At 42.1% G+C, this 256,758-nt stretch overlaps 16 protein-coding genes across 24 annotated transcripts; 8 read left to right on the top strand and 8 right to left on the bottom strand.

The window, feature by feature from the left end:
- Positions 1–8,605: 8,605 nt before the first annotated feature.
- jakmip2 (janus kinase and microtubule interacting protein 2) lies at positions 8,606–18,857 on the bottom strand (the record flags this gene model as incomplete). 2 transcript variants are annotated; one of them, XM_079283499.1, is made up of 22 exons in its annotated part: positions 8,606–8,656; positions 9,017–9,082; positions 9,218–9,370; positions 9,977–10,027; positions 10,350–10,427; positions 10,819–10,887; positions 10,985–11,050; positions 11,139–11,192; positions 11,415–11,516; positions 12,127–12,225; positions 12,655–12,717; positions 13,058–13,141; positions 13,762–13,890; positions 14,040–14,162; positions 14,427–14,483; positions 15,293–15,433; positions 15,572–15,718; positions 15,871–15,969; positions 16,573–16,782; positions 17,592–17,834; positions 18,146–18,400; positions 18,729–18,857. In XM_079283499.1, the coding sequence occupies 22 exons, from the start codon at positions 18,855–18,857 to the stop codon at positions 8,606–8,608; spliced, it is 2,469 nt and encodes an 822-aa protein (XP_079139625.1). The 2 variants fall into 2 exon arrangements, with proteins under 2 accessions (XP_079139625.1, XP_079139626.1); XM_079283500.1 differs by lacking the exon at positions 12,655–12,717.
- Positions 18,858–32,653: 13,796 nt separating this feature from the next.
- On the bottom strand, positions 32,654–43,614 carry slc37a2 (solute carrier family 37 member 2). Its single transcript, XM_079283936.1, has 18 exons — positions 43,126–43,614; positions 42,579–42,660; positions 42,122–42,212; positions 41,858–41,936; positions 41,633–41,768; positions 39,213–39,289; positions 38,041–38,207; positions 37,709–37,746; positions 37,207–37,356; positions 36,422–36,512; positions 36,247–36,309; positions 35,560–35,645; positions 35,074–35,122; positions 34,572–34,645; positions 34,015–34,093; positions 33,440–33,537; positions 33,220–33,284; positions 32,654–32,922 (listed from the first exon to the last, which is right to left on the bottom strand). Exons 1-18 carry the CDS (start codon positions 43,182–43,184, stop codon positions 32,907–32,909), a joined length of 1,500 nt encoding a protein of 499 aa, XP_079140062.1. The 5' UTR covers positions 43,185–43,614; the 3' UTR covers positions 32,654–32,906.
- A 1,425-nt stretch (positions 43,615–45,039) lies between these two features.
- On the bottom strand, positions 45,040–50,619 carry ccdc15 (coiled-coil domain containing 15). Its single transcript, XM_079283235.1, has 10 exons — positions 50,225–50,619; positions 49,294–49,443; positions 49,048–49,176; positions 48,320–48,436; positions 48,064–48,186; positions 46,890–47,009; positions 46,677–46,780; positions 46,205–46,399; positions 45,806–45,957; positions 45,040–45,717 (listed from the first exon to the last, which is right to left on the bottom strand). The coding sequence occupies exons 1-10, from the start codon at positions 50,399–50,401 to the stop codon at positions 45,668–45,670; spliced, it is 1,317 nt and encodes a 438-aa protein (XP_079139361.1). The 5' UTR covers positions 50,402–50,619; the 3' UTR covers positions 45,040–45,667.
- A 632-nt stretch (positions 50,620–51,251) lies between these two features.
- On the bottom strand, positions 51,252–56,449 carry psmg1 (proteasome (prosome, macropain) assembly chaperone 1). The gene is made up of 7 exons (XM_079284086.1): positions 56,250–56,449; positions 55,394–55,497; positions 54,555–54,700; positions 53,090–53,152; positions 52,674–52,872; positions 51,548–51,678; positions 51,252–51,408 (listed from the first exon to the last, which is right to left on the bottom strand). Exons 1-7 carry the CDS (start codon positions 56,366–56,368, stop codon positions 51,331–51,333), a joined length of 840 nt encoding a protein of 279 aa, XP_079140212.1. The 5' UTR covers positions 56,369–56,449; the 3' UTR covers positions 51,252–51,330.
- Positions 56,450–64,122: 7,673 nt separating this feature from the next.
- On the top strand, positions 64,123–65,783 carry LOC306788396 (uncharacterized protein C11orf87-like). Its single transcript, XM_079283922.1, has 2 exons — positions 64,123–64,421; positions 64,839–65,783. Exon 2 carries the CDS (start codon positions 64,938–64,940, stop codon positions 65,367–65,369), a length of 432 nt encoding a protein of 143 aa, XP_079140048.1. The 5' UTR covers positions 64,123–64,421; positions 64,839–64,937; the 3' UTR covers positions 65,370–65,783.
- A 4,834-nt stretch (positions 65,784–70,617) lies between these two features.
- On the bottom strand, positions 70,618–91,478 carry mybbp1a (MYB binding protein (P160) 1a). The gene is made up of 27 exons (XM_079283914.1): positions 91,274–91,478; positions 90,611–90,706; positions 90,379–90,462; positions 90,227–90,301; positions 89,978–90,085; positions 89,677–89,867; positions 89,425–89,592; positions 89,120–89,237; positions 88,522–88,811; positions 88,321–88,431; positions 88,110–88,235; positions 87,755–87,961; positions 87,434–87,542; positions 87,221–87,308; positions 86,549–86,703; positions 86,123–86,233; positions 85,759–85,923; positions 85,326–85,499; positions 77,042–77,199; positions 76,667–76,801; positions 75,206–75,296; positions 74,436–74,567; positions 74,287–74,355; positions 74,061–74,174; positions 72,319–72,420; positions 72,088–72,212; positions 70,618–71,238 (listed from the first exon to the last, which is right to left on the bottom strand). Exons 1-27 carry the CDS (start codon positions 91,448–91,450, stop codon positions 70,869–70,871), a joined length of 3,849 nt encoding a protein of 1,282 aa, XP_079140040.1. The 5' UTR covers positions 91,451–91,478; the 3' UTR covers positions 70,618–70,868.
- LOC306788392 (uncharacterized protein) lies at positions 77,348–85,204 on the top strand. Of its 3 annotated transcripts, XM_079283917.1 has the most exons (3): positions 77,348–78,539; positions 80,059–80,149; positions 80,451–85,204. In XM_079283917.1, exon 3 carries the CDS (start codon positions 80,496–80,498, stop codon positions 81,948–81,950), a length of 1,455 nt encoding a protein of 484 aa, XP_079140043.1. In that variant the 5' UTR covers positions 77,348–78,539; positions 80,059–80,149; positions 80,451–80,495; the 3' UTR covers positions 81,951–85,204. The 3 variants fall into 3 exon arrangements, with proteins under 3 accessions (XP_079140043.1, XP_079140041.1, XP_079140042.1); XM_079283915.1 differs by having other exon boundaries at positions 80,059–85,204; XM_079283916.1 differs by having other exon boundaries at positions 80,042–85,204.
- A 616-nt stretch (positions 91,479–92,094) lies between the features above and the next one.
- tbl2 (transducin beta like 2) lies at positions 92,095–95,683 on the bottom strand. The gene is made up of 7 exons (XM_079283549.1): positions 95,503–95,683; positions 94,732–94,853; positions 94,089–94,273; positions 93,652–93,803; positions 93,316–93,442; positions 92,850–93,002; positions 92,095–92,712 (listed from the first exon to the last, which is right to left on the bottom strand). Exons 1-7 carry the CDS (start codon positions 95,627–95,629, stop codon positions 92,253–92,255), a joined length of 1,326 nt encoding a protein of 441 aa, XP_079139675.1. The 5' UTR covers positions 95,630–95,683; the 3' UTR covers positions 92,095–92,252.
- Positions 95,684–96,915: 1,232 nt separating this feature from the next.
- On the bottom strand, positions 96,916–105,561 carry pom121 (POM121 transmembrane nucleoporin; the record flags this gene model as incomplete). The annotated part of the gene is made up of 12 exons (XM_079283515.1): positions 96,916–97,897; positions 98,473–98,571; positions 98,932–101,100; positions 101,309–101,408; positions 101,510–101,631; positions 102,120–102,199; positions 102,281–102,369; positions 102,460–102,631; positions 102,725–102,805; positions 103,024–103,173; positions 103,291–103,509; positions 104,990–105,561. The coding sequence occupies 12 exons, from the start codon at positions 105,559–105,561 to the stop codon at positions 97,797–97,799; spliced, it is 3,954 nt and encodes a 1,317-aa protein (XP_079139641.1). The 3' UTR covers positions 96,916–97,796.
- A 3,052-nt stretch (positions 105,562–108,613) lies between these two features.
- zw10 (zw10 kinetochore protein) lies at positions 108,614–114,436 on the bottom strand. Of its 2 annotated transcripts, none has more exons than XM_079283093.1 (16): positions 114,274–114,436; positions 113,548–113,682; positions 113,368–113,469; positions 112,985–113,062; positions 112,576–112,735; positions 112,129–112,266; positions 111,637–111,834; positions 111,424–111,560; positions 111,161–111,343; positions 110,782–111,005; positions 110,551–110,622; positions 110,280–110,449; positions 109,955–110,085; positions 109,651–109,782; positions 109,261–109,463; positions 108,614–109,106 (listed from the first exon to the last, which is right to left on the bottom strand). In XM_079283093.1, the coding sequence occupies exons 1-16, from the start codon at positions 114,376–114,378 to the stop codon at positions 108,986–108,988; spliced, it is 2,289 nt and encodes a 762-aa protein (XP_079139219.1). In that variant the 5' UTR covers positions 114,379–114,436; the 3' UTR covers positions 108,614–108,985. The 2 variants fall into 2 exon arrangements, with proteins under 2 accessions (XP_079139219.1, XP_079139220.1); XM_079283094.1 differs by lacking the exon at positions 114,274–114,436 and adding an exon at positions 113,894–113,960.
- A 297-nt stretch (positions 114,437–114,733) lies between these two features.
- mks1 (MKS transition zone complex subunit 1) lies at positions 114,734–120,678 on the top strand. Of its 2 annotated transcripts, none has more exons than XM_079282825.1 (18): positions 114,734–115,014; positions 115,611–115,732; positions 116,034–116,086; positions 116,221–116,388; positions 116,802–116,899; positions 117,182–117,310; positions 117,563–117,661; positions 117,874–117,982; positions 118,105–118,161; positions 118,552–118,594; positions 118,695–118,757; positions 118,867–118,937; positions 119,027–119,096; positions 119,197–119,304; positions 119,403–119,536; positions 119,714–119,796; positions 119,928–120,025; positions 120,304–120,678. In XM_079282825.1, exons 1-18 carry the CDS (start codon positions 114,938–114,940, stop codon positions 120,405–120,407), a joined length of 1,686 nt encoding a protein of 561 aa, XP_079138951.1. In that variant the 5' UTR covers positions 114,734–114,937; the 3' UTR covers positions 120,408–120,678. The 2 variants fall into 2 exon arrangements, with proteins under 2 accessions (XP_079138951.1, XP_079138950.1); XM_079282824.1 differs by having other exon boundaries at positions 116,799–116,899.
- A 1,386-nt stretch (positions 120,679–122,064) lies between these two features.
- ap2b1 (adaptor related protein complex 2 subunit beta 1) lies at positions 122,065–137,172 on the top strand. 3 transcript variants are annotated; one of them, XM_079283730.1, is made up of 22 exons: positions 122,065–122,154; positions 124,480–124,534; positions 124,656–124,761; positions 125,133–125,268; positions 126,223–126,468; positions 126,569–126,759; positions 126,963–127,184; positions 127,303–127,423; positions 127,600–127,695; positions 128,407–128,522; positions 128,650–128,815; positions 129,012–129,110; positions 129,239–129,498; positions 129,670–129,862; positions 130,673–130,714; positions 131,479–131,631; positions 132,358–132,503; positions 132,709–132,838; positions 132,958–133,042; positions 133,284–133,370; positions 133,927–134,081; positions 134,862–137,172. In XM_079283730.1, the coding sequence occupies exons 2-22, from the start codon at positions 124,498–124,500 to the stop codon at positions 134,934–134,936; spliced, it is 2,862 nt and encodes a 953-aa protein (XP_079139856.1). In that variant the 5' UTR covers positions 122,065–122,154; positions 124,480–124,497; the 3' UTR covers positions 134,937–137,172. The 3 variants fall into 3 exon arrangements, with proteins under 3 accessions (XP_079139856.1, XP_079139858.1, XP_079139857.1); XM_079283731.1 differs by having other exon boundaries at positions 122,075–122,135; XM_079283732.1 differs by lacking the exon at positions 130,673–130,714.
- Positions 137,173–139,821: 2,649 nt separating this feature from the next.
- Positions 139,822–147,373, top strand: hepacamb (hepatic and glial cell adhesion molecule b). The gene is made up of 7 exons (XM_079284136.1): positions 139,822–139,936; positions 141,636–141,977; positions 144,209–144,490; positions 145,797–145,890; positions 146,027–146,100; positions 146,252–146,325; positions 146,629–147,373. The coding sequence occupies exons 1-7, from the start codon at positions 139,852–139,854 to the stop codon at positions 146,773–146,775; spliced, it is 1,098 nt and encodes a 365-aa protein (XP_079140262.1). The 5' UTR covers positions 139,822–139,851; the 3' UTR covers positions 146,776–147,373.
- A 34,801-nt stretch (positions 147,374–182,174) lies between these two features.
- On the top strand, positions 182,175–185,418 carry styxl1 (serine/threonine/tyrosine interacting-like 1; the record flags this gene model as incomplete). Its single annotated transcript, XM_079282798.1, has 8 exons — positions 182,175–182,302; positions 182,453–182,514; positions 182,955–183,054; positions 183,226–183,359; positions 183,816–183,958; positions 184,049–184,146; positions 184,740–184,852; positions 185,287–185,418. The coding sequence occupies exons 1-8, from the start codon at positions 182,200–182,202 to the stop codon at positions 185,416–185,418; spliced, it is 885 nt and encodes a 294-aa protein (XP_079138924.1). The 5' UTR covers positions 182,175–182,199.
- Positions 185,419–187,498: 2,080 nt separating this feature from the next.
- On the top strand, positions 187,499–194,255 carry LOC306787703 (transmembrane protein 120A-A-like). 2 transcript variants are annotated; one of them, XM_079282939.1, is made up of 12 exons: positions 187,499–187,651; positions 188,746–188,864; positions 189,120–189,251; positions 189,502–189,561; positions 189,648–189,743; positions 190,665–190,754; positions 191,049–191,114; positions 191,264–191,325; positions 191,676–191,768; positions 192,189–192,253; positions 192,481–192,549; positions 193,275–194,255. In XM_079282939.1, exons 1-12 carry the CDS (start codon positions 187,574–187,576, stop codon positions 193,386–193,388), a joined length of 1,044 nt encoding a protein of 347 aa, XP_079139065.1. In that variant the 5' UTR covers positions 187,499–187,573; the 3' UTR covers positions 193,389–194,255. The 2 variants fall into 2 exon arrangements, with proteins under 2 accessions (XP_079139065.1, XP_079139066.1); XM_079282940.1 differs by lacking the exons at positions 189,502–189,561; positions 189,648–189,743.
- Positions 194,256–215,220: 20,965 nt separating this feature from the next.
- Positions 215,221–255,213, top strand: mcama (melanoma cell adhesion molecule a). The gene is made up of 16 exons (XM_079284144.1): positions 215,221–215,303; positions 242,282–242,415; positions 243,913–244,141; positions 244,263–244,333; positions 244,456–244,543; positions 245,044–245,223; positions 245,973–246,100; positions 247,406–247,553; positions 247,841–247,956; positions 248,300–248,441; positions 249,073–249,203; positions 249,616–249,757; positions 251,161–251,196; positions 253,363–253,492; positions 253,818–253,938; positions 255,084–255,213. The coding sequence occupies exons 1-16, from the start codon at positions 215,240–215,242 to the stop codon at positions 255,084–255,086; spliced, it is 1,863 nt and encodes a 620-aa protein (XP_079140270.1). The 5' UTR covers positions 215,221–215,239; the 3' UTR covers positions 255,087–255,213.
- Positions 255,214–256,758: the final 1,545 nt, after the last annotated feature.

Raw genomic sequence — 256,758 nt, 5'->3', positions numbered from 1 at the left:
TTTTGCTCAGCATTAAAGCATTAAACACCACACTTTAAAAAAAACAACGGTTGGTACCAGAAGAGAAAAAGTACAACAGTCACAATAGTGACGGTAGGAACCACTCCTGTAATTTACACAAGCTGCCAAGTAACAGTCTTCTTACCTTTTCATCTCCCAGGTTCTGCAGCACTTCTTTGCCGCCGCTGGTCTTGATCTCAACCCGAGGAGAGACGTTGCCTCCTCGCCTGTCCACACCAGGGAAGATCGTGTTGTCACTCGCCGGGCTCTGCGCCTCCGGACCGGTCTCTCGTCTGGCGGTCCTCGGGGTGCGGGAGCCCCTCTGGCCAACGCTCAGGGAATCAAAGTCTATGGTTTTACTCTCAAATGCGCCCTCGACGCTGCAAAACAAGCCGCCGTGTTTCTGCCGAGGCACCTGGTCGGCCGTGCCGGGTCGGGCGAGATAAACCGGCAGGTCGTCCTCTGCCCTGTCCCGGTTTCCCCTGCGCTCTGCCATGGTGGAGCGCTGCACAAGTGACCGAGAAAGACGGTTAAACTAGTGCTGAAGTGGTAGCGGTGTGTGTGTGTGTGTGTGTGTGTTGCGGAGAAGCCTGAGCTGACAGGGACCAAGGGACCAAGGGACCCTTTCAAATGGAAATGGCCTGAGATCAGTCTGGAAACATGTCGGCTTACTTATTTTTGAAAAACGTATACTTTACTGCGAACACCGAAACTTCTCCTTTTTGTTGTAGTTTATTTGCTACAAGCTAAACTGTTGTATTCGCCCTTAAAGTAGCCCAATGTCCAGAAGTTCCAATAATTTGCGAGCTGATATCGAAGTCAACTGATTGGCTTCAGGTGCGCACTCAGCAGGTAGCGCAGGTTTCCAAGGTGGGGCCGGAGCTGTCCACTTCGTCGCTGTCCTTTCAGCACCACTAAAGACGCCTGACGTTTAACCATAGCTCCACCTGCTCTCTCCGCTCAAACCTCTTGGCTATAGGCGGAAGCACTCACTCACTCACTCACGCGCCAGCACAAATGAGGCAGGGTCTTGTCAGCAGCGTGGGGAGACGAGCAGCTTTCAGCTGGTCTCAAACTGAGAGACTGCAGTCAGCAGGAGTCAACACCGTCACTGAGTTAACAGGAATGCAATTATGTAAGGGCTATATATCAGCACGTTTCACAAGTTTGGGGTCAAAGTATACTCACTGGGTCTTTTTGTTTGTGTTATTATCCCTCCAGAATATTCCCTACCTCTTTCCACTGATAAAGGTTAAAAACAAAAGGAGAAACACGGTATTTCTCTGGATTTTGCTCCTGTACAAACCAGCTAGAAAATACTTAAATTAAAATTACTTCAACCATATACTCGGTTACCACTGATTAGCCTTCATAAGTAGAATCACATCACAATTCTATGTACTGTTTAAATCCCATTTCAAATTGCTGATATGGATTAAAAGGTGAAAGAATAATGGTAGTTTAGTTTAATCTACAGTAAGAGGATGCATTTGTTTCACTGTGAGGTTGAGGCTTGGTGAGAATTTTCATCAGCTTGATTAGAAATAACAAGCAAACTTCAGATCAAGTGTGTGCATGCCAAGGTCAGTCCCACCATATAGGCAACAGAGAAATCACACAGGCCACAGCCTCAGGTCTCACCTAACAGGTTGTCAGCAACTGATATGAAGCCTTGGTTGTTTTCAGACAGAGGTCCACTTCATGGGGAACGTCAGTCTGAGCCGGCATCCAGTACTTTCCTATCGTGCTTCTGCAGGCCCATGCATGGCAACCAAACTTCAACTTTCAAAAATGTATTTTATAAGACAAAGGGGAACATCCAACTGGCAAAAATTCTAATTTGCAGGAAAGGAATTAAAGCTATAAATGAATACAGTATCGCACATTTCCCCTTTAGTTCAAATGTCAGTTGCTTTGAAATGTCATTATTTTTCTGATCTTTTGTGCATTACGTGTTATTGCCTGACTTTACAGATTATTTGGCGTGCAGAGAAAGTACACGAGTTAAAATGCAGATGGGAAAGGGGGATGGGGGGGAGGATGATCAAGCACTATGTTCTGAAAGGATGGCTTCGTGGGGATTTTTTTCCAGGGGACTGAAGCTGAGTAAAATATGATAAGTAGCTCTATTTCCACACATTCCTTGCTGAATACACTGTCGCAGTTCCTGCGGCTCTGTTGGCATCCAGCGCAGCAACTTGACGGGCCAGCAGAAATTTCCCCTAACATGAATGTGATCAAAGCACCAAGGTTTGCGGAGATGTCAAGAGCCCGCTAAAATTCCCTGCCTCTTTACTTCTATGTTGACTTACAGAGTTTCTGTGTTGTAGGGCTGTCTGTCCTGTGCTTCTTTCCTCCAGTGTGCTGTGTTTAGACAGTAAATCATGCTGAGAGAAGGGGGTCAAAACATCAGAGAACTGCATGACATTACACATGTCAACACTTTGTGCTTTGGCTGGCTACGCAGTCATACACTGACACCAATCAGTTCGGATGACTTGAAAAAGGGTTAAATATTACGTGAGAGGACAAGGTCAGTGCTCGGAGGCCAGTGCAGATGTTTGTTTTACTGTGGTCTGGACAGAGCAGACCGACTGGAGGCAGTGGAGCCATCAGCTCACACTGTCTGGTTCTCAGTGTCAGCGGTGTCATGATAGCTGCAAACCAGACAAACAAAACATCCAGTCAAGAAAATGTATTCAGGGTAAGTCGTCTCGTATTTTTTCAGCCAATAATGACCAAAGATTTGGCATTGCATCTGCTGAGTGAATGAATGGTCAAGATGCTCACTAACAGGAAATTGCTCCGACTTAATGAAGCTTTTAAAGCAATTACAGCAGCGATGCTGGATGAAAGCAGGAGACAACCCCCCCCCCCCCCCCCCCCATCTTCATAAAAAATGGATGTAAGGTAGGCCGGCTGTATGAATGTCCCCTGTAAGACTATACAGCTCTAACGAGTCCACTGGCTTTCAGTGCATGTGCATCCAGGCGTGATGGAATGAGGGCAGATAGCACAGAGTTTTGCAGAATCCAGTCGTCATAGATTTGGCAGCAAGAGCGAGCGAGACCTTTGAAGAAGTCGGTAAGTGGGCCACTGTTCCACAGGCAAGTCGATTGGAGTTAATTCAAACAGGAAATGCATAAGATCTGACAAGTTCCACGTGAGCTCTGCATCGGCGCACCCAATTGCAGAAATGAGATGAAAGTACTGTTAATAACTGTTAAAAACAAAAAGATTACTGTCCACAGATGGTCCCATTGCTTCCTGTGTTATTTATATGTATCTGTTATGTGTTGAGGACTGTATGTCGATCTAAATAATTCTTTCTTCACCTGGTACACAGAAAGATTTATCTTATAGTGAAACAACCATAAATATGTTTGGTCTCACAACAGACCTGTTCTTGAGTCTAACATCTCAGCCAGTCTGCCAGTTGAATTATAGGATACAACTACATGCCCTCACATTTTATACATTTTTGTCTGGCCTCTGTATGACACTAATTTATTATTGTATGTTCTTAGAAACTGGTAAACCTTTCTCGTTGTTATTCACAGCAGTGGGGAGTATGAGTAGGGCAGTAGCACACAGTCACCAGCAGGAGTGAACCTTTGGCAACATGCACAGGGTGACCAGGAGAGAGCGAAGACAAAGGCCTACATTCAAGACTTGCCTGATGTCGCCAAATAATAAAGGAATTGAAAACAAGAGGCCAACGCTGCAGCAGAAAACACACTTCAGCTGCTTTGCGCTATTACTCTCGATGGAAATGCATCATCATTCTCACTTTTGCTCAAAAAGATGAGAAGAAACCAAGTGAGCCACCAGTCTAACATGAGCCACGAAGTCCATGTTGCTAAGCAGCTGAACAGAGCAGATTGGGCAGCTGCATCCGCCTGGGATGGTTTGGCTGCCGACCAGCTGCTGCTGAAATAAGGTTAAAGAGCCTCCAAGGATGTACTGTCAGACATGTGTATCCCTTACAGCGAGGCATGGCTTTCCAACAAACTATAACACGAGGGTTTTCATGTCATCTAATATGACTCGTAATCATCTCCGCCAGGAGGATCGTGCTAACGGATGCGTGTGCTAATCTTGCATTCTCTTGCAGCAAAAATGTTTTGTTTGGCTAACCTCTAACAGCCAAGTGAAGTGTCTGTTACATTAGTTTATAGACGAGGGGTTGGCCATTTGTGGGATGTATTCAGTAAATCACACAATACAGCAGTGGTCGTTGCATTCCTCTGAGTGCACCTTTATAGTTAAAACATGAGTTTTAAACTGCCCAGCCTTTTCTGAGTTGTGTCAAAAGGGTTTTAGCTGAGGTTCCGTGCTGAAAAAAGCATCTACAGTAGATGTTCTGCAGAGGAAGCTATTTCTACACACATCAATGTCTTTTGGTATTATGCGTTTAGAAACTGAGAAACATGCTGAATAAAAATGTCACACAAACTCTTTTCACAGGATGTGTTTTAAAATGAAAAGGCAGATATTCAGAGCACACTTTAACCTCAGAGTGACCCGTGTGGGTGCTGAGGACAGATAGAAGTGCTTTCAGAACAGACATGCTTTGGCTTGTCTCAAACTCAAAACCTGGCTGGACCCCTGTTCTCTTCTGGCTTGGCAAGGAGAGTCACCACTAAAGTGAAAAGGCCGACTGTTATCCTGGACTGACCCAGGTCTGTGTCCTGCATTACAGAAAAGAACTACTGAAGCCTTCACTGCTTCGCTGCAGGTTTTATGATTCTCGTAATATATCACAAGTCTTAAAATGTTTAACGCTGAGCCCTAGTATGATTGAGCTGTTTTTATGAATGAATTTATGAGAAACTTTTGAAATATCACAGAAAATAATGACATTTGCGTTGAAGAATACTATTGACCCGTGTCAGTAAACACTAGCTATTGCTATTTCTATGCATTGAGTGAAACGTTACCGAGCTAATAGCCTGTTTCCTCTTCCTGACCTGAAGAAAGCAGAGCACCATTAGGGACAACTGATGACAACCACGAATAGACAATGACAGGAGTCAGCAAAGAGATGCAACACAAACAATAACACGGTGCAACTTCATCTGCTGAAGATCATGTCATACGATTGACACCTCCAGAAAAGCTACTAAGTGGATCATGAATAATCCACTTGCTAAAAAAGTTTAAAATATATTTCTCTAAAGAATAAATTGTAGATATGACAAATTACTAAATGAGAAAAATGTCTCAAATCGTCACTATTATTCTTTAACTTCAACTAAATATAGTTAGAAATGCTCACCTTCAACACAAAACCCCTATCAAGCATACCTGTAATGAAGATGCAAAAAGAAGACAATTTATTCTTTACGGTCAAAGGCCATGTTTTGTTTTATTTTTTACAGCATTGCTCCTTTTTTCTGTTTCTGTAATAATCTCGACGAAAGTAGGAGGAAGGGTTGAAGTCTCGCTGGAAGACAGACGGGGTAAAGATAAAAAGAACTCCTCTGTGAAATAAAGAAAAATATATATATATACACATTACATTATATGATATCAACCGCCTGAAAAAGTAATCACTAAAAAGGAACATACAAGCGGATAAAGGGGGGGGGAATGCATTTAAGGCAACTGCTAGTTAGCTGAGTCTGCACAAAAATTGTCTCAGTCATTCCCCTTGGTAAAGTGAATGGAGTGGGTCATAGTTACTGTCCGCTATGTAATGAGATGCCTATGGAACAAGGACGGCCTATACTAGTAAATATTGCAGTGCCTGGGCAGTTGGCTTGACAGGAGAGCAGGTGTGGTGTTGCATTCACTTTCTCCCGTTTCATTTTGGGGAAGTGGCAAGTCGTGTTTTGTGAAAGAGGCTTGTTAGTATCAAAGACATTTTTGTTAGTAAAAAAACAGGGGAACCTGCAGTGGTCTTGGGACAGAAAAATGTGTGGCGTTATGATTGTTTCCGTCTTTTCCGTCATATGAAATTCAACTGTTGAATTTAAATTGTGTCCATTTTTTTTGTGCATCAAGGAAGTACTGATGACGCAACTGCTAGATTTGAATTCGTCAATCATCCGACCAGAGTTGATAAAGATATTTTGCAAGCTAGTTTGAAAATATTTACAAGTTTGTTAAAAGATTGTGTAACTTTAAAGGGTGAATGGAAAGTCGCTCAGGTGAAACCAGCACCCCCTGCTGGTCAAACAGAGCAGAACATTTATTAGACAGAAGATTCATAAATACAGTATTATGTGCATGATGGAGGGGGAAAAAAGTAAAAGGGAGGCAAAAATCACATTATTCCACATTCATATTCCAACGATTTTTCATTTCTAATTTTCAAGGAAATAAAGTTCATCTTTGCAGCCGTCACCACAATATAACAGAGCAATGCATACCCTTTTTAGTCATTTATAAACTACATCAACTGTTCAAGCTGCTTCAGAGAGTAAAATAAAATTGCAACTATTCACAGAAATGAAAAGGAGAGACTAAATAAAATACTTCAGCGACATGTACATATCAACAAATGTATATATTACAGTACAGAATAAGCATGTAGTTCAGTGGACATCTTGGGACACAGTATCTTGGTGGTAGGAGCTGTCAAAAAAATTTAAAAAGAAAGATAACCAGAGAGTAAAGCACTTACAGTCTGCTGGTTTTTGAGATAAATGAAGAAGTGGCTTGACAATCGGTGGACATCCACGTTGTCGTTTCCCACCGTGATCTCTTTTGTTCTCTTTTTACCTCTCCATGCAAGTCTGTCATGTTTGTCCGGTGAAGACGCGTCAACCTGAGTGTCCTGTATCCCCCTTTTAGTGTCTCTATACACCAGCCTCTGCAGCGCAGCTCTGCCCTTTCCCCAGGTTTAACCTCTGGAGAGTCCAAGCAGCGTGTGTGTGAGCACCATTCTGAAAACAGCAAGGGCAGGCCAGCCCGGTGACTCGCCATGTCCCACAGTGTTCCTCATAATAATCTGACCTGAGACCAGTACTGGCCTCTGCACTCGTGGCCCCTGAGTTGGCTCGCCTCTATTCACCAAGAGGTCGCATTCATGAAGAACGTCCTTCCGGGTTTTGGAAAGGAAAGAAGAGAGAAGTTGTGGTCCGGTGGCTTGTTTGTCTCGTTGTCTATCAGTAGCTCTCTCCGTTTGTATTCCCGCAGTGGTTAAATGTTGGTGAATGACATATTATTACCCTGCATGGCAGAGAGAACATTTCCCAGGCTTTGGTTTTGGATTTGTCAAAGCATGTGTGTGTGAGTGTGTTTGCATCTGCATGCGTCTGTATATGCATGCGTGTCTGTAAACTGTGTCTACGTTGGTATATGTGTGTCTGTGTCTCTGCATCTCCTGGAAGTGTCTCACTAATTATGTGTCATTCTTGCAGCCTGGTGCAGTATACTCCCAGCTGTTTGGAGAGACATTTAATGTCAAACACCGCTCTTAAAAAAACAAAACGTCATCCTGTGCAGTATCCTGAGAACCCCAGCCCCATTTAAAAACAAACAAAAGAATAAAATCTGAAGTGGAACGTCCGCAGCCAACACACGACACATCCACCTATACTGACGGCAGTCACTGATGTGAGGACACTAGCAGCCACTGCTGCGCACTTTGTTCCACACTTGTCCAGAAAATAAATAACACTGCAGTCACAAACAAGATCTCCAAGCTGACACACCACCTGAGAGACAGAGAGAGAGAGACAGAGAGAGAGACAGAGAGAGAGACAGAGAGAGAGAGAGAGAGAGAGAGAGAGAGAGAGAGAGAGAGAGAGAGAGAGAGAACAACTGAATTTTCCACCACCAAAGACTGTATGCATCATTTTAAAATCACATGTAGAAACATGGGTTAAAAGCCAAGAGGTGACAACAAACAAATGCAATCGAGAGAGGGAGAGATGATGGCGTTGATGGCACTGCTTGCTTTCTGAGCTGCCTGGAAACCTTTCAATAAGTAACAAATGATGTGCTGATGAAATACGGAAAAAGAAAACATGAAGGTTTACAGAAATGCCACAGTGGAAATATGTTGAGAGTGCAAAGATAAAGAAGGAATGAGAGTTGAGTCTTTCAAAGTGAATGCAAGGTGAAGCTACTAAACGTGTAGGAGGGAGAGTGAGCAGACCAGGGTCAAATAAATTGTGCTTCTGGAGAGCACGGATCCTCCCAGTGGTCACATTGTGAGAACAACAAAAGAGCAGCCTGTCTCAAAATGTCGCCATTGCACAGTTTTTAGTTGGTTTGTCGTTCCTTTTCAAAACAACTACATAGTCACTGTTATTCTGAGGATTAAGTACGGGCCAAGATCAGTATTTTCACACGTGGTTTGTGTCGACTTTATTGTACAATCTATACATCTCTCACTTCATGATTTGTAGTATTTTTTTAAATAACAATACATGACCTGCTTATATTCTGTAGGTCATAAGCACATATCAGGAAGTCTTACTAATGCTAAGGAAATGCATTTGTGAGTCAGGCTCTGCAGCCAGAGTATTCCCAGTGCAGCTTCTGCTTTAATGGAAAAGTATTTGATCGAGGTCCAGAAGAGAGACGGACGTGGACTGAACTTTCTACTCAAAGCCCTCAGGACTCACCTCTGCTACAGGACACGCCAAAGACTTCAAGGCCAAAGGATAAAGGCGAGAGAAAAGAACAAGAACAGAAACAAAAACTGGAGAGAGACAGAAAGAGATGAAGAAGGGAGAAAGAAAGTGAGAGGATTAGAGGCACACTCAAGATATGTTAGTAACAGCAGAGACAGAGGCAGAAGTTCACTGTACAGAGACTGTAAGAATAGAATTTCACATTTCATTTTGAGAGTACTTTCAAGAACATAATGTGAAAAGAAATAGAACAGAAATACACTCAAAATTCAATTTGAGATTGATTTCACAATTCCATTATCTTGGCTGCTTATCAGCAAAGACATTTAAACGTATGAACTTGGTAGCATTTCAGTTTGTGTTCCAGCTTAATTGGTGAATGTATTTATTTATTTATTTTTTACAGAAAGACATGAAACATGGTCTACCTTCTCCTCCAGGTCTTTAATCTGCCTCCTCTGGATTTCCGTCTTGTCTTCAAGATCACGAATCCTCTGCAAATATTCACAGAGAAAACTGTCAGAGAGATTTCAAATGAAACACACAAAACACACAGAGCTGTATCATCACACACACACACACACACACACACACACACACACAAATCACCGGTACAGACATCGACTGACCTGGTGCGCCTGGTGCAGCAGCTCCATCCTCTCCTGGAGGATCTGGCAGTCGTACTCCCGGCTCTTCCTCAGCATCTGCCTCCTCAGCTTCTCCACCGACGACCGCAGCTCGTCCTTCTGAAGTTCATCCAGAGGCTCGCCGTACTTTATCACCTGCGGGAAGAAGACAGGCATCAGACACAGGGGACACCAAGATAAACCTCACCACTTTATCCTATTAGACATTTATAGGACATTGTCAGAAATAGCATGTAAATTCTTGAATTATGGTAAAAAAAAATAAAAAATCCAAATTTGAATCAGTTCAGTCTCGTGTCCTGGTGGACGTTTGAGCCGAACTTGAAGAAGGCGTTCCTGAGATATAGTGTTCACGAGAACGGATGACCCGCTGCTGTCTGCGGCATAAAAGCACTTCTCAACACACTTATGTCTCTTGTTATGTTTCCTGGAAGCCTGTTTTCCTGTGTTTATGATTGTAAAGTTTCTATCATCATTCGAGAATTCATCTGCAATAAACCTCGTAAATTGGTCCTGTGGACTCAATATACCAGATGCGCATAATCACAAGGATGTACGTCAAAAGCACATTGATAAAAACATTGTATGACGCATTTCTTGATATTTAAATTGATGTCTTGATTTCATTAACTTCCCCCCTCCAGTACTTAAGACACTCGCACTGGTGTTTTACAGTTTGTGTTTGAAATTGACCGTAGCTTTCGTAACAATAAGTCGGTAATATGTGGTGACAGGAAGCACCTTGTCCTGCTGCAGGGCGTTGTATAACGTTGCTTCCAACTCCTGGATTTGCTGTAGAGAGGAGAAGACAGGATTACTCGTTAGGTCAGACACGCAAAAATATGTACAACTTTGTATTAACTTAACTACATTCCCTGCAGGCTCAACCCTAACTAACCATAACCACTGCATGCATAGCCCCAAACCTTCACCTAAACTTGTCACGATTCCAACCACAACCCTAAAACCAAGTCTTAACTCGGAAAATAAATTTGAAATCTTGTGAGGACCTGAATAGGAGTCTCCATATGGGAATTGAGCTCCAATAATCTGACCGTGAATAGATTTTGGCCCCATAAAGTGATGCATACAGGATACACAAACACACACGTACCAAGTAGGCCTGGTCCATGGCCTGTTTCCTGTAGTCCAGCTCCTCTTCTAGATACCCTTTCTGTTTACAGAACATCTCCTGTACAGAACAAGCAGGTCAGAGACAGTGGTTACGTTTTATTCCTTTATTTAAACTGGCCTTTGCGTCACCTTGTGCTACACAGTGTGTGTAAATGTGTTTTTAACTTCTGTTTGACTGATATTTTTTGTTGTTTTATTTTCTTTTTATTGTTTTTTTCTTTTCATAATATCACATTTTTGTAAAACACTTTTTAAATCGTGTACTTCTTATAATTATATTATACTAAACCAATATTTTATAACTGAGGTCTAAGTGCTTCAATCATATCACACTGGACGAAAGCTGCTGTGAGCCAGTGAAAGTAATATTATGTTGAAGCAGAGGATACTGATGACATCAGAGGGGTAAAATCCTGTAAAAACAACAACACAGGATTGTTTTGACTCACCATCTCTATCTCCAGGTCCATCATCTTCTGGTGCAGCGCTGCCTCCGTCCCCTCAATCTCTTGAATCCACTAAAGGGCAACAAACAGCAAAACCTGAGTCAGCACCGACTATTCTGTGTGTGTTCTCATGGTGTATGAAGAGCCATGATGTGGTTTCCAAACGTACCTTTTCTGCTAGCGACAACACAGTGCTGGCCTGAATAATGGCCACTTGCTCTTCATTTCTTAAATTCTATACAAAAATGGAAAAAAAATGTTTTTTATTAATAACGGGTCTGTTTTGGCATCATATGTTGATTTGTTAATTCCAAATGAATTACCCCGTTGTCTCCCAGGATATCGAGAAGTTTGATGAGATCGGGTATGCACACGTCCTGTAAAGAAAACAGAATACAAAAAAGGCCTTTACCGTTCATTTTTATTTCTTTACACTATAAATGTTCAGAGTCCATTGATATTAAACCTGAATAAATAACAAATAAAACAGCCTCTAGTTTGCTGTGGCCATAAGAATTGTGGGATCTGTCACAGCGGTATCTCTTGCTTTCATGATTAATTGCTGTAATTAAAGCAGACGAGTCCCTCTCACTGCGTACCTTGACCCCCTCCTTCATACAGTAGATCTGCAGAGCACTGACTCCCTCAGAGAAAGGATGCATCCTCAGGTGATTGAATGGAGGGGACCTCCTCTCGCGCTCCTGCGACAACAAAAGTAGACATTAGATGGTACAAAGGATGAACCATAACTGAAACGTTCATCACGAGTCTCTCTCGACTCCCTTTTAAACCCGGATGAAACTGTATTTTCACTTTCAATGGCTTGTTTTGGACTGTCCCCTTCAGACAGCATTCTTTTTAAACAGCTTAAAATCAATGTCGAGCCAAACACAGTTCCCTGAACAATCCTTGTGCACTTTTTATGTCTTAATGATGATGTTTAAGTTTAAGTATGGTGCTGCTTTTTGCTTTGTTCGACCTTGAAAATGCGGACTACCCATATTTCAGACAAATTGCTGCTCTGAAGAAGCAGCGATGACAGCCTTTAATATCATTTCGGGATAAATCACAGTGTGCCAGTGTACTGAGCACATCTGAGCGAACTGTTCTCCTCTCTGATCACTAGGTGGCAGCTTAGGCCCTCCCAAGCTGCCATCAGTATCTGCACTGCAGCACAGATGAACCGCAAACACCACCGTCAGCTAATAATCGGCCTGACTGACAGACTCGCGGGCATTTTGTCCACATGGCTGAATGGCTAACTCGATATGATTTCCACTTAGCTTCTGTAACAAAGGAAAGGTCACTCACCTCCAGCTCCAGTATCCTGAACTCCAACAGTTCATTCTGATCTTTGGAGTCTTGCAGTTCCTGCTGCAGTCGACTGCAGTCTGACTCCATCTTTTCCATCTGGACACCAAAGAGAGACAGAATGAATTAGACAGGATGAGGCAGCTGTCCGGACCTTTAGACTGTAGCTGCAGTCAGTATGTTATGTAATATGATGTTGATACAGTGGCAATTAGGCAAGTCATAACTGCAGGAAAGCACCTCAAAGCTGTGAGGCTTTAAACAATGCTAAATACCAAACGTACCACCTGTAGCAGGTGTAATCAAACTGATAACAAACCATAGTTTTTCAGGGAATTATGATGCTACTTTAAAATAATACCAGCGCTGTGCACAGAAGAAAGTAACTAATCACGAGAAAAAACTGACAAATATATCTTTTTGACAAATCAAAATTCTTTGAATGATACTTTTTGAACCATCACAAACATCGTAAGGAAGACCGACGCTGTTTGCTTATTGGAAATAAAACTCCGGTGAAAGTCCAACCTTGTCCAATAGCTCCTGGTTCCTTCGTAAGAAGAGCTGCTTCTCCTCCACCCATTTGGAGTCCTGACAGAGGACAGAGACACTTAATGCAGACACAGATATCCCCCGTGAAGCAAATCAATAAACTCAACATTTTCAGTGACGGCGTGGCAGTGAAACAACGTGTTACTTTCATTAGAGGACAGGAGGAACCCCAAGACATTGAATTATTAGATCACAAATAAACATTTTGTGTCTCTCCATCAATCTTTTTCTTGTTGCCTTTCTTGTTGCCCTCTTATACATCATTTTTTCAGTGTGTGCTGCTCATAATTACACTGTGTATTGTGTGGTATTTCTGTTGTTTTGTCCACCACCCTACATGTAATTTGCCTTCATGCACGCGTGTGCTTGTGTGTCCTACCTGTCCCTTCAGGTTCAGCTCCTTCTCCAAGTCCTCTATTTTGGCTTTATACCTGAGAACTTCTGCTTGGAGCTGCTCCTGAGCCTGAAACATGAGTAACAAGGACTTTCATTAGCCACTCGGGTACTGTTTCTCAAGTGGGGGTCCATGAATGACAAAATGATAACCACTTCCAATCGCCAAATCGAAAATATGAAGCAAATCGAGCGATTTCACAATAGTTGTACACATGTGGTTCACTGTTGTCAGATGATATATCCGAACCTAACTGTTTCTGATTTACTGTCCCTAATCCTCGATCTGAATGAAACTTGTGTGGACATATCCTGCAAGTTTTGTGATGATTGGCCGAATGGTGGTTGACTTTGGTCTAGTTATGTGCTGATGAACCACAGACATTTTGGTTTAGGCGTAAAATCTAGTCAGGAGAACTGATATGATCCCAGCGGCTTTTTTGGGGGCGTTTTTTTTATTTATTGGAGTCATATTTCTTGTGAAGCACTTGCACATAATTTCCAGTTCTTGGGCAACGTTTCATGTCTCTAACTTGCTCCAGCGCACAGAAATTTGAGCCGCAGTAGAAGACAACAAATAAAAACAATAACAAGCTGACACAAACTCAATAGGCGTTAATAAGGGTATACATACAGATTGGACAGGAATACAACATTTTAAAAACAGTGATTTTCTCACTGTGTATGTACCCTAGCCTCCATCTCAGCATCCAGAATGCCTCCTTTCTGTTCCTGCAGCAGGGCATAGGCTCGCTGTAACGCCTGATACTCCCTGGTCAGCTGACGGAAACGCAGCTCCGACTCCTCGTTGGCTAGACCCTTGTTTGACACACACAGGTTAGAGGTCAGAGTCTATGGCTGAACTGTTTGACAGATGTAGCTGAACGGATATTGAATCGAAACAGAACAGTGTGAAACATGTCGACACGATTGCAAATGTAGTCGCTGTGACGAATATGAGGCCTCACCTCCTCCAGGTCTTCATCTGGAGTAGCAGGAGTTCTGTCCATCCGGAACGAAGCCACCGAAGACGTCTCAGAGTCCATAGACTCTTCATCATACCCAAAGAAGGTGTCTACTACGATGTGCCTCTGCAGAAGAAGAAGTTGAAAGATGTACAGGTCTGGAAATGTCTGATGGTAAAGGTCCAACAATCAATATGCCTTGTCATCAGATCAAAGTTTCTTCCTTTTCCTTTCACGTCATTGTTTTCAGCTAAATACACCTCTGTGGCACAATCAGAGCCTAGACAAATGATATCAACATTGAATATGTGTTTACTGGTATTATATCATATTAACCAAAAGGAGTACACTCAAAGATAAATAGATTGAACCACGTATAATTATTTCTACCTTTATTGGCCTCGAACTTCTTTTATGCCTTTTCTTTCTCAGTAGTTTTTCTCGGTCCTGGGAAAACAAACAAATGGAAAGAAGACAACCCACCACTGTAAGATGATCCTTGTTTTCCTTCTTTTTCTAAAGATTTTTCGAACTCCAATTTCATACGTCAATAGCTTAGAGGTTATCATGTGGTTCTCCAACATGAGCTCTGTGTTTACGGTCTGATCATTAAGGATATTACGATATCATATTTGGAAAATAAGCTACACAGGGTACCTGGTTACAAGTGCATTGTACATTTAGTTGGTACAGCAAAAGTGGTGGTAATTTATAGTCCAGGTTGTCTTCGGCTGCAGAATGTCACTGGTATGCAAATAACATCCAAAAATGTAATTTTACAAATTTTAAGACGGTTAATAATTACATTACCGGTACAGTCATTTAGCAGCTTTTATCCAAAGCGACTTGCAATTCAGATTCTATCCATACACCGTAGGCACAGCTACGGGAGCAACTTTGGGGTTAAGTGTCTTGCTCAAGGACACATCGACATGGACTAGCGGAGGCGGAGCCGGGGATCGAACCACCGACCTCTGATTGAAGGACGGCGCTGCTCTCCGCTTAGCCACAGTCGCCCAGCATCACAGTCGCCCATCATCTGAAAAACTTCATTTCTTACACTTTTTTATATATTAATCAAACAAACAAATACATGCAAATAAGATGTCTCATACGATACTGTGTATGTTTTACTAGTGTTTTATGAAGAGTACAAAAGCATCCAATGTCCACATGAGCTCAGGATCAAACAGCATGACCAACTGCCTGATCAAAAACCGGATAATTTGCACGTCATATGAAAAACAACAACATACTCTCGTCAGCTCATCAATCATGCTTTGTTGCTCCAGGACTTGAAGCTTGAGAAAGGCAATTTCCTGGTCATCGTGTGCTTGGTCCAGGTCATTCAAAGACTTCAGCTTCTTCAGCGGAGGATGGGAGCTGATCTTCTCCTTCTGCAGACAAACAGCACAAAGAGAGGAAAGTCCTCTAAAGTCACAATATCCACCTATAAATCAGTCTGTCCCTCTTGCCCCCCCCCCCCCCAAAGAAAACGACACTTATTTATGATGACAATGTGACTTTGTGCTGACCATCTCATGGTTCTCCTTGGCCAGGTTCTTGAGTTTATCCTCCAGCTTCTGGATCGTCTGAGTCAAATCATCATTCCTCTTACACAGCAGCTTGTTCTTGTCCAGCATTGGCTTACACTGCTTCTCTGTCTCCCGAACTCGCTTCAGCTGGTGGGGAGAAACGGACACAGGGCTGTATCGTTACTGACATGAGGATGGTGGACAGGGGGACACTGAGTCTGGGAGATTTGAGGAAAAGGCAAGTGACAGAAGGAAGACAGAGCAGGAGATCCATCTTTAACGAAATCATTTGGTCGTACCAGTTCATTCCTCTCATCGACCAGCAGTGAGTTGCGGTCCTCTAATTTGCGTATGGTCGAGTTGAGATCAGCGAGGCGCCTCTGGTTTCTCCTCAAGTCCTGAAACAAACAAATAAACAAAAAAACTATCAATCATTTCACTAATTCAATCAAAAATGACCATATCTGTAAACTTCAATTGTAATGCGCTCACATCTCATGGACTTTATAACTTAATCCCATGAGTGGTCACATGAACAGTGGGACAGCTCATGAATTGACACGCTTTAACCAACCTTTGATCATGCAATCCAGACCATGCATGCACTGGTTTCAGAGTCTGCTCTCTCAATTCTCTCCAGCTGTCCACACAAGGACAAAGCTCAGCGTTTGTACATATCGCTCCTCTGTAAGGCGACAATACGACGATTGAGATGACGCTGTGCTTTCACTTTTCGTTTAGGATTCCGACTGCCACAAGTCAGCATGAGCTGCTTTGATAAATATGAGTGATGGCTAAAATGTGGTTACACAAGTCTCCTTTGCTCAAATCATGCGTTAGGAAACTAGTCACGGCACACTGGCGCTTTAGCTTCAAGGGCTAAAGCAAAGGAAAAAAATGGGGCTTAAGATGTATGAAGGCTCTCTCTTCTCTCAAGTAAATAATTTGATATTAACGTTTGATATGAGTGGATCTTCTCCTTGATAAGCATCTCTACTTACTGGGCTACTACAGTGCTCAGCTCCATCTCCAGCTCTGCCTGGAATCTCTCTCTTCGGGCTCCCCAGGCCACACTCCATCTCCTTGACGAGGAACAGTTGGTCGTCCAGCGCGTCCTTCTGAAGCTGCAGCTTCTGTAGGAAACCCGTTGCTGACTCCAGCTCCTTCTCCAGACCAAAGATGGTGCGTTCTTTAGATTTGATTTCATCCACCTACAGTGAAGGAGAAGGAAGTGATGGTGTGTTTCAGCTGAAAGGACATTACTCGCTTCTTTTGAAGAGTTTTTTTTCTATGAATGCACAGTGTACAATGTAGTACACAAGTAGTATACCATCAAAGTCCCAGTGAAGCGGGAGTTAGAGTGTCTTTAACTTCTGTACTGTGACGTATTTCACAGTCAAACCGAATATTTGAACGGTGTACAGTTACAAGAGGGATTTAAATATAATCCTTTGCATTTGATTGGGCCGCAAAAAAGTGAGTGGCCTTAGAATGTAGCAGGATTTAAAGGTACAGAGGACTGGGAAAAAAAAAAGTGATTGGATTTTGATATAAAAATATGAAGACATTCATTTTTTGGGAAAAAGTTCCATAGTTTTGGGGACCTTAATTGTATGCAGGTTGTGTAAAGTAAAAAAAAAATAGAGACTAAAAGATTGGTTGATTATCTGGATTTGCTAAAATAATTCATGACTGAAATAATACTGGCTGAATAAAAACAACCATTGGTCCTAAATTCCACACATGGAGCTGCACAGACCTGGTTAGGATTTCTACATGAACATGAACATGAACATGAACATGAACATATGTTACACTTGTAAAGGTGTCCCTGTAGCTCTACAACAAATATCAACAGATCACAAGAAACAGAAATGTATTCGGAGAAAAAATCTACAGTTCCAGCCCAGTTCCCCTGCTGTGTAGATATCCAACATCAGCAGGGGGCCTGGCTAATATTTAGAGCAATGGTCACAATCGTGTCAGTTGTAAAGAATGTAGTCGCAGTGACTGTGCCTACCAGTCTGCGGATGTCTTTCTCACTGTCCCACTTGATCTTGGAGATCTGCTCCTGGTGATGCTGGTGCTCCACCCGCAGGTCGCCAGCCTTCATCTTGTCGGACTGGATCATGTTGCTGAGAGCCTCGTCGGTCTGCTTCTTCGTGCTCTTCAGCTCCACTATCTCCTGCAGGAGCTTCACTCGCTCCTGGTCAAAGAAGCGGCGTGCGTCCTCCTTGGCTTCCAGGGTCAATGCTGTGCGCACCTGAAGACGCAGGACGGAGAGAGAGGTGAAGGGTTTTGATGGAGCTTGTCAGGATTTCCACAACCCTTTCGGGGTTGTTGTTTTTTAGATTATTTGGGGAGACGAAAAGGTGAGTAATGAGTATTTATTTCTAGTGCTTCCCCCCCATCTGGAGCTTTTTCCCAGCAGTGAAGGTGACTGTCTTGTCCGCTCTGTCCTGGTTTACATCCACAGCTGCTGTTTCGACATTTCATTTGGGTGAAAAGTATCTGTTTATTACCGTACTGTTTATTATTACATACTCGAGCTTCGCTGCCCTCGGCTAACCTCACCTTCTCTCCGCTGCCATCGCGCATGGCGCTCAGCGCGGCTTTGAGCCTCTGGTTCTCCTGGTCCTTGATTTTGGCGTGGCGGGCCAGTTCCTGCTCATGCTGCCGTGTTAGGTTTTCCCTCAGAGCCTGGAGCTCCTTCTGCTTTTCCTCGTGCCACTTGGCCCGCTGCTCTGTCAACATGGCAGTGTGACGGTGCTGCTCCTGCTCTCGCACCCGCTTCACCTCCTGAAGCTTGTCGCGTTCCAGTTTGCTCACCTTTAATGGCAGTGGCAGAGGAGAGAGGAATTAGGTTATTTTTACATTACCAGGATACCTACTATTGTACTCCTGGACAAAGCAATAACATGCATTTAAATGAATCTGGGAAATGTCTAATGACCGCTATAATAATATTTCATTCCATAATAATATTTCATTCCATAATAATGGTAAAATAATAAACAAGCTTTCTAAAAAAAGATTATAAGCCAGTATGATTTAAACTTTGGAGCAGCATCAAGGTTTAAATCTACTGAGCTTAAATTGTAATTACAATATTTGAAATATTCTGGACAAGTGTATGTATTTTGATGTTGTACAGTACCTTGCATTTTTCTTGGTGTAGCTCTATTTGAATGTCAGTCAACTTGGACCTGAGATCTTCATTGGCTGCCTGCAGGGCAGAGATGAGCGCTTCGGGCTTCTCGCTCTTCGTACGCCCTTTCTTGGCCATTGAGTCGAATACTAGAGAGGCTCTTCTCGTGCTTTCATTGAGACTTCACAGAAACTTCCCAAGGCGCTCCCAGTGGTTTCCAGTTCCTCCTCTTCCTCATTCTCCTATCAGAAAAAAAGGGCTTGGGTGTGGAGGAGAGACAAAGAAAGACAGAATGAGACATAGTGCAGGCTGCAGAGGTGACACAATTTGAGACTTTTGGTATGTGCGGACTAGCTTCCACACGCATGGGTGTGTTTGTACCCCCGTACTCCGATCTCTCCACTGGCTTCCTGTAGCATCTAGGATACACTTTAAAATTCTCACCATCACTTACAGAGCACTTCACGGTCAGGCTCCGGCTTATGTAGCTGATCTACTTCGCCCCTATTCACCCGCCCGCACTCTCAGGTCAAACGCTCTAGGTCTTCTGTCAGTCCAAAGCACACGATTTAAGACCCGTGGTGACCGAGCCTTTGAGGCAGTGGCCCCGAGGCTCTGGAATGCTCTGCCTGCAACTCTGCGCCTCGCAGATACTGTGGATACTTTTAAAAGACAGCTCAAAACCCACCTGTTTAGGCTGGCGTTTGTGTAAAAGTAAACCCATGTCCTAGACCTGCTCTTAAAATATGTTTTACATTTTTATTTTATTTTTTAATTTTCTCTGTGTCGATAATTTATTGACCCTTGGGTCACATTGTGTTTTTTATGCTTTTAAATGTCTGCTCTGTTAAGCACTTTGTGATACTACTGTCTGTGAAAAGCGCTGTATAAATAAAATTCATTCATTCATTCATTCATTCATTCATTCATTCATTCATTCATTCATTCATTTGTCAGGGTGAGTTGAGAAGGGGTGATGGTGAAAGATTACCGATGCGACGACTGACAAGCAGATTGGCGGTTATAATTACAAATTAAATGTGAACAAAACAAAGCGCCTGCAGCCAGCATGGCCCTGGAAGGCTGTTCTTTGGCACATCGGTGCTTTGAGCTATATGCTAATGTCAGCATGCTAATAGGCTCAAATTGTTTTCTGATGTTTAACAGGTATAATGTTCACCAAGCTCACCGTCTGAGTTCAGCATGTTCTACTCATTTCTGCTTGAGGCTAGAAGCTCAAGGCTACATTAGCCACTGATAGCATAATACACCTGAATCTCTGACTGACCTGTCAGCATTCCAGTTGCATTCTGGGGAATGTGGGCACAAGGAAGAAGAATGCGTGGAACGTAAAATACATTGTAAAAATGTTTAAATGGTTGTAGTGAAATCTCACTCAAAACCACAAATGTCAACCTCATGGTGTTGCCAGAGGACAAGTCAGGGGATCGCCGCAGTGGCCCTCAGCAACAGTTGCTGATATATTCCAGCCTGGAACAAAGTGCTGGACCAACCGACCGACAAACATTGTCAAACCTAAAACCATTCCACTAGCTTGACCAATAAAACTGGGGGTGAAGTAAATAAGTGAAGCTCTTCAATGCAAAACGAAATAACAACACATATATTCAGAAAGGCATTTAGGCTCAAGCTGGTCATCGGAACAGTGTAAGAGGAAGAAGATTAAATGTGGACAAGATCGTGGCGCATGGCCTGCAGAAGGAGGTTGATTTACTTCATTAATAACAGAATTAATGTGATTGCAAGTCAATGAATGGATGGAGTCAAAAGTAATCAAAAAGACTATGTCAGCACAAATAGCACAACCTAATGTTCTAGCTTAAATGTCTGTGTATCTAATTGGCATATAATTCTGTTTTTGGAAATGTGTTATCACATGGTGTCTTTAATCTCAGGAATAGACATAACATGCACATCGTACAGTAAACTTACTTTTTGAGTCAACGTAATAACGCTAGATGATTGAAAAAATGGAGGATGTTATTATGTTCGTTCGTGTTGCACCATTCAATTTAGATTGTCTTGTGCTGGCAATGTATTTTTGAGGCGTGGCTGCTCAAGGGTTCCTGGAAAGGACTGTGTACATTGATAGTAACTAGAGGAGAAATTAAATTAAGTAGTAATTCAAAGGAATTCTTCTATAAATCAACAACTGCATATGAACCCAGCTAAGGAACAAATATATTAAGAAAACTCAAACTCATAAGACTCTGTATTAAGGCTCTTGCAGATACACATTTGTGCACATTATGACATGCATTACATTGCGATTAGAGTCATGCAATTGATTAAATTCACATCAATGCTGAGAGTGCTGCTGGTAGACTGACTGAATGTCAAATCGAAATGGCTTTGCTTCTAGTAACTGTCTACTTCCGAACCACTTGAATGTCTAACGCCGTAAAAAAGCTCATTGTTTTATCCCATTTGTTTGAGGAATCTGCAGACATGACAAATACAGTGTTTGTGCTGTAATATTTAAAATCAGAAATGACTTTGCATGCTAATCTCCCAATTTTCCCAAAGTGTGGCTCTGTTTTCAGTGTCTGAAGTATGATGGGTTATATTACTGTATACTTTTGATTTACGAGCAACAAAACTGCACGTGCACATGAACGTGCACACAGTCATGCACAGTCATGACGACTCCGAAGGAGTTGGATGGTGTCCGTCATAATCTGAGGGATGACATAACATAGCTTAGAAGATTTTAAGGTTCTGATTAGAAATAAACATCACATACAGTACACACAGGCTCATCACGCTGCAGCGTCATGAGGGACTTTTTAAAGCACCACTAATGGAGGTTGTTCAAGGAAGTATTGATGAATATCACTGGACCAGTGACTGTAAACAGGCTGCTGTATATGTCAGCACATTATGCAGAATAAAAAGAGCAAAGTAACAATGTTGAACATTATTTACGATGTTAATGACAGACATTACTACAATATGTCTTCTTTACGTTACGAATAGTTGTTTGATGCTTTATTAATGCTACGAATCTGCTATTTTGCATCGTTATTCTTCTCCTAATGCTGTCGTAGATTTGCATGGCATGAAAAATAAGAAAGACTGATGCATTCTCTGTGGAACAAATGTGTTTTTCATACTTACTCAAATGGTTGAACACAATATTATAGCTCATCATTTACCAGGACGCAAAACACGTCAGCCACACAAGGGCCTATGTAGTGTAGAGGAATAAAGGACATAGAGGAAATCATATATAAATAGATACATGGAAGAAAGGGGGGGGGGGATTTATCTAGTCAGGAAACTCAAAAGTATCTGGAAAGGGATAGCCAGGCCGTTCTAAATAATGAATGGTGACAGCATTAGCATGAGTCCAGAGAGAAGTGCTTTAACCATGCGTTTCACTCAGCACTCCCACCTCCACCTGACTGCCTGTAAATATACATTTGGTTTCATATTTTAACACGCAAAGCAAACCTTCCACGAAGGGGAGGTTTAGCAAATAGCTAAAGCTGTCATACAGGAGAGTTACTTTAGTTACTCAATACTGGTGCTGATGTCGTACCATAATTCAGGTTCTTTTTAAATTGTAGGTATCCCAATTACATTTTTTATACATAAAATATACAACTATTTAATTCTAAAAATACATGATCAGTTTTTACAAATTATTATTTGGTACCATTATTATTTATTATTATAATATGAATTAATTATTATTTGTTCGTCACAGTCACATTATATTTTCTTATTATTATTGTATTTTCATTTCCATTGTGGCTGGTCAAGCTACGCAACAATATGTACAAAAATTTGCATAAAAAAAGTGATGATTCACTGATACACAACCATCTCAATACACCACCTTCATGCGACGCCAACCCCAACACAGATGACTACTAATACTATATTAACCTACAAACCATCCGCAGAAGCCTGGTACTGCTCTGGAGGGAGAGACTAGAAATGAATTTGCTGTGAGCCCGAGTCAATCCTATTACCGTCATATTCCATTTTCAGCCTGCACCGTGAAATAATCCGCTGGCTAGTCAAATGAACGTAACACAGCCACAGACAGGCATCGTGGGCAATACTGGACCACGCACCGGATGTTGCCTCAATTGTCTATCTAACCTATTTTTAATTCCATTTCTATTTTAAATGTATCACCGTTTATCACTCCCCTCTCTTCACTCATCAGACTGTGCATGTGAACATGAGTCAACATCAGTGCAGGAAAAAAGAAGGAACACGTTATCTTACGCAACACTCCCGGTAGCGGTCAAAATAGATGAGGACACGCAACAGTTACAGTTCTCCAGCAAGAAATGGCACCATCTGACAGAACTCAATTGATATGGACTCTGAAGACATCTCAAAGACTGAGACAAGTTCATGAAAGTGCTCCTGTCGTGCCAGAAAAGGTTTGAAGAACTGGATCTTGCAAAAGCTGGTTACGTTGTTCCTCTAAGAACTAGCGAGCCGGTCAAGCCGATAATGCACAACACTGTCGTCACTTGTAATAATTGAAATTGCCCTAAAATGGGAACTTTTGCAAAACAATGCATTCATTATACCTGCATGGTTTTCAGAATCATAAAGGAGCTTGAACTATTATGATTTTCACACTTTGACTTGACTGTTGTATACGCAACCGTGTCTTTATTTCTTGGTATGACTAAGTTAGCTGCATGTCTGCAGTAGAGATGCCTGTTTCCCTGTGGTCACTGGGAGCAAGCTCTTAAAAAGTTACTATCTGAAAAGATTGTTGGCAAACAGTTGCCTACACGTCCATCAGACACGGAGCAACATTAGCATTCATTTGGAGTCATTGTACTACTGTAGAACTGGCACCATGACCCACTTTTGACTCCTTAGTCATTGATTTTGGGTGTTGGCGCTGGATTTTCCAGACAGAGTGAAGCAGGGTACTCTGAGAACAGCAAGCCGTGCTGCTGCCTGTCGGCTTTAGTCTGATGGACCTCTAGGATCTTATGGCAGAAGCCATGGAGGCTTTTTTGTTGGGTTTTAATGACAAACGTCAGCTCTTTTTGAAATCATTTTTATGATAATTTGGACTTTATGCCAATGCTACATTTAGCAATATCATATCAGTTTTGCCAAATCGAGCTCATTCACTACCATTCAATTTATTTTGTCATAAAAAAAGGAAAGAGGCAGCTACCATGTTCTGCCATGAAATGGTCACTTTCAGCAGATAGTTTAGATTTGACAAAAGTGCACATCTTTATTTCTGCCCATAAACAAGAGGCTATTTGTTTCTGTAGTTTTTCATTCCCAAAATAATCCTTTCAACCAAGACCCAACATTTTTGTATATCAGGACCAGCCATCTGTCTTCCACTATCCACTCAAACTATTGTACAAGCCATACTTTGCCTTGGGTTAGGGTAAGTACCAAAGGTTTAGGATAAGCTTTGGCTGCGTTAGGGGATCATATTTGGAGCTTAAGCCTTCTAGAACTGTGTTGAGGATACATGCCGTCAGGCAGGGGCGGACTGGCCATCGGGGATACCGGGGGAATCCCCGGTAGGCCGACGGGGTTTGGGCCGGTCTCTGACATCGCCGGCCCCGACTATATTATATGCTTCACAGAACACGTTCAATTGACTCTAATACCGAAAGTCAATAATCAGTGAAAACTGTATCAACAGTATAGACTGACATTATACTACTCCTCGCGATCTGAGACGCCATAGCACGGCTGGACACTACGGTGCTTTTAAAAACTTTTCTCCATAACCGCGGTCTGCGCCGTGCGCTCGTGCCGGGCGACGGTCGGGGCGGGGCCGCGGAGGTGCGAATGGCCGCTGTAGACCGGCGAAATACAGGGGCGGCTCGACTGTCACGGCGTCCATGAATCGAGAAGGACTTCTTACTGGAACTGAAACGATGTACTGGGATTAAATTCTTTGTCAACAAAGAATTTGGTAAGTGACAAACTGCGTTTGTTTTTTTACATCTGCAGTAACGTTTTTATGAATAATATTTGATGGCTCGTGCTCTTGTGTGTGGTGGAATGCGTGGATCCGCTGCAGGTCTGCTGGATTGATGTGCTTTGTTGTCATATGAATATATGTGACTGGTTCTTATGACTTTGTGGCTGTCATTGTGTTAATTACGTTGATTTGACCATGCGTTGTCAGTTATTGACGTAGCGTCCCGTCACGGATTCATGTATCTGCAGCTTGTGTCACTCGCTCAGAGACAAGCCGTTTTGAGTGCGAGCTAGCAGCATGGCACCGGTACCAAAACGTAAATCCTTTAAAGGTGGAGCTGAAAAGCTCAGGGAGAAAAAGAAGAGATATCTGGAGGAAGGTGCATCAAAATATTTAAAAATCTCTGACTTATTTGGGAAACCACCGACTGGTGGCAGTGTTATGATGGTAAGTTGTGGCATTGACTTGGCCAATGTTAGCTTGCTTTTCACAGATGAGGTGTTCGGCTACAAGCTAGCCTAGCTAACGTTAGCTAGATAAATGATAAATGTCCAAAATTGAGACCGTTATGATCTGGTCAAATAAGCAAGCTGGCGCTGTTCGCATCATCGAGATTATTTAATTTAACATGTTAGCCGTAGTTACTTGCTTACAATCGATGAGCAAGCTATCCATGGTGGTAGTTGTAAAGAGGGCAATCTTATCATTTCTAATAATTTATGTCAAATAATGTTTAAGTTAACCAGCTCTCAACAGCACCTGGAGGCTTTTATGTTGATGGCTACTCAGACAGATGTTTTGCAGATGCTGGACAGTGAGAAAATCATAGACGGTGTTGCAGAAAAGAGTGAGCTGCTACTCGTGTAGTGAGGTAATAATAACACATGAGTATACTGATATTGTTTTTTATTACTATGTGACTATAATGCACCTGGGCTGGCAGAGTTAGTTTAGGTTCTGTTACTTAACTTATTGTTTTGTTATGCACCTTCAACACCCCTACACACACACACACACACACAATCACACACCCAGCATGCAACACTACTGATACCACTGATGTTCACACCCCATCGTATGTTCTGTTCATTTCAATATAGTTCAAACTAATTCTACCCTCTGATTCCAGTTTCTTTATTGTGTGGTCTTTCTCTGCTGACATTCATTCCTTAAGGCTCTGTAGTTATACGTATAACCATCTGATACTAGCCCAAAGTTCAGCATATTCATCGAGCAAACTACTACCTTGGAGTATTATTATAAAAAAAACATATATGATGTAATTTCTTTGTAATCATCGAAAATAATGTTAAGTGTATGGGTATTTTTCCAAGTAGGCCACTGACATCGATACGTGCGATGCATTGAGTGGGCCGGTCTGACAGTAAACTCCCGGGCCACTTTTTTCCCCCAGTCCGCCCCTGCCGTCAGGCAAGACATAAGTAGCTCTTTAGTGAAGCAGTTGACAAAATGTTGGTCAGAATTGATCAGCAGGATAAAGAAAGAGAAACGATGCATCTTGCATACAGTATTTTTGATTGTTTACAAGATTAACGTCAATAACTCACTCGACAAACCCTCAATAATGAGAAAATCATTCATTTAAACTCATTTTTAATTATTTTTTTAGAAGAGTGAGGGTTGGGAAGATTTTGAGGAAAAACAGTCCAAAGGCAAAGTATCTCTTAATATGTAATCTGGTTATTATTTGATGTATTACATAAAACCTGGAAACTCAGACAGTCTAATAAATTCTACAGTAAATGACTCTGTATGATGCAAACCTTTGACTCTATCAAAACCGTTGTCAAAAAATATATGATATGATCATATTAATGCTGAATAATTAACATGAAGTGACATCCAAACTTTCCCTTATATACCAGAAAGATCTGTCCATACCTGCTCAACCTGCAGGGACTTCATCTATTTTACTGTTTGTTTTTTCCAGCAATCAAAATCTTACATTTCTAGGAAACTTTTTATTTTTATTTTTTACTAATCCAGGTTACGCAAGACGAGTGTGCAAAAGTAAGTCAGGCTGGCCCCGACACAGCCCCAATGTCAATGAGCAACTTAAGTTGAGTCAGTCTGGGGTCTGGTTGTGACATAAGTTGGTTCAAAGTGTCATCAAACAGAACTCTCCTGCTTGTTTTTAAGGTCACGTTCACTGCTTTTTGGTTGAGGCAACAAAACGACTTCTAATCCATCCGTCTCAGGTCAAAATATCAACACAGCGTACCAACAAGGCTCTACTAATTAAGGAAGGAGTGCAGTAAAGTGCAAATGTAAATCATGCAACAACCGATGACATGAGGGAGATTGTCCACTGATGGTAGATAAGCAGTAACAGATGAAGTGGCGTATATGGAATTGTATGGCAATATATAGCAATGCAAAAACACTTGATAGCCGGTAGATACAGAATAAACACAACACTGACACACGTGCTCATCTGGCCATCACAGAGGACCACTAAAAGATGAATGCCATAGTTCAAGATCTAATCGAACTGTGACAAATTTGTGGAGCAACATTAACACGACATCTCCAATGAAAGGGAAGAGAAACATCATTGCCATATGGGAATTATACTGCCCGACTGAATCAGGGTCACTATTGTGACAATTGAGCTCACGTTCCCATTCAAAATGATCCATCTAACTTTATCCCGGTCATTTTTTTAAAATTGTATCCTCTTGTTTCACATTGGTCCATCGATGTGTGCTATTGAACTCTTATGTAAGTCAATCTATAAACTATTAACTTGAGGGCAGTCCCTTTAGCCTGCATCTGTGCTGGACAAATGCCTTCCCAGCAGGGGTGATGTGTGATAAATCAGGTTAGTGTGACACCCTCAGACAGTTGCAGGCTGCAGACCCTTGTGCCTCAGTCTGGAGGCCCCGGCCAGCTCACCACTGTGGACTAGCATGCATCACTGCAGCATCCTTTAAAAAAAATAATAACAATAACATGGCCAGTAATGTGTGATGACCTGTCAAGCAGAAACAAAATGCACCTCCTGCAAACCATACCCGCGCGCAGGCCTGATGTGGAGAAGCACAATGCGCACCAGGCTTTACCTGGAGCGCAATCAACCAACAGCTGAGAGCTTCACCGCACAACAAGTAGCCAGGCCCACGGCTACCATAAGCCCCACCAGCCGCAGAAAATACAGACACGGAGGTGATGCTCGATGCAGCGTGAGCATCCGTCGTGTGCACGATGGCGCCTCCACGGCGATAAAAAAACAATTATAAAAAAAAAAAGCCTACACAAGCTCTATCCTCGTCATCCTCGGAGGGCTTGCTCGTGCAGGCCAAGCTCTGCCACTTCCGACATGCAGGCTGAGTCGATGCTACACGCTCAAAAAAAGGGGGGGGGGGGCTCGTTTTTCTTGTTTGTGCTATTTTACACGATGATGGCATGTGTTGCTGCAGTGTTACATTTTTGGGTTCCAGCGGAATAAAAAAACCCGAGCCCAATATGCATCTCAGCTGCTGAGATGAACCAACCACCAGGCCTGCTAGTCCCAGTAACTCCCAGTGCAGACAATGTTAAACCTACCGACGGACGTATCATCTCTCCTTACCGTACCTCGAAATCGATTCTGGTCGCGCGTGGAGTCCTAATCGCCGTGAAACCGTGTCCATGACATGCTTTTTTCTTCTTCTTTTTAAAGGGAGAAAAAAAACCCGTCCTTTTTCCCCCGCTACGGTCGCAGCATCAGCAGCAGCCCCCGTACAATGAAGCAGCGATGGCCGGTGGTGATGATGCTGGGAGCCCCGCCCTCTTCCATCAGCAGCCCGAATGAGCTCACTGGTTTCCAGCTCAGCCGGCTCCTGTGCAGCCGCAGTCCGTCAGCACACAGCGCACAGACCCACCTATCTTGACGGGGAAAAGCGTAATTAGTCTCCAGAACCTTTCTTCTGCGGTTCCGCGTATGTTAAAGGGAAACATTGCAACCTGTCCATTACTTCATTGAAATGTTCCTGAAACGGAATATGTTGTGTTGTCGGTTCTTTTTTTTTCATATTTTTCTTTTGGAGAACGTCTCTGCAACGTTTGTAATGTTTTATTTGCAACACTTTCTTTAATTTTCATTTCATTATAAAGGTATAGTTGTCCGATGTAGTTTTAGTGAAATAATTCACAAAAGTTTGGAATCACCTTATATATTTTTCCTCTTTCCTTCAAAAATGACTACTTTAACTTAGTTGTTTTTAGTTTTTTTTTAAATGACACATTCAAAACTAAATGTAATTTTTACAGCACCAAAAGAAGAATGAAACGATTGAGACTTCCCTTTAATCGATGACCCCGCAGTGTTGTGTGACAGGGCAGAATACTGTTGGAACATTTTTGAATTGGTTTTCCAGTCCACAAAAGTGTAAGTGACTCTCGATCTTTACTGAACCACAAAAGTGCAGCTGAGCTCGAAATATGTTTTTGAATCCATTTCTCTTTGGGCCCTCTCTCGTCTAAGATTGAAGTTTGCATTGTGCTAACCCTAGACTATACGCTTCTCTATTGTGAAGTTTGAAGAATAGCTTTGGTAAAGCAACACGCCTGTTAATATCAGCTTTTATAGGCATTGTGTGCACATGATACTGAAACTATTTATATAAAATAATACAATAACTGGTGATGTTTTCTGTTGTTATTGAACTTTTGCTCAGAGGGATCTTTGTGTCTTACTGCCCTTTCAGTTGTCAGGTTGAACTTTTTTTGCAAACCGTTCATTGGAAATAACATCTATGTTCAAAGACGGCTTTCTACAGGCTAATAGCATGAACGAAAACTCAAACATATATAAAGTAGTACTCTCAGACATCTGCCGGTCTAGATCATTTAAATGTTTATGACTTTGCCAACCAATTTGTTCCCAATGACTTTATATCATTGTTTTTTGTTTCTGTTTTAATGAGTGCTTTTAAAAATACCAATATATTGGGATCCTGGGGGACCCCAGTCCAAAGCACCCAATTCCACTATGCAGTTTAAAAAGACGGAACTATTTATTGAGTACATGTTTGCCATGGGTCCTAATTTAAAGTATCAATTGAATATTACTATCAGGGGGTACAGGTTCACTTTCGCAGTCATTTTGAAGGAAACAGACAAACATTCATGTGCTGTCCATCCACATTTGGCACAATATCCAAATTATCTGTAACTTTCCTCAATTAATAATAATATGTTGATGTTTTTTTCAGATGGCATTGATTACATATTGTTTGGAAAATAAATCAGTTAATATATTTGCTATGATGGTTGTTTAGGTACAGTAGTTCACTGTTGTGGACGTTTTTGTATGTAATGTTGGAAAGATATAGTTTAACGAATAACTTTCAGAATTAACCTCCAAATATACCATTTCATATATTTCTTTGGAGTTGCAATATATTCTCATTACTACTTGTTTTGCGTTCCAAAAAAAGGTTTAATTGAATTGAAATGACTATGTGTCATTTGTAAAAATAAAAAAAGTGAATCTGAAAAAGACGAACAACTGTTTGTTTGTATCCTTTTCATTATCATGAGTGTGAATACTATTATCTTATGTACATATAAAATAATGGATATCAGATTTCTGTATAATATTGGACATGATGTAATGATTCATGTAATTGTGTAGCATGTAATACAATACCTGTAGTCAGTCGTGTCTAATGCGAGGCCTGTGCTGTCATCTGTTCTCTGGTTGACCCTGGCAGTGACAGGGTCAACCACTTCTTCCCACCATGCACTGAAAAAACAAAAACGTCCACGTGTGTAAGCACACAATATAGTGCATACGGGACACAAAAAGTACATGGAGTTGTTTTTGCACACATTTTGCACACATGTTCTGCTCCAAGAATACAATTTTCACAGCAATCTACTGTGAACAGGTGAAAGAGTCACGAGTAATTAAGTTAAAAGGCAAATGCTGAATCCCTCAAAAGGAGTCCAAAAAAATACAGTAATAATAATAATACAGTTTATTTGTATCGTGCTTTGAGGTACTCAAAGACACTTTACATGCTAAAAAACAGAAACAATAGAAGCAATTACAATATAAACAAAATAGATGACATAACAATAAGGAACAGCACAAAAAACATACATAACTAACTAATGATTGGCGTACTTTCGTTTAAACTGAAAATGGTATCAACAATAAATAATAAAGAGCTCTAATAAGGACAATAAGTATTATTGTGTGTACTCTGTAGTAATTGTTATTGTTTAATGTGTTACTTCTCGTGTCACCCTGGGTTAGCCAGCTCCTTAATCTTTTAATCTCCTTGTTTGACAGGATGTCAAGGGAGCGTCTGATGTCACTCCTTCATGGTTTTTCAGCAGGAGACAAGGGTTCCCTCCTCCCATCAGGACAAACAGCTGCGCCTTGCGTCGTTCTGGTTGAACGTACATGATAAACAGAAAATAATATCATATTAAAAGAGGCTTGATTTAAGGGGACTCCCCTCCGCTGCTGAAATCTCATTTCACAAGATGACGGATTGCCATAGAAGGTATTGACGTCATTTTGCATGTAGAGACGGCAACAATTCTCCTCGACTCTTTATTGCACTTGTTAAAGGTGAATCAGTTCATACCAATAACATTCACACTGAATGGAGCTCTAATCAGATAGAATCAGATAGAATGCAAGAGAGCAGTAAATATGTGTCATGATTGTTTGACTAAATCAGTTCCAGCTTTGTGAAGGTGTCTTTTGTGTGTGTGCATTTATTGCACACGTCATTGTTGAAGCTCCAATCGAATGTAAAAATGATCTGTCATTTGTAAATGAATTAAGAACAAGAGAGTTTCTGTCATAAAAATAAACCATCCTACTTTGGATACTTTAAGTACATTTTGTTGCTTCTACTTCAGTTATTTGAGTCACATTTTTAATTCAGACCTTGGCTTGCTTGTTCTGGAGTACATAATGTTGTGGTATTTCTATTTTGTACTTACATAAATAATCTGAATAAAGCACCGTTCATCTTTAGTGTCTCTCTCATGTCATTTGGTTCGTGTTTGAGTTACTGAAGGAATTACACAGCGGATAGTAGAAAGAGCACACCCCCTTGTGGAGGATGAGGGAATACAATGAAACATCCTGGTCGTTTCCATGTAGGAGCAAAGCTGCATCGTGGACCACAATAACATCAACAGAAAACAAAGTGTGTCCTTAGTATTGACTTGATTAAGATTCTTCTTGCAGGAAGAAAGCGTGCAATTGAGTGCATCATTGCTGGAGGCAATTTAAACTCCTTAATAGGGAGTCAGACTGCTGAGACGGGGACTCATGTCTGCTCATTACTAACAGTGCTACACTGATGTAGTGACACAAACAGTTCCATACTCATGGAGACCAGCTGGAGAAAACCATCAAGAACTTTGAATGATATATTTAACTGGCACTTGATTTAACAATATTCACGTGGGTGATGAGAAAGTGACACAAATCTATTTACTTCCTTTCGTTATTTTCTCTTGCATTTCATACATGATCTGCCTTGAAGTATCGAGCCGAGCTGTTCGCCATGTACTGCGCTGTGGAGGTTTTGTTTGTTTTTATATGATTTGGTTTGTTTGTCCTCAGAATTTAAAAAAAAAAGAAAAAAAGGGAGTAGCATGGGACACAAAGAAACCGAATCACATCAGCGCAGATCCAAATCACAGGGCGGATAAACATATTATTTCACTTTCAATGGCATTGTGAGTTGAGGTGTGCATTCTCACTGTCCTACTAGCTGCAACAGTGTTTTACTATGTTCTTATTATTGTCATTCACCACCTTTATAGTTGTTGACAATGAGGAATCTCCTCAACAAAATTGGATCTTGTTTCCCAGAATGTTGAACTGAACTATTTCAAAGATGGATCACAATCCAACACTCGTTAATTGTTAAACACCATACAAAACGTAAAATCTGGCAGCAGCAGGTACTACCAAACTGTATTGTAAGTAACTAAGGAGACGTAAATTAAGAAAATGCACACAGTATGTACACGTTTAATGATAAAAGAATATTAAAACAAGTTGGAATGAGTAGATCAATCATAAAAAAAGTGATGTCTCCATAAAAACATATTTCTCTCTGTTTTACAATAAGCAGAAGGCTTCCATCATCAGTTGTATTGCCTTGAATCCTCCACTGGTTTCCATTCAGGTCAGTTTCAGCATCGTCTCCCTCTTTTCTCTGTTTGGTTCCCAGTTTGATTGTGTGAGTATTTCAGATCTCTTTGTACCTGGAATAAAAAGATTGGAAAATTACTATTCGACATTTATAATGCAATCAAATACAATAACCCTATGAATGTAACTTTGTAAAACAAAATGCTACAAATAAATACATACATACAAATGTACTGAATTGTTATTTAAAGAAACAATGGTATCCTGTACCAAATCGACCAGTTCGCATCGATTCCCAAATCCAGCTCATTGAGTTCGTGTCGGACTAATATCCAACATCAGTATCGGTGTCGGTGCATCGCTGTCTAATATACGATTAATTGTGCCGCCCTACTGGTGGTTAAACTCACCCTCTGGCTCGGGGGATACGTCGACACCAACCACGAGCTTCTTTGTAAACGAGCCTGGACAAAAACTGAAGACAGACAAACAAACAGTGGGTCAGTCAGGGTGCCTGCTACTGGACTGGGATAAGCAGTAATGAGAAAAAGATCTCAGATCATTTTAAGCCGAATATTGTAGTGTAAGAGATTAAAGAAGTCAGTCAAGAGATAGAAAGGTGTTTCTGACCAGACAGGCTAAGAGGTCGGCAGTGATGAGCATGTAGAAGACGTTGTTCCAGCCGGTGGGAGAGATCACACCGGCTAACAGAGGACCCACCGCAGCTCCTATAGAGAACACACCGATATCACTGACAGTTTCTTTTAACATGTCACATCAAAAAGCTTTTTATCAGAAAACATTACAAAGTGCTGAAATGTGCTGAAATGTTAAATGCAAAAAGAAGGGAGCAAGGTGGAAAAACAAAGATGATTGAATAATCTTTATATTTTATTCCTGTTAAAATGATCTTATGTACTTTATGTTCAGTTTCCTTTTCAATTGGACATTTCAATCTAAAGCTACTACAAGGAATTTTCATGTTGATTTTGTTGATCCTTGTGGACAAAAGTGGTAGATTTTCCGAACACTAAATTCCCTCTCGAGAACATTTCATTTTACTGGAGCAGAGGTCTGACTGTGTACCCCGCTCAGTCCTGGTTCTCCCGTGCCTCCCTTCCCTCCAGCGGGCCCAGCAGTCCTGCCCGGGTCACCAGCAGCTTTAAAAGAGTTCTCCATACATACATACATACATACATACATACCTATTGAACCAGTCCCGTCAATAATTGCCGTCACTGTTGACAACGCCCTGGAGTTTCCTCTCAGACTCTCATGTGTTCCCTGTTGCAACAAAGACACAGTGGTGAGAGATGTACTCAGATCTTTCACTTGAGTATAAGTCGCCATACCACAATGTAGAAATACTCTGTTACAAGTAAAACTCCTGGATTATTATTGATGCAATATTGTGCTCACCACTTTAATGTTGCAGCTGTAATAGGTGGAGCTCATGTTAATTACGCAAAGTCATTAAAGCTGCCAAATAAATGTAGCGGAGGAGTACAATAGTGAAGTAGAAGTATATGGTAGCATAAAATAGACATACAAGTACCTAGTAGTTCGGTACTTGAGTAACTGTACTTAGTTACATTCCAACAGTGAAAAGAGATCATGTAAGTAGAGAAAACATGGTTTAAATGTTTAATCTATGTCCACTACATGTCATCAGGATCCTCAAACTGTGTTTATTTCACAACAGACGTGCTTTAGCCGGATGATTTGTTGACAGGCGGGTTTCCCATGATGCTTCAGGTCTTACCAGGTCAGCAGATACAGCAGTAGTGATGAGGGCGTATGGTCCGTTCACCAGGCCTCCACATAATAGCAGCATACCTACGGTACATATGGTAAAATGCAAAACAAACAGTTATGAAAGAGTAACTGCACTGTATATAAACAGAAAGACTTTCGTAGTCATTTCTGATGACTGACGACTTTAGTATGTTTAAGCAGGACTACTCTGCACTCAGTTCAGATTCACATCAGGTGTGGTGAAGGTGAATGAATGAAATGAAATGACTGTCAAGTTAATGTAAAGGAGAGGATGATCCAACTTCGACTGCTCCGAACATCACAAGCACAGCAACCAAGGACTCTGAGGCGAATTCACATAAGGATTTTGCACCTGTAACGGGTGAAATGCACCCTTAACTGTACTGCCAACGCACATTTGCATGATACATTTTTTCCGAAAAATCCAGTAAGGTTTTGTTTTTTTAACTTTGGCTCATTCTAGCGAGAAAAAAACAAATGTGTCTTACCGACTGTAGTACCGATGCTCCTTTGTCCAATATAATTATAGAGGTAAAGCTGGAATATGAACAAAACAAAACAACGTTCATATATCAGTCTACTGCTTGTATGTCCTTTTTTTCTTCCTTTATCAGCTATATCCACACACACACACACACACACACTAGCATTACATTAGACTACCATTGAAGAGTCTGGAATCAGCTGTTATACTGGTGTTTTTCTTCTTTCCTTCAATAATAACTATTTTAACAGAAATGAAAATAGTATCATTCAGACACCAAATGTAATATTTACACTTGAAATAGTTTTAGAATTCAATGATTGAAACTTCCATTTAGTCCATGGCCTCTCAGTGTTGCATTCAAACATATAGAGTAGCCCGCTCAGATATCTGACTGGACACAATCAAGCTTTTGTGGCCGGAGAACACAAACTTTTTAACTGCGAACGTGCCGTCATCAAAATAATTTGATTAATTAGAGGACACTCACCATTGGGGCAGCAGTGAGCAACATGACGCAGCAAGTTGTCGCTCTCCCACCTGTGTAGTCAGACACGAGGCCCGCCATGATGCCTCCTGTTGACACACAGCGCATTCAAGTAAGTGAAATAAAGTGATAATAAATGGTGAAGCCAAAATACAGACACTCAGACCCTGAAGGACAAAAATGACCTCACTGAAACCCAATTTAAAATGTTGATCCCGCAGCCAAAACAGTGTTAAATAATGCATTCTATTATATCAGGCTTTTAATCTAGAGAGCACTGTCTTCAAAATTGTAGTATTTACTATTTTCCACCAGATGAAGCCATTTTCTCACGTTTGCCCGATGGTGCAAATCCATGTTATCTTCTTGGTGTCCACTAGGGGCATTGCTGCTGTATTATGGATTATATGATGGCATTGTAAACTATTTCAATGATTTAATTTCACAATGATACATATTTCAATTTTAACATCAGTTGTGATTAAAGTTATTAAGTTTATTTTAAAATTCAAATTATTAAGGCCTTTATTTGCTTCCCGAGAAGACCAAAAGTACAGTGCCAAGATGTATTTCCATCATATATTTTATATTTAATGTATTTCTTTCTATGTCTTTTGTCGTAAACATGTTGGAAAATGAGATCCTGTCAGATCAAATCATACGACCGATCAGTCGAGGCTCAAAGCTTACCCACGATTCCTCCTACATCAAACAATGTCGACATGTCTCCTGCCTCTTTCGCGTCAAAGTGTGCTGAAAATAAACAAAAATGTATCAACTTTAATTGATACGGATAAAACAACAAAGTATGAAGTCTGATGCTCTCCTCATTGGAAAAGAATAAAGTATGTGTGTAAGTACTGACCAACGTTGGAGATGTACAGAGGAAGCCAGTACAGGAAAGTGTAGCTGACCAGCTTGGCGAACAGCAGGCAGAGAGAGAACTCCACCACTCCCTGAGAGAGACATTAAAACATCATCATCTTAAAATGCCTGAAATATCACAGTGCTATAATTCACAATCAACTGCCTCCCCTCCTACTCTGTCTCCAGTCTCTTTCACTAGGGGTGTATCCTAGGGGTGTCGTTATATCCATTCAATGATTAACGAGCCATTATCATCGATGCAAACTGAAAACATCAAATGCACATCATCTTTAAGATACGCCTTTATTTTGAAAGTTCCAATTGCACGTCTGTGGCACCAACTTTCTTCTTTTTTTTAGTCGCTTTATGTGAGTTGACACAAATGTAACTGATTGGGTTAAATTGGCATAAGATATTGTTTCGAATCAAAATTGTACCACGGCAGACTGCGAGCAGATATTGTATCGTTGTACAAAGACTCAATATAATATCGTATCGGGATGAAACTTGTGATTTACACCTCCACCTTTTACACAGAGTCCGCAATACTGCCGCAAAGAAGACCTGCCGTTGCTTTTTTTCACTGGACGAAAACAACGGCTGCATAACTGTTTGACACTGTAAGAATCCAAGTGAGCAAACGTCCTTTCTATCAGTTTGGGACTCATTGACGCTTCCAGCGCCTGAGCAAATAGTAAGCCAATTGGAGCGGTGGTCATCCTGCGATACAAATAAAGTCATGAAAAGACATTTGGATGGTTAGAAAGAGTTGTCTCCGCTCACAGGTATACGGAGGGCGCCACTGAAGCTGATGGCCTCTGTGTGCTCCACGACAACCTCCGCAGGATCAGCGGTGATGGAACCGTAGGCGGTTCCGTCAACATGGGACGAGTTATTCGTGACAGACTCCGTCTCGTCGCCCTCCTTTTCACTCTGAAAGCACAAAGAATAAACATGAGTTCAAGCAGTCTTGTTACAGGATTGGGAGAGAGAGCACTCGACGCAAAATACTTTTGAGTTTTGGTCTTAACAATTCAAATCTCCGCCGCTAATATAGAAAAGTAAAAAAACGAGTATGGAGACCTTTTGATGTACAGTATATTTTCATCAGTAATTTTCCATCTTGTTATGCATTCTATGTATTATTTTCCATTTTTACATGTTAATTCTGTGCTCACCTTTCCTTATTGTAAAGCACAATGTGTTGCATTTCTGATGTTATGCAACTAAGTTTATGTTTTTTATCTGGATGAATTATAGATGGAAGTTTGTTGCTTTTACTCACATAGTGCTGAGGAGAAGTGCAGTTGACATGTTCAGGTTCTGAATAAGAGAGGGAAAAAGATGCAAATGGGTCATAAAGGCAACGTTTAGGTTTGACAAGAGATGTAATCTTAAGACAACAAGATACAACATGCAAAGATGACAAATTCTCACACCGTACAGTGGGATGGAATTAATAACCAATCTTTTAAATCTCTGTTGTGAATATTTTGCCACACAGAGCTAGAGTTTACTCAGCTTTGAACAAGGTAATTGTACTGTAGCTCGGTTAAACACCCCACCTTTAAAGTTACAGCAGTTTAGTGAGGCTTTCACTGTTGAACAGAAACTTACTCTCAACCAGGAAGAAGAAGCACAGGATCCCAGTGCAGGTGATAATGAGTCCGGGGACGATAAAGGACATTCCCCACTCCGAGGACACGAAGACTCCCGCGATGAGGGAGCCCAAGATGTTTCCCACTGAGGTGTGGGAGTTCCACACACCCATGATGAACCCACGCCTGATGATCAAAACACAAGAGCAATTCCTCAATTCGTCGTATGTCCTGTTAAAGTAGTCGTTTGACATTCTAGGAAAGACCCTAATCCACTCTCTTTCTGATAGTGTGATTAAGATCATTATCATGTTTGTGTGTTGAGTCCTGGAGTCGGGACATCGTTAGCTGAGCTAAGCGTGAACACTAGAAGCAGGGGGCAACAGCTGGCTTCTCCTAAAACCACACATTTTACATTTCTGTTTGTGTGCGGATGAAACAAACAAAGACACGATGTGTGAACTACAAAGCTTTAGAGGTGCTGGAAGACGTATTTGTGAACTTCGGACAGAATCCGGCAAGCTGTTTCCCCACACTGTCAGTCTTCATGCTAAGCTAAACTAAGCTAACCACGCCCAGACTAACCATATTGTCATCACCCTCTAGAGAGGCGGATTTCAGAAAAAAAGTTGAACAATTCCTTCAATGGTCAATAATTGATTAACTATCTGGCTCCCCCCCCCCCCCCCCCCCCCCACTGTGAACCCAAATCTTGCACTATAATTTAAATGATTCATATTACACTGACGTTGCACATACTTTACAAGCAATAAGCCTGTTAATTCCAGTTCATCATCGGCATTGCTGTGCACTTGACAATTGTCAGTCTGGATGAATCATTAAACAGTGTTTTTTACTCCATATAAACTAACATGTATTTGAACTTTCTACGACCTAAAAGCATGAAAGAACATTTCAACAGATTGACTCGTCCACTCAGACATCTGACTGGACCCAATCAAGCTTTTGCAGCAGGAGATTACAAACCTTTGAACAGTGGTGTTTATTTGAGGGGCAGTTTAGATTTATGATGTGGGTTTGATGGTCTGCGATAAATCAAACCCAGGTCTCACTGTGCTGTCAAAACATGACAAATGTGCACGTGTGAGTCAGCCAGCAACAAAAGAATAAGCATCTAACGCCGCATAGTCAGCAGGACTGCACGCCCGGTGCTCATCGCGCAGTACTCACTTCCCCTTTCCAAACCAGTTGCCGACACAAGCCACCACTGCAGGCCAACCGGTGGTCTGCATGAGCCCGTTCATGACCTGCAGAATGAAGCAGAGGGAGAAACCAGCCCCTTATTAGCTTACTGCATCAAAGCCTCTTCAAGCTTGTGTAACCCTACAAACTTTATTCAAAGGAGGGGAATAAGAGAAGAGAAGAAGTGAGCCTTGAGGCTTAACATTCCCACACCAAACCGACAAAAGCCCCAGCCACAGTAATATAATGAGTCATGTGATAGATGTGAGGAAAGCCTGACTAAGCCACGTGAGATCTCTACATGTCTTTAAAGGGAGGAGATGATAAATAAAGTCTGTGCTGGCCCACAGAGCTCACAGTTATCACACCTGATGGGGTAAAAGGGTTGTTAACCAACACAACAAAACAGTGATTTCTTGACTGCTTCATGAAGGTGTTGCATTCTTTTCAAACTCAGACTCAGATATTGCATTTTGATTTCTCTTAAGTCAAATAGAACCTTTTTTTTACTTACAAACTCATGAATCAAATGAGTTTAAGTTTGATGTGTTATTATTTATAGAATGAGCAAAATTTCTCATTTTAGTTTAGGAACCGCTGTTGAAATCACTTGTGGAATTTGACTCCAGGGAATGGTCATGTGAATGTCTGAGGCTCATCTGACACTTCAGAGCTACAAAACAGTATTTGCATTCACGCGCCAACTAGAAACTTCATCATGATATGGCACATGCAGAGATCAGTGCGGTTTTAACAGCATTTCCAAAGAAAAGACAATTACAGGTGGATGAGCCGCCGTCTGAAAAGTTATATTTTTGGGAAACACACTTACACTTGCAATTACACTTATGTTGAAATTCAATGAAAACACTGTAGGGGCGAAACCATTGGTTGGTTAATTGATAAGATCGAACAACAGAAAATGAATCTTCTAAAACAAATAAATGAAATGCGTAATTTATCAAGAATAAACATCAAACCTTCTCTGGCTTCAGCTTCTCAAATATGAGGATTTGCTGCTTTTCATCTTTGCAAATGGAATATCTTTGGGTTTCTGAATGTTGATAAGACAAAAGCTATTTGCAGACAGCAACCTGAGCTCTGGAGAGTTATGGCAGCCATTATTTTTACTCTTTTTTGACATTTTAGAGACTAAACGAAGAGAAACAGGAAAATATTAACTTCTGCAATCGCAGCATTATTACTGTACACAGGAAGGGAAAGTAGCTTGTGTCCTAAAACTGGTTTCTTCACTTGTTCCTGAGGTAAACCAACTCTCACATGACTAAAACCTGCACGGTGATGTGGGTGGTTATTACTGGACGAAGGGTCTTCTAAAAAAGACTGAAGTGAAACAAAACTCTTGTGACTGTGCCTTAACTTGTACTGAGTGTGCATCCACGCTGAGACCAATATTCATTTCCTATAGAGTCGAGGGAGATCAATGAAGCCTGCCGTGTGTGTGTTGGTATGGGTGTCCGTTTGTTGGTGAGTCAGCGATAAACAGCTCATCTGATCTCTGTGCTTCCCTCTTTTTCCAGAGGTCAGCTGGTTTTATGCGGTAGTTCTGCCTCCCAAAATGGATGAGAGGTTGTTTAGCTGTTCAAATATTCCTAATTCTGTACATGTACCACAACGGAAGTCAGAAACAAATGCAAATAACAGGCAGATCTTTTGGTACACAAACTAACATTGTTAAGGGAATAGTTTAAAACATTTCAGAACGAGAAATAAGATCTGGACACAAACAGAGACGTAAAAATATCCATTTTGAAATGGTTTTAAGGTTGAGTTGTGGTCTGTAACTATTTTGTGGCGAACAACAGCTCATATCCAGCTGTAGCGTGAGTGAGCACAGCTCTTGGTCTCTGCAAAGGCATGATAGTACAACAACTGGCAACCTGACTGTGATGACAACACTCCATCAAGTCACTGGGCCCAGATGTTGTTCACCAAGAAATTGTTCGACACAACTTCACCCTAAAACCACAAAGTGTCATCGTTACATCCGTTTGTGTACGGCTTAAACAAACAGGATGCACTGCTTGCTTGTAGTCTTTATGCTAAGCTGAGCTAACTGTGTCCTGACTTCAGTTATATACTTTGAGTTATAGTTTCTTTACTCCAACAACTGCTAAACAATAAACTCAACAATTGTTTTATTTGTTAATTAAGTGGTCATTTTGCTGTTTATAGGTCCGTACAGGTAGTAGAAAGTGGAATTGTCATTCAGTCACCAAAATGAAAAGGGGAATTCAGCCAATTTCAAGGAAATTTGGAAGTTAGATTTCGCGATCTGTTGTGTGCAAATTCTGTCCTGATGGTGGCATTAGAGGAAAGGTCAGGGGGTTATCTGGGTTTAAAACTGCTCAGGGAACAAAAGAAAGTGTACCACTGTGTGTCTTTACCTGGATGGCGGCGTAGTACCCCAATGAGTGGATTTTCAGGTAGAAGCCGAGGCCAAACAGACATGTGAACAATCCGCTCATCACCATCCCAAAACTCAGGTAGTACCGCAGAGGCAGGCGCTCTCCAAATATCCCACTGTTAACACAAGAAATAATTATGACGCAACAAAGCACAAAAAACACACACAAATATAATAATGTCGACATGCAACAGCACATACCAACCTGAAAAACATGCCGACGGCATAGGCAACCAGGAAGGAGTTATCCAAGACCCCAAACAGTGTCTGATAGTTGTCCTGGTCTAGAGGGACGGACACAAATGAAGCTATTCGCTTTCTCCATGTAATCATTTAGAATTATGGATGTTTCAGTTGGAGTTAGTACACATCGTACACACTCAAAGGAGTTTCTACAATTTCCCATTGCCAGTCTGCATTATCTACTCATAAGTGGAGTGTCAAAGTTGATAACAAATAAAGGACTTACCAAAGGGCGCCCAGTCACACCAAGTAGCATTGTTGGTTATGTTGAGGTCTGCAGGCCGATTGACCGAGGAACAGTTTCTGTGCAGCTCACTCTGAATTGAGACAGAAACACATAATAGGAAGCAGGTGATGCAACCCACATACAACTCTCATATAAAGCGATAGATATGTAGAGATATTGGTATTATCATACAGGGGCTGCAGGAACTTGTAAATGCAGACATTACAGTGAAACATGTTTCAATATTTAATCTTTAAATTGTATTTCATGACTGTGAAAGACAATGATTTCATCTGTATCATTAAAGGGCCATAGTGATGCTGCATGTTCTTAGACGATTTACTAAAAAGCATAAAAAAAGAGCGTCTCACAGGCAGCTTTTGACCCATGACCCAGACTTTGTCATGTTCCTGCAAAAACCCCTGCAGATAAGAAGGAAACGAATTGTTCCAGCTACCTTAACAATGCTGATAGGTTTCCGAGAGAGATGGTAGGCCGTGTAGAAGAGGAAGGTGAGGAAGAGAGTATAACCACGATACCTGCAAAAAAGCAAGATGACATAATAAAACAAAGTCATGTCCCATGTCGTTTTCTAAATTCCTGAAATATAAGGATTCGTCGACGACCGCATCGATTTGTTAAAAGGTCAAATATGTGTCAATAAGAGAGGAAGCTCAGAAATGCCTGCATGTTTGAATGGAGTTTGGAGGTACTTGACTCCCAAACGTGTCTGGTGGACGTATGAACGAAACCGAGCAGTAATAACGCGTTTGTAACCTGTAGTAGGAGATATAACTGTAAGCATTTCTATAGTAAACACTTGGTTTACATGAACCCATTACAAATTCATAGAATGTGTGTTTATCTACGCGGATACGCCAATCATTTACAGCAAAGGGGAGATAACAAACACAACATAAAGAGCAACAGTAGTAACGAAGATGCCATTAACCGGCTGTGCGTGGGGTGCGGAGAACAAAAGGAATGAAATGATGGACACTTACCAACTATCTCGAGAAAAGGACGTGACAAATCGTATTCCGGGAGCCAGGGGCGACTTCATTGTTCGTTGAAAACTTGTGTCACACTTTGAACACCCAAAACACACTCAGATTCGGGGCATGTCCTCGGGAGTAAGTTACTGGTATCAAGACAATTAAAAAAGGCACTGCTGGCACTGCTGTTTGGAGCCAACTCACCGGGTGTTTATTACCGGGTTAGAGACTCACTTGTTCAGTACTGCCTAACGTTATCCACAGATTTATAAATTAGACGCCAGGTGCTAACTACAACAACAAAGCAGCAATAGTGCAGCTTCTTGGTGGGATAACGAGTGCGTAAACATCCCGCACTTCTCCATACTGTGCCGGCTGAGAGGTTTATATTACGCACCGGGGTCCGGAGAGCCAGCCTACCGCCACGTTTGAGTTCAGGGAAAAAAAAGGCGTCCGTTGTGATAAATATAATATTATTATCAGCCTATAAATGTGTTATTCCATAAGACTTTCCAGACGGAGACTCCCGGTGGCCACGTGATCCCTCCCCCTTCCACTGACGTCACAGGAAACAGCTGAGTGTGAGGAGGGAGCCCCTAGTGGTGCACAATGTGAGGGTCGGGACCCCTTTAATAAAGGTCATAATAATAATTGTAACAATAATTTAAAACAATAATAACAACAACAACAAAAACAAGGGTTACAATGTGCTTTATCGGGTAAGAAAACAACAAACATGCATAATCGTGCATGCACGTGTTAATCATAAAACAACTGATGCTAGTTAGTTGGTAGGGAATATGGAAAACAACAGTGGTGGAATGTGACGAAGTATATTTACTTGTACTTGAGTGTTTTCTTTATGCTACTTTCTTCTCTACCATAGTTCAGAATCAAATATTGTGCTTTTTACATTTATCTGAAAGCTTTAGTTAGTTTGCAGATCTAGATTAATACAAAATATAAATCATGCATCATATAAATCCAAAAATTAACAAATACATTATGATGTATTATTGTGGATTAATCTACCCAGCAGTATATAAATGAATTAAAATGATCTCCACCTTTACCAGCTGCAACATTAAAGTAATGAGCACATTAATGCATCAATAACTTTAATCCAATAATATAATACATATCATTCAGAAATGGCCCATTCTGCATCATGAGTACTTTTACTTTTAGCATATTTTGATGCCAACCGTTTGTTCTTTTACTATAACAAACATTTTGAATGAAGGATTGTCACTATGGTGGTGTTATATTCTGACTAAAGTAAAGGATTTGAGTACTTCTTCCACCGTTGGAAAAACACGTCTTCTGCTGCAGAAGTGTTCCCTGTCAGTATTTTACTATTATATATGACGTTTCTGGATTAATATTACTGCTGCAGAAATATGTATGTTGCATTTTACAGCTGTAAGGTTGTGCTTATTTTAACTCCTTTATAGACCGCTGGGTAGTTCAATCTACAGCAATGCTTCATATTCGATAAAACCCTCGTATTACACACTGGTTCTTATTAAGAATAAATACGAAGTGACATTCAATTTAAAAAGATTGAAAAATTACATTTTCTAGGCACAGCTCTGAAGAACGTTGACATGGCCCTTTATGTCATCTTGTTTTTTGCAGGCATCGTGGTTATATTCTCTTCCTCACCTTCCTCTTCTACACTGCCTACCATCTTTCATGGAAACCTATCGGCATCGCTAAGGTAGCTGGGACAATTCAATTCCTTCTTATCTACAGGGGTTTTCCAGGAATGTGACAAGTCTGGGTCATGGGTCAAAAGCATTCCGTCTGAGGCTCCTTCAAATAAGTTTGGAAATCGTGAAATCAAGTTGGCTTCAACTGAATTCCTTCCTCTTTAAAGAACAAAAAAGGATGAGAAAGGAGATCAGTGAATAGTTGAAAACATCAGAATTTTTTATTCACAAAGTTAGACAAAAATCTTTATCTTCACAATTAAAGATTTTCTGTCTGTCATCTTTTAAGAGAGGATTGTTTTCACCTCATTCACTTGATGCATTCAGTTCTTTATTGTTACAAATGTGTACGTGTGTGAATGCTCTACACACATAAACGGTGAATGTTCCGGACACACACGTCTCTTTTTTTTATTTTCTACAAAAACAGACGTGTTACAGATAATACCAGACAATTCTTGTACATTATTCATGCTTTTGATCTCATATGCACCTCATCCACAGCCACAATTTCTTTAGATGCTGAAAAAGCATTTGATTGTTTAGATTTTTTATGTTTACATGCAGCAGCACTATGGCCCTTTAATGATACAGATTAAATCATTGTCTTTCATCGTCATGAAATTATCACCATCAGTTGCATTTATCTTGTGGAAAACATGAATGCCTGGACGAAATGTCATTGCAATCCATCTCACATTTACACATCCTGGACGGAGATAAAACAGACATCAGTCTTCTCATCTGACTCTGGGTTTGACAACTTACGCTGGTTTTCCCAAAACGTTGGACTGTTCCTTTAAAAACACACAGGAGGGAGTTCAGTTCGTCGGCTTCCTTTACTGTAACTCCAGACTCCGCATTGTTGAATGTAACGCCTTGACATACGCTGTGGAGGAGACAAATGCCACCGTCAGTGTTTTTATTGTTTTCACGATCAGTCCCACTGAAGCTGGGCGGTGGTGTGCGGCGCGTACCTTTGGGGTTGTCGTGGAAGACACAGTTGTTGGCGCAGGTGTCGGGGTGGGAGTCCCAGAAAGACGACGCGCAGCAGCAGAGAGGAGGAGGCGGCTCCAGCTTCTCCTGAGACAGCCGCTCCTTCATCTGAGCTTTAAGGGCCTCAATGAACCTGACGCGAGTTACAATCAAGTCCGTTCATCAGTTTCATGAAGACACCATGCTCTTTGTGAGTGTGTACATGAAGTTCAGCTCATTTGGGCAAAGGTGATCCACAGTTCACCGTACTGAACTATACGTGTTCATCTTCTCTGGTGTCACAAGAAGCTCACCATAAAATAACTGATTATGAGCACTTTCATGTGTAAAATGAGTAGAGTTTGTCTTTCGGCTTTGGCAAATTGGTCTTCATTAATTACCTTCCAGCTGATTTGGGTTTCTCCTCTCGTTTCCTTCTCTGCAGCTGCACATCTCTCTCCTCCTCCTCAAGCTTCAGACGCTCCACAATCAGCAGCTCTCTCTCCTCCAGCTTCTGTCTGACCTCCGCGAGCTGCCGGACTCTCTCCAACTTCCTCTCTTCCTCCAGACGAATCTGTTCTTTCTCGGCTTTGATCCTTCAGCGGAGACGGGGCCATTTTAGAGACTAAGGCTGAAGAATCACTTGTAATTTACATTCATATGACACTATTTTTGTTTAGTCTGTGAGTTATACAGAGAAAGAGAGTATTGAGCCAGACTTGTCACCACTTTTGTGCATTACAAATGACTTAAATCTGATTAAAAAAACAACCTAACGGCTATCAAAGGTACAGGTTGTTGGTACTTCTTGATTAATTCTAATCACACCAATAGGAGGAAGTGATTTAGGACAAAACCCTGCGGCCTCGTCACCTTGCCGTCTTCTTCAGGTGTTTCCTGTTCCGTTTGTTCTCCTTTACTTGCTCTCTCTCGTTGTTCATGTACAGACGGCGGTGCATCAGGAACTGAGACTGGCGCTGCAGAGAGAGAGCGAGAGAGATGTGCTATTTGTAACATTTGGTCCGACGGGACAGGGCTTCCGACACGTAAAGTCAAAGCTTCATGCACATGTCTGCTGATGTCTACCTGTCGTTTCAGTTCTTCTTGGTCAGTCAGAGGCCACAGGGCCTCCTGTGGGACTCTGACGTTGGACTGGAAAGCAGGAGGCTGCGATTTATCACAATCCCACAACATAGGTCCAGTCACCTGAAACAAACAGTCAAAAAAGAGTCAGATGAAAAAACATTTATGGAAATCTTCAAGCTCGCCAAAAGTCTGGTGATGCGCTATATTTTTCTCATTGTCGACAAATCATATTGTTCCGTCTCTTTCTATCTTTTTTAGAGTGATTGCCTCGTAAACCTAAATAGAAGCTTTGAATGTCAGAAGCATTCTGTACAGCCCTTGTAAAAACTACAGTGTCCAGCTGTTTTATTGAACACTTCATTGCACATCGTGTTGTTGTTCCTTGTTAGTATCCTGGACATGTCGTGAACTACAAGGCCTCAGAGGGAAATAGAAGTTATAGGAATATATAACCGTCAACCTGGTTCACTGCCATCATGTCATGTGGTGAAGTGAAACATCACAACCTAAACTCCGGTATAATGGAACATGTCCCAGTGATGCACTCTGTGACATTCTGTCAGCTGTTTAAAGGCAATATCAAGGTCATAAAGTCGGAGCTGTTCTGGTTTATGAGTCGATTAGAGACACCTGAAAACAGTTTTTATTAAGCGTTAGGTGCTGTGCTGCTGGACTGTCTCATTTGGAGAGGAAGAACTGGGACACAGCTAGTCCTAATAACTCACGTGACATCTGGTCCATCGGGGCTTTTACTATCTGATGACAAAGAGAGTTATTTGGTCGTAGTAAATGCTGTGTTTGGCATAAACAGAGTTTCAGCTTTTGAGATGTTCACTAACTCCAAGCAGTCACCAAGTGTTGAGACAATTCAAAGATTATTCTCTTCTGTCCAAATATCAAACAGAAAATATTTGTTTGTTTTTTTGCCTGTATTTGTTTACAATTTGACAATTTTAGCTGTATGTATATTTCTGTCGAAGTACTTTGAGAGCAATGAAAATCAAATTCCATGCATGTGTACACATACTTGACCAATAAAGCTGATTCTGATAAGCTCCCAGAAGTACTATGGATGTACAGACTGATACCACTAAAGAGAACAAAGAGGGAACTTTGCTGATCCCAACAGTGCACATACAGCATGAAGTCTGCTGCACTGTGGGTAATCATTAACCTTCTGCTGAACGAGGGGACATTCATGTTGACAAGTGAAGAGATGATCTTCTTCCTGAACATCCTCCTCCTCCTCCTGCTCTTCCACTTCCTGTTCTGCTCTCAGCAAGTGAGTTCCAGTTTTCTGTTGGGTGCAGATGAAAATGTGTTTTATTACACACTGGCTGTGCAAGAACACACACACACACACAGACAGACACAAGTATAGGAACATATTGTTTTAAACAGAGGAACAAGTGTGTGACACAGACGCTCACATGTCTGGTTGGAGAGACGTTCCATTCGCCTCCGGGAAGGTCTGACGTCATTTCCCCACGCGGGATCATCCGACAGGCGGCCAGTCTGAGTCTGACCTGCCTCATGCCTCCTCTAGACTGGAAAAGCATGGGAATAAATAATCCTGCAGATTAATCAGTCACATGATTCTATCAGTCACACAAGGAAACAATGCAAATTATTATGACTGCCAAAGACAACACACTGCAAAATGTACTGAAGAAAATAGGACCACATGACTGACTGACTGACTGACTGACTGACTGACTATTACATACATACATACATACATACATACATACATACATACATACATACATACATACATACATATAACAAAGGGATGAAAGAAGATACAAGATCCTCCCCAGTAAACATAACAGTCTGACAAATACAGGATGTTTTTAGGGACCAACGCCAATATTGTTATTAAAAGTTCAAAAGACCTGACAGCAATAAATCAGCCAATAATAACTTCAACACAAAACAATCAAAAGTTTAAATGAGGATATCTAAAATTTGGTCGTTGAAGAACTGTGGCTAACATTTGTGCTGAGTGGGACATTTCACAGTGCAAGTATTCCCCGGTGCTCTCTGGTGGACAAACTATGAACTGGAGACACTGTTCCTGACCGGCCACTTCTCGCTGATCATCATTGGCCAAATATCCCGCCGTGTGTGTGATGGTTAAACAACAAAACCGTCTCACCTGGTGAGAGCTCCTCTCCGTCACCCGCCGCTGTGCAGCACCTCCCACAGACACCAGCCTCTCACCAGCAGACACGTGCTGGGTCCAGACCTGATGCTGCTGTTGTAGGATTCTGCTGTCAGGTTTCACCTGGACACAAACACACAATGAGGTAAATCAAGCTGGAACAAGAGCAGTACGGGCAAACAGGGGGCTCAGCCGTGCTTCATCGTCACCACGGAGTGCCAAAAGAAACGTTATCTTTACCTTTGAGTCCGTCTGAGGCTGCCGTCTCTTCTTGCCGACTTGAGCTTGCTGTGCCACACGATGGCGTACTTGAACTTGAAATCGTTGAAGACTCTCTTCAGTCTCCCTCCTCTTTTTTGCCTGGATCTCATCTGTTAGCAAAGCCAGAGCCTGAACCAACCAAGAAATGGGAAGACTTCAGGAAAAATTCTGACTCTAAATGCATGTGACTTCGCCGTATCAGCCCATCACATTACAGCTGCAACATCAGTCGATTATCATCAATTAGACGACTGACTAAATTAATCAGCAACAACTTTGATGATTGATGAATTGTTTCACGAATAATTTTGAAAACAAAAGTGCCTGGTTTCAGCTTCTCAAGTAATAATATCAAACATATTGGGGTGTGGAATATTAGTCAGACAAAGTAAGCAAGATGTGAAATCAGGCTTTTGGAGATTGTGATGGACATTTATGAATGTTTTGGGACCGAATAAAATGATCTGTTAATATTTGTTTTTCGATTATCGTCAGTTTGGCCGATAATAAGAAATTGCAGCACAGAAATACCAAACTGGCTTCATGTTTGCACTGTCAAATGCATCACTTAGTGTGTATCATGGTCACAATCATCAAAAATGAATAAATACACAATAAGGAATCCGTATCAAGATAATATATAAGCACATTTACTCAAGTATTTAAATATGAGGTTTGATTTGAAGGCAAATATTGTTATTTGTACTGCACTAGACTAATTAGCTAAATAGCTATGGTTACTTTGTAATTTGAATATTTTGATTCCGATACTTTAGCACTTTTACTAAAGTACGACAGTGATTGCAGAACTTTTACGTGTAACCAAGTGTTTTTTATACTGTAGTATTGCTATTTTACTACAATATAGCATTTGAATATATCAAAATACGATGTTAACTGCCATGCTCACCGACGGGTGCTCCACCAAGTCGTGTCCGCCCTCCACCCAGGCTCCCACCGCCACCACCGCCGGGTTCCTCCCGGCCAGCACCCTGCTGGTCCCTGTGGGAGCTGGGTGCTCCTTACTCCGGCTCGCTGAGGCTTTGCACCTGCAGCTTGTAGCGGTTATAAACCGGCTGGCACTCATCGGTAATGCTAGCCTCGTTAGCTTGATGCTAACTCACCACTCTGGATGTCTTCTTGGTTTCCAGTTGGAGTAACTGTTAGTTATACGTTGACGTGATGAGACAGCACGTTTGTCGACAGTACAACACACATACCGACAAGATAAATACACATAAAGTTCGTTTGTTGACAGTAACTAAGTGCCAAATGATTTGTTTGAGTTTCGCTCACTTCATCTTCTTTGAATTTCCGGTGTTTGAAAAAGAGCTCACTGGCTCATTACTGCCCCCATCCGGAGAAAAAGACAACTACATATATATACTTATACATATATACATAATGTATGCATGTAAAGAATAAGTTCCACCCTAACTAACCTTAAAGTGATTAATGTGACATTAATGCAGACATAATAACAATTGAATATAATACACATTTAAAAACAGGATATTCTGCTTATGGAGCACTTAACAATTAAAGGCTGTGGAAACATTTAAATGATCCATCTTTTACTTTTGGTGGGATATAAACATGACACAATGTGGATTTAAAGTCATTACTAATTAATTTAATTTCCGATGCCGTGCTTAACTGACCTTGTTCATCACCTTGATAACCTGTTATTCTGGAGAGTAAACATCTGCGTAGTGAAAAGAGGGGAGAGGTAACCTGTAGCTCCCTTTCAGAATGCATTTGCAGATTTGTCATAAATTATGTTATTATAAACCAGAACACAAAAGTGACCAAATCAAGATTATAATTCTCCTTTTTTGGAAATTAATGAGACTCATTATTGATGGCAGGATGACAAAATCAATTAGGTAAATCATTAAACGACTGACATTTAAACAGAGGCTTTCTTCACTTTATTTCTTTATTGAAAAAATGACAGTATTTTACCACAGGAAAATAGAATTGAACTGCACTGCACAGAGTGCCACATGGCTATTTTCAGATATAAATATTGCTCGGGATGTTGGTGGTTCTGACAAACTTGCGGAGGACGTCTGTGCTCGGAGACGGGTTCAACTGAGGAGAGACAGAGAAAGAGAAGCGGGAGATCAAAATGTTAAAAATGAGGACAGGGAAACACTGCAGAGGCGGTTTAGTCATACTCAAACCTTTTAAACGCCCCTCCCCCTCAGATGTAAACAGAAAAGCAGCTCACCTGAACAGACTTGCCAAGTTTGGTTAGTGTGGGCTTGAAGGTCTCCATCGTGACGGAGTCAGGGCCGGTGACGTCACTGTAACACTGGTAAACAACGGTGGTGACGCGGTGGACCTCGCAGTGGTTCAGCACTGAAGAAACACCACAGAAGAAGAAGAATTAAATCATCAGAATAGCTCAACACTTGAATATTTGTGTTCCAGGCTCAAGTTCTTTATCCTGACAATGTGTCTCTTTGTTTGGACTTTCAGGTTGTGCACTAGCACCAAAATGACCAAATGAGCATTAGAGACGATGAGAGCCGCACTAATGGCGCTACATTTCATTCAGTTGGCAGATGCTCGGTCCAAAGCAACGTACTGGTTTTGCTCCACATACACACATTCAGGAGAAATTTGTGATTCAGTTTCTCGCTGAAGGACATTTGAGAAAAGTAAAGAATCAAACTCGGCTGAAGCTGGATTTATAGTTCACACAAGGGATTAATGGGAGCCAATTTATCAACATGAACCCATTTTCAGTCTAGTAAAGTAAGATTAAGTCCACATCTTTGTCTACAATAAAGACAAAATGGCCACAAAAACTGGTCTTAAAGAAAGGTCGACCTGAAGCACAGAGAGTGAGAGCCAAAAAATGCACGACAGACAGTAATCTTCATTTTAGATTTTTATTATTTAAGTCGTTTTAAATATTTTTTTCAGAGGAGCAATTTTCCAAATGTTAAAAGCATTATTCTGGCGATGCGGTTAGAAAATGTCGGCTAAAACTTGCCGGTCCCGGGAACAGCTGATATTACAGCAAGCTGACAAGTCATATCTCACCTGTTTTCAGTTTATTTCTCCCCACAACAGTTCTCTCTCGAAAACGCAATGCAGCACTTGATAGATATTAACCAATTACTTGGCTATCGGCTTTTTCCCGCTCCAAAATATCGTTGTTATATATTACCGGTGGACTTCTACTCAAGAGGCTGAAGAAGGCGAGCAAAGTTGTGCAGATCAGAAGTGTATGTGTGTTTGTAAATGTAAGCGAGGACAAGAGGAAAAACCTGGCCTGTAGACCCAAAGTAATGCATGTTTGAAACACAACAGTTAGAGAAATTCTAAGTGTAAAATAATAGCAGTACCTGCAGCTGGAAGTCCAGTGATTATGTTGGGTTGCTCCAGTGACTGGCAGACAGGCTGACCACTGAAAGCAGCGGTGTGGAGAGAGCGCAGGAAGGGAGCGGAGCTACCGCACAGATAGTCCGATGTCTTGTACTCAGCCACAGAGCTGTCTGACAGCACAGTCACATTCAGCTGTCTGTGCTGCAGGACGTCAAAAACCTACGAGAGAGAGCGAGAGAGCGAGAGAGAGAGAGAGAGCTATTTAAGGGCCCTTGGCACGAAAAAGGTTGAGAACCACTGGTGTGGATCTTGAAAAATACCTGCATGTTTGACTTTGTTTGTCGGGCTGAAGAGGGACAGCTGGCCAAAACTTTCTCTGCATAACAACCTCATTTAATCACAGTGCCATCCGGCTGATTCAGCTGCATTAACTTACCTTTTCCGTCCACTGGAACAGCTGGTCTTCTGCAATGTAGCAAGTCGTCTGGCAAATCAAAACCTTCAGGGAAAGGAATGCAAGAGGCATGTGATGCAACATTGAAACAAACAAGTGTAACTCAAAACCAGAAAGGGCCGATTGTACTGATGGATGACAAAGTAAATGAACAAAACAACAGAGATCTTTTTCTGTAACGGAACTAAAACTAACAGCTCAACTGGAAACAGGAAGAATGCGGATCATCTTATCCTAGAGCACGAGGTGACGTCTAAAATCCCAAAATATTAAATTAACTATGATGCAAGACAAAGAAAAGCAGCAAATCTTTACATTTGAGATCATGGAATAATCAGGTTTTGCTCGACTTAAAACGATTTTCAAAATAATTGCTGATTAACTTCCTATAATTTCTATCTATTAATCAACTTGTCTCATCACTGCAGCTCTACACCAAACGTTCTCTTCGCCAACATTCTCCCTTCGTTTCCAGCCAAGTATCCTCTCTGCTGTCTATTCTCAATACAAGCAAAATACCAGAAAGATACTTACAAAAACACCCATTCCAACCTAAAGCACTTAAATCATCATTAAATATTAAGGTTGTAATAACCGGAGCTTTACAACTCAGCGATCTATAAATTGATGGGTGGTTGTTGCCATGCACAGCTGCTTTATGCTGTATGAAAGTCTTCTCCTTCGGCTCATTAAATTCCTGCAGCCGGTGAGCGATAAATCTGATGCGGCCGTTTATCTCGATTAAAATCACGTGCAAACACCACCAGGCTGAGAGAGAATGGAGGTCGACCAATAGTGGATTTTTAAAGGTCGATATATAATCACGATAGTTTGGAGCAGGACAAAGCAGATCGCTGATTAATCGGCTGATATTTATCAACCTGCCGCAAAGGTTCAGCCCACATTTTCTAACCTTATTATTGCAGTTATACAAACAGCTTCAACAGACTGTCATTGATCTTTTCCTCGTTTTTATTTTTGTTGGATGCATCTGCATTTCCAAAGCCAAACACTAACTTTTAAAATCAGCTTTTGGTTGCCTAAATTAAATATATATTTGCCCATTTTAGTTACCTCATATTTTGAGTAAGCTTAGTCGGCTTAATAAAAAAAAACGATACATAAGGAAATAAAAAGCTCTATTACAGTAATCAAACAAAATAGTTGGTAGTTTGGGTTTTATGTGATAGTTTACAGAATTTGAATCTCAGTGCTATTGGTTAGCATGTCCGCCCTCAGGTCCTGGTAAACTAAATACCAGAAGTGATGCTGTTTTTGGGAACAGCCATCATAATGTGCTCTTGATAGGCAAGAACTTAAACAAATATTGAATAGAAGTTCAGCAGCAAACTCATTAAATTGAACGATTATCATTGAGTTACAACGCTCAGGTGCTTTCTGTGCGATGAATCAAATGGCAAACTGCTTTGCTCAGTGTGTCACTCACAGACGGGTTGTTCTTGTGTCTGTAGAAAACACACGCCGACTCCTCACTTGTTGTCCCGGCTCTGGCCCGACTCCTCTCGTTCCACACTGATGCGTGACCCACGGCGTCCCAGCTTTCAGAGGTGAGAACGTACACCGACAGAAAACCTGTGAAGACAGATGCTCTCACTATTCAACCACAGCTCACATGTGACGGGAGTTATTTTATTTTATTTATTTATATATATATATATATATTAGTGCTGGGCAATGATTAAAATATTTAAATCGCATGGATTTTTTGCGATTAATCTGGATTAATCGCATTGTTATGGCAGTGCTTTTAAAATAAAAGTGCGCAATACACTACTTTTGAAATCATTATTGAACTTTGCCATAACAATGCGATTAATCGCAAAAAATCGATGCGATTAATCGCAATTAAATATTTTAATCGTTGCCCAGCACTAGTTAAAACAGATCGTACTAGTTTTTAACAGGTTGTATGAAGTATTCATACGTAGAGAGAAAAAAACAATCACTGGATTGAGAAAATGAATCAGCGGATTAATCGATAGTTAATATAATCGGTGTTGTTAGCCCTTCTGTCAAACAATTTGTAGAGATTATAATGTTTAACAAATTGTGTTTATTACCAATCAAAGTATTTGCTCGTTACTGAGCTTATTGTCTTTAGAGAAGAAGATGTGAAAACATTCCTTGAAACCCGTGTCACTGGACTACTGTACGTTTCAATTTCCTGTCGGGGAACATTAAAGTTTATTTGATGGGTAATAATATCTGGTGTTCTGTTAGACTCATAATAGGTAATGTAGCATACAGCTGCTGGCAGCCACTCACCGGCAGCGTTGTGTCCTACAGCGAGGAGGAAGTCGGAGCACGGCAACTTGTTTCCGGACTTCAGCGACTCAGAGACCTCAGGGCTCCAGTGCAGATGAACCTCCCTGGTGAATAAGGGACGTGGGTTAGAGAGGGAGGAACAGTTGTGGGAAAATACTTTACAACTAAATACTTTGAAGATTTTTTTTCTTCATCTAGGATGCAGGTACCTGCAGATAACCAATGTACCTTCCTTGAATCAAGTATTTTGTCTGTCAGAGAGTTGTTGTTTCAACTGTGTGATAATTTAGGAGGTGGTCCTTTGTGGTGCCGTTGAACAGAGAGATGATATAAGTTGTGATATAATTAGTTCTATCTTACTGTTTATAATCTAATATAACTCAAGTATTTTTGTATATCTGTTTATACATTTTCTGTATGTGTACATATTGTTGTGCAATCCTGATTTGGATAAAGACATCATTTAGTCCTTGAATCATAATAAATAGTTTTAAAAGATATTCTACTTGCTCTGTTTGGTTCAGAAGATGTCCCCAGCCTATGTATTCATAAACACTTCATCCCTACATTAGCTAGTGTAATTACATGTTTAGTAACGTTTATATTAAAAATATGGAGGAGTGGGTGTTACTGAAATGTCATGTGTCATGTTAGCTGGCTTGAGCTTCTGTATGATGCTAACTTAGTTAGTTACTTTGCAATTGCGTGTATGAGAGCCACATGTAATTTTACGTCCAAACAGAAGTTTCCGTAATTCACTTCACATGATAAAAGCTGTTAACCGTTATTTAGCTAATCTAATATTTCCATGCTTTCCTGACTGCATGCTAGCAGGTTAATGCTATCTAACTGTTACCTCTTTTCCTCCAGTTCTCTGCGGATTTCTTCATCTTCTTCGTTTTCGTCGAGCTCCTCCTCGTCTTCCTCCACGGCCCGAGAATACACTGACAGAACTTCACCGAAAAACGTCGCCATGTTCACTTCGTTTAGCAGAGGGAAAGCGAAAGTTTAGCTAGCTAGTGGTTCGGGACCTGCAGCCATGACGTACATCCGCTACTCCCCCCGGCAGCAACACTCCTTCAAAATAGAGGCTTCCCACACTATGTCCTTCAGAATAAAAACAGCATTGAGACAAACTAAAATTAAAATATAAGATAAGACTATATTTAGCGTGGGCATCACATGTAACAAAATCAAAGACAGACAAAAGGAACTACCTAATTATATAAATAAGTAGAAAATGAAATAGCACACAATAAAGAAATTACATAAAAATCAACGAGATCAATAAATTGTGGAAATATTAAATATTTGTGCAATATATGTGCAAAATAAGTCCAATAATGCAACTGGAAATCTTAATAATCGAAATAAAATATACTTGCATGTGAGATGCACCTATAAGTATCCTCCAGTAATTACAATAAATAACCAAAAATGGAATTTGTAAACAGTAAGACATTAATGCAATGGTACAGACTGCAAAGGGTAATGATTAATGTAAAAGGTTGTTTTATACATGAGGTTGGTGGATATGATTCTATATATAGTGCATACATCGTGCTTAGATTCATATTTGATAGATATCTACATGTTAAAAATGTAAACTATAAAATATATAATTTACTGGTACAGTGGCTGTTTATTGAATATTGTTCCTGACACTTTTAATGTAGTCTACATATGGATTTGTAAGTATTAATTAAAGATAGACATAGCATTTTACTTTGTTACAAATTCCAACAACTACGATTTGACCAAAGATTTAAAATGCACAGAAATACCTTCAGTTGAGCAGCTTAAACAAACACACTCTCCGTGCACACAAAGACATTCAACCCCAGTCACTCTCCACAGTCCCTCAAAGAAGCTCAAAGCCCCGGGCTGCATGCATGAGTACATGCCTGTCAAACGTATTTCAGCCTGAGCTGCTCACTTAAATCGATTTATCATTTAAGGCATGTGTCTCTCTGGTGGAATCACATGGTGTGTGGTTATAAAATGCACAGGGGCTTGAATATGACACACTATTAGCATAGGAATGCCTGATGTGCTATTTTTGACCTTTGTGTCAATTAGGGGTACTTGGCATACCACATGACTCCACCATGCAGCTTCTTGATGGTAATACATAATTAACATGAGTGGAAGAAAGCTGGAAAACATACTTCTTAAAGGATGCTGGCAGATCATTCATTTGTAGATCTATTCGATAGAAACAAAAGCCAACTCATGTTAGGGAAAATTGGCCTCAAGTTGACTGCAGAACATCCATCCTTTCCATTGTGTTGTATAATTTATTTCACTATGCCCTGGGAGATGAGGGACAAACTGAAATGTGATGACATCAGCACGACCATGAAAATACTTCATTGTCAACAGAAAAAAAAATGGCCGATGTTGGAAAGACAAATTGGATCGCAGGGCAAAGCATGGAGTGAAATAGAGAGTCAGCTATGTTACCAGTGCAATGCAATGGTGTAAGAGGCCATAACGTATCCTGTCACGACATGAGCAACATGCTAGGAGGAAGCTTCAGGCTGCTGTTAATATAATTGATAGTGGAGGGTGAGATAGAGCAAGAGTGGGAGATATGTGCTGCAGCTTAACAAACACTAAAGCCGCAGGCTCAAGACAACAAGAGAGGAACGTCAACAGCAGAACAAACAGGAAATGTCACACAACATCATTGACTATTAAAACAGGGAAGAGGACAGTCAGAGGACAAAACCTTCCAGAATGAGTGTGTCTTTAACGTGCCACAGTAACAGCAGCAGATCCTGAGGATGGTGATAGTTGCTGGCTCCATCTCAGTCTGTCCTACACTTGGGTCAAGAGCACCAGATCCCTCCTACTGGCCAGACTGCCCCCCCCCCCCCCCCTGCACAAATGAAGTAATTCAAGGGCACATATCCAGAATCCGAATAAGGTTAATTTCCAAGTAAGATTTCAGATACAGGGCAATTGCCTTGGTGTTTTGCTTCATAATAGTCAACATGTAAAATAACGTTGTATTTATATATCAAAATATCTCCCTTTTCTACAGATAATGGCAGATTTCATGGAGAGAAAAAGTTCACACAAATTAATAATTCATGACTTTACATTTGAATGCAGAAATTACTGAGTGTTGTCTGGGTGATTGTCTGCAATACCGTCCCTCCAGGTCCTTGAGGTAGGCAGGAAAGTTTGTGTATATCCCTCCCCCTCAGACACATCAGACTATTGAGTCACTCACCACGCACGACCAAAACCTCTCACCACAAACACAGCACTTGAGTGCACATATTCTCCATACAATATTCTGTGATTTTTTTTGCAGATTCCTGCACAAACCTGTACAGCTTTCATTTTAAAAACAGAGATATTTTTCCTTTTATATGTATGTTCTTGACTATTTGCATTACTTGTATCTTTAACTGTCTCTTAATATGCCAACAGATAGCAGAAAATGCAAGGATACACAGTACATAGAAAATTTAAATAAACGCAGGAGCCCGCAATAGAAATATCAGACCAGACGAAGCAGTCGAGCGATAACACCAGCAATATAAGGAAGAGGGCAAAGATGCATGTCCCTGACATGGTCCCGAGAGGAGGATTCCTAAATATACTGTTGACCACCTTGTTGCCACCATGTCCTCAAAACAATAAATATCTAAATGGCAGATTACCATGAGATTTACTGAGCAAAGCCTGCTCCCTCATTGATGACCTTTTGGGTTTTAGACCGGCTCTGTTGTGCCATACAGAGGGGCAACGTTTATACATTTTCTTTTGGGGATATAACGTTTCTTATCCCCGGTACACATGCAAGAAAAATGGAGGGGTCATGAAGAGAAATGCTGCATGAGACATTTGAGCGTTCGTCATTCCACCATTTATTTCCATGTTCGTAGTTGTCACAAAGGGATGGAGTCTTTCACCCACACTCATATACCCATGCATCCACCTACTCGCCCTCACACTCACTCGGAGGGGTAAATTAAAGTGTTCTCTCCAGCTGAGCTGCGTGTCTGTGGATTGTGGGAGGAAAATGAAAGCGCCGGGAGGATTTCCCACGCAGACACAGAGAGAGAACATGCAAACCACACACACGGAGAGGATCAGTTGCTTAGGAACAGAATTGTTCATCAACTGAGGGTGTGATCACTTCTGAGCAAAGTGTGGGTTTAATCATGTGAACTTGTGTGTAAATGCGAGCAGGGCTCTGATGATGCTCATAGTGCCTGGAGGTGGGTGGAAAAGGTGAGCTGCTGCTGATGTACCATCCACAGGAGGAAGAAAAGATCGATATAACAATGGCAGTGAACAAACTGTGAAGAACAGGATGTTTATAGAAGTTATATATTTATATGTATATGAAATCTAATGTTTTTCAGTGTGAAACTATGGAAATGAACCCTTTAATGGTGCAAAGTCTTCTGATTATAAATATAATATTCAATTGTTTGAGATGTTGTCAATGAAAATGCGGTTGCTAATCAGATCAATCCAGGGTACTTTGAGGTACTTGTAGGCTACTTTACTTTTCCATTTATTCCATAGTATTTCCATTTTCTGATACTCTATATTTATAGAGAATATAGGAAAGTGTTGTGCTTTCATACTCCACTAAATTCATATTCAAAATGTTCGTTGCTTTGCAAATGTAAAAAAATGAACGAATAAATGATTGTATTATTACCAGTTAAACTACCCGGTAGTGCGTTGTGGAGCTGCACGAGAACTGTGTGAAGAGTGTTGTGGTAAAGGTGTCGAGAAATGTGTGTGACCAATTAGATGTAGAGACCTCCGGCATAGAGAAGAGTTCAATCATCACCTCACAGAGACAGTGACAACAAGAATTCATGTTGAAGAGTTATTCGTGGCTGTTTCATTTCTCCTGTCCATACTGTGACAAGACTCCTTGTTAGAATGACTCCAATGTTTTCCAGCTAGACATGTTTCAAATGGAGTTAAAATATCTGTGTATTCAACAGGCAGGTGTCCTGGTCACGTTGTGGCTAAAGCAACGACCACGGTTCAATTCATGTCATTTCCCTTCCTCTCCTTTTCTCTACCCCTGCTGTCACCATCGAACAGAGCCATTTACAAGAGGAACAAAGCAGGGGGGATGTCTGTCTTCATTTAGAAGGCAGAAATGTGAAATCCTCAAATTATAAATCCACACACTTTGTCACACGCTAGCGCTCGGTGACAGGGTCATCATTAAGAAAACAAAGAAAAACCAGTTTCTGGAGAGACATTTCCTCTCGCCGTGCCTCATTCAGTCTTTCCTGAAGTCATTTCTGTTGGGCACAAAATGAAAGTTGGCCTGTGTGTGTGTGTGTGTGTGTGTGTATGAGTGCATACATGATAAAACTGGATTTTGTGCAGTTCATTAGAAATTCTGCTGACAAGAGACTAGGGAAAGCAATGGTGTGTACGTGGAGGAAATATCAAGAGGATTGCTGCTGCACTGGAGATGGCCTGCAGCTTTAAAGATATCAGTTCCCTCATATGAAGATGCACAACGTCACACACACACACACACACACTGAACGGACAGCAGCGTGTACATCAATATATGCTTAGCATTCAGACCCACAAAGCTTTCTCATTACAGTTAATAATCCTGATTAACACAAGCTGCAGTCAGAGTGGCCTGGCACTGGAAGAGAATAGAGTGGCTCAATAATAGGCAGATACATAATGCGTCATTAGGAAAGAGAGGACTGTGGTAACAGTTGTAGTTTATAGCGAAACTGACAGCGGTGGAAAGTAACTCAGGACATTTACTCGAGGACTTTATACTTCTAATCAACAATGCAGAGGGAAATTGTGTACTTTTTACTCCACTATAACTTTAGTTACTAGCGCAGTGAGATTCATAATACAGAATATATTCAACAAATGATGATGTATTATTATAGATTAAAGATAAAATAAGACTTACCTGGGGAAAATTAACAAGATACCAGCAGTATATAAAGTACCGGTCGTCCACCTTTATCAGCTGCAATATTAAAAAGATGAACACATTAATCAATTAGTTATTCAGTTATTCAGTCAGTTATTATAATTCAATAATATCATATTATTCTGAAATTGGGCCATTCTGCATAATGAGTACTTTTCCTTTTGGCACGTTACGTATATTTTAATGTTAGTAATACTTTTGCATTTCTCATTAAGTACATTTTTGAATGCGAGACTTTTACTTGTAACTACTTGTACATCATGGTATTGCTACTTTTACTGAAGTAAAAGATCTTCACTGCTGGATAATTAAAATCTTTATAGAGATCCAGAAATCATTTACAGCTGCTATAATAAAAACATTTCTAAGTGGAACAAACCCACAGAGAAGTATTCCTGCAGCTCTACAGTGTTTCAACATCTTTCAGCTCAACTTCACCGTTGTGGGTCACTTTCTCATCGACCTTGTTTCCAGCCTCAGCAGGCAGCGAAAAGAGCACAGAAAAAAACCAACTACTGTTCTGTGTGCAGAGGTGTGAAATTGGACAGCAGGGTTTAAACTTCTCTCTCAAGCCCTTTTTTTTCATTCCTCACACAACTACTTTGTCACGTTTTGTGTGCACAACTAGCGGGCAACACCACAAGGGCCTTCAAGGACAGTCTGTCTGAATGTGTACACCATTATCTCCATTTGTACGATTAATCATGGACTACAAAGATACTGTTAAACACTTTGTGCGACCTAATCTGTTTGAAGAGGCCTTGGCTCTTTCTACACTGCTACTCCAGGGTTTCCTGCCACAGCCGCAAAGACGGTCAGGTGGTCTAATGTGGGTCAGTTTGACCTGGAAAACTGCAGCGGACCTGTATGAATGTTAAAATAAGTGAAATAATCACTCTCCATTTAACAGCCCTAAAACATATGCCAGGTTTTGAATAGCTGTATAAATCTTTCAGTATGCACTCATCTTCAGTGAGTTCATCATCCAGGGACCCTCTCTTCCTCCGAGGCCATTCATTTTTCATGGAGCCCCGCTGCTGATGGAGCATGCCCACAAGTAGGACAGGGAAATTACTGTGAGAATCCTAAACGCTTCGTGGTTCCAATATATTTTTAAAAACACAGACTTTTAGCTGATTGAATGTTCCTCTTTGCTTGTATCTGTTATTAATACACAGTGTTTGCATTATGCATGATGCAGCCCTCCACTAGACATCATTTAAACAACAGATGAGCCACTGCAGTATAATATAAATATATAAATATAAATTCAAGACTTAAAGCAAACTCATCATAACTAATGAATAATAACATCTGGACTAGAAAAAGCAACAATTGCATGACACATAAATCAACAACAATTTTCATATTTATCAAACACAATCATGTCATGCAGTATCTTGTATGTGTCGAGGTGGAAAGTGAGGCGGTGGATGAGCGTGTGGTGGTGTCTGAGTTCTCACTATTGGTTTTGTTAAAGGGCCAGTGTGTAGCATTTCAGGGGATCTATAAACAGAAATTGAATATAACATTCATAACTATGTTTTCATTTGTGTATAAGCACCTACAGTTAAGAATTAAGAAATTGAAAAAGCTTAGAACGGGTATCTAGAGCGGGTTCTCTTCACAGAATCCGTCGTGTTGCACCGGCATGTTTCTACGGTAGCCCAGAATGGACAAACCAAACACTGGCTTCCACAGTCTTTCCCGCACTTTAACCATGCTGTCGTTGCCATGCACAGGTATTACAGGGTTTTGCAGAATTGTTCGATATCGACGTTCGTGTCTGGCGATAGAGTTGATGATTTGGTGGTGGTCAGTGTCTTCTTCTGTGTGCTGTGGCAGCAGCTGACACCAACAGAATCGACAAACATCAACATCAGGAAGGCTGGCTCTGATCTGCGGGTGGGAGATGCAGCTTGCAGAGCATCACTGACAATACCTCGCACTTCCGCATGCCTTTGTGGATGACTGACATCCTCACAGTGGCCCCAAGACTGAAATATCTCATACATTGTTTGATTGATTGAAATTTGCTCCAGGCCTGTTCCCATAGGATGAATGCCAATGAGTTTGGCGAAACCTTATTGGATGTTCTATGCAAGGGGCTACGTTTTTGGGATTGTGTTGTTTCAGGTACAATAAGTTAGTTAATTTGTAGGCGATTGATTCGTACCTGATTTATCCGCAAGCTATATAGTTGAGAGAATATTGAAGATCCAAGACAAAAGTGACGCAATGGCAGGAGAACAAAAATTGCAATTACAAATCTGTCTGCGAAATTGGGACTGGTTGCTCTAGGCTGAAATTAACAGCATATCAAACTGGTGTTAAAGCAATTTTCAGATCTAAAGTTGTGAAACGTATCAACTTTACCTGATTCTGTGAAAACCTAATAACTGGCACAATCCTATACATAGTTTGGTACAATTGAATGCATGACCACTGGACATTATTCAAACCCCCCTCATAATAAGGCTTAAACGCTTCCATGCATGCAGCATTTGACTGGCCACACCCTTAGGAATGCCGGTGGTTACCGATCAGGGTCCAATATTAAAACGAATTTACATTATTCATTGTTTGATGAAAGTATGAAGTGAAAACGCATTTATCAATATCGTGATTGGAGGGGAACAAAATCACTCAGGTGTTGGCACTACATGGACTACATTTGAATAGAAAAAAACAAAGCCCCGCCAGCTGACTATACGGGACCTTTAATGCAGCTGCAGCTTTTCATTCAGATGCTGAGTGGAGCAGCGGATGGTCGGAGGAGGGGACGTTTTTCTGGGTAAAAACCAGACCACAGGTCTTTTCGCGTTTTAAAAAAAAACGCACTTTGATGCATACTGAGGGATTTTCCCCGATACTCACACTATTTAGCAGGAGCAGTGCTTTCCCGGTTGCACACTGAGCGGATTGCGGAAATCAAAGCGTCCTGAGTGATCGGAGCTCAGCAGCAGCATCTCATTGCATGAAATGCGTCACCGTGATCCTGTTCTCCCATTTACACACATCGGCTCTCCACTCACGGACTGTGCCTCGTACTGACAATTTTATCAGGTAAGATTTCCCGTCCTTTACATGTATAGATGCAACATTATCCTCTGACATTGGTGTCCTAAAAAGGCAGCTTGGTGGAGTGCATGAAATAATGGCTTCTGTTTGGCTACATCTTGTAGGCCTACACATTACAATAGATGATGTATTGTCTCAACTTCCACCCCGTGTTATATTCATTGCAACGTCTTTTTCTCCCGCAATGATCATGAGCATGAGCTCTAAAAGCTGGCAGGTTTTATCTAACATTGTGATTTAGTGTCAAATGATGCGCACCGACCATGTCAATTGTTTGAGATTGGTTTTACTGATCCAGCTGGACTAGTTAATGAGTAGCATATGTGGGCGGGTTTCTGATTGATAGGGTAGTCTCCTCTGGTGCTGGATGAGCGCATCTCATGTGTCTTCTTTTCGGTGCAGGTAACCACATGCGCGGGCCGGTGTCACCGCGCTGAGCCCGGAGAGCAAGAAGGGTAGTGGGGTCAGAGAGACAAGAGTGACCGGGAAAAGGTGGACCGGATGACAGCCAGAACCACTGAAGCCTCCGGACTGTCGGTGCCGTTGCACCGCTGTCACGGGGTTGTCCAGGCCCACAACGCCACCTGTGCGGAGCAGCTCAGCTTTTTTCCGCCGTTCTCCTCCACCCTCGCGCTCCTTGTGCTGGTGGCCGTGCTCGTGGGGATCGTCCTCATTTCCCTGGCAACGTCCCATTTCCACAAGAGGAAGCTTCGGAAGAGGAAGATCCTGCGCGCTCAGGAGGAATACGAGCGCGACAGTCGCAGCCCCGCGCGCGGCGCCGGAGCGAGTGGGGAGCCCGCCAGGTCGTGCGTCATCGTCCGACCGGTGAGATGCGAGGCGCCCCTCTCGTGCCAGGACGCAGAGCTTGGGGACGCCGCCGAAGCGGTGGAGGGCGAACGTGCGCTGCACGAGGCGGTTCCTCTTGACTGTTAACTTAGTGCAACTTCAGGGAATGAGACTGTGGAATGAACAGGAATAGCAATAAGGCACAAAGAACTCCCACACCCATCTCTGTTGATTAGATTACTTAGAAACAGTAATGCAGAAGCAGAATAGTCGGCCTAGAGGTAATACAGTGGCACGTAGGATAGCTATGTGGCCACACATCTTCCTAGTTCACTATTTAGCCAACCGGTAATTCCTAATGGGACTGTATAAAGTATTTGCCTGCTTTGACTTTTGGACCTCTTCCTCTTTCCCAGCCTAAAACGTTGTTTAAACCTCAGAGATGTTTGAACTTTAAATCCTCCCTGAGATGTGACACACGGTTAAATTATTTAGAGTTTGGTGACACAACACAGACCACATTGGCTCGCTGATCTTCCCTGGCATGTCTCTCTGACACACTACCAGTATGTAGTGCGACTATAATGGATGTTGTGGTGCTGTTAGGCAGTGCAAATCTGCATATAGGCTGTAGACTATGGCTTATTTGTTTGGTCGTATTTCCTTCAATTAAGTGACTTAGCATATTTGCCGAAAGTACTGTCCTCCAATGTCTGTTAGACATCTGTAGGTATAGCTCTAGTTAGCCTCACAGGCTGCAAGATTCTTTGCTGTAGTAATGTTTTAGCGCTAATACAGTATTTTCATTTTTTGAGTATTTAGGCTACAATGTATTCTCTGACATGTAATAAATTGAGAATCCTTCCAACAGAGGGTTTCGGTTTAAGCCCGTCTATTTATTTTTTATGCTTCATGTTGTATGGTGGGTCTAAGAGAAATTCGGTGTCATTTATTATATGAATTCACTGTAAATGTATGTCATTATGAGAGCTGGAATGTTTTACAGTGTCATCATCTTTCTGGAGTTCATATAATCTGCCTTATCAAAAGGAAATATGTATTCTAAGTTTATAAATAAATACTTACGTTATGTTAAGCCTTCGAATGTGTCAGTAACCCGAAACACTTACACCATTATCTAAGAAACGTGAATGCTTCTACGCAGCTGGCTATATCAAATTGAGTGGTAAAAATGTACCCAATATAATACTCCATTAGATATATGGAAATGTTTCCATTGATTTTCCTTACATAACCTAATTTACTAGACAAATGACCTTCCTAAGGGACATCCATATAATTTGCATAGTGTCTCCTGCATGAGGACCACTTTACCAAAGAATCACTGCTTACCCAATTTATACGCCAAATAGGACCGTTTAAACTACATACAGGCCGACTGTAGAACCACGTCTATCGAATACAGATTCAGATCCACTGCATATAGAACATGCACCCTTAATCTTAACATCTCCCACGTGATGGCACCACAGCCTGTCTTGTTGGAGGTCAGTAAGTGAATCAGCATCAGTCAGTGTGTTGGCCAGGTACCAGGACACCATGTTCCTAATTTTCCCCAACAAGTGAAAAGGCCTGGGGATATGAAGCAGTCTTTGGAAAGGCTCCAGCCCTGAAAGATGCAATGACAGACTGCCCGTTTATCTTTACTCTTGGCGTAAGTGCAACAAAATGAAACCATTTATCTTCGCAGGGAAATTGGAAGTAAGTCAACGAAGGATGACCAATGCATTCTACATTCAAACGTATGTTTTATTCGGAACAATTATAGGTTAGGATCCGTAACATCTTAAGTGTTTTCACTGAATAAATAAATGAATTAAGAGATTTGAGTGGTACAGCACTCTGTGATAATGAGACATGGACTCCTTGTAAATTATGTAATTCAAAGCAAGTGAGACCAGGTACAGTATGCAGTCATCACCAGATATAATTATTATTATATTTTGGTATTCCAACCATCCGGAAATACGCATCTCATCATATGAGCTGGCTGTGAGACACTTTTCCATCTGCTAAAGGTGGAGTTTGATGATGTGGTCAGGGAGCTCAGTAGCTATGGATGGAAGGAAGCCAGTGGTCAGGAATGTATAAGATTCGAGGGGTAGGGATGGATTGAGGTCATAGGCTAGGAATGGATGAAGGAATGGAAAGAGGTTAGTGGTGGAGGGTCACTAGGAAATGATGAAGGTTAGTGGCTAGGAATCAATGGTCCATGACTGTGAATGGATGGGAGGTCAGCAGCTGGGAATGAATGGGGGTCAGTGGTGATCAGTTGCTGGGATGGATTGAGGTGAGTGCTTAGGAATCACTGAAGGTTGGTGGCTAGAGTCAGTAAAGGTCCGTAAAGGCTAGGAATGATGAAGATCAGAGGTAAGTGGTTGTGAATGGACAAGATGACAGAGGTCATTAGTGGAGGAAAGATGAACTAGGACAGCAGTTATTTATTGTCACACATAAATCTGCATTAGAAAAAAGAGAAACAAAGGTGCAGCGACTTTTGTGTGACTTAAGCTTGCTTTGGGAATAGCCTAGTTATTGTGTGTAGCCTCATTTAGAATTAATGAGGCCAGTTCAGGGTTTTGTTGTCCCACGGGGTTCTGCAAGGGACGTTGGTTGGCCAGTGAGTGGATTAGGTCCCCTGAGGCCGTTTATGACAGTATTGTTATGGCTGTGTGTAATGTGGTTGTCGCCTCAGGCCACTGGTATTCAGTTAGTACAATTTATAAGCAGTGTGAGTATTTGTGATCCCAAGTGAATAAAGGCCTGGTTTTAAAAAGTGCGATATAAAGAATGCATTACTTACTTATCTTAACTTGTATTTATTGGCCCACCAGGTCTTTCCCTTAGACTAAGGCTTAGAGCCATTATTGGTGAGGGTTGGTGTTGAATTTATTGGCTATAACTTGGTTTTTGAGACATGGTTCGGACTCTCTCAATTCTAAAATCATTTTTGAATGACATCGGTTGAACACGCACTGTATTCACTTTGTATCTGCTTTCCTTTGAATGTGTTTTTTCAGTCCTCCAGACAACTATTGATTTCCTTTCGTTTATGGGAAGTATGAAGATCAACTTGCAGACACTTTATTTGTGTCGGCAATCCTTGTTACACTCAAACGTGTTCTTCTTGCTGGCTTTGGTCAATGCTAAAAAATATCCAGTATGAGTTTTGTAGACAGTGAAACTCTAAATTATTACTGCAGGAACAGGCAGATTTCTGCACAGCAGGCGTTGAACAAGAGGCTGTGTGAGGCTTGCAGATTTGGGCAACGGTACAACTCAACTCAGGTTCTTCCTACAAGGTCTGGCAAGAAAAGTATACTGGGTGCACTAATTAATGAGTTTCCGGTTGCACTCAATATAGAACTAACGCCCTGCCAGCAGCCTGCCAACCTGCATACTGTGGCTCATCAGACTCCAAAGGCCCACACTAACAAAAACAACACGGTTGAATACAAAATATTTCAGAAGGCAGGGGGGGGTGAGTCAGGCTTGCATTCAGTTACAGCTCACTCATACTGATGAGACTTTGTCCTCGACTTTACAGCCCACTCCGATGATTCCTCTGAGCTGCATTAGCAGATTGGTTCTGCGCTCTAAATCTCAACTCACAGCGATGATAAATGACAATTCACTGTCAGGAAGAGAGGACACCGCTGCTCCTATTGTCACCCATGCTGTCAGGGCTCGAGGTGGATGATTTGTCACCGCCAGTGTCTGTTTAAATGTGCCTTCACTGCAGGTTCAAGCTGTGGCTGCGAAAGTACAGTGCCAGGAACTTAGAAGAGTACATCCACTACTGCTCTGTAGTCCAGAGACGGAATGTAGCTTCTTGTTGGAGCTTTTCAACATGATCCTGAGTTTGTCTATCCCATACATACACAGCTTTTCTGCCTTCATACTGTCATGCATATAGACCTAGTTTAGACTTGAATCATTACTGAAACAGCTAATTAAAAAGATGCAGCAGTTTTTAGGGAACATGCAGGCTTGTTGTTTTCCGAAAGATTCAAACTCACTACTGTGAGTACAGCACCAAACAACATGTTGGATATGAAAAGGCTCCCGCAGATACCCACCACTGAAGGTTCCTGAAGTGGCGAGGGGCTCTAAGATGAGATAAACTGATGGATGGGGCTGCCACCTACCTGGCACTCCTTTAGATTTATGGCAGCATGGCTTAATATCCTATATAGTAATCCATTTGTGGTACACTGCATCATTTTTCTGACAGCTGAATTAGGGTTATGTGCTCACCTTAGTTGATAGCACAAAGGCTTGCAACATCAAATCCTGTGCAGAGGCCTGTGATGTTCTTTCTCATAAGAATGGAACGTAATGGGGTTACATTTCTGTCATTGCACACGTGAGGTGAATTCTGACATCAACCTCCCATATCATTCAGTAAAGGCGTTTAGGTTTAGTCATGACAACGAATAGACTTGGCTTAGAAAACCTGTTTTTTTTGTCAAATTACAATTTCTGGTTCACACCAATTAAAAAAACTAGACAAAATAAATCCTCACTTAAAGGAAAGGTTTGACTTTATTCTGAGTGACAGACAGAGTTTGGAAATCAGACACATTGTAGGTTTTGATCTATTTATAGGACTTGCTGGTAATAACTAACAAAAAATATATGTTTACAATAGAGTGAATCCTTTTTAATCGAGTGGTATCATACTAAAGACTGAGCTACGGAGAACGATCAGCTGAATCTGCAGTTCCCCTCTGCTTCACAGAGCTTAATGGAGTTTCAGCTCATTGTTTATCTGTGCAGCAAACAACGTCACCGTTCTGGTACTGTGTATAATATACTGCCTGGTCAGCAGCCAACGGCAGAGAGACACAATTAGGGACGATAGCTGGAGAACAAACATTTAGCAGATAAAGAGACAGATATGTCCCTCAGGAGTTTTTTGGTGGAGACCAAAGCGGAGCTAAAAGAGAGATAGTATTGGACTTACCGGTACATTCTTCAGGTGGACACAAAGACAACTCCTAATGAATCATCATGTTGCTCTGGAACTGGATGTGGAATTAAGCATCCGTTTAAGAAGTGGTCTGTAAAAAGTATAGCAAGTTTGTAGATTTTATGGTCAACAAAAAAGAGGTTCTCTTTACCCTGAAGTAGGTGGAACGTTTTATAACATACTTAGATTATGTTTAAAGTGAATCCAAGGACACTCTTTCACCACAAAAAGTTTTCATGGGAATTTGGAGACTGATTCTGGAATTTTTAGAGACCATAAAAATAATATTTCACTTTTTTTTAATATTCTGCCATCAACCTGAAACATTATAAGAGAACCATATTATTCCCTTCAAACATATTACATGGTATGAAGAAGTGATGGGAAGAAAGTTGTGATAAATTCCATGAAGAGAAATGAATTTATTGTGAGACATTTTTTTCCTAATCAATAGCAGTCACTCATCAGAAAAATAATCCATCTAAATTCATGTCCCACGCATCTTCAGTATTCAATATGTGTAACAATATCTCATATTGAAACATACCAACATATTGTCCACACTGAACTGACAGCCGAGCAAATAGAAAAATTAATGGACGAAAACACACGCCCTTTAAAAAGAAATCAACATTTAAATAGCAGTGTCCACTTTACATTTGCCCTCCTCCCTCTTTCTTCTGTTTGGGTTTCTTCTTCGTCTTCTTGGCCGTCTTGCTCTCAGACGGCGTCGTCTTGCTCTTCTTGGCCGGGTTGGGCTGAGACGCCGCCGCGCCGTCGGCCGGTCGCTTCTGTTTTGTTTTCTTGTCATGTTTCTTTTTGGCTTGTCCTTTGTCTGCTCCCACTCTGTATCTTGAGGTCGAGTTGTCCGCCTCTGCTGCTGCCGCCGCGGCCGCCGCCGGCTCTAGAATCGGAATGTCGCGCTTTTTACGCTTCTTTGTTTCTGGCAGAAAACCTTTCTTCTTCTTGGGAAGTTGCGGTTGGTTGGCCTCCTTCCCAGGCTTCTTTTCAACCTTTGGTTTTCTGTGAACGTGGACACATGCGAGGTCAACATGATGGCTTCAACACACAGATCACCTGCTGAAGCCACCCACTTTAACATTTTGTGTGTATTGTAATATAAGTTAGGACAACCCGACAAGCCTGCACACCGTGACTTGTGAGAGAAATGGGATTTAATGCACGGACTCAGGCGGAGCCAGCGTGCTAACTGTTTCTGCATAAGTCACAGCGTGCAGACTTTTCAAATTGTCTCGTGCATTTTTTTATTTTAAGTTCAAGCACGTATCTTTAAAGTCCTGTTCAGTAAAGCATGTTAAATTAAATTAGATTGAGCTATGGTCCCAAAATTGTGTGACTGGGTAGGGAGGAAATCGGATTCCTGCTCTGCTGCATGTATCTGAATATCTTGTCTGGCTTTCACTCATGCGTTTGTGTCTGGTCAGCCAGCGCATGGACCTATCAGCATCCTGTGAGGAGCTACTGCCAGCTATGGGCGTGGCTTAGGTGTGTGACGCGACACAACTGTTTGTTCAAAACAACAATGGCGGCTCCTGATGAGGTTAGGGTAGACGCTGTAAAAGAGATTGTATTTCTATAACGGCGTATGGAGGCTTTTCTTGATGGAAACTGGCTTCTGTTGCTTGATTGACAGATGGTTCATCCAATCAGCTGACAGGTATTTTTTTTGAAAGTGCCTGCTTTGTAACAAACTGTCTGGCAGGTCAGGTCATGTATCTGAGGCTCGTACAGAAACCTGACTATTACCTGCTTAACCTCATTCCTCCCACTGACCTGGTTTCCTATGTGCACATACACACACACACACACCACACGAGAGTCCCCTCTCAAGCGCCCACCACAATAACTCACATGACTCCAAAGTGTTTCACCACGGCCCAGTAGTTGTCCTCCAGCTTGCCGGTATTCTTGAAAGCGATGGTGCTGGTCAGGGACTGCAGGACCTTCTGAAGGGGCTCCAGGTCAACAGACAGCTTCTACAAAGAGCAGGCAGCAGAAGCAGAGACTCGATTCTGGAGCGAAAACACATCAACGCTTCCCTCTCTCAGGAGTTGACCGTCACACTCGCGGACCCACACCTACCTGCTGGTGAACGTGCTTGACCAGGAACTGACAGAGCTCCAGGGTTTTCACCACCTTCTCCTTCACCATCTTGCTCTCAGTTGGACCGACCTGCTGAAGACTCTGAGAGGAAAAGAGACACTGGGGTCAGACTGGCCTCCTCATCAGCTGATCCGAGTAATTGCCATCCAGCTCTTATTTGACAGCTATGATGCAGTTTGACACATGGGTATTGGTTACAGTCATGGTTGTGAGTGTTTTAGACCCCTAGGCCACCACAAGAAAAAGCGTTTTAACGCGAAGGCAGTGGTTGGTCTTCACTGATGAAATGGAAGTGTTGATCGGGATTTTTTCTGGTAAGCAAATGTTACCAAAATCTTTTGTGCAGCTTACACTTCATGTTTAAGACCTTCTATTTAACAAACATTTAATAAATATTTCATTAACACGAATGTAGTTGTTAAAGTTATGATCACATCCCTTTTTTTGCAGACCTATTCATTCAGTTTAAACACGGCATTTCTGCACATTAAGATCAGGCTACATTAATATTTTGAATATTATACAATTTGTAGAATTAAGACTCCAGCGGGAGCTGCATAGAATTTTACTATATTCATTGTGAATGTTAGACAGGGACACTTAAAGTAAAGTTGTTACCCTGCAGTCATTTTGAAACATTACAGTTTATATTACACGTTAATCAAAGCGCAGTAAAGTAGAGAAGCTCAGGAAACGAGGGCTGACGTTACATCTTGGAGTTAAAAACAGAAACTTATGGATCAGTTATGTTGTTTGGTGGATCTGTTTTTGTCTCAGAGGAAAAGGACAGAGACACAGACACAGAGGTGGTTTGGTGAAGAAGTGCAGAAGCATGAAATGATGCACTTGTTTACATCTCAGCTGTCCGGTGGACACCAGAGGTCAGCGAGTGCAGCTCTTCATCATAATTCATCACATTTCATAAACCTAGAACAATATAATAAACCCGAACCCTCGAGACCAAAGGATGTTGTTCTGTAAACGTCTCCACTTACAGTGAAGAGTATATGGTGGTAGTTACAGCCTCCATGTTATATTAGGCATAGAAAAACGACTTTTAATCAGTTCAGAGGTTTACAGAATTTAAATTGGGGAAAAGAGAGCGCTGGTATCTAATGAGTACTTGGTTATCAGCAGATACGCTGAGTTTGGGGATTGGAAATGATAATGGCGGAGGAACATTGTGTTTCTGAGAAGATGAAAAGTTAACTTTATAGAGATACATGGTTCTCACAGGACAGCGATGCTACAAACACAATGATTTTATTGAGGATTAAACTACCAAACAGTATAAACAAGAGTTCAAATTAGCAGTTGGTTTATTAATTATGAATGTTTTCTATTTCTAAATAATTTACATAACCTTTAAGCCTTTTGTTCATGAAGAGTCATGCAGTGTTTCCACTGCAGCTGGACTAAAAAAAACACTTTGTTCACGCTGTTGTAAGGTTGCTGTAATTCAGACATTAACAGAACAACGAATGACATTTGCTCACTGTAGCGGCCACTACAAGGCCCGACATGGGAGAAGGACTGGAAATTAGCTCCGGCTAGAAGTCCCGTACACACTGCATCAATGCTAATGTTGCTCCTTGTCTGGATGTGTAAATAGGCAACTGTTTAACAAGTTTAATATAATTGTCAATTATACATACCGATGCGTCTCAGTGGTCACAGATGCAAAGTGTTAACCCCTGTGATGTAAAGCTGTGTTGACCTACCGCCGTCAGCTGACCTGCGACCCTCACACAGAGCTCCGTCCACGGAGCGCCGCTCAGCAGCTGCTGAACCTCCCTGCTCTGCATCGCCCGCAACACAAACACACATGCTTGGCCCTAAACACACACACACACACACACACACACACACACACACACACCATCAACAGGAATGTACACATGAACTAAACAGCTGGAACTAAATGGAGGGAGGGGGGGTCTCCTGTACCTTTTGGTGAACTCGGCATCCAGATGTGATGTGCTGCACAATCGTATCCAACAGCTTCACACAAAAAACCTGTCAATATAACACAGCAGCTGCATTAGTTACAGCTTGTTCCACATGAACTAACTTCTGAGACGTTTCGCTGTACTCACGGGGAATCTGTTGAACAAGTCTGTGAACATCTGAGCGGTCAGAGGGCTCTTCCTCCGGCCCATGAAGGAGCTCAGGGCGTCTCTGAAGATGGCGGAGACCCGGTCCACATCCACGTTGCCCATGAAGCTGAACTGCACAAAACATCAGGAGTCAGATTGTCTTTGCGACAGGTCAATGTAAGTACGTTGTTTTCCTAAAAGGAAACGTGCAGTAATAGTCAACTCTGGAAATATGTGTGAGATAACTGAACAGAAGGGACTTTTGGGAACTCTTTTTGACAGATTTAATCTGCAAGTAATAATTATTTGCATTCATTTGGTCCATAAAATGTTCATCATGATTTCCTGGAGCCCAAGGTGACGTCTTCAAATGTCTAATTTTGTCCAATCAACAGTGCTAAATCCAAAGATGTTCAGTTTACCATCACTTAGACGACTTAGAAAATCAGCAAATGCTCACATTTAAGAAGCTGTAACTTAAAAAAGACTTCATACGAACTGCTGCTAAACAAAGCAAACAGGGAATCTTTGAGGGAGAAACTCTGGGTAAAAGGGGGACAAGTTATCCAGGACTGACCCAGTATATGCCCCAAAGAGACTTTTTCTGGTGCAAAGCTGGACATAATACGAGATGTTAATGCAACGGTAACAATTAAAACGACTATCCAGTGACCTAAACACAGCAGCACGCCGCTGCAAGGTGGTTTAGACGAGTGAAATCAAGCAGCGAACGAATGAGGTAACAAATGAATGCGTGTGCGTGAACATACATCATTTGCCGCAGCCCCGTCGGCGGTCTGCTCCTCTTTGGCTTCAGTGGGCGGAGGTCCTCGCAGCACTTTCACCACGTACAGAGATGCACTGAGAGGACAGTTCAACATCAGTGGAATGCAAACGATGAGTGCAGCCTGGAGGGTCTTGAATCAATGTACACCATCCTACTCTATATTTCTGAATGGTCTTTTATGCTTATGTTGAGAGTCCTCTTAATTAATAAACAGATGGGAATTTTTGGGGTTTTGCACATGCAGAACAAAACACTAAGATGGTTCAATCAGAGTGACAAATGAAAGGGCAGAAAGAGACAAACATTGGGTAACGTTGTACATTTTGAGAGAGGTAGAGTGCCGTGGGGGGTACTTGAGAGAGAATGTAATAGAGGTCGATGAGGCTTTGCTTTTTTTTTATTTACAAGCGGGTATTAAAATGTCAAGCATGTATTCATCTGGACGCCTTGCTTGGAAATCAATTTTTCCTAAGAAATAATGTGGAGAATTGCAGGCAGGGGCAGGTCAGTGTTAAGTATGCTTTTTAATGCGTTGTGAAACTCTGCCCAGAAAGGTTTAACAACTGGACAGCAAAATATATTCCAGTAAATTGCTTTCTGAATCACACACCGTCCCACATGTGGCCTCCCCCTCCAGCAAAATGTGCTTTCTGCGTCGGTGTAATAAATAAAAATCATACTCAAAGCCCCGTCACACTTGAGCGCTGGTGCATTTCCACTGAAATACACACATGTCACCAGTCCTCATTTGATAGAGAGGTTACCTTCTCTTTCCCATTGTTCTTCAACGTGTTCTGCAGGTTTTATCATGAGGCCTTTGTAGACTCTACAGCAGGGCTCTCAAACTCATTTTCACTCCGGGCCACATCAGCATCATGGTCGCCCACAAAGGGCCGGTTGGAAATGTAACTACCGATACTCGTAACATGTTGTTAAATAACTCTCTGCATTCACCGTTTAAAGTGGTCTTCAATGTACTCACAATACATTTCCATGTTAAATGTACAGTCACCAGCCAAAGAGCTGCTTCTAACTGTTTAAGTATCTCATCATTTTGACTTTCTATTTCATAATTTTGACTGTCAATCTAATTTTTTTGACTTTCAATCTCATTTTTTTGACTTTCTATCTAATAACTTCGACTTTCTATTTCATAATTTCGACTATGGGGAAATGTTTTATTATTATTAGTCTAACGTAAAAAAAAAAAAAAGAAAAATATTTTTTTTTGTTTTTGCTGGCGGATTCGCCACATAAAATGACGTGCCGGGAGTTTGATTGCGTATCTGGAGGCATCTATAAAATTCGGATTTTTCAAGACGATAAGTCCTTTAATTGTCCCTTTTCTGGAAGAGAATAGAAAGTTATAACTTTTGGGATCCTGGATTTAAATCTCTGATCTATTGCATTTGGCTGGAGCGGTCATTAAAACAGTAAGTTGTACCTGAAGTAGTAGAGGCAGACTGAGGAGTCAGACAGTATCTGGGTTTTAGTCATCAGTTTTTCCAGCAGGTCGTGGAGCTCCCCCTGTCTGTCACTGGCGGTCCTGCAGTAAACCTTGGACCTACACAGCTGGTTCCTGAAAAAAATAAAATAAAAAACATCAAATTAATTTTGATTATATTTAGAAGTAACTGCCAGCGAAGGAGGCTTTGAAGCCATGTTGCCAGTGGGAGATATCGTCACCTCCTCAAATTCCCAAAATCTCAGAATCAAAACTCAGAGGCTGAAGTGCAGATTTTGCAGAGAATAGACAAAAAGAAACAAAGAATGGGGGGGGGGGATTAAATGAGTGATAGACACAGCTGACGTGCGTTACCTGAAGATATCTGCAGCTCGGCGGAGGAAGTCCTGCTCCTGCTGGTTGCTGTCGGAGCTCATTCCTCTGTCGATGATGTTGAGCAGAGGCTCCACCAAACCCAGGACGAGCGGACTGCCAGCCCGCCGGGCCACGAGCACTTCAACCAGGTCCAAAACCTACAACAAGCCAAACAGGTGAGGGAGGTACAGCTTTGGGGCTGGTGGAACATGAAGTCTTCTTATCGGAGTATATTTTCCAAAGTGTTTACAAGTCCTGGACGCGTTACTGTAAGAAATTTGAGTAAAAAACTGTAGTTAGTAGATATAATAAAAGTGTTTAATAATTCATAATTAATAATTCATAGTTAGTCATAATCATAAGGGTTTTGAGAATGCATAATTAAGATAAACATAAGCATGAAACTCCTGCCAAGTGCAGAAGTATAACTTTTATTTTGAAGGATTATTATAGAAGGGTTTAAAACGTAACTGACAGTCATTGAATGTGATGATGAACTCAGAGCCAGACAGTAGAATACACTCCTGGAGGATAGCCAATAGGAATCGGGATAAACGGAGGAGGAGGTGTTTCGAACAGATGTGGGAGGTTTAATTTAAGACTTTTTTCCTCGCCCTTGTTCTGTGATGGCTGCCGGACGACAGACGTGTTACACCGGAGGAGCCGGGTGAGGTTTTTGCAAATGGGGTTTTATTGTTTTAATATGTCATAGGAGTGTACACTCCAATGTATAACTGTAAATGTACTTACATCAGTGGAATTAAATTCCTTATAATTGTAAACCAGTTTGGGTAGCGTTATTATCGCAACGTGTGAGTCGACGGCACAAAGCCGGCCACATGGCAGTCACATGTGCTCTGGCCTTCTCTCTTGTTGTGAGGTAAAATTCTTCCATAACAAATTTGGCACCGCAGATGGGACTTCCTTACCGGCCTCGCTGCTTGAGCTGAAGGCTGCACTGGTCAAACACACTTCCTGGGCCCATCATATCGGTAGGCAGAGCCGTTTCATGAAATCTGTGAGTTAGTTTTGTAGGAAATTTAGAGGAAGTGTCTTTGGCTAGCGTTGCTAACAGCTAGCTCTGAGGTGCGGTGAGGACGTTCCCCGGAGGAGGAGGCTATGATTTGCGGAGGCTATGATTTGCAGTCTGAAGTATACTAGCATGGTGAGCAGAGGGGACTAGTTCAGTGAATACTGAGATTCAGAGCGTTTGGTAAGCTGCGAGGACTGGGAGCGCTGAATCGATAAGCGTTGATGGGCGGCAGCCCTGATAGGCCGAACTGCGTGTTCTTTGGGAGTGGCGGACCAACACTGCTCGGTATAGGTAAGGGCCCGATGTCCGCGGATTACCTCGCCGGCCTTACCTAGAGTTTGAGTTTTGGATGGTGTGGTTCAAAATGGAATAAATACACTGACAAGAAGGAGCTGGTGAGCCAGGACAGCTTCGGTAGCTTTGGAAGCAACCAGGCACTGCTGCCGGGAATCGAGTCTGCAAAAGGTAAGATTGCCGCGGGGTGCTGGGAGGCTTTTGAATGCAAGATATTAAAGGACGTTCGGGTGGGTAAAAGATAAATAAGTCCGGTAACAATTGTGTCTTGTCATGTGCGTGGTTGCCGTGTGGCGATACGATTGTGAGAACACACTGGGTGAAGGGTTATATACGACGATCGTAGGGTCTGGTTAAACCAGAGGGTTTAAGGAAAAAACCGGACGATAAGTCCGATAATACGTGTGACTAGTCTGTGTTTTAGCAGCGTGGAAATACGTTTAAAATGATGACTAAATAAGTCCAATAATACGTGTGACTAGTCTGTGTTTTAGCAGCGTGGAAATACGTTTAAAATGATTGATATTGCATGACCGCGCTGTGAGGAGCTAACGCTAGCTACGTGTAGCTCCGGCGTTGCGGGACCCTGTATGTAAAATAAGTGCTTATAAAATAAAATAACGGCTGGATTGAGAGAGGAGACAGAAGGCGTATGAGTGGAATTAAAGTGTGGGATTTTGGTGATACTTGTGTGTGCGTACGCTTTATCAGAAGCTCCGTTTTTTCGTTAGCATTGCGGATAGCATATCTGTAAAAAAGCCGGTTTCATGACAACTTCCGGTTTGGCGCAGAACAACTTCCGGTCCGGCGCAGACGGCAAGGCAAGTTTATTTGTATAGCACAGCTCAAAGTGCTTCACATAAAACCATTAAAAGCATCAAAACATAAGGCAAAAGAAAAGGAGATTTAAAAACAATTAAACAGAAGAAGGAGTAACTGCTAGTTAATGATAATAATAATATTAAACCTAGTGTTTTGAATCTGTCATTACATTAGTACTAAAAGAGACTGACCTCTGGTGACTTAGAGAGACAATCACAGCATAGTTTTATGCCACCCAGTGGCTTCCTAGATAAATTACACAAAACAGTCTTAGAAATTCATTGTCTATGACCTTTGTGCTTACATCCTGACTTTAGTTTTAATTAAGCATTATAACTTTAGTTGTTGACTTTGGTTTTAATTCAGCATTTTAACAAAGATCAATGGTTTCAGTTGTGTTTCTTCAATTCTTGAACTTAATTGTGACTCAGTATTGTGCAGACCAGAGTGTAAGTGCAGTTCAACAGTTTGACTTACATTGGTATTTCTGATTGAATATCTTTGAACACAGTTATTGACTTTTAAAGTTGAATTTAATATTTAATTGATTAATTATTCATTGTTTTTTAATTTCATTTTACTTCCAATTTTAAACCTTTCAAATTCTGATTTGGAACTGGATTGTGATTGTGATTCTGATTTAGATGTTGAGTTTGATTTCGGAATTCTAGCTTCAATTTTGGATTTGAGATTCCTTCACATATCCAGTATTGACTAATTTTGGTACATTTACTAATTTACACAGTTCCTAAGAATCAATTTTGACACAGACGGCGCAACATATTTGAGAGATCGTTGACCTCTCTTACACTACAGACGTATGCTAACATTTACTGCTGAACATTTGGCAGTTCTGTGTTTGTATTAGTCAAGGTGAGTGGCTGAGGGTCCAGATCTGGGAAGTGGAGCAGCGGATCCCAGTTTTGGAGTCAGCGGCCACACGCCATACAGCACAGAGGGTGAGTTGACTTTGACTTCAATGACAAGTGTGTACATTTAACACACACATTAGAAACTAGACAAACACCACGCACACCCACATAACACATGCGATTGAAGGATTTAGAAAGTTACAGCAAGTTACGTTAACTATTATGCTAAAGTGTTTAGAATGTCACATGCAGGCTGATTCACTGCACAGCACATTTAGAGCATTTATTGGACAAAATATACTGCTGCTGTCTCTGTTTCTCTGTTCCCCCACAATCTGAGTTGTCAAGGGGGGAGATTCCACACTCGGACTCACTTTACTGACTACAGGAACAACGCAGTTCCGGGCACCTGTGTACAGAATAAAGGGGGGACATGGACGTGGAGACTCCAGGGGGCTGCCAGGACGAAGCAGGTCAAATGGGGTGCAGAGGAAAAAAGATAAAACGGGAGTGGAAGATGGGGAGTGGTGAGTATAAGACAGACGGTTATGTGTTCCCAAAACCCAGAAACAGACAGAGAGCAGCCACAAGTGATGATGACACCCTTGACGACACTGATGAGGACAGAAGAGAAGAGGTAAGTGGAGCAGCCGGAGGTTGTCCACTTCCCAGACGGTTCAACAGGAAAAGGAAGGCACCAGAACGCTGTCGAGAACGTCTTTATCCTGTAAAAGGTGAGATGCCACCATTAGCCCAGACCCAACAGTACCCCTTGCTGGTGAAATACAATGGACAAGCGGAGTATGTGCCATGGGGACATCGAGACATGGACACACTGGAGAAGGCACTGCCACCGCTGGGAGGAGGAGCCAGCCCTTGGATCCGTCTCTTTGAAAAACTCACGGCAGCGGATAAATTGGCACTGGGAGACATACGGGCCATGATTATCCGCACAGAGGGGACAATTAAGTTAAATGCCCTAGAAGCAGGAACGGGAACGGCCCGCAGAGTGGACCAGACCCCATTCGACAACTTCCGAGGAATCTACTGGGAAACTATGAGAAGCATCTGGCCCACGAAGCCAAACATGACTTCCCTCAGTGGATTGAAGCTAAAACCAGAAGAAGAGCTGCATCGGTATCTAAAAAGAGCTGAAGAAGAGTGGCATGAGGCCACAGGGGGGAGACATGACGGCAATGAAGCCACCACTGTAGTATGGCGACACACTGTGCAGAAGGGCCTGCCCCTACCAGTACAGACAGCGCTGGGAGGAGTGGTAGGCTTGAGCAACATGGAAGATGCCATGTGGAGGGAACACCTAACTCACTACAACCAGAGACATCTAACTGAGGAGACAAGAGGACAGGAAGATCTGGAGAGAATGACGCGGCGGCTGCTGAAACTTCAAATAGCGGCGGCCGACAGAGAAATAACTAGAAAACATCTGGCCAAGAAACAGATGGCCGTAGCCAAGGCTCAGGCCCCACAACAGCCCCAATATCCAGCTGCACCCCCGACCTCATACCAACCAAATCCAGCAGTACCAGCCCACACAGTGGTGTACTACCAACCTCCACCACATTACAGAGGCAGAGGACGTGCACGCGCATCTAACAGAGGGAGAGGTAACTACAGAGGAGGTTATGAAAGACCTGTAGGTAGAGGGAAGTGCTACGTATGTGGTAGAGAGGGTCATTGGGTAAGAGATTGCCCACATAAAAGGAGAGGAAGACAGATCAGTGCAGCACCACAACATGCTCCGTTCCCACCACAACATCAGCAGCACCTACGACCAGGTCCAGCTGGACCTCCTCCCATGAGACATCAACAGATGCCCATGCTGTCACCAGGACCATGGGGAGGTTCAGGGTATAGCCAAGATACATAGATGGTTGCCATGTGATCCCTTACAGCAGAGATATCGAGGTGAAGGGGGAATATGGTAAGGTGTCAAACAGATATGGTAAGGTGTCAAACATTTTTTTTGTAGATCCACATTTAGAATCGTTTTCAGTAAAGGTGCTACTCACAAATTTTGAGATTTAATAACGTCATGATAAACCACAACTAGACTTGCTAACTCTAGAAATTGAGAAATATACGGGAGCTCTAACTAACATGAGCCGAGTGTTGTTTTCTCAGGTGACAAACGCAGAAGCAGCAGCTGACGAAAGGAAGCAGGCTGATGTGTCACCAGGCAGTCTGGTGTGGATAAAAGTCCACAAACGCAAGTGGAGTGAACCAAGGTGGACCGGTCCATGGGAGGTAGTATTGGCAACTTGACACCACCTCACTCACTGTGCAGCAGCGAAGGTAACAAGTGTGACACTCGCAGAGACAGGAGTGAACATCAGACAGGAAAATTTGAAGTTAAAGACACCTCAAAAGAGGGTTTAGACAGTACTGACAATGACGTTTCCCCCACAGGTTAAGCGAGGCCTTCCATTGGGAGACTCTAGCTTCAGTAGGTTATGGAAGTCTGTAATTACTTTCTTCCTGATTTCAGTAGCTTCCCTCTTAGTATGTGGAATTAACCACAGACAGGAACCAGATCACATGCATGACTACATCAGGATTCGACATTTAGCCTCAGTAGCTAATCAAACCGATCTTAGACCACGTAGAGAGGCTTCTCTGACGACACTCACCTATGAAAATGTAACTCTCACTCTTATGTTCAAAGAAGGTACAACATCACCGGTCCAGTTCGACTTCTGTGAAGTAATTTCCAGTCCCAAGTATGAACACGCCTGCGGGTGGATGACCAAAACCGTGTGCATCATAACTGACGAGTGTGGGCCTGCCACACATAAGTATGGGAAGCTGTTATCATATTATGCCTGTGATGTGTACAAAGGGGGTGGGTAGATGTAATCCTTTAAGACTTACCTAAATTGACTGACTGAGGACTTTACGTAATACAGGGAAAGGCTACTGATAGTCCTGCCCCACAAGGGCTCATTAGGATTATTGTTAAGCCTGTAAAAAGACCAGGTTCGACATACGACTGACGCAGAGAATGAGGTAAGGGGTGGAAACTGAAATGGCAGATGGGAATTTATGGTGGGTACAATATACGGCTTCAAGTCAGTAGTACAGATTGTATTGTGTGTTCAGGACCGAGCAACCCCTAGCAACACCAGTTCCTTCAAGATTCAGACTCCTAAGTCCTGAATTAGTTGTATTTTAACTCTGTTTACTGATGACACTTTGCCCCTCCAACACACTTGTCAGAGGCTGCACTGGCATTACCCACCTGTAGAATATAATACCCCACCTCTGTTCAAGGTTTCAGAGGGTCCATTTGATTGTATAGCCTCAGATACAGCTATGGGGCCCAATGTAGGCAGTATTATTGAAGCAAATTGTAGCAACAGTCACCTATATCTTGCCTGTCACTGATGCAACTTATGGAGAACTCATCTCTCCACGCCCACATGCTAACAGAAGATCCAAAAGAGATGCCGGCGGCCCGAAGGGGGCCTTTGATGACCAAGTGTACATAAGATGTCATAAGACTGCCAAGGGGGGTGTCTAATGACTTTCAAGCCAGAAATCAAATAGCAGCAGATTTAGAATCTGTTTTCTCTCAGAGGGTGATGATTAATAAAAATGTCGATTGGATCAACTACATTTACTATAACCAACAGCGTTTAGTAAACTTCACCAGTGACGCCATATCAGGACTGCATGCACAGCTGGCGAAGACTAGTTTAATGACCTTGCAGAACAGAATGGCATTAGATATGATTTAGCAGAGAAAAGTGGCGTGTGCCAGATGTTTGGGTCTGCGTGCTGCACTTTCATTCCAAATAACACAGCTCCTGATGGATCGGTGACCAGGGCTCTGGAGGGACTGACAGCACTCAGCCAAGAGCTAGCAGACAACTCTGGTGTCACGAATCCATTCACCGACTGGTTGGGAAGTATGCTTAGCCAGTGAAAACATACATTTTTGGCAATCGTAATTATTCTGTGTGCTGTCATCATAGACCGCCTAGTTGTCTGTGGATGGGGGTTCCCGTGCATCCGTGGACCTCTACAGGGGTTTATTGTTTCACCGATGAGCCAGACACCAGTCCAGGGCAACCAATTATGTGTCGGGGATGAGGGAGAATTGGAGCTTCTGATGGCCACAGTCTAGATGAGGCCACCAGAGGGACTTCACGAGCGGTTCCTGACCATCCAGATGGACTTCTAAAACATCCAGTGAGATGTTGGAAGTTTGGAAAATAGACGGATTGTTTTGGATGAGTATTTGGAGATTAAATTTTTTGTTTAATTGGGTTATAAAGGGATTTTAGGGTGGAAAAGATTAAGAAATGTAATTTTGTCACGTGTAAAAGAACAGTCAAGGCTTCTCAGTATGTGTTCTCTAGCCTACAGACTGTATCCTGATCCTGCCAGCCCCAAGACGTGGAAGGCAGTGACTCTCAACGCACTCTATCTTGAAACGAACTGAACAGAAATACTTGAAATGATATCTGTGTGCATGAATTCTTTGCCTCGGTTTAGATAGATAGGGAGCCTTTCCCTGGATTGAGTAGGGGGAAGGTCTCCAGGGACATTTGAAAAACTAACTACATTCGAGTAGCTAACTCACAGTGAACTGTGAGTTAGGGGGGAATTGTAAGAAATTTGAGTAAAAAACTGTAGTTAGTAGATATAATAAAAGTGTTTAATAATTCATAATTAATAATTCATAGTTAGTCATAATCATAAGGGTTTTGAGAATGCATAATTAAGATAAACATAAGCATGAAACTCCTGCCAAGTGCAGAAGTATAACTTTTATTTTGAAGGATTATTATAGAAGGGTTTAAAACGTAACTGACAGTCATTGAATGTGATGATGAACTCAGAGCCAGACAGTAGAATACACTCCTGGAGGATAGCCAATAGGAATCGGGATAAACGGAGGAGGAGGTGTTTCGAACAGATGTGGGAGGTTTAATTTAAGACTTTTTTCCTCGCCCTTGTTCTGTGATGGCTGCCGGACGACAGACGTGTTACACCGGAGGAGCCGGGTGAGGTTTTTGCAAATGGGGTTTTATTGTTTTAATATGTCATAGGAGTGTACACTCCAATGTATAACTGTAAATGTACTTACATCAGTGGAATTAAATTCCTTATAATTGTAAACCAGTTTGGGTAGCGTTATTATCGCAACGTGTGAGTCGACGGCACAAAGCCGGCCACATGGCAGTCACATGTGCTCTGGCCTTCTCTCTTGTTGTGAGGTAAAATTCTTCCATAACATTACCTTGATCTTAAAGTCTCGGACCAGCGTCTTCTCTTTCTGTATTTTTGTCTTTTCATCCTTCTTGGCCTGGGTCTTTTTCTTCTGCTCCGAGAACAGCGCCGACAGGCCCTTATCCAGCTCAATCATGGCGTCATCGTCCAGATCTTCGTCACTGCTGCCGTCGTCCTCTGTGGCCTAAATGTGCGGCACGACAGAGGACTTTAACGCAACGCGAACCGGGATCTGACACACGCGGTTCCGTTTACCTCATTTAAAATAGTCTCTACATAAGAGACAAGGACAAGATTTATTTAATCGAGCAGTGTTACAATATCAAACAACATATAACAAGCAGCTGCAGTAAATGGTGCTCAGTTCAATTGATGACATGCTGCCCTGAAACATGTGTGGCATATCACAGAATCCACATGGGGACCACGCCTTAAAAACCCACCAGAGCATTCTGCTGCTGCAAGACCTTCATCAGCTCCAGACGGAAATTTTGGTCCACCACTCCCTCTTCCAGCTCCCCCTCTTCCTCCTCATCTTCCTCCTCCTCCTCTTCCATTGCTTCACCATCTTCATCAGAGTCATCATCTGATCCGTCAGACTTGTCGTCCTATCAGAGCCATAACCGCACATTTTAGGATAACGTGTTTTCTAAATTAGTACAAAAATCTAAGTGTACGTAAGAGTAGAGACGCATTCATTAAGTGGATTGAGTTAATAAAAAAATGATGTTATTGACAAGATGACAAAAGAAAACTTGAAGTAATCTTTGGTTTAACAGGTTGTGAAGAAGCAAGAGAGGAACTGACCATCTCCTCATCATCATCATCTTCTTCATTTGCGTTCTTCTTCTGGGCTTTGTTGTCGTCAGTGACGAATAGAGCACCGTCCTCCTCGTCATCCTTCTCTGGGTCCAGGACCTAAACAGAGCCCAGACACACATCATTACAATCAACAAGCTGCAAGTGTCTGCAAACAAGAGATTTGCCCATCTGTCCGTCTAATGACGCTGATCTGGTCCACTTCGTAGTGGCAACACGACGACAGCCTGTTTGTACAAGAGACCTGCCGCCAGTGATGAAGGCCAGAAGACGTGGCTGAAAGCCCCAGAGAAATACAGTAATGTCACCTTGTGATCGGGTCGTTTTCTTAATGACCCAACATTATGTTTGTACAAAACAATCTTCCAAAAAACACTTTTACAAACAGGTGTTGCGCTCGTATACGTTACTTGCCTCTAAGATGCTGGTGAGGGCCGCTGCAGTGACATGGGGGCAGATGGAGGCGAAGACCGCTTTGCAGACCTGTCTGATATGTCGGCTCGCCTGGCTCAGCAGGGACAACAGGATCTCCACCATCACCTCCACCCACGCAGGCCCCTCCTCCTGCCCTGTGGCAGCACCAAAAGAAAAAGCAAACCCACATTCATACACCACAAAGCAGTATTCAGGATTTTACTCTGGCCACTTTGGGGCAGAGGAACGAGCTATAAACCAGTGGTGGAATGTAACAACGTACACAGGAAGTCATTAAGACATATGTGAGAGTGGACCACAACAGTGAGCTGAAAGATGCTGAAACGCTCTGTAGGTAGAGCTGAGGAGAAACTGCAGTCGGGTGGGTTTTGTCAATGGATGGGAGTTTCTTCCACACTTGGGTCATATTTTAACACCCGAGGCAGCTTTTACCGAATGAAGATTTCTTTCAAACATAACAAGGAAATTGTACCACGCAATCTAAAGCTGCTTTAAATCCAAACGGAAGCAAAGACTTGCATCTCAGTTCGTGGAGATGGCCTGCTCGTCTCTTCGGCAAACTCGTTTTGTGACTTAGGTCGTTAATAAGAAATCCTGCCCATTCAAATGTGAAAGGCAGCTGCTGCATCTTCGTCGTGCACGAGGCCTCACCTTCTTCCTTCTTCTTGGCCTTCTTCTCCTGAGCCATGTCCACGCAGCGCTGCAGGTCACTCATGATGTCCAGCAGCTCTTCTGGGGCCTTCCAGGAGAAAGTTTTTGTGTGAGCGGACGGTGTTTTGTTGCTCGGAAATTACCACCAGTACATCATCAAGGCTGCAATAACAACAGTACTACTATAGCCACGGCTCTGGTGGTATGCCGTACCTTGAAGAGGTGCATGCCGACCAACAGGAAGACCTGCTGGAACGCGCCGCTCTCAGCAGTCGGGCCTTTCTTTGCCTTTTTCTTCAGGTTTTCCACCGACTCCAGCATGCTGCAAGAACACACATCAAACACGTTGCTCTCTTAAGTAGCACTGAACAGACATTACCTTAATGTTATATAGAAATGACGCCCCAAAGTACGAAAACAAAAAGTTATAATAAACTCAATTACCCTTTAATCCCATGTGACTACATTCACGTGATTGACTACATTGCGGAACAACCGAGCTGTATCCTGTTGTCTTGTATATTGTTGTCCTACCTGTCCCAGGCCTGTCTCTGCTCAGGGCTGAAGGGCTGGCTGCCCTGGGCGAGTTTCGGCTGGCTAAGCAGCAGTTGAGCGTACTGGACCAGGTGGTAGATCCACATGGTGCCGTCGGCTGTGACGCCCAGCGTGCGCTTTTGGTTGACTGCCGCGCCGTCGGCCGGGTCCTCGCACGGAGGCAGGTGGTGCATGGACAGGAGGAGTCTGGAGGATGCAGCAGTGACACCGCAATTCACATGGACAGCCTTTTTTGCACAAAACAGGGTTCCAAGGGAACTCTTGACGTGACTGTTGTCATTATTCATAAGATGTGGTCGATTTGCAGTCTAATGCATATGATTTAATCTCTCACCCAAAGAAAGAATTGACGAGCACTCCTCTGATTTTCTCATCCAGTGGGACAGACGGCGTCCCCATCGTCTCTCCGATTTTGGGCGAGGCCTTCTTGGTGCTGAAGAACGCGTGGAAAAAGACAAATCTGGAAAAGAAACAACACCAGCTGATGGCCTTCCCTTCATCCAACCTTGAGACCGTGGCTTTGCTCAAATAGTGGCAGGTCTCACCTGGCCACACCCATGATGAGATCCTCCTGCTTCTTCAGTCGGTGGTTGTCAATGATCGAGCAGAGCCGAGAAACGATCCACCTCCTCAGGCGGAATACGGAGTCCTCCTTCCTGAAGGAAGGAAAATCAGCAGTTACGTCCAGTTCCCATCCGGACGGACGAACACGCCGCTAAACATCACAACAAGCCGTGTACACTTACTGTTCCTTTGCTTCCTTATTGTCCTTCTGCTTGCGAGTGCTGAAGTCCAGCAGCTTGTCCAGCTGAGGCTGCAGGAACATGTTCTTCAGCCACTCCACGTACGACTGCACAGCCTCGGGCTGAAGGTGCTGCACCACCCTCCACACCGACGGCACCACTGGGCAGCCCTTGTGGGACAGCGAGGAGAAGCCCACCATCACTGCCAGCTGTTTGTCGGCATCCTGACAGCCCTCCAAGAAGTCCGACACGTAGGTCTCCATCTCTGAGGCCAGCTTGAAGCGGCCCGGTTTCTGGGAGGGAAAAATGATAGGACGAGATTCATATTAGTCATCAGTTCACACTTTATGGTGGACTTTGTGTCATATTTACCACCTGCTGCGGTTTCTCCTTTCAACAAAAACAATGGGTTCATACTCTAATTATACTCTTAATTAGTATAATAATAAAGTACACCTGATCAACATGAGGCTACCATCGACAAAACTTATTTTTACATTAAAAGACATCCTGTGAAGGGATGGTTGCAAGACGTTTAATTGGGTTGTCGCGGTGAAGGAATTCCCCACACAGTGAAAATTTACAAGTGAAATTGATTTACCTGAGAAGACATCACATGCTCCCCGTAGTGTATCATCACCTCTCCAGACATCACCTCCTTCAGCTGGTCTGCCGACAGAAGAGGCAGGGCGCTGCCCAGCAGACGGAAGCTCAGATAGCTGGACAACAACAAGGTACATGTTAGAAGAATGTAGTTCCGAAGTGGGCCTAGGACCGGACAATAAGACATAGAACGTGCAGACATGTTAAGGGAAACACAGGCAGCAGGTTCTCTCTGTAGTAGAGAAATGCCCACAGTTCTGGATGTCAGGATCAATGTTTTTTTTAGTGCGTTGCTGCACTCACTGAGTGGGCCCCGGATGCTCCTTTAGCATGCCGTTGACGATGGCGTTATTCCAGAAGAGCTGGAAGCTGTCTTCCTTCAGAGAGAGCTTCAGGAGGTCCAGGACCACCGGCGAGAGGACGCACTCTTTCTTCACCGAGCGGGCCGCCATCTTCAACACTTCTGTCAACCTGCCAGACAACATCACACGTTTTAAGTTTTACATAAAACACGGCATTGACGGGGGGGGAAAAAAACAATCACAGTGTTCTTACTTGGGGATGTTGTCGGCGTTGATGATGGTCGAGGAGCCCAGCAGCTTCTTGAGTTTCTTGGGTTTGAGTGTTTGCGGAAAGCGCCGCAGCGCTACCAGCAGCAGCTGCAGCTGCTCCGGAGTACTGAAGGCGGATGCCAGGTCAGTTTGCAGGGCGCTCAGCAGGACCTCCTCAAACACCTCCTCTGGGATCTGACGGGCCGGACATACATATTAGTTTGCAGAAAGTTCCTGGTAGTGACAGTAAAAGATCAAATCTAAACCCTGTATCAATAAAGGTGCGACTGAGCAGCAGTGGTCACCTCATTGAGGATGTCCGTCATGGTCTTGGTGGGCAGGTCCTTCAGGTGTTGTCTGTGTTGGCTGAGGCTCTGCAGGAGCTGCACACATCCCAACACCACCTGTGGCTCCTGCAGGAACACAAAGACAAGAGGTCAGAGGCCACAGCAACCGTCACACGCAGCAGAGTCTGCAGCGGTAGATGAACTGCTCCACAAAACATGTAGGTTCAGGCATGATCTCTCGCTTTCCATCCCGGCGAGACTACTTACTTTAGAGATGCGGCCGGTCTGATGAAGGGCGAGGACGCCGAACAAGTTTCCAAACATTGCATTTCTCATAGATTTCTGAAAAAACAAAGAAGACGTAAAGAGCCCGTTCATGAAGCTTTTGGAGCCCACGGAGTAAACATTAAAACACTCACCTTTGTCACCGTCTGCAAATTGTGCTTTACTTTGATTTTGTCGAGTACACTCTGCAAAGAGACGTCTTCAAATGCACACAAGACCTGAAAAACAAACACTCATGTCATGCTCGGCCAATAAATGTCCATTACTTCCTGCTTTAAGGATCACTTGTGGTTTGCAGCTCGGTATCCACTGCAAAGCCTTTTGGGTAGATCACTTAAACTGGTTTCGGTAGTCGTCTCCACTCACCTGTCCCAGAGCCAGGCTGAATCCAGGTCTCGCAGCCTCTCGTGTGTGAGCCAGTCCATCCAACAGCCTTTTAAAGGTGTATTCCAACTCATCCGCCTGCAGCGCACACATAACACGCCAGGATTTTTATTTTGGGCACACTTATTATAACTCTGCATGTATTTTATAACAGAGTTTCAGAAAAGCGTTCAGATAGTTTATAGAATAACTTACTTGTATATTTCTATTTGTTGCTACTTTAACATTTAAACTACATTACATTGCAGAGGGAAATGTCGTACTTGTTGCTCCAATAGTTATATTTTACTCTTACATAAAATATGATATGAAGTAGTACTGTACTACTAATTAACCCAGTACAATAATCTAAAATTGGATCGACAATGACAAACTACAACATTAAAATACTCTCGTGTATTTGTGAGGGATAAAATGGGATAATATAATCAATATAACAATAATATACCAGTCATAGTATTGTGGTGGAATGTGACCTAATACATTTACTCAAGTACAATTATGAAGTACTTGTACATTTTCTACTCCGCCACATCTCAGAGACAAATATAACTATAAGTACCACTAACTACTACTGTTACTATCCTAACTTCAGAGGATGGCCACGCTGGGTTCACGCTCCTCAGTGGCAGTGATCTGCCTCACCTTGTTGTTGGTTTTCAGGTACTGAACGAGGTTTTCCACCGCCTTGAGTCGGACCTCCTGATCCGGCTTGGCCAAGTCCCAGAAGAAGTCGAGGAAGACGCGGTTCTGTTGCAGGATTCCGGTCAGTTTGACCGGCTCCGGTACTTTCACGGAGAGCACCGCCATCTCTACAGACATATCCTCACAGCACCACAACGTCTATGCATGCTGCTGTAGCAGGAAAACACGTGTGTCTCACCTCGAGGCTACCACTTCCGGGTCAACCCATTTTCCACACAAAACTTTATTGAACAGTGCAAAACAGTTACAAAAAATTCCAACATAATAAAAGTAATGATGAAACAACACTACTACTACTAATAATAAAGTAAAAGTAGAAATACCAGTTGAATGGACTCTGATTTGTAGTGCTGTAATGCTGATGCAAGTTGCGGTGTCTTTGAAGTCTGTTTCTTACGTCTGTTTTGCTTTATGTTGCCATCTTGGCCAAGACTCCGTCGTTAAATAGATATTAATTCTCAAAAGGGAATATTTTGGAAAAATAAAGGTTAAAAATAAAAAAGTTTCCACATCATACGTAAGTTGTGGTGATGTAATGATTGAGGTGAGCACGGAGAAACTTTCAGCAGATTAAAGTGAAAACAGCGTTCTTGTGCCAAATATCCCTCTGCACAGTGAAGCTCAGACATCAAAGTAAATGAACAATAGGCCAAACACATTTGAGTGGAGTCAGACTTTAAAGTTGCAGAAGGCAAATACAAAAAACAGACAAAGCAAAGAACACACTTATTGGAACTGAAACAGGACAAAAAGCCTGAACAACAATTTTATTTTTCCATAAAAAGATCTTTATTAAAACAGCATGCAAATTCCATTATTCCTGAACCAGATCATTGAGTGGCAGAGGGTGAGTTGAGATTGCAAAAAAGAAGAGCAGTCAGACAGGATCACGATCAGAGAGCAGTTTCTTGGGTCTCTTCTAGTCGAGCGGAGCAGCCAGCACAGTGTCCAGGGATCTCTGAGCCTCGCTGATCTGCTGCTGCAGTCTCTGCTTCATGGCCTCATTCTGGGCCTTCTTCAGCATGTCCTGCATGTCTCTGATGGCCGCCCGGTAGCCGGGGGCGTTGTGAAACACTCGGATGGCCTTGTCGCCGCTGCACGCCAAGAAGCGGCCGTTAATGTCAAATCTCAGGTCGTTGATCTCCTCGCTGTGGACGCCGTGCAGCTCCTCCTCCAGCTGGCCGGTGGCGGCGCTGTACATGGCCACGTTGCAGCCGTCGCTGACGGCCACCACCCGTCCGTCCGGAGACAAGGCCACCCGGCTGCCTTCGGAGGACACACAGGGGACCGTCCTCAGGAGGTAAGGGTCCTGCTGCTTTTTGTACTCCACGTCCGTGTCCCACAACTTCCACGTACCGTCTTTGGAGACGGTCACCATTCTGATTAATAAAAAGGAAGGAATACACGTTGCATATTAAAAACCAGAGATGCTGAGGATAGAGATTCTTTGATTTAGAGATGGCTTCTGTGAACCATCTCTACGGCTTTGTATTGTCATCAGAAACGCCTTCGTTACCTGCTAGAGTCGTTGGAGAAGGCGAATGCGTGAACTCCTGCAGAGTGGCCCTTCAGGTCAAACGCTCGCGCCACCTCTTTGAACTCTCCGCCCTTCCCGAAGCAAACCTCCCACACCTTCACGTCAGGAGTGAAGCCACACGACGCTACGAACCTGAGAGCACAGAGACGCACACACATTACATCTCCACACATGTCACATATGTAACCACACCCAGCAGTGATGTCACAGGGTCCTGGAGTACACCTGTGCATCACTGCAGCAAGGTGAGACGTTAAAGGACAGAAACAACCAAAAAGGTGTTTAGTCGAGCTTTAAAATACATTTGAACGCATGCCAAGGCCGAGCTCGAGCCGACATTAGGTCAGACTATTGTGTTGGCAACAATAACAGATTCAGAGAGTTGTACAATCTTCCCTTAAAGTATCATTTTGTAGAGATCTGTTTTGAGCGGGGAGGGACTGACCTGCCACACGGGGAGACGGCAGCATAAGAGTTGGTTATCTGGTTGGTGTTGATGGAGGCCAGTACGTCTCCTTTCAGGTCCCAGATGTGGATGCTGGTGTCGATGGAGGCACTCATTATGAACTTGCCTGCAGAGAGGAAGCACAGAATCAGGTCATCTCGGCACCACACGTGTTTCAGACTGGTGACAAACTACCTATGAAACTCTAAGGACAGCAAGGTAAAGCGGTGGAAATATGTTAAGTACAGCATACACGTTAACAGATATTGATGTTTTTAGGTGAACCTTCTGTTGTCCCAAAATCCGATCTATCCCTTTTAGACAGTTTGTGTGTACCTGTCTCTGCAATGCCGATGTTGAGGATGGGGGCCCTGTGCTTCTGTGGGAAGTCCTCAGAAGCAGCTTTGAAGGACAAAGTGCCGTCCTCCTTTTTGACCATTTTGAAGATTCGGATGGTGTCTCCATTGGCCAACCAGGTGATAAACGCCCTGCAGTGAAGGAGGTGGTGGGATTAACATGAGTCTGTATCCAAAAATGACTTCAAGTTGAACCAACGTAGAATTCTGATCTGATGTTATATACTTTATTGGTGTCTATTAAAACACAGTCTGCATTTGAATATTGCAGGCCGACACACAAAATCCTGATTTAGAGAGTACTTGTCAAGAGTTTGTAAGAAATAATCCCTTTTTAAAAAGTTTAAAGGTAGATCGGGAACGCTTTAAGTCAAGGAGGGTTTGCACAAGTACAGTAAGAGAGAGGGGGGGGGAGACCTGGAGTCTGGGCTGAAGCGGACTAGTGTTGCGTAATCCAGATCCACATTGGCCCTCAGGCACTTGTGTTCCCGATCCAGGAAGTCTTTGGTGCTCCAGATGCGGACGGTGCGGTCATCTGCGCACGACGCCAGGTACTTCCCGTTACTGCTGAAATCCAGGCACGTCACGTTCGCACTGTGGCTCTGAAGAGTACACGAACACAAACACACACACGATTTAAATGCATCACAAATATAGTTGCCAGTTTATTCGGCCCATCTAAATAAAATGAATGCATTCGATTACAACATTACAATTTTATTTTCATTATAAATGCACAGATCGATCGTCCCCCTGTTTAACATATACGATTTTTTGACAGTCAAATTTACACAGTCGGGGTGGACTGTGGAAGTTCTTCAGCGTGAGCTAACACAGAAAGCTCACATTCTTTTAATAAAAGCATGTTAGATAGAGGGGGATATACTACAATTCATTTTCAGTTAGATTATATTTTTCCAGTAACATGGTAGATTTGTTTGAGTGAGAGAAGGTCCTGTAACTTGGTGCAGTTTTGGAGACACACAGCGTTTGTGTGTGTCTGTGTCTTACAGCGTGTGTGTATGTGTGTCTTACAGCGTCATCGTGTGCTTCAGTTTACCTTCAGTGAGGCTGCCAACAGCTGATGACTAAAAGTGTGCTGTGAAGCTTTATCCTTGCGGCTGCGCTGCTTCTCCTGCTTTGGTTTCTTGGATGCAGGAACCTTCCCTACGCTGCCTACAGCTGAAAGACAAAATAAACAGGGTGAGGTGACATAGCGATGACATGGGTTTTGTAGCATCTGGTAACAGACAACAAACCTCTGAAGTAGTAATAATGACATCAGACACTAAAATGTTTAATTATTTTGCTGCACACGTTATATCCCGATTCCAATAATTTCAACGCTAGACTATCCGTCTGTTTCTATAGTCTGAAAATATTTGATATTTGTGTCTTTCTGCCCTTTCAATAGTCATTCAGGTTGAACCATTGTACATGCAGTTTGTTCTGCATGTACAAAACAAACCCTTCATAGAAAACAACATCCATTTGTAAAGGGTACTTTCTCCAACCTCGAAGACAATCCTAATTAAATTCCCATTTATGTTAACATAATTAACAGTCAATGACCAGACTAAAGAGCGGACATCCCATTGGTCCGTCAGTGAAACCTTCGCCGATTGGTCCATCACTTAAAGTTGCGTTAGTTTCTCGCTTCGTGAGTCCGCGTGAACGAGCAGGTGACGTTACGCCACCTGGTGTTCACGCTCGTTATGAATGAATGAATGCACGTGCGTGGGTCAAAGACCACAGGAACAGTGAGATTCGGAGTTGGTGACTCACCACTCCGGCTAGAGTTACATTAGCTAACGTTCAGAATGTCTCTTACCGGCAAATTCCGCCGCCTGCTCTATTTCCTCTCTTATTTCTTCTTTCCGTCTGCCCACCGCTAATGCCACCAGAATAATCAGTGCACCCAGTAACAGAGTCACGGCGAACAGTGCGGCTACTTCCATGTCTAAAGTTTTATGCCACGTACTTTAAAACTGCTAACGTCTTACTTGGCTACTATTCGCAACCGAGGGTACTGCGCCTGCGTCGAAAGCTGCTTGTTTTCTTCTTCGTCGGTTTAAATGTTTAACGGCAAAAAAAACGAGATAGCCGCCTTTAGCGCCACTTAACGGACGGGAGGCTTGGAGCTCTGCACTAGCAGAAAACAAAACTATCTGTGCTAAACCAGTTTCTATATATCGACCAGGATATAGCAGCAGATGTAGCAGTACCTGATAGATTGAACGCCAACCTATATTCTGTAATTAGACTGCTGTCAGTCAGCTACTTGCAATGTTAGCCTTAGTTATCTTCAAATTATATTTAATATTATCCAGTCACCATTATTTTTTCAGTTTTTACTTGATTACCTTACATTTGCAATAACTGCACTGTTAATCACTTCACATTTTCATTACCTCAAACTATTAGTCTATCAGAAAACAAAACATAATTGTTCTTTAAGTTTATTAATGGCATTTTAAAGTCTGTTTGACTTTATTGCACTTTATTGCACTTCTACTGGTTTGTATTGAACAGTAATAAAACTATGAAGATCTCTTGTATACAAACTATAAAAAAAACTGTATACTGCTAATATTAGTATGTAGTATGGTTGGTAAGTATACAAGTCACATGAAGTCATCATGGGAGAACAGTAGAATAATGGAACCTTGAGGATGTAATTTGTGCTCTTGTTGGAACACCTACGTCCAAAATTCATTTATTAATTCAAAATTCACCATCAAAAAACTGCATCAGATACTGCTCACGTTTCACAAGAGGTGATTTTTTAAAGAACTGAAATCATTTTAATAAAATAACTTTGACGGCCGACATTAATGGTTTTACTGACATGTTTGTTTGACAATATTCTTCAACTCGTGGTGGAAGTGAGACACAGTAGAGACTACAAAAATCGCTGTATCATAGTGAGAATTTCCGTGATGAACTGACTATTATTAGTAAATTATGTTTATGTGGTGTAACCTAATATAATAGCGATATTCCAGAAGTGGGGATAATATGTTGCTTTGCAGATGTTTGAAAACCTCACTGTATTCATTAAAGGTACATCTGTATTAACAGTAGTTAAAGGTAAAATCTTATTCGATCTAGTCGATCCCGTCAGATTTCTTTCTCAGTGAAGTAACACAGATTCAGTGCCTGGAGGAAAGAGAGGTAGTCTGGCACAAACACACATCTCAGGATGTAAAGATGAGATCACAGATTCTTTTCACAGGCATGAAGTTGAAGAGTTGGCAGTGGTTTAGTCAGCACAAGTTAAGAGAAGTCATCCTAATCACATACTGACCTGCTCATTACATCAGTGTTGGCAGTCACTATCAAAAAAAAAACAAGGCCGTCCATGAGCGGACTCTGGGAATGCTTGCAATGACAAGAGTATGAAAAAAAAAAAAAAAGGAACACAAGGGTCTGCGCTAGCTACATTAAGACATTTACTAAGTCGCCCTTCAAGTGCAGAAAACATTCATTTACAGGGTCAGAGAGCCAATTAAAAAAATAATTTAAAATGCAAACGTCTCATAACTTTACAGTTACACTGCAGTGTTGTGTACCTTATCTGAATCGAGAGCATTCCGCCCTATTCAGACTCATTCAGATAATGCACTCAAATACTCTGTAATATACAAACCAGTGAGCGCTTCACGTAAAAAAATAAACGTTTGAGCCGTGAGCTCCGTGTCTTTGCCTGACTGAACTTCCTCCTTAAGACGAACCAATGAGTGTCCACATACTATAAAGGGAAAAAAAAGAAGAACTTTGGATATGCTTTTGTTCAAAATCAAAACTACTGAATTGTCTTTTCTCTCTTCAAGTAAAGTACATTGTTATGGATTCTGTCTCCTCACTGCTACATTTCCTCTCTGGGTCATGTCGTCATCCAGGCAGCATTAACTCAACCAGCCGGTGTGCTCTTTCTAACTCCTCTGCAAACGCAATGTTTTTCGGGGCCAGCACACCCCACCGGAGGGGAAGGGAGCAGAGGGCATGGTTTCGGCCCGGTTGTTTGGGGGGTGTTGGGTTTAGAAACAGAGCAATGTTAGCCAGATTAACCGGAGCAGCGGCAGCAGGAGTCCTGTGAAAGCGGTGCCGGACACATGTTGCCGGTTACTTCTTCCTGTTGTGTTGCCTCCGCGCCTGCAGCCTCTGGCGAGCTCCAGATGGCTTTGATCCAGCTCCGATAGAGAAGGAGGGAGTCGCTGGAGTCCCTGTGGATGAGGACATGTAATTTCTAACTATCCAAATTAACATTTCTTTCTACTTCTAACAATTTCACATAGATTTCAGTTCGGGTTGCACCTGAGTTTTCCAAGGGTTTCACCCAAAACAGGCTCTGAATTTTATTTTGTTAGGGTCAGATATAACCTAAAAGCAGACCACACCGTCGTAAACTTTGAGCTGCATGGCTCCTGACAGCACACTGGTGATTACACTGAATGACATAACAGTAAGCTCTGCCAGTCTTGTCTATGTTGGGAGCAGATAACTTCTCTAGTGTATGAGTATACAAACACATGGGGTAAGAAACAGGGCAAGCATCTTGCTACTAGGGCTTGGTGTACAGACGAATATATCAGCGATTGGCCGAGTACATCGCCGCTTGTTTATTATTTCATTTAGCCAATTTAATGGTCGTCTATGACGAACGAGAGTCGCTCAGCCGCTGCTCAACAGCTTCTACTAATCATCAACACCGTTTACCTGCTGTGAAAAGCCTGCTCAGCTGGGCTTAACAATTGCCACCCCAATCAAAAAAAAAAAAAAAAAAGCATTCAAGACTTACCAAAAGGAACAGCGTTGAAGTTCTGAACTGGAGTCCCAGGGCTTCCAAAGGGAATTGGACCTGCAGCAGCAGCGGCACCAAATGATGGGGCAGACGTCCCTGCACAGAGAGCAGTACACAACGTGAATAAATCAAAAATAACCGTGGATACACCATTCAATTCTACTGGGACAGAAACAAATGTAGACCAGTCCTTGAAGAGGTATCAGAATATCGTTTTTGACCAAGAGGCCACAGACACTGAAACATGAGGCAGTGAACCTGTGCCTGTATAGCATTGATGTCCAATTTTAAATAGTGAACTTTGATGGCCCGGAGTGTTTGACAGATGACATACTCTCTCAATTTGACCAATTGTGAAAGCCAAACCCGTCTTTCTGACTCTGAATGTCCTTCTTTCAGAAATCTCACTGTAGCTGGGTTAAAAATATAAACATATAAAAAAAAATAAAAACGTACCAAATGCGGATTTGTCAGTAGCAGCAGCCCCAAAGTTGAAGCTTCCCATCTGTGGTGCAGGATTATTGGGGACCGGGGTTCCAAACTGGGGGCATGGCATCCCAGCACCGAAGTTAAATCCACCGGGTGCTGGCTGAGCGGGGCCGGGGGGAGCCTGCTGAGGAGCAGCGCTGCCGAATGTGAAGCCTGCTGAGGAGGAGCTCTGAGTCTGGGTCGCTGCACCGAAGCCCGAGGGTGCAGCTGAGGGAGCAGTGGTGCTACCGAAAGCAAAACCAGTGGCGCTGGCTCCAAATGCTGGTTTAGCTGGGGTCCCAAAGCTGGTTGCTGAGGTGACAGCAGCTGACCCGAAAGGGAAAGGAGGAGGGGCGGTGTTAGAAGGTGTGGATGAGGCCGCCCCGCTGCCCCCAAAGCTGAACTGTTTCGGGGCTGCCGCTGAGGAGCCGAAAGTTGACTGCGCTGCCGCTGAGGAGCCGAAGGTTGACTGCGCTGCCGCTGAGGAGCCGAAGGTTGACTGCGCTGCCGCTGAGGAGCCGAAGGTTGACTGCGCTGCCGCTGAGGAGCCGAAGGTTGACTGCGCTGCCGCTGAGGAGCCGAAAGTTGACTGCGCTGCCGCTGAGGAGCCGAAAGTTGACTGCGCTGCCGCTGAGGAGCCGAAAGTTGACTGCGCTGCCGTTGCCGTTGAGGAGCCGAAAGTCGACTGCGCTGCCGTTGCCGCTGAGGTGCCGAAAGTTGACTGTGCTGCTGTTGCGGTGCCGAAGGTTGACTGCGCTGCCGGTGCGGTGCCGAAGGTCGACTGCGCTGCCGTTGAGGAGCCGAAAGTCGACTGCGCTGCCGTTGAGGAGCCGAAAGTAGACTGCGCTGCCGTTGAGGCGCCGAAGGTTGACTGCGCCGCCGGTGCTGCTGAGGAGCCGAAGGTCGCCTGCGCTGCCGTTGCTTGAAACGACGGCTTTCCAAAGGCGAAGTTGGACTGGGTGGTGGTGGCGGCAGCAGTGGTGGCGGCCGTGTTGGTCATGGCAAAACCTGCAAATGAAGCAGTGGTTGTGTTCTGGCTGGGTGCTGCCTGGCCAAAGGAAAACACCTTCTGGTTTGCTGCTTGAGGGTCCGGCTGTGTGGCACCAAAAGCGAAGGCCCCGTTGCTGGAGGTTATGGTGTTGGCAGCAGTGGGGGCGGCTGCAGTAGTGGTGGTAGCAGTTCCAAACTGAAATGTGCTCCCTGTATTAGGGGCCTGCACTGACGCTGAGCTGGTACTTGTTGTGGATGGTGCGGACCAGTTTCCAAAGAGGGATTTCACAGCTGGCTGGCCTGCAGGCTGTGTGGTGGGGATGGAGCCGGTGGAGGCTGTGCAGGTGGGGACATTGGTCATGCCGGGGAAACCGGATGGGGTAACTATGGTGCTGCTTGTAGATCCAAACATTGAGGATCCGCCACTTAAAGAAACTGTAGAAGCTGGGTTTGTGGTTGTGTAGGGTGGAGGCGGTCCAAAGCCGGAGCCTGCAGTGGCAGCTCCAAAGATGGGCTTGAAATTTTGGGCAGGAGGTTTGCTCTCAGTGGCTGAAGTAGCTGCGGGGGTGGAGGTGGTGGTGACTGAAAAAATTGGCTTGAACCCTGAAGCCAGCAGAGGGTTGGTATTACCGACTGACGCTGAGCTGCTGGCTGGAGCAGTCGCAGTGGCCGTGTAAGAAGCAGCGGGGGAACTGATCTGACTTGCCAATCCAAACAAGCCTGTTCCTGTGACAGGTGTAGTGCCGCTGGAAGCCTTAGAGACCTGACCCAGTACATGAGTAAAGGCAGAGGGCTGCGCCACACCTGCAGAGGAGGAATGAGACTGGGAGGCGGGAGGGAGCTGTGGGGTCACCACTGGAGTCGAAACCTTCAGGGTTAAGCCACTGGATTGTACCGGTGTGGTAGATGCAGCACATGTGGCGCTAGAAGGAATACTGATCTTCATCTTCAGAGCCTCCAGCAGTGGGTTCGGGGCCGCGGGGGTCGTGCTGACGCTGCTGTCTGGGCTGGGGTCCAGATTGATGACCGGGATGGCAGAGCTGGAGGCCGTGGGCAGAGGAGCTGCTAGAAGGCTGCTCAGGGTGGTGGTGCTGGTGGAGCTGTAAGAGGTGCCAAGCTGGGTGGTCATGGCGGCCGGGGGGGAGGCAGACTTCTCCGGCTCCGGAGCTGAACAAGGACAAATCAACAGGGAGGTCAGGCTGGTGACTTGCAGAGGCAATAAGTGAAAAGCTGCTTTGCTATAGGAAGATCAACTCTATTACACAGTGACTTTTCCAGTGTGTGAATAGAGGGTAACCATGCAGCGTGACTCAACGAGTGCAGAAGTTAAAGAAGAAGAGTTAAATGGTTTATTCCTGTGGCTGCTTCCACTCACCGGGCGTCTCCAGGACCTTCTGGATCTTGCTGAGGGCAGCTCTTTTCTCTTCATCGAGGTCTTTCACAGTAATGGTGTAGCCCAGCTCCGGAGGCGGGGGCTGCAAAATCAACAAACACAGGGAGTTAAGAAGAGAAATCCAGGTCGCCGTAACGCAGGACTATATAAACAAGGGAAGTCTGACAGTGTACCACTCCTCACCAGAGAGATGTGATCGTCCCGGTGGCTGGACACCAGCTGGATCTTGCGTTTTCTCTTTCCACCACTACCAGCAGAGTCTGTTGAGGTAATTACTGGGACCATGGGGACTGGAGTCAGTTTGGCTGAAACATTGTGATAAAAAAAAAAAAAAAGGACAATGAAACTAAATCCAACTGAAAGACATAACATAGTGTCTACTTCCATACAACCAACTCTCAGTTTTGGATAGGGACGCACTGATCCGATATGGTGGATCAGTATCTGCACCAATACTGACCCCGTTAAGCAGATCAAGTATCGCCCAGACATGACGTAAACTCTAGTGTCTAACCCGAGTTGGGGCATCTGAATTATTATTTCGTCAGATCAGTACATCTCTAGCTGTTGGTACCATGTCGAACTTGCAGGATTGCTGACGTGCATCTTATGTCAACAGCGTAACACGGGGACACTGCTGTTAATCAGGTCAAGAGTTTCTCACACTGGGCAAAGTAAGTTCTGTCAATAATGTTAACAGTCCTGCATAATCTGCTGCAGAGCTGCATGTCTGAGCCTGGGGAAGTCATTTGTTTACAACACAAGACAGCCATTGGAGATAAATGGGACTTACAAGTAACTGGTGGCTTGTCTGAGGCCACCTGGTCTGACCTCACAGAGGATGCTGAGCTCGGAGACAGCCCTTCGTCCTCTCTGGTAATGAAACCACATGTTACAAACTCTAATTTTTGATTGAATGTGGATGACTAGCAGGAAAGCGGCAGAGAGACATACCTGGGTCTTTTGGAGACTCCCTCTGGAGTCTCCGAGCGAGATGATCCGGGACTGGACAGAGGGGAGCTGGGTGCTGACCGCTTCTTCCACTGCGATTGTAAAACATGGAGATAAAGCTTAATAACTCCCCTCTATCTGTGCAGGGCCATGTGCACTGTAATGCAGCGTATAGTCGTTACCTGGCTGAGGCCTAGTGAAGAACTGTAGGAGCTCTGGATGGGGTTTCTCCTTGTGCCCGGGGTTCCTCTTGGGGCATGGGCCCCACTGCCAGAGCTGATGGAGGACGTGCGAGACCTCTTCATGATTGAGTCTTCCGCCAGAGAGGCTATCCCTCTTTTCAGGTTTCCTGGCCTGGAGGAAGGAAAGCACCTACATTTAGATGGCCCCACTATACTTCTTACAGTATTTTCACAGCTTTAAATACTTCAGGAAAGTTAAACTTACTTAGGGACCAGCTGTGATGGTGTCCCGTTGGGCAGAAGAGGCTCAAAAGCAGAGTGTGCACTTCCATCGCTGTCATTACGCCTATAGGGGAATGGGGACGGATTACAAACACACATAACACTTCAACTGACTGATTGTATGAACACGGTCCTACAGAGCACTTAGTTGGAATATATTGATGTATGTTATAACGGGAAAGCTGACTAGTTTCCTGTAGCCTCGCTAACCAGACTGATGTCACTTATACCGCAAGAAGGTATTCAGTTTGATAAAACCAGCGTCTCCTTTCAGCTTCGTACCGTCTTTTGCTTTTCTGCTCAGTTGTGGCGCTTTTGTCCTCGTCCTCCACTTCTCTCTTGCGGCTTTCCTTCAGCACCTTGAGGACACTTTCTCTGGAGCAGGGGTCCACGGGGGCCCTGGGAAGCCCTGCACAACTCAGATGGTCCAAACTAAAAAAAAATAAATAAAAAATGCTCCGGTCAGAGTTACCGTTCTAACAGCAAAGCCACAGCAACACAACCAACAAAATCAGGCTGCAGATTAAGTGTTGACACGAATGTAGAGACCTGGGGGAGCTGTGGTGGTGGTGGTCCGGCCGGGCGATCTTCACAGTGACGGGGCTGAGGACAGCCAGAGAGTTTCGGGGGCTGAGGATGTTCCTCTTCCTGAAGCCTAAATCCCACTGGACAGGAGGCAGGACTCCCACCGAGGAGGCTCCTTGCTGCTGCAAGGGATAGTGGCGCTGGGGGGTGATGGTGAATCTGCCCGCTGTGCCCAGAGGCTCCCTGAAAAACAAACAATATAAAGTAAGAGTAGATGCATGCTACCTGAATACAATAGCACACATCTTCAATTAAAGATATTGTTGTGATCCCACAGATCACAACATTGAGAATGAGAAGTAGAAGCCATTATTATGGTTCACAGATTGACAATGGAGTGGTCTCACTGACGTCACGATCTCCTTAGTTACCAGGTCGGTCGGCCATGTTGGAGTACATACAGATCCTCCATGGCGGCGAGTAAACAAGGAAGTGCGGCGAAAATACCATACTTTGAATCACTGGATAGTGCATCAAAGGTTCGCTACCTTGCCAAATTGAAGGTTATTGGTAACTTGGATCCTTATACGATGAGTGCAGATCGTTTCAGTGCCGATCCTACTTACCTTCCATCGGTAAACTACGCCAACATCTACACGTATCTCGTGAACACCCCGAGTCCTTACACGAAAGACGAGTTGGAGTGCTACAAAGGGCTCGACGCTTATAATCAGTTTGTCAGTGGATGGGTCCGAGACGTCAAAGCAACGGTCGTCGAGAATTCTCATCTCGTCATTGGAAGGGTAAATATATACAGATCTGGTCCGATATTTAGCAATATTCAATGTTTACTCAGCGCAAACAGACACGTGTGTTTGTTTACATTGTACGTGCATGTCATTGTGTGCGTGTGTGTAGGAATTCACTTTCAACTAACTCCTAACTTCATCCCCCCCCCCCACACATATATATATATATATATATATATACACATATATATATATATACATGATACGACGTTAAACTCATATCAAGTAATGCTGAGGCTGCATCGCTGTGTTTCGCCTGTTGTACACGCTCGACACGTCTCTGGCACCGACTGCTGTCACGGGCCGATGAAGCTTCGGTAACCTTCTCATGTCCATGTTTAATTTATATTTCCTTTATTAAATACTGTTCACAAACGAATTTGTAAATAAAATCACTGACCACTTATAAAGTGATCCGCACATACTCGAGTGTACGCCAAATTCGATTCCTTTATATCCCGAGAGATGCGCGACAGCCATTTCTGGCGACGTCGCTTGGATAGCTCCTTCGTGTCATTTCCTTGATGTGTAATGACCGCTGGCAAACCAAAGAATGATTTCTTGTCTCTATCAGCTCTGCTGCCACAACCAAAGACAGCACAAAAGTTCACCATGATCGATAGGTTCTGCGACTCAGCCGTGCATGCCAGTGGCTGTGTGTACTCCAACATGTACTCCAACATGGCCGACAGCTAAACTGTGACGTCACACGAGACCACTCCATATTGCTATTTTCTATAATTGTCTCCGTCTCTATCCAGTATCCCTTTTAGAGGCAGCTACTATAACGTTATACATTTTAAGTATCCTTAACGTTAATAATTAACGTTTTTTAAAAACCGCCAAGAAATGTAACCGTTATCTTCTGGACGCCACCGCCTCCTGGCGGGAACGTGGTTTGGTTATGAACTCACCCAGCAAAAGACAGCCTCCTGTTGGGGCTGTAGACAGCACGGTTGGGTCGGGACAGTTTCTCCCGCAGCTGCTCTCGGGGGTTTCTCCCCGCTCTCGGCCTCACTGAGCCGGCGATTGGACTTTCGGGTTTCTCGATGTAACTCCCCATGAGGAAATCCCGAGGGCTGAAAAGAAAAGAGTCACTTGCCAAGGTTTCCCTCCGATAAATCCCAGTTTGAACTATCCTTTCTCTGAAGTCTCCCTCTACGTCACGGAGCTCGGTTTTGTTTCTGCCGCTCTTGGTTCTCCCCCGCGCGGCCACCGACACGCCGGTTACCCCCCAACCCCACAACCAGCGCCGGAGGACGGACGGGAGGTTCACTCCAGGTCGCGGATTGAGGCCTAACCTGGCGGGAAGCGGTTCTCCGCTGAGATAGTAAAACAAAATACAACACACAGCGATAATTAAAGTCAGGAAAATAAATGTAGGAATAAAATAAAAAGCGAGAGTAACTATGCCTAGAGCTAGAAGAATCACTAAATGTTTCTCTCTAGGTGACATGGCGGCAGCGCGCCGCCGGAGGACTCTCATATCCCATCATGCTGCTCTTCTGACGCTACTTCTTCTTCTTTGGTTTTAAGGGGTGATGGACGGTTTGGTGCTGCAGTGCCACATAGCGAGCTGGAGTTGAATCATACTAGAATGGATTACAAAAAACACAAATTTCTTGATATTGAACAGTGAGACAGAATGGAATGATCTGCCATTGTGCATGCACATAGAAAATCACTGCTTACAATGTAATAGAGCGCTTATGCAATTGACTGAACAAACATATCAAGTCCATTAAAGTAGAACTGTATTTGTTCTCAGACACAAGATTTTTTTTAAAAACAGACAAGGCAGTGACATATATATATATGATATATGATATATAACAAAAAGTGAAAACATAGAGTATATAAGTAAGTAAAAAGAATTATAAGTTGATTATAAGGTTATAAGTTGAAAGCAATATGGTCAAGCTGATATTTGGATTTCAGAAGAGAAATAACTGAGGGTTTGAAAGACTGTTTGCATCTGTGCAGCTTTATAAAACAAAGTCAACATCTAACTTAGCTAGCTTCTTCAGTCATAGACGGCACTGCTGTTGTTTTCTCTGAACATATTCAGCTTTTTCTCAAGATTTCAACCAATCTCACAATCTTTATCACCATATGAAGTTTGCTCAGTTCTCACGGTGAGAGCTCATTTGGTATCAACAAATGTTATTATTATGGGGGGGGGGGGGGGGGGGAGTCTTAAAATATTTGTATTTTACTTGAGAATTTTCATTTTATTCTACTTTATACTTCTACTCCTCTACATTCATCTAACAGCTTTAGTTCTTTGCAAAAATAATAATAATGTGATCAATAATTAAATGAGCTCTACCTGCAGCTACAACAATGCCATTCTGCATTTCAGTAACAATCATTCAATAATGAAACATGAATTAACAAAGCAGTGACAGGTCATTGCTGATGGTACTACGATGACAACCGCAGTTCCATTCGCTGAATGAAGACCACAGAGTTGAACAAACTGGTGTTGAAAGGTCCAGAAAAAGCCAGGATGTAAGTGGACCTTTCAGTTAAGATTATTTTGTTCCACACTACTTTTTAATTTGCCCAGAAATGATCACGGACAATTGGGTTCAACAGGAGGTTTATTTTTAATTAAACACAACATAACAATTTTCATAATGTGACAATAAAAACAAACCTCTCACCGCTCCAATTTATTACACACGTGGGGGATTATCTCTAATCCTCAAAATGAATCGGAGAAACACCAAGGAACACGATGGATTTGAAAAGATTACAAGAATTTGCCAGAAGGCTTAGAGAAAGCATTATCCAGATGTGTCCCTTTGAAGTGTTGTAAATCCACGTGTCTCTGTTTGAACAGTGCTGTGATTATTGTATCACAACAGTAACAAACAATGTAAAGTTTCTGAATCTAAACCACACATGCGATCCAGTTATGTGGTGCAGCTGTCCAGAGCATCCAATCAGATAGACAGGATTTTATCCTCTCAAACAGGCAGAAATAGACAAAGTATTTTCTGAATCTCAGTGTTGCTGGACTACTTTTAACTACAAGTTCCTGGATGATGTACAGGTGCTGTGATTTGTTTTGATTTTGTATCTCCTGACGTATGGAGGATGGAATATGTTTTATCCATACACAAACACAAGTGGCAAGAAAGAAAAACGTGTTTACAGAAACATCATCGTAATTCTCAAAAAACTAGTAAAATGCTATACTTGTTCCGTAAATTATGATGTACAAATATTCTTAATATGACCTATAATTTACATGTATTGGAATTAGATATTTTTCTCTATTTTCAGATGTTATATAAACTAAACAATCAATTAGTTAATGGAGAAATTAATCAACAAAAGATTCAATTATGAAGACAAAATGTGAGTGGCAGCCTTAAAATTATTATTCAGAAATTACAACCCCGTAAAATAAAGCAATACAAAAATAGATTTAATATACCATTGACTCATCAGCTAAATAACAACTTCAATAATTTAGGTATTTAATAAGTTAAGTTTATAGAACATTAAGGTTACAATGATTTAAATGTTGAAAAATCCACTTCAGATCTACACAGCAGTTTAAATTGTTAAATAAATCCAGTATTTTCATTTTACAATACGGTGTTAATTACTGCAACTGTTAACATATGTACACTGGAAATAAAAGTATGTTTACATCACAATCTTTCAAATAAACAAAACGTCCAATATCCATGTTTTTTTCCCAGATTTATCTGCTGAATAGATCCCTACAAAAATATAAAATAACATACCTATAGAGCATACTTTAAGATGAATACAGCTGCTGCCAGAACTCAACTTCCTTGTTGGAGTCATCCGGTTTGATCCGATGAAGGAGGCATGAAGTGAGTGAGGTGCTGCTGTGACCGTCCAGCTGTTTGTCTCCTCCCACCAGCATCATTCACAGAGCAAATACTGACAAAGATCAACCCAAAACAATGTACTGCATGTTGTGGCGGCTGCAGCTCCACAGAGAAATTATCATAAAGTGTGAAAATAAAACCATTATTCTCTTTGATTGATCATGTGTGTAAGTTGACATTCCTCCTGGGAAGCAGTAATGTTTATTTTCCTCAAGAAGTGTCCAAAAAGGAAATGGTTCATACTCTGAGGAGCATGAATGTGCTCTTCCCATTACAGTTGTGTCTCTTTGGGTTAAGGGGAAATTCATTTTGGCCTGCTGGTGGTGCAAAGATGAGGTCTAAAGAGGTCTAAAGAATCATTATGCGAGGACTGTGAGCTGACTTAAACTTTGAAAGTCATTACATGGCGACTGACTAAAGTGTAGGCAGTTACAATTTCTTCCCAATAACATATTATATTCATGAAAAACAAAGTTTGCAAAACATTCTGTAAAGTTGAGTATTTTGGTTTATTTGGACAAGTAATAAATGCATTACAAAGAGTTCTGTTTAATGGCTGGAGAGGTCAAGGGTATCTTTGTCAGAACTAAGTGGTCCTTTAGAGGCGTTAATGGTCAAACATACTTTCTCCTGAAATGACATCAGTCCAGAAAAACAGAGACAAGCAACAGAAGAAGTTTTATTAACAATGTGCAGCAAAGTTAACCCTGGATACGACGTAACATGTCAACAGATGGCAGGTCGCTGGTTAGACAACCTCAGTTGGCTTTGTCGTGGTAAACCCCCAAAGCTATAGGACCGAGGCTGCTGATGGAAAGAAGCCTTTGTGTGATCGCCGCACGACTGAATGCTGATGAGGAACATATCCCACAGATTGATTACAACCAGCTTATACCTCCATCAGACAGGGCAACTATGTCTCTGTGACAAACTGTTGGAACACACATGTAAATGCAACAGACAACGGAAATGAATAAAGGCATGAATCATATTTTCCTCAGAGGAAAAAGTGCTGTAGTCTTCTTTTGCTCCAAGTGTCTATTTGATTTTGGTCAAAGCTACAGCTCTCCTCTCTGTATTCTGGAACAAGGCTCGGATCAGATTCTTCAGCTCCGAACTGGAGAACTCAAACGCCAGCGGACCTTTCCCGTCAGCCCACCTGTGGAGAGGAACCACGGAAAAATCAGCCAATCACACTCATTAAAGGAGAAATACAGTATGTGGTAACCAGAAGCCCTTCTTCCAACACTGAAGAGGCACTCACACAAAAGTGAGTTTTCTACAAAGCCCACAAAAACAAGTTTCCTTCTGACCTGTCGACTATCTCCTGCAGGCTGGCCCGCAGCACGATGACCAGCTCCTTGAAGCTACTCCACTTCCTCACATACAGAGGCACTTCCTCCTGATACTTCTTGTTCTTGTTTTCCTCGGCCAGAGGGATGAAGACCAGCGGACCTTCCTCGATGATGGTTTGGCACAGAGTGTGGAGGTGCTCCCCGTCCTCAGAGGAAATATCCTGTAGACGGTCAAAACGAGAAATAAAATCCATCCAAAATGAACCCACAATCAGCGATGGAGTTGTTCAAATGTTGAATGTTTTTCTGTAGTTTTACCACACTACGGCCTCTGCAGCTGTAGAAGCAAAGTCCTACGTTTCTGAAGAGGGACTACCATTTTTTTTTTCTTTCGAAAAAAGGACAAACCTCCAGCATCATGATTTTGGCGATGACCTCTGTGATGGCCGTGTTGAGGAGGTTGCCCATGGCCTTACAGTAGATGCTGACTGGAAGGACATCCTGCCACACTGTGCCCAACTGCTTCAACTGATGGATGACCTACAATCAAGCAGACTGACGATTACTGCATGAAAGAGAAGCAGCAAACATGAATTGAGCCTATTATAGCCTGCACTTTGGAACACAATGCAGCCTCACAAATTGAAGAGCTGAAATTTTCTCTCATTATTACACCGCGGTTATATTTGATTTTCAAGGCCTTTCCTCTCACCTGTCTTACTGCTTTGCTGGCTGCAATGTAGTTGTCTTCATCATCCAGGTTGCAGAAATTGTGAGCGGTGGAAAGTCTCTCCAACAGCTCCGCTCTCTGGACGTTCATCTGTGCCAAGAAGCACTGGGCGCCTGGAGGAAAAGGACAAAAGTGTGCTGAGCATGTTTCAAGGCAATCTGCAGATTGGCTGTTGATATATTGTTTGCAAAGGAAATGGGCACTTGTTGTCCGTGGACCGTCAATGCCTGAGAACAATTGTTGGAGATGAATTTCTGGATTAAATTCAGCAGCTAGTTGGCCAGCAGTTGTAGAACTATTTGTTTACCAAGTTTCCTGAATCCGGGCACCATGTCAACAAATGTTGCAATGCCCTCGCTGAGGGGCTGAGGCAGGCGAGCACTGAAGTGGTGGCCCAGGGTGAGCAGGTGGTGGGCCAAGTACATGCAGTTGTTGTGCTGGATGGCAGCCAGGTGAGGGAACTTGAGCAGGTTCTCCCTGGGTGGAGGAGCAGAGGAAAAAAGGGGGCAACCATTCACACCTTCAGGAGAACTGAGTTGGATTGAATGCTCCATGTTGAATTATGGAAACATCCTTACTTGTGGTATGTCGGAACGACGTCGTAGAACAGCTGGAAGATGTTTCTCACGGTAAAGAAGAGTTGTAATGCACTGAAAAGAAACAGGAACACTTGAGCTTTACGGTGCTTTTTAATGACAGTGCATCAACAGTGCTGTGAGCCAAAGAGTCTCAGAGGGGTCTTGTTTCCCCCATTTAGAAACATTGGACTATTACAGGAGACAGTCAGGGCACCGAGCACTGAAACATACCATTGTGTGGAGCTTCCAACGGCTTCACACAGGGTGTTGAGTGCCAGCTCCATCAGCTGCTGCACTGACTCGCTGATGCGACAGGCCGGCAGACACAGACTCCACGCAGACAGCTGCTTCGGGTTCTCCATCGTCATCTCGTCCTTTGTGGTCTCTTGCTTCACCTTCGGCTCTGAAGCTGGGGCCGGCAGCTTGGGCAGACGCAGCTTGTAGTCTGGTGTGATCTAACGGAGGAAGATTGGGGGAAAATAAAGAGTGCAATGGCTTGTCAGGCTATGCAAGAGCATCAACCACCAAATATCGGAAATGCAACCTAAAACATGTTTCCAACCAGTCTCCAGGTTATTCATGGAGACATTCAGCCCCGGCTCCTGCATACTTTGATGGTGTTGTGCATCTTGGAGGTCATGAGTTTGCGGGCCGCCACGATGACGTCCTTGCACTTCTTGCTGGCAAAGTGGCAGTTGACATCCCTGGCGTATTTGAGCAGCTCCGTGGAATCGCCCTGCAGATACTGCATCTCCTTCAGAGACTTCTCAAACGCCTCCGTTTCCTTAATCACCTTGAAATGCATGCAACAAAAAAAACATATCCGGCAAAAAAGTAATTACATTAAAAATGTTACAACTGTTAGGTGCTTACAGTGATGTATTTCTCCAGCTGGCTGCTGTTGGTGGGGATGGAGTAGAGCAGGCACTCGTGGATGATGCACTGGGAGATTTCCTCCCAAATCAGCTCCCCCAAGATAGCCGAGAGCTTTTTATCACCAATGGACACATCTGGAGAATACCAATAATTACAAACAAGGGACATTAAGCAACATATCATTTCTACACGGACCCAGCCGTACTGTACCGAGTAGGTGTGAGCGCAGCGTGCTGAGCACCAGGAGCAGCTTGCTGTAGACTTGTGAGGGAGTGGATTTCTCATTAGGGCTCTCCTCCACACAATGTAAGGCCATGATGGTTCCCTCGCCCTGCTGCTCCGTTACCCTCACCGACAGCGACGGGTACATCACCAAAGGCTTCAACATGGTCTTCAACAGCACCTGACCTGATCGACAACAGAAATCAGCACTGAGCAGGTTCTGAGCCGGGAGACATTGTGCTTCAGAGCTAGAGCGATGGATTAACCGGGCCGATGCCCACATCAGCTGTTCAGTTACACAAAACTACAGCGTAGAAATGCCAAACATATGGTGGGAAACAATGTCCACCAGAGAGCACTGACTAGTTACAGTTTACAACTTTAAAATGTCCCGCTTATGTTGATGACACGTGTCTGGACGGTATGAAAACACAATTTGAATGGATTATGACAGTACTGCATATCTAACGATGCTCTTACTGAAGAGTTTGATCTTGTGCTGAAGGTCTCCCTGGATGGCCAGAGCTTGCAGGACACAGCACAGCAGAGCAGATGGTTTCTCTTCACCGTGGCTCAGGTTCAGCTCCACCTTCAGGAAGGACTTCAGACCTGCGGGCTCTGGTGTACACATCTAACGGTCACTACTAATGCATCGCCCTGTGAGTATTGGTTTACAATCTTCTGAATGACCAGTAACACATGTACACAATAGAATGTATGCCTACATGTAGCCCCTGCATGGAAGAAAAGACAGTCTCAGTAAAGTCACCTGCAACTTTAAGACAACACTGAACGCTGTTACATTTGAAATGTTGTTTGATGAAACTACCTGTTGTAGCCAAAGGTTAAAAGAGTATACTTAATATAGTTGAATTAGTCCCAATATCTGACACACGTATTGATATAGTTTTCTGAGAAAAGTCTTACCCTTTGAAGACGGTAATCTCCAGATGACGAGGCTCTTCCATTCGTCTCCCAGGTGGTAAATTAAGTTCTCTCTCTGCACCGTCAACTCGGAGCTGAGAGCGCTGAGCAGCGGCAGCTGGGAAGTCTTCCAGGCCTTCAGGGAATCCACACTCGCCCTTGCCTAGAAAAATAAAATCAGTCAAATCAGTATCAATCAGGATATTGTCAAGCTAATTATATCTATATAGCCCAATATCACAAATAAATAGATATTTAGCATGCTACATATCATGCTTACAGATGATGTTGTTGTACTTTCAGGTGTATTAGTGGTAGCTGACAGTGATTAGCGTACATACAGAAGGATCTAAATCAGCCCTAGTACAGAGTGGAGGTGCCGTTGTGTAGACGTGACGTAAGCAGCTCTTACTCTTTCCAACTGGTTGGCTGCATCAACGTACGTCTTGTCCAGCAAAGCTTTGTTGAACTCCTCCATTGCACTGTGAAACTGAATCAAACAGAAGAGATGTTACAGCCACAGAAACACTCAAACAGGTCAATTATGAATGCTCAAAGCGCCACTATTTCTCTGCTAATGTCATTCTGAGAGCTAGACTTGTAATTAATATATGGCGAACACAAAGCCCTACCGGGACAATGCCTTTAATAACCGTTATTATGAACTCATTAGAGAAAGAAATAGAAAAATAATAGCCACCGTCTGGCTATTGGAGCCATATGGAACTGACACGATGACACTATTAATTTGATTTAAATTATACTTTACTGAACAAATTGTCGTGCATGTTGTACCTCTTTTAGATGTTCAAGCATCGTTATGACGATAGTGTTTTTCTCCAGCTGCTGCTTCAGCTTTGCATACTCAGCCACAGCAACATGGATGTTCTGCTGCACCTGTGTCCACAAACACAAACTCCGGTTAAAAGCTCTTCAGGCAACCTAGCTATAATCTAAAAACAGCTTCAGACATACCTCAGTCTCAATGGAGTTTTTAAGGAAATCCATTTCTTTGGAGACCTCATCAACCTGGACCATCAGCTCCTCCGATTGTTGAAGACTAGGGAGGAAGTCACTGTACCGCTTGTTCATCATGTCACATACTTCTTCCTGTTGAAAGAAAAACGTGAAGCAAACAATAGTTAAAAGATAAATTGTAGCGAGATCGACCTTCTGCTTCAAGCCGAGAGCATATGTGTTTGCAGTTTGTTTACAACCGTTAGTGAATGGCTGTAAGTATATAAGGACATTCATCCACTGATAAAACAGTATTTGATGTAAATATAATGTGGCTTTAACATGTAGCTAACATCTAACTAACCTCAAATGTGTAACTTCTGTACAGTAACGTTACATGAGTACATGTTCTTTTCTTAAGGATTAAAATAACGGTGCATCGTTGAATTGACTATAACAGAGCCACGTAACATAACGTTAGTCTTCTCCACCAACATGCAAACAGACTTGCTAATAATAATGCACTAAACTAAACGATCTGGATAGTAGTAGCTAATTGAATGGCTAGTGTTAATGTTTATATGCAGCTGCGTGTTATTTCAAGGATAAACGTGAAAATGTAGCAAGCGTTGGTCAAAAGGTCAGAGAGGTTTCATGCCTTTCATGTGTTATCGCTAACTGCGAGCGTTGGTTCAAACTTGACTTAGCTTGACGTAGCTAATGCTATGCTGGCTAGTAGATTACCTTCGTATCTTCCACTTTACGCGACATTTTGCTAATTTTACTGGACAGGTCCTCTTTCTCCAGTTTGCCAGAGCTGGCGAGCACTTCCGTCACAAACGACGCCATGCTGTATCCACACAGTTATGTTATTAATGTTGTACAAAAGTAGTGACAGATCAGCACAACAACAACTCAGAACCCGCCAGGTGGCCTGATTGGTCGCGAGATGACGGAGACTGGATCCTCCGCCCAGAGGCGCGTCGGCGGAAATGGAAAAATGCTTTATCGTCACGTGATTCACGTAGGCCCAACCCCGTGAACCCTCGGGGATTTATTGACGTCACCTGGTAAATACGTTATATGTTACATGTTACAGGACCAGTAGGTGGCGGCATGCACCTTGAACGGTGGTTTCTAGTCCGCCATTTAATTGAAGAAGAAGAAAAAGAAGACGAAGAAGAAGTTTTTTTTCTCTGTTCTTGTCGTTTACATTTGCAAACTCTGCAAATAGTTAGCTAACACATTGTATGTGGTTGTGCATACGAAAAATACAAAAACAAAACAAAAAGAAAAGTAGCTTTGTGCTTGAACAAACATGCTAGCTTAACTATCCGCTTAGCTAAAATCAAACCAATAGCGTTTTTTCGAATGCTTTACGTTACTTGCTAAATTAAATATTAGCTTAATGGCAGACAGTTGGAACACGGATACCGGTGAAGCTGTGTATCGGTCCCGGGATGCTGTCAAGAACTTGAGAATACGGTAAGTAAACCGTAACATTAGTTTATCTGCAAAAACTCTGTGTTAAATTAATCTTCATATTTGATGATAGCTGCTCTCAAGTGGAAGCTGGTGTTTCGGTGTATCAAGCGACCGTGTTAACTGGAGACTTTCAGCCGAACGCGTCTGTGGTTGTCATAGTTACGACAGCTGTTGCCATAAGCGTTCGGCTGAGAGACCCCAGTTAACACGGACGCTTGATAAACCGAAACACCTGTATCTGTGTGCATGATTGGTAACCTTAATACTCTGTTCTTTTGATCTTGGTCCTTAATCCGTGAAGCGCAACTTCTTACTATATGTTCTGCAGTGGTGGAATTTACTCAAGTACTTAAGTACACATTCGATGTACTTGTGCTTTACATGAGTATTAGCAACTTTAAACGTTGGTGTTAACGTGACTCCACTACATCTCAGAGGTATAGCTCTACAGCAGTAAAATGCAACATACACATTAATGCAATCCATACACATTAATGCAATCCAGATATAATATACATTGTCACATATAATGGTGGTGAATTGTCCCAGCCTCAGGACACGTTATCTCATCACCGTATCTATTTTATATGCTTTAGTGTTCGTCTAGAGAGGGTGACCTCCACAGCAGCCCTCTCTAAGCACCTGCAGCAGCAAGTTCTGTCCCAGCAAGACAGAGGAGCCATTGAACTGGAAACCCTCACCTCACAAGGCCACACAGGTACAAACATTTGTATTCTGGGAGAAGGACTGATGGTGAAATTGATGGTCGGTCTGGACAGTTAGACTTTCCACTTGTACACATCAAACTCCTTAGAACTTGGTTTAATACTCATCTGAACTATTGATGGCAGCTGACTTTTCTTTTTGTGTGTGCCTCTTACTCAAAACACAGTATGTTTGACTTAAATGTAACGGATATTGTGTAGAACTTGTATTAAACCATGCATACATGGTTTAGAGTATTTGTTTCCTCCACAGCATATTTTAATAACCTGACATTTCTGTTACTCTGTCACCAGCTGACAATGAGGAGGAGTTGGAGGTGGGCTGGCAGGAGAAACTCTTCAGTCAGGTAGCACTTTTGATTTGTTAAGTATCCTCAACATATTACAATGATTGAAAACAAGTTGAAGGTCGAGAGTAAATGCTCATTTTGCTGTTATTGCTTTAAACCTCACCTCCACGCCTCTCTGTCTGTGGTCCCAGTATGAGATGGAGCTGTTCCAGAACGAGGCAACATGTCAGACTCCTCTGGACCGTCAGTACCACGCAGAAGTCAAGGCCCTGAACAAGGCCAAGGGCCGACGTAATCACAGGATTTTCACATACACTGATCATGACCGCTACACCAGCTGTCTTCCATTGCACCAACTGGTAGGTTAAACTGTATCCTACAATGTCAACACAATCATCCAATAATTCATGTTACCGCGTTTGATTTTCAGACATTTTTCACATATTTCTTGGATATTTTCCACAATTTCTTTTCACATATTACGAATATTTTTGGGATATTTTTCACAAGCTTTTTGCCCAAGCCCATTGGTTCCTCTGATCACTTTGAAAATACAATGGCTCTGACAAACATTATTCTGTTTTTCATTTTAGTGAGGATCTTTATAGTTCTGATAACTGTGACATTTTTTTTACAGTAAGATTAACTTGTTTGACACCTTGGAGTTACACACAAACAAGTTAGTTAGTGCTGTCAATCCAAGAGGATTCTACCGTTCTTGTCTCTAAATTTGTTTGTAAGCAGCTTGTTGTTTTTCTGATCCTGAAAGCAGACTTCCACTGACTTATTGACCACAACCAAATCCAGCCCCACATTCCTGGCTGAAAGGATGGCCAGCGTGCGACACAGACGGCAGGAAAGACGCACCATGTAAGTGAAGCACCAGCTCACTTATTTAAACGGATTTATAACCAGATTGTCTTTCGTGGGGAAATTCACTTTGCCTATTCTCAATATGCATGTAATTAGATTCTCCCCTTATAAATAAGTTTCTGTCTGTGCAATGTACACTATGCATTACATTGTGGAAATACAATGCAATCAATTAAAAAGATTTCATTCAAATGATGCTTATTAATCCTCAAAGACAGTACTTGTACCGGCTAATGTTTGTTACAGTCATGTGATAGGATGGTCTGGCGTGTTTTGCAGGGATTGTAGTGTCCCCAAGTCAAAGATCGTCAACTGGGAGCCCACAGCGGAGTTTGTGAAGAGCAGTCATGTGGTGAATAATGCCATGCAGACCATGCATATTATGGGAGACATGGCCCCCCCTGGAAGGTAAGACCTCCTTTCCATTCAGTTCACTCTTGAGGGATTTGACTTGCAGCACGGAGAAAACAGACTCATCCATTAGTGTCGTTATTGTCACCTGCTATCGTTATTGTTCTGGTTAAACTAAGTCTTGCAGCTCAGAAATTGAGTAAGAAGACAAGGAACCATTTGCAGGTTTCATTGACAGCATAAAATAAAGTCACATGTCAATGTTGTGTGGTTCAGTTGTGATTCTTCTCTCTGTATTTGCTTTCTCAGGCTGGGCCAGAAAGAGAATGAGTATTTGCTGGTAACTATAAAAACAGACGGCAGTGGAACAGTCATCGTAAAGCCTGACTTCAACAAAGAGCCTTACAGGCAAGTTGACAACATGACAGGAGACTGCTTGTGCCTCCAGTAGTGATGGATATCACATCAACGTGTTTTAAAATAACGTTGTGACCCGCAAGGAAGTTAAAGTTGCACTGTGAGTTTTTAGCCACACTCGTGACTGAAACAATAAAGGGATGCATGTTTTTGGACAAAAATAAACGAATACCTGTTCAGTGTGTGTGTCTTGTGTTGTGCAGGATTGTAACAGCGGGGGAGAAGAGAGAAGTTTGGCGCCTCACTCTTGAGAATGTGTGCACCACCATGCAACCAGAGGAAAAGGAGAGGGAGCAGAACATGTACAAAGACGTGAGCTCATCTCCATCATGCTTCCTTTAGGACAAGAGCAGCATTGAAGAGTTTAGCTTTTAATGTTCGTGTTGATATTACTGATTATGGAGTCAAACAACACGTCTTTTCTCTGACTCAAGCTGTACATACGGCACAAGGAGTACCTCAATAGCCTTGTCGGACAAGACTTTGAAATGGTAAGTACACTACTGGACCCCTCAGCCGAATATTATTGTTCTCATTATGACCGCATGCGCAAGCACTTCTTGTGGTTACCGTAATTCACATTTTTTGACTGTTTTATACCGTCATTACCTGCTGACTCCTCACTCCTTTAGTATGGGCAGCGAGGGAACAACAACAGTCCAAAACACAAAAGATGTTAAATTTACCGTCATATATGAGAACAAAAAGCAGCAAATCCTCACATTTGAGAAGCTTAAACCAACACGTTTGACATCTTTGCTCAAAAATGATATTGAAAATTAACATTAGACATTAAACAAAATGTTGAACAAGCTAATAAACACTTTTTATGGTGGTCCGTTTAGCGAAGGCTTTTCACTTCCTGTATGTCTCTCCGTTAGCCTCCGATAGGTATTCTGCGTTACCTGATGAACGGAGAGATAGGTGAGAAGAAACGCTGCCATCACTACTGTATATATTTACTGTACATATTTAAAAAATGCCTATCTTTGGCATTTAAATATCCTTCTTCTCTTTTACCCAGTCTCAGCCAAAGGCTTTGAATATGATAACTTATACATCCACTTCTTCATGGAACTGCCGAACAGTAAGTCACACATCGTATACGATACTATTTACGTCGCGACACTTGGGTATGTTGAAACCTTTTTAAATCAGTTAAACTCAATCCCGCTTGTATATCTTGTTTGTTTCAGACTGGTCCAGCTTGCCACTTCAGTCTCTCTCAGGGGTGACGCAGACGTGCCGGGCCAAAACATTAGGGAAGGTGTGTATACTCCAGAAGCGACTGGAGAACAGGTCCAGGGCCTGGCAGCTGACGTTTGTTAAACTCCGTAATATTCTTTCTGCCAACAGGAAAACGTAGCGTTCTTCAGTTACCCCTTCAGCTTTGAGGCTTTCTACATGTGTGAAAAGGAGAGCGAGGGTCAGTGTCAGCCATGGATTCTTGTGTTTGAAGAATGTGGCTCATGCATTCGTTAGATTTAAGAGATGAGACTGATGCATGACTTTTCTCCTCCTTTCAGAGTCAATTCCCCAGTGGCCAGTGATCTACTTCAAGGTTCTTTCTCTGGACTCCTGGCAGCGCTTTCGAACTGAAGGCTACGGCTATCTGCTTTTTCCTGCCATGCCGGGTATGCTGTGTACACTGTCAAAGTTGTTGGGTTAAAAATTGGGGCGGCATTGTCTTTGGTCTTATTTTTTCCTGCGTTTCACGTTTTGTGTGTGCCAGGAAGACATACAGTAACATGCCACACGTGGAGACCCCTCCAGACGGGGACCGTCTCTGCACTGAGGCGCTTCTTCATCGGAGGGTCTCCGGAGCTTGAAGACCACAGCTATGTCCGAATACCAGGGACCTTCAAGGTAGGCTCAAACCTCCTAAATCACATTTAAAGGTATCCCGTGGAGGTTTCTTGTAAATAAACACAGCTCTGGTTACGTTTACTTTTTGTGATACAACCTGTTGATGTGTAAGTATACACTTTATGTAGACTGAAGAATGTTTTTTGTTTTTTTTCACACTTCCATATATGACTGTAGGGAGAGAGGCTGAGTCGCTTTGGCTTTTGTACTGAAACCACAGGAAGTGTCACCTTTAATCTGCACTGCGTCCAGCAAGCCAGGTAAGAACACCTTGAATATGTCAGTATGTGTACAGACTGTCTTTGAAATATTTCATTCATACTATTACATGTTTTAATTCCCTGTACAGTTGCTGTATAGTGTGGTTCAGTGTGTGTTGTTTGTGTTTCAGGGCATTTGTTGACGCCACCATGTTGAAGAAGAGGAGGCAGAAAGTTTTTGACCAGCTGGGAGGATTTAGTCAGCAAGGAGCTGTTTGCACCATCCTTGGTAAAGACAATCACTCATTTAGGTTCTGGAGGGTTAGTTTGAAGGCTAAGTTGTGTGAGAAATCAGCTCTTCAGGACCAGTGGAGCCAAAATATTCAACAAACAGCATGATGAACAGAAGCACTTGTGTTTTAGACCTACTTTGTGTGAAATGAAAGGACGGGCATCAACAAGCAAATATTGTTTATCTTCATCTATTAACAATTTGTTTTTAAGTTTGTTTTTTTTACTGTGTAGATTTACTATTTTCAATACATCTTATTTTTTTTTCTCTGCCAGAGGCCTTCCAGAGGGCCAGGAAAAAGATGCAAGAGGCCCGAGAGAGTCTTCCCAGAGACCTCGTACACGCCACCTCCCAACTTCAGGTCGAATCCTCTGCATAGGTGTTATAACGGTGGAAGACTGTGATTCTATCAAATACATTAAAACATCCAAATGGCTGACATCTGCTGTGTAGAATTGTAGCCACATTACCAGCAATTAAGAATTGCCGTTTAAAATATTGCACATTTGCTGATGGGAGCATGCTGTACTGTAATGAACCAGAGAGAAGAAAACTGTTTCTTATTGCTATTTATTCTTTGTAAAGAAACATGTGTTTCGGTGATAACTTCGGTAAATATGGAATATATTTGGTAATGAATAAGGAGCAAAGCCAATATGCCTACTCAGTCTGGTATCGCCATACATTGTATTGTTTGTACTGCCACTGTTTGTCTAAGATTTGAGTAAATAGTCTTTTTCAGAGTTCTAGATGCAGTGATGCTTGTGAAAACTAATGTAACAGAAAACATAATGCTTTGGATTTAATATTTTCCATTGTTTATTTCAAACAGAATCATATTTGCGGTGATACAAATGTTTTTTCATATGAACTATAACCACCATGCATTTTTCTCTCATTATACATTCAAATTTCATATTCTTTGTATATGCTAAGTACTTAATATACAAACAGTCACAATAGCACTGCACTTAAGTTACTTTATACTTCTACTACACTACATCTTGATTGTGCTTTTTACTTTACTACATTTTTTGATAACTTTAGTTACTTTGCAGATTCTGAATATTAATACAAATATAATCGACTGATACATACAATGTATTATTGATAAAGTTACCCAGCAGTATATAAAGTAGTTGAAATTAGCCCCACCTTTACCAGCTGTAACATTAGTGATGCTTTCACATCACACAGTTCCTTCAAATTTAATAAACAAATTAGTTCAGACTTTACTTTGGCTAAAAGTCGTATCTCTTGCTCAGAGAGCGACAGAGAGTTATTAATGGTTTTATTACCTCTTGGTCAGACATCTGTAATTCCTTGTATGTGGGTGTGGAACAGTCGTCTCTGCAGTTTGTACAAAGTGCAGCTCCTCGTCATCTCACTGGGAAAAGGAAACAGGATCACATATCACCCGTACTGGCCTCCCTCCACTGGCTTCCTGTTCGTAGCAGGTTGATTTTAAGATTTGAAATGGGCTTGCACCACCTTACATCTTCATACTCCAGTTAGCGCACTGGGGTCATTTAATCAAATGCTCCTGGATGTCCCCAGAACTAGGCACAAAAACAGGTGATCGAGCCTTTGCGGTGGAATGTCTTCAGCCCCTGCAGAACTTAGTTCAATGAAATGGCCCCCGTCTGTTTTGAGAAAACAAAGGGTTTAACAGACAGTTCACTGTTGCCATAAACATTATTCTAGTTCCCACTCTGTCAGCCAGAATACCATTCTGATCCCAACCAAGACTCTCCTCTCGTGCTGCGTTCACTGCTATGGGCATTTGTCGTGCAGGAACCAGTAACGCCTAAAATACGTTGTATTTAAGTGTAAAACCTAAATCTCAATTTGGATATAGGTCTTGCAGATATTAATTTCCCTTGTGAACATAAACGACAATGGTACTGATCGATCTGTCTACGTCATCCACCTGCAGTCCATTATTGGTGCAAAGCGTTGGATCGGTCGAATTAGAGGCCCGATTTAAGAGGGAAGTTATGCAGTTTCCGATGACGGTGAACGCACCATCCCAGTCCCGATTCTCCATCTTCCTCAACCTGGCAAAGGAACGGACCAAACCTGCGTCTTGCACTCCACATTTCACCGCGTACGTAAACTTGAATCAGGTATCTCATCGTTCAACATTTATCTATAACGGTTGTCCTATCTTTGTGTGTGGTTTCGGGGCCATCAGTCAGCTGGGCAGCGCATCACACACGTTAACAACGTAGCTCCCTGTCAGCAATGGAAGCTGGGCCCACTGATCACTTTTCCTGTTTCGATGTCAGATTTAACAACATTACAAGTCACACCAGAGTGGGAGCAAGTTCGCCCAAATGATGCTGATTACATCACAGTTGTAACGTTTTGCTAAACTAGCATCGCTCGTCTAGAGGTAGCGTTAGCGCCGATCGTGTAACGCTAACGTTACCTGGAAACGTTACACTTCACGTTAGCATGCAGCAAGCTAACGTTAGCAATTAATAGTAACGTTCGCTATCTTTGACGTTGAAGAGAGGTCAAACCATAAATCAGTCGTTTGTCACGCCCGGTGCTCTATCGGAAATGTCACGGCTGATTTAGGTTTAGCGTGAATTTCACAAGGGAATGGATGACATTGACGTTAACGGTACAGTTAATGCTAAAGCTATGGAATTTATATAGATGTAGCGTTAGCTAAATTACGTTTACAAGCTAGCGATCGCTAGGACCTGTGATAGAACTGACAAATAAAACCAAATTGTCATGCATTGACATTAAAACAGGATTAAAACACCACCGTATACTTTAATTTTCTGTGTTGCACGCTATTTCTTGTCCATTTACCAGAACGAATGTGCAAATATAGACAACCTGATGTTGACATAACGCTAAACTACATGGCCAAAAGTATGTGGACACCAGGGGTGGAAAAAGTACATTTTACTTGAGTAACAGTAACAATACCACACTGTGGAAATACTCTATTATAAGTGAAAGGCCTGTATTCAAAGTAAGAAAAGTATTTGCTTCAAAAGTACCAAAATTATAAGAAGGCTTCTCCTTACGCAGACTGGACCATTTTAGAATCATATAATAATGTATATCACTGGTTTATAATTATTAATGCTTTGATGTGTAAGCATCACTTATCTTGCAACTGGTATCATTATCCAATATTTTATTTGTATTTTGTTATGTATTAATACTCTGAATCGGCAAAGTAACATGTAACTAATGTTTTAAAATACATATATCAAATTAAGAAAGTACAGTATACACCTGAACACTTTACCCATACGTGATTGTTGATTATGTCATTCCAAAACCATGGTCATGTAGATGCTGCTATAATAACAGCTTCCACTCCTCTGGAAAGGATTTGCACAATACTGTGGAACCTGCCAGGGATCACTTGCTCCCACTTTGCTCTAACAGCGTCAGTGAGCTTGGGAACTGATATTGGTTGATAAGGCCTTCGATGGGTCAATGCAGGCCAGTCAGGTTCTTCCACACCAAAATGGTAAAAAACATTTCTTTATGGACCTTGGTTTGTGAACAGGGCATTGTCATGTAGAAACAGGAAATGGCCCTCACCAAAGGTTGCCACAAAGTTGGAAAAACACTCATTGTGTGCTGCTATAGCGTTAAGGTTTCCCTTCTTTGGAAATTAGCCCACATTATAAAAAAAAACAGCCCCACATCATTATTCCCTTTCCACTAAACTAAATCGTTGGCCCTGTGCATCCAAGCAGGAAGGGAACTCCTGGCATCTGCCAAATACAAATGGGTTGTCAGACCGCCACATAGTGAAGCCTGGTTGATCTCTGCAGATATGTTGTTTCTACAGCTCCACTGTCACGTGGTACTGTGCTTTACACCGACCCAATGAACACTGCACTGTGCATTGGGATTTCAGGCTTGTGTGCCTCCGCTCCACCGTGGAGATCCATGTCATGAAGCTGCCAATAAACAGTGCTGACGTTGCTTCCTGAGGCAGTTTGAAACTCGTGAGTTGACTGTTGCAACCCCCGAAATTTGAAATGATTCACAATGAGCTTGGCAGCCGTGTTCTGCAGCCTTGTGTGACCTGACCTACCGCCTCATGGGAGGAACTGGTGTTGCTCCCAGACATTTCCACTTCACACGAACGGCACTTACAGCTGACTGGGGGCAAACCTAGCAGGGCAGAAGTCTGACTTGTGGGAAAGGACAGTGCCACGAGGAAATTCGCTGAGCTCTGCAGTAAAACCCATTCTGTTTGTCACTGGAGATTACATGGCTCTGTGTTTCATGTTATGCACCTGGTTGAGGCATCAGAACCCACGAATTGTGTCCAAATTATTTGAATGCAACCAAAGAGAGATGCCAGTACGTAAATATCCAGGGAGAAATCCTATGCAAATGGTGAAAGGGAATCACTGATGCAGATTTTTGCTGATGGCGTAATGCGGTGTATTTCTTCTGTACAGACTTAAAGGACCACAATCATGACGGACTCCAAATATTTCACAACAAACAAAAAAGGTGAGTTCAGGGAGGAAGTGGTGCTGAACTGGTTATCAGTCAGACATCATCTTATTTCTCAGCGGCTGACATTACATTCAAACTGTGCTGCTGCCAACGCATGTTGTGATTGATCTCACAGGGGAGATCTTTGAGCTGAAGGCAGAGCTGAACAATGAGAAGAAGGAGAAGAGAAAAGAGGCGGTGAAGAAGGTCATCGCTGCCATGACTGTTGGCAAGGATGTCAGGTATTTATTGATGGTTTATGTCAGTTATCAACCCACTGTTGTATACAAAGCAAGTCAAAACACGGCCAGACTACAATCGCTCAAGTGTGTTTGTCACATACCTCTAGCATGAGTTTATCTTGAAGATGAGGAGAACCAGCCCAACAAACATCTCAATGGAGTGTTCCTAACTTTTACACAGTTTCAAAGACAGAATACACTTTAAATAGGTCACATTAACGTTATTAACAACACTTCTGAGAGAGTATACATTGGCCTTTAGGGGGACTTCTTTATCACAATGCTCACGATGTCAACATATGATGACAGAAAAACAGCCCCGAAAGCCTCGTACTGTAATGTCTGACTGAGGCCTCTCGTTTTGCTGCCAGTTCTTTGTTTCCAGATGTGGTGAACTGCATGCAGACCGACAACCTGGAACTGAAGAAGTTGGTCTACCTCTACTTAATGAACTACGCCAAGACGCAGCCTGACATGGCCATCATGGCCGTCAACAGCTTCGTCAAGGCAAGTCCCTAAATTCACTTGTTTCTGCAGCTGCATATCATACTGCCAGGGTATCTGAAGCTGTGACTTCATCCACACCAAGGCAGGTCAATCCCTCTTCACTCTCAGGTGAGAGAGAGCAGCCTTTTCAGATTCATCCATTCCAGACGGCGCTTTTGAAAAGCTCAGTTTTTGGGTCACAAAAGGTTGCTTTGTTTGTCTCATAGCATAATAACATTTTATGTTATGTCGGACAAGATAAGACTTTGCACCTGACTCCTTGAAAAAAAACACAGCACCGTACTTTTTGGACATTTTAGTAATTTCATCTTAAATCTCCCAACTTCAACTTGTAATTGTTTTACATAACTGTATTTTATTTTACATCTAAATAATCTGAATTCATCTGTTGAATTATTTTCTATAAATGGAAAATTTGAATGGCTTTTGTTATTTTCTATATCTTTTGTTTTGTGTTTCCTTTTCGAGTGTATCGTCTTGGGCTGTGGGAAATTACAACAAACATTTGAACAATTTGATGACGTCGAACAAAGAAAACAATTAACAAGAAGATAAATCAATGATGAAAATAATGTTTTTTTTGCCCTATTGGTCATGCTGTTTTCAAGACTAGACAAGACACAAACTTTACATTCTCTGGAGATGTCAGGCAATTGTGTATAAATGTATATAAATATTATTGACACTTTTACAGGATTATGGTAGAATGTACACTTGTGTTTCTATCGTTATAACATAAGAATATTCTTTAAAGTTGTTTCAAAACTGCATTGTTTCCTCCGACTATCAATCGTTAATTATTCGATAATAGTGACGTTTTTGTTGCATACACAAAGGATATATTCATGGTCATAGAAAGTTATGGAATTTCACTTTTGGGTCAGAGGGGGAATGTGCCTCAGTGAAACCTAATCTCCTTAAAACCACAACTGCCCTTCTTGTCTCGACCACCAGGACTGTGAGGATCCCAACCCTCTGATCCGGGCCCTGGCCGTTCGCACCATGGGCTGCATCCGGGTGGACAAGATCACGGAGTACCTGTGTGAGCCGCTGAGGAAATGCCTGAAGGATGAGGACCCATACGTGAGGAAGACGGCGGCCGTTTGTGTGGCGAAACTCCATGACATCAATGCCCAGATGGTGGAGGACCAGGGCTTCCTGGACTCCCTGAGAGATCTCATTGCCGACTCAAATCCCATGGTAGGTGTCGGTTCTTTCCCACCTGAGCTTTATTTTCTTAGTGTGTGTTGTCCGCTAGTAGTTAACAGAGTTATCGTCACACAACACCTCCGTCCTGTAGGTTGTGGCCAACGCGGTTGCTGCGCTGTCTGAGATCAGCGAGTCTCACCCCAACAGCAACCTGCTGGACCTCAATCCCCAGAACATCAACAAGCTGCTGACGGCCCTCAACGAGTGCACTGAGTGGGGACAGATCTTCATCCTGGACTGCTTGTCCAACTACAACCCCAAGGATGAGCGCGAAGCCCAAAGGTAGCAATCACTCAGGCTGAAGTATGGGATGTAGGCTCCTGCTGACTGGCCACCATAGAGCAACTATTGATGATTTAAGAGACAAAACTGTGTCACATCAGACATAAGATCAGCACAATCACAATGACATCCATACTTGATTCAAATCAGCGTTACCCTCCGTTAACCTTCTTGACCCTTCCCTCCGTCCTTCACTTTCAAAGCATCTGTGAGCGCGTCACTCCCCGGCTGTCTCACGCCAACTCAGCAGTGGTGCTGTCCGCTGTCAAGGTGCTGATGAAGTTCCTGGAGCTGCTGGCCAAGGACTCCGATTACTACAACACCTTGCTGAAGAAGTTGTCCCCACCGCTGGTCACCTTACTCTCTGGAGAGCCCGAGGTCCAGTACGTGGCTCTGAGGAACATCAACCTCATTGTTCAGAAAAGGTGCGTGGTCACAAACAGCAGACACAGCTTTTGGGAGCTTTCCTCAAATAGAAATGATTGTTTCTTTTGGATCGGGTTTTCCCGCAGTCCAATGTGTAATATGTTGCTTTGTGCGCAGGCCTGAGATCCTGAAGCAGGAGATCAAGGTGTTCTTTGTCAAGTACAACGACCCCATCTATGTGAAACTGGAGAAACTGGACATCATGATCCGCTTGGCCTCTCAGGCCAACATTGCTCAGGTACCTTTTAAGGAACTACACAGAAGCTTTGTGAGAGGGATAATCTTCCTACAAAGGGTTTTGCTTTTTGATAAATACATCAAATTGGAACAAAACCAATAAAAGTGAATCACAACTACAAATAAAAGTGTGGCGAACACAAGCGGTGTATTACTTTCGTTCTCTGACGCTTTCAGGTGCTGGCTGAACTGAAGGAATACGCCACAGAGGTGGACGTTGACTTTGTGCGCAAGGCTGTGCGAGCCATCGGACGCTGTGCCATCAAAGTGGAGGTAAGAACGGCCGTCATTGACACCGACGTCTTCTCATGTGCATCGCAGCACGATCATCTTAATTCACTTCAACACCAGGGCGTTGTGACAGGAGTAATATCATAATACAGGTGACAATAACTTGCTCACCAATCGCAGACTAAAATTATATTATATTCATAATTCATTTAATAATGTATGTGTCTCCTTAATGGGGATACATTTGCCTGTCTCATCCTTGTGTGTTTATCAAACAATTGATGTGTTATAATAAAAACATATATATATATCAATCATTTATGCTGCTCAGTTTATGCTTGTGTGAACTGCACCTTCTCGCGACAAGGCAAGAGGAATTTTAAGACGTTGATCAGAGGGAGAGACGAACACCACAAACCCTTTTTCCCAGCAGACATTTTTATTTTGTCATAGTGGAAAAAAGCACAGGTGAAATGAATAACATTAACGATCTCTCAAAGGTCCCAGTTGTTCCAGTGAGCCAGCATGCACAATACCGGGGCGTCTCTACGTGGACTGCAGCTGTTGTCAATGTTATTGAACACACCTGTGCTTTTTCCTCCGACTGTGAGATGTCAAAATGTCTGCCGAGATGTAATGCAGACCAGCAACAATTAAAGCATCTAGTCCGGTCTTAATCATTTTGGCTGTAGTTTGTTAACCTTTCCCCCCGAAGTCATGGTGACATGGTGCCTCTGTCCCGTTCCTCTGCAGCAATCAGCTGAGCGCTGTGTCAGCACCCTGCTGGACCTGATCCAGACCAAGGTCAACTACGTGGTTCAGGAGGCTATTGTGGTCATCAGGGATATCTTCCGCAAGTACCCAAACAAGTGTGTTTCCCACTGAAGCCCTGAGAACGACTCCACAAATACCAATGAGCACTTAACACAAGCGGATGACATCGATATCCCTCCAGTAAAGTATTGTTCTGACCAATGAGATGCTGGTGTTCTCCAGGTATGAAAGCATCATTGCTACGCTGTGTGAGAATCTGGACTCTCTGGATGAGCCGGACGCTCGTGCTGCCATGATCTGGATCGTTGGCGAGTATGCCGAGAGGATCGATAACGCTGATGAATTGCTGGAGAGCTTCCTCGAGGGCTTCCACGACGAGAGCACCCAGGTGGGTCCATTCGTTTGACGAGCAATTAACTGAATCATTTACCAACTGAATCTTGGAACGGTTACTGACATCGAGTTCAGCACATTACAATGTAGTAGAGGTGTATGGTCGAGGGTGAACAAGGGAGTTGAGGACTTTGGGAGGCATTGTACCATAAAACGAATCGTAATATCACGGTGTGTGCTTTGATTTACAGGTCCAGCTCACTCTGCTGACTGCCATTGTTAAGCTGTTCCTTAAGAAGCCATCGGAGACTCAGGAGTTGGTGCAGCAGGTCCTCAGCCTGGCCACTCAGGTGAGCAGGTGTTTTGTTGCACAGCTCACCGTCTGTAGTCCTTACGATATAACTCCGACACTAAATAAATGGGAAACAAAAGAATATATTTCACAAGCGCGCATGTTGAACTCTCTGCTCCTCTGCAGGACTCCGACAACCCTGACCTGCGTGACAGGGGCTACATTTATTGGCGCCTGTTGTCCACCGACCCCGTGACCGCCAAGGAGGTGGTGTTGTCAGAAAAGCCCCTGATCTCAGAGGAGACGGACCTGATTGAGCCCACCCTGCTGGATGAGCTCATCTGCCACATTGGCTCCCTGGCCTCCGTCTATCACAAACCGCCCAGCGCCTTCGTGGAGGGCAGCCACGGAGTCCACCGCAAACACCTTCCCGTGCAGCACAGCAGGTCAATTGAAAAGCCGTCATGCAGATAATATTACAAAAGTAGTAAATGTCGTGCACGTGACACACAAAGAGGGCAACGTGTCAGGCAAAAGTGCTGTGTCGCTGAATCAAGGACCTGTCAAAGCTTTGACTTCCTGTCTCTTACCAGTACTCCTGTTTTCTCCTGTGACAGCATCGATACCGGCGAGAGCCCAGTGAGCAGCGGGCCACCAGCTGCCATGGAGCAGCAACATGTGATCCCCAGCCAGGGGGACCTGCTGGGTGACCTGCTGAACCTGGACCTGGGCCCTCCAGTCAATGTGCCCCAGGTCTCCTCCATGCAGATGGGGGCCGTGGACCTTCTGGGAGGAGGCCTGGACAGTTTGGTGAGCTTGAACACACGCATTCGTTTTATCTGTAGAGTGTGGACATTGGCTGAACTTGAGATGGTCCAATAATATTCTTTCCTTCCCGAGACCGATCCCAATGCCTGAGCGTGCGTATCGGCTCACGATATGATCCCGATTAATGATCCCAAGTGGCACATCCCGTTGTTGTTAATCCTGTGTAGCGTAAATGAGCTAATAAATGATATGATAACATGATGTCGGCATTTCCGACACTGTTGTCAGTATTGGAACAATTCGAGTACCAATGTTTATCTTGAACAAAGGTTTTGAATGGCACGTCCTAAGTTGAATCCAGCCTCTCACCACACATAATCTCTAAAGCTGCAATTAAACACGTCTTTTCATCCCTTTGAAAGGTAAATGCCAAAATATTGGCTTGTGTGCACTCTGTTGCTCAAGACTTCTTCTCTTTATAACAGTGAATTTCTTATTATTTTCAATAGAAATTGTTTTTTTTGTGATTACAATGGTCATGTAAGTATGCTTGTAATTGAAATTGCTTCATGATCTTTGCTTTGACAACTTAAAATACATCACTAATATATTTATCCTAAACATGATTGTTTTTCCAACATCGCGCTTCAGTAAGCCTTGGTGTATCATCTTCTTTTAATGGTCACTTTTCCTTTTCTTCAAGCCACTGGACTAACTGGACTCCTTGATAATCTTCTAGCAGATTTTGAAGTCTTATTTTAATGTCTGGGGCTCTGTCTCTGTCTCTGTTTGTGTGTTTGGTCCATCTGATGTTTGGATGCTGTCTTTGGGGGCCTTTCTTCTCTCGTGTAGCTGGGGGGAGACCTGGGCGGAGGTGTTGGGGGAAGTCCAGCAGTAAGTCAAGCCCTTCTGTTCGGCAGTCTGCCTGTCTGCATGCTCGCTGAATTAAACCCACCACACTCTCACACCAACGGCTTCTTTGTCTCACACTCATATATTTTCAGTTCGAACAGTAGTTCTCAACCTTTTCAAGTTAGAAATAATAATCCAGAATATTCAGGACGGTCTTCGCAACCCCCCAGTTTACCCTGAACAGCTAACACCCAGGTGTCCGTTCATTCCAAGACCCCCGGACCAACCTGAAGTCTCCTGACAGAAACTAATTTGCAGGCACACAAACACACTTTAAAATAAAATCTATTCTGAGGTGCTAATTTCAGCACGGGTTGCTAATGTAGGCTACTTTTGAATTTGCCAGAATGTGTCATCATGACAAATGCCAGTTTGCATAAAATCAAACGGGTTTAAGCGGACCAGACTGGCAAAACCAGAAATTGAACCGTTTTCGTACGATAGATGATTGAGAGATCTCTTTGTAACTCAGCTGTAACTTAGCTTTGTAATTAATGAGCTCAAACACCCAAAACCACAAGTATGCTTCTTTGAATTCACACTCTCTCTGTCAAATGAGCTCAGGCTGATCGCTTGCTTTCGTTAAAATGTTGGTTTTTTTATGAATATTTTCTTTCTTTGGCATGACTTGAGATGGTCTTTGTGCTTTTATTTGTAGTTTTATTGGAAATTGTCAAGTTGCCAGTGATGCTTTCCAAAATGATGGTTACGTAGATTTTGTGTGTGTGTTTTTTGTGTGGTTGTAGGTGGGACAGAACTTCATCCCCTCATCTGTGCCCAGTACTTTTGCTCCGTCCCCTACACCAGCTCCTCAAGCTGTCAGCAGTGGCCTTAACGACTTGTTCGAGCTTTCCACAGGCATGGCCATCACCACTGGAGGCCATATAGCTGCAAAATCAGTGAGTTCACACAACCTCAGAATTAACTTGTGATGGATAACACACATTCAGTCAATTACAGGTGCAGTGCTCTCAATAAAACCAACAAAGTAATGTGAGACCCTCCTTGGTGGGCAGTGTACTTGAATGTGGTTTAAAAGTGTTTTAAATACATCCCATTGAAAGGTTTGTAATCAGCTGTTGTATTGATGTTTTTCTTCTTTACTTCAATAATGGCTATTTTAACAGAAATAAAAACAGTATAATTCACACACCAAATGTATTATTTACATTTGAAATAGTTTTGGCCCCAAAAGGGGAAAAATTCAATAATTCAGACTTCCATTTAGTTGCTTCCCCACATTGTTGCATGACAGGATAGTGTTGGAACTTTGGATTATGAATTTGTTTTCCAGTCCAGAAGAGCAGAAGTGACCCTTGATCTTTATTGAACTGACGTGGTGCAATTGAACAACTATGTTGTATTAACTGGTGACTCTCGGCTGAATGCGTCTGTGGTTGCTCGTAATGATGTCGGCCTGTTGATTCCAGCCTGTTATATTATTGTGCACTTTACATTCAAACGGGAACCAGTTCCTATTAAAGATCTGCACACATTTTGATGCTAAGCTTGCAGTTTCTTTTACCAATGACTGAAGCTTTTGTTGCAGGAGATTCCACTCTTTTGCCTTCCAGTGTGTATGTATTCCATCCTGATAATTGATTACCCTGGTACCTTTTTACCAGGTGTGGCTGCCTGCAGTGAAGGCCAAGGGACTGGAGATCTCTGGAACCTTCTCTCGCCGCCAGGGCCACATGTACATGGACATGACCTTCACCAACAAGGCCCTGCAACACATGACCGACTTCGCTGTCCAGTTCAACAAGAACAGGTCGGTGAGATGATGCACAGAAAAAGTCCTGTTGAAGTACCATATCACTACCATCAAATACCATCTCTCTGAAACCGTAGAGCTGGTGTATTAGACTGCTTTAACTTGATCTTGATCTTGGCGTACCACATAAATGAGCTGCTGAGTGTATATTTTGTAACTGGAAACAGGTACTGAATGATTTTTGTTAATGTCCTACATGTAGTTTTGGGATGATCCCTACCAGTCCTCTGCCCGTTCACACTCCACTGATGCCCAGCCAGACTATTGAGGTCTCTTTGCCTATCAACACCATTGGGCCTGTCATGAAGATGGACCCACTCAATAATCTCCAGGTACATAAGCTCTCACTCACCATTTGAACAGCTGTGCCACACATTGAAAAGGCACAAAACAGTGTCTGCTTCTACCCAAAATATCTAACCCCAAAGCTCTTTTGCTTACTTGTGCCCAGGTGGCTGTGAAGAACAACATCGACGTCTTCTACTTCAGCGTGCTCATCCCTCTCAACATATTCTTTGTTGAGGATGGGAAAATGGGTATGATTGTGAACCACAACTTAATAAAACATCATTACATCACAAACAATATCTTCCACAACCGCTGAGGCTGGGATCAAATAGATATACATACATGATATGCTACATGACTGGCCATTATTTACTTCTGTACGCATCAACCATCCCAATAATATGTTGTGTTTCTATGTGTTGAAATCAACTCTCAGCATCCTTCATTACTAATTTTGAGATATGTTTTTATTTTCTTCTTCTTCTTCAGAGCGACAGGTGTTCCTGGCTACCTGGAAAGACATCCCTAATGAGAACGAGCTACAGTACCAGATAAAGGAGTGCCACCTCAATGCAGGTTGGCTTAGCAAAAACAAACAAGCATTTATGTTTTTTCGTGAAATTCCGGCAACAAGTTTTCATCGCACCCTGCCACGACTCTCGATCCCTCAGCGGTCCCCAGGCCCAACACTGAAAACATTTGTGCCCTCGTCACAGGACTGATAACCTACCAGCTCTCTTTTTGCCACCGAGCACTCATTCCAAAGACCTCACCCTTCTCTCTGTGTTTTCTTTCTCCACCCACATGCCTATCTTGGGACATTTCCTCTTCCTCTGTACCTGAAGGACTCTTCCAACTCGCTCATAATTGTGCCACCGTTATCTTGGCAGCAGGATGGTGGCTGTTCTTAGCACGGTCAGGTTTACTGAAATCCGAAGGTTGCCAGTCATAGTTCAATAAAACCCTTACCGTCAATTCCCTTCGAAACCTTTTGCCAGTTTGCTGGTGTGAACATTAGTGTTCATACCTATAGTGATTGCAGTTCCAGTAGTGATTACAGCCTGGTGTGTATTTCACTTTGTTCAGTAATTGAGGTGTGTTAATTACCTAAACCTTGATTCTGGTCTTGCAGACACGGTATCAGGGAAGCTGCAGAGTAACAACATCTTCACCATTGCCAAGAGGAACGTAGAAGGCCAGGACATGCTCTACCAGTCCCTCAAGCTAACCAACGGCATCTGGATCTTAGCTGAGCTCCGCATTCAGCCCGGCAACCCCAACTACACGGTAGAGTGCTATTACACTGTTGGGCCTTCAGCTGTGCTTCCTGCTTGTTTGATGAGTATCTGTGTCCAGGTGACATCTACAAGGTTTAATGTAGAATTCCAATTCAGTTCAGTTGGTAAGAAAGGGAAAGACATAAACAAAGAATTTAAATGTATTTGTAATGCAATGTGCTATATAATGAGAGTCCTTGGGTGAACAATCAGAACCAGATTTTATTAAACAAAGGACTGAAACAAACATTTATTGATTTCATTTTTTCGATTTATTTATATATGCTGTTTTGACTAATGGATTGTTAGTCTATAAAATGACATCAATGAAATCACAAAGTCCACAGCGACGTCTTCCAATGTCTTGTTTCGAATCGAATAATTGTTTGAAGCTTTGAATCCATGTAATGTAAAACTCTATAAACCCTCCTTCAGCTGTCTACTTAATTGTTTCTGCACTCCACACACTCGCAGTAGATGATCATACAGAATCGAATTTGTTTTATTGGTTTTAGTATCAACCTAAATACGCTGCAGTTCACTCGTTTGTGTTGATCAAAAATGGTTCAAATGGTGGGATGGCTCTAATGACCCATGGGTTCTCTTGGGGAGGGTTATGATTAAATACAGAATCAAACGTGTATAGAACCATCATGACTGTTTACCCCCTGTGCGATCCTCAAAGGTACAGTCAGCTGTTTCACGACAGATCTGAAGATCTTGAATGATCCTATTTCTGAGTAAAAGGGTTCTCCCATCGTTACGCTGTGTTCTCTCTCTGTTTCCACAGCTGTCTCTCAAGTGTCGGGCCCCAGAGGTTTCTCAGTACGTCTACATGACGTACGACTCTGTGCTGAAGACCTGAGCTGCTTCAACACGAAACAGCTCTGCTTCGTCCTGATGACAAACTGCAGTGTTTTATCATTTTCTGCCATTCGCAGCTAACTGCCAAAACAACGGAATCCAAACAGTAGATGATGGGAGACGAAATAGTCTGGGGTTTTCTTCTGAAGTGATCAACAAGGCAAATGTCAGTCAAAAGCACAGCGGGTGTATATTGTACTGAAGTTGAACAGGACAAACACTGTTGATGTTTCCTTTATTTTGGCAGTTGAACGCATTATTAACTCCTCTTATTCAAGTCCCCATTTCTATTTTTACCTCCCAGAGAAAACACGTCGACCATTCCATCCTTAACTTAGTGTCTTAATGTTGTAAAGATGTGACTGATGGTGTAACCGTCATGAGTGGGGAGAAAAGAATCTCCCAAGTTTTCCATGAAGCCATTTCTTTTCTCACATTCCTTTTTGGATTTGCTTTATTTTTGATATTGACTTTGCTTCGGTTGCACCTACAGACTAATACCAGTGTTGCTTTGTTCCTATTGCCATTCATGTTTGTGACGAGTAAGCCTTCTTACACACAGTCTGTGGTAGAACCCCACAATGTGATTGAAGCTGCTAGCGTCGGTCCTACAGCGGGTTATCCTCCTGGAGGTCACAGCTTACAATAACTTCTAGAGACGTGCTTCACTAACAAACATTATACAAACATCACAGTGAGCAGCATATGTACTCCTGTGTTTCCTGTCATGACTTTATTAAGCACACCGCACAGCTTCTTGTATTTAATGTGATTATTTACAATTTACGGAGAGTTCAGATATATTAATTGCTTTTTCCTCCATAAGTATGAAATATTGTGCAGTAATTGAAAAACTTGACATTCCAAAATCGTTGGAAAAACGAAAATGTAGAGATGAGTAAGAAATGTAACCACCAAATCTACGTGACAAGTGATAAAACACAGAAGCAGGTCCTGTTGACGTCTTTATTCCAAACATCTTTCCATCAGCGCTGTTTTATGAACACTCCACCCTTTTCACCTCAGCCGCACCTAAATGTCTTCCGAAGATTTGGATTCATTTTTAAGCATGTTTTTTGTTTTGTTTTAATGGTTAAATTCAAAATGCTAAAGAAATAAGAAATGTCACGTGAAGCAACGTCAATGGACCTGTTCTGACATCCAGCTGATCTTTACTCAATCATAAAGTCGTGTAAAGAAGCAAACTGTAGCGAGGTGTCTGCAGGCTACAGTACCGTATTTAAGTGGAGGAACGCAAACTGTCAGTGGAACAGACGGTCATGAAGCTTCTGGCTGAAAATAACACACTGCACATTTGTCTAAAATGACACAAACCACAGCAACTATTGATAATCTGTTAACACGCCAGTGCCACTTTGTTTTCAGAATATTTGTTCGTTAATTTCCCATGTAATGTTTTGTTTAAGCCCCGGTCACTGCAACCACACAGTTGCACACGGCGTCATGCACCTCCATTGTCATTCCTATTTATTGTGCATCTACCTCTGTGTGTTTCCTTGTCAACTGGCTTTATTGTTGCAGTAGCTTCAATTCTGTAATGTGCTTTAAATGTTTCCACCTTTCTTTTTGATACCAGTGTCTTCGCTATCTTCACGCCATCGTTGTCAAGCCAGTCTAAACCTGGGGCACGTCGGGCCTAACCAATCTCACAGGACCAAGCATTCACGCAAACGAAATGCCCACGCTTATGTTTTAATCCCCTGGTGTCGATACAACCCTCTGATGTTGGCTTTGTGTGCTAATAGAACATAGGGTGCATATGCGTTAAGGCCAAGAGTTGCGCAAGTACAGTGTAGTCAAGTGATGGTGTAGTTTATGTAGCTAATACATTTAAATGTTTTGGTATTACCCTACAAAGGAAATAAAGTCTTGCCTCTATCTATTCAACGGAAAAGACGTTTTTGTGTTGGTGACACTGTTTTCCTACATGGTAATGTAGAAATACATTTTTAAACGTGCCTGCATGAGAGTCCACTGTTGATTTTATCCTTTTTCATTGAGGCTATGGCTTTGCTCCATTTAAAATCTCATCTCCCAACTTCATGTCTCTGTTGTTTTTAGCAGCATCATCTCTAGCACTCCCACACATTGAAGTAGATATCCAAATCATTTGCCAGCAACACAGAATGTATGGCGAGAGCTATCATTACATCCTTGCTGTAACCCTGTTGTAAATTATTTGTCATTGTCACAGTACCACATCTTATGTCATTAAACTGCCAAACACATGATGCATCACTGTGTCGACTGTGTGCGCGTGTATAAACAAAGCAGAGACGGGTCACACTACAGTGGATGACAAGAAAATGCTTAATTCAACACCACTAACACACATCACCAGGGGCCTTTATTACAAAGCAAGATTTGTCGGTCAGCAAAGTAAAATCACTTCATTATTTTAGCTGAAATCAGTTCATACTGTGCTCACATGGTGCACACTGCCAAATAAATTGTGCTCAATGAAATAAGCACTAGCTAATCCTGGGGGGCCAGGTAGTGTACCGGTATAAAAGTGCTGATTTGCTTTTTGGATCTCTGGGCAAATGAAGTTGTCATTTAAAGAATGCTGTGCACATAATGGGGCCTTAGAGGTGGCCGGGTACACACACAATGCACAGGGCTCAGGCGGTCAACAGGGGCCCCTAAAAGGTAAATCCAGCCTTGTGCACAGTTATGAGGGACAGGGGGCAACAAGCTCAGAGCAACATCTTTATAGTGAACATATAATTATAGGTGGTAACACTTAAAGACTGGATGAATAAAGAACTGGGAAAACCCGTCTCCTGTAATTTAAGGCAAAATAACAGTGCCCTGCAGATTAACATTTTAATGACTCGGCCTTCCATAATAAGAACGGAGGTGTTCGGTGTTTGTGGCACAAGCATTTGACAGCTCTCAATGGTTGTGCTCCAGCAACTTCATGTACAACTGAACGTGGACAAGCCTTTTTGTCTGACGTCATCAAACAATGAAACCCATGGCTTTGAAAATGAGTCTCTTCACATCTTTCAGAGTTGAAACACATTAAGCACCAATTGAAAGTACAGCTACAAAGACAGAGTCGAGCCAGCAAACTAAGCATGACTGCTATTAACAACCTACAGTCCTCTGCTGCCTTTAAATGTTGAAAAATACCAATCATTTAGGAAAGATGTGGAGGCATTGTAAGGTTTGACAACTAAATAAATAGAGAAGTCCTTTTTTTACAAATTCAAAGAGACAAGATCACATTACTCATATGTTGTCTTTTTTTATTGTCAGTTTTAGGGTTGATTGATATTTACATTTTTCTGAACATCTACTGGGAATTGCTGCTCCTCTACATACTAACACACTGTTGCCTCAGAGTGTTGTTCCCCGTCTGATCTCCAGCCTCTAGAGCCCTGTTCCCCGTCTGATCTCCAGCCTCTAGAGCCCTGTTCCCCGTCTGATCTCCAGCCTCTAGAGCCCTGTTCCCCGTCTGATCTCCAGCCTCTAGAGCCCTGTTCCCCGTCTGATCTCCAGCCTCTAGAGCCCTGTTCCCCGTCTGATCTCCAGCCTCTAGAGCCCTGTTCCCCGTCTGATCTCCAGCCTTTAGAGCCCTGTTCCCCGTCTGATCTCCAGCCTCTAGAGCCCTGTTCCCCGTCTGATCTCCAGCCTCTAGAGCCCTGTTCCCCGTCTGATCTCCAGCCTCTAGAGCCCTGTTCCCCGTCTGATCTCCAGCCTCTAGAGCCCTGTTCCCCATCTGATCTCCAGTCTCTAGAGTTCCGTCCTCCTGACCCCTGTAAATAAAATATACATTCAATGTTAAACACAGCTTATACGCGGATATGCGAGCTCTAGTACACGAAGGTCAAATACTCCGGGCGGGGCACTCTCGCGCTCGCCTGAACACAGTGGAAACGTACTAGACTCCGAGAGATAGCTTATGCCCCAGTTAACTGTCACTGTCGTCTCTGGTTTCCCTGTATGTTCTTGTAGTGTTCACGTTCTGATTTAAGTGTTTATTAAATTCCCATTTCACTCTACTTCTGGCCTGCGTTTGTCATGCCCCGTGACAAAGACGACAAACCTTACATTTAATAATAATAATAATAATAATAACGTCATTGATACAGCACCTTTAAAAACAGAGTTTACAAAGTGATTTGCACACGGGAGACGTTTCAGTTGGTTACAATCTGCAGCCTCACAGCTAGATGCTGCCAAATCCTACACACTGCTCCTTTAATAACATAATAATCTTGCTTAATTTCTACAATACTGTACTACAATCTCAGGTGTTCTTTCAGATTTTGAACTTGAAACTTATTTTTGAGATGCAAATTAATATCTTGGTCCTCCTCTCAAATATATGCCATCGTCTAAAGGTAGATTCACAGCACTCCAGTTTAAAGCTCAACTGATTAAAACGGTCAGACCAATATTATCAGCTGATACTAGTTCACAGATACATTTGTATTGGCATATATACTTGAGGATGAGTAGCAAGAGATTACAGGTCAGAAATGGCAAGAAAATAAGTGCAAACCTTACTGAAACAAACTCACACTGTCAAAAAAATAAAAAGATATTAAATAGTAAATAAAGGTCAATGACAGTGAAAATATCAAAATGTTCTAACATAACAACACAAGCAAAATCATGTGTGCTTCAACATCAATGATACACTCATAGAAAGGCGATGAACACTGACTTTTGTTCTGTTCATCAACATATAAATTATCGTTGCAATAAAAACATTAAGCTGACAAAACGGACATTCAGACACACACACTTTTGTCCTGCATCCACATTGGCGTTTGAGAACAACATGTACTCAGTCCCAGCAGAGCGTGAATGAATGTCTGTGTTCTCCGTCCTGAGTCACAGATCATGTTGGTTGTCTGGGAGGAAAACAAAGCTTGAGACCCAAGATGAAGGCAGAGAAGGAGGCTCCTTCAAAAGCTAAAATAATTTCCCAGATTTTAATGCTCATGTGTCTCGGTTCCTTCAATTCAGGTAAGTCACATTTTCTATTTCAGGATTTGCTAAAGGTTTGCCTGACAATGGCCACTTGCAGGTTTATGCAATTGGAAAAGCTTTAGCTTTGTAATAGTTTACATTGTAGCAAGTAAGGAACAGCTGAATCATGAAGTCTGCTTTCTTGTTTTTTTTTTTGTTTGTTTGTGTCAGAATGAGGGAATCAAAAAATGACAAGCTGCAGATATAATGTTAGTTATGCAATGTGAATCAACACCAACTTGCTGGATGAAACAATCCGAGGGTCCTTCCAGTAGCATATGCAACTAAACATTCACATTTTTTGGATTAGTTGTTGCTGCTGTTATTCGCTGGATTCTGGAAGAAAATACCAAAAACAGGAGCCAAATGGATTTTGATTTTAAAGTTGCATATTTACTATAAATATAAATGGAACATGTAGAGGGTCAGACACAATTATGACCAGAGGTTTGTGGTTATCTTTGCAGTGCTATGCATTATATTGTATCATCTTTAATGCCAGTTAAATTGAGGACTCTCTGAAACTGAAAACTGATCATTATGGACATCACAAAGGTAGTATTTGTTGTTGGGGTATTGGATTGCACTAAACTGTGTGGGTGCTTTTAAATTCTTGTGCCCACCCTTTGTAAGTAATACAGTAATTGTGCCTTCAGGCTGAACCAGTGTTTTCAGACATTCAGTAACTTTCAGCTGTGGCTGTGTCTCATCACTGCCCTGCTATTGTTGTGACTAGCAGCAGAGTCACTGAGTTGCTCTGTTTCTGCAAAAGCTAGCATGGCATCTGGACTGCTCCCAGTGTTCTTTTCATGAACTGCCAAGAAGGAAATTTGAACAAACAATCCCCACTTTTGTTGGTTCATGCTGGCCCATCCCAAGAACTGACAGCTGTTGCCACGGTCATGTAGATCTGCCATGCAAACTGGATTCAGTATACAGCAGAGATGGGGCGTGATGCCCACACGAGCCTTCAGCTAACCACTGTATCACTCACTGTAGTAAAAAAAAAAACACAGCAACGATAAAACTGACATGTACAGTGAATAATGATTTCCATTTTGCCTGTGTGCAAGAACTGTCGGTTGTTCATAAAGCTATTGCAATAGAAAGGGGTGTTCCTAAAAATGACATTCAAATTAGATAATTCCACTGTACACAATGTACTTATTTGAACTTATAGCAGTCGATCAAATTTACGTCACTGAGGACCGACAAATAATGTTTTGTTATTTTTTGCCATGTGCAGATGTTACATAAATACATAATTTTTTGAATGTTAAAAAAAGGCAGAGGTTTGAACTGTTGTCCGTTTTAGCTCGTTTGTTTGAGGAACTAAACTTTGGCAATGAAATTACTTGAGGTTTGAATGAAGGGGTCTGTTTAACTGAGCCACATCGTTTCTGCAGATTTATGATTCTCAGCAACATGTCCGTCAAAGAGTTGACTATGTACAACTATAAAAAGCTTGTTGCTATTATTACTATGGTAGGTACATTCCTCTTGGTGTCTCTTCATCTATAAACATTTACTTCCAAATTTGTGAAATAACAATAAAATGATTATAAATAATGATGTATAGACATATTAATAGCACTTGGACACATAGACGCCAAGCACAACAGAAATATATTCATTTCCTTTCAGCTATGGATTGTAAATAATCAATTGTTGACCTCTCTTGTTTGCTTCTCTGCAGGTGGGGTGGTGGCAGTGAATATGACCATCCCCAACACTCTCATTAGAGGTATAGTAGGGGGGGAGGCCCTGCTGTCTGTCCGCTATAGTAGCTTCAGCCTCGACCTGCCGGTCATCAAGTGGCAGCTCAAGAGGGAAAAGTCTGTCACTGTTGTCCAGTCAATTGGAACTGACATCATTGGGACCCTGAGGCCTGAGTATCGTGACCGGATCCTGGTATTTGAAAATGGGACTCTGCTTCTCCACAACCTCAGGCTCTCTGATGACGGAACTTATGACGTGGAGATCTCCATCACAGATGACACCTTTACAGGAGAGGGCACTATCACGGTCACTGTGGATGGTAAGAAAACAAGCTCTATTGTGTATTTGTAAAATGAACGTAACGGTAAAAATCACACCAGGTTCTCTTCAGTCTGAACCAGAAAACATACTTCTCAAGTCCAATTTAAGTGCCAGTTGAGTTGTGTGTGGATGATGGCAGCTTTCACAAATAGTTTGATGCCTTGCTCCTGAGAGTGAGACCCCAGATTACCTGGGTGGACAGTACTAAGTACTATTTCTGCTGCTGACTCACCATTTCACTTTTTCTAAAAGTGAGTAAAGAGGACAAGGACATGTTTAGCCAAGACAGGATGCAGGAGAAAGCTGCTAACCTGGATCCAGTGAAGTGTGAATCCAGAGAGTGAATTCATGATTTACTATACATGAAAAGATCATGGTTTGGGTTAAAATCAGTGTCTTTGTTTGTTTCGTAACTGGCGTGAATAAACTATGGAAGTTATGTAACAAAACTGCAGTAACAGAAGTCAACACTGACTGTGTTTCACACAGGACAATCTCGTGTTTGTTTTGGAGCGCATCCATTAAGAACAATAAAAGGTTCGAGGCAACAATAGCTGTTGTGTGAGCAGCAGCACTAGCTGGCAGTACAGTAAGACTGAGGTAACCACAGTGATTTGGTGGAGGAGTGCAGGCCTGTCCTAACCAAAGAACACTAGGGCCAGGGGATCTGGGACTTTGGGCAAACTGATTACAGGCTTATTTACTGTGTGTGCATTGTCAGAAGTTATGGTAGAAGCTGCAGTGTTGGTCCATCAACCTCCCTGAAGACACCTTACATCTTAATCCCTCATGTATTAGCTCATGCTCACCTCGAACCTCTCCAACTGCATTTCATCGTGGAAGAATGGCATCAGCTCTGCCCACATAGAGGTCTGTGTGAAGGTCACCTGTATACTGAAGAAGAGTAGGAGGGAAGCAACAATGTTCCACAAGAGGCAAAACTATTTCCTCCCACTCTACTGCTGAGAATGCAATCCTCTGTCATCTGATGCTCAGAAGATGTCATGGCCACCTACAATACAATTATGTTTCCATAAGCCAAAGGGCCATTCACATTTTCACGTTTTACATTGGCCACCGTTTTCCTACGTGATTTGCACACGGGAGACGTTTCAGTTGGTTACAATCTGCAGCCTCACAGCTAGATGCCGCCAAATCCTACACGCTGCACCTTTAATGAACATAATAATCTTGCTTAATTTCTACAATGCTGTACTACAATCTCAGGTGTTCTTTCAGATTTTTAACTTGAAACTTATTTTTGACATGCAAATTAATATCTTGATCCTCCTCTCCAATAGATGCCATAGTCTAAAGGTAGATTCACAGCACTCCAGTTTAAAGCTCAACTGATTAAAACGGTCAGACCAATATTATCAGATACATTTGTATTGGCGTATATACTTGAGGATGCGTAGCAAGAGATTACAGGTCAGAAATGGCGTCAAATATGCTGTATGTGGCAGTTTAGAAACACATTCTGTATTTTATTTTTCAACATGTGAAATTATATAATTTTGAACTACTGTAGCTGCAGGCATGGTTGACACCCACTTTGAGAGAGTTACAGTCGTGAAGGGGGCCTATTAAAAGCATTTAAGACAGTCTCCAGGCCTCTGAAGGTTCAATTAAACTGATGGATAATGGAGAATGTCTGAAAAGCATCCTTTATTATGCATGGATTACCAATGCGTTTTGACTCAAACTGTCTTCATCAGGGTATAAAGGGCAATGAGGACAGATATTCTGGTTACACCTCATCAAGAGGTCATGTGTCACATGGCATGTTAACCAAGAGACTACTTACAAGAAAATAAGTGCAAACTTATACTGTAAGAAACTCACACATACACTGTCAAAAAAAATAAAAAGATATTAAATCATCAAATCATTAAATAATAAATAATGGCCAATGACAGTGGAAATATCAAAATGTGCTAACATATACTGTAAAAATGCACACATGTTGTTTATATTATATATTTATATGTTGTTGTTGTACAACAACAACATATAAACTAAATGTAGAAACAATCAGAGAAGTTATTGAAAAGGGGAGAAGTCAATTTCCTTGTAAGGCCCTGAATAAAAGTTGGCCTGAGGTTACTGATCCAAAACGTCTCCTGTTTTGAGTCTATCAGCATCCCTTGCATTCTACAGCATGTTTCCTGTTCTTTCGTGTCTATTTACATGTTGAAAACTATTGAATCTACTGTCGCCTTCCTCCAGAGTTGATATCCAGGCCCTATATCCACATGGAAGCTTCATCAGTACTGGAGCTCAGCGAAAACGTCATCCTCAACTGCTCCCATGAAAATGGAACCAGGAATGCCTACAGGTGGTTCAAAGGTGGAAAGCCACTGACCAATGTGTCGAGGTTCATGTTGTCACCTGACCAGAAGCTCTTGACCATCACACGGGTGTTGATGGCAGATGATGACATCTACAGCTGCACAGTGGAGAATCTTGTGGGTAACATGACAAGCCTGCCAATCAGACTGACTGTCTACAGTAAGTGATACGAGCCAACAAGTGTTAAACGCATCATGCTCGACACAGTGACATGGGCAGTACAATAGGAGGTAGATCTGTTCTCTTCACCTATTTATCAGGACTATACAGAAGAGCTGTCCATGTAGAAGCCTTGAAACATGTGAAGCAAACATTTTGAAGTGTTACAGGAAGCCAATGTAACCCAACATTTCAAGATATTTCATGTTTGCATATTTTATCAACAATTCTATGCCATTTGAAAGTCAAAATGATAATTATCCTTACATATACATTATTTGAATACATTAAATGTTCACATAAAATAAAGGCTGGCGGCCTCTGAATAGGTTCCAGATGTGGCTATGACTCAGAGAATTAGATCAGAGAGGACAGTTCAGTAGATACACATGGCCTGTAAGAGGGAACAGCAGATGTATATGTAATTTAAATTACAGCATTGGTGAGAACAAAGCAGTGAATAAGAGAAATGAAAGTTACGCTTTGGAATATTTCATGGCGTTGACGTTTTAAAGCACAATTAAACACATTCACAACTCTGCGCATCTCTGGTGCTGAAGTTGCCGGATTTTGAATGACTTGTGCTGGGCCTTGTGCCACGGTATAAATCATCGAGGGGCGGGACAAAGCAGCGGTATTTGACGACCTGGACAGGCGACTGGCTGGGGGTTACACCCCCATGTGAGGCCCAAAGACTCATTGCTGATGCCCAGAAACGTCCCGAATTCAGCAAAATAGGAAGAACAGAGAAAACACAGGCAGCGGCAGAGTCTCTGCAGACAGTGCTACACACTTCCAGTTGGGGATGATGAAGCGATGATTGAGAGGGATTATTTTTGTATTAGTCGATACATTGATTTTTTTTTTAAATTCCTGCATATTATACCTTTAACCTCATAGTGGAGCAAGAGGAAAAGTCATGGTATCACCAAAGTCCCGATAGATCATCGTCTGGGGACCATGAATAAAATAGATGTTGACATATTTAACAGGATAAGTGAAGAATTACACCAGCAGGTGGACTCCAGAGGAAAATTCAGGGGATCACCAAAGTCATCAGGATTCAATCTATGGATATCTGTGCAAAACTTCATGGCAATCTATCCAAAACTTGTTGAGATATTTTAGCCTGGGCCAAAGTGGTGGACCGCCCATCCCTAGAGCCATGCCACTAGCATGTCTAAAAGTAGCTTTACTCCCAGGTTTTGTAAACATAAATTCAACAATCATTTTCTGTAAAATACTTGTATGTATATTCCCGTATTGTGTTCGTTTTCTTAATCTGTAATTTTGCCTATCCTACCAGGAAGAAGTTCCCTCTATATCATCCTTTCCACTGGGGGCATTTTCCTCCTCATCACTTTGGTGACAGTGTGTGCCTGCTGGACACCTTCCAAAAAGTAGGAACTGCCAGCAAGCTTTTCAAATCAACCCTAAATTCCATAAGACAAATTTTAAGAAAGGCATGACTGGAATGCAAATAAACAAACATTATCACATAACATTAATGCATTGAAACCCTTTTGTCTTTGTTAGGCGAAGACATCCAGCTACAAAGCCTCTCTCCAGCTTGTATGACCACTTGGATCGCTCACCACTCAGTCCAACAGGTATAATATAGTTATACTGAATACATATTTCACTGTGATGACAGTTAATACAAAACATGATCAGCTAATATAAACGAGACTGGGATGGTAACGATTCCGAAATTAGGCGATGTGTGTAAATGACAGTCCAATGTTTTATGCTTTGCCACAGCTGATGTGCTTCCGAAAAGGACAGAGCATAATGGGAAAAACGCTGTAACTTCACTTTACATCCTGCAGCAAAAGGTATCTCTCTTATCCTCACTGTGCTCTTATTAGATTATGTGACTCAGAAATGGAAGCAAGACACAAATCTGAAGCAACACTCGTGGAAAAAAAATCTGTAACAAACTAAAACTTAACTTTTGATGTAAATTAGATTACAATTGCCTGATTATGGAGTATAACGTTGACTGGACCATGGAGCTCTAGCACATTCCAACACAAGGATCTAAGAGCCATATGAGCATGGGTGAGGGGAATGGATGAGCAGATAGATGTTTTTTTTTTTCTTAAACAAAGTTGGGCTGACGTTGTCCTGTTTTGCAGGATCCCTCAATGGATGACTCATCCAGCAACAGTATTGGATCTCCTTCTGAACTGGACAACCCTCCGTGCTACTACAGTTCCCCCAACTACACCGAATCTCTGACCCAGTCTAATGGGTCCCCTGCCTCTTCCCACAGGTATACCTGAAAGCCCATCAGTTTAAACGCTCCACACGCAGCTAGTGGGAGGACGGTCCTACTGTGTGCTGCTCCTGACACTGAGTGGCAACTTCCTGCACATCGGGCCGGAGTTTGGGAAAGATCGCTTTCAAGATCTGGGGTTTTACAATAATGTAATTACTGCCTGTTGTTATGTTTTTATTAAAGTAAACTGTAACTGAAATATAGGTTGCTTTTAAAGTTAGAAGCACAGCCTGTAGAGAAATTTAAAGCCTCTATTTGGTTTTACCACAAACCACCATTGTTGTTGTTGGTTACTGGAACTACAAAATCAAAACATTTGCAATGGGCACGGAGTCTGCATGAAGCTGATGTGGGGTAAGAAAGATGCAACTATACATTGATAATAATACTGTTCTTATGCTCAATTCAAAATTATCACCAAACAACATTGGGTTTGTTACAAATTAAGTGGTTAAAATAAATCACCCTCAGAAATGTTACTTTATTACTCTTTTACAGTGTTGTGTGATATTGTCTCTAGTGTTGATGATAGGAAATGAAGCTGTTACTTTGTAACATTTTGTGAAACAATGTAAATTACTATTTTAGTTATACGAGATAATTGCATAGTATTTTTAAGGGGGCAGACAGAGAAAAGCCTAGTTGATGGAGGATATTTCAATTTTATACTTAAATAAAAATGTGAAACATTTCTCAGGTTTCTTGTTATATTTCCTCTGTGCTACTTGAGTCTTTATGTGCCTCTGCTCATACTGTATTTACTCAAATATTTTCATGTTTTTTTATTTTTCACAATCTTAAAATCTAAGTGCCAACTCCATCTTCTCAACAGCCACTCAATAACCAGAGTACAGTGGGAAAATCCAGGGAGTGTGAAGGTGGAATCCAGGCAGGAGGAGGTATGGCAGGGCAGGCAGACTGGGGAACCGGGAGGATGAATAAACTGCAGGAACAGAGAGACAGGATCAAAGCGCTGAAAAAACACTTGGGAGAAAACTCTGAATTATTTGCAAACAGCGCGGCCAAGAACAACTAGCTACCACGTGAGCTGTAATAACGATCTGGCGAAGAGTGGATGAAGAACCGGGGTAGATATACTGTTGGGTTGACGAGTTGATGGAGTGCAGCTGGTTTGACTGGACAAGTGAGGTGAGTTGTAATTAGGAAGCCGGGAAGAGACCAGGTCGGAGCCCTGCCCATATGATACACACACACACCCACACAGGAAAAGCAGGAGGCACGGCCTGGCTGTGACATTTCACATGCATTTCCACCTGCAGGACCATCTCAATTGTTCCCACTGAAAACACAACCCAGGTTGTACAGTGTAAGATAAGTAAATTAATTAAAACCTAAAGGGGTGTCTCAACTCAGCCCCAGTGCAGGGTTGCTAAGTCACTGGAACAGTTCCAACAGCAATAGAAAAAGGGCTCTGCTTTCTCAGACATAGAGCTAAAAACCGATATTCTTTTCTTTGTGTTGGGCTTAAGACATAAAATCCTGAAGGTCTGACCATTGAGAAGGCCAACATACAAGATGGGAAGAGAGGCCGGTACCCTTACTCCTGTTGCAATTCCTGTCTCTATCTTCAGTCTCTGTCCTCCTAAGACAACTTTATTCTCAATCAAAGGGTTAAATAATATGAAGAAAGTGGGGGAATCTGGCACGCTCAACAACAAAGGGGCAAACAGAATGCTGACACTTTGCAGAGACAGAATCCAGTTTAAAATCTCTCATGAGGCTATAATTAACATGTTGCTTGGCATTTGAAAGATTTGAAGCTGAATATGAATGGTGCATTAATATGAGCACATACAGTTATAGTTTCAGTAATATGTAATATGTCAATATTTTTTTCATTTATGTTGTCATTAAAATGAAGTCTGTTTGAAGGATGTACTTATTGTTGTTGTCTGTTCAGACTGGATAGACGGGCCTCATTATCAGAAATCAAGTGCAGTTCATCGGCAATAATTGAATTTGTAACTTTTCAACAATTGCTCCCTTCGATAGCTCAGTTGGTAGAGCGGAGGACTGTAGGCTGATGATTCCCAGGAGAACATATACAGGTATCCTTAGGTCGCTGGTTCAATTCCGGCTTGAAGGATGTGCTTATTGTTGTTGTCTGTTCAGACTGGATAGATGGGCCTTATTATCAGGAATCAAGTGCAGTTCATCGGCAACAATTGAATTTGTAACTTTGCAAGAGTTTTAAACAAGCATGTACGAAGACAAAGGGAGATGGCTGTTTTTTGATGTTTGACTCTTTGCATTGTTGAGTGTTTGGAAAACAAAATTTGGTTTGGCATCAGTTTCAGCCTCGATACATACGCTGAAAAAGTATGAGTCTCTGGCTCCCTTCGATAGCTCAGTTGGTAGAGCGGAGGACTGTAGGCTGATGATTCCCAGGAGAACATATGCAGGTATCCTTAGGTCGCTGGTTCAATTCCGGCTCGAAGGATGTGCTTATTGTTGTTGTCTGTTCAGACTGGATAGATGGGCATTATTATCAGGAATCAAGTGCAGGTCATCGGCAACAATTGAATTTGTAACTTTGCAAGAGTTTTAAACAAGCATTTACGAAGACAAAGGGAGATGGCTGTTTTTTGATGTTTGACTCTTTGCATTGTTGAGTGTTTGGAAAACAAAATTTGGTTTGGCATCAGTTTCAGCCTCGATACATACGCTGAAAAAGTATGAGTCTCTGGCTCCCTTCGATAGCTCAGTTGGTAGAGTGGAGGACTGTAGGCTGATGATTCCCAGGAGAACATATGCAGGTATCCTTAGGTCGCTGGTTCAATTCCGGCTCGAAGGATGTGCTTATTGTTGTTGTCTGTTCAGACTGGATAGACGGGCCTCATTATCAGAAATCAAGTGCAGTTCATCGGCAATAATTGAATTTGTAACTTTTCAACAATTGCTCCCTTCGATAGCTCAGTTGGTAGAGCGGAGGACTGTAGGCTGATGATTCCCAGGAGAACATATACAGGTATCCTTAGGTCGCTGGTTCAATTCTGGCTCGAAGGATGTACTTATTGTTGTTGTCTGTTCAGACTGGATAGACGTGCCTCATTATCAGAAATCAAGTGCAGTTCATCGGCAATAATTGAATTTGTAACTTTGCAAGAGTTTTAAACAAGCATGTACGAAGACAAAGGGAGATGGCTGTTTTTTGATGTTTGACTCTTTGCATTGTTGAGTGTTTGGAAAACAAAATTTGGTTTGGCATCAGTTTCAGCCTCGATACATACGCTGAAAAAGTATGAGTCTCTGGCTCCCTTCGATAGCTCAGTTGGTAGAGCGGAGGACTGTAGGCTGATGATTCCCAGGAGAACATATGCAGGTATCCTTAGGTCGCTGGTTCAATTCCGGCTCGAAGGATGTGCTTATTGTTGTTGTCTGTTCAGACTGGATAGATGGGCATTATTATCAGGAATCAAGTGCAGGTCATCGGCAACAATTGAATTTGTAACTTTGCAAGAGTTTTAAACAAGCATGTACGAAGACAAAGGGAGATGGCTGTTTTTTGATGTTTGACTCTTTGCATTGTTGAGTGTTTGGAAAACAAAATTTGGTTTGGCATCAGTTTCAGCCTCGATACATACGCTGAAAAAGTATGAGTCTCTGGCTCCCTTCGATAGCTCAGTTGGTAGAGCGGAGGACTGTAGGCTGATGATTCCCAGGAGAACATATGCAGGTATCCTTAGGTCGCTGGTTCAATTCCGGCTCGAAGGATGTGCTTATTGTTGTTGTCTGTTCAGACTGGATAGACGTGCCTCATTATCAGAAATCAAGTGCAGTTCATCGGCAATAATTGAATTTGTAACTTTTCAACAATTGCTCCCTTCGATAGCTCAGTTGGTAGAGCGGAGGACTGTAGGCTGATGATTCCCAGGAGAACATATGCAGGTATCCTTAGGTCGCTGGTTCAATTCCGGCTCGAAGGATGTGCTTATTGTTGTTGTCTGTTCAGACTGGATAGATGGGCATTATTATCAGGAATCAAGTGCAGGTCATCGGCAACAATTGAATTTGTAACTTTGCAAGAGTTTTAAACAAGCATGTACGAAGACAAAGGGAGATGGCTGTTTTTTGATGTTTGACTCTTTGCATTGTTGAGTGTTTGGAAAACAAAATTTGGTTTGGCATCAGTTTCAGCCTCGATACATACGCTGAAAAAGTATGAGTCTCTGGCTCCCTTCGATAGCTCAGTTGGTAGAGCGGAGGACTGTAGGCTGATGATTCCCAGGAGAACATATGCAGGTATCCTTAGGTCGCTGGTTCAATTCCGGCTCGAAGGATGTGCTTATTGTTGTTGTCTGTTCAGACTGGATAGACGTGCCTCATTATCAGAAATCAAGTGCAGTTCATCGGCAATAATTGAATTTGTAACTTTTCAACAATTGCTCCCTTCGATAGCTCAGTTGGTAGAGCGGAGGACTGTAGGCTGATGATTCCCAGGAGAACATATGCAGGTATCCTTAGGTCGCTGGTTCAATTCCGGCTCGAAGGATGTGCTTATTGTTGTTGTCTGTTCAGACTGGATAGATGGGCATTATTATCAGGAATCAAGTGCAGGTCATCGGCAACAATTGAATTTGTAACTTTGCAAGAGTTTTAAACAAGCATGTACGAAGACAAAGGGAGATGGCTGTTTTTTTATGTTTGACTCTTTGCATTGTTGAGTGTTTGGAAAACAAAATTTGGTTTGGCATCAGTTTCAGCCTCGATACATACGCTGAAAAAGTATGAGTCTCTGGCTCCCTTCGATAGCTCAGTTGGTAGAGCGGAGGACTGTAGGCTGATGATTCCCAGGAGAACATATGCAGGTATCCTTAGGTCGCTGGTTCAATTCCGGCTCGAAGGATGTGCTTATTGTTGTTGTCTGTTCAGACTGGATAGACGTGCCTCATTATCAGAAATCAAGTGCAGTTCATCGGCAATAATTGAATTTGTAACTTTGCAAGAGTTTTAAACAAGCATGTACGAAGACAAAGGGAGATGGCTGTTTTTTGATGTTTGACTCTTTGCATTGTTGAGTGTTTGGAAAACAAAATTTGGTTTGGCATCAGTTTCAGCCTCGATACATACGCTGAAAAAGTATGAGTCTCTGGCTCCCTTCGATAGCTCAGTTGGTAGAGCGGAGGACTGTAGGCTGATGATTCCCAGGAGAACATATGCAGGTATCCTTAGGTCGCTGGTTCAATTCCGGCTCGAAGGATGTGCTTATTGTTGTTGTCTGTTCAGACTGGATAGATGGGCATTATTATCAGGAATCAAGTGCAGGTCATCGGCAACAATTGAATTTGTAACTTTGCAAGAGTTTTAAACAAGCATTTACGAAGACAAAGGGAGATGGCTGTTTTTTGATGTTTGACTCTTTGCATTGTTGAGTGTTTGGAAAACAAAATTTGGTTTGGCATCAGTTTCAGCCTCGATACATACGCTGAAAAAGTATGAGTCTCTGGCTCCCTTCGATAGCTCAGTTGGTAGAGTGGAGGACTGTAGGCTGATGATTCCCAGGAGAACATATGCAGGTATCCTTAGGTCGCTGGTTCAATTCCGGCTCGAAGGATGTGCTTATTGTTGTTGTCTGTTCAGACTGGATAGACGGGCCTCATTATCAGAAATCAAGTGCAGTTCATCGGCAATAATTGAATTTGTAACTTTTCAACAATTGCTCCCTTCGATAGCTCAGTTGGTAGAGCGGAGGACTGTAGGCTGATGATTCCCAGGAGAACATATGCAGGTATCCTTAGGTCGCTGGTTCAATTCCGGCTCGAAGGATGTGCTTATTGTTGTTGTCTGTTCAGACTGGATAGACGGGCCTCATTATCAGAAATCAAGTGCAGTTCATCGGCAATAATTGAATTTGTAACTTTTCAACAATTGCTCCCTTCGATAGCTCAGTTGGTAGAGCGGAGGACTGTAGGCTGATGATTCCCAGGAGAACATATACAGGTATCCTTAGGTCGCTGGTTCAATTCTGGCTCGAAGGATGTACTTATTGTTGTTGTCTGTTCAGACTGGATAGACGTGCCTCATTATCAGAAATCAAGTGCAGTTCATCGGCAATAATTGAATTTGTAACTTTGCAAGAGTTTTAAACAAGCATGTACGAAGACAAAGGGAGATGGCTGTTTTTTGATGTTTGACTCTTTGCATTGTTGAGTGTTTGGAAAACAAAATTTGGTTTGGCATCAGTTTCAGCCTCGATACATACGCTGAAAAAGTATGAGTCTCTGGCTCCCTTCGATAGCTCAGTTGGTAGAGCGGAGGACTGTAGGCTGATGATTCCCAGGAGAACATATACAGGTATCCTTAGGTCGCTGGTTCAATTCTGGCTCGAAGGATGTACTTATTGTTGTTGTCTGTTCAGACTGGATAGACGTGCCTCATTATCAGAAATCAAGTGCAGTTCATCGGCAATAATTGAATTTGTAACTTTGCAAGAGTTTTAAACAAGCATGTACGAAGACAAAGGGAGATGGCTGTTTTTTGATGTTTGACTCTTTGCATTGTTGAGTGTTTGGAAAACAAAATTTGGTTTGGCATCAGTTTCAGCCTCGATACATACGCTGAAAAAGTATGAGTCTCTGGCTCCCTTCGATAGCTCAGTTGGTAGAGCGGAGGACTGTAGGCTGATGATTCCCAGGAGAACATATGCAGGTATCCTTAGGTCGCTGGTTCAATTCCGGCTCGAAGGATGTGCTTATTGTTGTTGTCTGTTCAGACTGGATAGACGGGCCTCATTATCAGAAATCAAGTGCAGTTCATCGGCAATAATTGAATTTGTAACTTTTCAACAATTGCTCCCTTCGATAGCTCAGTTGGTAGAGCGGAGGACTGTAGGCTGATGATTCCCAGGAGAACATATACAGGTATCCTTAGGTCGCTGGTTCAATTCTGGCTCGAAGGATGTACTTATTGTTGTTGTCTGTTCAGACAGGATAGACGTGCCTCATTATCAGAAATCAAGTGCAGTTCATCGGCAATAATTGAATTTGTAACTTTGCAAGAGTTTTAAACAAGCATGTACGAAGACAAAGGGAGATGGCTGTTTTTTGATGTTTGACTCTTTGCATTGTTGAGTGTTTGGAAAACAAAATTTGGTTTGGCATCAGTTTCAGCCTCGATACATACGCTGAAAAAGTATGAGTCTCTGGCTCCCTTCGATAGCTCAGTTGGTAGAGCGGAGGACTGTAGGCTGATGATTCCCAGGAGAACATATGCAGGTATCCTTAGGTCGTTGGTTCAATTCCGGCTCGAAGGATGTGCTTATTGTTGTTGTCTGTTCAGACTGGATAGATGGGCATTATTATCAGGAATCAAGTGCAGGTCATCGGCAACAATTTAATTTGTAACTTTGCAAGAGTTTTAAACAAGCATGTACGAAGACAAAGGGAGATGGCTGTTTTTTGATGTTTGACTCTTTGCATTGTTGAGTGTTTGGAAAACAAAATTTGGTTTGGCATCAGTTTCAGCCTCGATACATACGCTGAAAAAGTATGAGTCTCTGGCTCCCTTCGATAGCTTAAACTAGCATGTATGGAGACAAAGGAAGATGGCTGTTTTTTGATGTTTGACTCTTTGCATTGTTGAGTGTTTGGAAAACAAAATTTGGTTTGGCATCAGTTTCAGCCTCGATACATACGCTGAAAAAGTATGAGTCTCTGGCTCCCTTCGATAGCTCAGTTGGTAGAGTGGAGGACTGTAGGCTGATGATTCCCAGGAGAACATATGCAGGTATCCTTAGGTCGCTGGTTCAATTCCGGCTCGAAGGATGTGCTTATTGTTGTTGTCTGTTCAGACAGGATAGACGGGCCTCATTATCAGAAATCAAGTGCAGTTCATCGGCAATAATTGAATTTGTAACTTTTCAACAATTGCTCCCTTCGATAGCTCAGTTGGTAGAGCGGAGGACTGTAGGCTGATGATTCCCAGGAGAACATATACAGGTATCCTTAGGTCGCTGGTTCAATTCTGGCTCGAAGGATGTACTTATTGTTGTTGTCTGTTCAGACTGGATAGACGTGCCTCATTATCAGAAATCAAGTGCAGTTCATCGGCAATAATTGAATTTGTAACTTTGCAAGAGTTTTAAACAAGCATGTACGAAGACAAAGGGAGATGGCTGTTTTTTGATGTTTGACTCTTTGCATTGTTGAGTGTTTGGAAAACAAAATTTGGTTTGGCATCAGTTTCAGCCTCGATACATACGCTGAAAAAGTATGAGTCTCTGGCTCCCTTTGATAGCTCAGTTGGTAGAGCGGAGGACTGTAGGCTGATGATTCCCAGGAGAACATATGCAGGTATCCTTAGGTCGCTGGTTCAATTCCGGCTCGAAGGATGTGCTTATTGTTGTTGTCTGTTCAGACTGGATAGACGTGCCTCATTATCAGAAATCAAGTGCAGTTCATCGGCAATAATTGAATTTGTAACTTTGCAAGAGTTTTAAACAAGCATGTACGAAGACAAAGGGAGATGGCTGTTTTTTGATGTTTGACTCTTTGCATTGTTGAGTGTTTGGAAAACAAAATTTGGTTTGGCATCAGTTTCAGCCTCGATACATACGCTGAAAAAGTATGAGTCTCTGGCTCCCTTCGATAGCTCAGTTGGTAGAGCGGAGGACTGTAGGCTGATGATTCCCAGGAGAACATATGCAGGTATCCTTAGGTCGCTGGTTCAATTCCGGCTCGAAGGATGTGCTTATTGTTGTTGTCTGTTCAGACTGGATAGACGGGCCTCATTATCAGAAATCAAGTGCAGTTCATCGGCAATAATTGAATTTGTAACTTTTCAACAATTGCTCCCTTCGATAGCTCAGTTGGTAGAGCGGAGGACTGTAGGCTGATGATTCCCAGGAGAACATATACAGGTATCCTTAGGTCGCTGGTTCAATTCTGGCTCGAAGGATGTACTTATTGTTGTTGTCTGTTCAGACTGGATAGACGTGCCTCATTATCAGAAATCAAGTGCAGTTCATCGGCAATAATTGAATTTGTAACTTTGCAAGAGTTTTAAACAAGCATGTACGAAGACAAAGGGAGATGGCTGTTTTTTGATGTTTGACTCTTTGCATTGTTGAGTGTTTGGAAAACAAAATTTGGTTTGGCATCAGTTTCAGCCTCGATACATACGCTGAAAAAGTATGAGTCTCTGGCTCCCTTCGATAGCTCAGTTGGTAGAGCGGAGGACTGTAGGCTGATGATTCCCAGGAGAACATATGCAGGTATCCTTAGGTCGCTGGTTCAATTCCGGCTCGAAGGATGTGCTTATTGTTGTTGTCTGTTCAGACTGGATAGACGGGCCTCATTATCAGAAATCAAGTGCAGTTCATCGGCAATAATTGAATTTGTAACTTTTCAACAATTGCTCCCTTCGATAGCTCAGTTGGTAGAGCGGAGGACTGTAGGCTGATGATTCCCAGGAGAACATATACAGGTATCCTTAGGTCGCTGGTTCAATTCTGGCTCGAAGGATGTACTTATTGTTGTTGTCTGTTCAGACAGGATAGACGTGCCTCATTATCAGAAATCAAGTGCAGTTCATCGGCAATAATTGAATTTGTAACTTTGCAAGAGTTTTAAACAAGCATGTACGAAGACAAAGGGAGATGGCTGTTTTTTGATGTTTGACTCTTTGCATTGTTGAGTGTTTGGAAAACAAAATTTGGTTTGGCATCAGTTTCAGCCTCGATACATACGCTGAAAAAGTATGAGTCTCTGGCTCCCTTCGATAGCTCAGTTGGTAGAGCGGAGGACTGTAGGCTGATGATTCCCAGGAGAACATATGCAGGTATCCTTAGGTCGTTGGTTCAATTCCGGCTCGAAGGATGTGCTTATTGTTGTTGTCTGTTCAGACTGGATAGATGGGCATTATTATCAGGAATCAAGTGCAGGTCATCGGCAACAATTTAATTTGTAACTTTGCAAGAGTTTTAAACAAGCATGTACGAAGACAAAGGGAGATGGCTGTTTTTTGATGTTTGACTCTTTGCATTGTTGAGTGTTTGGAAAACAAAATTTGGTTTGGCATCAGTTTCAGCCTCGATACATACGCTGAAAAAGTATGAGTCTCTGGCTCCCTTCGATAGCTTAAACTAGCATGTATGGAGACAAAGGAAGATGGCTGTTTTTTGATGTTTGACTCTTTGCATTGTTGAGTGTTTGGAAAACAAAATTTGGTTTGGCATCAGTTTCAGCCTCGATACATACGCTGAAAAAGTATGAGTCTCTGGCTCCCTTCGATAGCTCAGTTGGTAGAGTGGAGGACTGTAGGCTGATGATTCCCAGGAGAACATATGCAGGTATCCTTAGGTCGCTGGTTCAATTCCGGCTCGAAGGATGTGCTTATTGTTGTTGTCTGTTCAGACAGGATAGACGGGCCTCATTATCAGAAATCAAGTGCAGTTCATCGGCAATAATTGAATTTGTAACTTTTCAACAATTGCTCCCTTCGATAGCTCAGTTGGTAGAGCGGAGGACTGTAGGCTGATGATTCCCAGGAGAACATATACAGGTATCCTTAGGTCGCTGGTTCAATTCTGGCTCGAAGGATGTACTTATTGTTGTTGTCTGTTCAGACTGGATAGACGTGCCTCATTATCAGAAATCAAGTGCAGTTCATCGGCAATAATTGAATTTGTAACTTTGCAAGAGTTTTAAACAAGCATGTACGAAGACAAAGGGAGATGGCTGTTTTTTGATGTTTGACTCTTTGCATTGTTGAGTGTTTGGAAAACAAAATTTGGTTTGGCATCAGTTTCAGCCTCGATACATACGCTGAAAAAGTATGAGTCTCTGGCTCCCTTCGATAGCTCAGTTGGTAGAGCGGAGGACTGTAGGCTGATGATTCCCAGGAGAACATATGCAGGTATCCTTAGGTCGCTGGTTAAATTCCGGCTCGAAGGATGTGCTTATTGTTGTTGTCTGTTCAGACTGGATAGATGGGCATTATTATCAGGAATCAAGTGCAGGTCATCGGCAACAATTGAATGTGTAACTTTGCAAGAGTTTTAAACAAGCATGTACGAAGACAAAGGGAGATGGCTGTTTTTTGATGTTTGACTCTTTGCATTGTTGAGTGTTTGGAAAACAAAATTTGGTTCGGCATCAGTTTCAGCCTCGATACATACGCTGAAAAAGTATGAGTCTCTGGCTCCCTTCGATAGCTCAGTTGGTAGAGCGGAGGACTGTAGGCTGATGATTCCCAGGAGAACATATGCAGGTATCCTTAGGTCGCTGGTTCAATTCCGGCTCGAAGGATGTGCTTATTGTTGTTGTCTGTTCAGACTGGATAGACGGGCCTCATTATCAGAAATCAAGTGCAGTTCATCGGCAACAATTGAATTTCTAACTTTTCAACAATTGCTCCCTTCGATAGCTCAGTTGGTAGAGCGGAGGACTGTAGGCTGATGATTCCCAGGAGAACATATACAGGTATCCTTAGGTCGCTGGTTCAATTCCGGCTCGAAGGATGTGCTTATTGTTGTTGTCTGTTCAGACTGGATAGACGGGCCTCATTATCAGAAATCAAGTGCAGTTCATCGGCAATAATTGAATTTGTAACTTTTCAACAATTGCTCCCTTCGATAGCTCAGTTGGTAGAGCGGAGGACTGTAGGCTGATGATTCCCAGGAGAACATATACAGGTATCCTTAGGTCGCTGGTTCAATTCTGGCTCGAAGGATGTACTTATTGTTGTTGTCTGTTCAGACTGGATAGACGTGCCTCATTATCAGAAATCAAGTGCAGTTCATCGGCAATAATTGAATTTGTAACTTTGCAAGAGTTTTAAACAAGCATGTACGAAGACAAAGGGAGATGGCTGTTTTTTGATGTTTGACTCTTTGCATTGTTGAGTGTTTGGAAAACAAAATTTGGTTTGGCATCAGTTTCAGCCTCGATACATACGCTGAAAAAGTATGAGTCTCTGGCTCCCTTCGATAGCTCAGTTGGTAGAGCGGAGGACTGTAGGCTGATGATTCCCAGGAGAACATATGCAGGTATCCTTAGGTCGCTGGTTCAATTCCGGCTCGAAGGATGTGCTTATTGTTGTTGTCTGTTCAGACTGGATAGATGGGCATTATTATCAGGAATCAAGTGCAGGTCATCGGCAACAATTGAATTTGTAACTTTGCAAGAGTTTTAAACAAGCATGTACGAAGACAAAGGGAGATGGCTGTTTTTTGATGTTTGATTCTTTGCATTGTTGAGTGTTTGGAAAACAAAATTTGGTTTGGCATCAGTTTCAGCCTCGATACATACGCTGAAAAAGTATGAGTCTCTGGCTCCCTTCGATAGCTCAGTTGGTAGAGCGGAGGACTGTAGGCTGATGATTCGCAGGAGAACATATGCAGGTATCCTTAGGTCGCTGGTTCAATTCGGCTCGAAGGATGTGCTTATTGTTGTTGTCTGTTCAGACTGGATAGACGGGCCTCATTATCAGAAATCAAGTGCAGTTCATCGGCAATAATTGAATTTGTAACTTTTCAACAATTGCTCCCTTCGATAGCTCAGTTGGTAGAGCGGAGGACTGTAGGCTCATGATTCCCAGGAGAACATATACAGGTATCCTTAGGTCGCTGGTTCAATTCGGGCTCGAAGGATGTGCTTATTGTTGTTGTCTGTTCAGACTGGATAGATGGGCATTATTATCAGGAATCAAGTGCAGGTCATCGGCAACAATTGAATTTGTAACTTTGCAAGAGTTTTAAACAAGCATGTACGAAGACAAAGGGAGATGGCTGTTTTTTGATGTTTGACTCTTTGCATTGTTGAGTGTTTGGAAAACAAAATTTGGTTTGGCATCAGTTTCAGCCTCGATACATACGCTGAAAAAGTATGAGTCTCTGGCTCCCTTCGATAGCTCAGTTGGTAGAGCGGAGGACTGTAGGCTGATGATTCCCAGGAGAACATATACAGGTATCCTTAGGTCGCTGGTTCAATTCTGGCTCGAAGGATGTACTTATTGTTGTTGTCTGTTCAGACTGGATAGACGTGCCTCATTATCAGAAATCAAGTGCAGTTCATCGGCAATAATTGAATTTGTAACTTTGCAAGAGTTTTAAACAAGCATGTACGAAGACAAAGGGAGATGGCTGTTTTTTGATGTTTGACTCTTTGCATTGTTGAGTGTTTGGAAAACAAAATTTGGTTTGGCATCAGTTTCAGCCTCGATACATACGCTGAAAAAGTATGAGTCTCTGGCTCCCTTCGATAGCTCAGTTGGTAGAGTGGAGGACTGTAGGCTGATGATTCCCAGGAGAACATATGCAGGTATCCTTAGGTCGCTGGTTCAATTCCGGCTCGAAGGATGTGCTTATTGTTGTTGTCTGTTCAGACTGGATAGACGGGCCTCATTATCAGAAATCAAGTGCAGTTCATCTGCAATAATTGAATTTGTAACTTTTCAACAATTGCTCCCTTCGATAGCTCAGTTGGTAGAGCGGAGGACTGTAGGCTGATGATTCCCAGGAGAACATATGCAGGTATCCTTAGGTCGCTGGTTCAATTCCGGCTCGAAGGATGTGCTTATTGTTGTTGTCTGTTCAGACTGGATAGATGGGCATTATTATCAGGAATCAAGTGCAGGTCATCGGCAACAATTGAATTTGTAACTTTGCAAGAGTTTTAAACAAGCATGTACGAAGACAAAGGGAGATGGCTGTTTTTTGATGTTTGACTCTTTGCATTGTTGAGTGTTTGGAAAACAAAATTTGGTTTGGCATCAGTTTCAGCCTCGATACATACGCTGAAAAAGTATGAGTCTCTGGCTCCCTTCGATAGCTCAGTTGGTAGAGCGGAGGACTGTAGGCTGATGATTCCCAGGAGAACATATGCAGGTATCCTTAGGTCGCTGGTTCAATTCCGGCTCGAAGGATGTGCTTATTGTTGTTGTCTGTTCAGACTGGATAGATGGGCATTATTATCAGGAATCAAGTGCAGGTCATCGGCAACAATTGAATTTGTAACTTTGCAAGAGTTTTAAACAAGCATGTACGAAGACAAAGGGAGATGGCTGTTTTTTGATGTTTGACTCTTTGCATTGTTGAGTGTTTGGAAAACAAAATTTGGTTTGGCATCAGTTTCAGCCTCGATACATACGCTGAAAAAGTATGAGTCTCTGGCTCCCTTCGATAGCTCAGTTGGTAGAGCGGAGGACTGTAGGCTGATGATTCCCAGGAGAACATATGCAGGTATCCTTAGGTCGCTGGTTCAATTCGGGCTCGAAGGATGTGCTTATTGTTGTTGTCTGTTCAGACTGGATAGATGGGCATTATTATCAGGAATCAAGTGCAGGTCATCGGCAACAATTGAATTTGTAACTTTGCAAGAGTTTTAAACAAGCATGTACGAAGACAAAGGGAGATGGCTGTTTTTTGATGTTTGACTCTTTGCATTGTTGAGTGTTTGGAAAACAAAATTTGGTTTGGCATCAGTTTCAGCCTCGATACATACGCTGAAAAAGTATGAGTCTCTGGCTCCCTTCGATAGCTCAGTTGGTAGAGCGGAGGACTGTAGGCTGATGATTCCCAGGAGAACATATGCAGGTATCCTTAGGTCGCTGGTTCAATTCCGGCTCGAAGGATGTGCTTATTGTTGTTGTCTGTTCAGACTGGATAGACGGGCCTCATTATCAGAAATCAAGTGCAGTTCATCGGCAATAATTGAATTTGTAACTTTTCAACAATTGCTCCCTTCGATAGCTCAGTTGGTAGAGCGGAGGACTGTAGGCTGATGATTCCCAGGAGAACATATGCAGGTATCCTTAGGTCGCTGGTTCAATTCCGGCTCGAAGGATGTGCTTATTGTTGTTGTCTGTTCAGACTGGATAGACGGGCCTCATTATCAGAAATCAAGTGCAGTTCATCGGCAATAATTGAATTTGTAACTTTTCAACAATTGCTCCCTTCGATAGCTCAGTTGGTAGAGCGGAGGACTGTAGGCTGATGATTCCCAGGAGAACATATACAGGTATCCTTAGGTCGCTGGTTCAATTCTGGCTCGAAGGATGTACTTATTGTTGTTGTCTGTTCAGACAGGATAGACGTGCCTCATTATCAGAAATCAAGTGCAGTTCATCGGCAATAATTGAATTTGTAACTTTGCAAGAGTTTTAAACAAGCATGTACGAAGACAAAGGGAGATGGCTGTTTTTTGATGTTTGACTCTTTGCATTGTTGAGTGTTTGGAAAACAAAATTTGGTTTGGCATCAGTTTCAGCCTCGATACATACGCTGAAAAAGTATGAGTCTCTGGCTCCCTTCGATAGCTCAGTTGGTAGAGCGGAGGACTGTAGGCTGATGATTCCCAGGAGAACATATGCAGGTATCCTTAGGTCGTTGGTTCAATTCCGGCTCGAAGGATGTGCTTATTGTTGTTGTCTGTTCAGACTGGATAGATGGGCATTATTATCAGGAATCAAGTGCAGGTCATCGGCAACAATTTAATTTGTAACTTTGCAAGAGTTTTAAACAAGCATGTACGAAGACAAAGGGAGATGGCTGTTTTTTGATGTTTGACTCTTTGCATTGTTGAGTGTTTGGAAAACAAAATTTGGTTTGGCATCAGTTTCAGCCTCGATACATACGCTGAAAAAGTATGAGTCTCTGGCTCCCTTCGATAGCTTAAACTAGCATGTATGGAGACAAAGGAAGATGGCTGTTTTTTGATGTTTGACTCTTTGCATTGTTGAGTGTTTGGAAAACAAAATTTGGTTTGGCATCAGTTTCAGCCTCGATACATACGCTGAAAAAGTATGAGTCTCTGGCTCCCTTCGATAGCTCAGTTGGTAGAGTGGAGGACTGTAGGCTGATGATTCCCAGGAGAACATATGCAGGTATCCTTAGGTCGCTGGTTCAATTCCGGCTCGAAGGATGTGCTTATTGTTGTTGTCTGTTCAGACAGGATAGACGGGCCTCATTATCAGAAATCAAGTGCAGTTCATCGGCAATAATTGAATTTGTAACTTTTCAACAATTGCTCCCTTCGATAGCTCAGTTGGTAGAGCGGAGGACTGTAGGCTGATGATTCCCAGGAGAACATATACAGGTATCCTTAGGTCGCTGGTTCAATTCTGGCTCGAAGGATGTACTTATTGTTGTTGTCTGTTCAGACTGGATAGACGTGCCTCATTATCAGAAATCAAGTGCAGTTCATCGGCAATAATTGAATTTGTAACTTTGCAAGAGTTTTAAACAAGCATGTACGAAGACAAAGGGAGATGGCTGTTTTTTGATGTTTGACTCTTTGCATTGTTGAGTGTTTGGAAAACAAAATTTGGTTTGGCATCAGTTTCAGCCTCGATACATACGCTGAAAAAGTATGAGTCTCTGGCTCCCTTCGATAGCTCAGTTGGTAGAGCGGAGGACTGTAGGCTGATGATTCCCAGGAGAACATATGCAGGTATCCTTAGGTCGCTGGTTCAATTCCGGCTCGAAGGATGTGCTTATTGTTGTTGTCTGTTCAGACTGGATAGATGGGCATTATTATCAGGAATCAAGTGCAGGTCATCGGCAACAATTGAATTTGTAACTTTGCAAGAGTTTTAAACAAGCATGTACGAAGACAAAGGGAGATGGCTGTTTTTTGATGTTTGACTCTTTGCATTGTTGAGTGTTTGGAAAACAAAATTTGGTTTGGCATCAGTTTCAGCCTCGATACATACGCTGAAAAAGTATGAGTCTCTGGCTCCCTTCGATAGCTTAAACTAGCATGTATGGAGACAAAGGAAGATGGCTGTTTTTTGATGTTTGACTCTTTGCATTGTTGAGTGTTTGGAAAACAAAATTTGGTTTGGCATCAGTTTCAGCCTCGATACATACGCTGAAAAAGTATGAGTCTCTGGCTCCCTTCGATAGCTCAGTTGGTAGAGTGGAGGACTGTAGGCTGATGATTCCCAGGAGAACATATGCAGGTATCCTTAGGTCGCTGGTTCAATTCCGGCTCGAAGGAATTCGAGCCGGAGTACAGGCTCGAACTCCCTTCGATAGCTTAAACTAGCATGTATGGAGACAAAGGAAGATGGCTGTTTTTTGATGTTTGACTCTTTGCATTGTTGAGTGTTTGGAAAACAAAATTTGGTTTGGCATCAGTTTCAGCCTCGATACATACGCTGAAAAAGTATGAGTCTCTGGCTCCCTTCGATAGCTCAGTTGGTAGAGTGGAGGACTGTAGGCTGATGATTCCCAGGAGAACATATGCAGGTATCCTTAGGTCGCTGGTTCAATTCCGGCTTGAAGGATGTGCTTATTGTTGTTGTCTGTTCAGACTGGATAGACGGGCCTCATTATCAGAAATCAAGTGCAGTTCATCGGCAATAATTGAATTTGTAACTTTTCAACAATTGCTCCCTTCGATAGCTCAGTTGGTAGAGCGGAGGACTGTAGGCTGATGATTCCCAGGAGAACATATACAGGTATCCTTAGGTCGCTGGTTCAATTCTGGCTCGAAGGATGTACTTATTGTTGTTGTCTGTTCAGACTGGATAGACGTGCCTCATTATCAGAAATCAAGTGCAGTTCATCGGCAATAATTGAATTTGTAACTTTGCAAGAGTTTTAAACAAGCATGTACGAAGACAAAGGGAGATGGCTGTTTTTTGATGTTTGACTCTTTGCATTGTTGAGTGTTTGGAAAACAAAATTTGGTTTGGCATCAGTTTCAGCCTCGATACATACGCTGAAAAAGTATGAGTCTCTGGCTCCCTTCGATAGCTCAGTTGGTAGAGCGGAGGACTGTAGGCTGATGATTCCCAGGAGAACATATGCAGGTATCCTTAGGTCGCTGGTTCAATTCCGGCTCGAAGGATGTGCTTATTGTTGTTGTCTGTTCAGACTGGATAGATGGGCATTATTATCAGGAATCAAGTGCAGGTCATCGGCAACAATTGAATTTGTAACTTTGCAAGAGTTTTAAACAAGCATGTACGAAGACAAAGGGAGATGGCTGTTTTTTGATGTTTGATTCTTTGCATTGTTGAGTGTTTGGAAAACAAAATTTGGTTTGGCATCAGTTTCAGCCTCGATACATACGCTGAAAAAGTATGAGTCTCTGGCTCCCTTCGATAGCTCAGTTGGTAGAGCGGAGGACTGTAGGCTGATGATTCGCAGGAGAACATATGCAGGTATCCTTAGGTCGCTGGTTCAATTCGGCTCGAAGGATGTGCTTATTGTTGTTGTCTGTTCAGACTGGATAGACGGGCCTCATTATCAGAAATCAAGTGCAGTTCATCGGCAATAATTGAATTTGTAACTTTTCAACAATTGCTCCCTTCGATAGCTCAGTTGGTAGAGCGGAGGACTGTAGGCTCATGATTCCCAGGAGAACATATACAGGTATCCTTAGGTCGCTGGTTCAATTCGGGCTCGAAGGATGTGCTTATTGTTGTTGTCTGTTCAGACTGGATAGATGGGCATTATTATCAGGAATCAAGTGCAGGTCATCGGCAACAATTGAATTTGTAACTTTGCAAGAGTTTTAAACAAGCATGTACGAAGACAAAGGGAGATGGCTGTTTTTTGATGTTTGACTCTTTGCATTGTTGAGTGTTTGGAAAACAAAATTTGGTTTGGCATCAGTTTCAGCCTCGATACATACGCTGAAAAAGTATGAGTCTCTGGCTCCCTTCGATAGCTCAGTTGGTAGAGCGGAGGACTGTAGGCTGATGATTCCCAGGAGAACATATACAGGTATCCTTAGGTCGCTGGTTCAATTCTGGCTCGAAGGATGTACTTATTGTTGTTGTCTGTTCAGACTGGATAGACGTGCCTCATTATCAGAAATCAAGTGCAGTTCATCGGCAATAATTGAATTTGTAACTTTGCAAGAGTTTTAAACAAGCATGTACGAAGACAAAGGGAGATGGCTGTTTTTTGATGTTTGACTCTTTGCATTGTTGAGTGTTTGGAAAACAAAATTTGGTTTGGCATCAGTTTCAGCCTCGATACATACGCTGAAAAAGTATGAGTCTCTGGCTCCCTTCGATAGCTCAGTTGGTAGAGTGGAGGACTGTAGGCTGATGATTCCCAGGAGAACATATGCAGGTATCCTTAGGTCGCTGGTTCAATTCCGGCTCGAAGGATGTGCTTATTGTTGTTGTCTGTTCAGACTGGATAGACGGGCCTCATTATCAGAAATCAAGTGCAGTTCATCGGCAATAATTGAATTTGTAACTTTTCAACAATTGCTCCCTTCGATAGCTCAGTTGGTAGAGCGGAGGACTGTAGGCTGATGATTCCCAGGAGAACATATGCAGGTATCCTTAGGTCGCTGGTTCAATTCCGGCTCGAAGGATGTGCTTATTGTTGTTGTCTGTTCAGACTGGATAGATGGGCATTATTATCAGGAATCAAGTGCAGGTCATCGGCAACAATTGAATGTGTAACTTTGCAAGAGTTTTAAACAAGCATGTACGAAGACAAAGGGAGATGGCTGTTTTTTGATGTTTGACTCTTTGCATTGTTGAGTGTTTGGAAAACAAAATTTGGTTCGGCATCAGTTTCAGCCTCGATACATACGCTGAAAAAGTATGAGTCTCTGGCTCCCTTCGATAGCTCAGTTGGTAGAGCGGAGGACTGTAGGCTGATGATTCCCAGGAGAACATATGCAGGTATCCTTAGGTCGCTGGTTCAATTCCGGCTCGAAGGATGTGCTTATTTTTGTTGTCTGTTCAGACTGGATAGACGGGCCTCATTATCAGAAATCAAGTGCAGTTCATCGGCAACAATTGAATTTCTAACTTTTCAACAATTGCTCCCTTCGATAGCTCAGTTGGTAGAGCGGAGGACTGTAGGCTGATGATTCCCAGGAGAACATATACAGGTATCCTTAGGTCGCTGGTTCAATTCCGGCTCGAAGGATGTGCTTATTGTTGTTGTCTGTTCAGACTGGATAGACGGGCCTCATTATCAGAAATCAAGTGCAGTTCATCGGCAATAATTGAATTTGTAACTTTTCAACAATTGCTCCCTTCGATAGCTCAGTTGGTAGAGCGGAGGACTGTAGGCTGATGATTCCCAGGAGAACATATACAGGTATCCTTAGGTCGCTGGTTCAATTCTGGCTCGAAGGATGTACTTATTGTTGTTGTCTGTTCAGACTGGATAGACGTGCCTCATTATCAGAAATCAAGTGCAGTTCATCGGCAATAATTGAATTTGTAACTTTGCAAGAGTTTTAAACAAGCATGTACGAAGACAAAGGGAGATGGCTGTTTTTTGATGTTTGACTCTTTGCATTGTTGAGTGTTTGGAAAACAAAATTTGGTTTGGCATCAGTTTCAGCCTCGATACATACGCTGAAAAAGTATGAGTCTCTGGCTCCCTTCGATAGCTCAGTTGGTAGAGCGGAGGACTGTAGGCTGATGATTCCCAGGAGAACATATGCAGGTATCCTTAGGTCGCTGGTTCAATTCTGGCTCGAAGGATGTGCTTATTGTTGTTGTCTGTTCAGACTGGATAGATGGGCATTATTATCAGGAATCAAGTGCAGGTCATCGGCAACAATTGAATTTGTAACTTTGCAAGAGTTTTAAACAAGCATGTACGAAGACAAAGGGAGATGGCTGTTTTTTGATGTTTGACTCTTTGCATTGTTGAGTGTTTGGAAAACAAAATTTGGTTTGGCATCAGTTTCAGCCTCGATACATACGCTGAAAAAGTATGAGTCTCTGGCTCCCTTCGATAGCTTAAACTAGCATGTATGGAGACAAAGGAAGATGGCTGTTTTTTGATGTTTGACTCTTTACATTGTTGAGTGTTTGGAAAACAAAATTTGGTTTGGCATCAGTTTCAGCCTCGATACATACGCTGAAAAAGTATGAGTCTCTGGCTCCCTTCGATAGCTCAGTTGGTAGAGTGGAGGACTGTAGGCTGATGATTCCCAGGAGAACATATGCAGGTATCCTTAGGTCGCTGGTTCAATTCCGGCTTGAAGGATGTGCTTATTGTTGTTGTCTGTTCAGACTGGATAGACGGGCCTCATTATCAGAAATCAAGTGTAGTTCATCGGCAATAATTGAATTTGTAACTTTTCAACAATTGCTCCCTTCGATAGCTCAGTTGGTAGAGCGGAGGACTGTAGGCTCATGATTCCCAGGAGAACATATACAGGTATCCTTAGGTCGCTGGTTCAATTCGGGCTCGAAGGATGTGCTTATTGTTGTTGTCTGTTCAGACTGGATAGATGGGCATTATTATCAGGAATCAAGTGCAGGTCATCGGCAACAATTGAATTTGTAACTTTGCAAGAGTTTTAAACAAGCATGTACGAAGACAAAGGGAGATGGCTGTTTTTTGATGTTTGACTCTTTGCATTGTTGAGTGTTTGGAAAACAAAATTTGGTTTGGCATCAGTTTCAGCCTCGATACATACGCTGAAAAAGTATGAGTCTCTGGCTCCCTTCGATAGCTCAGTTGGTAGAGCGGAGGACTGTAGGCTGATGATTCCCAGGAGAACATATACAGGTATCCTTAGGTCGCTGGTTCAATTCTGGCTCGAAGGATGTACTTATTGTTGTTGTCTGTTCAGACTGGATAGACGTGCCTCATTATCAGAAATCAAGTGCAGTTCATCGGCAATAATTGAATTTGTAACTTTGCAAGAGTTTTAAACAAGCATGTACGAAGACAAAGGGAGATGGCTGTTTTTTGATGTTTGACTCTTTGCATTGTTGAGTGTTTGGAAAACAAAATTTGGTTTGGCATCAGTTTCAGCCTCGATACATACGCTGAAAAAGTATGAGTCTCTGGCTCCCTTCGATAGCTCAGTTGGTAGAGTGGAGGACTGTAGGCTGATGATTCCCAGGAGAACATATGCAGGTATCCTTAGGTCGCTGGTTCAATTCCGGCTCGAAGGATGTGCTTATTGTTGTTGTCTGTTCAGACTGGATAGACGGGCCTCATTATCAGAAATCAAGTGCAGTTCATCGGCAATAATTGAATTTGTAACTTTTCAACAATTGCTCCCTTCGATAGCTCAGTTGGTAGAGCGGAGGACTGTAGGCTGATGATTCCCAGGAGAACATATGCAGGTATCCTTAGGTCGCTGGTTCAATTCCGGCTCGAAGGATGTGCTTATTGTTGTTGTCTGTTCAGACTGGATAGATGGGCATTATTATCAGGAATCAAGTGCAGGTCATCGGCAACAATTTAATTTGTAACTTTGCAAGAGTTTTAAACAAGCATGTACGAAGACAAAGGGAGATGGCTGTTTTTTGATGTTTGACTCTTTGCATTGTTGAGTGTTTGGAAAACAAAATTTGGTTTGGCATCAGTTTCAGCCTCGATACATACGCTGAAAAAGTATGAGTCTCTGGCTCCCTTCGATAGCTCAGTTGGTAGAGCGGAGGACTGTAGGCTGATGATTCCCAGGAGAACATATGCAGGTATCCTTAGGTCGCTGGTTCAATTCCGGCTCGAAGGATGTGCTTATTGTTGTTGTCTGTTCAGACTGGATAGATGGGCATTATTATCAGGAATCAAGTGCAGGTCATCGGCAACAATTGAATTTGTAACTTTGCAAGAGTTTTAAACAAGCATGTACGAAGACAAAGGGAGATGGCTGTTTTTTGATGTTTGACTCTTTGCATTGTTGAGTGTTTGGAAAACAAAATTTGGTTTGGCATCAGTTTCAGCCTCGATACATACGCTGAAAAAGTATGAGTCTCTGGCTCCCTTCGATAGCTCAGTTGGTAGAGCGGAGGACTGTAGGCTGATGATTCCCAGGAGAACATATGCAGGTATCCTTAGGTCGCTGGTTCAATTCTGGCTCGAAGGATGTGCTTATTGTTGTTGTCTGTTCAGACTGGATAGACGGGCCTCATTATCAGAAATCAAGTGCAGTTCATCGGCAATAATTGAATTTGTAACTTTTCAACAATTGCTCCCTTCGATAGCTCAGTTGGTAGAGCGGAGGACTGTAGGCTGATGATTCCCAGGAGAACATATGCAGGTATCCTTAGGTCGCTGGTTCAATTCCGGCTCGAAGGATGTGCTTATTGTTGTTGTCTGTTCAGACTGGATAGATGGGCATTATTATCAGGAATCAAGTGCAGGTCATCGGCAACAATTGAATTTGTAACTTTGCAAGAGTTTTAAACAAGCATGTACGAAGACAAAGGGAGATGGCTGTTTTTTGATGTTTGACTCTTTGCATTGTTGAGTGTTTGGAAAACAAAATTTGGTTTGGCATCAGTTTCAGCCTCGATACATACGCTGAAAAAGTATGAGTCTCTGGCTCCCTTCGATAGCTCAGTTGGTAGAGCGGAGGACTGTAGGCTGATGATTCCCAGGAGAACATATGCAGGTATCCTTAGGTCGCTGGTTCAATTCCGGCTCGAAGGATGTGCTTATTGTTGTTGTCTGTTCAGACTGGATAGATGGGCATTATTATCAGGAATCAAGTGCAGGTCATCGGCAACAATTTAATTTGTAACTTTGCAAGAGTTTTAAACAAGCATGTACGAAGACAAAGGGAGATGGCTGTTTTTTGATGTTTGACTCTTTGCATTGTTGAGTGTTTGGAAAACAAAATTTGGTTTGGCATCAGTTTCAGCCTCGATACATACGCTGAAAAAGTATGAGTCTCTGGCTCCCTTCGATAGCTCAGTTGGTAGAGCGGAGGACTGTAGGCTGATGATTCCCAGGAGAACATATGCAGGTATCCTTAGGTCGCTGGTTCAATTCTGGCTCGAAGGATGTGCTTATTGTTGTTGTCTGTTCAGACTGGATAGATGGGCATTATTATCAGGAATCAAGTGCAGGTCATCGGCAACAATTGAATTTGTAACTTTGCAAGAGTTTTAAACAAGCATGTACGAAGACAAAGGGAGATGGCTGTTTTTTGATGTTTGACTCTTTGCATTGTTGAGTGTTTGGAAAACAAAATTTGGTTTGGCATCAGTTTCAGCCTCGATACATACGCTGAAAAAGTATGAGTCTCTGGCTCCCTTCGATAGCTCAGTTGGTAGAGCGGAGGACTGTAGGCTGATGATTCCCAGGAGAACATATGCAGGTATCCTTAGGTCGCTGGTTCAATTCCGGCTCGAAGGATGTGCTTATTGTTGTTGTCTGTTCAGACTGGATAGACGGGCCTCATTATCAGAAATCAAGTGCAGTTCATCGGCAATAATTGAATTTGTAACTTTTCAACAATTGCTCCCTTCGATAGCTCAGTTGGTAGAGCGGAGGACTGTAGGCTGATGATTCCCAGGAGAACATATGCAGGTATCCTTAGGTCGCTGGTTCAATTCCGGCTCGAAGGATGTGCTTATTGTTGTTGTCTGTTCAGACTGGATAGATGGGCATTATTATCAGGAATCAAGTGCAGGTCATCGGCAACAATTGAATTTGTAACTTTGCAAGAGTTTTAAACAAGCATGTACGAAGACAAAGGGAGATGGCTGTTTTTTGATGTTTGACTCTTTGCATTGTTGAGTGTTTGGAAAACAAAATTTGGTTTGGCATCAGTTTCAGCCTCGATACATACGCTGAAAAAGTATGAGTCTCTGGCTCCCTTCGATAGCTCAGTTGGTAGAGCGGAGGACTGTAGGCTGATGATTCCCAGGAGAACATATGCAGGTATCCTTAGGTCGCTGGTTCAATTCCGGCTCGAAGGATGTGCTTATTGTTGTTGTCTGTTCAGACTGGATAGATGGGCATTATTATCAGGAATCAAGTGCAGGTCATCGGCAACAATTGAATTTGTAACTTTGCAAGAGTTTTAAACAAGCATGTACGAAGACAAAGGGAGATGGCTGTTTTTTGATGTTTGACTCTTTGCATTGTTGAGTGTTTGGAAAACAAAATTTGGTTTGGCATCAGTTTCAGCCTCGATACATACGCTGAAAAAGTATGAGTCTCTGGCTCCCTTCGATAGCTCAGTTGGTAGAGCGGAGGACTGTAGGCTGATGATTCCCAGGAGAACATATGCAGGTATCCTTAGGTCGCTGGTTCAATTCGGGCTCGAAGGATGTGCTTATTGTTGTTGTCTGTTCAGACTGGATAGATGGGCATTATTATCAGGAATCAAGTGCAGGTCATCGGCAACAATTGAATTTGTAACTTTGCAAGAGTTTTAAACAAGCATGTACGAAGACAAAGGGAGATGGCTGTTTTTTGATGTTTGACTCTTTGCATTGTTGAGTGTTTGGAAAACAAAATTTGGTTTGGCATCAGTTTCAGCCTCGATACATACGCTGAAAAAGTATGAGTCTCTGGCTCCCTTCGATAGCTCAGTTGGTAGAGCGGAGGACTGTAGGCTGATGATTCCCAGGAGAACATATGCAGGTATCCTTAGGTCGCTGGTTCAATTCCGGCTCGAAGGATGTGCTTATTGTTGTTGTCTGTTCAGACTGGATAGATGGGCATTATTATCAGGAATCAAGTGCAGGTCATCGGCAACAATTGAATTTGTAACTTTGCAAGAGTTTTAAACAAGCATGTACGAAGACAAAGGGAGATGGCTGTTTTTTGATGTTTGACTCTTTGCATTGTTGAGTGTTTGGAAAACAAAATTTGGTTTGGCATCAGTTTCAGCCTCGATACATACGCTGAAAAAGTATGAGTCTCTGGCTCCCTTCGATAGCTCAGTTGGTAGAGCGGAGGACTGTAGGCTGATGATTCCCAGGAGAACATATGCAGGTATCCTTAGGTCGCTGGTTCAATTCCGGCTCGAAGGATGTGCTTATTGTTGTTGTCTGTTCAGACTGGATAGACGGGCCTCATTATCAGAAATCAAGTGCAGTTCATCGGCAATAATTGAATTTGTAACTTTTCAACAATTGCTCCCTTCGATAGCTCAGTTGGTAGAGCGGAGGACTGTAGGCTGATGATTCCCAGGAGAACATATACAGGTATCCTTAGGTCGCTGGTTCAATTCTGGCTCGAAGGATGTACTTATTGTTGTTGTCTGTTCAGACTGGATAGACGTGCCTCATTATCAGAAATCAAGTGCAGTTCATCGGCAATAATTGAATTTGTAACTTTGCAAGAGTTTTAAACAAGCATGTACGAAGACAAAGGGAGATGGCTGTTTTTTGATGTTTGACTCTTTGCATTGTTGAGTGTTTGGAAAACAAAATTTGGTTTGGCATCAGTTTCAGCCTCGATACATACGCTGAAAAAGTATGAGTCTCTGGCTCCCTTCGATAGCTCAGTTGGTAGAGCGGAGGACTGTAGGCTGATGATTCCCAGGAGAACATATGCAGGTATCCTTAGGTCGCTGGTTCAATTCCGGCTCGAAGGATGTGCTTATTGTTGTTGTCTGTTCAGACTGGATAGATGGGCATTATTATCAGGAATCAAGTGCAGGTCATCGGCAACAATTGAATTTGTAACTTTGCAAGAGTTTTAAACAAGCATGTACGAAGACAAAGGGAGATGGCTGTTTTTTGATGTTTGACTCTTTGCATTGTTGAGTGTTTGGAAAACAAAATTTGGTTTGGCATCAGTTTCAGCCTCGATACATACGCTGAAAAAGTATGAGTCTCTGGCTCCCTTCGATAGCTCAGTTGGTAGAGCGGAGGACTGTAGGCTGATGATTCCCAGGAGAACATATGCAGGTATCCTTAGGTCGCTGGTTCAATTCCGGCTCGAAGGATGTGCTTATTGTTGTTGTCTGTTCAGACTGGATAGATGGGCATTATTATCAGGAATCAAGTGCAGGTCATCGGCAACAATTGAATTTGTAACTTTGCAAGAGTTTTAAACAAGCATGTACGAAGACAAAGGGAGATGGCTGTTTTTTGATGTTTGACTCTTTGCATTGTTGAGTGTTTGGAAAACAAAATTTGGTTTGGCATCAGTTTCAGCCTCGATACATACGCTGAAAAAGTATGAGTCTCTGGCTCCCTTCGATAGCTCAGTTGGTAGAGCGGAGGACTGTAGGCTGATGATTCCCAGGAGAACATATGCAGGTATCCTTAGGTCGCTGGTTCAATTCCGGCTCGAAGGATGTGCTTATTGTTGTTGTCTGTTCAGACTGGATAGACGGGCCTCATTATCAGAAATCAAGTGCAGTTCATCGGCAATAATTGAATTTGTAACTTTTCAACAATTGCTCCCTTCGATAGCTCAGTTGGTAGAGCGGAGGACTGTAGGCTGATGATTCCCAGGAGAACATATGCAGGTATCCTTAGGTCGCTGGTTCAATTCCGGCTCGAAGGATGTGCTTATTGTTGTTGTCTGTTCAGACTGGATAGACGGGCCTCATTATCAGAAATCAAGTGCAGTTCATCGGCAATAATTGAATTTGTAACTTTTCAACAATTGCTCCCTTCGATAGCTCAGTTGGTAGAGCGGAGGACTGTAGGCTGATGATTCCCAGGAGAACATATACAGGTATCCTTAGGTCGCTGGTTCAATTCTGGCTCGAAGGATGTACTTATTGTTGTTGTCTGTTCAGACTGGATAGACGTGCCTCATTATCAGAAATCAAGTGCAGTTCATCGGCAATAATTGAATTTGTAACTTTGCAAGAGTTTTAAACAAGCATGTACGAAGACAAAGGGAGATGGCTGTTTTTTGATGTTTGACTCTTTGCATTGTTGAGTGTTTGGAAAACAAAATTTGGTTTGGCATCAGTTTCAGCCTCGATACATACGCTGAAAAAGTATGAGTCTCTGGCTCCCTTCGATAGCTCAGTTGGTAGAGTGGAGGACTGTAGGCTGATGATTCCCAGGAGAACATATGCAGGTATCCTTAGGTCGCTGGTTCAATTCCGGCTCGAAGGATGTGCTTATTGTTGTTGTCTGTTCAGACTGGATAGACGGGCCTCATTATCAGAAATCAAGTGCAGTTCATCGGCAATAATTGAATTTGTAACTTTTCAACAATTGCTCCCTTCGATAGCTCAGTTGGTAGAGCGGAGGACTGTAGGCTGATGATTCCCAGGAGAACATATACAGGTATCCTTAGGTCGCTGGTTCAATTCTGGCTCGAAGGATGTACTTATTGTTGTTGTCTGTTCAGACTGGATAGACGTGCCTCATTATCAGAAATCAAGTGCAGTTCATCGGCAATAATTGAATTTGTAACTTTGCAAGAGTTTTAAACAAGCATGTACGAAGACAAAGGGAGATGGCTGTTTTTTGATGTTTGACTCTTTGCATTGTTGAGTGTTTGGAAAACAAAATTTGGTTTGGCATCAGTTTCAGCCTCGATACATACGCTGAAAAAGTATGAGTCTCTGGCTCCCTTCGATAGCTCAGTTGGTAGAGTGGAGGACTGTAGGCTGATGATTCCCAGGAGAACATATGCAGGTATCCTTAGGTCGCTGGTTCAATTCCGGCTCGAAGGATGTGCTTATTGTTGTTGTCTGTTCAGACTGGATAGACGGGCCTCATTATCAGAAATCAAGTGCAGTTCATCGGCAATAATTGAATTTGTAACTTTTCAACAATTGCTCCCTTCGATAGCTCAGTTGGTAGAGCGGAGGACTGTAGGCTGATGATTCCCAGGAGAACATATACAGGTATCCTTAGGTCGCTGGTTCAATTCTGGCTCGAAGGATGTACTTATTGTTGTTGTCTGTTCAGACTGGATAGACGTGCCTCATTATCAGAAATCAAGTGCAGTTCATCGGCAATAATTGAATTTGTAACTTTGCAAGAGTTTTAAACAAGCATGTACGAAGACAAAGGGAGATGGCTGTTTTTTGATGTTTGACTCTTTGCATTGTTGAGTGTTTGGAAAACAAAATTTGGTTTGGCATCAGTTTCAGCCTCGATACATACGCTGAAAAAGTATGAGTCTCTGGCTCCCTTCGATAGCTCAGTTGGTAGAGTGGAGGACTGTAGGCTGATGATTCCCAGGAGAACATATGCAGGTATCCTTAGGTCGCTGGTTCAATTCCGGCTCGAAGGATGTGCTTATTGTTGTTGTCTGTTCAGGCTGGATAGACGGGCCTCATTATCAGAAATCAAGTGCAGTTCATCGGCAATAATTGAATTTGTAACTTTTCAACAATTGCTCCCTTCGATAGCTCAGTTGGTAGAGCGGAGGACTGTAGGCTGATGATTCCCAGGAGAACATATACAGGTATCCTTAGGTCACTGGTTCAATTCTGGCTCGAAGGATGTACTTATTGTTGTTGTCTGTTCAGACTGGATAGACGTGCCTCATTATCAGAAATCAAGTGCAGTTCATCGGCAATAATTGAATTTGTAACTTTGCAAGAGTTTTAAACAAGCATGTACGAAGACAAAGGGAGATGGCTGTTTTTTGATGTTTGACTCTTTGCATTGTTGAGTGTTTGGAAAACAAAATTTGGTTTGGCATCAGTTTCAGCCTCGATACATACGCTGAAAAAGTATGAGTCTCTGGCTCCCTTCGATAGCTCAGTTGGTAGAGTGGAGGACTGTAGGCTGATGATTCCCAGGAGAACATATGCAGGTATCCTTAGGTCGCTGGTTCAATTCCGGCTCGAAGGATGTGCTTATTGTTGTTGTCTGTTCAGACTGGATAGACGGGCCTCATTATCAGAAATCAAGTGCAGTTCATCGGCAATAATTGAATTTGTAACTTTGCAAGAGTTTTAAACAAGCATGTACGAAGACAAAGGGAGATGGCTGTTTTTTGATGTTTGACTCTTTGCATTGTTGAGTGTTTGGAAAACAAAATTTGGTTTGGCATCAGTTTCAGCCTCGATACATACGCTGAAAAAGTATGAGTCTCTGGCTCCCTTCGATAGCTCAGTTGGTAGAGCGGAGGACTGTAGGCTGATGATTCCCAGGAGAACATATGCAGGTATCCTTAGGTCGCTGGTTCAATTCGGGCTCGAAGGATGTGCTTATTGTTGTTGTCTGTTCAGACTGGATAGATGGGCATTATTATCAGGAATCAAGTGCAGGTCATCGGCAACAATTGAATTTGTAACTTTGCAAGAGTTTTAAACAAGCATGTACGAAGACAAAGGGAGATGGCTGTTTTTTGATGTTTGACTCTTTGCATTGTTGAGTGTTTGGAAAACAAAATTTGGTTTGGCATCAGTTTCAGCCTCGATACATACGCTGAAAAAGTATGAGTCTCTGGCTCCCTTCGATAGCTCAGTTGGTAGAGCGGAGGACTGTAGGCTGATGATTCCCAGGAGAACATATGCAGGTATCCTTAGGTCGCTGGTTCAATTCCGGCTCGAAGGATGTGCTTATTGTTGTTGTCTGTTCAGACTGGATAGACGGGCCTCATTATCAGAAATCAAGTGCAGTTCATCGGCAATAATTGAATTTGTAACTTTTCAACAGTTGCTCGCTTCGATAGCTCAGTTGGTAGAGCGGAGGACTGTAGGCTGATGATTCCCAGGAGAACATATACAGGTATCCTTAGGTCGCTGGTTCAATTCTGGCTCGAAGGATGTACTTATTGTTGTTGTCTGTTCAGACTGGATAGACGTGCCTCATTATCAGAAATCAAGTGCAGTTCATCGGCAATAATTGAATTTGTAACTTTGCAAGAGTTTTAAACAAGCATGTACGAAGACAAAGGGAGATGGCTGTTTTTTGATGTTTGACTCTTTGCATTGTTGAGTGTTTGGAAAACAAAATTTGGTTTGGCATCAGTTTCAGCCTCGATACATACGCTGAAAAAGTATGAGTCTCTGGCTCCCTTCGATAGCTCAGTTGGTAGAGTGGAGGACTGTAGGCTGATGATTCCCAGGAGAACATATGCAGGTATCCTTAGGTCGCTGGTTGAATTCCGGCTCGAAGGATGTGCTTATTGTTGTTGTCTGTTCAGACTGGATAGACGGGCCTCATTATCAGAAATCAAGTGCAGTTCATCGGCAATAATTGAATTTGTAACTTTTCAACAATTGCTCCCTTCGATAGCTCAGTTGGTAGAGCGGAGGACTGTAGGCTGATGATTCCCAGGAGAACATATACAGGTATCCTTAGGTCACTGGTTCAATTCTGGCTCGAAGGATGTACTTATTGTTGTTGTCTGTTCAGACTGGATAGACGTGCCTCATTATCAGAAATCAAGTGCAGTTCATCGGCAATAATTGAATTTGTAACTTTGCAAGAGTTTTAAACAAGCATGTACAAAGACAAAGGGAGATGGCTGTTTTTTGATGTTTGACTCTTTGCATTGTTGAGTGTTTGGAAAACAAAATTTGGTTTGGCATCAGTTTCAGCCTCGATACATACGCTGAAAAAGTATGAGTCTCTGGCTCCCTTCGATAGCTCAGTTGGTAGAGCGGAGGACTGTAGGCTGATGATTCCCAGGAGAACATATGCAGGTATCCTTAGGTCGCTGGTTCAATTCCGGCTCGAAGGATGTGCTTATTGTTGTTGTCTGTTCAGACTGGATAGACGGGCCTCATTATCAGAAATCAAGTGCAGTTCATCGGCAATAATTGAATTTGTAACTTTTCAACAATTGTTCCCTTCGATAGCTCAGTTGGTAGAGCGGAGGACTGTAGGCTGATGATTCCCAGGAGAACATATACAGGTATCCTTAGGTCGCTGTTTCAATTCTGGCTCGAAGGATGTACTTATTGTTGTTGTCTGTTCAGACTGGATAGACGTGCCTCATTATCAGAAATCAAGTGCAGTTCATCGGCAATAATTGAATTTGTAACTTTGCAAGAGTTTTAAACAAGCATGTACGAAGACAAAGGGAGATGGCTGTTTTTTGATGTTTGACTCTTTGCATTGTTGAGTGTTTGGAAAACAAAATTTGGTTTGGCATCAGTTTCAGCCTCGATACATACGCTGAAAAAGTATGAGTCTCTGGCTCCCTTCGATAGCACAGTTGGTAGAGCGGAGGACTGTAGGCTCATGATTCCCAGGAGAACATATACAGGTATCCTTAGGTCGCTGGTTCAATTCTGGCTCGAAGGATGTACTTATTGTTGTTGTCTGTTCAGACTGGATAGACGTGCCTCATTATCAGAAATCAAGTGCAGTTCATCGGCAATAATTGAATTTGTAACTTTGCAAGAGTTTTAAACAAGCATGTACGAAGACAAAGGGAGATGGCTGTTTTTTGATGTTTGACTCTTTGCATTGTTGAGTGTTTGGAAAACAAAATTTGGTTTGGCATCAGTTTCAGCCTCGATACATACGCTGAAAAAGTATGAGTCTCTGGCTCCCTTCGATAGCTCAGTTGGTAGAGCGGAGGACTGTAGGCTGATGATTCCCAGGAGAACATATGCAGGTATCCTTAGGTCGCTGGTTCAATTCCGGCTCGAAGGATGTGCTTATTGTTGTTGTCTGTTCAGACTGGATAGACGGGCCTCATTATCAGAAATCAAGTGCAGTTCATCGGCAATAATTGAATTTGTAACTTTTCAACAATTGCTCCCTTCGATAGCTCAGTTGGTAGAGCGGAGGACTGTAGGCTGATGATTCCCAGGAGAACATATACAGGTATCCTTAGGTCGCTGGTTCAATTCTGGCTCGAAGGATGTACTTATTGTTGTTGTCTGTTCAGACTGGATAGACGTGCCTCATTATCAGAAATCAAGTGCAGTTCATCGGCAATAATTGAATTTGTAACTTTGCAAGAGTTTTAAACAAGCATGTACGAAGACAAAGGGAGATGGCTGTTTTTTGATGTTTGACTCTTTGCATTGTTGAGTGTTTGGAAAACAAAATTTGGTTTGGCATCAGTTTCAGCCTCGATACATACGCTGAAAAAGTATGAGTCTCTGGCTCCCTTCGATAGCTCAGTTGGTAGAGCGGAGGACTGTAGGCTGATGATTCCCAGGAGAACATATACAGGTATCCTTAGGTCGCTGTTTCAATTCTGGCTCGAAGGATGTACTTATTGTTGTTGTCTGTTCAGACTGGATAGACGTGCCTCATTATCAGAAATCAAGTGCAGTTCATCGGCAATAATTGAATTTGTAACTTTGCAAGAGTTTTAAACAAGCATGTACGAAGACAAAGGGAGATGGCTGTTTTTTGATGTTTGACTCTTTGCATTGTTGAGTGTTTGGAAAACAAAATTTGGTTTGGCATCAGTTTCAGCCTCGATACATACGCTGAAAAAGTATGAGTCTCTGGCTCCCTTCGATAGCTCAGTTGGTAGAGCGGAGGACTGTAGGCTGATGATTCCCAGGAGAACATATACAGGTATCCTTAGGTCGCTGGTTCAATTCTGGCTCGAAGGATGTACTTATTGTTGTTGTCTGTTCAGACTGGATAGATGGGCATTATTATCAGGAATCAAGTGCAGGTCATCGGCAACAATTGAATTTGTAACTTTGCAAGAGTTTTAAACAAGCATGTACGAAGACAAAGGGAGATGGCTGTTTTTTGATGTTTGATTCTTTGCATTGTTGAGTGTTTGGAAAACAAAATTTGGTTTGGCATCAGTTTCAGCCTCGATACATACGCTGAAAAAGTATGAGTCTCTGGCTCCCTTCGATAGCTCAGTTGGTAGAGCGTAGGACTGTAGGCTGATGATTCCCAGGAGAACATATGCAGGTATCCTTAGGTCGCTGGTTCAATTCCGGCTCGAAGGATGTGCTTATTGTTGTTGTCTGTTCAGACTGGATAGATGGGCATTATTATCAGGAATCAAGTGCAGGTCATCGGCAACAATTGAATTTGTAACTTTGCAAGAGTTTTAAACAAGCATGTACGAAGACAAAGGGAGATGGCTGTTTTTTGATGTTTGACTCTTTGCATTGTTGAGTGTTTGGAAAACAAAATTTGGTTTGGCATCAGTTTCAGCCTCGATACATACGCTGAAAAAGTATGAGTCTCTGGCTCCCTTCGATAGCTCAGTTGGTAGAGCGGAGGACTGTAGGCTGATGATTCCCAGGAGAACATATGCAGGTATCCTTAGGTCGCTGGTTCAATTCCGGCTCGAAGGATGTGCTTATTGTTGTTGTCTGTTCAGACTGGATAGACGGGCCTCATTATTAGAAATCAAGTGCAGTTCATCGGCAATAATTGAATTTGTAACTTTTCAACAATTGCTCCCTTCGATAGCTCAGTTGGTAGAGCGGAGGACTGTAGGCTGATGATTCCCAGGAGAACATATGCAGGTATCCTTAGGTCGCTGGTTCAATTCAGGCTCGAAGGATGTACTTATTGTTGTTGTCTGTTCAGACTGGATAGACGTGCCTCATTATCAGAAATCAAGTGCAGTTCATCGGCAATAATTGAATTTGTAACTTTGCAAGAGTTTTAAACAAGCATGTACGAAGACAAAGGGAGATGGCTGTTTTTTGATGTTTGACTCTGCATTGTTGAGTGTTTGGAAAACAAAATTTGGTTTGGCATCAGTTTCAGCCTCGATACATACGCTGAAAAAGTATGAGTCTCTGGCTCCCTTCGATAGCTCAGTTGGTAGAGCGGAGGACTGTAGGCTGATGATTCCCAGGAGAACATATGCAGGTATCCTTAGGTCGCTTGTTCAATTCCGGCTCGAAGGATGTACTTATTGTAGTTGTCTGTTCAGACTGGATAGATGGGCCTTATTATCAGGAATCAATTGCAGTTCATCGGCAACAATTGAATTTGTTTCAATTGTCATTTTTCAATTGATTGTTTGGTTTGTAAAAATAGTGGGAAATGGCATCACAATTACCCAGTGCGCAAAGTAACACCTTTACAATTAGTTTGTTTTTCTCAACCAACAGTCCAAACCTCAACATTATTACCAATACATTACAAGTATTATTAAAAGGAAAGGCAGCAAATATTCACGTTTGTGAAGCTTGAACAACAAAATGTTTCAACATGTGAAAAGATTCTCAAAATTGTTTCCAATTAATTGATAAATCAAGTAATCGTTTCAACTGTACAACTAAAGCTGTCGGATAAATGTAGTGAAGTAAAAAAGTACAATAAATCCCTCCGAGCTGTCGGAGAGTAGAAGTAGAAATTGGCGCCATCATAAATACTCAAGTAAAGTATAAGTACCTGAAATTGAAGTACAGTACTTGAGTAAATGTACTTAGTTAAATCCACAATCATTACTCTGTAAAAAAAAAAAAAAATAATCAAATTGTTTCCGAAGTTGATAATAGTTTTCAGCAGTCTGAGTTAGACAAATCAAGTGTGTACCTTCCAAAGTTACAATTTCTTTGAATCAAAAATGACCTGAAGACAATTTGTGTATTTGTTTGTGTAACCCACAGCCTGCTGAAAGTGGTATAAATAAGTAAAAGCAAATGTACATGTGTGAGATTACTTGTTTACAGCCAGTCAGACAGCTCTCTATCAGCTGCTCAATATACTGAATCAGCCAAATTAAATAAATGTAACTAACACTTTTATCTACATGTGTTGATGAAAAATGAATAAGTTATAGACATGGAAAAAATGGGTACATGTGACTTTAAGAATTTACATCATCGCCAGCCACCAATGAGGGCAGTCACTCGGTTGCTTAACAACAGAGCCCAAACATAGCAACCAGCTAGCGTTAGCTAAGTATTGACATTGGTTTCTGGCTAATTGTTCCTTCCCCGCGATGGCTGAAATCAGGATGTGTGAGCCATTTCAGCTCTTTAATCTCCTCAACCAGTGCAGCTCAGTGTCAAGGCTGGCAGAGATCAACTACCTCTGTTTGATTGGTGGGAAATGGACTCCTATGCTAGCTCAGTTTGTAATGCTGGAGTCTGTGTGAACACTTGATATGAGTTGGATTTTGCTTGATTGCTCTGCTTTAATTCAATTTACCTTTTAGTTGTTATGTACTTGTGTGTTGTCTGTCTCCATTCTAGATGCTGGAGAAACCCATGACTACAGAATGAGTCACATCATGACAGCTAAAAATGCCAAAATGGTATGGAAGTCATTGTATGCACAGTTAAAATGGTTAAAACAAGCATTAGTGTTATTGCTAATAGATTGATTCAATTTAAAGCACCTCTCTTGGCCCTGCCCAGACTAAATAGTGCATGGAGAGTTATTTGCACCCATTTTTGTTTTCAAAAAACAATTTACAAAAAGGAGCAAGGGGAATGAATATTGTTTGTTTTGTAAAGAATAGGATGTGTTACAAAATATTGTGAAGTTGTTTAACAGTGCAGTAGACAACAAAAAACAGTATGTATGAATAAAATATATATTTTATAAAAGGATCCAAGATAAGTAGAGATTGTTGGTACGATACGTAACGGGATCTAAACAAACGAACTAAAATACAAGCCTTGCAATGCAGCTTCATTTCTTCTCATTTTGCTGCGTCAAATATATCAAAACTTTCTGTGTGCCTCTTTCCAGGATTCAAAGAGTACGTTTCTCCTGCCAGAGGCTGTGGAGGTTGACAGTATGCAGCATGTGGTGGTATATGACAGCAACACACGCTTTTTACATCAACAAGGTAACCGGACATGTTTCTTTAAAGGGGCACAGGGGCATCTGTATTTTCAACGACCCCCCTAAACTAGTAGTACTAAGCTAGTAGTTCTCTTCCGGCAGTGCTTCCAGTGTGCATTTCAGCCTCTAATGTGTACATTGATGTTCATCAGTTTGCTTCTGACTGTGATTGCAGACAGAGCGGTTAAATGTGCCCAGGAACTGGCCAAAGCTAGCCTCTGTCCGGTCCACATAGTGAAAGGAGGCTATCAGAGGTTCTCGGCTCTGTACCCTTTTTTATGCACAGAGAAAATCTTCTACACCATCATGGTAAGACATAACGCACCTGATACACCTGGGGGCTTTGTACACACATGTTGAAGTCTGTGGGGGTTCATCTAAATCAAGTCAGGACAAAGTTGAATCAGTTATTTGATCTTTAGTTCAGTGATTTGGGTTTCCGGATGTTCACAATCAAAAATACAATCTTTAATCTGTGCACAGGACCTACCTGTCCAGTAATTCCAGTGAGTACTTTTTACATTGTGTTGTTGGTTTTGTGTCCACTATTCATACCATAATACATCTAGAAAGACACTCAGAGATTATAACAAAATGACTCACTATATGGTGAACTATATAGAGAATAGTAAACATTTCTGACACAGCCTCACACTGTTAGTAGTCCAGCCTCGCTTACATATATACCAAACAATATGAAATGGTGTTTCTTTTTTTATTGAGTTTAATTTTGACACAATTTCGTATATTTCTGCACTTTCTCAGGAGCTGGAAAACCTGAAGCCCTATCCAGTGGAGATCATAGCGCTGCTGTACATGGGTGATGAGAAACAAGGCATGGACTCCAGCATCCTCAAAGACCTGCAAGTCAGAGCTGTCATCGACATCTCGGAGAGTAACACTCTGCAGTAAGACAGGATCGGATGTTTGAAATATCATTAGAGAAAATGCTGAGTGTCATGGCTGTTCAATTTGTTCTGAATTTCTTTTGGGTCCAGATCCATGAATGGGAACCAGACCGTCACTCACGTGCCTGTGGCTGACTCAGTGGTGTCTGATTTATATTCAAGTCTTAAAAGGATTTGCAGTCTTATTGGTAAGTTGTGGTTTACTTCATTAAATCCTTTATTCTACAATTGGTGAACATACGCAGGTATTATACCAGCAAGTGATTGATTCGATGTTTATGGAAAATCTAAATGCATCAAATGGAAATCTGAATTTGTTTTTAATCAAGTGGGGGGAAAAATGCAAAACCAGATTCAGGGAATTAGGAAAATCAACTTATTTTAGATTTAGCCGTTTAAATTCCACATTGAATGAGATTGTTCAAGCTTAAGTTTGTCATTTCAACCGTAAAAAATCCAGAAAAATAGAATGACATTCTGTTTCTCACAGACCCAGGTAATATAAAACAACAACTAAAATGTATGGGTGCTTTAAAACGCACAGGTTCTCAGTAGCTTCAATCCGAATTTAAAAAGCTTATCATAAAATGCATTGTACCACCACAATTTAAACATTTTGTGGAGTTTTATGAACAAAACTTCATCAGAGCAGGGAAATAACTTAAAATGATCTATTTGCTAGATTTGTCATAAATGTAGTTGCTATTAGTGTACATCAATTGCCTTGACACTGCAGAGGTTTTATGGTTACATAAATTGCCATCTATCCTCTTGTTTTCAGGTTCACACATCAACATGGGCTCTTGTGTCCTGATAGTTTCCAGGAACGGCAGAAGCCGCTGCAGTGCTGTCGCCATTGCCTTTCTCATGCACCACCTCAAATACACACTGGAGGCAAGTGGGGTTCGTTCAGTTTGGTATTAGTGTGTGCAGACTGCAGTACTGTGCTGTGCAAATTGTAGTCCTGTAGTCCTCTGCTAAGAGTGTCTTCAAATGCGTTTTAAGTGCTTTTGTTCCAAATCAGAATAAGAGGCAATTTTGAAAGCCCCGGACATGCAACCAGTCAGCATCTTGTTTGTTGACAGCATGAACAGATACGTAAAAAAGACAATTTGTGTTTAATACATGCAAAACACAAAGTGAAAGTGGTTTTACTGCTGGCTCCAGTTTAGCACACAGATGTGAGAGCGGTATCAATCTTCTCAAAAGGACAAAGTCTTTGCACACACAGGCATGATATATTGATCATGGAAAGAGAGCATATGCATATGAAACATAACATAATATTTGCAGTGTATAGAATTTTATTGGTGTGACTTTTTTTTCAGGAGGCCTGGAAGTACGTGCTCAAATGTAAACCCAACATGAGACCAAACGCAGGGTTTCTACAGCAGCTGTCTGACTGGGAGCTTCACACCGTGGGAACGAAAGTGACTGACATCTCTGGACCTCATTTTTAACAAAGGATGATGTCATGTTATTTTGTAGGTGAAATTAAGGGGAAAGCGGTTGTGTATTTAGTCCAGATAACCCATAAATAAACCCTTATGATGGAAGGTAATATCAGCTCAAAATAAAAGACAGAAGATTGGACAGTGACACCTACTGGGTTTTTTTTGTACTTCAAACTTTTGTTAACGTCTTCTCTTGTTTTGTATTCATAAACAAAGTTATTTATGGATAAATGTTATTTAGTGCCATTTAAATGTCACTAGCGGCAGTTCAGTCCTTACATGGCTCTGCTAGCCCTCCTGTTACTTTTGGGGTCAATTTGACCCCATTCAATGGTTAACGTCTCTAAATAAATAATTTACATAATTTTTTTTGCTTCATATTTAATGACTTTTCCTAATTTAACGGGGACAACTGGGTAAACATAAAATTAACATGATGATATGTTTTCAATGTCCTGTACACATGCTGTAAGCATCAGTGTTCTTTGAGGTCAATTTGACCCCAGGCTGTTTTAGCTGTGTAAAACATATAAGGTCATCCACAGGTCAGACACAAATCTTTTGACCCCGAACATAACGAATGTTACTAGTCTTAATAACAGAAATAGTTTTTCATTCCAAACTTTACAGATAACAAAAATATGTACTTAGAGATAATATAAAGCCATTAAAACACCAACTAATTATCTCTTTTAAATGATATGTCAATCAGTGAGATTTTATTCTGATCTGCATATTTCTCCATAGTCGCTTAACAGGTATTCCCGGATGTTTCAGGGGGTGGGTGTCTTTTTCTTTTTCAAATTTAATGCGCTATTTAGGTAGTCAACAAACAAGCAAAAAGTTCCTAATACATAAACTTGGAGAAAAATTTGAATTATAATCATTTTCTGGAGGTTGAAATTGCTGGGGTCAAATTGACCCCAATAGTAAAAGATGTTAGTAAATTTGAAGGTAACAGGAGGGCTAGAGGTGCTTACAATATTGGGTATAGGTTCCCCCCTCTAGAGTTACGCAACATCAGCTCTAAAAATACAGCCCACATGCCAATTAGAGAGAAATATATTGCGCTGAAACCTTCCTTGCAAGGGCCAGAGAACCGACTACACACCCATGTCACTGAAATGTCTTTGTTTCTATAATGGAGTGCTGCAGGCAGGGTCATAGTTTGGAGTTATATGACTAAACCCTGCAAATAAAAGATAATATTTCTACACTCAGAGCAAAGTGTTTTGAAATCACACAAGCGGGTGTTTAAAGGTCTTGGTGGTGATTGGCTGGAACGAGGAACCAAAATCTTAGAGCTCACCAACGTGCCATCTGATTGGAGTAACCAGTTGCAAAAATGCACGACGCACATAGGAATGGTTGTGGAGTTTTGTAAAGGGTGTTATCGTTAGCTATGATAAAACCGGACGTTTGTACATTGTCTTAAAAAATAAAAGCACAAACGTCTTTTATTCAACATTTACAACGTTTTAGCCTGTTAACTCCTCAATAGTTTTATTTGGTCTAATTTATAAAGTTTAACACAATGCGCAGTCTCCCGCTTTATAGATTGGGCCTACTGTGGATTGGGTTGCGATGGTATGTCTTTTGTTTTTTAACTGTTTAAACTGTTTCATAAATTACTTGTTGATCATATTTTGTATTATCAATCTGAATTTGTAAAGGAACTAATATCTATTTAAAAAAATAATGAATTTAGTGTGGTAAAAAAGTACAAGTAGTGGAGTAGAGAATTAGCAGAAAATGAAATTACTTGAAGTGAAGTACAAGTACCTCTAAATTTGACTTAAGTATAACCTACAGTACTTGATGTTCTTGCTTTCCACCGCTGTCAAAAACAACTTTCACACTTTTAAAACACAAGTAAACTAAAAGAACAGTCACATTTTCTGGTCCTAGATCTTCCTAAAACAGAAACAGAAATATTTTCCAGGAAACAGAAATAATCAGGGAGTAATCATAAAATGTATCGGGGAAATGGCCCCTGGTCTCTAACTCCAACTCTTGCCACACCTCAGGCTTTTATCATGAAGGGCACTACAGGAAGCAGGTTTCTCTTTTGACACTGACGGCAGCACAACTGTTGCACAGCATGAGGTTGAACGTTAACCCAGCACCAGGAGGGTCTTTTTTTCAAATGTCAGTGTAGAAAATGTTGTTCAATCCAACGGGTTTCACTGAATGCTTGCGCGAATGGGAGGATTTAGAGAAGAACCACCAACAAATGCAGGTGAGTCAAACGGAAGCGACACTTTCCTCAGCTGCACCCAGGGGAGTGAGCCCTGCTCAGGGTAACAGTGGCAGTAAGGTGGGAGGTGGTGGTACTTGTAGACTTCTACAACTCCACCAATGTTACATTTCAGGGGTAAACAAAGTACTTTTTACTCCACTCGCTACATTTATGTGTCTCAATATTCGGGTGCAGCCCTCCACGTGATCACTGTGACCACACAGCTAATTGTGCTGCAACTTGGTAGGTCACATGCTTAGTGGACAACAATGATCATTTTTCTATGAATATACCTAACAGTCCCACCATTCATAAATAACACGCACTGACGGGATACATCGGTGGGGAGAAAGAGGTTTATGAGTGTAAGTATCAACAGGCCTACAATAAAATCAGGTGACAGAAGACAAAACAATAACAAGAAATATGATCGAGCTGCATCCTTATTAATCATTGTGCATTCATCACACTCATTTTGAAGGAGTATAAGAGCAGGAATTGCGAAAAGTAAATCATGTTTTGTCGATTTTCCAAAGGCTTTTGATTAGATTTATGGAGATTAACCCACTTTTAAACTTTCAAAAGCAAGGGCAGATGTCAGGTTTTCTTAAAGTGTTGAAAGCATTGTTTTGGTGCTTGTAAAGAAGTAAATAATATACAAGTTGCTTGGTTTACTTCTCCCTTTGGTGTTGAACAAGGTCATGTTCCTTCTCCTCTCCTGTTTGCAATACATGGAAATGACTTTGTTCTTGAAATTGAGGAACTTGATTTAGGAGTTTGTTGTACATAGATGATATTGCTCTGCCGGTTAAATCTGACAATGATTTACAGCATCGTCGTCAATAAATCATAGTATGACACAAATTGGTCATTTCAGGAAGAAACATTCTGGTATTCTGCATCTGTTACCCCAATATCAATATCTATTCTGGCTTCTTTACGCAACAACCCATTTCCAAACAGTATTTTACATTTAAATGTGTTGTCTCGTGTGCATCTCTATCTTGCAGATTTTTTTTAATAAATAAAAAATGTAAACATTGGCACTGCACAACACAACTTTGTGTATTGCTTCTTTTTTTTTTCACCTCCAGGACACCCATCGGTCATACAAACAGAAACTTGAGGAAGTGGCGAAACTGCAAGACAGCTGCTCCGGTGCCATAGCTCGTCAGAGGAAGAAACTGAAAGAGCTCACTGCGTCACTAGAAGAGTAAGTATTGATCAGAGATGCATTTGTTGTGGGAGTATTTGTGCGTTTTTCTCGGCCAGGACCTAAAGGGCTCAGATAATGTATCTGATATGCTTCTTTGCGCTCATTCAAAATCTGGCAATAGAGCGTTCCGTGTCTTTGCGCGTTCATTTTTGGCAATTTAATTTCTTTCTGAATACCCTGATATACTTTATGTATGTATGCAAGTCTGTGCTGTGTTATAACCATATCATATTGTTTTTCTTCCATTTTTAGATGCAAAGAAAATCATCCAACCCCCAAATTAAATCCAGAGGACGTGGCTGCCATTGCTGAAATGGAGGACTCCATCAAAGAGAGAACGGATGCTTTCTCTGAGATGGAAGCTTTTCTGCCAAAGAAGAACGGGTTCGATTTTGTCATATGATTTACTTGGATGACAAAGAGGAGTTTCATATTAATTGTCAGTATTTCTTTCTCCAAATTGTTCAAAATAGTTGAAGTATTAGTAGCGTTGTAGTACTAGCATAGTACATGTGTTATACCAGCTAATGAAGCACCACATTTGATTTGAAAATATTCACAAGATAAAACCACAAAACAATCCCAATATTTGCGATGTCTGCATTGTGAATGACTGACATCTGTTCCCGTTTAGGTTATACCTCACTCTTGTTTTAGGAAACGTAAACGTAACACTCCTCAACAAACAGTCAAAGTAAGTCAGCCGTTCCACTTCTCACAACCCAAAACAAAATCTTTAAAAAGTAAAGTCGCGTCAACATCACATTAACGTTGTTTCAGATTTGCCTACAAAGACGAATACGAGAAATTCAAACTGGTCCTCACGGTCATCCTCTTTGTGTTCTCCTTCACATGCCGCTTTCTGTTCAGCTACAGGTAAGAGTTCCCAACACCTTGTTTATGTTTGCAGAACCTTTCAGCAGGACAGTTTATGTGCGACAGACAGAAAAGGAACTACAGTGCTCAACGTCTATCGTGATGAAGGAACATGTCTCAGTGCAACAAAGTCGTTCATTTATTGTAACTAAGGGAATGTCCAAAAAAAAAGATTGATTCATGGACTATTTCCGAATTAAGTCAACAACATAACTCCTGGTACATGCATGCCAGGGTCTGACTGATACAGGGTTGTGTGTTGTTGTTGATCTTTTCTATTTATATCGATTTATTAGAGGTCGACTGCTTTTTATAAAGGCATATATAATAATAACGATGCTCTGGCCGTGGATTACATCGTTGGAATATGTTCTATTTATTTAAACTGGGTGACGTGATGTTCTTTAGTTTCTGACTGCCCAGGGTTACTTTTGTTGCGCATCCCGTTACATTGTAGATGCCACTCTTACGAACCATGTTCGTGCATTTTCCCGGGCTGAGGAGGATCCTAAAACTTGCGATTTCATTTCGTGAATGACAGTTACATGGCTGGATTATTTGGAAGAGAGAACGTCAAATAGGTAAGTAAGTTACAGTAACAGTTGAGTGATTTATCTTCCTCCCCGTCTGCCGGTCTTGTATCGTGTCCGAAGAGCTCATCATATATTCCAGGGAATATATTGATGTTTTTATTATAATAAACAGAAAATGTGTCAAATATCACGTGAATGCGACTTGTCTGCTTGGCGCAAAATCAGCTGTTCACCGGACCACAGATTTTCATCCCACAATTTCTAACCCATCGCCAGGAAGATTAATCCTTTTGAAGTTTTTTTTCAAGGAGTTGCTTTCTGAAAGAAATCTCAAAACATACAATATCTAATATATTTTGATGTTAACTTTTTTTTGTTTTTGTTTCAGAGCCCTAGATGCCGTGTTCAACTTCCTGTTGGTGTGGTACTACTGCACACTCACCATCCGGGAGAGTGTCCTCATCAGCAACGGCTCACGGTCAGCGCCGAATTTACTTTATTTCCTGTTTTTATTCTAACAACTAGAAAAGTGCAGATTTTCACCAGGCGTGTCTGCTACGACCACTGCTGTAATGTTTGATTGAATAAATACAAACCACAATTGCCCCGCTGTCCAGACCGCAAAGGCATCAGACATGCGTTTCACCCATGTAACAGATGTTCACTGTGTAACACTTCGTGTTTAATGCTGATCGCTATCGTTTAATGCTAATGTTGATCTAGCAGTTCTACGTGCAGTCCTGTTCAGTTTCAGTCCTCCGTGTTGTTTCAGGATCAAAGGTTGGTGGGTTTTCCATCACTATGTGTCAACCTTCCAGTCAGGAGTCATGCTCACTTGGTGAGTGATGTTATCCACTTTGGGTTTTTTACGCTATCACCATACCTGTACAAAATAGAATGATACATTGACTTTTATGACTTTCAGCTTTTAAATGTGATAAATGTTTTGGTTTGTGCTCCATTCTAACCAGATGTGTTTGTTGGCAGGCCTGAAGGCGCTCTCTACCAGATGTTTAGGAATCAGTTCCTAACAAACTGTCTATACCAAAGTAAGAGATGCAAACTGTGTCGTGACTTTTTTTATTTTTTTTACAAACCGTTGATGCAAAATAACATCTATGTATAAAGATGAGTCCTCAGGCATCTGAGTCGGCACAATCAAGCTTTTGCAGCAGGAGAATACAAACTTTTGAACGGTTGAAATGTGCAAGGCTTGCACCAGAAGATAAGAAAGATGCCACCAGTTTTAAAAGGAAAGCAGATGTTGTGTGTAGTATCAAGTGTGGACACGTGAATGTGTCTGTTTCTCTGAGACAGAAAACAGTCTGTATTTATAAGTGATATATTGGCCAACAATTATCAACTCCCTTTTTTGTTCTCTGTTCTGTTTGCGATGCAGGCTTTGTCCAGTTTCTCCAGTACTACTACCAGAGTGGCTGTTTGTACAGACTCCGAGCTCTGGGAGAAAAACACAACATGGATGTTACAGTCGGTGAGTGCACTCTGAACCGCTGTCCGTCTGTCCGTGTGTTTGTTATAATTGACTGAAATGATTCAAGAAGAAGGGGCACACGTGATCCTGCTTGGGAATTTGGTACAGACATTCATTTTTCTCAGATGATGACTCCGGATGATCTTGGAGTTTCTCTGACTTTATATCATACATTTAGAAACTCTGTGCCAAGTACAGCCTCACAGGCTGTGGACTCTTGTTCAACTGCTCAATGTTTTGGCTCAGTACAGATGTTGGTCACCATTCTTTTTTTTTTTTTTCAAAGGGATCCTTGTCAAAAAAAAGAATAATATTTCTTGGATTCCAATAATCATAATGTTTAATTTCTCGAATGTCTACTTTACATATGGGTCATGATCATCCTCTAATGATATATTCCTCTCCTCTCCTGGTGTTCAGAGGGTTTCCAGTCCTGGATGTGGAGAGGACTGACCTTCCTGCTTCCTTTCTTGTTCTTTGGTCATGTGAGTAGCTTCTCTCCTAGTCGTGCTCACTGCCTAATTACATCTAGGGCTCATTAATTAGCGTTTTATAAACCAAACACATGTAGATATTAATCATTGCCTGTTCTGAAGATTGAAAACTGCTGAAAAAAAGTCTGTGTGAACATCTCAGTTTAGAAATACCAAATTTAAAAACTTGGAACTTTTTTTTTACTTTCATGACTGTTGACTGTTTCCTCCTCTGACAGTTCTGGCAGCTCTACAACAGCATCACACTGTTCAGGCTGTTTCAGCTCCCGGAGTGTAAAGAGTGGCAGGTTTGTACACCGGAGAGCTTCGACGTTCTCTCGTTTATTTACTCGCAGAAATATCATACCAGTTCTTCTTGGAGTCATAGATCCCATTGTTTTCAGCAATGGAAGAATGGCTCATATCTATTGAGGATAAACATCCTGAAATCTGTTTTATCAATCAGAAATGGGCCCTATAACTTTGTCATAATGATCAGATTCAGATTTTTTCTTTTGTAAAAATACTCCCAAGTATTATCCGTACAGTGCAAACACAGGAACAGCTCAGAGTCAAAGCAGTTTTTCCTCAGACAATATCCAAGTTTTTTTCTCGTATATTCTTGAGTTTTTTCTTGGAATACCTCCTCTCATCCCCGGCTCCGTCATTTAAAATGTCTTTTTTTTTACTGACATAGGCCCTAATACGCTGTTGTGCAAACTTCTCCAATTGCATGCACAACCGTCATCGTGCAACATGGCCCTATCGGAGCTATTATGTTAAGTTTTTAAAATCTTCTTCTCTTTTTTTTTTAATCACAAGCACTTACGACCAACTTTACAAAAACACACATCCTGCATTTTTTTTTAAAGAAAAATTCCGCCTTGTATTTTCCACCTTCCACCAGTAACAATCACAAAGGTTTTATTTTTCAATATTTTGGTTAAGTAAATATTGAGGAAGTAAATATTTTCTAAAAGTTCGATGAAACATTCTTCTTCTGAGCTTCTTTTTTTTTCTTGCTGTGGTGCAGGTTGTGATGTGCTGCTGCTCTTACGTGGTGCTCTTCATGGGGAACTTCTTCACCACGCTGGGAGTGGTTTACCAGAAGTACATGAGCAACCAGGACAAGTCCAAGATCATATAAGGAAGAGAATAACCCAAAAACCCTCCTGTTGCTGTTGCCATTAGCTCTAATATTCTCCTCAGAGCTCTTTATCGGTGGCGTGATTGTTGTCGTTGTGGACAATTCACATGTACTGCTACTTTTAGCAATATCCTTTTTAATTCATTTTTAAAGTGCAATGTGTTTTACGGGTAGGTCATAGACATTATCTCATTGACCTGTCAATAAAATGCACCGTAAGGATTAGGGGTGTAACGGTTCACAAAATTCACGGTTGGGTTCGGTACGGTACAGTGGAGCCACGGTTCGGTACGTTTCGGTACAGTAGAAAACTATAAATGCCAGAGAAATGTACTTTATTTTAAAATATATTTATTCATTACAACTAACATCACAAAGTTATTCTTTGACTTTGAACAATGATGGAACTATACCTGAGTGACCCATCTTCTGGGGTGTCTTCTTAGCAACACATAAGCATAAAAAACAAACTGCTCCTTACTGTTATGTAGTATTTTTACTTACATCTTGATTACATCTTGTATTGTTACTTACATCTTGCAAAAGAGATGTTTAATCTCAATGGGACTACCTGGTTAAATAAAGGTTTTAAAAAAAGTTTTTTTAATTTTTATTTTCTTTATTCAAACTTATTCGGTTCGTCATGCGTACCGAACCGTGAGCCTCGTACCGAACGGTTCAATGCGAATACGCGTACCGTTACACCCGATGTTTCAGCAGGATTGTCTCTCTTAGAATTGTACAACTCCGATTCGGAAATGTTACTGAATATGGAACTAGCTAAGCTATTTCCATCATGACCGTTTGGGGAAATCTATAGTTTGTTTCTCAGCAGCTGCACTGTATTTTATTCTTACAGAAAGTGCCAATAAAACACTCCAAGCCCCCATGTGTTTTTGTTTTTATTGCCCCTATTTAAGGTTACGAGATCTCCTAATCTACATCTGTACCTATAATGTGTCTTCAGTATAGCCTCATCCAAACTCACTGTTGAGGTGTATTTCTGGCCTACATTGTCTCACTTTATGTTTCGACGTACATTTAGAGACTAGCTACATGATTTAAAAGAATACTTCACCCCCAAAATTTGTATTTGTATGTCATTTACTTACCATGTGTTACCTTGAATTCTTGGGGAAAAAATGATTTTCTTTCTTTTAATTCTTGTTTCACCCTGGAGGCATGTGAGAAAAACAATGTTTTCTTCACGGATTCAAGGAAACACCAAGGGGAGTAGTTGATATGGAAGTGATCATTTTGGGGGTGAAGTATTCCTTTAAACTTTAAAGCCTGGCCTAAAACAAACATCTGGTGTTTTTACGAACATTTAAATGGGTTTACCTGCTGTAATCGTTCTGTTCACACTGGCAGTAAACAGATCCCATCCTAACATGCTTCAAGCAACTCTCCAATCCCTGTTCCATCTAAGAATGTTTGAAAAACTTTATCTAAAGCATTTTGTTCATTGTTGCATTACATCAAAATGACCACAAGGTGGAGACATTAAACTACCGTGAACACCGACCTGGTTCTACTGTTTATGTAAACACACACTGACGAAACTCTTTATTTTTGGAGTAACAGAATCTCCCGGATGGATCACATCTCTTGAGGGTGATCCCAGTCTGCCATCTGGTGCTGCAGGACTCTAAGCAGGATGAGGAGGTGTTGAATGATGGCGTTTATTGTTCACACGCCAACAAGATCAATCATCAATTTCACTGAGTGAATGTTACTAATCAGTGAGTGGTTCTGCTGTAGTTTGAACGAGACAATTAGAAGGCGTCAGTGGGAAGGCTGGACCCACGGCTCAAGGGCCACATCTAGAGTCGGTACTGGTAGACCCCCTTTTTTAATCTCAATCTGCCCTCTTTTCTTAAATGAATGACTACTGGTCAACCGTAGCAGATTACTTGCTAGTTTTGCACTCCCAACGTACTGTAATATTTAAAGAACTAAACAATTATCTGCACAAAAAATGACGCTTTTGGAGCTTGTGACCCTGGTGGAGGCACTGTTGCTGGTCTCTGCAGGGTTTTGAGCACATAATATACAGTTTTAGGAAGTGCTGTGGTCCCACTGTGGGGGGCAGCACCCTTTGGGGGTTTCTGTGGTTAAGGGATTATGGAACATCTAAGTGACTAATTGTAACGCTTAGTGGCCTGCTTACCAGCTGTGACAGCGACGCTGGTAATGTTTTTACCTTTTGAGTCCGTGTGTGTGTCATCATGACAAAATGTGGTCCTGTAGAAACCTACTGTTTATAAGACAGCTTTTGTCACCATGAGGGCGTCGCAGGTGTGCAGCTGAGATCGAAATGAAGGTCGAGTTTGAAGATGGTTGTGTCCGAGCGAGGGCGTCGGAAGTAGGGTGGTGTGGAAGTGAAATGAAATATCTGATAAATCATCACATTAGCACACAAATCCGACAACAACAATATGACATCACATTAATTTACTGTATTGTGTACAGATGTGCTCACACCCTCACCTTTACTTTTTATTCTGCATGCAGAATAAAAGAAGAATTGGTAACAAGAGAGGAGGCGGAGTGAATATTTTAAGATATCTTTGTGCTGGTAGTTAACCACCTTTGTATGCTGTGATAGAGCTTCATGGCATTACATTTAGAATATAACTAACAATACAGCCGATAGAGAAATCTGATATACAAACGGAAATGTCTTCTAAGTTTTAATATGTTGATTTGTGTCAAAAGCCTAGAATAGAAGATAGGTGATCTATTTAATTAATCTGTGGTGTCTTTTAAGTACATGTGGTCGTATTCATATGCAAGACACAATGATACAATCTTTATGAGCTGTTATCATTGTAACTTATGAGAAAAGATTTCAATAAAGCTTGTTCTTTATGATGCTTTATGATTTAAATACCTACAGTAGAACACAAAGAAATGGAAAGAAATTTGCGCATAAGATCAGAGGGAATAATACCTGAAAAATGTGAAAAAGAAACCACCCTCACTCTTAATTTATCACAGTAGAACTTCCCCCACCCCAGCAAAAAGTCTTGGATGAGTTGGTGCTGCAGGGCCAGTGAGAGCGAGGCAGGGCTGAACAAACGGGACGAAGAGCAACGTGAATGGGGTGGTGGAAGGGGAGGAGGAGGGCTGGGGATTCTCCCACCCTGCACCTCTTTCATCTTTCTCATTAAAGCGTGGAGCAGTGGGGGCTGTCAAGAATGAGCCCAAGGACATGGGGATCAGGGACTGAGTCTGAGCCTCGCATCAGGAGCTGTAGAAGGGAAGGAGGGAACAGCCACAGCAAGCAGCCCGGGCCGCCATTGTCAAACCTTCACCTTAAACTTAACCCACCTTCCCTCTGGGACCCAGATAAAGACCTCTTATCTGTACTCACCTTCCCTCCCTGCCTGGGAAAGACTAGGGAGGGCGAGAGAGAGAGGGGGGGGGGGTTTCGCTGCTTGAGTAGGGCCGAAATACACACGCTTTGTCTCAGAGAGCATATATGAAAAAGAAAGGCAGCTTCCATCTGGGACAGAGTGATTAAAAGGGAGGCGAGGAGAGGAAGTAGCTGATGATAGAAGAGATGGGATTCTGACGGAAGAGGCTGATCCAGGAGTGGAAAGCTATGCTGACACCTTTGGATTTATGTTGGTGATAGTCTGTATTTTGTGGTGTTTTTTCTAAATTGTTCCAACATTCAGATTTATTGTTCAAGATAATCAAAGCTTGCTTCAATGCACATTGTTTAGGTTTTAATCATTTTTTTCTCAGGAAATCTAAAATAGTTTAGGGTTGAATTTGGCTTTTGACAACATGCTGACAACAAAGTATTAGAAGTTGGAGACCACATAGCTTTATACATGAACAAAGTGCAAATTAATAGTTTGACATTTTGGGAAATACTCGTATTAATTGTCTTACAGAGACTTACAAAAGAAGAGCGATACCACTCTAATGTTTGAACAATAAATATGAAGCTATAGCTAGCAGTCGGTAAGATTAGTTTAGCTTAAAGACAGGAAAATAGAGCGAATAAAAAAAGTATTCAACATGATTTGGTTTTTACTTGGGGTTATGTGGCTGGGTCACTGGTTCTTAACCCACTTTAAAGCTGATAGTGTGTCAATGTTGTGTTTACATTTTGTTCCTGTGGCCCCCAAGTGGCAAAAAAACTGTTGATGCAGGTGTAACGTGAGATAAAAGGGAAAACTAGATGTTAAAGGGTTAAATTCAGTAGATCTCAGTGGAAGCTGGTGAGAATACACTATATTTGGTTGTTTATTGTCAGCTAACATATGGAAAATGCAAGTTGTTTGGGTAGGTTGTTTGAGCTTACGTTATTCCATGATTTTTGCTGCCGGCTGCCTGCTCCAGGTATATTAGTGTGCCCAATTACAAGCTGTAAAATAAGTCACATGTACTGGCAGAGAAGTCAGTCAGTCATCCTGAAACACGGAGATCCTGTTTGCACAGGACATCAAAGTGTATTCTCGTGACAGATGTTTACAAATCATGCTGAGTTCAAATGAGTTTATTCTTCACCAGGGCACGGTTCAATCTTTTAACATTAGACCATACCGATGCTATTTTGGTGTGTACTTGAGTCCTCACCTGCACAAATGATGAAAACCTGAGGCGTACATCCTGAGAGGTTTGGATAAATCCAAGCTACTCTGGAAAGGTCCTAAGGCCCTCACCATGTAACAGAACTCTGGCCCATCACATTTTACATATCCTGCAGTCTCTCTTTAGCGGAGAGTGAGAGCCGCAATCCACACCAACAGCAGCCAACAGTGTATCTCGCCAATCGGCGGAGAGGAAGTGAAATAAATGCATGCAATTGAAGTAAAGACAAAATAAGAGTCATAAAGAAAACACAGCTCTGTGATCTCGCAGTTCTGATGTTCAGATCTTTCCCCTCCTCATGAGCAAATTGAGTCCCACGACAGCCACTCCTTCACCTCTTGGAAATATGAACTGAGTGGCAAATTGAAAATGAATATTTAATAAGAGGGGAACGTGATTGTTAAATGAGCATGAGCAATGAGGAAATCTGAGCAAGAGAGAGAGAGAGAGAGAGAGAGAGAGAGAGAGAGAGATCTTCATGGCCTGCAGAGTTTGAAAGAAAAAAGGGAATTCATCTTTATTTTAACACAGCTCTTTGGGAGTAACCCTAGCAGGACTTCCCCCCACTCTGTAGAGCTGATTACACACATTCTGGCTTTCTGGGGGTTTGGACTGCGGGTTCCTATAGCAACCACAAAAAGCAGACTGTACGGAGTAGACTTGCTTGCCATGCGCCTCAACAGTTTTACCTTCTTCTTCAACCATCAAACAGCATTTTGGAACAGGCTCTGCGCTGCCATGTGTCTTCTTGTGCTCCTCAAAGCATTTCTTTGTCAGATTCAAGTCAAACCATAAAATCCAACCAGTGCAGTGCTGATGAAAAGAAGATAACGTGGAGATATACTTCTCCTTTTATGATGCCATGCTATTTTATTCTGTGTGATAAATAACTCTCTGATCTTTATTTTGATATTATAACTTAATTTCAGGAAGTATTTGATGATGGTGATACAAAGCTCGTTGAAAACCGGCAATGCAACTCTTTACACGAAGATGATGAATCAGGGGGACAACCCTCATATTGTGTATCACTCATTCCATTCAAAGCATGTCCAACGTTTAATAGACTGCACAGTCTAAAGCCATGCTAGCAGCTTGGCGAGGCTGTAATTATAGGCACAGCAGTGATTTGAGCTAAACGCCGACGTCAGCATGCTCACGATGACAATGCTAACGTGCTGATGTTTTGCAGGTATAATGCTTGCCATGTTCACCATCTTAGTTCAGTGTGCTAGCATGGCAACGTTTGCTAATTAGCATTAAACACAAATTACAACTCAGGCTGATATTTGGTGATAAACTTAAGCATTCGACACGTTCAATGTTTTTCCCTGATGGTGGCGCTCGACTCAAAGTCTGTAGGATTCATCGTCTGGGTAACATGAATATCTGAACCAAATTTCATGTCAATCCATCCGATCGTTGAGACATTTTAATCTGGACCAAAGTGGTGGACTGGTTGACATCTATATCGCGACACCGCTAGCACGGCTAAAAATACATGCATACATTTTATGTAATGCTACTATTTATAAAGCTTAAATGTAGAATGCTTTAAAGCATTAATTAAACAATAACACAGTATGTGTTTGTAGACAGTGAAACTGACTTTTAAAGGTTGGCTCACCCAAATTACCAACAACCAGACGAACATATTTTCTCACTTCCCCGTAGTGGCATCCATCCATTTCGTTTTATTCGTCCAAGATTTGAGATTTCTGCCTCCGCAAGCATTTCGTTTTTGTGGTTTTGCATTCGTGCTTAATTTGCTCTAAGCATTGAAGAGTTGCATTTAAATATTCAGCAGCAACATATCTTTCCAGAAACAGTGTCTTACTCTGCATATTCCACAGAGCTCACTCTAAACTGTTTTTATTGGAACATTTTTTTAAATTTTTTAACCAAAATATAGTCCCAATGCTCACACTCAGGATTCACTGTGGAGTATCCAGAGTAACAGACTCTGAGAGGTGTGTGAGTCCCAAAGTTTTGCAGGTAGACTCTGGACCGGTGACCAGCACAGACTGTCCAGAGGCCACACTTATGTTCACAAGGCAATAGAAGGAATCTATCAGTTGTGTTTTGGACAAGCTGGTCGTGTAGGAGCAGTGAAGGCACATTAGCAACACTTTTACCTGCCATTGAGCGGCAGGGAGTTTAGAGACATGCAAACTTTGATATCTGTGTGGCAGCTGTGTCTACAGTCCACAGTTTGTCCATCCACCCACCCAGCACCTCTGGGCAGCGTCTCCGGCTACAGATACGGTCCATGAGAGCAGGTTTTGGTTTTGGTCTCTGTACGAGCACAATGGTGTCACCTGGTATTTATGTACAGATGAAATAAACAAGATACAGCGTGTAAATTAGTGAGCTTCGGAGGGGTTGATTCACTGTCTGTGACGCCTGCTTCTAGACTAAACAAGTGCTGACGTCAGCTCTCCAGCTCTTTCTAAAGAAAGCAAAGAAATTTATATCCCAAATGTTGAACAATACCTTTTAGAAAGAAATGTGTTTTGTATGGGGATGAAAGTGCATGTTGGACATTATCCGAAAGCGTTGTGAGAGGGTTCTGGGTTCCGAAGGGTTTGCAAAGTTGCCAAAACCCATTAAAGAAGTTTAAGATTCTCACACGACTGCGACAATACAAAGATCATTGAACACTTTTTATGTCCTCTTCAGTGTGACCACAAATCATCCTCGGAGCGGTCAAAATTGCATTTGATTTTTTAAATCAAAGTGGACAAATTCATTTAAGCCAGGCAACAAAGACAATTCAATATCCCACAGCAACAATTAAAAACATTGCAGTCCCATTTATCCATATAAATATATCTACATTTACACATACAACCATACACAAGTGCATCCTGCATAGTCCTTGACCCACATATAGGTAATATCTGGCCCTGAGGGGCCAAAGCATGAACAATGAAGTGGGTCAGTAGGCCCACTCCCACACACACTGTGTGCTCTTGTAAACCAGATGGCCAATTTAGTCTGAGCCAAGAGAAAATTAATCACAACACATTTTGTCCTCCGTCTGATTGAACACAATCACCCTGCAGCGTCCTGCAGAGCACAGGCAGCATGTCAGGTGCAGCACATTCATTGAACATGTATACACGGTGGTCCGTAGTGAATCACAGGAGGAAACACTTTCATTGTCAATGTAACAACACAGCTGTCATTTTTGTATGAAGTGTTATAATTTATTTTTTATGAGTGTGTGTTCTAAATTTCCATAACCATGGCTCATGTATAACTTGATTTCATTTTCAAAGGCAGCTTCTGTCTGAATTTGTTGTGACAATCAACATTTTACATGTACAGCAGCAGGTCGAGAGACAATGTCTGGCCCAGAAAGACATCCAATGTGAAATATTTGGATGTAAAACTAAAAACTTAATCTTTGAACGAACCCAATTTGCCCCACCATGAGCCTCCAGAACAGCTTCAGCGCTCTTTGGCAACGATTCACCATTTGCATTTATTCATTTAATTGTTCAATTAGGTGTTGTGTAAATGCTTGTTCAAAGTTGCCTCCACACTACCAGGAATATAATTGTGGTGGAGAGCCACTTTATCCAACTGTATTTTAGTCTAACAGTCTTTACCTAAAGACAGCAAAATCGAATGGTACGTACTGTAATCTAAAAGAAATCAGTCAAAAACATCTTAACTCATCCTGATGTCATTTAACCCCCAACTTCCCACGAGCAACACAAATGTCATGACCTTAAGGGGTTACAGTGGTGACACATCTGTAATTCGGATGGATTGGTAGTTTTCCAATGCACTGAAGCTGAGAAGCTAAGAAGTTGGTCATACTTGCTGTAGAAACAACATTTGAGCAGGTACTTACAATCCTTGCGGCATTGCACAGGATACTCATGAAATACTCATATTGTTCACGCACAAGCCCCCCACTGTGACAGGGTTAAAATATCACATGACTGCTCGTGTTGCCTTCAGGAAAATCTTTTCTTCCCAACGCCCAGTTTATTGCCTTTGTTTCCGTCTTTACAGCACGAAACCGAGTCAAAAGAAGGCTTCTTACTCCTCCATATGCCCCAGCGGTCATTGTTACTTTCACTGCAGCTATTGTTGGTGAGCGCTGGTCACTGCTATTTCCCCTGGTTACCATATCCCCCATTTTTACTGATTAGCGCCAAATTAAAAAAGTTCTTTCTAGGAAACATCCTTGGAAATTTTTACGAAATTTGATGCCAACATATTACATTAAGAGATAACTTGCATGCACAGATGACATTTTGTCTTCAGGAAGGGAGCACTGCAAGAGTGTCCAAGTTGGAAACAACGGGAGGAACATAAATTTGTGTCAGTTAATCTGAAGGCAATCCGCCCATTAGAATCCAATATTTCTTGTCCAAGTGGGTTCTTTGTCCTGAGGACAGGTCATGAAAGGCCAGCACGTCACCAGAAACATCAGGATTTATCCTCTTGGGGGGGGGGGGGAATATGATTACCGCAGCACATTTAAAGGCAGTGTTGTCAATATTTGCTGAGTTATCTTGCTCTGGATTAAGGTATTGAAAAGAGAGCAAGCCTATTTAAGGACCAGTGCCAATGTTTTTAAAATTCTGACATTCTCCAACATTTTCATCTGAAAACTAGTATTATTGAGGCAAGGGAAAGATTATGGTTTCAATAAATGTGTAAGGTAAACACTTGGTTGAGGTTCAGGAAAGATTGTGGCGGTCAATAAAAGGGCAAACTGCAGGTTTTGCGATGCAAACTCTGCTCTCCTGTTTGAAAGTCAGACGGCCTCCACACCTTTTCGCCTCGCTGCATAAAGGACACACGACTTTTCGTATTGCCACTGAACGTTGGTTCTGCTCGTAAATCATGAAGTGCAGGGATGTGATTCCCAGGGATTTGTCTGTCACTATTTTTTAAGGTCAACTGCTTGCAAAAAAATAGGAAATCTATCTAACACAACAAAAGTACATTAACTTACCTCATGCAGCTAAAGCAACGCTCACTCCCCATAACTAAAACACTAAATGCAACAAAACAGTGGGGGAAAAAAAGCTGGCAGCTGCAAGATGTGTCCCACTATAAAAACCACAATGGACAATGCAACCAAGGGGCCAGTGCTCTGTCACGGCTGTCTGTGGTGCACAGGAGGGGTAACAAAAAAGTGGTGAAAACACTGAACCGACAGCACCACAGTTTAGCAATAAAACATCACAAAACAATGGCTTCACTTGTAACAACAGTAAAGCGTCTTTTAGCAAACTCAATAAGAGGCTAAAGAAAATGTCTGCTTGTCACAGGACCAGCAATAGATGGACATACAGAAAAACATGGTTGAATGTGTTTAATACTGTTTTGTTGTGCACTTTGAGAGGAACCCTACACCCTGAGATTGACCCCGTGATTTTTAAATGCTGCAAGTGTGTACACAGCAAATATTTAACACCGTTGGGAATACCTCACACTTGACTTTTTTATGTTATTGGATGATTGAATGGGTTAAGGTTAATAGTGTTAGCCGCTGCACTTGCAGTTGTCAGTCAAGTTACAGGGGGCCAGTTTCAAGGGGCTAATCCCGACCCTCTGTGACATACCTTCCAACGCATAAACAAGAAACAGTATCTCACATTAGCGCGTGAGAAGTTGAAAGGTCTGCCACCTGGCCTGTTGAAGACGTTGATTACATTTTGTAAACTCAAATTGTAAGTGCAGCGAAGCTCTTGTGTCTTGTCTGCGGAGCTGTAAACAGCTGAAAGGGCTGCCGTCATCATGTGGCCGAGTAGGGGGAGTTTAAAGCTGCCTTATCTGAGCTGCCTGAAGGCTCCGGCTTTTTTTCTGAATCAGATTTCACCAGGATTACTGAACACATGTAAACATTCAAGAGAGAAATGGTCACAAAGATTTGAACTATAACGGTCGATGTTCTGTAGGATGATTCGGCCGGCTGTGTGTGAGAAACACTGAGAAAAAAAATTAAATAAAATGTGTTACACCCTCATAAAGTGATATCTTTGATAATAACATTGAAACAAATGACGACTGTAGTGCTGACCCACTGGGAATTAACGTCCAACTCTGTTTACAACATATGTAAAACAATGTAAATCCCTTCCCACCGGTCTGTAGCACTATCTGGAGGTTACACTGTAGGACCCCATTTCCACCGGGATAATAACATCTGTATCTATGTTATCTGGAAGTCCTTTGCATTTACACTCGGTATTAAGAAGCTTTTTCTTGTTATCTAAATTCTGCCAGCTTTGTTGTTGGATGTCAGAATGCAAATAGGTGGAGGTAGCGGAGAGCAAGACAGCAAAAGGGGTCGAGTAATTCTTTGCAGCTTCTCTAGCTATATCATGTGCGTTGCCAGATACGGTTTGTAAGCACAGCTTTCTGGATGTCTTGGGCATGATGGTACCAAACCTGTCGCGCTTGCTGTGATGACAAAACGTCAGGATACACAGTCGCTGCACCCGGCCGCCAAGAAATAGTTCCAGTAATTTATAAACAGCAAGGTAATGAGTGAGCTTTAAAGGTGTTGAAAGGCTTTTTATATTCACTTTTAACAGAACCAAGCCAGCTGCTTATCTCTGCTTTCAGACTTTATGCTAAGCTAGGCTAACCACAACTCTGAAACCAGTACAGACAAGAGAGCGGTATCGATCCTTTAATTTCTCTTACTCTCAGAAAAAAAAGCAATCAAGCTTATTTCCCCAAAAAAACTATTTTCTTAATTGTTGGATAAAAAAAATCTCTTACGAGTCAAGGAAGATTTCCACATACCACAGCGCAGAAAACACAAAAGTGGTTTACAGCCTCTCCATTAAGTGAGTAGAAAATATATGGCACAGTCCTAGACATCTTGTTAATGTAATCAGAGAAGAATGGATGTGAAGTGTGCTGTCTGCGGGTGATTAAGAGCTGCCCTGACCAAATTTGGATTCACTACATTTGGGAACAATTGGCCACCTGGGTCCCTTAGACTGCTTTAAACCAAACCCTGCTTTGTGTCTATATGGAGTCCCGCCCCCGCCCCCGTCCCTCCCTCCCTCTGTGCCACTGATGTGTCTGAGCTGAGGTGTGCCAGAGTGATTCATTAGTTCATTAAGGCGTCTTGTGGCCATGGCAACAATCTTTCCACGGGGTCAATGCTAACATGACAGTCCCCTTCAGGGCAAACCCTGTCACAGGATCTGAGCAATGGCAGGGGGTCCCATCAGTTACCCCTCCCCCAAAGCATCTCGAGGTCCCATAACCCATTTATGCGCTCTCTGCCTTACAAAAACACACACAAACACACACTCACACACACACCTCCACAATGCTCCTATAAACTACAATCTATTTATAAAATCCTGGGTAGTATCTAATGATTCTTGTTCCAGTAAGCCTCCAGCTCAGCAAACTTCACCTCTGCTAACGAGAGGTGAAGGCACATGGTTTCTTTTTTTCTGTATTCCGCGGGATCGATTCTGACTGTATGCTCAATTTATTCAGCATCTGCTGCTTATGCTGCTGGGTTCACTCTATTAAGTTATGTTAGCTGAAGAGAAAAAGGCAATGCCTGCATTTAAACTAAACTATATATGTTGTTTTTTAATGAACATTATGTTTGTTTTTACCGAAACAAACAAATCAATCATTTCACATTCAAGTTCATACATTAAGTAGGCAGTTGCAATTTCTCAATGTCCCGCTATTTACTATATGTACGATATCACGAAAGGCATATTCTATTTTATTTGTTTAACTTCATGAAGTAAAATCCTGACATATTCATTTCTTCAACAACAGTTGGGGGCATTTTACCCATTACATGCTGGGATAGACGAGTGTGCTCACATGTTCTGTTAGTTAATATGGAAATGTGTTTATGAAAAACAATGTTTGACGGTATTAGAGTTTAATACAGAACACAAAGAAAGGACCCTATATCTGCAGAGACAAACGAGACATCAGGATGAAAAACTGAGACAGAGTAATACAAATACAGCCTGAAAGGTGATTCTTTCTATGACCTCTTACGAGTTCATCATTTCTACCTTGAATTTCTTAACTTGTGCATTCAAATTGCTTTCATTGGTTGTGTGGCGGAATTCTATACATTACAAAATTGATATTGTTAAATGAGCTCATTGATTTGTTCCTGTTTTGTTATTGCTGTGCAGCTACACACATAAAGCTTACAATGAAGCACAAAATAAACTGTGAAAAAGAAAAGAAATGCTCGTCCCATTAGAAGCTTTTCTGAAGGGGATAACTCATCGCATGCAGCCACTGTTAAATAATGCACAACTTCATTTGAGTTTGTCTTAAAGTTGAATCTCTTGTTTCATGGCCAATTTTCAGCAATAAAAACATAATTTAACAGCGTTATAATATAACAGTGATGAGGCTACCACAGCGATGGGTCTTTTTACTTTGCTATAATCACTGCAGCAGTAAATGGGATGGTAATATATTGTATAATCAAAGGCCCAGTCAGGCCGCTCTGTGCTGCAACAAGATGAGCTTTGCTTGCACGATTTGGAAATGTGGCCTCAGCAAAACATTGTAGACCTGATAAGGGAGAGTTTAATCGAAAGGCTACAGTCGCCCGATTCATACTGCGGTAAAAGGGATGTGGATGCATTAAGTACACTCTTTGACTCATAGAACTGCAATAAAGTTTATGAATATTACGCTTAAAATGTCCTTCTACTGCCACTGTCCTGTCAACAGCGTTACAGAAGGCAGAGTGGCAGCAAGGCTGACTCTCTGCATCGCCTCCAGCTGTCCTAATACCCCCTGAAACTCATTGAGCTACAACTCAAGCTTTTTCTTTTTGGCCAATGCTATTTTCAGTCTGAATAACCATTTAAGCAGTAAACACACGCACAATGATCTACCCAATAGTTTGTTTCTGGCAGAGCAATCCTCCTGTTCCCATTTAGAGGCTTGTTAGTGTGATTGCTGTAATTTTCTGAAACGTTGCAGACATAAATCTTTTTTTCTTGATCAGAATAAACATGTTATTAAAATTCTGTTTCTCAAATGCCTCTTGAAGCCCCCTGGCATTTCTCTCTTCTTTTTTTTGTAAATGGCGTCCTTTCTTACATTCCCACCCCTTCCTCTGACTGAGTCTGTTCAAACCATTGGTCCTTGACTTTGTCTGGCATCCCTGTGGTGAAACACTCTGCCCCCCAATCTGTGAGCAGAGCAGCCGGTGTGTGGGCTCACTTCAGGCTACAAAGACATGTATGATGAGGATGAGGATGACGAGCTCGAATACAATGTCCTGTGACTGCTTCAAAGATTTCTTGATGCCACGATGGATGATCTCCTCAATGTTGGCCAACATGAGATGAGATTCCTTTTTCTTCTTTGAACTGCGCAAAAGCCCCGCTATAATTACAGATGTGTAGTATTTATGTACATGATAGATCTCTTAAGAAATCCTTACCTGAGGAGTAGATTGCAAAAGGCTCATGTTTGATTTTCACAGTTGCAGAGGCCAAAATGAAGAACAAAAGCCATTTGGACTGCCATCATCATTTCAAGATATGAAATGATAGTAAATAGACACTCGGTTTGACACATATTGGTCAGGCAGGGAGGGTCTGTCATGGGAAATGTATCATCTCATTTCTCAATTCTGTGCCTGCCGTTCTCCTCCTGTGACCCTGAAATGGAACCCGGAGCGAGGAGACTTGCCGGAGGAGCTGTGGGCGAGGAATGCGCTGGTGTTTCCTTTAAGGAAGTCTTCTCAGCACCTGTGATGTATAAAAGATGCGCGACACATTCTTGTTGTTGTTGGTTATGCTCATCTCTCAGAGATGGTTAAATACAGCCGTATAACAAAGCAATGGACAGATGATGCAGCTGTTGACTCCACTCTCTGCGAGGCTCTTCCTTCTTGCCTCCATCGCTGGCATCTCAGGTGGGAAGGCGTCAAGAAAGGAGATGCGGAAAGGAATTAATAGGAATTATGCACAGATTGAGAAATGAAAAGAGTCCAGTGTCTCCAGACACTTTTTACTTCCCTCAGGGCCCTTGCATTGTTGTTCTCCATCCATCCACCAGATGCCCTCGGACTTTTGCCACCTATCTCAGTCACCTGACTCTCGCATTCACCTGCTCACCTGTTTCCACTTCCCTTCATCAGCTGCGAGATTGTCAGTGCTGGTTCCTGCCTTCCTCTCTAGCCATCTGTACGTGCTGGACCTGGACCTGTATACCTCCACCGGTCTGCCTGTAAGCTAATGAATCTGATCTTCCTTAACAAGTAACAAGTGTGGGTCCACTCTGTGTTACCCTGTACTCACCTGCCTGACAGATCTAGTGCTTCTGGAGTGTGATCCAGGTCTAAAAGTCAGGATGTCTCTGCTGCATCAATTTTGCCAACTCTTTCCTTTCCTTTTGAATTGTCTTCAGCCTTGAAGTAACCCCTTTAGGACACTTGCTGTCTCATAATAAGTAACAAGATTAAAAGTTATAATCCTTAAGATTTCAGCCCAGGTTGTTTTCGTAACAGAAAATGTGGTTTCATATTACATTTCCGGGAATTATTGGGGAGGGAATGATTCCTTGAGCAGCTACTTTGTCAGAAACGTTTTGTTCTCTTTTTTTTTTTTTTTGACACTGCAGCCAAACAATCCCACGTTATTTTTAATGAAGTCAATAATTGGTGTTTTCTAATTCTGCCATGCAGAGCACAGTAAAATGAGTTTGTTTCCTTGCTGTTTGAAATGCGGAGGTGTGCATCACCTGCAGCGCGTCATCTAAACAGCTCACCCTGTCTGGTCCTTCTTGTTCCTCTCCGCCCTGCAATATTTAAAACTGATCTGCTGTGAACAATTCCCAGCGGTGAGCATGTCCTGCTTCATAGATGCATTGTTGATGAGAGATCGCTGTCAGGGCTCAAGCTGGTGGCAAATACATTGCGTTTCCAGTGAATCGTATTTAAAATTGACGTTGATTTCATGAAAATATTGAGGATTCAAATTTTAAGTCAAGATCACAAAAAACGCATCATTATGTTCTCAGTACAAGCTCAAAACTAAATGCATGATTATAAGCACTGTTTGGCATCTTGGTAAAACAACGCTTTGTCCCCTAACAGGTTAATCTGTGCATGGCAGAAAGTCATATCAAGTAAATGTATATTTAAAAAAAAAAGTATCCAACAACTTCATTTTGTTTGTGGAAACCTGATTAAATTGAAAGGATAGTGAGTATATCATCTCCACTGACACCTGTCATCTGCCAGGTCTGATCATATTTAACATCCATGCGTTTTGATTGAGTCTCACCATTAAATCTTCAGTTATTTCTCTCACCTATCTCTCTCTCTCTCTCTCTCTCTCTCTCTCTCTCTCGCTCGCTCTCTGTCTCTCTCTCTTGTTTGCTTTCCAGCAACACAAAAGCACGAGAGATTGCTGACGTGAAAAGAAATAAGAAGCAAGAAAAAGGGTGAGGGGATGGGATTTAATAAAGAGGCACAGCTGATTTTAAAAATACAGTAGAAGAAAGATTTGGTATAAGGAATCCTCTTTTTTTCCGGTCTCTCATCCATTATAGGGAAAAGAGGGATTTCAGATGGGGTCTGGGATTTCTGCCCACTTCAAAGACTTTTTTCACACAAGCTTCTTACTTTCTTTCCACTCACATAAAACAGACTTCATTTCCAAAGGCCAGCGATATTTTTGTGGCCCAACTTTACGTCTGTGAGCCAAGAATTGAACAGACAAATATCGATTTTTTTTTTTTACTACAATTTCACAGCCAGTATCACTGTCAGTCATCATGACTCCAATGCTGTTTTTGACTTTGGTGTTACATGTAGCATTTTTCAGAACCCTGCGGGAGGATTATTTTCTTCAGTTATTGAGTACAGAAGGATTCATATTTATTTTCTTGTCTTGTGATTTTAAATGGCCTAAAAATAACGGCTCCTAAAACATGACACCATCACTTTTTACATTACTTTATTCTGCTGCATGTTTCATTTTCTGTATATATCCTTCAACATGGGTGCCTTCATTTGACATTGTCTGTACCTGCAATAATAATGATATGGATACTAATACTATGACCGTTGTTGTAAAAATGAATGGGTTAAGTTTGCTCAAGTACTGTAGTTAACGTGAGCATTTTCATACAGTACATTTCAGATGCAAATATTGTACTTTATACTCCACGATATGTATGACCGCTTCAGTTGCTTGTTACTCTGAGAATGTCTATTAATACAAAGACATAAATCAACTAATCAGTTATGATGCGATAGCTGAAGCTACCCAGCATATGAAGTAATTCAAATTAACCCCACCTTTACCATGGATGTACACATTATCAGATATATCATAATTTATATATATATGAAACTGAAGAGGGACATTCTGCCCGAGTAATTTTACTTTTGGTACTTTAAATGCAAATACTTTTGTGCTTTTACTTAAGTACGATTGTGAATGCAAGACTTTTACTCGTATTTTTACACTGCATTGCTGTTTTTTATTGAAGTAAATGTCTGAATACTTGTACCACTGACTCTGACAGTTTGACTAATAATAATAATCTTATAATAATAACTTTGGTTGTACAATAGTATAATATAGTGTGAGAAAGGATCATATGAGGGCAATAAATAATAAGAAATAGAGGTACTAAATAGTTTCAAAACTATTTAAGAAGTAGATCCGAGACGGGGTTTCTGTAGGACATTGGCTTGATCTTCTGGTTCTGAAGTTTAGGAGCTCTGACTGGAGACAGTCCAGTCAAAATTGAGTTATAAGAGCTCATGGCTTGTCAGGGCGCCTGCACAGATGGGGGTCGTGAGATCTTTGAGGGCGCAGCATGAATTTCCGGCATGCTGTGCCGTCCTGGGGAAGCTCCTCTCCTACTGCATGTGGCAGGTGAAGAGTAGAAGAGGCTGCCCGAACCATCTGTCATGGATGTAGCACATGCCTGTCTACACCCTCCCCAGGACAGCAGTCGGGTTAGCAGTGAACTAACTATTGAGGGGGGAAGTCAGGCACTCTGAAGAGAAAATAGGGGGAAACTGCAAAGAAACAAAACACAATTTAAATAGTAAAGAGATTTAGGAATCAGAGTGACAGTGGCTTCTTAACATGACTGCAATATAACACCTGGGAACTGTTTTTAGATCTATCCACTCTGGATTCTTTAGTAACGGGGTCACTAGGAACTTCTTCGGGCTGAGGTGGAAAGATCCAGTGGACAATGCGCTACAAGGTATTAACAAAGGAGTTGAATGTGTGGGCCAACTCTTGAGGTGAAAAAAACAGTTGCAGGAGAAGCCTGGTTAGAATCACGTCTAACGAATAATGGGTAGATAGATTAAACGTGAGAGATGGTTTCCTCTTGAATGGAGAGAGAATTTGGCTCAAATCCAAACTAAATATTCCCTGATATGAGGTGCAAGATACACTTTTACACATGTGTGCAGCTGTTGCTGTACTCCTTTCAGCATGAAGCTCATATTAAGTTAATTTAAAGTTGATTGTTTAATTTTTCATTGAGTTGTATCGTATAAAATCAAGAAATATGGGTCAGACTGGAATATTTACCGCTCAGTCACAAAATATATATATATATTTGACTTTTCTCTCATTTTTGTCTTTTTTCTGTGAAATTCTGGATACTTTAACCTCTTCAGACCTCAAAACAATCCTTCACCCAAGTACAGATCATGAATTTAAAGGTCACAAGCTAAAAGGTTTATCTATATCTATTGCATGTCGTTCCATCCAGGGAGAGGCATTCCCTCCTCAGTGACTCTTTCTGAAGTTTCTTCTGTTTTCCCCCATTGAAGTTTTTGAAGAGATTTGTGATTTGGGGCATATAAATAAAATGTACTTGACTTGAGAGTTTGGGAACCGCAGAGTTAATGACTGTCCCATTTCAGATATAATTATTGAAGCATTCATGTGTTCATCACTTTAATGTTGCAGCTGGTGAAGGTGAATTGAATGAATTATTACTGGGTAGCTTAATGTAGAGCAACGCATCATTATTTATTCATTTATATTCTTTATCTGTATTTATTATGAAATAAATGAGGTGGAGTTAGAAGTACAACATTTCCCTCTGAAATGTGGTGAAGTAGAAGTATAAAGTAGCATATAATGGAAATACTTCAGTGAAATACAAGTATCTCAAAGTTGTTCTTTAGCACAGCTCTTGAGTAAACATACTTTCATAAATCTGGTAAACACTACTTTCACAAATCTGCACAACATTTTTGATTCAAATCATATTCAAGACGGTTTTCCATCACAGCTGTCCTCAATATAATTTCATGTCCAATAATAATGCTGATCACTTTTATGATTCCATTAAATTAATTTAATATTTATTCAAGGCGTTGGTGCTTTACCTTTTTAGTAATGATGTGTAAAGTGATCATAACAGCTTGCCTGATGTTTTAAGTTTGTAGCAGCATGGTTGGAAGCTCTTTCCGGTAAAACTATAGTCGGCTGTAAGTGTTGTGTAACCACAAGATGTCCATCTCCATGTCTAATACCTGTGCTGTGTCCACAGCTGTAAGCTCATGTATGATGGGACTGGACAGCTGGGTGACCGACTCCAGGAAGCGTTTTCGCTGCAGCTGTTGGCCTATAGGTGACTTCACAGTTGGTGACGAAAACACCAGGAGCCTGCTCACTTTACTGGAGGAAGTCCAGTGTATGTAACCTTTTGCTCAGCCCTCACTCTGAACACTGTGTTGTGTGCATCATGACAGCTTATTTTATTCCTCATTCATGCCTGTGTTGAAAGATATGCATATGATAATATGATCCTGCATTGCTGTGTGAGAAGAAGAATACTAATTAGACCATATATTTCCAGGAGAACGTGTGTGTGGGCGAGCTAGAAACATCTGGAAGTATCAGGGGAAAAAACACATTTAGATGGTTACTAAGGTGTTTATCACTGCTAGAGGCTCCAATGCGGTGGCTTGCTGATTTATAACTTACCGTATGAGTTTCATAATATATATATATATATATTAAAGATACAAATGAATAAAAACTAAGCAAAGGCATGTCCACATATCTTTAGTCCAAAGGGAGAGAGCTCCAGAAGTGTAGAAGCCTTTAAATGCTGAACCAACTGCTGAAACAGGTCTACAGTAGCTGCAATGCACTGTTTGGATGTTGAAGAATACTAACGACAGATGTAAAACAATGTAGATAAAAATTGAAGTAACTCATTTAAAAAAAAGAAGTCATAATTGTACTTCAAGCGATAATTTGACATGTTAAGAAAAACGTATTTGCTTTTCTGCCTGAAGCTGAACTCGATGAGATTGATATCTTCCCAGTTATCTTCCCACAAAGAGGGGAACGCACCAAGTCTGGCTCTGTCTGAAAGTAACAAAATTTGCCAGCAGCACCTCCAAATCCCACTAATTAAAAGCTTATACTTCCCATTTCACTATGTTTGTCTGACTATATCTTGGTCGGCTGAAGAATTAGCCGTTTACCCTCCGTTTCCAGTCGTTATGCTCAGCTACAGTGGTGAAACACAAGTAAATTAAGTCAAGTACTGCACTTAAAGGGACAGTCCACCCCTAAAAAATGCACATTTTTTCCATCTTGCCTGTTCTATTTACCAATCTACATGGTTTTTGTGTAAGTTGCCAGTTTTGGAGGTATCAGCCGTAGAGATGTCTGCCTTCTCTTCAATATAATGGGACTGTATGGCATTTGGCTGGTGGTGCTCAAAGCACCAGTAGCCGAACCCCAATTCCAGCTCCTTCCTGGGAGCGAGCGTTTGAGTGCTGAGGAAACCTTGATTCATCAAAGTTGTTCCTCAGATGGAAATCTCAATCTTCAATCGTCACTCGCAGTTAAGAGCGACATAGTGTCCCAGCTATTGATGGAGTGTTTCCTACTTCTCTAAAAATCTAGGCTTCGTATACCTCCCTCACTATTATTTGGACGTCCTGCATTAGCTCACCAAGAGACACGAGGAAGATCAGGTGACATGATCACCTTTGCCAACGCAAACAAGTCACTTGACCTGGACGTCAACCCCAGTTCTCTTAACTTCATGCCTTAGGTCGTCCCTTCAGGACAACCTCGGTCATGAACCAATGTTCTGCCGATCTGTTAAATGGGTTGCTGACCTATTAATCCAAACAACTGAATTAATTTAGGTAATTCCCGTATTACCTGCCATGCGTGCGCTTGGGCTTCTCGGTACTTTCCATCCATCAGATTTCTTCTCCTGGTTCTGTGTTTTCTCAGAGCCTAAGGCTATTGTTTGGCCTTCTCTTGCAGGAGCGTCAAGGCCCCCTGAATCTAGCATCGATGTCGTTAAATCTTGGCTTTTTACTAGTGTGCTACCTTTGAGTCTTTTATTTTTCATGCAACATTCCACTTTTACATCACTACATATATCTGACAGCTTTAGATAGTTTCTTTACAAATTCAGATTTTTAAGCGCAAAAACACAAAAGGTTTATAGAATGTTTTGTTCAAACGATTGGTTTATAGTTTAGTTTATAGAATACAGTTTAAACAAGTACATCTAAAATGTCTAGTCGATTAATCAATTAGCTGCTTGACAGAAAATGTATTGGCAATTATTTTGATGCTATGTGTCATTTTTAAAACATTTTTTAATGGTTCCAGCTTCACAAATGTGAAGATTTGATCTGAACGCTTCCCCCCCAACCACTGCTAAGCAATACTAACCGTCTGCTGGCTGTAGATGTGACCTTTTTTTTTTTTTATCAATCTCATCTCAAGAGCATTATAAGCATATTTACTCAAAATGTAGAGCAGTACGTTGCAATTGAATTTCAGGCCCATGTGTAAGTGGATTTCTCACTTTCTTCAGCCCCTGTGGAAATGCAAATGGTGTCCCAGCTAAGCTGAATTCAACCATGTGATTTTAGGCTAAAAGGTGTGCAGGAGTGATAAGGTGTGCTTGTTATTGTGACCTTGAGAGCTTTCTAACCCAAGGAAGAAAAAAAAAAACTGTCTGTGTGAATTAGGAGTTGGAAGTAGCAGAAGAAAACACTGATAAGCTGCTTCTACCACACATACCGCCTCCACAATAGGAGGACCCCGCCAGACTGAGACTTTAATTGAGCGCCCTCCCTCCTCTCCTCCTCTCCTCCTCCTCCTCTCCTCTCTCCCGGGCTGCTGCTGCTGCGTGTTTCAACTTCTCGTCGACACACCACTTCAGATTATTTCGGTGCTGGATACGACGAGCAGCTTTTATACAAGAACATGGCTCTCCTGCGCGCAACACTTCCAACCTTCTTTCTTCACCTCTGCCTCCTCAACTGGAGCGGTGAGTTCAAACCGAAATTAAACGCGCCATTTTTTTTTTATTTTTTAAAGCGGACAAGTTTTGAGTTAAGGTGTTACAGCCGTTGAGTTTGAATGAAATAGCAACGTGTGCCTTTTTTCTGACATTTTCAAAAGATTTTCAAGTTAAATAACTAGAGCACCGTTTTCTATATATGTGTGTTTTTGTTATTGTGGTTAATTAGCAGTTCGCCTATTAGTGGCTCCTGGCGTTGTGAGTGAATTTGAAGGCTTAATTACCTATACCGTGGGTGGAATGTGCGCATGTTGAATTTGTGTGGGTTTCCACTAAATTGAGACTTTGCCCCACATTTTAGTCCTCATTTTCAGTTGTTTTCAGTCGAAAGTCTCGGGAGTCATAAAGTAAATAAAGGTGTAATAAATGACTGCGTAATTAACGGACCAATTAACCCACCAACGCGTAGCTGCGCTGTACGTTTGAGCATACAAACGCACGTGACTGGTGTTTTTAAATTATTTTAAAGGTTTGTGTCATGAACTGTTGTGCGACAGAGTCTGGGTAAGTTATTAAAGGTTTAACAAGACTGCTGTAAAAAAAACATCTGAAGAACCACAGACTGCAGGGCCAAACTTGGTTCTTTCTGCAGGACAAGCTTAGGTTCGAGTATTTGTTATTCATCAGCCAGAACCTGCCAGTAATAGCAATGTAATGAGAAGAGGCGGGTTTCTAGATGCAGGAAAGAGCAGTGGGGTAAGGAGAACCAGTCTGAGGTCACGTTAAGATTGTGGATATATTTCCCCTCAAGGATTTTTAAGGGACAGGAATTGTATATTGAATAGTTTCTTAAATAATTTGAAGATACTGGCTTGATTAAAGAGCCAGTGTGTAGTATTTTGGGTGATGCATTAACTTGTCATCAGTGTACAATCACCTGAAACTAAGAATCATGTTTGTCTAGAATAAACCCTTCATATCTACATGGGGATCGGGTCCATGTAACGGAGTCAGCCGTGTTGCACAGCCACGTTTCTACAGCAGAGCAGACAAACCAAACAATGGCTGTAGCTAGAGCCGCTTCAGTATCTTTACGTGACCTGAAGTCCACCGTGGTTGTCCAATACGCTTGTATAGCTGCGGTAACGTGAGCCACACTGTGCAAAACTGTGATACCGTCAACCGTCGCCTGACTTCTGTTGCCCCTATGTAGGATTGCCTCTGAGCGAGGCCAATGGCTTTCCCAACATCTTGCACTAGGCGGCTCACATTATCGCAGTTTTAGAAAGCGAGGACTGAGCAGAGGGGTATTCAGTTGGTTGCAATCTGCAACCACCCCACTAGATGCCACCAAATCCTACACACCGTCCCTTAACAGTGAGAACCGTGGCTCCTAGTCTCCGAGAACCCACGGTCACATCCTCAAATGTCTTGTTTTGTCAGACCTAAACTCCCAAAATCCAAATAAATCCAATGATGTAAAACAGAGAATGCAGTAAGTCTTCACAGTTGAGGAGCTGGAACCTTTCTGATTGATTGAACAGATTAATCGACTAATTGTTCCAACTCAACTAAATATAGTTAATGGCAAAGAAACGGAAGATAAGGAAACGTTAAGGGTTTAGGCTATTGCGTATTACTGTCGGCTAATTGGAACTGAGACAATTCGTCAAACAGCAGATTAGTGGGTTAACAGAAAATTAATTGGATGTACAAAATTAGATTTTTGAAATCTTTAATCAATTTTGAGAATATTAAAACTAAGAATTATGTGACTGGTTCTTCCCTGCTGCTACTCTTAAAGGCTGATGTGACGATAGATTACCTACAGACAGAATTAAATGTAAACCTTCTCCATGTAGCATCTCACAACAGGACAACACTTGCTGTGTCCCGACCATAAACCTCTTTTTCTCTTAATCCCTGTTTTTTTCCCCTCCATCAGCCTTGTCTTAATTGGGTTACCGCTATTTAATCCTCATCTCCCCTGGACCTCCTCTGGAGACGGAGTAAAGCTGTCTGTTTTTGGATTAGGTTGTTGGTTGGTGATAGAGACCCCAGCCCTCTAAAGAGCTTCCAAACAAGGCTCTGTCAAAACTGACCAGCTCCCTAATGGAACTTGAAGGGCACTTACTCAAATACAATTCGTGGCTAAAAGCATCTCTCCTGCATGGAAATGAACCCATCCTGAGTATGACAAAAAAAAAACTCTAACATGTCCCATAGCTGATGCATTGTACACCCACATCCTTATTGATCTCACAGACCAGTGTTCATCAGTATGATGGGCATGTTGTGTTACAGGAATGGCCAAGTGATACGGGCAGTGTGGTTATGCAGTAAATCAGAGCAGTGGCAGAGCTTTTACGAGGACATTTACACAACAGAAAGTAGATACACACATGCTTGGTTCATGCCTTTATGGAATACACAAGGTTTTATCCTTCACTGCATTTCAAAGCTCTGATCCTTTTTCTGTTCAAAACTGCGTTCCCAAAACGGTACGATAAAAGTGAAACGTATGTATCTATCTCAAACGATTCAATAAATATCGAGATACATGATTCTCAATCTGATGCAGATACATTTGTAATGACACACAGAAACACCTCAATTCAAAACTGCAAGTCTGCTGCATTCGTTAGTACAAATTGTCAATCAGAAATACCCCAGGAAACTCTGTCTACTGTCACAGCAACAACTGGTGACATGGGCAGTGATACTTTAGGCAACTTATAGTTGTTAGAATAGTGTTTCACCGAAATACTGCCAACTTGCAACATCATCATGTGGGGACATTTAAATAAAACAGCTTATGGCCTAATTGCCTTTTTAAAGGTTGATGATATTTTAAAGTGTCCTCCGTATCGTCAGTGAATCCAATTAAAAGCCCCAAATCAGCATTTAATTGGTTCTATTAAGAAGTGTTGTCGATGTAAAGCCTGATGTATCTGAGCAATTTGTGCCCAACCAACAAAAACACATCAGTGAGTTGCACTGGGTGACATCTTCCTTCATTACCAGGAACTTGGGATGTCACGATACCAGACATTTAGTAGTTGATACTAATATCAGTGAAATTCCACAATTCCCAATACCCAGTTCGATACCACTGTTAAGATTAAAAACACTAAACATTTGGTGCTAGTGTTACAGGTCAGAAGTTTACTTTTGCTACTATTGGACAAAACTCTCTCTTGAACATTGCACATGCAGCCATTTAAAATAACATTTTTCAACAACCAAATCATATTTTCAATGCGGCTGAAATCAATATGTCCTCAGTGTCTGCTCTGGTTGTTGGTTAGGAATGCCCCTTGCAAACCCATTGTGTGGTGTAATAAATTAAACGCTTATCCATTAATTGGTATCTTTAGCGTGCAAGTTTTGTTACATTAATAGTTGCTGTCGGTTCAAAAGGAAAGATTTATCGAAAATTGTTGGATCCAATAATCCATCACAAGCTAGTCCAACTGCTATCCCAATCTCCCAGTTTTTGCCTGTTATCTATGTAATACTTATTTGGTTTGGGCACTATGCTTATAGACCAAGTGATTCAATTGATATCCATATTGTTGTGACACTCTAGTTCATTTTGACTCCATCCTACTTACACTGTCCTGTGGCCACATACACTATGACACCAAATATGGATTAATCAGCCGCTGAAAATATTCCCGAACAAATGCACCATTTACTCCAGTTCGAGTAACTGAAAACTACAATGCCCAGCTGTTTTAGGAAATTACTAAACTTTTTTTTTTTTTAACAAAACTATAGTATTTTTTTCAAATGAATTTAGCCAGCTAACTCCGGCACTGACTGTGAGATGATATCGGGGCGGGTTGACGTTTTAATGGTGCTGGGACTGACGCCATTTAACACAACTTTGTCATCAGTCATAAACAAAAGCATCGTGTCTCATGTGAAGACATTTCAGCAGCCTTCCTTAATGGATGACCGCATGTTTTTTTTTCTTGGAGTCGAGGGATATGGTGGCTTACCACCTTTGTTCAGTGAAGCCTCTAAGAGACAACTCACTTCCTCCTTGATGGAGAGCTCTCTGATTCTAACTGAAGTGGTTTTTATGTTCTTGTCAAGTGTGTGGAGTTCTTTGCTGTGGAACTCGTGCACAGAGTGCATAGTTTCCTTGTTGATGGAATACACAATTGATGCGGTTGTTCTTGTTAAAAAAATATGTAACATTGTTCATTACTCATTGGCAGAATATGAATCCTCAACAATCGTGATAATAGATTAATCATTCACATCATTTATTAAGCAAAAAGGCCAAACCACATCTGGTTTCAGTTGCTCAAATGTGAGAATTTGCTGCTTCATAGATCATCTGTTAAATATCTTTGCGTGGTTTGACAACTATTGTTGACATTTGAGTATTTGATTGATTAGAAATAATGGTCAAATTATAAACCATGAGAATAAACACTCAAATGTTTAGCGTTTACAAAATATGCTTTGACTGTTCTAGTGGAGCAATTCATTACATTCTTGTGATTTACATAGACCTGTTGATATTCTTCAATGATATTTGGAACAATACATGTAATTAAATGGAAACCCTCAAACTACCAATCTAATAATTGAGATATTCAAATTGTTTTTGACCACAAGGTGAGACTGCCAGAAGACGAAACTACACTTCAATATCCAAATACGTTTGTGGAGCTATAAGTGTGATGGAAACCAAGTTTACATAGACTATCCAAAACTGTCAATCTATGAAAGTTTAGTCCGATTCCTTTATCTCCTTCCCTCATTCTGTGAACAGATTGTTTATACACACATGCATTACATTAAGATATTGTCATCAATCATTCATTATTAGCCAGATAAGAAATGTTTTCGTATTAAGTAAAGTAGTGACGTATCGGAACATGAGTAACGGTATCCCAGCGAGTCCGACCTCCTCGTGTAAATAATGGCTGCTCTCCCTGACCTCTCCTTCAGCCGGAGAATACCTTCACTCTGTTGCGGGGCTCGTCTGCATGCAGCAGGAAGTGTGCAGCTGTTGGCTGCAGTTGTTCATGTGTGGATTAGTGCGTTTGGCTGAGTGATAGCCAGGCAGGACAGCCATATAATCTAATGTATTGGCTCATTGTTTTCATTAAAGAGAGTGTGCCGTTTGATCCCTGTGGCATTATACTGGTGCCTCGCTGTGGCATTAGGCATATGTGAGCTAATTCCACGAACGTGTATGTCAGCACGGTGAACAATCAAATAGCCTGCGTGCTATTGAGTTAACTCTGTTCCGTACCTTCACTGATTATTCAAGCTAGTGAGCTTTTGTCTCCATGTTCAGAACCAGACTTAAAAAAACAGGCAAGGGTTCACATCCTTTGTCCCATGTGTTGTTAGCTTTAGGCTGTTAAAGCACTTGGTTATGGAAAGATGTTTTTTTTGTTGAATACTGAAAAAGTCAAGGCTACAAGTCAGTACTAACTTCTTCAACACTTAACAATCTTCCACCAACAAAAAATGGATTTTGTACAATGAATGTTTATAAACAATGTAAATTGAGGGGCATTGTATTTCCTGCCACTAACATATGCACTAATTAAGCGAATGAGTTGTTTATGAATGTGATTTTTAAGAGACGGGCTACGTTGAGGTGTGCACCAACACAACCGGATTGATTTAGTGATTAAACAGCCACAGGATTCAAAGCAGACATTGATTAATACGAGAGAGTTGTTTGTTGTCTTCCTTTGATTTAAAACCTGTGCATGCCCTGAAGATCCAAGACATGTTGTCAAATCAAAGTTGTAGCTGTTTAGCTGGCAGGAGCAGAGCTGACATCCTCCCTCAAGCCCAAATTGAAGGTTTTTCAGAGGCCTTGTCTTGCATGTGTAGTGTAACTCTGCAGCGAGTGGATGGTTGATGCTTGAGAGGGGTTTTATATCCAACAGCTGCCTCTGTAGTTTGATCCCTGGTCTTCTGGGAGGGAATTTCTCCCTTTTATTGAGTACCTCTCATGGTGCTGAAGAACTGCCCAAAACGTCCCTGACTGCTGTGCTATTCAGAGCACATCATTCAGCCGAGTGAAAAATCTATAGAGTGAACAGTGCGCCCGAGAGAAGATGGGACGTGTCTCCGGAGCTGGAGACGGCTGTTCTAAGCATACTCGATCAACAAGAGGCATGTAGGAAATGACTCACGAGAGGGAGAAACATCCATCTGCAGTCGGTAGTGCTGCAGCGCTGAACTTTTATCTGCAGCTTGAACAATGTATTTTCTTTTGTATTTATTTTTAAAAAGCGTTGAAGGTGCTGCAGGCTTTCACTTCAGAGTTCTTCCTGGTTGCCCTGGGAGAGTGCTGAGAGGGTTGTTTCTTAAAAGCCTCTTTGAATCCCAAATATTGGATTTGGCTGCACTGTGCTTGCACTGGATTGATTCTTTTTTTATTCAGTATTGTAAAAGCAGTATGATGAATGTAGAGGCATGTTCTTTGCCTGGTTGCAAAGTCCACCAAATATCATTGGGCCATAATATCTATACTTAAAAAAACATTTAGAAATTTGTAAAGTGGACAATCAGTCTGTCTAGGTTGCCTAAATTGTCCCTGAAGTACTTTCCGCACCAGGCAGTGCGTCTTCGGTTTTGCACCATGTTGAATCTGAATCACAGGATCATAAACAGCCTCACACCTAGTGCTACCAGAAAGCAAAACCTATGTAGCAGTTCTAATTAATACTATCCACACTAACAGCATGCAACTAATAAATTGCCATGAGGCAAGTGTATGATGGAATCAATCTGTCATTGTCCCCTCAGCTGAATCAAATAGATCCTGATCAATTTAGTCATGAGATGGTGGCGTATGTTAAGACGTTTCACCTACGCTCTTCTTCTCTTCAGGTTTTTAGACGACAATAAATCCCTTTTAGTGTGTAGGAAAAGCTCAAAAAGATAAGTACATAACAGGATTGAGTAAATAATGTAAACAGAGAAGCAATCTGGTGTTTGAATGATCATTTATAAGATGAGTGTTTTTATATTTGCTTTGTTTCCGCTGTAGCAATCGCACCACCAAGTGAAGGTCTTTTGTTGCTCATTATGAGGCTTAATATACTCATTTAAATGCACACATGCAGTATGTTAAACAATGCATATATTTATGAATGCGATCGTGTAAATGCAACAAGACCGTCCTGTTTGTTTTTGTTCTAAAATAAGACATTCATTGGTACTATTTCAGTCTTGAGCCGTTTTTGGCTATTTGTCTCTAAACTCGTCTCAGGCGAAATGGGCCATCTGTACACGACGTCCCTTCATTTTCTGAAGGCCCATCTGTGGGACACATGGCACTCTCTTGGGCCACTATCCAAGTGTTGGCAGCAGGCCCATCAGTGCCAGAGCGAGAGACAAAAAAAAAAAAAACCTCTCCAGCATTGCCCTCTTGAGAAGCCTTTCCTTCTTCCTTCCTCCCTCTCCCACTTGTCGGCCTCTCTGGTCTGCAAACAGAGCGAAACCAGCAGCTGCACACACCTGACGCCCAATCCATCGGACATTCTTCTGTGGGGGCAACAAGCAGCGGCTCACGTTACAGAGAAATTGTACACCACAATGGTCTTTGACTCCTTCCCGCCTTTCCTGAGCCATGCCTCCCCCATCCTGTGTCCTCTCACACCTCTCTCATGCCCCCTTATTTTTTTCTTCTTCTATTTGAGTGCAGTGGACGGAGCCTGGGAATATTTACTTTGCTCTTGTTGTTGTCAACAGTTCCGACTGAAAGAGCAGGCGCAAACAGGGAAGATACGTACTCAAATAAACAGCGGGATTAACTTGATTCACGTGTAGTGTGTGGCACTGCAGCGACAGAGATCACCGTCCTCAGTCTGTTTACATTTTCGAGCAGATTCGTTGTGTAAAATTTAAGTTAATATATTTTCGGCTTTCTGTCAGTTAATCAAGCGTTGGCACATAAAAGTATACAAACATGAAAAGACTTGCATTAGTCTTCCTCTTCCACGCTGATGCAACCCAGATCATACTGGTATATGATATGATGCTGTCATGTGAAATTAGCTATGTTTCTTTCTTCTCTAGAGTTGTGTATTTCAACATTGGTGGTCTATAGGGATTGACTTGCTTTTTGGGGACAGCCTCAAGTGGCCATCTGAGGAACTGCAGTTTTTGGCACTTCCGCTTTGGCGTCATTTTTCAGCACCAGAGGTTGCAGATTGGTCTGTATACGCTTAACATGAAGTCACCGCCTGCAGCTGGTTAGCTTAGCTTAGCTTTTACATTCATGTTAGATGACAATATTTCCCAAAATGTTAAAATATCCCTTTAAATAATTGTGACCAAGATATGTAGTGAGTGGACATTATACAGTTGTAATGAAGTGAAATTCAAAAGTCACATGCTGAAACTACTGTAACTGAAATTACACTGTTTCTAATTTACTTTATACATAAAATTGGTATTTCTTACTGCAACTTCTTGGAGCCTGTCGGCTGAAATATACGTAAATATTCAAACATCTATGATTATCGATGATAATATTTGCCAATAATATCCGCTGTCCAATTTATCGCTTGACTTCTAATTTTGACAACCATGGTCCAAATGGAGCTGGATTACACAGACATAAATCAGTAAAGGTACCCATTAATCAGGGTGAGTTATATTTTGGTGTAAAAGGGTCCGTAGTGGGTGGAAAGCACAGATTCATCTTAAAATCCTGAGGCGTGTGTGTGTAACGTGACCACAGCACTATGTCACTGGTTCGAGATGTCCCGTGTATCTTTCAGTCCGTTCACTTGAAATGGATACGAGATGCGTTTCTTTCTGGAACAATGCAGATGCCACCGACTTGTCAGTATTTGCTCAAGGCTTCCCCTAAAACCCAGTCATTGTCCTGAGGAATTCCAAGTCCTCTGGTTTCTTTTGCTCTTAAGGTTTGTGTCAAACTGCCAAACCAATGTGTCAGTGTCACAGAGAGAATGCCTGAAGAGCCTGCAAAAATAGCTTTAGTGTGGCACCCAGCTCGTCACCAGGATTAAGTTCTCTTATATGATGAAAGTAACAAAACGGGTACACGCAACAGGTAATGTCTGTCAATATCCTGACATTTAAGGAGCAAATAGCACAAAGGCATGTTAACACCTGGCGGTGAAAGTGATTTATAATGACTGCCACCAAAAATAACTTTTTTTTTTCTTTTCTTTTTTTCAACCAAACGCAACTTGAGACTGGATCCTAGTGATTCCGTTCAGCTCCAAAGAAAGTAGTTAGGATAATTGTCGAATTCACAAGCTTTAAACACGATTTGTTTGCGGTTTAATTAGTCTGACATGGTTAAGAAACATGAATATAGATATTAGGGATACAATAATGTCGTGTTCTAAAACATTAGCCACCGGAAAAAACTCACAATGTTTTTTGCTTTTAAGTTTTGAGGAAAAACCTGAACATTGTTGGTTTTGTATTGGCTTTGTGGACAATAATTAAATATAGATGTACAGAACAACCCAGAACCCAGAACAACCTAGCCTTACCCTTTGAACAACTGGAAGAATCAAGAATATTTTAATAGGCAATAACATAACTTTTCGGGTGGCAGTCAGAATACCAAAGTCTCACAATTACGCAAACTAACCGATCGAGGCAGCGGTGGACCAGCAACCCTCTGGGAACCCTGAACATCTGCATCAAATCTCACGACAGTCCATCCAATGGACCAACAGACGTCGTCATCCTTAGAGCCACACTGCTAGCGTGGCAACTGAAAGTTAACTTTTTATTTCATGGAATGCGTTTACTATCGCACCACATTACCACAGACGCCATCTCATGGTGTCTGGCACTGTGCCAGTCACTTTCCTGTCACAAGAGCTTGCATTCACATCTGTCGTCAAATTAAAACGAGGTCTGTTTAAATCCAGACCGACTTTGATGGTGAAAAGACATCTCGGTGTTCAGCGTGTACATGTGCATGTGAATATTCATGACGACCTCGGGTCTAACCAGAGCGGCTTTCATGGTGTTTGCCTCTTGTGCTAATGGGCTGTGCCATGGCGTGGATATGGCATGCATCTGGCATTTTTTCTGATTCGTCTGTTCATTACTATACACTAACCAACCAGCTATAGGTTTTAATTAGCTGTCCTCACACTCAAATTGGCTGGTTATAACTGAAACTTTTCATATTTTGCATGATATCTGCACTGCAGAAATGATCAATACCCAGTTTCTTTAGTTTAAACGCTCAACACAATGTCCCTTTTAAATAAATCTTTTGTGAAGGGAGTGGAGGGGATGTCTGTGTATGATATCATGCCCAGAGCGGGATTAGAGAGTCTTGTGTCAGTGCTGTCTGTAAATGTTATCCCAACCCCCGAAGGCTCCACCGTCAGTGCAATGGTACTGGGCCAGGTTTGACTCCAATTTCATGCTTTGTGTGGGACTCTCCTTCTCAGCTGATTCATAGCGCGGGCCTAATTATTTTTTGTCTTTTACTGTTGTTCAGTTGGTGGTTGCGGGGCGTTTGTTTGGCAGATTCCCCAGAGGGCTCGTCTCTTTGTTTAAGTGTCCCAGGAGACTGCAAGAGAGGCAGAAAATAAGCTGGTGGAGGGAAAACCAGCAGCAACTGTTGATCGGACAGTGGAATTTATCTAGAATATCTCCAGACGGTTCTCTGCCTCGCTGTAACACTAGAAGGACTGCAAATATTGATAGTTTTCATTATTGATTTATTGGCAGATTATGTTCGAATGAAAAGAAATGCATTGCTTGGTCCATAGTTCAGTCTATAAGATGTTTAGAAAATAGTGATAAATATACATCACAATGTTACAGAGCGCAAGGTGACAGTCCCAAACCCAAAGACATTTTAGTTTATTATCATAACAGGCGAAAAAAGCACCAAATATACAACTTTAATGATGAAACCAGGGAATTTTGGGTGTCTTTGCTTAAAAATTACTTGAAGGATCAATCTATTGTTTACAATTTAAGTTTTTGTCAATCAACTAATTGGTTAATTTACAAATTGTTTCAGCATTTAAGTATAAACGATTTTTTTTTATATATTCCAGAAGCCAAAGTTCTCAGAAGTTAAATGTAGTTAAACACAAGTAGCATACAATAACTGTCTATTGCTCAATAAAATATTCTATAACTTAAATGTCAATCTATAAAATCAAAAGAATAAGTAAACAAGATCTCTGCTCTCTCCACATCCAGCTGCCAGCGAGGATCACACTTGTGACAGATGGGCTGGCATTTGGGAAAAACACAGTTTTGAAATTTATCTTTTAAACAAGAATGAGAACTTTGTATTTTTCGGAATCTGTATACATTTTGTCCCGCTCCATCCAGCGAGCACAGTGTGGGAGATATTTTAGACAAATGCCTGGCAGTCTTAAGAGAGATGAGCTGCATTTTTAATTGGGTAAAGATCAAACAAATAAGTTCCTTTCTAACTGTGAAAGTCTTTAATGTGGATTACACAGTATGCAGATGGAATAAAGAGAGATTTTCTTTCAAGTAGCTCTTTGCTGATAGAGTTTTCATGGTGATTTGTTTTGTCCTTAGTTTAGAAAAGTCACAGATCCTGATGTGGGATGTGATTACAGGCTTTGTTCACAGATACGAATCAGACACTGAAGAGTGATGTCCAAGTCACAGACGGGATTTATTAAAGAGCCGTGGTGCGGAGTAGACGTTTGGGGCAATTTAGTGGCTGCCAGACACTGCCTGTGTCTGTTGAAGACGTGTCCGATGAAAGCTGTAACGTGATCTACCTTTGCAGCTCAGCTCCGGAATCTGCCCTGTGGGGGGCTTCTTCTACAACTGAAATGTCCGAATCAAGACGTGTCAAGGCTCCGAACTAACCCTAACTCAACACTCTCAACCCTCGCTCATTATTTATGTGCATTTCCTGCAGGTAATTCGTTTTTAGTTGTCTATAATTCTTTACGAACACAAAAGTTCTCTGCTGACAATCTAAAAACCATAATGTGATAAAGCTGGACAAAAACCGTGTTTGTTAGGAATTTGCCTATTTTGTTGCTGGAAAACACTCGACCTAATAAAAAAACTTGAATCACAACCAGATGAAGACATCATGCTCACCATGGTGGATTATCTGGCGATGTGGCAGCCAGCGTTATGCTCCAAACTAATTATAATTGGTGTGTTTTTATCACAGGCAGAATGGATCGTGCCACCAAGACAAAACCACGGCACACTTGGATTTTATTTAGAGCTGCAGCAACTTATGAATAATCGCGAAGTCGAACGACATCAAATAATTTACATCTATTTTGATAATCTGTTAATTGTTCCGTCCGTTTCTGTCCAATCATACGCAAATGTGACATGATCGCTAATGATTATGACTGAATGATTCATTAAAATCAAAGCGACATTGCGATGTCAAAGTTTACAGTTTTCAAGTTGTGAAAGTTGCAATTAAAAGTTTTTTTTTTTTTTTTAATGCTACAGTCTAACCAACCAGAAGGTCTGAAACATCTGGCCCCGTGTGCTTCACGTGCACACACGCTGCCCTACGAACCAAGTACAGATATTAAAGGATAGCCATTTTCCATTTTGGACACCTTCCTTTTTCTAGTCTCATTCATGTCAAAATTTCTCGGAAAGCAGTGAGCAGGACTTGCATGGGGGCTGTTCTGCTGAATTACTGCATGAACTATGCAGCAAATACACACTTTTTGTAACCACCAAAGTCTGCAGGTTGGCTAGTGTGACTTTTAACTCAACAAAAGTTGGAGTAAACCATCATAGTCTTTGTGTCCTGGTAAGTGGTTTCCGGCTGTCCTAAATGCACCTCTCAGCTGTGACAGCAGGACAGCAGTAAAACCTCCCAGCATCCCTCAGGGCGAAGACGAGAACATGAATCTTATCTTAGCCGAAGTCTCCCTGTTGTCCTCCTGACATCATCGGTGGGTGACAGAAGCAGACCCTGGTGTCAGATTGGAGTCATTCAAGGTGGTTTGGGCATCTGGCATGGAAACCACCCATGGAGAGGTTGGAGGAGGAGCTGGATGGAGTTGCCGGGGAAACGGACGTCTGTGCTGCTCTGCATGTTGTGAAAATGAGTCTGATCTGGATGAGTGACTAACATTGTTGTGTATTTACTCTACACTGCTACACTGTCAATATGTTGAATGGGAAATTTATAGTTTCCTGTTCTGAAGTGTGTTTTAACCAAATGACTTCATTGCAGTAAGTCTACATTTTAGGGTTATTACACCACGCTGTAGTACAAAATATCAGTTCCAATAACGATATACTGTCAAAACATCCGTTCACACAACTCGTGCAGTGTAATCCGATCCATCCAGATTTTATTAATTCAAGGTAACACTGGGTGAGTAACCGATGTACATATGCTCATTTTGGAGGTGAAGTATTCCTGTAAGACCGCGGCAGAGGAGGGATTAGCCTGTTTAAGTTGCACAGCATGTGTCATACTTATCTAATATGCACTCCTATTGACACAACAGACCCCACCCGGAGTCCCATTTAATAAGTGATGGCTCCTGAGGTGCTGCATAGTCATCACCTGCTTCACTGTCTGTTACTGTATACAGTATGTCAGCTAGCGACATACATTAAGTAACTGAAATTTAATTGAGTTTTTTTTGGAAACCACGTCCAAAAATACCCACGTGTGGTTGTCGGGCAGCTAACCTGGTGAAGAGATCTGTGACTCTGCAAAGCCCCCCTGTGGGGCCGGAGGAGTCACGTCGCCACGGGGCTTCCTCCACCTCCAGCCAGCATGGCATCTGCTGCCCAGCAGAGACCAGGAACAGTGATGTCGGCAGGCCTGAAAAACACACGCCTGTGCTTGTTAAAGGGGCAAAACACAAAGCAACTAATAGCGGAGGAGCAAGAAATACGGTCATGTTATGTAGTGGAGTAAAGCCCGTTCTCTCTATCTCACCCCCCCTACTGGGATTGTCATTTAGATCAGTGATTCTTAATGACTGGGACACATCCAAGCAGCACTTGTTACCCAGCGGCAAAGACATAATGTGACAACATACATCTCTCACGTCGCCTCGCCGCCCTCTTCTGCTAGCAGTCTGTACATGATCAATGTCGTGCGAGTTCGTCTCTGACACGTTTTTGAGTGCTACATTAGATAGATAATTCTAACCCGGAGCTGGAGAAGAGTGAGTGACACGGAGTGAGAGAGATTAGCCGTCGGCTAAAAGAACAAAAAATAAAATCATGTTTGAAATTGCACCAAATTGCATCTTACATTAAAGGAGTAATTAACCCCAAAACTATATCGTACTCTGCTCCTTAGGCTTTCTATGGTAGGAAGCATATCACCGTAAACACTTTGATGGAGGCAAAGTAAAAAAAGGTTCTAAAGCATCTCGAAAATGTTCTGAAAATTGCTTTGCGGCGCGAGCATGTGCACAACTTCCTTCATGGGGGGATAATCCAAAAAGGATTTGGTTACATGGAAAATAGTATCAGTTGGATCAATTCATCGTTGGGTTTAGTCTTTTAATTGCATTGATTGACGGTAAGAAAAGTATTGACTGTCTTTTTCTTCCATATTTTGCCATATTAATATGCAGTGAAGTTAGGGGACCTGCAAGAGACAGATTTCAAAGAAGAGCATGGTACAAATCGAAGCAGTAGAGGATGAAATATCCTGACTTCTAAACCCTGGCTCCTACACTCTCCACAATGCCCCCCAGACTGGTCTTTAAAAACGGTCTCCAAGCCCAAGCTGAGAGCCACAAAAGACATCGTACAACTGCTTCCACAGGCTGAGTGGTTCCTCCACAGTGAGGAAACTGATCCTCATGGTTAGAATCAGAAGGGTGCCCCTTTAATACGAGGCAGTCATGCTGTCAAAGGTGCTGACGTGTTCGTAGTGATGATGAAGACCAGAAAAAAAAACGAGGTCATACTTGGGCTCGTATTGCCTCCATGTTGTCTGATCATCCCAGTGTGTGTTCCTATACAGGCAATCACCTTTAGCCTTTAACACCAGTAAAAGACTATTTGTGATATGTCAATATCCAAAATCTCCGACGATATCCAGTCTCTTATGATCTCGATATATAATCAACATATTGTGAAGCCCTACCTCAACCTATGTTTAACAGTTTGACAAAGTGTGTGGTAAACATTTCATAAAAGTACAATTGTTACCATGAAGGTGAACAATATAATAATGGCTCTATCATATTATTTTCGGTGCTTTGCCATGTTTGGCTCCGGTTCAGTGGGACATCAGGCTCTGTTTGGCTCTAAATGAACTGGCAGCGCTTCATCCACTGGCACTGGCACGCTATCCATCACTTCCCTTCATTATAGACAAAACCTTTTCATATTTGTCTTTTAAGAATCACACAAACTGACTGAACGCACTGCGGTGGTGTGAGAGACTGCTTGGGAAAGTGGAATAAGTTCAATTAAGAAGAAGCTCAAACGAACAATGAGCATTTCATTACAGTGAAAAAACTGCTTTGATTCCATTAAGCAGGTCAGACCGGAGCACGAGGAGCAGACATCAGAAGCCTGTTTACCGACGTTAATAGAATCACGGTTAATAACACTCCGTGTTCCTGAGACTCGGAGCCGCAGTCGTCTCTGCCGTGTGACGGCGGTTAGGAGTTGCCGGGTAATTCGCTCGGTCGTCTTAGCTCACAGATCAAGGCCGCTAGTCTGGATCTTTTGAACTTGACATTTCAAAAGGGAGAGGATGAAGAGATGCTTAAATAGCAAATCCTCCCCCACTCCCTCAGCCCTGATATTGGACGCTGTTAAAAGATCAACCGTCTAATCAAAGAGTGTTCTGAGCAGAGGGTTTTCCCGGTGTGCCTGTCTGTGGAAGTTAATTTATACATGTTTCAGCATAAAACTGGGTTATCTCCACTTTAGCCTCATGATGAGCGCTGGTGTGTTATATGTCAAACTATCTCTGCCTCAAGTGTTGACTAATACTGAGCCTTTTTGGTCTGTGTGGTAGATGTTCAGTGAGAATGTTGTTAAAATCACTTCACCGTCTAAACGGTACTCAACAAGTTCGTTCTGGGAAGTTCTGGGAACGCCGCAATATCCCCAGAAATACTCAGATTCGGTAAAAAACACAACACGGTCAATGATCAGATTTACAAAAAATCCTGAGGTTAGACAAACTTCTTACAAGGAGAAAACAAAGGCAAGCATTAATATTCTTACCCATATTGTCTGTTGTAAACATCAGTTTACAGACCAACATCAAAATCTAACATACTTCCCGTTGTGCACAGTTCTTTTCTGCAAAAGGTGATTATTAGCAATAAATCGTGGTTTAGATATCAGGCTGAACACGTACTTTGTTTGAAATCGGTCGTGTTTTTTTGTCCCTTCTGACTTTGTTGTCCTCAGATCTCACAATATTATCATAACGGATAAAAATGATGATAAAACTATGAAAATTGTACTCTTATTCCCTCCAAAAATTGCGTGTATATGTAGGTTATTTTAAACGAGGGAAAAACTGCAAAAATATTGGCATTGCCAGTCGATGAGTACGCCTTGTTGTGTTTTTGTTGATTTCTCTGTGAGCCGTCTCTGCAGTGGTCTCTGGTTGGCAGCAGTTATGAGTGGGATGATCTTCTTCTTTTTTTGACCAGTATACTGAAAGAAATCTAGGAATTTCTTACTTTTCTACCAGCTCCTGGACATTGCATGAGTGGGAGATGGGATAGAGGAAGTGCAAGATTTATTTTATAGCTGCACAGGTGTGTTTGAGAGGGAAGTCAACAGTCATTGCATTGTGTGTGGTCCTGAGATAATACTCTTAAGTTACCCCTCCTACACACACACACACACACACACACACACCCCTAGTCACCCTCTGTTTCTCTCTGCTTCGACACTTCTTCCCACAAATCACTTGACAAATGGGTCGCCCACAGGTGCTGATGGAGCACTCCCCTCCCCAGCTGCCCCTGTCCTCCACAGCATGGGAATGATGGGGGGGGGGGGGTTACTATTGTTCACAGCTGCTTGTGGCAACGTGAACCCCACCTCCTCCGTCCTCCCCCAGACCAGCAGGACACAGTGCCACCCGACGACTGGGAATCCAGTCATAACCACAACCCCGGCTCAAGGTCTTGGCACGTCGTGGCCGAGCGAATAAAACAAGCGGTGGATATTGTCTGCTGAGCCCTGAGAACCGGAGTCTCCCAGTCTACAGATCAAGATAACGTAGGAGCTGAGCTGCCCGCTGCTCTCATATCAAACAATGCAGCTGATTATGAGCTGTGAACACAGATGTGTCGTTGTGTTTGACATTGCGTCTGACTGACGGCGGGCATGGGACTCCGTTGGAGTAAAAGGAGAAAGTGTTTATTACTTGCTGGGGGGCGAGTGCTGCGGTTTGACGTGAAATACAGGGCAAGTTTGTTGTGAAAATACACGTGCTTCAGATGCGTGGGACGTGTCAATAAGGCTGCTGTGAAGGTGAACATGTTTTGAACCTTTGACTCTCACGGACTGTTTACATGCACACAACGACCCTGGGCTGTGGGGAGAGAACACGATCTAATGCTGAAAACATTGTCTTAAGAACCGATATAAGTGGAGATGAAAATATCAGGTTTTGTTGATTGTGTCCAGCAAAGACACACAAATTTCTGTCTGCAGAAATTTTATTTTTGCCTCAACTTTTGCTGCAACACAAAATCATCCGCTGATGCACCGCGTCGGTTTTTGCCGTTTACCTGCCGATCATAGAGACGGAGGATCAAACGTTGATAACTTCCCAGAGTTCCTGTCAAGCTGACGTCCACATGCGCTTTGTTCTGTCCCCTATCCCTCCTCCACTAGTATTCCTTAGAACGTCTCCAAAGAAAACAAATCCTTCACGTAGACACAACATTGACGTCCAGAAGTCTAATCTGATCCTAGAATCTCCTCCTGTGTTTCTTGTGATGTTGCGGATAAAAATCCAGTACGCGATTATCTTCGCTGACCCACAACAAAGGTATCGCCGCCTTTCATCTCTCTCTCCTATCAGAACAGCTGTGTGCATGCTCGCTCAAACAGCTTCAGACATGAGTTGGTCCTCGCAAGTGAAACGCCTTTCTAGTGAAAAGACTTTTGATGGTCGTGAGATAAAATCAGAGTGGCATTATATCGTTAGTGTGTGCACATTGATATTCAAGTGTTATGTATCTTGGCATACAACTGAATGCGTTAAACTGTATTCAAACAACTAAATTAGGTTACGGTTCGGGTGGGTAAAGAGCGGAAACGTAAAAGTCAATCGACAGTAAAAGGATGTGACACTATTTTGATGATCGATTACTCATTTAAGTAAGTTTTCAAGCAGAAATGCCTCAAATTGACTGGTTTTATTTCTCCAAAATTTGTGCTTTTGTGGCCTTTCTCAGTCTTATGTAACATTACATTGAATATCTTTGACCTGTTTGTTGGACAGAATAAGCAATTTGAAGATTCCACCTTAACGATAAATGACGAAAACAATCGGCAGGTTGATTGACAGTTAAAACAGTCGTTAGTTGCCGGCTTGGGTAGCATCACAGTCGGATCTTAAAGTTCAAAAACAACACGTCATAGTGAGCTGTTGTTCCACCACGCGCCAACATGTTATGGATTCTCTGCACTCGATTCTTCTACCTGAATATTTTCCAGTGTCCAGCTGGATGTGATCCGGGTTTCTGTCACGCCGTCTCTCATCGCTGCCCCCACGGTGGGGATCGTACGGTCGGTAGAAACAGGAATGTGGAGACAACAGTTTGTGCGCTGATTGGAGCTCTGCCCATTTTCACACCTGGCTAGTCGCCGGGGAAAGCAGGTGTGGTTATTGGACCGTGGGTTCCAGATGGGTTTAGAATTGACATTATTTTTGAATCATGTAGTCTGTGCGTTTGGGGGCTTCAGTAGGACTGGCCTGGGCACAGGCAGTATCCTCTCCTCATTAACACAGCAGCGCACCTGTGATCACTCCGATATTCTCTTTGAGCGCATTACGGTTCCCAGCAGGGGATTTGGGGAGGGGGCTGGGTTTCGCCATTTTGATCCCGGTGAATTAGGTGTGGCATGTTCGCCTCATGTCTGGTAGATGGGATAAAAGGAGAGGGCGTGCACAAATACTCCTTTGTTGTGGGACAGGCACAGCTCGAATGCTAATACAGTCAGACCCACGAAACAATGTAAAAGAGTTCAAACAAATCTGAATGCACACGTTTACAACAATGGATGTGTTTGATTTCTGTTTGTGTGTGTGTTTGTGATAGAGGCTCACGATCACCATTAAAGCTAATTGTGTATGATTGTTATGTAAAAACCCAGCCAACTCATAAAGCACAATGTGAGACTGTATCATTCTCACTCAATAGATTCAGCATGAATAGATTGTGGTTGTGTTTGAAGACCAGAGGAATCTTGTAGAAAATCTGGCATTTTTCACTTTAATTTATTGAGTTTGGAAACAAAGAGTCTTAATTAGACTCAATCGATGTGAAGCACATTCATTCAGTTTAGGCCCATATAAAGATGACTAAAGCCTGCAGCTAGAAGATGAAAACTTTTATGGTGGTGATGGGCAGGTGGTGAACAGGTAATGACAGAATTGCAATGATCCAAGGATTGGCTCAAGATATGCCGGCAGGAAGACGATTGGTCAGATGTAGTGATGTCAGAGTTGTGAACGTAAGAACTTTGACGATGGTGGAAGTGATCGGAAAGAGAAAATATATTCCTTATTTAACTTTCGCCAGAGCATCATTACATTTAATAAGATTAGATCAGTGCTACTTTCTTGAAATAACTTAAACACCAAAAACATGTTGCACTTCTTCACAAGGACAGATGAAACAAACCCTCGATGAGAGATTGTGTCATTACAGAAGCTAGTGGAACAGCAGCTAACCCAGATGTATTAGAATAATACAGTAATCTTTTCCCTGCATGCTATGGGTCCTGATTGGTCAGTCACAGGCCCATCAGTTTCCTATACTAGTGAGTGAATAGTTTACAGTCAGGAGCACTGACTTGCTTTAGATCTATTCTGTCCATTATATTCTTTTGCATGGATCAAAAAACCTGCAAATACAGTTAATTTTTGTGGTTTGGTGGTTATAAGAGAAATGGAAGCTATTTAAGGGGTTCTCCTGAGGGGGCTAGAGATATAAGACACATATCATCGTATAACAGTTTGATTCTGGCAAGCGACCTCTATTTCATGTCATATTGCGTGGTGTTTGTTAGGAAATACACTTCGGTCTTCACAAGAAGAAACTAAATGACTCCATTAGGGTTAGAAAAAGGTCGGTGTTGATGTTAACGTGAATAACGACTCACGTTACTAATAATACTAATGAGTCCAAGACTAACGCCTCAAGTTACAAAATGTCAATGTTAACTTTTAATTCAACACAAACAGCCGTCTCCTGGATTGACGTCCTGTGTTTGTTGGACCCGCCCACTCGCCCTGAGTGGACTATTGTGGACGTTGTGCTGAGTCAGTTGCTCTGAGCTTCTAATAATGACGTGGGTGGCTTTACATTGAGGTTAGCTGAAACCCTGGTGCACCACGTACAGATGCTAAAGGGTGCCTCGGTATCAGACGCCAAGAGGCGCTGAGCAAGCTGCGGTATTTGATGAGTTTGGAGTGAGAACGGATTGTTATCCACACTGTCAACTACTCAGTAAATGGTAAAAGTGCCAACAAATTGCACTGAATATGTCTGATGCTCTTCTAACTGTGACTTCTTTTTAAACCTAAAGTTGGCAGAGCTTGTGGCGTCTGGAGAGTGAAATGGAAGTGATTATCTCAGGCCAGCCCTTTCTGCTGCATGGTTGAGGGAAAGCTGATTTTGTTGGCACCCAGTTTGTAGCGCTCAAGGCTTTTCAGCCCTGTGATGATGACCACAGGGGCCGGGGATAAGAAGGCCTTTTGTTGGAGTACAGCAGCAAGTCGGCGCGCTGTCGTCAGAGGTTTGATTGGAAAGAAGGTCTTCTATTTATAGCGTTAAAATAACAGCAGAGGCCTCATACCTGGCCCCTCTCGCCGTAATGTCTCGTCTTTCACACACTTTAATAATAGGCCGAGAAGGAATCGCTGCTGTTTCCAGATTCTGTCTACCTTCCAAATGTCATTTAGTCCACCGTCAGTGAAGTGGGATCACTCAACATGTTTGTTGAATGTTATATTAATCACTGCTTCCAAAGCTGTGTATGGTTATGATGTCTGCATTTGATGGGTCAGGACGTGCTCCATGCTCGCGGCTAGCATTTTTTCCAAACATACCAATCCATCTAGGAAATTGAAAGGAAATCCTATCATGTATCCCTGAATTGATATTTATGTTTGAAATGGAAACCAAACAGAATTATACTCGAGTGTTTCCCCCAGAACGGCAGCGTTGTGGTCGGAGGTATTTCTGGATTTCTATTGCGTGCTCAAGCATTCGTTTCTGTGACTGTTGCTGTATTCAGGCACTATCCAGGTACTACATAAGGAGTAAGTCACAGCTGTTCTAGCTGGATGGAAAGCAGAATGACGGCCATTTATTTGGTATTTCTGGGTTTTTGCTGGGGTTTTGAGTTTCTAGCAACTAGGCACGCACGCCTGCTTTTAATGAGTTTTTAGGAAAATGTGTTAACATAGGCTCACTCCCCGTTTTTGTTTTTGCTGATAGCTAAAGGAACCCCCCCCCCCCCCCCCCCCCCCCCCCCCCTTGATGTAGACAGTGGTTAGCCTACTGACCTTTAATTAGCCATCCTGTGGCTGCGGAGCAACCTGCATGCCTGAGCCCAGCAGCTCTGGGGGGGGGGGGGGGGTCTATTGATGGGGAGTGGATGCAGAGGAACAAGCCACACTCACTGCCGAACATCAGATACAAGCATGAATAAAACATCCATGTTGCTCCTTTAATGAAGTCTCACCCATCAGGTGTGAGGATAAAAAATGAATGCAGCTGCTGAGGAAGTTGCTCACCAGCGGGGATGATTCGTAATTCTTTAAAGAGCCAGTGTTGGCGGACTGTTTTTCGGAGGTTGGAAGAACCCATGAAACCATTAGAGGAACATTCCCAGCATAACATGTTTTTGAGTGTCATGTGTGTGCAGTCGGAGAGTTGGTCTCAACAGAATTCAATTTAAAGATTTTAGATGACTTGCTTCATAAAAAGAAGAGGAGAGAGATGTGTATGTGTAACCAAGCCAAGTCCAAAACATTGAAAGAAATGTCTGCATAGCCATCACTAAGTTTTAAGCACAACAAAACGCATGCATGTCTTTTTCACTTTGCAGAAAGTTAAGTTTTTTTGGCAGCATTAAAAGTTGCCTAAAAGTGCTTTACAATCTCATCGGATTGAAAAATGACTATTTCTGTAAATTAGCCTGTAGCTACGCCTGGGTGATAATTCAATATGATAATTGTATGCGCTAAAGTTCTTAATATAATGATAAAATAGTCTGTACCAAGTTTTTAAGTGTACAAATATATTTCCTATAGACTATTAAACTAAGACAGCATTTTTCTTTTGCCCTTGCTTTGGCAAAAAGAGGCGGTCTGAGCACGCAGAAAACTCCATTACAATCGTGCCAAATTCATACCAAAATTGCACTCCATAAACACTTTCACCGCGCCGTCTACCTTGCTGCATGTGGGATTGTTTGGAGTCTGGAAAATACAAAAAAAAGGTGCAAGTGCACAACAATGAAATTCTGCCCTGTGAAGTGTGCACAAAGCAAAATGTCGCTGTCAGCCTCGTGTGTTTCTAATGGTGTTGAGAGAGAGAAACCTGAGTGAGTCCACCTCAAACGTGATGATGGAGGGCTGCGTGTCAGGTCCTGACCTGGAGCTGTGATATGCTCTGCTGCATGAAAGGGGGGGGGCACTGATGCGTTAAGGGGTGCCTTTGAGGAGATTTGCAGCGCTTCCTTATCTCTATATGTGAAAGAAGAAATCCTGGACCCTTAACTGCTACTGACTGTCACCCAGGGAACAGGCTACTGGGAGATTTGTGCCAGATGCTGCCTCTGAAAGCACAGACGAGGACGAGGAGCTCTCGTCTCCACTGTAGGGCCGTGTGCTTTCACTGTGTGTCTGTACGCTTTGATGTCGAGCAGTACGCTGTGTCCCCCAGGTGTTCCACACTACACCGGGGCTGCGTGTTGAGAAATCCTCCTGCCTGTCACCCACATTTTCATGCTAGCTTTTCACACCCTCCCCTCTCCGAGGGACTCTGTGTCCGCTCACTACTTTTATTCAGAGAAGTCGTGAAATAGTCTGAAGCGCTGGTCTGCTCTCACATTTTCTTATGCGTAGCTTAAAAAAAGAAAGGACATGAGGGTTTATAGATAACTTATTACTGGACGTTTTAATGTCCTCCGACGCATTCGGTCTCATTTCATGGCCCACCAGGCATGTGAGGGATTAGGGTGAGTAAATGAGGCCCGTTTCTTGTGTCGGAGGTGATTTGGACTCCTTATCAGTGCTGGAGCTGCAGATCTACTGAGACTTAAGCTGACAGCCTTAATCAAATGGGAAAGCTAATGGTGACCACTGTAGTTAGCGTCTGAGGGTATTGTCTCTGTGTAAGGCAGATAATGAGCGACTGTATGCAGAGGCGGTCCTGGAAGTATCCCCCTCATTATGTCTGGTATTGTCTGATTTGCATTGTGTGAGTGTCCCCATTTGCCTTGAATGGAAGGACAGAAAAGCAATTTGTTGTTTGTCTTAATTTTCTCTTATGCCTTTAAACTTTATAGAGGGTTTAAAAGTGCTACATACAAAAACATTAACATTAACATGACCAAATACATGTTAATACTCAGAAGTAATCACTCTAAGCAAATTAGATCATTACCAATAATACATTTGTGGCAGCAGGTGAGATCTTTATAACATGAAGGCAGATTGTTTTATTGCCTAGAAAAAGTTGCTGCTCTTGCTCTTTCTGTGCAAGTTTTGGCAACATCCTCTGTGTTGCATTGGTATTTATGGAAAATTTTATCTTAATTTTGAGAAATATTGTGTCCTTTCTCTTTTCTCCTTTACCCGGAACTCAGAGAATGAGAGGAAAGGAAGAGGAAAGTGAACATAAATGGGGCGGTCTTTTTTTTGTGATGAGTCAGCATCCACATCATCTCAGAACCACGAATGACTGTACACAATTTTGTGCCAATCCAACCAGCAGACATGGAGTTATATATCAGGACAAAGGAAAACTTTGACCCGATGATAGCGCTAGAGAGAAAGTCAGGGGATCATTAAAATCAGCATGCTTGGTCCTCTGTGGAACATTAAGGAAAATCCGTCAAATGTTTTTTGACATGTTTTTTGACACCAAAACTGACATTTGCCATCCATAGAGCCCCGCTGCTCACATGGCTAAAGGTAACAAATACTGAAAGCTGCCCTTGAATTTCTTTACTTGTTCTTCAATCATGATTTTGCCAGATTCAGTTATCCAGTTCTGCCAGACCAAGTTCTTGTGCAGACATCAGCACTTAACATTGGATGAGTTTGGCTTTGAATGAGCAAAGAGGTTTTTTGCAGAAAACGCATCTGTGTATTCCTCGACGCAAGTTATCCAAAACCAGTTGGTATTGGCACCAAAACGTATTACGTTGGCACAAGTTTCCAACGATTCCCAGCCCTGCTGTGATGACGACAAGAGGGCAGCACTGAGATCAGTTTCTGGATCACAAAAGAGAGAAGGACGTAGGCAAGGAATTTAAAAAGAAAGGAGAGCATTCAAACATTGGCATGAACCATATCATGGAAGCTACATCCAGCATGGTTTTATTTGATCACAGTCAAACTGTTAAACTTTAATAGTGACATAATTATGACTGGAGTAGTTAATAGTATTTAATCTACCATTTGAAATGTTATTGTGTCTCTCTCTCCCTGCCCCCTTCTGTCGCTCATCCCTCCAACAGACCTCAGTCATTTGAGGTCTTGTTGTCCAGTCACAGGGCTGATCCTGTCAACACATCCAAATGTTCTGGAGCGGTGCGTTTTTCTTTTTTTTCTGAATGAATTAGCTCTGTATCATCCAGACGCAGACTGCAGACAGCCACACATGTATGCACACACACACACACACACACACACACAGGCAGCATTTTTGGTTGTCAGGGTCCATAGATCATGGGTCATGTGTACTTGTGCTTTAGTCCGTGCCGCATAAAGTCACAACAGGAACAGATAAGACCGGTCCCAGGTTGGCTTTGGAAGCCAAATCCCCAGCAACCCCCCAGTGCTAATCGGATTAGCTGAAAAGTTAGCAGCGCGGCCCCAAAGAGACACGTTTTTTACACTGACTTCTGTGACATGCTTTGCTCTCCAGCCTCCATAATCTGCTTCTTGTCTCAAAGCCATCTCACATCATCTTTGTGAGAGTAAACAACAACTTCAGTACGTGATGAACTGTTTTTAACCTTTGGTTTAGGGATAGAAACATATAGTTGAGCTGGCTGGTGGGTGGGGTGTGTGTGTGTGTGTGTGAGTGAGGGGGATCTGGTCCACCCAGGTGGGGGAACAATGGCATGCCCGTTGTCTTAAAAGAAATGGTTGGCTGAGCATAGGCGGAGGAGAGAGGGACAAAAAGAAGAAAAAAAATGAGTTGTGAAAATGATTGGTGCTGAGGCGGGGGGAGGAGACGGGGTGGTGATGGGGGAGCAGCCGGCTGAATGGGGGCAGCAGGGTGGCAACTGGACTCTTAAAGCTCTTTTCATGCTTTGTCTGTTTCAACCAATGCTGGGGACACTAAGGTCTAGCCTTACCGATTGTTTTTCATTTATTTTTGAAAACTATTGAACAGTCAAAAACAAAAAAAACTGGGATGTCCCTAGTTCTTTTTTTCTTTCCTTCTTTTACACTAAATTTAGAGCATGTTTTCTCCGTAATACAGCTGCACAGTGCACCCAACACTTGACCCGCATTAATCAGTTAACACAATACAGTTGCAAAAAAATGTGAATGAATAGCTCTCTGCCTTAAGAAAATTAAGCTTGTTTCCTGTTCTGTCTTCTGGAGAATTCCGTGGCTAAAAAGTACATTTACTGCAAGTTCTGTACTTCAAAGGGTGCTCCACCTGAAACTGAAAATGTGAAAATTTAGGTGAAGTATCTTTTTATTCCACATGTTGTTCTTCCTTGTCAAAACCTGGCACCTACGTTACCCACAATGCAACCCCAACTGCCGACAGTCCGGTCAGAGATCTGAGAGTGTCATGCTGGTAGCGGCTAATGTAGCTAGCCTCAAGCAGAGATGAGCAGCGGGCTACAGAGGTCTGGTGAGATTGCCTCTTTTCAAAATCACACCTCCAAATGTTTATTTCCAAACTTGTAGTCTTCCCTAGACCTGTTCCCCTTTTGGTCCACGACAACACGTGATGGAGTAAATCCACTGAACGTCACACTGTGACACCTGACGGTGTAAGAGGGAGGAGAGGGGAGGGGAAGGGATGTATCCTTTACCATCTTGCATGAAAACCGACAAAGAAGAACAAGATGGCACAACAAGTCTATTTTCTCACTGTTGTGAGCTGGCCCCCTCTATGACAGCAGCCAAGTCCAAAACCACTTGGCTCTATGAGTCAACAGCCCAGTGGCAAACTGGCTGGCCTTCTCATGCCTGCATTCCCCCAATGATGCCTAGGGAACTGGTTTTCTGGCCAAGATGTGGTTTAGTGGTTACAGTCAGCCAGGCAGAAGGGAGATGAAAATGATGCCATGTGGACAAGAAGCCTTTTCTTCTTTGTTCTGCTAACATGGCAGAGTGGCTCCAGGTTGGCCTGGGAAGACATTCAGTCCATCTGCCAAACACAATGCAGTCTAGAATTACATTAGACTTGAGGGTCAAAATTAGAATACGAATACAGACACGGTGAAATGTCATTTTTATGTTGAGTTTAACACTTTTCTGGCTTTAATGGCTCATGAATAACAGAGGACCATTGCACAGCACCTGCAGAAAGCATGACCTTGATTTATGTGCATATCTGTGTGTTTTTCAGCGTGGGCCAAGGTGGAGCTGACTATGCATGAGGCCGTTGAGGTGTACCTGGGTGACTCGGCTCAGATCCCCTGCCAGTACAGCTTCACTGATGCCGACAACGAGCCCAGCTTTGTCATGATCCAGTGGTTTGTGGTGAGTACTGCTGGACCCATTGCAAAAACTGACACTGCCTGTCTAACTATCCAACCGAGCACATGTATGTAAGGGCGCCCCCTTAAAGTCAATCATTTGATTTCATGGTCAGGGAGCATCTGACTTCTTATGTCCTGAATTATTGGCCACAGAAAAAGAGAATTATAAATAAGAATTGTCCAAACGAGGTGAAATGAGGATAAAATACGGCTGCAAGGGCTTCCTGATTGTAGCTACTGTTGCCTCCGTTCATTTCTGAGAGACGATTTTCATTCGTTCCTTGCTTGTGACGCTCAAATCTCATAACATTTCACATGATCATGCATGCTTGTCAAGCAGTCAAGAGAAATCGATTTTTTTTTCAATTTTGTATTGTATGGACCGATTAATCGTAGGTCATGTTGACGGAGCAAGGAGGAAAGAATGTAAATATTAAAGTAGGGGTTGAATGATGTGAAAGAAAGGAAGCTCATAGCCATGTTTTTGTAGTTAATGTTAAAAAACTACAATTATTATTAAAATTTGTATTTTTTATTCTCAAAAGTATATTATTATTGTCACTATTATTGTTAGTATTCTGATTATTTTAGTTGTAGCTGTCATTATAGGTCTTATCCTGTCTATGAATAGGGCCAGGGTTTCCTGCATCATGTTACAGTGGGTGAGTGCTGCATCACCTGAAATAACGAGCTCCTCCACTGACGTCAGCAGAAACTATTTATTAATATAAATTATTAAATGAGGGAGGTGCTTGTATAAACAGTCGTCTAATAACTATTGTAATGGCTCAGCACAACAAGATCTGGACCCACATGCATGACTCTTAGACTCTTAATCGATGGAGTAAAAGCTATATTCACTGCAGAGGAGGCTGGTCCATAGAGGCAGGAGGCTCCTACTTTTGAAAGGCAAGAGGGAGATCAAAGTATAAAAAGATGTAATAAACCACCAAATCTCAGTATCATTTATAAAATATTTTCTCTCTTCTTTGGAAAAAAAAAATCCTTTGTGGATATTCTGATTAAAATGCTTTTCAACAGCGACACCTGCAGGGCGGGCAGGAGAGTGGTGGCGGGGGGACAGAGGGGGACGGGCTCCTGTTGTCCTCCTTTAGGGCGAGACCTCGTATGTCAATTTAATGTATTTCATTTTTATTTTCATGTCGTGCTCATTGATAGAAATAGAAATAAATAGCCAACTTCTATAGTGTAGCATCACCCCGTGGGTTGCTTCTTCCCAATGTTTTGAGTCACCAACCACACCGACACCGAGGCCACAGTTTTGGTTAACGTTTACATAACGCCAACAAGCAGTTCAGGCTGGTTTTGGAAAGGTTTTGAGAAAGACAGTGACTGATTAATGAATGCTGGATTGATAAATACCTGCTGGACACATGTTTTAACCATCATACCTGTAAGCAAAACTGCCCAACATCAACCAAACACACGAGCAACGGTTTCCGCTGATTTACCCCTAAACTACTGCGTCGTCCCGCAGAGAGCTGCAGGTAACAGCGCACGGATGCGCATCTTCTACGGCGATGGCAGTCAGCAGGTGGTGGACAACAACACAGACTACAGCGGCCGCATCGAGGTGACCTCAGACCAGCGGGGAACTCGACTCACCATCCAAGATGTCCAGCTCTACGATGAGAGGGAATTCTTCTGCCAGGTGAACGGGCTGGCTGCTGGGAACGCTGAGGGCAAGACCCACCTCAGAGTGTTTGGTAAGACGGGCTCACAACACGCTTTCTCTGTGTCACACAAAACATTGTTTAAAGGAAGACACAAAGTCAAAAGATTGTTTCATGATGTGTTTATTAAAAATAATATATTTTCCTGATTCAGCTCCTCCAGAGGCTCCAGTGATCGAGGGTGTCCTTACTGGAATATCCATGACCAATGAGGTTCCATCTAAGGTGAGTCCCTTCAATTGTAGACACTGAGATCAACCATAATAATAATGTATACAGTATTTGTATATTGCTGAAATGACCATCTTCAAGATAATAACTATTTGTCAATGTGATTCTCCTTCCAGGTTGCATCATGCGAGGCTCGCAACGGCTTCCCTAAACCCAACATCACATGGTACAGGGACAGCATGCCACTGGTGCCTGAACCAGGAAGTAAGTGCAAATAGATGGCCCGTTGTGTCTATCTCAGAGGGTCTGCCATGTCACCCCAGAGTGTTTCCTTTGGTTTGAGTCCAGGCCATTTCTCTTTCAAATCTCAGCATGTTCCTGAAAATCTTCTACGCATCTTGATAAGCAAACGGTAAAAATCCCAAAGTATCTCAGAAACGGTAGCAAGGAATTTCCCTGTCCACAGAAAACTGTGATATGTTTAGCCACGCTAGCGGCTTGACTCCAGGGATCTCCATGTCAGTTTGTCAGTCGATCCACCGCTTTGAAACAGACTGGCATTCTGCCAATTATACTTTTATTTTTAGTGACTGGCTTTGGTTTGGACCAAAGTGAAAGAAATATTGCATAGTTTGCCATGAAATTTGGAACAGGCATTCTTACATATATATTTATTTGCATTTAAATATTGATTAAGCATATATTTAATCTGCTATTTGTAAGGGCTGTGGTCCATTGTTACATATCTACATTGTCTTGTCCAGATGTGAACATCTTGATCCTGGTAACCCAGCAGTCCAGTGACTTCTTCTCCGTCCAGAGCACCCTGGAGTACAAGGTGCTTAAGGAGGACAAAGATGCCCGTTTCTCCTGTGAGGTCAGCTTCTTTGTCCCGGGAGCCATCAGGACAGTCGAGTCCAACAGCATCAACATCACTGTTCACTGTGAGTTAACGCTGAGCCTTTTTATACACATGCCGTGTTTGTTTCACGTCAGTTGTCGACAACAATTGTCCCCGAATGTAAAGGTAAAATTAGATAATGGCGGCACAAATCTTCCATCTTTGGGACACCCTACCTCATCGTGGTCAGTTAAGTGTTTCCTCTGCTGTGAGAAGTGGACCACATAAAGTTACAGCCTCCTCAGATGTTTAGTTACAAATTAAATTAAACTTCCTTACTCCTTCACTTGCCAGGATAACTACAGCTGGTCTTTTTAAAGGGCCCTGAGTAGCATTTAAGCGCTAGGACTGGCCAGGCCTCCATGCTCGCCGAGGTCCTGGTACCCTGATTTGTTCGGGTCCTAAGCCGACCAATGGGCTATCCCGAACTTCTTAAGGTCAATGCCTAATCTCCACCAATCGTCTCTCTCTCTCAACCAGCTACGCAGGGCAGCTCTTGCCAGGAAATGCAGTAGGATTCATAATTACGCAATTTTGATTCTTTTCTTAATCTGTCTGATGTATTAATTGCTGAAATACTCCTTTAAATCTTATTGTCAACAACACATTTTCTGTCCGTCTGTCCATGATTTGTCTGTTGGTCCGTTGTTTGAAACGGTTTGTTGGTGATACTGTGGCAGGCAGAGCTAAACCCAGTGAGTGCTGTCAGCGTTATGGAGATGGCCTTGTAGAGAGACTACAGCAGCCCGCTGAATACGCCTGCTTAATTTGATTGTGTGTCTGTGTGTCCAGACCCCACCACCATGGTGGAGCTGTGGAAGGAGTCGCCCCAGGGCTTGGTCAAAGAGGGGGATACTGTGGAGCTGCGTTGTCAGGGTGATGGCAACCCCCCGCCGTCCTTCATTTTCAACAGAGAACAAGTAAGAATAGGAGGCATTTTCTCACCCCTTAAAGTCCCCAAGAGAGAATGGGTGACACGCAGGAGACATGTAGGGAATGTTTTTGATATGCAGAGCTCACAGGGCCCCCATGTAGACATGAGTGTGCAAGGTCTGTGAAGGCTCTGTCAGCTCTGACCCTGCAGATCCAGGCCGGGGTCTGAGACCGGAGGCCACGCTGACGGGGCTCATGGGTAGGACTCATTCCCATGTCAGACACTCATCCATTGTATGTGTTGACAGACACAAAAACTCAGCTGACTGCCTTTTTAATGTTTACTAACTAGGCAGTCGTGGGCATTTGGTTCGCGGTTGTTGTGAACATGACTTGGGAGGGAAAAGATATTTAAGACATTAAAAGAAAATAGTTATTTTTTTAACAATCTTTTAACAAAGTTTTATTTTAATACTTTTTGCCATCATCGAATGTCACACTATTAACTAACTTACTGCTGAAATCTGAAGCAATTGACATGAAAAATCTAAAACAATTTAAAGTGATTACTGTACTCAGTGTAAGTTGTATATGTTAATAGATTTCTTTGTGTTTCATATACTCACCATAGTTTTACACACTCACAGTTTTGCAATGAACAATATAACTTTCATTTTTACTTTCAAGTAAGTGGGTTTGGATAATATGGTTAAACATTTGGGGTTTGTTTAGATTCTGTCTGTATCTCACCACTTGTGTTTCTCGACCTAATGGACTCCAATGTAAATCGTGGCTGCTTTTTGTAGCTGGTGTCCTCAGATCTGAGGAGGGAAAGTGCTCAGTAAAAAGTTTACCATGATGGCTGAAACGACGAAAAATAATATTTTATATTCTGTAAACTACATTGACCTCCGACAATCAGATGTCGTCAGCTTTTTACGAACAAAGTTGAAAGCTATGTCTCCATGTATGTTTGGGAAACCTGTCATTTTAAATTGGCAACCGAAGCAGGATTCTAAGCTTGCGTTTGATCTCTCACTAAGAGAACTCGGCACCAGTTGGCAGGTCTGATTAGTCACCTGATCTTCACCCACAAACTCTCTTTCTGCCAAATAAAACTAAAGCAACTCAGTCATCTTTTTAATAAAATGCTCAAGTCTGCAACTGTCCCCCACAGGAATAAACTCTGACAAACCAGATGTTAATTTCCATTTATATTTGAAATACAGTATGTCTTCACCCTAAAAGCACACCGGTTGCAAAAAAAGCCAAATAAAGTGCCTTAGTTTCTGTCATGACTTTCACATCATCACAGCATGGATCTTGCTTACAAATGAGAGTATTTGTTGCAGGAGCTGGATGTGGACTTGGAGAGCAACCACAGCGATGTGTTGATGCTGTCACCTGTGTCCCGGAAAGACAGTGGCATCTACCAGTGTCTCCCCGTGGACACCGACGACGACTCCGAAGTGAAAGGAGAAATGCAGCTCACTGTGCACTGTGAGGAACCATCGCACATGCACACGAGAAAACATGAACGCAACATATATTTGAAACGGGCTTGGAGACAGAAACGACAAAGACACTTTGAACGGACCTCGCGGTTTCCTCCCTGCCTCCAGTCTTTATGCTAAGCTAAGCACATTCTGACTCCAGCTCTGTACTTCATGCACTAAGATTGACATCATCTCAATCTGAAAAAGAAAGCGAGTAAACGCATAAGAGTGATTCCTTTAATTGAACTCCTTCCTCAAAACCGTGTGTTTCGTCGTGTTCGTTGTGTTCAGACTTGGACCCAGCTGTGGTGGTTCCTAAAGACTCGGAGTTCATGCTCAAAGGAGAAGATCTGACCGCAACCTGCAACGCTCTGTCTTCCCTTAAAACAGCCACTGTGTGGTATAAGGTACGTACACAATGAGACGTTGGTACAGATTTGTTTCGATGAGATTTTAAATATTGCAAGCACTGAGGAAATAAAATGTGTAGACTTAGCAGAAACCTTGTGAATGTTGCATCATTTATCATATGAAAATGTAATGGAAATCCATCTAATGGTTGCTGAGATATTGTATTCTGAACCAAACTGGCTGACTTTGCAATCATGGAGCCACAGCACTGACTGATACACTGATCATAATCAATATCCAGCATCACCGGTCTTCATTCACTGATTGTGTTCACTGATTGTGTGTGTGTGTGTGTGTGTGTGTGTGTGTGTGTGTGTGTGTGTGTGTGTGTGTGAGTAGGATGGGAAGCAGGTGGGTAAGGGGAACACATTGCACCTGAAGGACGCCGCCTATGAAACAACAGGAGAGTACATATGTGAGGTGACCGTTCCCTCCCTGCCCGCGCTGCACACCAGCGGCTCCGTCCACATCATCGTCCAAGGTCAGTCGTCCCAAACACCAACTTTAGCAGCTTCTCTTGACTTGTGATGCCAAGGGAAGCTTCCAAGTAGCACTCATTTATATGTGGCCATGGCTATTGTCGTAGGTCTGTTTTGGTCATGAAGGGCCTCTGCAGTGACTCTAATTCTGCCAAGAGCTCTGATTTGAAACACGTGCCTCTGTTACTAAAAGGGTCAGTCAGTTTAAGTTTGGATTTGTGTCGATCGTTGAGGCTTGAAATAAAGAATCGCATCAGAGTTATGAGCTTTTTTACAGTTGAAACCCGTACCAGGAAAGAGGAGGATTGTTTCCCTGTAAAGCCACTGGAGGGCTTTTAATATGAAGCATCTGTGCAGGAAGTGTCAAGTTCAATTTGACAGTAGCTTAACATTGAACGAAAAGTGACTGGAATGTATTGGTGAATAAAAAACAGTACTTCTGCTAAAAGCAGCAGCAGCAGAGTGGTGAATATGACTGATATTTTACTGTACTGTACTGTAGATTAGTGCTGTGGAAATGTACGTTATCAGGTACACATGCAGGAAATGTTGAAAATGTATTAAGAGCGAGCAAAACAAGCTTGTAACTAAATATGGACTATACTTATAAATAGTGTGTGTGTGTGTGTGTAGGTGGTCCCCAGGTGGTGGGAGAGGAGCAGGAGGTGCAGCTGGAGGAGGCAACAGGCAGGATGGTGAATCTGAGCTGTGAGGCTCAGGGCCATCCGCTGCCCAGCATCTCCTGGAACATCATCGGCAGCCAGGTACCGTCTGACTTGCAGCACTAATTCATCGAGCAATGCGCGTGCAATGAACCAGCAGATATTTCATAACGCTGAGTTTGTGCTGAAAAAAAGGGAAACCATGAACATGCTGCTAAACACAGACAAAAATGATTGTCTGGAGAGTTTAACCAAACTCCTGATTGCTATTATTACAAATAATGATATAATCATAATTTATATATAATTTATACAGCACCTTACAAAGGGCTAGTGAGGTGCCACTGCAGTAATGGCGGCGTGTTTACCTACACCAACCACATCTGAGATTATAGTCTTCACAGTTCCGCTCGTTGTGAGGACCAGCATGATTTTGGGATTATGTAGAGATAAAAATGTTCTTCAACAAAGTGCGTTTGTGTGTGTGTGTGTGTGTGTGTGTGTGTCTCCACAGAACTGGCACGAGGTGGTGAGCAAAGCGAACGAGCACATGACTCACAGCGTGGTGTCAGTCAAAGTCACCTCTGACATCAGCGCTCAGTGCAACGCTTCCAATGACATGGGGACCGAAGTCAAGGCTTTCAGCATCAAAGCCAGTAAGAACCTCTCGCTCGCTCGCATTAGAGAGTCTGTATGAGTGCAGTGGATGTATGCGGCGGAGAGGGAAACACATTCAGCCTTTGAAACACTCACAAAGCATTCTTTTTTTTTTTAATATTCTCAAAATATGCACTAAAATTTGCATTCAAACTGTGTTAGTTTGGAAAATGACTGTTATGTTGAAGGACCATTCTTCATCTTTTAGCACATGTTGGCCCATGATGTGCCTTCTGGTTCATTCAGGGAGCTGCGGTGCGTTGAAGAGGGACAACATGAAAGAAGAAGAGTGATCTCTGCTCTCTCACAGGCTGCATCAGTGATGGAGTTTAAAACTTATTTTGCTTTTGAAGCCTTAGTCTATGACCATCATGACCACGAGGATTGCCTGTTTCATAATGTCAGACCGTGTACAAGCATAGAATGAAAAGATGATAAGTCGGGACTCTCATTTATTCCAATTTGCTCACAAGCCGTATCTAAAGTGTTTTGCTTAATGCTCGTACATTAACCACAGTTCACCACGCGCACTGAGGTTTCAGGCTTGTTTTTAAGTACAGTATGCATCTGGTATCAGCTCAATCATCAATCCAGATGTTCACAACCTTTCTGCACATTGCATTCAAAACAGTCTGGACTTCCAACATAACAAAAAATATTTATCCCCCCCCCCCCCCCCCCCCCCCCCACCATACATTTTTTACCACCATACATTTTTAGTGTATGGACATACAGTGTGTGAGAAAATAGGGATTAAATCAGTCCCAACATAAAGCCTCGCCATTGTTAGCTTGTACTTTGTGCGTCCTTTGCGTTCATCATGACCGTTAATTAATTCAGGCTTCTGCTGCAAAATCCATCAGTGATGCAGCCTGTGAGAGAACAGATAATCACTTTTCAGCCACTCCCCGTCGTGCACCAGCATTGTGATGGAACTGTCATAAATGTATGAAGCCATGAGAAGAATATACATGAAGGACGCCTTCTGCATGTCTAAATGACAGAAAGACATCACAGTCCTGAAGTAGTGAAAGTATCCAGTAAGAGATAAACCCCAAATTTAAGATTTGAATGGGCCAGCCGTCTGATAGGATAATATGATGAAAAACTGCAGCTTTAACCCTGGTTAATGAAGGCAAACAACCACAAGGCGGTACATCAATTATTTTTTTAAATAAAACCTTTTTTATTCCTTTTAATCATCTTGTGACTCTTCTGAGGTCCTGACCTCATGGCAGCGAACCGCCGTTTTAGCAGCCATTGTTGTAACCTCTTACACATGCAGTCTGCTCATGGTATTGTTTGTAATTACTGAGCAGCTGTGATCAAATTAAATATGAGGTGTGTGTGTGTGTGTGTGTATTGGTGCGCCCACTCTAAGTGTTGTTCTACTTGTTCACAGTTCCCAGAGTCACGTCAGCTGCTCCCGTCTATCCTGGTAAGATTGTTGCTCTGTCGTCTCTTCTTGTTTCGCTTTTGCTCACTTTCTTCTACAGACTTAAGTTCTGTCCGTGACAATGAATGGGTTGGAGGACTCTATGCATTATTTATGACTTTCATGCAGGAACTCTATACCAGGACTGTCTAGTTTGCTGGCAGATCTTTGGGATGGCCTGTGGGCATATTAAATATTCTGTTTGATACAGAGAGAAAAATCATAACACCAGCACAGTCAAGCACGCCAACACCCCAAATGATATTTGGACCAAACGATCTGCAGTGGCAAAATACATTATTTGTAAATCCCCGAATTTGTTAAACAAGCATAAATAAGTTACGTGTCTCACTTTTACTAACTTTTTCCAGACAGTCTTGTGTTTTATGTTTGTTTTTTATATACCAGGTGAAATGAAAGTAAATATGTAGAGTGGCATTATTATGGGGCAATTTTCTGAATATCTCAGCAGTCGCTTCATGCCATTAAAACCTTCACTTGCCTGTGGGGAATACAATGGGCAAAGAAAGAACATTCAGAGAGCCACAACCATTAAAAACAACATTGTAAAATATATATATATATATCTATATATATACGTGTAGAGTAAAGTGCTGTGTTGCTGCCAGGATATAAATATTTGGTCGCTCGCTCCTCTAATTGTTTGAGTTTAATAGGGGCCGTATTCTTGCGCTGGCCCTCGACATAGAAGCTTCCTACACACTCACTAAACGAGGAGTGGGAGATCTAATTGAAGAATGAATTACATCACTGTTTTATGACACGGAGAACTATTAAAAGAATGACGCCGTCTTACTCAGTTTTTGTGGATTCAGCATATTCAAAAGGCTGATCTGGATAATTCAATGCATCGAAATATATTATATTGGATATGATCTATATATATTAGTGCAGTTCCTGTTCAAACGGTGCCTGTTCGGAACGGGCCGATTGCTTGGCTTCAGGTGTTGCTATTTCGACTTTATTAAGAACCGCTCATCCAAACAACTTCACACTCGACTCTGCACTCCGTTGGGTCCTGAGCAATGTACCTGATACTGTTACGTCCAGGCGACAATCTCCGGTTCTAAGTGGGTATGCAAAGGCCAAATTGGCTTAAACCTGCATTCTTCCTAAAAACCAGCAGGGGGCGACTCCTCTTGTTAAAAAAATGACATTGTATAGATCTCTATGAGAAGACGGCCCTACTTTTCAGAGCCAGAATGCCGATCTCGAGGCTTCAAAACGGCAGTTCACAAACCAATGAGTGACGTTATCGTGATTACGTCCACGTCTAATATACATTCTGTGGTTGCTTCCCCGAACATTCCTCAGCAATACACCCACCAAGTGTGAAGTCAATCGGATGAACGCTTGTGGAGAAGGACAGACCTACAGAGACGCTTTCCACATTAGTTCGATATATTGACGGGTATGAAACGTAGAAAATATCACAAGCTAGTATGGGAATATTTTTGGGGTATTTGCATTGTTAGAAATTTAAAATGATGAAGTTCGATTGAAAATATTAAATACACTGTAAAAATCACTGAAGCCTACCAGATACACCCCATTCCTTATATTATTCTACAGGGCTCAGACATAGTGTAGTAGTTCATAAAGTGTGTTGCCTCTTTGTTTTTTAAAAGGAAAAGAGGAAGAAAGCATTCTCAACTTTTCATTCTGGATGAATAAAGTCATCGAAATAAAGGTTATTAAAGAATGGGTCACAGATGTTGCGCAAAACAAATGACTTTTCTGCAGTGCTGCCACTTTAATAACACAGAAATAAGTAATTTCACGCACAGCTAATTATTTCTTATGAGGAAACGGACTTTGTTAAACATGCCACTTGAGAAACAAAACCGTTTAAATAACGCAGTTTGTTGGTATCGAACAGATGTTTCATTATTCTCATTTTTAAAAGCGTTGAGCTCTTGCATAAAGTCGGGACTCTCAAGAGACAGATTAAAAAAACAACTTTTAAGGGCAATGTTACCCCTGAGAATTTATGCTCAGGCAAAAGCTAATTTTGTGTGAACACTGATATAAACAGAAACTTTATTGGTCCACAATGAACTCCGGCAGGTACATAGTATTGCTTTGCTAGATGGACAGATACTAACATGTGAGTGGTCTCTCTGTCTGTGTGTGTGTGTGTGTGTGTAGTTGAGGGCAGTGGGGTGATCATAGTGGGGATCATTCTGTCTCTGCTGCTGCTTGCCATCCTCGGCAGCGTTCTCTACTTCCTGCATAAGAAGGGGAAGATCCCCTGTGGACGCTCAGGGAAACAGGAGATGTGAGTACCGTCTCTTCTAAATCTGATGATGACGTCTACAAGTATTATCTGTGTCTGATACTCTGTATAAGTTTTCCGTATCCCTCTTACATGCAACCAAAATAATGAGGTCACATTTCACTACATTTCTGGTGCTCAAAAAAGGATGCTGATGCAGAAATGAATTCAAAACAAACAATCCTAAGAAAAGCTTAAACCTGGGTGTAGTAACAGTGTAAACCAATATCACATTTTGAACTTGTGTGAAGTTTGTAATGATACCCAGTCCCTCTGCAGTTACCTGTTTTGGTCAAATTCCACATAAGCCAACCGTCCTTTCTGTCAGCAGCACCAAAGAGAAGACCACCAAAGATGACATTGTCGTGGAGATGACGACCAACACAAAGAACGAGGAAACTGTCCTCCTAAAGGCCGTCAACGGAGACAAAAAGGGCCCGAATGACCAGGTAACTGTTGTGCAGGGATGAATGTGAAGTTCATTGTTACAACGTGTAAGACTCTAAAGTTTGCTCTGCTTAAGTTTATAAGTTGTGGAGCTAAAATGTAAGAGTTGTCCTGAGGGGAGGCGGTAGAGAAAAGCTCATGGAGAGTGAAAAAAAAAGCGTCATCACGGATGCGAGTCAGGAAATAGAGTTGGACATCCTTCTCTCTCTCTCTCTCTGTAACTTCACAGAAGCTGTTTTTAAATTTGGATATGTAAGGCGCATGTGGGGTAATAGCACTGGCTTTTGCATCATTTATTTAATGGATGTAAATGAACCGGCACCAGCTGCTAGCATGCAGAAAACTAATTCTGATGATATGGCGGCTGTCTGTTGTGTTTGGGATTTTAAGGGATACATATTTTTTAGTATTTTCTCCAGTGCTGTAATGCTGTTTGCTTGTCAGTTAAACGTGATTAATACGGCTGTTGTTAGCAGCTTTAATATGTGACTCGCAGAAGCATGAAAGGAGCCGTTGTTTGGTTGTTGTGCATCACAACAATACATGTAGTGTGTCATGTTGCGTCTATAAAAACACAAAAAGTCATTGTGTGTAGAAATTCTATGTGCGTTTATCTCTTTTTCCTGATGGCATAATGTGTTGGTAACATCTGGAAAGCGTTCTCCGCGCCTCCATGACTTGTCGAGTAGATTAGTTTAAATCCTTGCGTTCTGGCATTGGCAAAAACAAATCCCTCTCCGCCTCCAAAACTCTGCTGCTCGGATAAGAAACATAAGCACATTTTACCGATCCCTGGCTACCTGTTGCTGTTAGAATTTATTTTAAGATATTGATTGCTTACAAAGCCCTGAGAGGCCTTGTCTGTCTGGTAAATATGAAGCTAAAGCCAACTAACTTGGCTCAGCACAAAGACTGGTAACAGCTAGCCTGACTCTGTCAGAAAAAGAAAGAAAATACACAGACGAGCACCTCGACAGATTAAACGTGTTACACGACGTAACGCAAGCTTTAGAGGTGCTGGTAGGTGGATTCTGTTACCTTTTAATAAACAGGAGTTTCCCTGTAACTGCCGATCACAGCTCATTAGCCATGCGTTGTATGTGTGTGTGTGTGTGTGTAACACTGCTGTCCTCCTCTGTCCCTCCAGTAAAGTCCCTGACGGTTCAGCAGTGATGTTGTGCAGCAGGAGGCAGCACAAATGAAGCCAGCAGTCAGTGTGTGTGTGTGGCGCTCCCACTGATCTGAGGCCTGCAGGGTAACACCACCTCACAGTCCGGACATTCCCCCCCCCCCCCAATCATGCTTTTGTTCTCAGCAGTATTCAGTAGAATTACACACACACACGTATGTACAGATGTGCATTTTCTTTTGAATGAATGTTCGCTGACGTTCATTTGTTTTGTACTGTTTCCTCAAACTGTGTTCAGCTCTTGGCTGTTGTTCAGCGTGTTTGTACGATGGTGTCTCGTGTGCATTGTCGACTTTTATTTTTTATTTTTATGAAAGTGTATATATTATATATATTTTGTTATTTAAGATATTTTGGCACTCAGATTTTCGTTTCATGTCGGCGTCTGGGTCATGTGCATGTTGATCCGTGTTCATGGCGTCCAGGTGAGTTTTTAGGACGTGATGTCAGAGACCAAACAGCTGCTCCTCTGAGGCAGCTCTTCACTGATGGTTCACAGTCACCGCTGAGAGAAGGTTCGCCAGTGTGTTTGCTTCACTTCCATTTTTTAATTGGTACCAGTATTTCTCCAAAACATGACAAACACTGAGGTCTTTCCCCCCGGAGTCACTTGGAACGCAGGATAATCACAATAATATCTATGAAAACTGTTCATCAGACACACTGGCAGCCTTCTTTTGCAAACTGCTGTCAAGCACTTGTACTGTTTGTAAATACGTGGTAGTGTACAGACCTGCTAGTGGTGGAGTGGACTTGGGCTGTAACTGATGGTGAAAAGGTCAAAGGTTAGAGATCTGCTGTGCCTGTTTTTTGAGAATGCATCATACACTGAGTTTGTTTTGTTTCTTTGGTTTGCTCTGTGTGTTTTCTGTGTGTTTCCACTGAGAGCTCGTTGGGCCTGAAGAAGTGTTGTCGCGGTGGTGCGTGTTTCATGTGTTTACTACAGATAACTCTTACAGTACTGCTGACCGTTCTGCAAAGCAGGCCGCACGCTTTGAGCTGTTGGACCTTCCGGGCAGCCCAACGTTCTTGTCCAGTTTGAGAATCAACTGGCAGACACTTAGAACTTGCTTTGCTTAGATCCTCCATCACAAGGAACAGTCAGTTTTATTCCATCCATGGGTAAGTCTGCTCTGCATGATACATGATACTATCATGAATCTTTAACAGTAAAAGTAGACATGGATGTTCCTCTCTGCGATGGGTTACTGAACTTATTCAGCAAGTTTCAAGGTGTTCTTTAAACTCGTGATCTGAATGTGAAGCTGTGGAAGCTATAAATCTATCTGCAGCTCTCCCAAGTTTCTCATGTATTATCATGACATTCAAGGTTTTCGTTTGGAAAAAGGAGTTGTTCATCGCTTATTGTTGTTTTGAAGGTGTTTCCAGAATCCTTAAAAACTCTTCTAAACATCAAGATCAACAACATATTCCATTCTATCACCTTATTCTTCATCTTATGTGTTTTGTTGTTGTTGTCCTGCAACAAGTCCCGTACCGTACTCGCTACTCCTCCTGGGGTCCACACACAAAGAAAAACATAAATCATTTTAAATAACTCAACATATAAAAGGTACACAATAGAACATTAAAAGCAAACTAAATAGAAGTAAAAATAAAAACGATTTCAAAA

The sequence above is a fragment of the Melanostigma gelatinosum genome (genome assembly GCF_949748355.1).
Source record: "Melanostigma gelatinosum genome assembly, chromosome: 14".
Taxonomy (NCBI): Eukaryota; Metazoa; Chordata; class Actinopteri; order Perciformes; family Zoarcidae; genus Melanostigma; species Melanostigma gelatinosum.
Note: the sequence above shows the minus strand (reverse complement) of the source record. Positions and strands in the feature narration are given on the sequence as shown.

Coding starts and splice junctions, on each gene's coding strand:
- LOC306787703 (XM_079282939.1), top strand. CDS start 187,574: ATGTTGTTCAATCCAACGGGTTTCACTGAATGCTTGCGCGAATGGGAG. Junction 189,252..189,501: donor TTTCTGCCAAAGAAGAACGG/GTTCGATTTTGT, acceptor GTTCCCGTTTAG/GTTATACCTCACTCTTGTTT. Junction 189,562..189,647: donor CTCCTCAACAAACAGTCAAA/GTAAGTCAGCCG, acceptor ACGTTGTTTCAG/ATTTGCCTACAAAGACGAAT.
- psmg1 (XM_079284086.1), bottom strand. CDS start 56,368: ATGGCGACGTTTTTCGGTGAAGTTCTGTCAGTGTATTCTCGGGCCGTG. Junction 55,498..56,249: donor AGAGAACTGGAGGAAAAGAG/GTAACAGTTAGA, acceptor CTTATTCACCAG/GGAGGTTCATCTGCACTGGA. Junction 51,409..51,547: donor AACTTGGCAAGTCTGTTCAG/GTGAGCTGCTTT, acceptor GTCTCTCCTCAG/TTGAACCCGTCTCCGAGCAC.
- LOC306788392 (XM_079283917.1), top strand. CDS start 80,496: ATGGACGTGGAGACTCCAGGGGGCTGCCAGGACGAAGCAGGTCAAATG.
- mcama (XM_079284144.1), top strand. CDS start 215,240: ATGGCTCTCCTGCGCGCAACACTTCCAACCTTCTTTCTTCACCTCTGC. Junction 244,142..244,262: donor GACCCACCTCAGAGTGTTTG/GTAAGACGGGCT, acceptor TTCCTGATTCAG/CTCCTCCAGAGGCTCCAGTG. Junction 248,442..249,072: donor CGTCCACATCATCGTCCAAG/GTCAGTCGTCCC, acceptor GTGTGTGTGTAG/GTGGTCCCCAGGTGGTGGGA.
- mks1 (XM_079282824.1), top strand. CDS start 114,938: ATGGCAGACAGTTGGAACACGGATACCGGTGAAGCTGTGTATCGGTCC. Junction 116,087..116,220: donor AGGAGAAACTCTTCAGTCAG/GTAGCACTTTTG, acceptor CTGTGGTCCCAG/TATGAGATGGAGCTGTTCCA. Junction 116,389..116,798: donor GTCTTCCATTGCACCAACTG/GTAGGTTAAACT, acceptor TGATCCTGAAAG/CAGACTTCCACTGACTTATT.
- hepacamb (XM_079284136.1), top strand. CDS start 139,852: ATGAAGGCAGAGAAGGAGGCTCCTTCAAAAGCTAAAATAATTTCCCAG. Junction 145,891..146,026: donor TGCTGGACACCTTCCAAAAA/GTAGGAACTGCC, acceptor TGTCTTTGTTAG/GCGAAGACATCCAGCTACAA. Junction 146,101..146,251: donor CTCACCACTCAGTCCAACAG/GTATAATATAGT, acceptor GCTTTGCCACAG/CTGATGTGCTTCCGAAAAGG.
- ccdc15 (XM_079283235.1), bottom strand. CDS start 50,401: ATGAGTGCCAGCCGGTTTATAACCGCTACAAGCTGCAGGTGCAAAGCC. Junction 45,958..46,204: donor AAACCCAAATCAGCTGGAAG/GTAATTAATGAA, acceptor AACTCGCGTCAG/GTTCATTGAGGCCCTTAAAG. Junction 45,718..45,805: donor CTTCCACGACAACCCCAAAG/GTACGCGCCGCA, acceptor TCTCCTCCACAG/CGTATGTCAAGGCGTTACAT.
- LOC306788396 (XM_079283922.1), top strand. CDS start 64,938: ATGACAGCCAGAACCACTGAAGCCTCCGGACTGTCGGTGCCGTTGCAC.
- tbl2 (XM_079283549.1), bottom strand. CDS start 95,629: ATGGAAGTAGCCGCACTGTTCGCCGTGACTCTGTTACTGGGTGCACTG. Junction 94,274..94,731: donor TGTTGGCAGCCTCACTGAAG/GTAAACTGAAGC, acceptor TGTACTCTTCAG/AGCCACAGTGCGAACGTGAC. Junction 93,443..93,651: donor CATCGGCATTGCAGAGACAG/GTACACACAAAC, acceptor TCCTCTCTGCAG/GCAAGTTCATAATGAGTGCC.
- ap2b1 (XM_079283730.1), top strand. CDS start 124,498: ATGACGGACTCCAAATATTTCACAACAAACAAAAAAG. Junction 126,760..126,962: donor GATGAGCGCGAAGCCCAAAG/GTAGCAATCACT, acceptor TCACTTTCAAAG/CATCTGTGAGCGCGTCACTC. Junction 129,111..129,238: donor TCCTCAGCCTGGCCACTCAG/GTGAGCAGGTGT, acceptor GCTCCTCTGCAG/GACTCCGACAACCCTGACCT.
- slc37a2 (XM_079283936.1), bottom strand. CDS start 43,184: ATGAAGTCGCCCCTGGCTCCCGGAATACGATTTGTCACGTCCTTTTCT. Junction 42,213..42,578: donor AACCTATCAGCATTGTTAAG/GTAGCTGGAACA, acceptor GTCTCAATTCAG/AGTGAGCTGCACAGAAACTG. Junction 36,310..36,421: donor TCTGTACATCTCCAACGTTG/GTCAGTACTTAC, acceptor GTTTATTTTCAG/CACACTTTGACGCGAAAGAG.
- zw10 (XM_079283093.1), bottom strand. CDS start 114,378: ATGGCGTCGTTTGTGACGGAAGTGCTCGCCAGCTCTGGCAAACTGGAG. Junction 110,623..110,781: donor GTTGGAAGCTCCACACAATG/GTATGTTTCAGT, acceptor GTTTCTTTTCAG/TGCATTACAACTCTTCTTTA. Junction 109,464..109,650: donor CCAAAATCATGATGCTGGAG/GTTTGTCCTTTT, acceptor GACCGTCTACAG/GATATTTCCTCTGAGGACGG.
- mybbp1a (XM_079283914.1), bottom strand. CDS start 91,450: ATGTCTGTAGAGATGGCGGTGCTCTCCGTGAAAGTACCGGAGCCGGTC. Junction 89,593..89,676: donor AACGCCGACAACATCCCCAA/GTAAGAACACTG, acceptor GTTGTCTGGCAG/GTTGACAGAAGTGTTGAAGA. Junction 89,238..89,424: donor GAGCATCCGGGGCCCACTCA/GTGAGTGCAGCA, acceptor GTTGTTGTCCAG/CTATCTGAGCTTCCGTCTGC.